The 288,358-nt window shown below is 44.0% G+C and overlaps 5 protein-coding genes and 1 pseudogene across 35 annotated transcripts; 2 read left to right on the top strand and 4 right to left on the bottom strand.

Moving 5' to 3' along the window:
• Positions 1 to 48,106: 48,106 nt before the first annotated feature.
• On the bottom strand, positions 48,107 to 84,312 carry MRPL22 (mitochondrial ribosomal protein L22). 9 transcript variants are annotated; one of them, XM_060144109.1, is made up of 8 exons: positions 84,192 to 84,312; positions 82,070 to 82,112; positions 68,440 to 68,475; positions 60,943 to 61,078; positions 57,218 to 57,283; positions 56,340 to 56,417; positions 54,536 to 54,605; positions 48,107 to 48,403 (listed from the first exon to the last, which is right to left on the bottom strand). In XM_060144109.1, exons 1-8 carry the CDS (start codon positions 84,310 to 84,312, stop codon positions 48,192 to 48,194), a joined length of 762 nt encoding a protein of 253 aa, XP_060000092.1. In that variant the 3' UTR covers positions 48,107 to 48,191. The 9 variants fall into 9 exon arrangements, with proteins under 9 accessions (XP_060000092.1, XP_060000093.1, XP_060000096.1 ...); XM_060144110.1 differs by lacking the exon at positions 84,192 to 84,312 and adding an exon at positions 82,187 to 82,231; XM_060144113.1 differs by lacking the exon at positions 68,440 to 68,475 and having other exon boundaries at positions 84,192 to 84,256.
• Positions 83,891 to 125,359, top strand: GEMIN5 (gem nuclear organelle associated protein 5). 2 transcript variants are annotated; one of them, XM_060144082.1, is made up of 28 exons: positions 83,891 to 84,056; positions 84,869 to 85,029; positions 85,753 to 85,934; positions 88,776 to 88,927; positions 89,138 to 89,257; positions 90,910 to 91,042; positions 92,093 to 92,258; positions 93,128 to 93,340; positions 94,336 to 94,421; positions 98,089 to 98,171; positions 99,559 to 99,695; positions 100,941 to 101,014; positions 101,719 to 101,900; positions 105,916 to 106,055; positions 107,054 to 107,225; positions 109,053 to 109,280; positions 110,302 to 110,415; positions 111,166 to 111,288; positions 112,062 to 112,157; positions 112,584 to 112,721; positions 113,729 to 113,876; positions 116,935 to 117,054; positions 117,582 to 117,792; positions 118,846 to 119,100; positions 120,552 to 120,714; positions 121,343 to 121,847; positions 123,211 to 123,307; positions 123,870 to 125,359. In XM_060144082.1, exons 1-28 carry the CDS (start codon positions 83,891 to 83,893, stop codon positions 124,035 to 124,037), a joined length of 4,533 nt encoding a protein of 1,510 aa, XP_060000065.1. In that variant the 3' UTR covers positions 124,038 to 125,359. The 2 variants fall into 2 exon arrangements, with proteins under 2 accessions (XP_060000065.1, XP_060000064.1); XM_060144081.1 differs by having other exon boundaries at positions 112,059 to 112,157.
• Positions 103,769 to 178,609, bottom strand: CNOT8 (CCR4-NOT transcription complex subunit 8). Of its 16 annotated transcripts, XM_060144097.1 has the most exons (10): positions 169,947 to 178,609; positions 169,136 to 169,315; positions 164,791 to 164,850; positions 154,628 to 154,712; positions 134,374 to 134,558; positions 132,998 to 133,191; positions 130,813 to 130,974; positions 129,933 to 130,077; positions 129,130 to 129,240; positions 125,920 to 127,448 (listed from the first exon to the last, which is right to left on the bottom strand). In XM_060144097.1, the coding sequence occupies exons 5-10, from the start codon at positions 134,488 to 134,490 to the stop codon at positions 127,299 to 127,301; spliced, it is 879 nt and encodes a 292-aa protein (XP_060000080.1). In that variant the 5' UTR covers positions 134,491 to 134,558; positions 154,628 to 154,712; positions 164,791 to 164,850; positions 169,136 to 169,315; positions 169,947 to 178,609; the 3' UTR covers positions 125,920 to 127,298. The 16 variants fall into 16 exon arrangements, with proteins under 16 accessions (XP_060000087.1, XP_060000089.1, XP_060000080.1 ...); XM_060144104.1 differs by lacking the exon at positions 125,920 to 127,448 and adding an exon at positions 103,769 to 103,893 and having other exon boundaries at positions 169,136 to 178,609; XM_060144106.1 differs by lacking the exon at positions 125,920 to 127,448 and adding an exon at positions 113,951 to 114,339 and having other exon boundaries at positions 169,136 to 178,609.
• On the top strand, positions 147,349 to 173,997 carry FAXDC2 (fatty acid hydroxylase domain containing 2). Its single transcript, XM_060144091.1, has 9 exons — positions 147,349 to 147,468; positions 159,376 to 159,423; positions 161,449 to 161,540; positions 161,672 to 161,775; positions 165,082 to 165,203; positions 170,143 to 170,348; positions 170,840 to 170,945; positions 171,345 to 171,511; positions 172,295 to 173,997. The coding sequence occupies exons 2-9, from the start codon at positions 159,376 to 159,378 to the stop codon at positions 172,449 to 172,451; spliced, it is 1,002 nt and encodes a 333-aa protein (XP_060000074.1). The 5' UTR covers positions 147,349 to 147,468; the 3' UTR covers positions 172,452 to 173,997.
• A 49-nt stretch (positions 178,610 to 178,658) lies between the features above and the next one.
• Positions 178,659 to 288,066, bottom strand: LARP1 (La ribonucleoprotein 1, translational regulator). 7 transcript variants are annotated; one of them, XM_060144086.1, is made up of 21 exons: positions 288,020 to 288,066; positions 274,394 to 274,468; positions 273,229 to 273,442; positions 198,787 to 198,848; positions 198,462 to 198,527; positions 197,347 to 197,521; positions 196,292 to 196,420; positions 196,008 to 196,214; positions 195,747 to 195,909; positions 194,787 to 194,931; positions 190,874 to 191,048; positions 190,602 to 190,771; positions 188,033 to 188,425; positions 187,127 to 187,316; positions 186,799 to 187,004; positions 186,230 to 186,336; positions 185,211 to 185,362; positions 182,748 to 182,892; positions 180,713 to 180,822; positions 180,414 to 180,541; positions 178,659 to 178,890 (listed from the first exon to the last, which is right to left on the bottom strand). In XM_060144086.1, the coding sequence occupies exons 6-21, from the start codon at positions 197,468 to 197,470 to the stop codon at positions 178,681 to 178,683; spliced, it is 2,754 nt and encodes a 917-aa protein (XP_060000069.1). In that variant the 5' UTR covers positions 197,471 to 197,521; positions 198,462 to 198,527; positions 198,787 to 198,848; positions 273,229 to 273,442; positions 274,394 to 274,468; positions 288,020 to 288,066; the 3' UTR covers positions 178,659 to 178,680. The 7 variants fall into 7 exon arrangements, with proteins under 7 accessions (XP_060000069.1, XP_060000072.1, XP_060000070.1 ...); XM_060144089.1 differs by lacking the exon at positions 274,394 to 274,468 and having other exon boundaries at positions 288,020 to 288,037; XM_060144087.1 differs by lacking the exon at positions 288,020 to 288,066 and having other exon boundaries at positions 274,394 to 274,579.
• On the bottom strand, positions 269,247 to 270,977 carry LOC132518540 (eukaryotic translation initiation factor 2 subunit 3-like; annotated as a pseudogene).
• Positions 288,067 to 288,358: the final 292 nt, after the last annotated feature.

Genomic DNA, 288,358 nt, shown 5'->3' with positions numbered 1-288,358 from the left:
CTTGCAGTTTCTGTATTTATATCTGAAAAATCTCCAATTTACCAAGGCCAATGTGGTATTTCTGGGAAAAAAAATGAAAACTACACACTTGATTTATGGATTTCTGTCATTCATTCATGTCATAATCCTAAAAGCTACCTTTATTCCACAACTTTCCACCATTTCTTTCTAAGAAAAGGGTATATGAAAAGGGTTTTTTTTTAAGGTTATAGCCTTCAAAAACTTGAAATATAAATTCGAATGATCCAACAATTAGAAAATGTTCCCCTACTACCATCTGACATTGCCAGTTTATCATTCTATTTAATATTCTTTTGTAACATCTAACACCCTTCACCTAACAAGGTCAGAAGTTCCTTCAACAGTGTTTTATAAGCTACCTACAGAGACAATCCCTGTGAAACCTGAGGATGCCACACCAACAGAATACTGGTCACTGTGATACGGCAGACCACTCTGCAAAGTCAAAATTGTAGTTCACTTAACCTCACAGCTTCTTTCCAGAACTCCCTCCCCGCCCGCGGCCTCCCCCCACCCCACCCCGCCCCAAAGAACAGGAAAGTGTCGATTTTATAAGACGTCTGGACCTGCTTTCTTCAAAACGAAGCTTTCATCTGATTCCTGGAAGGTCACCTCGGTACTCCCAGGGCTCAGGATGCAGCGCGTAGGTTTTTGACCATGGGCGTTGTCTCCTCAACCGGTGACCTTCAGGCCTCTGTGGTTAGCCCGACCCCTGGATGGCCTTCACACCACGAAAGGCACCATCCCTACCACTGCCACTGATTCAGAGACACGGCGGCTCAGTGGGGGCCCGGCCGCCCCCCCCAAACCACTGTTGGCGACGCCGGCCAAGCCCGGGGCCCCGCTCAGAAAGGCTAAGCGACTGCCCCACCGAGGTCACCTAGGACCGATGCCCCCATGGGCTCGGTCCACACCGCCTGCCCGAGCCCTCGCCGAGCCCCACTCCTGTTCTGACTTCAGCCAACACCGCACCCCGTCCACCAGGGAACTTTCCAGAACCCTGGCCCTCTCTGGGAAGTCCCGAGTCGCATCCAGGAGGGAACCCCAATTCGTTTATTGAACGCCTACGCTGAGCTCAGGGCTGGGCAGGCACGCGGAGGAGACCCTTCGCCCTGGCTTAAGGAAGCGCCGGCGTTCCAGTGGCTCGGGCTGGGACCCGTCCTCCAGAAGAACCAAGAGAGGGGCAGCAAGGGACCGGGAGAACCGCGCCCCCAGCCCCCATGTCCCTTCTGCCCGCCTTTACCTTGCCGGACCCCACCAGGGCCGCCGGAGCTAAAATCAGAAACGAGCGAGACGAGCGCGACGCCCGCTCCTGTGCACTCGGCGCAGCGGCGCCAGGGCCGCGGCCCGGGTGAGTCATGGCTCCACCCCCACCCGCGAGGACCTAATCTGTACAATTTTTAATGTAAAGTATACCTGAATTTAAACTGGCTTTAAAAATGAATGCTCTCGGGGCTTCCCTGGTGGCGCAGTGGCTGGGAGTCCGCCTGCCGATGCAGGGGACACGGGTTCGTGCCCCGGTCTGGGAGGATCCCACGTGCCGCGGAGCGGCTGGGCCCGTGAGCCATGGCCAATGAGCTTGCGCGTCCTGAGCCTGCGCGTCCGGAGCCTGTGCTCCGCAACGGGAGAGGCCACGACAGTAAGAGGCCCGCGTAAAAAAAAAAAAAAAGAATCCTCTCCATAGATCCGTACATGTATATACACACAACATTCCTCCTGTAATTTCTGTATGTTCCCAGACCACAAAAGTTTACACACCCTGGATTCCTGGATTAAGAACTGCTGGACAAAATGACTCCTAAGAGCTTTCCAATATCTCACATTCTCTGAATTCTCTAAAGAAAAAACAATTCTGGAATCACAAGGGAATTACAAAGTCAATGGGAAAAAATTATTCCCCCAAATTCCATTCATTCCCATTTCACCTATAACATAAACCAAGAAACACACACAGGGTCTTCCTTGGAGGTTACCTGCAAAGGTTAACTGTCTTTATCCGCACCCTGTGGAGCAGAGGCCGAAGTTAGGGAGCTCATTGTAAAGAACAACATGGATTGGAGGCGGCTGCTAGCCAGAGGAGACACAGCATGAAACAGAAGCCCTGGTTTGGAGCCTCAGTTTTATCACTAACAAGCTAAAGAACCCTAAAGGAATTTTGGAATCAATCAGGCCAACTGTCTCATTTCAAAGATCAACACCCTGAGTTCCAGAGAAAGGGATTAACTGGCTTAAGGTCAAATAGCAAGTAAGTAGCAGAGCCTGAGTTAGAACCCTGTCTTATCAAACCCAACTGTTGTGCACCCTGTTGTTTTGTTTGGCCAGTGTCTATTTTCTAGGAATTTCTTCTTTGTCCCATTATACACAGGGCTATAGTAGAGCTGCTATATTCCTTCAAAGCAACCCACACTACCAGGCCTACAGTTTATGGGTCTAGAGGGAGAGGTGAGCAGGGAGAGGGGAGAGGAAGGAGAGGAGGAGGAGGAGGAGGGAAGAGAGAAAGATTCCATTTCTTAAATTTTATTTATTTATTCGTAATTTTTTCCTGTTAGAAGTTGGTCTTTTTTTTTTTTTTTTTTTTTTTTTGCAGTACACGGGCCTCTCACTGTTGCAGCCTCTCCCGTTGCGGAGCACAGGCTCCGGACGCGCAGGCTCAGCGGCCATGGCTCACGGGCCCAGCCACTCCGCGGCATGTGGGATCTTCCCGGACCGGGGCACAAACCCGTGTCCCATGCATCGGCAGACGGACTCTCAATCACTGCGCCACCAGGGAAGCCCAGAAGTTGGTCTTTTGAAGTTAGTTTTTTTTTGTTGTTGTTTATTTTTCATTGAGGTATAGTTGATGTACAATATTATACAAGTTTCAGGTGTACAACAGTGATTCACAATTTTTAAATGTTATATTCCCTTTTTAGTTATTATAAAATACTGGTTATACTCCTTGTGAAGTCCATCTGCTTTTAGATGCTTGTACAAGGAGCCTGAGGCAATGGCCATTACCTACAATGGTCTGGAAAATCCCTAAGTCAGGGGTGCCCAAGGACTAGGCCTGCTAATCAGCTTACAGATTATTTCTATAGAGCTTTTGAGAGTTCAGAGAATATTCAAGAAGGTATTTAGTAGAAGAAATTAGAAACATAGGCAGGATGCACTTAGACATCAGTTTTAGTGGGTTTTTTTCGGGGGGATATGTCTCCTCAGGTAACGGAAACAAAAGCAAAAATAAACAAATTGGACTACATCAAACTAAAAAGCTTTTGCACAACCAAGGAAACCAACTAAATGAAAAGGCCATCTACTGAATGGGAGAAGATATTTCCAAATGATATATCCAATAAGGGGTTAACATTCAAAATATGCAAAGAATTCATACAATTGAACATCAAAAAAGCAAACAACCTGATTAAAAACAGAGTATATGAATAGACATTTTTCTAAGGAAGACATACAGATAGCCAACAAACACATGAAAAGATGTTCAACATCACTAAGCATCCAGGAAACACAAATCAAAACCACAATGAGGGGGCCTCCCTGGTGGCGCAGTGGTTAAGAATCCACCTGCCAATGCAGGGGACACAGGTTCAAGCCCCGGTCCGGGAAGATCCCACATGCCACGGAGCAACTAAGCCTGTGCGCCGCAACTACTGAGCCCGTGTGCCGCAATTACTGAAGCTCACACACCTAGAGCCTGTGCTCTGCAACAAAAGAAGTCACCGCAATGAGAATCCCGCGCACTGCAACAAAGAGTAGCCCCCGCTCACTGCAACTACAGAAAGCCCACACACAGCAACAAAGACCCAACACAACCAAAAATAAATAAATAAATTTATTTAAAAACAAAAAAAAAACCGCAATGAGATATCACCTCACATCTGTCAGAATGGTTATCAACAAAAAGACCACAAATAGCAATTGTTAGCTAGGATGTGGAGAAAAAGAATCCTCACACACTGTTGGTGGGAATGTAACTGGTGCAGCCACTATGGAAAACAGTAAAGGGGTTCCTCAAAAAAATTGAAAACAGAACTACCATATGACCCAGCAATTCCACTCCTGGGCATATATCTGAAGAAAATGAAAATACTAATTAGAAAAGATATAAGTACCCCTATGTTCATAGCAGCATTATTTAACTAGCCAAGATATGTAACCAACCCAGTGTCCATCAATAGATAAATGGATAAAGGAGATGTGATATATGTACAAAACATAAAAAGAGTTATAGATACAGAGAATAAAAAGGTGGTGGCCAGAGGGGAGGAGGGTTAGGGGAGGAAATAAATAGATGAGGGAGACTAAGAGGTACAAACTTACAGTTGCAAAATAAATGAGTCATGGATATGAAATGTACAGCATGGGGAATATAGCCGATACCTATGTAATATCTTTGTATGGTATTACATAACTAGATTTATCATGGTGAACATTTTGAAAATGTACAGAAATAGCCAATCACTATGTTGTGTAACAGGAAGCAAAAATAGTGTTGTAGCTCAATTATACTTCAAAAACAAAAAAAAACATACCAACAAACTCATGGATAGAGAGATCAGATTTGTGGTTACCAGAGGCGGGGGTCGGGGGACGGGGAACTGGATGAAGGGAGTCAAAATGTACAAGCTTCCAGTTATAAGACAAATAAGTACTAGGGATATAACGTGCAACATGATAAATATAATTAACACTGCTGTATGTTATATATGAAAATTAAGAGAGTAAATCCTAAGAGCTCTCATCATAAGAAAAAAATTTTTCCTATTTTTTTAATTTTGTGTCTATGTGAGATGATAGATGTTCACTAAACTTATTGTGATAATCATTTCATGATATATGTAAGTCATTATGCTGTACACCTTATACATTGCTTTATGTCAATTATATCTCAATAAAACTGGAAGAAATGAAAAAAGAAAAAAAAGGTGGTTAGTCCAGAAACCATAAAAAAGTTATGAGGAAAATTAAACCTAATGGTGGCAACAAAGTGTTCGTATGTGACTAAGAAAGGAATACCTCTGAAGCTAAGATTCCTTATTTTAACTATATTGTTCATCATATAGTTATCATATTAGCAAAAATTAGGAATCATCTAAATGTTCAAAATGGGAAAAGTGTTCAATAAATTTCGATGTAGCCCTATGAAAAAATATTATATAGACATTAAGTAATCCTGCCCTAGAAGAATATTTAATGATTTGGCTATTGCTTTCCAAAAATGTTGTTTAAACAACACACAACTATATAAAACATAATAATCCCAATTCTGTAAAAAAAAAAAAAAAAAGAGAGAGAGATACCTATTTAGATTTATATGCATAGAAAAAAGACTGGAAGGAGAAAATATGCTAACAGATGTCATCTCCAGTGAGTCAGATCATGGATTTATTTCAATTGGTCCCTGGTTACCTAACAGAAATAAGGACAGAGAAAAACAACTTTCTCTATTTCCACCCAAACCATCCAATTAAATTCGACCCATCAAATGCCAGCCTTCTTAAAAAGAAAGCAGGGCTTATTTATTGGAGTTGCAGACAAATAAAGAAAAGTCGGCATCAACTTTATGTTTTTCTAAATGTTCTACTCTTGGTCCCGGGCAGGATGTTTTCAAGATCCTAAGCATGACCCTCAAGCTAATTAATCAACATAAATCACCCTTCGTGAGTCCAGTTTGCCTTGCTCCCAGGTTCCTGCCAAAGAGGCTTGTTCTGAGGAAACCAGAGTGGTCAGGGTAGCCTCAATGTACCCTCCGATCAAAGGAAGGTAACCTGTAGCATCCCAGCCCATTACCTGGGCTTTGTCCTCTCATAGTACACACCTTGCTCCTATCATCATTGGTCTCCCTCTCGCAAAATTGACTCTACAGAAGCAAGGGCATAGTTTTCATTGGTTATTTACTCATATCTAACAACCTGATTGGCACATCTACCATCCAATCAGAACAAGTACAGGCAACAGCTCTACAGGAGTGATCTGGAGGCCTTCACTGAGTTTGGCATTAATCTTTTAGTTCTGGATCATGGGAAGGGTCAGGGATGTGGTCTTTAAGGAGGACCAGGTCAGCAGGAGTCCTGCAGAGGGATCAGGTGGGTCTCAGAGCAGCATGTATTACCAACCACAGGGATGTAACTCAACATTTTTAACAACCACTAGGGTCACATCAGTGTACAGTACCACCCAGAGACTGACAGGAAGGGTCCTACTCTGGCCCCCACATTTTAGAAGACCTCACATGTCAGAAAAAAATATATTCCTTGAAGAACACATGGGCACCTTTGTCCGTCAGTGTTCAACATATAGCAAGCATGGCCCATTCCCTAAATATCTGCTTTTCAGACCAATGCCATTCAGGCTCCAGGGAAGCAGTTCTGCTCACCTCTTGCCCCATATCCTTGAAGAGATGGCTGAGTCCAAATGCCACGAAGGTTTGTGGATCGTGGCTCTGCTGACATCAAAGACAGGAAGGCAGAGTGCAGGAGGGTTTGTGTGGTGGGAGTGCTTACGTTAGAGAAAAGTCTAATTAATTTGTCAAATCCTTCCACAGAGATAGCATAAATGTGATAGATTCTTGAATAATGAAGTGTAATTTCCCAGTAGTGCTGAGGGTCCATTTTCTTTTTGCTTGTGTTCTAATATGCTATTCACAAATTAGCATGGTATTCATAATTGCACATGGTGACTAACGAATATTTGCCATATTAAACAATTCATCTGTATGTACTATCATGAAAAGACGGCCAAAATGTCTTAAGTAAAACAATAAGATGCAGAATAGTATGTACATTATGTTCCCTTTTTTTTTTTTTTTAAGTTCATATACACAGAGATACACAATTTGTTTTGTTTTTTTTCTTGCGGTACGCGGGCCTCTCACTGTTGTGGTCTCTCCCGTTGCGGAGCACAGGCTCCGGACGCGCAGGCTCAGCGGCCATGGCTCACGGGCCCAGCCGCTCCGCGGCATGTGGGATCTTCCCGGACCAGGGCACGAACCCGCATCCCCTGCATCGGCAGGCGGACTCTCAACCACTGCGCCACCAGGGAGGCCCCCACAATTTGAACAAAGTAAATTTCTGGACTTTCTGTCTGGAATTTTCTCTTTCTGGGGGTCCATGAGAGGGCATCTTACTGTATTTCATGCTCTTCTAAAATGTTTGAATGTTTTTTACTGTTCATAGATTACTTTTTCAATTTCAAGAAGTAGTATTTAATAAAAAAGAAATTCCTTATACACTGAGTAAATTAATTTTCTTGTTTATCTATTTTCTGATTTTTCTACATTGAACCTGTATTATTTAGTAACATCTAAACAATTCACTTCTAGTAAATTCATAAAAGCTATAAAAGTTATAGTCACTAGTCACTTTCCCTCATTAGCCCAATGTGCTTCCACAGGATTTTCTGTCTCTATAGCTCAGAATGTGGGTTTCCGGTTATGCTGCGAAAGGAAGCCATGGTGCAGGGTGTGTGTATGACAGAGAGACACAGATACAGAGACAGAGGTTGACAAAAACAGAGACAGAGACAGAGAGACAGACAGAGAACAATCACAACAGCTGACACAATCTCCCCAGAGTAAACCCAGGAAAGCAGCAAAGATAACACCTTGAGAAAAATGTTTCCACCTGGGGGTGTCCAGAGACTCTTCCCAGCATCACTCCTCTGGAAATCACAACTCCAACACTGCTTGGGGAGCCTGGCTAAGAGAAGCTGAGGCAGAGAGAGAACACAGTCCCAGCAGTTGATGGTAGGTTCTTATCAGCCCTTCAGACTGCAGAGGCCACTCACACCCGCCAGCTTGCTAAAACCTCCCCTGTGCCTAAGCTTCCCAGTCATCCCAGCACACACTGCCGGCCCCCTAGCTTTGCACACAAGCTGTCCAAAACTCTGAAACCAAAGCAAGAAGTCTCCACAGTCCTGAGTTTCAGACCTCCAGCTCCAAACTCTTCTCTTTAAAAAATGCCTATTAGCTCCATTTCATCTCATCTCATTCTAAAATCCACTAATTCATTGGGGGAAAGAGAAGCCTTTTGATCTCTGATTGCCTGGCCATTCATAATAGATAACCTGTCTTGGGGGAAAAAAAAAGTCACCATTAGCTGTTCCATTTGATATGCCCCAGAGCTTCAGTTATGGAACCCTACTAGTGGAACAGAACTTTATTCTAATGAGGCGAATCAATAACGGATGAGGGGGCAGGGAAGAGCAAGAGAGAGACAGAAAGAAACAGAGAGATTGAGACAGAGACCAAGAGTCCAACCAACAGACATAGAGGGAGGAGTTAGAAACAGAGAGAGGATGAATGGATCAAACCTCCAACAGCCAAACCATCACCTAGGAAGGTTTTTAGCACAATCCTGGTTGTTTTCCAAACTCAAACTCGGTAAAAACTGCCCCGGGACTTCTTACTTCCTTCATCACAGATAAAAATGGGAAGCAGGGCTTCCTTTTCCTGACAGTTCCACAACTGCCTAGACCCTCTCAGCAATGACCTTCCAGTGTGCAGAGCCATTATCTTAAGGGCCTTGGCAGCCGGCAGCCTTGAGAGTGAGCAGTAATGGGGAGTCCGTGCACACTTCAGGATGCTTACGTCATGAAAGTTTAAGTGTAAAGCAGATAAGGTTGGGGGGAAGGAAGCGTGAAGAGGTGGTTCACGGGGAGTGGGGGAGAAACCTGGGAACAAGTTCAAAGGAAACACACTTTACTACCAAGGACTTTGAAGTAATCAGCTCTCCTTTAAAGAAAGCTCTGTTACTAGGTCATTTATATGTGTCTTGGGTACAATTTCACTAGTCAAGAAATATGTGTACATATTTCCAGAACTGTCACATCAGTTCTGGTGACAGGGGAATGCTTAAGATATCTGAGCAGAAGGTACTCTTCTGGAATATTCTGTTCCAATGCAAAACACTAAATACACACACACACATCAAGTGACCTGACCCCAGGATATTTTCAGAGGCATCCAAAAGCCCCAACAGAGTGATTGCCCATACCAAATCTTATGTACAGAGGCTCAGTAGCAAAGAAAGTTGGAATTTAACCCGCACAAAAGATGGCTTGCAGAACAGGGCTACGGCGTCTGCTTAATTCCTATCAATTTGCTTGGAAAAGCCTGAAAGAGACATTTTTGAGCCCTAAACAGGGTAACTGCAGCTCTCCTCAGAAAATTTGATCAGCAAGCTATTTGCATTCAAAGTCCAAATCTCTTAATCGTGGGTACCATGTTTTCAAATAATGATACCACCTGGAAATTGTACAGCACTTTATGTTTTTAAAGTGCCTTCACCAACCTGGTGTCCCAGTGCTAGCAGCCAGGCAGGGCAGGACACGGAGAAGGAAGCCACTCAAGGCAATGTTGTGCCTAAGGTCACACCCGTGAGAAGTGATGTCCCAACTCTACATGTGGCTGAGTCAGGGACAACTGACTCCACGGATCTTTCTGCGATGCCCGGAAAGCCTTGCACATTGACAGAGCCTCACATTTTAAACGTCATTACTCTGCTGGCTCGCATGGGCATTCACATTCACTATCTTTGCTCCTCCTTCCTTCTGCCTGGAACGCTCTTCCCCCGGGGAATAGCCACTCATTATTCACATCTTGGCTCAAATGTCATCTCCCCAGAGGTCTTCCCTAACTACCCTTTCTAGGAGGTAAGTCTTCACTCTGACATCCCTTGCTTTATTGCCTACATAGAATTTAGCACTTTCTGAAATTATTTTCTAAACTGGTGATCATGTTAATCACCTGTTCCCCCAGCAGAACCATGAGGACAGGAACCCTGGCTAGCTTGTGCATCACTATATCCCACATGCCTAGAACAGTGCCTAGTATACAGTAGGTGCCCCCAAATATTTTCTGAATGACTAACCTATTTCATTAATACTCATAACCAACCTTGTAAAACAAACACAAAAGCATTATTATTCCCATTTTACAGATGAGGAAACTGAGGCCCAGAATGATTGACTTGTTCAAGATCTCAGCTAGAAGGTGACAGAGTTGAGAAAAGAGCCTGGGTCTTTGACATCCAGTCCACTGCTACCTGCACTCTATAGCTTTTTTATACCAAAAGTTTGAGAAGTCAGAAATTCTTATTAATCAAGAATTACTTTACATACCATTCATTTATTAAACAAAAGATTCTGAGCAGTTACTAAATCCAAGAAATATATTAAACACTATGGGAGATAAAAGGATATAGGCAAGATATATTTCCTGCCTTCAAGGAACTTACCATCTTTTAGGGGAGTTAAAATAAGCACACAAATATCAATAAAATAAAATTGAAAGTTGTAAGTGCTGTTATAGACTGAATTGTGTCCACCCCAAAATCCAAATGTTGAAGTCTGAACCCCCAGCACCTCAGAATGTAACCTTACTTGGAGAAGGGCATTTTAAAGAGGTAAAGGTTCAATGAGTTCACACGGGTGGCCCCTAAACCACATAACCATATCTGGAGATGGGCTTCAAAGAATGATTAAGTTAAAATTAGGCCATTTCATATATATACAATGGAATATTAGTCAGCCATAAAAAGAAATGAAATTGAGTTATGTGTAGTGAGGTGGATGGACCTAGAGTCTGTCATACAGAGTTAAGTAAGTCAGAAAGAGAAAAACAAATACCATATGCTAACGCATATATATGGGATTTTAAAAAGCGGTACTGATGAACCTAGTGGCAGGGCAGGAATAAAGACACAGACGTAGAAGAGAACAGACTTGAGGGCAAGGGAGGTAAGGGGAAGCTGGGACGAAGTGAGAGAGTAGCACTGACATATACACACTACCAAATGTAAAATAGATAGCTAGTGGGAAGCAGCAGCATAGCACAGGGAGATCAGCTTGGTGCTTTGTGACGATCTAGAGGGATGGGATAGGAAGGGTGGGAGGGAGGCTCAAGAGGGAGGGGATATGGGGATATATATATATACATATAGCTGATTCACTTTGTTGTACAGCAGAAACTAACACAATATTGTAAAGCATTTATACTCCAATAAAGATGTGGAAAAAAAATGAGGCCATTAGGGTAGAGCTCTAATCCAATAGGACTACTGTCCTTATAAGAAAAGGAAGAGACACCAGGGAAGCTAAGGAGAGAGGCCTCAGGAGAAACCAAACCTGCCTACACCTTGATCTTGGACTTTTAGCCTCCAGAACTGTGAGAAAATTAATTTCTGTGTTTAAGCTACTTAATTTGTGTCTCTCTCTCCTCTTCTTATAAGGACATCAGTCACACTGGATTACTAGCCCACCCTGTTCCCGTATAACCTCATTATAACTTAACTAATTGTATCTACAACAAAGCTATTTCCAAATAACATCACATTCTGGAGGTCAGGACTTCAACATATCTTTTGGGGGGAGGGGGGCATTTACAATTCAACCCATAACAATTTGCTGGTTCAATCTTACTCAAAAAGACTCTTTCTAAAACTTTTTCTGGAATTAATGGAAAAGATAAACCCCACAAGGCTTGGGGCTTCCCTGATGGCGCAGCGGTTGAGAATCTGCCTGACAATGCAGGGGACAAGTGTTCGATCCCTGGTCCGGGAAGATCTCACATGCCACGGAGCAACTAAGCCCGTGTGCCACAACTACTGAGACTGTGCTATAGAGCCCATGAGCCACAACTACTGAGCCTGTGTGCCACAGCTACTGAAGCCCGCGCGCCTAGAGCCCGTGCTCCACAATAAGCCACTGCAATGAGAAGCCCACGCACTGCAACGAAGAGTAGCCCCCGCTCACTGCAACTAGAGAAAGCCCACGTGCAGCAGCGAAGACCCAATGCAGCCAAAAATAAATATTTTTTTATAATTAAAAAAAATAAACCCCACAAGGCTTGATGTAAAGATTATGTTAACACAGAGTGGTCAGGGCCCCACCAGCCCACCAGTGGAAAGAGACTGGCAGAAAGCAGAGCCTGAAGAGGGAGAGATAGAAGAAATGCTGATGGCTTTCTCTGAGCCCCTGGATCCACCCACACCTGATGCTGGTTTTCCTCAACGGAAAAAAAAAAAAAAAAAAAAGAAGAACGGAGCAGGCCGGAGCCACTGCCATCGCCATGACCCGTGGTAACCAGCAGGAGCTCACTTGCCAGAAGAATATGAAAAAGCAGAGCGACTTGGTTAAGGGAAAGCACCAAGCTGACGGGCTTTCTGCTGCCGCCACAAGCAAAGGGACTCAGAGATCATGTAGCAGAAACAGAAAAAGGCAAACGAGAAGAAGGAGGAATCCAAGTAGCTTTGTGGCTTCATGTCCAACCCCCTTGCCCTTCGCCTGTGTGCCTGGAGCCAGTCCCACCACGCTCGCGTTTTCTCCCGTAGTGCTCACAGGTCCCAGCACCGATGGCATTTCCTTTGCCCTGAGTCTGCAGCGAGTCCCTTTTGTGCTTCCTTCCCCTCAGGTAGCCTCTCTCCCCCTGGGCCACTCCTGGGGGTGAGGGGGTTACCCCTTCCCAGTGTTTTTTATTCCTGTGGGGCTCACCCCAAAGTATTAAAAGTAGCTTTGTAATTCAAAAAAAAAAAAAGAACCTTTTTTTTTGGTGAAAAAAGAACCATCCAAAATTCATTCTCCAACAGACAGCATCAGCAGGTAAAAACTACAGCGGTTTCTCTGTAGATCATACATTCACAAGGTATTATTACCTTAACAAGTGACAAAGCCTCTGGTATATTTTCTGTGATAATATCCACTTCACAGTGTAAACAGGTACTATTATTGTATTCACTTACAATTCCAGAAGGAAAGACACAACTTGGCAAAACAAATTTTTTTGGATCCTAAAGTCAGGTGCAATTACCGAGAGACAGACTTGAGAACAGTCGCAATCCACTTTTCCACATAGAAGGGCAAAGACTTCACCCAGAAATGTGGGTCTTTCTTTCTCCTTCCTTGTTAAATCCTCAAAAGTAACGCTTCATCATCTGCTTAATATCACATAGACAAAAGAGGGATTAAGAAAAAAAGAATCACAACAACATCTTGAACTTCCAGTTGCTCCCATCAATACATCAACTCTTAGGTTTACAACTGGGCCTAGGAACACTTCAGTGGTCATCAAATAAGAAAATAGAGACTATAGCTACAAAAATAACACATGAATGAGGTAGATAATTAAAGCTTTCACATCCACTACTTGCCTGTTCCAACTTGGTAGCCTTCATGCAATACTCAGAAGAAAAAATATATATATTCATAATTACTTGGCATAAGTCACAATCAAGGAACTTCTGGTACAAATTAGTATAAGAAGTTATTAGTTACTAGACTTAACTGAACTAGGGGTTAAGTCTGGAGAAGTGAAAAAGAAACATCATTCCAGGTAGGAATGCTTGGCATATAGTTAAGTGCTCAATTATGATTTTTTAATGAATTGTTAAGGAAATGGAATGATAGAAGACCATATATGTTTGGGGAGAACCAAGAGACCAATTTGACTACAGGGATCTCACTGAGACTCTGTACACTTTATTTTTATTTTTTCTAATTTTATTGAAGTATAGTTGATTTACAATGTTAATTTCTGCTGTACAGCAAAGTGCCTCAGTTATACATATATATATTCTTTTTCATATTCTTTTCCATTATGGTTTATCATAGGATATGAATATAGTTCCCCATGCTACACAGTAGGACCTTGTTGTTTATCCATTCTATACATAATAGCTTACATCTGCTAACCCCAAACTCCCAATCCATCCCTCCCTCAGACTCCCTCCCCTCTGGCAACCACACCTCTGTCTGTTCTCTATACCTGAGTCCATTTTGTAGTTATGTTCATCTGTACACTTAAAATGTGGAAATTGTATGTTATGTGAATTGTATCTTAATAAAGCTGTTTAAAAAACTGTCAAAAAAACCCGTTATTCAGGTTATTACATTCTCTCTGTTCATTAATCCAATATAATTGGATAACTTAAAACCAACAGTCCAACTAATAAAGAAAATAAAATCAATAAGATTTGACAAGTACACGACAGCAGGAAAAGGAAAGACAAAGCTACCTCCAAACTCAAGTTATTGGGAGGAAGTAGGGACGAGAATGGACAAAGGGAAGTCTATAGGAAGAGTAAGTTTGGGAGGGAAAGTAATGAGGTTGGTTTTGGATTTCGTGAGCTTAAGATTCTAGGATGACATGAATGGAGCTATATTCTATAGGACATAGGAAACATAAGATCAGGATCCATGGGAGAAAAGATTTAGCTCCCATAAATGCGATTCGTGCTAACACAGAGGGGTGTGTCAGAGTTCAGTGCAGGAAACCGAAGTCACTCTACGTGTCAAGCAGGAGATTTAATACAGGGATTAATTACTCAAAAAAAAAAAAAAGAGCACTGGAAGGCTAGAAAGGGTAGAAGTCAGGGGGTCTCCAAGGGACTGGGGAGATCAATGACATGCTACCATAGCTGCAATCCCACCTGCTGCCACCCCTGCGCCTAAAGCCCCTGGAGGCTGGTGAGTAGGCGTTGGGATGCTGAGTGAGTCACCACGGCGGCCTCTTAACACATTTCCACCACCTTGACTCTCAATGGCCATGGCTGCAGAGAGATCTCATGCAAGGGCAATGAATTGGGGGAACTTATCTTGCATCTGGAATCCTAGCTGCAAGAAAGATGAGTTACCTTTCCAATCTCTCCAGGTAGAAGGAAGAGGAAATGGCAATTGAGAATGCCAAGGCATGGCTTCTACTACAAGGGATATATGAATACGATGACAGACTAGGTAAAAGAGCAACTAATTGTCAGTGTGATCACTGTACAGCTTTCAACAAGTGCTTTCACACACTGAGTCTGTTTCTCCATCTCTAAAATGAGGCAACTGAACTAAGCAATTTGTAAGGTCCTCTTCAGCCCAGCTCTTTTAGATGTCTGTGAAAGCCACACAAGTCCTGACCTAGAGTTAAGCAATTTTCTTCCTGGGAGTATTAACTTCCCAGCCAACAGACCAGCCCTACACATTTGAACATATTCATTAAACACCTGGCAAGAAGTGCCACCCCACATTCAGTTTAGTAACTCACATTCCAGTCCAATTACTGTGTGCTTCATAAGCAAGTACTTACCAGAATACAGTTGTTTCTCTGAGCAAGCAGTATTTTTAGAAGGGAAATTACAATGATTATCTTCCAGATATAGGCATGAATAATATAATTATTCCTCCTCTCTCTCTCACTGTTAACGTTTCCCTTCCAGGCTGTCTTAGATGGGAGGCTTCTAGCCAGTGGCTCAATGCAGTCACCTTTCCCACTCTGGACCCTTTTGCCCCTTCAACTTAGGATCCTCCCTATCTCTTTATCAAAACACATCTGTCCTGGGTCCTAGAGGAGCTTAGGGATTTGACAAGGGTCCTACTTATTACCTCTTCTTCTCTGACTTATGACTGCATGTGAAGTTGGAGGGAATTTGGGGGGAGAGACAAGCAGCACACTGACAATGAGGCAACTGTATGGTTTGGAGCATCTGTGACCTCTTTCTGGGTCTCTGAATCCCCACCTCTACATTAAGAGGATTGGATTAGACCAGGAATTCTTAACCTGGGATACATGGGCAAGCTTTGGGGGATTTAAGGATAAGCCTAAATTATATGAAGTAGGTCATGTGTGTAAGGAACATTCGTGTCCCCAGTTTCTATTTGGGGGAATAATGTGGTCATATCAGCACCACAGCAGAGCAAGTGATCTAGCTAAAGCAATCAGTGCTCTCTATTTCCTGGCAAGGGTACTGGTTTGGAGACGAGCATGTGCCTAAAACTTCGAACCAGATCCAATCTTGTGACTTTTGTTGGGAATGCTAAAACAGAGACATTCTTTCCTGCTAGACATATACTATTAAGAATGAATTGCCAGGAGCTTCTATCAGCCATCTTGGAACCCACAGGGGAGCCAGCCTTGGGATAAAGCTGACATTGTAGGAGGCAGAGCAGAGAGACAGAAGAAATGAGTCTTGGCGAAATTGTTGAAGTGCTGGATCAAGGTTCACCTGATACCCCTAAAGTTTCTAATTACATAAACCAGTAAATTTCCTCCACTGTTGAAGCTGCTCTGAATAGGGCTTCTTCTGTAACTTGAAATTAAAAGCAACTTAAATGATAGTATTATGTTTATCTGTGAAATGCTCTAAGGAGAGAAGCCACAGTTTTCAGGAGATCTTCAAAGGAATCTGTGACCCCCCAAAATATTTTAAATCCTTAAACTAGGAAAATCTTTAAGGTCTCTTTGCAGCATTAGCGTTCTGAAATCTTATGACTCTATGAAATTCTAAATTGTTGGTTTGACTGATAATGTGTAACTCACCCATTCTAAAAATAGCTTTTTTAGAAACAAAGTTGATTTTTTCCATTACAAAAGAAAAAGATGCTTATTACAGAAACTTGTAAACTATAGAAAAAAAAACTAAACAGAAAGACAACCACTGTTAATATTTCTGAAGTTTCCACGCAATATTTTTATTTTTCTATGCATAATCTTAGGGAGATTTTCATACAGCTGAGTTTACACTATATGTGCAATTTTGTATCACACTTTTTTCACTTGACATTATCATATTGTTCCCACATCATTATAAACCCTTTGTAAACAGCCTTTTTTAACGACTTCTTAACATTCTGTTGAATGAATATTCTATAATTTACTTTATCCTTCCCCAAATGTTTGGCAAAATGAGGTTGTGCCCAGGTTTTGTTTTTGGTTGTTTATTTTCTTGGGTTTTTTGTTCTGTTTTGTTTTTGCTATTCTATTTCCTTTTATAACAGAAGCCTCCTTGCTGAACGTAAAGGAAGGAGGCACTGGTCCTGGAGTGCCTATCACGATGTCAGACCTCGTGGGGAAAGAGGTGGAGTGCCATCTGGACACGGGGCAGCCTCTGCCTGGCCATGGAGACAACTCCTGGGTCCTACATCAATCCAGTGTTAAGCCACCTCTGTCCCTCTCATACTTCTTCCATTTGGATGGGGCGCCACAGGCAGCATTCCTGGCCTCTCTCCACCTTGAGATGGAGTGTCTGCCCTGATCGGTGAGCTTGGGAAGGAGCCCCTTTCACGGAGGACCAGCACAGCCCTCTGTTCCTTCCTCCTTGTTTTTAGCAGGTCAGGCCCCAGTTTGGGCAGCTCTGCAGTGATCCAGCTTTGTCTGTAACAGGGTGAGCAGTCTCTTTCTGTTGTCCGGCAATAAAAATTCCCTTTAATCTCCAAAATCTGTCTGATTGGGATAAAGGTGATATTTTGGTCACCTATCTCCTTAGGTTTTGTCTAATTTTTCCATTGGTTCAAGCAAAGAAGAAGGATGCTATTTATCCAACCCCTTCAAAACTACAACTAAGACAACAATCTCCTCCACTGTTGCTGAATTCTTCTGTCCTCATCCCACAAGCAGGCTGTTGGGATTTGGGATTCTGTTTAGAGGACTTAGCTGAAGGTAAAACTTCTTGCTGCCTGTGGATCTTGGCAATCAGTACTATGCTCAGACAGATACCACAGATGATAGAATTTACTATTATTTACAACAGCCACTCCTGTTTCTTGAGTGGTAATCATGCACCCTGCATTGTGTTAGATGCTTTACACACTTAGTTCAGGCTAACAAAAACCCTATGAGGCAGGTAGTCACCTCCATTTTACAAGTGAGGAAGCCACAGCTCAGAGAGGTCCCGTAACACCCAGACTCACACCGGCAGCAGTGGCCAGGCTAGGATCCACACTTAGATTAAAGCCCATGCTGAAAGCCCATGCTCTTAACCTCTTGGCAGCCCAGTGGGTTCCTCTGAGGAGGGGTCAGGACAGGGGGAGGCAAAGGAGGAAGGACCCCCATACTCCCTCAACACTCAGGCCAGGGAAGTGCACCAGGCTCAGAGCCCCAGCAGAGCCGTTATCTTTCCCGAGGCCACCTCCACAGGGTCAGTGTGGTTTAAAGGGAACTGCGGCGGGGGGGGGGGGGGGTTGGGGGGGGTTGCTATTTATTTTGGGCTTCTGTTTTTTGCGGTAAAATTCATATAACACAAAACTCACCATTTTAAGTTGTACAATTCAGTGGCATTTAGTACATCCACAATGTGTGCAATCACCACCTCTATCTAGTTCCAGAACATTTTTATCACCCCGGAAGCGTACCTTATTACACAGTCATTCCCCATCCCCTCCTCCCTCAGCCTCTGGCAAGCACTCACCTGCTTTCTGTCTCTATGGGTTTACCTTTTCTGAATATTTCATAAGAATGCAATTACCTGTAGATTTCTCATGGGTGATAATAGCTCACAACTCACTCATTCTGTAGCTAGGGAAGCAGTCCTCAAAGCACAGGGTATAAAGAATTCTCCTCTCGCTGCCTACCCTGACTTCCTACTTTGCCACTGAGCTGAGCACCCACCCCCTCTCCCTACCTCCCTTATACCTTCACTCTAAAAAAAAAAATCTTTCCCAACCAATGAGCCGATGACTAGGAAATCTAATGACTCAACCCTTCTTCTCTTGGCTCAAGAAGGTCAAGGCCAAAATGACAGAGTTTTAATCACAGTTTCAATATCATTACTTGTGATTGGTCCGTTCATATTTTCTATTTCTTCCTGGTTCAGTCTTGGAAGGTTATACCTTTCTAAGAATTTGTCCATTTCTTCCAGGTTGTCCATTTTATTGGCATAGAGTTGCGTGTACTAGTCTCTTAGGATGCTTTGTATTTCTGCGGTATCTGTTGTAACTTCTCCTTTTTCATTTCTAATTTTATTGATTTGAGTCCTCTCCCTCTTTCTCTTGATGGAGAAACAGTACGGAGGTTCTTTAAAAAACTAAAAGTAGAATTACCATATGACCAAGCAATCCCACGACTGGGCATATACCCAAAGAAAACCATAATTCAAAAAGACACATGCAGGGCTTCCCTGGTGGCGCAGTGGTTGAGAGTCCGCCTGCCGATGCAGGGGACACGGGTTTGTGCCCCGGTCCGGGAAGATCCCACATGCCGCACAGCAGCTGGGCCTGTGAGCCATGGCCGCTGAGCCTGCGCGTCCGGAGCCTGTGCTCTGCAACGGGAGAGGCCACAACAGTGAGAGGCCTGCATACCGCAAAAAAAAAAAAAAAAAAGACACATGCACCCCAATGTTCATTGCAGCACTATTTATAATAGCCAGGTCATGGAAGCAACCTAAATGCCCATCAACAGATGAACAGATAAAGAAGATGTGGTACATATATACAATGGAATATTACTCAGCCATAAAAAGGAACGAAATTGGATCATTTGTAGAGACGTGGATGGATCTAGAGACTGTCATACAGAGTGAAGTAAGTCAGAAAGAGAAAAACAAATATCGTATATTAATGCATATATTTGGAACTTAGAAAAATGGTACAGATGAACTGATTTGCAGGGCAGAAATAGAGACACAGATGTAGAGAATAAACGTATGGATACCAAGGGGGGAAAGTGGAGGGGGGGCGGTGGTGGTGGTGGTGGTGGTGGGATGAATTGGGAAACTGGGATTGACATGTATACACTGATGTGCATAAAATGGATGACTAATAAGAACCTGCTGTATAAAAAAATAAATAAAATTCAAAAGTTAAAAAAAAAAAAGAAGACCAAAATGGCACTAATTATGTCAGAAGTTCAGCAGTCCAAATAGCCTGGGCTCCTACAGGAGTCCTCAGTCAATGAGCACACAATTCCACTGTCATGTCCACTTCCACGCATGCTAGCCTTCACCCTTGGCATAGGAGCTCTGAACACTGTATACATTCTTAGAATGTGTTATCTCTTCTTTCAAGATGAATTCAAGTCTTCCTGAAGTAGCTATGGAAGTAAGCAGTGAGCCTGGTTCATCATTCCTGTCTGTGAATGGAGAAGGTTGGAGAAGGCACAGGAGAGCTTCAGAGTTACTCAAAATGAGACTGCCAGAGTACAGAGTAGGAGAGGCAGAGAAGGACTGACTGATGGGAAGTCAGGACCAATGAGGCCAACAGGGATGGAGGGATTCTGTGCTGGAAAAGGACTTCTACATCGTTCAGGACCACCCTGTGGAAATATGAATTGAGACAGAGACCACCTGGCTGTCTCTGGGAAATTATACAGGCACACAGCATTTCCCTGGAATTTCTCTCCTGGTCTGCACCTGACATGAAGAAAAAGGTATTCACCAAGGACTTATAAATTCCAAAAAGTTCCTAGGTCAGTTCCAAATTCTCTACATCTCAGCCCAACAAGAGAACTACCTGTATTCACATGACAGAGAAGAGGAAGGAGGGAGCCATAACAGGAGAACTGGGACAGATGAGACACAGCAGCCCTTGGTCCTACTGTGTCCCCTCCTGCCTTTTCTGAGTAGCATTCTGTGAACCTGAATGTCCAATCAGGATCATGAAGGCTTCTCGCTCTCATTAATCGTAGAACTCGTGTCACGCCCACCACCATCACCCACCCCCAACATACACACACACACACAACCCTCCAGTATCACTAAGTCAGTAGGCAAACACCCAGGATCTCTTTGGGAGGTTACCATTCAATGGACTGAAAATACAGAAATGAGTGTTCTGTAGCTAACAATCCTAACCCTAGAGGCTGAACTGGGAGCACAGAACACTCACCCCTCCACTGACACCCTGTTTCCTAGGGCTGCCACAACAAATTACCACAAACTGGGAGGCTTAAAACGACATAAACTTATTGTCTCATAGTTCTAGAGGCTAGAAGTCCAAGATCAAGGTATTGACAGGGCCATGCTCCCTCCAAAATCTCTAGGGAAGAATCCTTCTTGGCCTCTTCTGGTTTCTGGTGGTTATTAGTAACCCTTGCCGTTCCTTGGTTTGTGGCAGCATCGCTGCAATCTCTGCCTCTGTCTTCACATGGTGTTCTCCCTATGTGCCTATGTACACATTTCCCTCCTCTGATAAAGACACTAGTCATTGGATGAGGGCCCACCGTAATCCAGCATGAGCTCATCTTAACTTGCAAAGACCCTATTTCCAAATAAGGTCACATTCACAGGTTCAGGGAGTTAATATTTGAAGACATCTTTTGGGGTAACATAATTCAACCCCCCACATCCTCTAATAAGGACCAAGCCAGAGGCCTGTGGCATGTTAACAGTAGAAAGAGTTCCTATTATCGGTTCCTTGGACCTCAAAAATATATCATCATCAACACTACAAAACAGAAGTATTTATTTAGCACTTACCAAGTGCCAAGCATTGTGCTATTTTACATGGATTTTCTTGTTAATCCTCAAATTGACTCTGTGAAGTAGGAACTATTATTAGTCCCATCTAAAAAGTGAAGAAATTGGAGCTTTAGAAAATTAAGTAACTTACCCAAGGAATATAGTGATCGATCCAGGATTTGAACCCAACTCTCTCTGACTCAAAAGCCCACCAAATTTCTTCCATGCTTTATTTTTCACGCCAAGCTGTGCGATTTGGGGCAAGTAAGTACCCCTCTCTGGGGCTTCAGTAGCCCTATCTGTAAAAAAGATCAGTTCCCCTAGTTTTCTAAGGGCTCTTCCCGCTATGAGTCCAGAGCTCTTTGAGTCTTTTCACCCAGGGTGAATAACCACTCTGGCCAGCTGCTCCACTTTTTTTTTTTTTTGCGGTACGCGGGCCTCTCACTGCTGTGGCCTCTCCCATTGCGGAGCACAGGCTCCGGACGCGCAGGCCCAGCGGCCATGGCTCACAGGCCCAGTCTCTCCGCGGCACGTGATATCCTCCCGGACCGGGGCACGAACCCGCGTCCCCTGTATCGGCAGGCAGACTCTCAACCACTGTGCCACCAGGGAAGCCCCAGCTGCTCCACTTTTAAAATCCACTGCAGAAAGGTCTGCTCCCTGACCCCCTCCCCTCCCCTCCCCTCCCCTCCCCTCCCCTCCCCTCCCCTCCCCTCCCCTCCCCTCCCCTCCCCTCCCCTCCCCTCCCCTGCCCTCCCCTCCCTTCCCCTCCCTTCCCCTCCCCAGCAGCCAGACATCTTGCAGAGTGTGTTTAAGCATGATTCAAATAAACAGGACTGCAAATAACTTTTCCAAACTCCAATACCGGGTTCTGACAGCCTCATCAGAAGCAGAAATCATTTCTATCTGCACATACACTTCAGAGAGAGCCTAACTGACCCACAGGGAAAGACCAGCTCCACCAGCAACACACATCTTTACAGCACTTGGGGGAAAAAAAAAACAAACTTGGATTTCTAATTTGTTTCTCATCAGCTGTGTGCTTCTGGAGCTAAGCAAGAACAATCAAGTACGCAAAGTCTTTCACTTGACTTAAATGAAAGTTCAGGTTCCAATTCCACATTTCCTGACCCCCTCCTCCTGGCATTTTTCCTCTGCTTCTCACTCCACTTTCCAACTAGACCACATATGTGGGGCTCTAAACATCACCACAGGAGAGAAGCAAGCAAGGGAAGGGGATGGGGAATAACTAAAAGATTAGGGGCAGTAAAGGAGCTGGTGGAAACATAAAGAACATCACTAAGACGAGCAGGACCCAAAATGATCACAAAATCATATGATGAATCACATTTATTGGATGCTACTGGTTTCAGGCATATTTTCTCTTGTAAAGCTCTCAGCAATTGAGAGGCTGCTGTGTATGGTCCCACTTTACAGATGAAAAAACCAAGGCTCAGCTAGTAAATGAGATTCAGGACCATGTGTGGCTGATTCCAAAGCCTCTTTCTTCTACAATCCTGGAGCCCCCAGGGACCACAAAGAATAAAACAGTCCCTGTTTTGCAGTTTACACTGCTCTTGGTGTCACAGCTGCCAACTTCCAAGAGTATATTCTCTACTTTTTCTCATGGAGGAAGAGACAAGATTTTGTTTTAATGAAGTGATTAATAGATAAGATTACCTCAGATCCGGAGTCTCAGACAGAATCAACGCTTGTCAAGAAAGTGGTCATCTTCACTCTCCACTCTCCTCCCTCTGGCTCCTGCAGCAATGTCAAAATCAAGGACTAAAGGATTGCTGAAACCTCTCGAAGCGACAAGATTTTACTCCCCTAAGCTACACTCCCCATCCCCTCCCAGCAAAGTTGCACGCTGTGCAAACCTACGCTCACGTCCTGGCTCCCTGAGCCTCCCTCATCTGTATGGTGAGGGTGACACTGCTGTATACATCCTGAATCCCACAGCTTCTCACTCCGCCAATCCCTGAGGCCCTATCCAACCCCAATCTCCTGCAATAGCCACCTAATTTATCTCTTGCCTTTCACCCTTGCTCCCTTTAGCCATGCTGTCTACCCAGCAGACACAGCGATCCTTTTAAAATGTAAATTAAGTCACGTAACTGTCTTGATCAAAACCCTCCAGTGGCATCTCATCATGCCTAGAATTTAAAAAATGCGTTGTCGTGGGGTAATTCCCTGGTGGTCCCGTGGTTAGGGCTCCACGCTTCCACTGCAGGAGAGCAGAGAATGAAGATGACCACTCTTTCCAAGCGTTGATTCTGTCTGAGACTCCGGATCTGAGGTAGTCTTATTTGTTAATCGCTTCATTAAAACAAAGTCTCGTCTCCTCCTCCATGAGAAAAAGTAGAGAATATACGGTCCCCTGGTTAGGGCTCCACGCTTCCACTGAAGCAGGTACAGGTGACCAGGGAACTAGGATCCTGCATGCCACGTGTCTCAGCCAAATAAGATAAAAAATAAGATAAAATAAAACAAAATACTCTATGTCGTGGTCTCCAAAGCCCACTCCTGCCTGCTTCCCTTACACTCTCCGCCTTGATCCCTCCACGTCAGCCACGTGGGCACCTTCTATGGATAGTTCCTGAAACTGCCAAGTCATAGCTGTCTGCACGAGCTGGTCCTTCCGGCCGGCACTCTCTTCCCCAGAGTTTCACACGCTTCCTTCCTCACTTCATCTGGGTGTCTACTCAAATGTCCCTTCTCCAGAGAAGCTTTCCCTCGCCTCCCCAATTGCAGCTTCCCTAGCAAACTCTAAAAGCTTCTTTGCCTCATTTTTTTCAGAACATTTATCACTACTTAAAATTTTACAGGAGTATAAATTGTTACGATTGGTCACTTCCACTAAAATATAAGCTCCGTGACAAAAGAAGTCTTGTCTGTGTCGTTTATTCAATACTTGTCAAACAGTAGGTGCTTAATAAATATTAGTATAATGAATGAATGAATGAGACCACATAAGTTTTGGCAAAGACTGCTAGCTGTCTCCAATATCCATTCTTCCCTCTTCCTTTAAGTAATCAAAACCCCAAGCTGTAGTTCAACACATTACCACCCACCTAAAGACTATGTTTCCCAGACTCCCTTGCAGCTAGGTGTGTCTGTGTCACTAAGTTCTAGTCAATTAGGGTTGCCAGACAAAATACAGGATGTCCAGTTAAATTTGAATGTCAGATTAACAACCAGTAATTTTTTACTATAAGTATGCCCCAAATTATAAGTCCAATAATTTTTTTAGTATAAGTATGCCCCATTAGGACAAAAAAAGTATTGGTTGTTTATCTGACATTCAAATTTAACTGGGTGTCCTATATTTTTGTTTCCTAAATCTGGCAACTCTATGGCCAACAGAATATAAGAGAAAGTAATGTCCACAACTCCGAGGTCACACCCTTAAAACTAGGGGACATGTCCTCACTTTCTTTTCCCCTCCTTGTTGGCTGAAACACAATCGTAGAGGAGGTGTGAGTCATCTTTGACCCTGTAGACCAGGAGTCCAGGCCCCAGGCTGATATGATAGAACAGTGCTGCTCTGCTCTCCAGATCCACCTGCTAGCTCAGACTTGTACATGAGAGAAAAACTACCTTCTGCTTCATTAAAGCCTCTGTTATTTTGTTCTCCATTAAAGCAGCTAAATCAATATCAGAACAAATGCAAAATTATGAATTATGGTAATTTGTGTGTCTGCTACATCATCAGAAAGCCTCAATAAATGTTTATTTCCTCTTCTCCTCACTAACAGCGTTGTCCCCTCTTTACCAAATTTCACAGCCCTGTTTTGAAGGAATTTGGCATCTTCATGCTTTATCAGCAGCTCTTGCAAGTGCAGACTGTTTCAAAGCAGGGCTGCAGGAATTCAGCAGCCAGCAGAGGCTGTGCACCCTCTTGGCCTCTGAGGAGAGGGGCTCAAGGTGAAGCTTATTCATAGGGTAAAATTAGGCAAAGGGACCAATAAGATTTTCAGTTCTCCCAGCACTGATTGCCAGCTGCCTGGAGAAGCTCCGTAGTTCCCTGACACACAGCTCTGAGTCCTGGAAATACTCTCATCTATGGAAACCCAGGGAAAAGAGAAGCAGCTGAGAGTCCTTCTGCACAGGGGTCACCATCAGCTCAGCCACAGTCACAGACGCCCAGACCGGGGAGGAACCTCCGGGTCTCCATGGCAAGTTCTCTCCTCCACGCCCATCCACTGCTCCCCACACCTTCAGATGGCTGGTCTCTGCTCCAATGTCACCTCTTTAGAGATACCTCCCCTGGCCACTCATCTCAAGGAGAAGCCCCTGTCACCCTCCATTCCTGCCTTGAACTTTACAGCATCTATCTCTTCCTATTGATATTATATATCTACTGGGTTATCGTCTGCCTTCCCCACTGAAAGGTAGGCTCCCTGAGGGCAGGGAATTTGTCTCTCTTATTCACTGCTTCACACCCAGCACCTCAGACAGTGCCCAGGCGATGAAGAGGTACTGGATAAATATTTTTGAATAAACAAACAAATAGAAGATAGATATGCGTACAGATATAGATCTAGATGTAGATATAGATCTAGATATAAATATAGACATATCAGGGTCACCAACAAGCCAAGCAGATTTTACCAATGGCTTCCAGCACAGGGTGACAAGAAAAGTGACAAAACCTCCATGTGCATGATAATACTGATGTTCCGTTAAAGAAAACTCAGCTTTTAGTGTAAGGTTTGACTCCCTATTGACATAGAAACCTCTGCTGGGTAGAGATTATGTTTGCACAGAATGTGAGAGCCAAAGGCATCTGAAGTTCAAGTTCCCGATGGGGAAAGAGAGCCCAGAGAGATGATGGGGTCACACTAACAGTAGCAAGTAATATCTGCAAAGCACTTTTTAGTTTTGGAAGCACCTTCACTTCCTTATTTCTCACTTGATCCTCACAACAATTCTACTGGGCAAGTGGTGGTAATATTAATAGCATTATATTATTTGCAATTGCCAAAGTATGGAAGCAACCTAAGTGTCCATCAAAAGATGAATCGATAAAGAAAATGTGGTATATATATACAATGGAATATTACTCAACCATAAAAGAGAATTTAAATTTGCAGCAACATGGTTGGACTTGGAGGGCATTATACTAACTAAGTGAAATACATGAGACAAATATTGCATAATATCACTTATATGTGGAATCTAAAAAACTACAACAAACAAGTGAATAAAATAAAAAAGAAGCAGACTCACAGATATAGAAAACAAACTAGTGGTTACTAGTGGGAGAGGGAAGGGGGAAGGGGCAATATAGGGGTAGGGGAAGAAAAAGGGTTATTATGGGACTACATGAAATCATGTGTTTGAAACTTGAAAACTGTAAAGCAGTATAGAATTTAAAGAATCTTTCATTCAGTAAAAAATAATACAATGCAATAAAATAAAATTAAAATGTTGGTAGCATTATAATTATATTGAAATACAATAATTAACCTCCTGAACTGTGCACTTAAAAATGGCTAAGATGGTAAATTTTATGTTATGTGCATTTCACCACAACCAGAAATTAAAATTATATATGGGTATATCTATAAAACTATTAGCCACAACTCTATTTTGTACATAAAGCCAATAGAGCTCAGAGAGGCTGTGATTTGTAAAAGTCACACAGTAAGGGATGTGTGGGGAAGCCAGCCTCACATCAGGACTTGCTCTGGACCTTTTCTACAGGGAGAGGGAAACTTCACAAACATGCCAAGAACCAACCTCAAGCTAGAAGATCAGTGCCCTGAGTTTTCTAAGGAAGCTTCTAATACACTTAATCCAGCACAGCTGTTCATGCAACTCTGCTGGAGAGGCCTGCCTCCTGCATGATACTGTGCCGAGGGGTAGCTGATCCAACAGACAACAGCTCAGCACAGACTTGCATGTCATTTACTCTCATTTCATGACAATTAATTTGCTTGGGGACGAAGGGTGTTCAGTAGTTACATTAAGATGCAAAGAAAAAGTAAACATTCATGCATCCTTTATCTCCTCATTTCAAGACAGATAAGTCCCATCAGTGTCTGCAGAAGATATTCTCATTGACATTGTTTATCTGTTCCACTTGACTCCAAATTACACTTGAGAAACAAGAACTATCATACCACGGTGTTTTTATAAAGCAGTGATGACTACAGGGGGCCAGATATTGAAGAGAAAACATCTAGCCTGAGATTCTACTGCAGCATAAACTCAGTGAGATATGGCACAAAGAATCAGGCCCAAACATGCAGGAGAGCAAGAAAGCCTTCCTGGAAAAACCCATCTGGGCTTGAGTCCCTGCTTAATATGCAGCACTGTGCACACTGGATTTCATTTCATGTGCCAACTTTGCTCCAACATCTAAATCACTGTGTTAAGAAAGAGTCTGAAGCCTAATCAGAAGTTACAGTCATAGTATGGAGCATAGGACATCATAAGTACCTGTGTTCTGATCCTCCTCCAGCTCTCCCAGCTCACTTAGATCATACATCTCTCTTTCATACCGGCTGTCTGGTCTTGATTCAATATCAGGCTTCTCAAGATAGGGTGGCAAAATGGTTAACTTTGGAACCAAAGAGAGTTACATTGGAATCTCAGCTCCATCACTTACCACTTACATGACCTTGGGAAGTTACCTAACCTCCCTGATCTTGTTTTCTCATCTCACAAAAGGGGAATAATATTGCCTACTCCATAAGATTGTTGTGTGAATTAAACGAGATATTTTGTGCAAAGCACTGGGTACAGTGCCTGGTGGCAGCAAGGGTTCAATAACTGGGCTATTCATGATGCCCTATTATGCCTTGCACTGTTAACCCCAGAGCACATTTTCAATAAGCATTTATTAGCGGTTATCTCAGGGTCATGAGAATGAATGATCTCTTGGTTGGTTTTTACTGTACTTCACTCAACACGAATTATGCTTTATTGAGCACATATTATGTGCTAGACCCTGCTGCACGTGGTTTGTGTCTCAACTCATCTAATCCTCACACAGTCCAATCATTCTGTGGGTGGGGGGAAAAGGAACACGCACCCGGGCAATCTGGCTCCGGCACCTGCCCTCTTAACGACTACTGCCTCTGCCCAGGAGCGGCTGCTACTTGTTTTGTAACCAGAAAATCAAAATATTTTAAAAACGATTTAAGATAGTAAATACACACTTGTTGAAGGACTGTCAGCTCTCATCTGAATTTGCAAGAACCTGATGATTGAGAGATTGACACTTCTTTTTAATTCAGTCGAAAATTACTGAGAGCAGAGTGTCAGGTACAAAGCAAGATGCTGTGGGAAATATAATAGAAGAAATGATGCCTTCCCTTCAGGGCCTTTAGATGTGGAAGGTGAAATATTATTGCTAGTAGCTGACATCCATTTACTGTGTGCTGTGTGCCCAGTCACTCTGCTAAACACTTTGTCTACATTATCTCATTCAATACTCATGACAAATCGATGAAATAGGTATGATTAATGCCCCCATTGTGCAAATGAGGAAACCAAAGCTTTTAAATCTTAATAACTTGCTGGAGGTTCCAGGAAGAAAAACCTGCACAGGTTAAGTGCCACGTGGCTGCCACAGGCAATGATTCACATCCATCTTTCTCTTCCCCACTGTCTTAAAAAGCAGGCCACCTGGTGGGTGCTTGAAACATTCCTGGCAAAGTGAATACCCACTTTTCAATACACTCTCATTGCTAAATATCCGTGCATGTACCAGACATTAAAGTTTACATGCACATGATTACAGAGTTAGTGAGTTCTAAAGAATTCCACCTTCAGAGTTTATGGGCCTCTTCATACATCCTCCCCACCAGCATCTCCTCTTCCACCTTCAGCATTTGGAGATGGGCCTGAAATGGAAGACATTGGCATCTCCCTGCTCTCGCCTGTTAACACTCAATTTCAAGATGTTCTATTACACCTGATTTAGGGTCTGACAGAGCTCATTCTAGCCCACGACCTTGAGCTTGTCAAATGCACGGGGGAAAATTTGCTAACGACTGTGTTCATCTTAATGCACTGTAGGGAATTTTTTAAGTGAAAAAGCCTCAAGAAGCAAGGACATTTCAAACAGCCAATTATGAATAACAGTCGTTTGATGGCTGAGCACTGTAGATCTTCCAGCTCATTCGGTTTTCATCTAATTAAATCTTTCATTTCCACGGGCAGCGTGCAGTACAAACTTGTGTCTGCTTTTGTCGGCTGGAGATAATCAATAGCAGACATGTGGATGCATTTCAGCATTTATTAGCAGCTCAATCGGAAGTTGTTTTATTTTAATAACATCCTTGCCTTTGTTCTGTTCAGGATAAATCGACAGCTTTGATGAATAACAGACAGAAAACTGGTTTGTATTATCCCATTAAGAGTAAAGAAATCAGAGAATGAAAGGGAGCTGAGAAACTGAAAAACACTTTAAAGCTGTATTTTCCTTGTTATCAAGAAAAGGGAGAAACAAAAATGCCTTCCATTCGCTCTAAAGTATCATCAAACGTATTTGACTTCAGCTAGATATCCCTTCCAAGACCAAAACAATAAATTCCCTCATTCTGAAGCTTTCTACCACTTTTATTTGCTGATCATAGTTAGTAATTCTTGGTTAATTTTCACTGGAGCTGCAATATGGATCAGAAAGGGGAGAACCAGGTACAAACTGTCATTCGTTCACCAGAAATGAACCCAAATGCCCAAAAGCTCACATCCTGAAATAGCAGGCACAGTGGCAGGGGTCGGATGCCTTAGAACAAATACACAAGGTTCACCATGGTGAGGCATTTACAACAGCCTGCTGCACACCTTGGTCAGTGGAATTCAAACTGATCTGTGGGCCAGAAGACCTCTCTTTGAAATCTCGCTTGGTATAGCCAACCATTTACTTGACAGTGCCATGAAATATCTCTCAGGCATCTCAAATACAACATCTAAAAATCTGGATGTTTTGCCACAATAAGACACCACTTCATACCCATTAGGATGGAGGTTATCCAAAAACTTAATAAATAACAAGTGTTGGCAAGGAAGTGGAGAAACTGGAACCCTTGTGTACTTTGAGTGTGAATGTGAAATGGTGCAGCCACCGTGGAAAACAGTTTGGCGGTTCCTCAAGAAACTTAAAATAGAACTACCATATGATCCAGCAATTCCACTTCCAGGTATAAACCCAAAAGAAGTGAAAGCAGGGGCTTGAACAGATATTTGTACACCCATGTTCGTAACAGCATTAAATAACAAGCAATAAGCAAGAGCTGAAAGGTGGAAGCAACCCAAATGCCCATCAATAAGCAGATGAATAAATAAAATGTGGCATATACATACAATGGAATATTATGCAGCCTTAAAAGGGAAGCTCTGACACAGCCTACAGCATGGATGAACCTGGAAGACACTGTGCGAGTGGAAAAAGCTAGTAACCAAAGGACAAATACTATACAATTATATGAGGTACCTAGAGCAGTCAAATTCATGGTGACAGAAAGTAGAATGATGGTTGCCAATACTCGGATTTTTCTTATTGTGGTAAGACATATATTACCACAATAAGAAAAATCTGAGTATTCTAACGCCCAGATATAGTTGCCCTCTGATATTTCCCACCTGAGCATACAGTGCATCCATTCACTCAGGGGCTCCAGCCAGAGAGCTGGGAGCCAGTCCTGGTACCTCCACACTCAAACCCCGAGCCCTCCAGGCATTTCTCCACTAGCAGCCAGACTGGGCTTTTACAGGCCTAAACCGGGTCCTGCTACCTTCAGCTTCAAGCTTCCCCTTGCACTCAGAATCCAATGCGGACTCCTCCCTCTGAAGCCACGTGACCTTGCCAAATTCTTGTGCCACATCCTCCCTCACTCTGTACTTCTGTGCTTCTCCTCACACTCTGTACTTCCATTAGTTCCTCAAACTAACCAGGTTCCATCTTCACGCAGGGCCTTTGTCTGGAACATTCTCCCCTCATCCTTTGCAGGCCAAACACTCCTTAGACTTTAGGCCTCAGCATAAATGGAACTTGCTCAAGGGTGCTTCACAGCTGCCACATTGCAGAAAGAATGCCTCTCCTCTCCTGTCAAGTGCTCTCTTAGCCCCCTGGCACTTTCTGCATGCCTCTATCTGTACATCCCTCACTACCCAGGAGACGGTCAGATGCCTGAGGTCAGCGCCCAAGTCTGCCTTGATCCACAGTCCCAGCACTTATTGCAATGTCTGGCACATAGTAGGTATGCACTTGTTGATGAGTGAATAAACAAAGGAATGCATGTTCTTTTAAATCACCCAAACAACGGGAAGCAGAAACCCTGCCTTTAACCCAAACAGCCCCCACCTTTTACTTTCTTAGACACCCAGACAGGCCTTTGTACAGTAACGTGAAACACGTCCCACCTCCACTATCCCACATACCTGCTCATAACCATTGGCACTGGACGCTCGCACCCAACGGCACCCTTACAAAGGGGCCTTGCTTTTCCTGAGATGGGGCTGAGAGTGACACCTGTCGAAGACAAGGTAATTGCTTGAGTTGTTTCCCGCAGTGATACAAATCTACTGACAAGTGCCACACAGCTGTTCCCATACTCAGTTTTCAATGGCGCGCTGCCTGCTGTATTAGTGAGCAAGTCCCTTGAAACAACATGAGGTCAGCAATATTGACGGAATATAAAATTAGGTATGTAGCTGCCAAGCACCCCAGAAAGGTCCCGATTCCTTACCTCAGCAGTAATGAAGCTGGAGGCTCCCCGGCCATTCTTCCTCCCTTTGGCAAGCATCTTCCCCTAGGTAATGCTCCAACAAACAGTAACTTGGGTTACAGTGATGATGATGATTATTATGGACTCTATTTTATTCTCACTTAATTAGTAATTATTTTAAATTACATGGCTGAAGAGCTGCTACAATGGGCGTTTCCTGGCAGTCAGGGGTTAATTCTCCAAAAATGCAGAAATATGGGCTATTTTCAGTTCAGCCGTTAGACGCTGTAGTGATGAACGCCTCTCACTGCCATATGGTGCGGTCTAAACCTAGTGTCTTTTCACAACAATAGTTTCACTTCTATTACCATTAGAGAGAAATACGTAAAAACAGTTTTCTCTCTAAACAGAGCTCCCATGCCAGCAGGCCCTAGAGTACCCTAGAGAAGGAAAGCAAACCCTGCAGCACATGTCGGGGCCAGTTGCTCTCTGCGCCCCCCTCAGGGATGCTCAAGTTTACAGCTGATATTGAATTGGCCATAAAATGCACATGTCTTCATTTGGACTCACGAATCCGGTAACAAACCAGGGGTGAAATCCCAAACCCATGGGGCTCGCTGGTGGTGGATGCATGTGAAGCTACCTGGTTAACACCCTGTTTTTGCATTTTTGACATTTAGGGGTGGCTTTATTTCTACAGATGAATATGCTCTCCTCAAATCACTGAATCCAGGGAAATAATAAGATGAGGCTGGAACATCTTTTTGTGTCATAAAGTAAGAAAGTCTTCAAACGATGAAGAAATGTCAAAAGGACACAGGAAACAACTTGCAATGGCTCCCACTGGCCAAATCTGGGACATCGTGAGCATGAAAAGAAATACTGATAGCAACAGATTAGTATACAGTGAATAAAGTAAGTACTCATGAAGCTATACCTATAGAAATAAATGAATAAATAAATTAGAAAAGAAAGCTCTTCTTTACAGTAAACAACTAATAAATGCAAAAGAAATGATGGTTATTAGAAAATCACCATTTACTAACCATCATAGTAATGTTTAATTCAATCAAGAAACATCAAAGGATGCTAAACTCTAGTGGGTGAGAGATTGATGAGGAAAGAGATACATAGTCTCAAACTATCTCCTCACAAGATACTTATTAATTACAAAGAGACTTTACAATAATTTTACAGTAGAGACACCTGGCAGACAGCAGCACAATAAGTGAATCAAAGTTAAAAATACCAATAACCAGGGACTCCTCTGGTGGTCCAGTGGTTAAGAATCTGCCTTCCAATGCAGGGGATGCAGGTTTGATCCCTGGTCGGGGAACTAAGATCCCGCATGCCGCGGGGCAATTAAGCCTATGCACTGCAACTATTGAGCCAGTGTGCCACAACTAGACAGCCCATGTGCCACAACTACAGAGCCCACGCACTCTGGAGCCTATGCACCACAACTAGAGAGAAGCCCGCGCGCTGCAACAAAGGAGCCTGCGTGCTGCAACGAAAGATCCCGCGTGCTGCAACTAAAACCCGACGCAGCCAAAAATAAATAATTTTTTAAAGAAAGATAGTAACTTAACAAAAAAAATACCAATAACCAAATAGACATCGTGTGCCACCCTGTGGGGTGTGATTAAAAGAAAAAAAAAGCATCTGTGACATTCCAGTCAAAACACATAACCTGAGTCTAACCATGAAGAAACTGGTCAAGACCAAACTGAAGGAGATTCTACAAAATGACTGGCCTACAATCTTCAACCATGTCCGTGTCACAAAACATAGGATTACCACATGATCCAGCAATTCCAATTCTGTATAAATACTCAAGAGAAATGAAAGCAGTGACTTGAACAGATATTTGTACACTCGTGTTCAGAGCACCAATATTCACAGTAGCCAAAAGGTGGAAGCAACACAAGCCTCCACTGAAGGGTGAATGAATAAACAAAATACGATATATTCATACAATGGAATATTGTTCAGCCTGGAAAAGGAAAGAAATTCTGAAACATGCTATAGCATGGACGAACCTTGAAGACATTATGCTACATTAAATAAGTCAGTCACAAAAGGACAAATAATGTATGATTCCCCATATATGAGGTGCTTAATAGAGTGGGAAGATTCACAGAGACAGAAAGTAGCACAGTGGTTGCCAGGGGCTGGGAGGAGGGAGAAATGGGGAGTTCGTGTTTACCGGATAGAGTTTCAGTTGGAGAAGATAAAAAGTTCTGGAGATGGATGGTGGTGATGGTTGCACAACAATGTAAGTGTACCTAATGCCATAAAAATGTACACTTAAAATAGTTAAAATGGTAAGTTTTGTGTTGCATATATTATACCTCAATTTTAAAAAAAAAGTATTCAAGCTTTCGAGTCAAACCTGGGTTCAAGGGCTGGGAGGAGGAGATGGGTAAGCTTATGGCTCTGACAGTAATGATAGTTTCACAGGTGCATAGTTATCTCCAAACACCTCAAGTTATATATATTAAATACCTATAGCTTTTTGTATGTCAATCATACCTCAATAAAGTGGTGAAGAAAAAAAAAAAACCTGGGTTCAAATTCTGACTGTGCTACTAACTCACTGGGTGACCCTTAGGAAAGTTATTTAATTTCTTTGAACCTCAGCCTTCTCATTTATAAAATGGAGATGATATTCAAGCCTACAAGATAGGATGGTTATGAGGCAGAAGATAATACATTTAACACAATGCCTGGCACAGAGTAGGCAGTGGATAATATTAGCAAGATGATAAATGTCCCCACACATGAGATAACATGCTACATGTTTTTAGAGGACGAAGCTACTTTGGTGTGGTTGGAGTATGTGGTGCTGAGCGAAGGTACTAGAATGAAAAGCAGATCTTTTATGCCAAGATGAAGAGTTTACACTTTGTCCTGAAGCCTGTGAGGAGTCACTGGAGGATTGTAAGCAGTGGAGGGAAACATTAGAGAAGAAGAGAGAGAGGACAAAGACATCTGTATATTTCACTCTTTCATGGGCTTTCTCCTCTCCATCAACACAGACAATTAACACCACTAGCTTCAGGGAAAACAAACCATTAACAGAAACGCCACATTTAACACTCTCACTTTGCAGCAAACACCTTATCAGAAGAGGGAACTCGGATATAAAGAAGTAACGAGCCACGTAATAAAGTTAGGCTTAAGCACAAACTCCAAAAAGACCGCTCTGCCTTTATCTCCCACTTGAATCACTGGGTGGAGGGTACAGGAGCTTCCCGTGCTTCTTATGACTTAACCAAGGCTTCCCACTGCCTTCTCCATCTGTCCCCTAACCCGTGCCAAGCTTCCTTTGGCCCCTTAACATCTGTGATGAGCAGGGCTGGGTCAGAAGCATTTTGCTCCGGTTCAACCTGCACATCAAGAATGGCGTCACATAACCTCATCTCGTTTCAGTGTTCTAATGTGGTCACATTTTCACCACTGTCACTGAATGTCATTTTAAATAGCTGCTCTCTACTGATTTTTCTCTCCATCTATAACGCTTAAGCGTTTAGGTGAAACTCAAGGTAATGAAAGTAGCCAAAAGCACACATTTCTCCTGGCTAAGCTGCATTTTTCACCTGGTTCTGCTCAGTACTCTAAATGAGATTTTTGATTTTACTGGGTTTTTTCCTAATTACCTAAGTAATATACGTTCCACCTAGAAAATGTCAAAAATATAGAAAAGCAAAAAGGAAAAATAAAAATTACCTATATTCTTATCAACTAGATATAATATGCTTAAAAATACTGGTATACATCCTTCTAGGTTTGTTTTTTTTTCCTAGTTTTCTATGCATATTACTACTTGCTCTTTTTAAAATTGGACTCATGTTGTACATAGTGAAAAACTTATGTTTTAAATAATAACTAGTAATTAGTCTTAACACTTCACATTTTATGTCATTAATAGCAATATTGTGAATCTATCCCTATGTCATTCAAAAATGTGCTTTAACGACTCCATAGCACACCATCACATTGTGTGTCTCAGAGCTAGGATCTCCGCTGTCCAAGTTGTTGCCTGCACAAACTGGTAGGCCTGGCGTGGGGTGGGGTCCCCCTGGAATAAGAGGAGCCTTTTTTCTAAGTCACACAATGGTGTGCATTTTAGCTAGAAAACGCCCAGGTACACAAAGGGAACATAACCTAGCCAGTTCCCCATCATTGGAATGTTTTAGGTCATTTCCAGTTATCTTTATTATGAATATCTTTGTACATATCTTGTTAAATCAAAGAATATACAATTTTTGAGACTCTTGTTAATGTTGCTGGACTGCTCTCCTACCAAGTGTTTCAGAGTGTTCTTTTCTCTACAACTTTCCAATTCTGGATGTTTCCCTTCTTTTTAATCCTGGAAAATTATATATGTGACAGGTACACACTTTTAATGTGTAACTACCTGATTACTAGGGAGAATGAGTATTTTTAAATGTTTATTAGTAATATGTATTTTTTCCCTTAAAAATGCTCTATCCATATTTCTTGCCTGTTTTTCTACTGCAGTATTGATCTCATTGATTGTAGGGCTCTTTGCATTTCAAGAATGTTAACCATTTATCTGCCATATATATATATTTTTTTTTAATTTATTTTTGGCTGCGTTGGGTCTTCGTTGCTGCGCGCGGGCTTTCTCTAGTTGCGGCGAGCGGGGGCTACTGGTTGCGGTGCACTGGCTTCTCACTACGGTGGTTTCTCTTGCTGCGGAGCACAGGCTCTAGGCACGCGGGCTTCAGTAGTTGTGGCACGCAGGCTCAGTAGTTGTGGCTTGCGGACTCTAGAGCACAGGCTCAGTAGTTGTGGTGCACGGGCTTAGTTGCTCCACAGTATGTGGGGGATCTTCCCAGACCAGGGATCTAACCCATGTCCCCTGCATTGGCAGGCGGATTCTTAACCACTGCGCCACCAGGGAAGTACCCTGCCATGTATTTTTTAAACTTTTTCCCCAATTGTACATTGTCTTTCAATTTTTGCTTTGATGTTTAAAAATTTGTACATCATTTTTAACTTGGGAGTAATCAAATCTGTCGATCTTTTCCTTATGTCTTCTGCCTTTGATATTTAAAAAGGCTTTCTCCATTCCAAGTCAGATTGATTTCACCCATATTTGTTTAATTTTTTATTATACACCTCATAACTGCAACCTAGGTTCTTTTAAACTGGGTTTGGTTTATGAGGTTCACAGTCTTTAAACCTGTGCTGAACCATGTAGTTGCTCTGGCTGGTAGAGCATTGTATAGGGAATGGGGAACTGGATGAGGAAATGGATTATCTTCACCAATGGACTTGGATCCTCTGTGCCTAAATCCTCTGTGTGTAAAATATAGGAAATTACATTTGGAACCCAAGTTTTACCTTTTTTAAAATTATAAAATATGGTACATATACAGAGGGCCGCACAGTGTGATGAACAATCATAAAACAAATGTTCATGTAACTGCTACCCATATTACTGAGATGGAGAGGGAGGGAGAGAGAGGAAACGAGGGAGGGAAGAGGAGGAGGAAGGGAGAGTGGAGGGAGGGAAGGAGGGACGGAGGGAGAGAGAAGACAGAAATTCCTAAGATGGGTTCTTTCTCAAGGACACACTCCTTTTACCTCTTGATTATCACTATCCTGTTTCAGTCTTCACTTCCTTGTTTTACTTTATGCTTTGCTCTCGTATGTATTCATCACCTATCTTTTCTGCATATTTTTAAGTTTCTAATGGTTTGATTTTTTTTCACTCTTATTTATAATCCATTTGGAATTTATCTTATCATACGATGTGAGGAATCAAAAGTTAATTTTCCACAAATGGTTTATCAATTTTTTCAGCACTGTTTAGCATAATACTTTCTTCCTGAATCAGTTTTTTAAAGTCAGATCTCTCAAGATGTAATTCATCCTCTTTAAGATTATAATGCCATGAATTCTGACAAATACATAATGCATAGTCACAACAATCAAGACATATAGATGGAGTATTTCCATCATCCCAGAAAGTTTGCTTGTGCCCTTTTGTAGTCAATCCCCCATCCCCACCTGCCAGCTCCTGGAAACCACCGATCTGTTCTCTGTCCATACAGTTTTGCCTTTTCCTGAATGTCAACTGAATATAATTATACAATGTATATAGCCTTTTTTTTCCCCCAATGTTTTATCCAGCCTTTTGAGTCTGGCTTTTTCACTTACCGTAATGCTTTTGAGATTCATCCATCTTATTGATGAGAAGTATTCCATTGTAGGGACGTACCACAATTTATAGATTCAATCTTCCAGCATTAAGTATAATGGTAACCATAGGGTTTTTGTAGATGCCCTTTATCAGATTGAGGAAGTTCTAGTTTGCTGAGTTTTTATCATAAATGGATGTTCAATGTTATCAAGTGCTTTTCATGCAGATATTAAGCAACACATCTTGGTCCGTCTGCCCTGGGAGTAATAGACTCTGCCACTCCAGAGACTTGAGGTTGTAGTCTACTGTCCAGGGAAAATTGTCCAGGTTAGTAGGCAGGGCCTTGGGCCTCACATCCACTGATCACTTTGAACCCTGTGGGTAACTGAGTTTGCTGCCCTACCCACAGTAGCTTAGAGCTTTTGATCCCTAAAGGAGGAAAATCCAGGGAAGCCAATGGCATTTTGTGTCCCCAACATCCATTGATCGCCTCCCTCTGCCTGGACCTCAGAGGTGGGCTCAAGAGGGCCAGTCTCCTGCCCTGCTCCCAATATTTCTTGTGAGCACCTGGTGGAAGTCTGTGGAAGAGAGTTTGTAGCTGAGTGGAAACTCCTCTTCTACCTCAGCTTTCCCAGGTTTACACACTCACCCACACATGGATTTTGTGTTACAATTTAGCTGATTTCTTCTCCCCACGTGGACAGTGGCTGTGCCTCTCCTCCCCATGCTCTGCCAGAATGCGGACAGTTGTGAAGCCCATTTCTCCTCGGAGGGGCTTGTCTCTCTTCTGAATGAGGTTACTTGGTTGCCTCACAACCTCATCTTTCTCATGAGCTCAACAAAAGTAATGATTTTGTAGTTTATCTGTCATTTTCTCATTATTAGGACAGAAGCGATGTGCTTAGCAGCTTTCTGTAACTTAAGCAGAAATATAAGAACATTTCAGTTCCACCTTTATCCTAAACCATATGTATATACTTGAGCCTGTTTGGCGGGCTATTTTTATTCTTACACAAGAATCATGCTACTTTTATAATAAATCTTTCTTTCTAGCAGTGTAAGTCACCTCTCAATCTTCTAAAAATTCTTCAGCCTTTTATTAAGCTTCCCAGGTGAACTTAGGATTATATTGTCTAGTTAAAAAGAAAAATACTTTTGATATTTTTATTAGAATTGAAATGGCTGAATTATCGAGTTATGCCATCCAAGAATGTGGTATGCTCTACCATTTATTTAAGTCTTCAAGTCTCCCAGGTAAGTTTTACAGTTTTATTTATATGGGTCCCGCATACTTTTCTTATGTCAAGTTTATTCCTAGATATTTTCTATTTTAGTCTCTATTTTAATGCCTTTTTAAAATTGTATATTCTGATGATTATTGATTTAAGGCATAAGCATTGACTTTTGTATACTGATTTTGTAACCAGCTGCCTTACTGAACTCTCCTTACTTCTAATAATTCTTCAGTTGATTTTCTTCGGTTCCTAGGGAGGCAATTATACGCAAGTAATAATTTGTCTCTTCCTTTCCAAAGATTTTTCTCTTATTTCATTTTATCTTACTGCTTTGACTAAACTTTTGGTAAATTAAATAACCATGGATGGTGGGCATACTTGACTTGTACCTGACTTTGGTGGGAAACTCCAGAGCTTCATCATTAAGTACGATGAAACCTGAGGCAGATACAACAAATTCGCTTACTGAGCAGTCACTCAAATTCCCTTCCAGCCTGTACTTGAAAAAGAAGAGAAAGGAACAGCCCCTGACATTCAGAAGCTGGCCAGGCACTCAACGCTATTATTCTCCTTTTATCTCACAGAATACCAACTCAGACAAGGTCATTCTGAGAACATGATTAAATCATATAAAGCAAGTCCACAACATAATTTTGTCTAAGCACAGACAAAAATAAGGTTGCTGTGCCATCCACAAAATACCAACCATCACCCTCTTTTTGCTTAAATGAGTGACTGTTAATTCTTTATCAATTAATGACACCTGTTTCCTCACCCTAGTCTGCCCTCCCTATGTATAAAATTTGAGATAATCATAGAATTCACACACACACACTTTCTGATGGCATCCAATACAGAGCAAACCTTAGCTTCCCTAGACTCTCCACAACTCAATCAACCAAAGCCCAAATCCTATAAAGTCACTCAACCAAAGCCCAAATCCTAATATCCTCTTGCTGAGGATTCCCCATGGTTCCCCACAGTGTGTGTTCTCCCTTGCTGCAACAATAAACCTGACTTTTTCAACTATAATTGTGACCATGGTGGTCTCTGGCTGCAGGACATTGACATGTTTTAAGAGGCTAGAAAACCAGAAAGTACATTTCTATACTCCTTTATAGCTAAGGTTCAGTCCTATGACATTTCTGCCAGTCACTGATACCCATGCTTAAATTAGTCTAACAAGATGTTGGAATGGGACACTTGCTACCTTAGTGTGGTGTCTTAGACTGAGGCACCACTGTGATAGGTATCAAGATGCCAAAATGATTGTGAGAGAATCACTTCTAACTCCCAATTATGACTCAAGTTCATCTTTTGATCAATTCTAATCCAGAACCGTACAGAGAAATAGAATGATCCAGCTCATTCCTACAAAGAATTTTAAATTTTTTCTGTATGTTTTATGCCCTTGTCTCATACGTATTTTTTCATTTGTATTTCTTTTTAATTGTAGTTGATTTACAAGGTTGTGTTAGTTTCTGGTATACAGCAAAGTGATTCAGATACGTATATATATACACACACACATACTTTTTCATATTTTTTCCATTATAATTACAAGATATTGAATATACTTCCCTGTGCTATACAGTAAGACCTTGTTATTTACCTATTTTATATATAGTAGTTTGTATATGCTAATCCCAAACTCCTAATTTATCCCTCCCCCACCCCCTTTCCCCTTTGGTAACCCTAATTTTGTTTTCTACGTCTGTGAGTCTGTTTCTGTTTTGTAAATCATTTGTGTCATAGTTTACATTCCACATAAAAGTGATATCATATGGTATTTGTCTTTCTCTTTCTGACTTACTTTACTATGATAATCTCTAGGTCCATCCATATTGCTGCAAATGGCATTATTTCATTCTTTTTTATGGCTGAGTAGTATTCCATTGTATATATACATATATACACACCACATCTTCTTTATCCATTCACCTACTGACAGATATTTAGGTCACTTCCGTGTCTTGGCTATTTGTATCATTTGTATTTCTTATTGGATTTACAAGATCTGTCCATTTCAATGATTCTTTCCCCCAAAGAACCAAGAATTAGGAGTGTTTTATTATCAAGTATATTATGCTTAAACTTTCTTTTTAAGAACAAATTTCTGGTTTTAGGGCAGTATTTTTAAAAGTGACCTAGGGCTTCCCTGGTGGTGCAGTGGTTAAGAATCCACCTGCCAAAAAAAAAAAAAAAAAAAAAGAACCCGCCTGCCAATGCAGGGTACATGGGTTCGAGCCCTGGCCAAGGAAGGTCCCACATGCCCCAGAGCAACTAAGCCCATGCACCACAACTACTGAGCCTGTGCTCTAGAGCCCGCGAGCCACAACTACTGAGCCCACATGCCGCAACTACTGAAGCCCGTGCACCTAGAGCCCGTGCTTTGCAACAAAAGAAGCCACCGCGATAAGAAGCCTGCACATCGCAACGAAGAGTAGCCCCTGCTCATCACTAGAGAAAGCCCACGCACAGCAACAAAGACCCAATGCAGCCAAAAATAAACAAAAATAATTTTTTTAAAGTGGTCTATATAATTCTTATTTGAGATAATGTGAGGTCTTTTTTGTAAATCAATTTTACAATTGTAGAATCAATTTAGAGTCTACAACTGTAGAATCTAAAATTTGTAGAATCAATTATACAAATTGTTATGGACATTTGAAAAGGATAGGTATTCTCCTTAAGAGTACAAAGTTTGAAATACTTATCACAGCTGCTACTATGTAGCAAACTTCCTCATATTTCAGTGGCTTAAACAATAAGAACTTACTAATTTCTTCATGAGTCTGTAGGTCAGTTTGTGGTGGTTTACCTGTTCTCACCTGGGCTCATTCATGCTTCTGTCATCAGTTTTTGCTGCATCTGCAGCTGTGCTGATGTCTGCTGGACTCTCTCGTGTTTTGTGGTTGGCCGCCTGTAAGCTGGGGCCCACATCTCTCTTCCACGTGGTCTCTCGTCCTTGAGCAGATCAGCCTGGGCTTGTTTACATGGAGAAGCAGAGGTCCAAGAAAGAAAGAGGAAGCAAACAGGGCCAAGGCTGAAAACCTGCAAACTGTCACTTCTGCCACGTTCTATTACAAAGTAAGCCCAAATTCAAGAGGTCAGAAGAGACTCCACCTCATAATAAGAGGCGCTGCAAAGTCACACTGCAAAGAGCATGGATATAGAGAGAGTCAAGAACTGTGGCCAGAGAAAATGAACTTAAATCATTTCTTATGCTGGGGTCCACTATGGAAACTTGGAACTTTTCGATGACCTTCAGGAGGTTTAGAAATGGTTTCACATTGACTGCAGAATGTATTCCTCCATATGGGCATTAAACAACGCTTTTAGGTTCATTTATGTCTTTTCCTTAAATTCCACTTTGTGATATTAATATTGCCATCCCTTACTTTCCAGAGTGGAATTTTTATAAGTCTCCTTGAGCCATAAGTGAAAATAAAAATTCATTCAAGTCCCTATTGGACAAACACAAAAAATATTTTACTTGACTGCACAAGTATGATTCATTTCCCAATATTTTCTCTTTGATCCAATGTATTCGTGATTCCATACAGATAAATCCTAAGTTATGTACTAACATAACTCAGAGTAGGCTGGTTTGCTTAAGAATAAAGGCTAGAACCTCTCTTATATAGAGATCTGATCCTAGACAGTTATATCAGAGACAGTGGGTTAAGAAGAGGTGCCTATTCCTAGAAGTGTTAATAATGTCATCTACATAGACAAAACTACATAGTTTTGTCCTGCTTTAGAATCTTTCTGGAAGCTCACCTACGCCAAAACATTTCCTGTTTTAAACCCACACATGTGATTGAGCTCTTCTTAATCAACTAAAGTTGTAATTACAACCTCTGCACTAAAATGAAATGACTGGAAAAAATCTAATCGTTTTCATCACATAGAAAAACATATCCCTTTTATTTTGCAATGTTTGCGGTATACTCACTTTGCATGCTTTTCCCCTCAGTGTTAGCTGGAGCCTCATAAAGTTTAGTAACTCTGAGTCAGCTCCAAAGACAGTATATTCCCCATCCACATCACACATCCCACATCTTATTTCTGGAAGGATGAAGTGGTCCTAACATTTATAGAGTTGAAAACAAAACCCAAGTCGGCATTCTGACAACATAACCCTTTACTGATCGATATGACATTTGTCATTTTACCCTTTCCCCTTACTGTATCTTTAAGAAAATAAACTTGCCCAAAAATCCAGTGACTGTTTTCCAGGGCACCCTGATGTCTGCTCCCATAGGCCCATGTCCCTCTGCTTTCGTAACACTCAGCACAGTGAAGACTTGTAATTAGTGATTTACTGGATTACTCTGCCTTTCCCAGCAGAGTGTGAGCTCCAGGAGCAAGGGCTGATTCCTCTTTCACTATCTGCATCCTCAGCACCAGGCATATAATGGCTGCCCAATAAATTATGCTGAGTTAAAGAAAACAAAAGCTAAGCTTTAAAAAAAAAATCTATCATATGGTAGCAGTCGGGGTGATGGTTACCTTTGGATAGGTGGGTAGTGACTGGGAAGGGGTATGAGGGGGACTCAGGGTTGCTATCACATGCTATTTCTTCACCTGTTTACCTGGGCACGTTCACCACTTGATCAATTATTGAGCTAAACTTATGATCAGTGCACTTCCTGAATGTGCTACACACCAACTAAAAAAGTTTAAATCTATCATAACTCTCTGACAAAGAAAGAAGGAAATCACAAGCATTCAGATATTGCCATTAAAGAATAATTAAGACATTAGTTTCTGAACCATGTAAAGTGAATTTTAAGTGGGGACCAAAATGTTCATTTATGTTAGAAAGTGCACTCTCAGCCACGGAAACTAACCAGATGGACTTAGCAACAGTCACAATGGGAAAGATTCATTGGGAAAATATATATATACAGTGCTTAAAACAGTGCTAGGTACCCAGTGCTGCATGTTAGCAATTCGTACACTTTAACCAGAAGCAGCTCCAAATAAAGGCTGAATCTTAGATCACAAGCAAACCTTCTTCATTAGAATCTAAGATCTGTTTTGTCCTTAACTCTTTCAAAACAGCTTTAACAGCCTGATGAAGCAGCAACCTCATTTACGTAATTTATAGTTACGGAGTCCACATCACCACCTGGCGTGTTTTAGTCACACCCAAGGAAGTCAAAACTCAAGGCTAAAACTCATGGAGCATCTGCACTGAAAGAGAGCCCAGAGACCCTCTGGCCCAGTGATTCTCTAGCCACACATCACTGGGGCATTCATTACAAGTGCAAACCCCCTGGTCTCCCACACCAGATCCTGACTCACTAAGTCTGAGATAGGGCCCAGGGATTTGGATCTTTTAACAAGTCCTTCAAGTGATTCTGAAGAAGGTGGTCTACAGACAACACTGAGCCTCTTATCTTCTAGATGAATGAAATGGAGGCCAGGGAGGGAGGAGACCTGCCCAAAGTCGTCTTCTGGTTAATGAGTATGCCAGGACTAGAATAAAGTTCCCTTTCCACCACTCCAGTGTTATTTCCATGATTCCATGCTATAATAGCTTAGGACCCAGGATCTGCCCTAAACCTCAGTGGCTTCCTCCACTGAGCTCTTTGCCTTTTTACCCACACATTAAGGTAACTGCAGAGGCCCAGAAAATACCTGTATATTCACTAGGTATGCAGGACCAGGTACTTAAACCTAGAGTTTAAATCATAGCTCCAATATTCACAAACTGTGTGACCCTGAGACAGTTATTTGTAAAATATAGCATGGAACATATCAAATAATGAGGTCCCAGTAAATAGTATCTATAATTAATGCCACCTTAAAACATGGCACTAAAGCTACATTCTTCATTTGACTAGAGGGATATTCTCAAAGTACAGTCCCCTACAACAGAATCACCTGGAAGTGCTTGTGTAAAACAGATTTCTAGTGAATCAGAATCTCTTGGGCGAAACCCAGAAGTCTGCATTAAAAAGCAAGCACCCCAAGTTCTTCCTCTACATACAAACGTTTGAGAAACACCGGACTAGGGCTGTGGACAGAGTGCCTCTTGTCAATGAAAACGTGTATCAACGAGAATCAGGTACTGCCGAACACTCTTAACAATTTTCTGCTAACAAGAGGGAAGTGAGTGCCACCTACTGCCTTATTTTTATTTATTATTTATTTATTATCATTATTTTATTTATTTTTGGCTGCGCTGGGTCTTCATTGCTGCGCATGAGCTTTCTCTAGCTGCGGTGAGCAGGGGCTACTCTTCGTTGCAGTGTGCGGGCTTCTCATTGCGGTGGCTTCTCTTGTTGCAGAGCACAGGCTCCAGGCACGAGTTTCTGTAGTTGTGGCACGCGGGCTCAACAGTTGTGGCTCACGGAATCTAGAGCACAGGCTCAGTAGTTGTGGTGCATGGGCTTAGTTGCTCCACGGACTATGGGATCTTCCCGGACCAGGACTCAAACCTGTGTCCCCTGCACTGGCAGGCTGATTCTTAACCACTGTGCCACCAGGGAAGTCCTGTGCATTAATTTTGTATCCTGCAACCTTACCAATTCACTGATTAGTTCTAGTAGTTTTCTGGTGGCATCTTTAGGATTTTCTATGTATAGTATGTCATGGGCAAACAGTGACAGTTTTACTACTTCTTCTCCAATTTGTATTCCTTTTATTTCTTTTTCTTCTCTGACTGCTGTGGCTAGGACTTCCAATACTATGTTGAATAATAGTGGCAGGAGTGGACATCCTTGTCTTGTTCCTGATCGTAGAGGAAATGCTTTCAGTTTTTCACCATTGCGAATGATGTTTGCTGTGGGTTTGTCATATATGGCTTTTATTATGTTGAGCTAGGTTCCCTCTATGCCCACTTTCTGGAGACTTTTATAAGTGGGTGTTGAATTTTCTCAAAAGCTTTTTCTGCATCAATTGAGATGATCACATGGTTTTTATCCTTTAATTTGTTAATATGGTGTATCAGATTGATTGTTTTGCATATACTGAAGGATCCTTGCATCCCTGGGATAAATCCCACTTGATCATGGTGTATGATCCTTTTAATGTATTGTTGGATTCTGTTTGCTAGTATTTTGTTGAGGATTTTTGCGTCTATGTTTGTCAGTGATATTGGTCTATAATTTTCTTTTTTGTGATATCTTTATCTGGTTTGGGCATCAGGGTGATGGTGGCCTTGTAAAACAAGTTTGGGAGTGTTCCTCCCTCTGCAAATTTTTAGAAGAGTTTGAGAAGGACAGGTGTTAAGTCTTCTCTAAATGTTTGATAGAATTCGCCTGTGAAGCCATCTGGTCCTGGACTTTTGTTTGTTGGAAGATTTTTAATTGAAGTTTCAATTTCATCACCTGTGATTGGTCTGTTTATATTTTCTAATTCTTCCTTACTCAATCTTGGAAGGTTGTACTTTTCCAAAAATTTGTCCATTTCTTCCAGGTTGTCCATTTTATTGGCATAGAGTTGCTTGTAGTAGAGTCTCTTAGGATGCTTTGTATTTCTGTGGTGTCTGTTGTAACTTCTCCTTTTTCATTTCTAATTCTATTGATTCGCATCCTCTCCCTTTTTTTCTTGATGAGTCTGGCTAAAGGTTTATCAATTTTGTTTATCTTCTCAAAGAACCAGCTGTTAGTTGTATTGATCTTTGCTACTGTTTTCTTTGTTTCTATTTCATTTATTTCTGCTCTGATCTTTATGATTTCTTTCCTCCTACTAACTTTGGGTTTTCTTTGTTCTTCTTTTTCTAGTTGCTTTAGGTGTAAGGTTATATTGTTTATTTGAGATCTTTCTTGTTTCTTGAGGTGAGCTTGAATTGCTATGAACTTCCCTCTTAGAACTGCTTTTGCTGTGTCCCATAGGTTTTGGGTCGTCGTGTTTTTGTTGTCATTTGTTTCTAGGTATTTTTTGATTTCCTCTTTGATTTCTTCAGTGATCTCTTGGTTATTTAGCAGCACCGTTTAGCCTCCATGTATTTGTGTTTTTTACTTTTTTTTTTCCTGTACCTGATTTCTAATCTCACAGTGTTATGGTCAGAAAAGATGCTTGATACAATTTCAATTTTCTTAAACTTTCCAAGGCTTGATTTGTGACCCAAGATGTGATCTATTCTGGAGAATGTTCCATGTGCACTTGAAAAGAAAGTGTATTCTTCCGCTTTCAGGTGGAATGTCCTAAAAATATCAATTATTTTATAATGCAAGCCTGAGACTGGTTCAATTCCTCTCTCCATTAATTTGAATGCACTCTGAAAAATGAATCAATCCTAAACAAGACAACCAAGCAATAGAAAGCATTGTTGGTAGGAGACATAAAATAGTCATTATTTAAGTAAAATAAAACTTTCTAAGTTAAATGGTTTTTGGAGTTTTAGATTAATATAGCTAATAAACTCCTGTAATTTCAAGTTACTGCTAAATCAGTAAAGGAAAATATAATCCCTCATCCACTGGCCTATGCCAACAGTGAAAGGAAAAACTGAACTATAGAATGCCCTAAAATACTGCACTGAAACAATGTGCAGGGATGCTCCCGTCCACCACCCCCTCCCCCAGTTCCAGGAGAAAAATCAAGTGAAATAGTAAGGACAAGTTTTCTTATCCTATAACTTTCTACTCAAGTCCAGTATCAAAAGTACCACCTGCAGGGCACAAGCTAGAAAGCTAACATTGCCTTCAAACATCACTCAAAAAAGCCTTCTGAATTACATAGTCTGTCACTATGTTTAAAGCTGATTTCTCCTTCTTAGTTGCAAATACATAAAATATACCCAGAGGCTCAAGAGAGATGGGCAGAGCTTTATAAATATTCATGTAAAACTAGCAGTTGTACTTCATATTTCAATAATTCAATGACAAATCATAAAAAGCATCTGTCTTTAATTTTTGTTGGTTTTAGGAAATGAATGGTAAAATATATACACTGTGGAGTCTTAATACCCCCATCATAGAGTGTGAATGATGGTCCGGTTGCGAAGCTCCTGGATATACTCTTTGGCGTGGGCGACTGCTGTCTTTGGTGCCTCAGGTGGAGGTGGAGGGCCTTCCACCAACTTCACAAAATAATGGCAAAAAACCTTCTCCATAATCCCAAAGCGACCTCTGCCGTGGTATCGGATGCGTTTCAGGTACTGGCCTCGCCCCGAGGTGGACTGAGCTAGACAGAGAAGAAAAAGAAAATTATAGGAAACAACTGTATCCACAAGATTACAGCTTGATCAGCTGAGCAATTTCTGCCCTTTCCTCAACTGGATTCTAAGACTACATGAGCTCACAGGCTGGCTACAGCAGGTTTGTCTCAAGACAAGTATCTCCTGAGTCCTTCCTTACTAAGGACCAGGCTCTACTCCAGGTGCTGCAGAAATAGGAGTGAACAAAAATAGCAAGGGCCCTGGCTCTGTGCAGTGCACACTCTAGAGGAGAAAGAGAGAAAATAAACATGATCATTTTAGTTAGTGACAAGTGCTACGAATAAAGAAAACAGTGATGTGACAGAGACTGATTGGGTGCTGGGAGGCAACTTGAGACTGGAGGGTGTCAAGAGGCATCCTTGAGGAAGAGACATTTGATCCAAGACCAGAATGAATCATTCATGCAAATATCTAGGGGCAAGGTGTTCCAAGAAGAGGGAACAGCAAGTGCAAAGGCCCAATGGTAGGAACATGCTTCGCTTGGTTCAGGAACAGAACCTGCTGAAGCATAGTAAGCAAGGGAAAGAGTGATACAAACAAGGGGACGAGATCAGAAATGAAGGCAAGATTACACAGAGCCCTGGAGGCTGAGGGATGACGTTCTGATTTTATTCTAACTGTATTATATTCTAACTGTTCCTTTGGAACCAATGATTCCCAAATGCTGTCCTCAGGCTACTACATCAAACTAACTTAGGGAACATATTTAAAATGCTGATGCTGAGATCCCATCTCTAGATACTCGATATTTGGAGTGGGCTTTGAAAATTAAATCCTGAGCAAACAACACTCCCCCACACCCCAAGCAATTCTGATTCACAGCCAGGTTTAGGAACTCCTGTATCACATCTGTCCCCTCATCTCCCCTCTCCCATTCAACATGTCAAAGTTTGACCCTGCAAAATTTGAAGAAACCTCTTAAACAGCACAAGAAGAAATCTGTTCACCTGTTCACCCACAGTAAATCAGGGTAGTAATTACCTTCTACCACCTTCTGAATTTACTTAGTCTTACGTTTTTAGTTAATTTAATAAGCCTTTTAAAAAGGCAAAATCTATAGCATATGTAGCAAATTAATTCACTTCAATACTCACCATTCTTTTACTGTGACAGAACTTTATATTGCAGGGACCATATCAAAGTATGTGCTCCACAACCCTCTAACTACAAACCTCTCATGAAATGGTTTCAGCAGAAGCACCCTAGCTTTGCCAAAGAGAAAGCTAAGGATGAAAGTGATAAAGAAAACTGCCTAGGGTCTCAGTGAGATAAGGAGAGAACTACCACCCTTTTATCAACTTCACCTACTGGCACTAAAGAAATGAATTTAAGAATTTCCAAAGATGGGGGTGGGGGGCAGGTGGGTGAAATGGGTGAAGGGAGTCAAAAGGTACAAACTTCCAGTGATAAAATAAATAAGCCATGGGGATGTAATGTACAGCATGGTGACTATAGTCAATAATACCGTATTGCATATTTAAAAGTTGTTAAGACAATAGATCTTAAAAGTTCTCATCACAAGAAAAAAAATTCTGTAACTATGTATGGTGACAGATGTTAACTAGACTTGTAATCACTTTGCAATACTGAACCATTCAGTTGTACACCTGAAAGTAATATAATGTTATACATCAATTATACCTCAATTTAAAAAAAAAGTTAATTTTTCCAAAGAAAAAGCAGCATTACACAAATCACTTTATAATACAGTACTACCAGGTGCCCTGAATCCACTTGTCAGGAGGAATCCTACAAACAAAAACAGTGACATTGGGAAGAGTGTAGAAACTTCTAAAAAGATTTTACAAACATGGTAGCTAATTTTATCCAAAACTGCTACTCTACCCAACTTGAGCACCAGTTTCCAAATACCCTGAGAATAAGGAATACTACTCCAGTGAAGGAAGTATCAAAATTAGCTAACTGTGCAGGACTACATAATCTATCAAAACACAATGATCAACCCTATGAGGGTCTACGTTAACTACCATTTTCCTTCCATCTCTCCCAAAATACAGAAGAGAAGACACTCAATACCTGCTAAATGCCAGTTATGATTTCCTCCTTAATCCAGAAAATATCATCTGCTTACCTTTATGCAAATAATGCCATCCCTTTTTTATGTCAAAACAAAAACATTAATTCTTCTGAAACACCAGGGTTCTTTAACACTCTGGAATGGGAATACCCAACACAGCCACTCGGACATCTGAATGAAATCAGGGCTTAGAGTATAAATTCCGAATTGTTTTTTTTTTTTGGCCGCACCACACAGCATGCAGGATCTTAGTTCCCTGACCAGGGATCGAACCCGTGGCCCCTGAATTGGAAGCGTGGAGTCATTTCAAACTGCTTTAGTACGGAACCATTTCAATTAAATGAAACAATACGTAGATGCCTACTTTCACGTGAATCTGTTAAGAATGAAACACGGGTGAGAGTAGATCCAAAACTGCTGCCATTCATTCACCCAACATATAGAAATTCCAAGTTCCTGCTGGGTGTGAAGCGCCATCCTGGGCTCTAAGGATAAAGCAGTGACCAGGAAGTCTTTCTGCTTGACCCAGGCCCCACCCCTGGAGGCCTCAGAGCACAATTTCAAAACCAATGCTTAGAGTTAATAGTCTTAAAACACTGCCTTAATAACATAAATCTCTTACCCAAAAACCTCCTGTGGTTCCTCGTCAATACTGTTTTAACCAAATGCCACAGCTTGCCATGTTCAGCCCTCTGAAATCTAGGCCATGTTCACCTTTTCAATTTCATCTCCTCTAAGGCAAGCCTCTACTTCCTCTGCACTGTTCTACTCACTGTACCACACACTTACTGCTCATCCCAACCTATGTGCCTTTGCTTAAGTGGTTACCTCACTTTGAAAATTTTTCGTCTTGGACACTCCTTCAGATCCCCAAAAGCGTATCTTTAAAAGCTAAAATTGTCTAGAAAATCTCCATGACTATTTTAACCTATACTGACCTCCTCTTCTCTATTCCAACAATACCATTTACCTGTTACTCTTTTTGGTCCCAAACCATACGCTACCTTGTGTACGTGTTCATATTTCACCTGTAAAAGTTACTTCCTCAACAAAACTTACACTCCTCTTGTATTGTCCCCAAAGTTCATGCCCCATAAGGAACAGAAATGATTTTGAAATACATCTTCTGCTAATTAATATCATTTTTTCAATACAGATGTCTCTGGTAAATTTGCTCAAATTCTAAAATAAATTTCAAAGTTTTCCAAGTACATACAATACTAATAGTGTACGTGGTTTTGTTCCAACTAGGGAGAACAATTTATGTATTCTTCCAAAGGGCTATTACTGTCAAAGAACAAAACTACTTGTGCTTAATGTTTTAAATTGCTATAAAAGATATACCATCACCTAACTGTGTGTGTGGTATACTCACTGAAGGCACTCAAATACTTTTTGAAAGAAAGAAAAAACATAAAGACATCTCAAAAGTGGAAACAACCTTCTAAAGATAATGCCCAAGATAATGCTCTTCTAAAGATAATGCCCAGCAGGTACCATATTTAAAATATTGTCAATATTTCCTATTACTTGTATTTAGGTAAATACGAATCTTGACTTAACTTTAGAAACTCTCCCCCTTTCTCCTTCATCATTCTTAGCCCAGAAAACTGATTTACAAAGTCAGTCGTTCACTTTCCCTGAAGTGAACTACTATAGATGTCATGAATCATGAAGCAGTGACATTTTATTAGTCCATGTCCACTTGTTAAGGCCTGTTCACAGTGTCATTAGTCATCATTGTAAGTCTGAAAAGGAAATGAACTTTCAAAGTCTGTGGTCATGCAACACCAGGTATTAGCTTTAGACTGATGACAAGCATTTGAGGGAATTACCACATAATGAGAACATATGCTACCAAAAAAGCAAGTCCCTTAAAATGCCAGTACTTACTTATTTCAGGGGACTGAAAGAGCTATTGCTGAGCCGAAACAGTAGCCAACAAGTAACTAGTCTTTCAAAGCTCTAAAAGAAGTCTACGGAATAAAATGTCTAGGCCTTTTCAAAGACTGTAAGAAGATAAATCCATTTCCCAGATTTTATAGGTAAGAATGAATAGAACTTACCCAGGCCTCTCCCCTGGGGTTTCAGATTCAGTAAGTCTGTGGTGAGGCCTGGGAATCTGTATCTTTAATAAGAACCTCAGACGATTCTTATCAGGGAAGTTTAGCAAATACAGGGATAAAATGCCTGATGTGTCGTGGTCAGATACTTCATCTTCCTGGGGGTACTCATCTCTTTTTCCTTCATAATGGAATTAGGCAACAAAATACTTAGCAAATGAGTTTTTAAAATCATAAGACAAATCCAAAGTTATTAGCCCTACTTAAGAAAAGAGATTTTGACCCAGGACTACATGAAAGGAAGGTGTAGGAAGGGCAGAGGTTTTTCAGCAGAAATGTGCCTAAAGAGACCAATGCATTAAAGGACCATTCACATGGGACTGGTTAAGTTGATTTTTGCTTAAAGGCAACATTGGACTTTGCTCCTTCATTTGGGAAGACAGGATTAAGCTCCTCACCCTCTCTCTCAACAGTACTACAACTGTTGAAACATATTTAACACAAATCCCATTTCACTTGCATCTGATTTCCATTATGAAATGTTGCCTATCAGCTAAGAAGCCAATATTCCTATAAAGTTGAACAAAATTAAATAAATTTGATTTCATATTCAGTCATGGAGCAGGAAAGGTCACCAAGAGGTTTTAAGCAAACGGTCTTGCTCTTTATTTCATCTCTTCCAATGATTCTGGGTCCTTCCAGCATTATTTATTCATGCTGCTTCCAGAAAAAAATGCTTATGATTAATTACTGTGGACTGCATCTTCTGAGTTGCCATTTGATTCCCCTCTGTATAAGAATGTAATTAGTTATACAAGATTCAGCTTTAAAATAAGATATTTCAGTTGAAAATCATAACTCATTTGAATTTCAGAAGTAGGTGTGGTTGCCAGCATCAATTCCAGGTGAGTTGAGGTAAGGTACTAACTAAATCAGAATAAATATCTCCAGTAGAGCAGAGGTTATATGACAAAGTGCAATTTAGATGTTTTTTTTAAAATTCTAATTTTTGAAAAACTATAAGGCACAGCTAACTTCCCCCAGAATGATTCAGCCTTTTACCCTCCATTTGGAGAGCAGCAGTTCCCGTATTTTGAGTTTAAAATAGCTTTAGGTAAAACAGTCCTTCTCATATGCAGGTTTGGCAGATTGAGAAAATTTTGCTTTGACATCAACATCTCTGTTTGATTACAAAACTGCTGAGGTTAGCAGTAATTGCTGCAGTAACTCCAGCCACTGCTCTACTTTACTGTGGTGTTAGGGGAGCGGGGGGAGAGCTTTGTAATAACCATTGATCTCTTTCTAAAAAAGGAGCATTATGAAGGTATGCAACCAAAAAATCCCTTACATTTGTACAGTGTACCAGGCTTCCCAAAACATATTCCCACACATTAATTTAATGTGATGTGGAACAAGCATACAAAGCTGAGGTAATGCTTCAGGATGTAATAACAAACGGGAACCAACACATCTGGGTCATCTGAGCCTTCGAAGGCCCCTTGGCTTTTAGAGTTCAACAGATTTTCCATTCTGGTAAATGGAAGACTAACTTATAGGATACCTTTAGGGATTAGGCACCTGGCTTGGCACATTATAAATAAAGATTTTTTTAAGTCCACCTGTGATCCTTTATACATCTCCTTTGGGTTGACAAAGAATTCATTTTTTAAAAAATCAGTTACATTCTTCCATAGTTTCATTATGATTAACGGACCACTCTATATATCATCTTGATATCCATTATTTAATAATTATCAGCAATAGGTTTCATGATCTCAGTCTCATTACGGAACAGGTAACAATAAAGCAGTAAAGTTAGGACCATTTACAACTGACTAACATTAGCATGCTGAAGGCTGAAGAATAAGTTATTACCAGCAATTTTCACTAGCAAACACAGTCCAAAGTATTTAGATATCAAAGACTGTTATTAGATAAAGAATTTGGCATCACTGTTGGAAGCCATTTTCCAAAGCTAAGAATATTAAAGATCTTACCTATATATAAATTGGATCTGAATTCCACATTGTGGTCTCTCACTGCCATATCTTGTGCTTCTAAGAGAACCTTAAATAAGGAAAAGAAAGGCATTCATATGGCTGACCTGAACTAAAACAGAATTAAATTTCTCATTTCTTATTGTTATCTCTATGACTGCTAATCACATGCCTTCCTATTGCAGTCAATTTTAAAAAGAGAATATCAAATTATAACAGTACTAAGGAAAAGGGATACAGTGAGCTTTCCTTCCTCAGACAAGAATTGCAAATGCAAAGAACACAGTCCAGGTCCTGCTAAGTTTTAAATGGAATGTGTAAGCTGTAAAGGAGGAGATAACAACACTTGCAGCAGTACCCTTGGTAATGGGCATTATGGCTTTGATTCATAGACTTGTCAAGTTCAAGAAGCTCAAGGGCTAAATCTTATTGAAAATTCTTAAACTTTAGATCCAAAATAACCATTAACAACATCAGACAAGTAGAGAAAATCATACTTGAAAATTTCCTTTAAGAATTATTAAATTTGGGAATTCCCTGGTGGTGCAGTGGTTGGGAATCCGCCTGCCAATGCAGGGGACACAGGTTCGAGCCCTGGTCTGGGACGATCCCATATGCCGCGAAGCAACGAAGCCCGTGGGCCACAACTACTGAGCCTGAGCTCTAGAGCCCACGAGCCACAACTACTGAGCCCGTGTGCCACAACTGCTGAAGCCCATGCGCCCAGAGCCCATGCTCCACAACAAGAGAAGCCACCACGATGAGAAGCCCATGCACCACAACAAAGAGTAGCCCCCTCTCACTGCAACTAGAGAAAGCCAGTGCACAGAAAGGAAGACCCAGTGCAGCCAAAGATAAATAAATAAATAAATTTTTTTTAAAAAGAATTATTAAATTTATACTCCAAGGATATTTTGAATTAACTTCCTCCAGAACACATTTTTTTAAATAGGACAACTGTTGTCAGAAATAACAGAAATCCGATCTTTCCCTCCTTTAAAGATGAAGAATGTAGTACAAAGCTGGGTACACAACAGATAATTAGTAACTGCATTCTGAATGGAAATAAATACAAGCATTACAATAGAGCCTCTTAGAAGTCTGAATCCAACCACCTTAAATATTCACCCACTAAAAGATATGACTTTATATGAAAATTAACTGAACTATAGGAAATAATGCTAATATCCCCAGATGTCCTCAACTCAGCTTTTTGAAACAAAAACACTCATGTGCCTAGAATGAGTCAGCACAAATATCAACAGTCATGTGCACCTAGTGAATCAACTACATTTAGAGCTAGAAGTGTCTTTAGAGATCATCCAATCCAACCCCACCTAGTTTACAAGTGAGAAAAATGGAACCAGACAAGTGTCTTGCCCAAAATCACAACAGAAACTATCAGAGAAAAGATAAGACTCCAACTCCCCTGAGTCCCAGTACAGTGCTCTTTCTACTCAACTAGTTATAAAATCCCAAGCTCTCAGTTGTGGAACTTACAAAAAAAAAAATCTTTTAAAAAGTTTATCAAGCCCCCAATCATTAAAAATAAGATGTATCACTTCACTTCACAGACAGATCATAAAACATAAATCACTATCTGGTGCAAATAAAAGCATCTAAGGAAAAAATAAATACTTAAAGCACAGAACATTCCTAAGGTATAAGGACATTAATAAAACTGAGTCCCCTAAATCTGTATTATATAAACTATGCATTTACACTAGCGAATTCAGGATTTAGGCAAAGCTTACTAACACCTGCAAGCCAACTATTCGCTCCCTCCCCACCAATCTTAGTTTACCTCTTTAATTATCTGGGCCCCTTTTTTGTCACTGAATTCCAACTGAGCCAGAGCCTGGTCAATGGACATTCCTCGTATCTAGAATTAAAGGGTAACAGACAAGAGAAAATAAACAAATTAGTTTACAAAGTCAGTATTCCCTTTTCAGTGAAAAGTAAAAGTCTTACATAATCCAAATAACTTCTAAAATTAGCTAACTAGTTACATGTTAATTACATCTCAATAAAAGTGGGGGAAAAACTTTTTTCATTAATAAAAATAGGTAACTAAATGCAGGCAAAAGAGAAGAAAACAAGTTTGAGAAGGGATGCCACCACCCTCTGTAGGTCAAAATCGAACTTAAAATTTTTAACCACTAAACCTGGATTATAATGGTTTCAATAATAATAAAAGAGAGCAGACATGACAGAGAAAGATCACAGGCTGGCAAGGATCACAGTAGGCACTAAAGGCATCTCCTTCTCCTATAGAAGAAATGTATTACATGTGTATTTGCTGCTTTTGTCTTCTCTCATATATAAATTTCATTTTTGAGATAAAAAACTTACAAAGGCAACAGTTTTAAAATAGGTTGAATCAACTTTTACATATGTAAGTTTACTTCCTGGATTCTCTAACTATAGCCAGGTTCTTGATGCCTTTCTTCTAAAGTATCTATATATCCAATATGATTTAGTTTGTCAGGAGGTAAAAATTAAGCAAAACCACCAATCTCTGAACTATCACTTTTGGATTACCTACGAAATGTCTAAAAATGTAATTATATTCCTCACTTTTTGGAAAAAACAGGGCAAGTTTTTTTGCTTTTTTCAAATCCTGGGGTAAAATTTGTAGCTTCTTTCCCTATATATTATACGGTAATAGTCATTTTAGCTTACCAATTTTGCCAAATACCACATCTTGTCTTTGCTGTACTTTATTTGTCTTCGACAATGGTAGATTTCCTTACAAACAGGAAAAAAAATTAAGCAATTTTATCAAAATGACAGTAAAACACTAATAAAGTTTTTACTTTCTGTGTTTAATGAAATGCTGCCATAAGAAATAAAAACATTATTAAGAATCTGGAAGACTTCCCTGTGGCGCAGTGGTTAAGAATCCACCTGCCAATGCAGGGGACACAGGTTCGAGCCCCGGTCCAGGAAGATCCCACATGCCACAGAGCAACTAAGCCCGCGAGCCACAACTATTGAGCCCATGTGCCACAACTACCGAAGCCCGTACACCTAGAGCCCATGCTCCACAACAAGAGAAGCCACTGCAATGAGAAGCCCATGAGCCTAGAGCCCATGCTCTGCAACAAGAGAAGCCACTGCAATGAGAAGCCTGCACACCACATCAAAGAGTAGCCCCCACTCACTGCAACTAGAGAAAGCCCACGTGCAGCAATGAAGACCCAAGGTAGCCAAAAATAAATAAATAAATAAATAAATTTTTTAAAAAAAAGAATTTGGGGACGCTTTTTGCCTATACAAAGTTATACTTTTCCAAATTCTATGTTATAAAGATTACTAAGGGAAAAACAAACTGTAAAATGGCTAGTTTGTGACAAAGTTTGCAATGCTGCTATACAGAGGAATAGTAAAAGACTTAAACTAAAGTATTTTGAAAACATTTAGCTGGCCAAAAGAACAAAAGAAAAGGTACAAAAAGGTTTCTTGTTAGTGAGGAGAACAATGGCAAAATGGATAAAGTAACTATTTTCATAAGAAAACCAATATTGTAAGTGTTCAGTCAAGAGCACAGGTTCTAGAATCAGACTACCTCGGTTTGAATACCAGCTCTACCATTTACCAGCTACTTAACTTCTCTCTGCTTAAGTTTCTTGTTCTTTAAAATGAAGATAATAGTACCTAACACATAAAACTATAATTAGGATTAAATAAAGTTACCTATATAAAGTAAGTACTTTACAGTGTCTAGCACATGGTAAGATCTTACTAAACGTTAGCTTTTATTGTCTTCTATTTATAGTGGTAGGTATATCCTACTGAATTTTTAAATCAATCATCCATTAAACAATTTATAGTTCACAAAGCACTTTTCATATTTCATATGATCTAACTCTATGAGTTGGGAGAAAAAAAACTTTATAAACCTTTTACAAAATGAAAATCAGAGAAATCAAATGACTTCTGCAAGATAGCAAAGTTTGTAAGCTAGTGCCACACAGGGAAGTATGTGAAGGGCTTAATACAATGTCTGGCAGGTGTATCTTTAAAGTTCCCCTCATGACTCTAAAACCCACATTCTTCCTACTATTATACCATAATGCCACTTAAAAAAAATTAGAAAACATTTTTCAAGGCAAATAAAAGCAGAGAAACCTCAAAACTTTCTAACATTCTGACTCCTGCTAGAAGTTTACAAATGCCTTAGGATTTTACTCATTGCCCCATCTACTATTATTTAACTACATATTCCAAATTCTGAAGATCAGAATGAGATAGAATAGTAAATATTATCTGGCCTTCTTCTAAACAAGAGATAAAACTAATTTTTAAAATGTTTGCAGGTAGCGGATTGGAAAGCCTAAGGGACACTGCAAATAATGGCACAGTGTTATCAACTATGTGGCTAGGTGAGGAAATTATTCCCTGTTAATAAGCAAGGTGTTTATAAACAGCATTAATAATTTAGTCATAACAGGTATAACTGTTACACCAAAATCAATTTACTAAATACTATTTAAAATCAGAAAATGTTAAGGTATTTTCCAAAAGTCTTAATTTGTCCCAGAAAAGGATTACTCCCTCAAAACAAAATCTGTGCAAAATAGAGAACTAAATGAGGTTTCTCCAAAGTGCCTATATAAAATCTAACCAAATGTCTTCACACAGGCACTTATAGAAGTATATATTATGCAAAAGTTAACCAAAATAGTTTCAGTAAATTACAATATATAACAAATGATTTAATTGACTCTGTTCTTCATTTGCTAGAGTTAGGTAGATAATCTACTGTTAACTATTTGAATTTTGCTATTTAGGATGTATCCTGAAGTGTGTTTAACATCCAAAAAGACTGGTACTTACAAAATACAAACTTTCGCTTTAGATTCTGGACCTGACAAATACTATTATGATTTCTTTATTTCCAGTTAAAGCCAAGTCCAGAGAGCTCAAGTAAGAAGTAAAGAAAGCTCATTATAGAAAATATATATTTTTTTTAATTTTTACTTTATTTTTGGTTGCATTGGGTCTTTGTTGCTCTGCGTGGGCTTTCTCTAGTTGCGGCGAGAGGGGGCTACTTTTCGTTGCGGTGCACGGGCTTCTCATAGCGGTGGCTTCTCTTGTTGCAGAGCACAGGCTCTAGGCGCACGGGCTCAGTAGTTGTGGCACATGGGATTAGTTCCACCACGGCATGGGGGATCTTCCCAGACCAGGGCTTGAACCCATCTCCCCTGCATTGGCAGGCAGATTCTTAACCACTGTGCCACCAGGGAAGTCCCTAGAAAATATTTTATTTATGATAGTTGTACAAATGTGTAAATTTTGGTTAATTACAAAATGGAGTCAATGCTTAATAGCACAGATTCTATGACAAATCAAACTTTTAAGCTCTGATGGCACAATAAAATATGAAAGTTAACAACTCATTTGTTTAAGCTATTAAGATCTCTTTTTCTTCTTAGTTCCCAATCAGGTAGGAGGTCTTTAAATGAATAAATTAACTCCCCTAAATGAGAAAAAAAAAAAAACATAAAACTGTATTAATTCAGACTAATATCTAGATAGCAACTGAATTTTAATAAAATGCATGCTGTCAAGTTCATATAAAAACTAAGCAAATGACATTACTTAGATTATATTGATTATCCAGTAGCCTTAAATCCCAAAGGACCTTAAAAGATGTTTGCTAAACTGAATGATTTATAATTAACACAGTAATTCTATTTCTAAAGTACTTATCACAGTTCATTTTCTTAAGGATTCAAATGTTCCCACCTTGTTCATGCTATTATTACTTACTTAAACTTTTTAAGAGATGTGTATGTATCCCACAGAAAATTCATATTAAGCTAGAAATTTGTCTTTTATTTCAGACTAGAGCAATGTCTAGCAATTTGGAAAGGGCAAAAGGATTCTGAGCAACTAAAGATAAGTTAAAGTCTGGAAGGAATAAGGTATCTCTGGAAGGAATCCAATGATTAAATTCAAACCTTAGGTTCAAAGTTTTGTAAATTACAAAAAAAAAAGGAAGAAAAACCTCACAACCAAGTGTGTCTATACTCAAGTATAAAACATTGGAAAATCATACATATGATTTAAATATTGGCCAACGGCTTAAGTCATTCTTACCAACCCCTCGTGCTCCATTATCAAGCCTCTTGGAGTCAAAATTCAGTTGAAACGTCTCAAGCTATTAGCTCAGTTTTAGAGTTAAGGCTCCTATCCAGGAAGTTAAGTCAAGGCAAATAAGTAAAACAAAGACAATCATTTTAACTACAAAAAAGATAAATCTAGAACATTTTCTGTACCAATTAAAAGATTCCTGTATAATTTTTTTCTTTTCTTAACATGGAATAATTAATCACTGCTAGCCACACAAGAGCAAGAGTGCTTTATCAAAATCAAGAGATTAGTTCTACCCACAAACTTACAGCTGGTCTCCGAGGTTCTCCAGGCAGTTGTGGAGGATAAACAATTTTATTCTTCTTCTCCCATTTTCGAGATATTTCAAGAGAAGCACTTGTGTGAATATGTGATTGGGGTAAAACGCTGTGAGATGAAAAATGCCTGTAAAGCAACAGACATTTAGAATCTTTTCCAAAGCTTATCTATCTTCTGAACCACATCAGCTCCATTTTGATGGCAACTATTTAAGGATCACAAGTGGAAACATTCTAGACATATTTGTTAACAAAGAATCGAGATTACATAAAATACCACAAAGAGCTAGTAGTTTACTGAAGACTAAGAAGAGTGAAAAGTCAGTAACTCATGTAAGTCAAATAATAAACAGTTATTAACACAAGATTTTAATTGAGGTATAGCTGGTGTACAACATTACGTAAGTTTCAGGTGTACAGCACAGCGAGTCACAATTTTTAAAGGTTACATTCCATTTACAGTTATTATAAAAGTTTGGCTATGTTCCCTGTGTTGTACAGTATATCCTTGGAGCTTATGTATTTTATACATAGTAGCTTGTACCTCTTAACCTCCTACCCGTTCTGCCTCTCACCCCTTCCCTCTTCCCACTGGTAATCATCACCTTGTTCTCTACATTTCTGTTTCTTTTTTGTTTATATACACTAGTTTATTTTATACTTCAGATTCTACATATAAGTGATATCATACAGTATTTATCTTTCTCCATCTGACTTATTTCACTAAGCAGAATACCAACCCAAGTCCATCCACGATGTTGCGAATGGCAGAATTTCATTCCTTTTTATGGTGGTCAACGACTATTGATTCTCTACTGTAAGTCATCTCAGTCCTAAAATAGATTTAAAGGCACAGAGGATCTCTGACATGATCTGTGGAATTCCTCAACTTTGTTGAATAATCAAGACAAAAACATCACTTTCTAATCCCTAAGAAATTAATGCATAAAGGTGGCTTCATTCGCCTCCTGATGTAAAAAGGCACCACCCACCATCCATGAAGTAGTCTTTCTGCAAAAACAAATTCGAATTAATCAAGCCTCTAGATTCAATGCAGAAAATACAGAGACAGGAAAACCTGTTAAACAACACGAAGGAGATGCACTCAGCAAAATCCAAGCTGTACAAAACTCTACAAGACGAACAGCCCATTTTCTTCAACAAATAAATTACAAGGAGAAAAAAAAAGAGCTGAATAAAGAACCTACAGATTACGAGAATTAAGAAAAAAGTCAGTTAATGGGTGGACTTTTTAAAAAATTTTTATTCAATGTATTTAAACAAAAAAACAAACAAAACAAACAAACAAAAAACCCCAATTCACCCATTTCTCTCACCCTCAACCCGCTGCCTCTTGCAATCACCAATCTGTTCTCCGTACCTATGAGGCTGGTTTGGTTTTTGTTTTGTTTTGATTTTTAGATTCCACATATAAGAAATATCAAATGCTATTAGTCTTTCTCTGCCTGACTTATTTCACTTAACATAATACCCTCAAGGTCCATCCTTATTGTCACAAATGGCAAGATTTCATTCTTTTTTATGGTTGATTAATATTCCTCTATGTTTGCGTGTGGTGAGTGTGTGTGTTTATATATTTACATATATCACAATTTCTTTAACTACTCATCCACTGATGGAAGCTTAGGTTGTTTCCATACCTTGGCTATTGTAATGTAGCAATGGACGTGAGTGTGTATATATCTTTCCAAATTAGTGTTTTTGTTCTATTCAGAAGTGGAATTGCTAGATCACACGGTAGTTCATTTTTAGTTTTTTGAAGAACCTCCGTACTGTTTTCCACAGTGGCTGCACCAATTTACATTCCCACCAACAGTGCACAACAGTCCCTTTTCTGCACATCCCTGCCAACACTTCTTATTTCCTATTTTTTTGATAATAGCCATTCTAACAGGTGTGAGGTGGTATCTCATTGTGGTCTGGATTTGCATTTCTCTGATGATTAATGATATGGACTATCTTTTCATGTACCTATTGGTCAATGGCATGTCTTCTTGGCAAAATAGCTATTCAGATCATCTCATTTTTTAATTTGATTAGGGTTTTTTTTACTATTTAGTTGTCTAAGTTTGTTGTATATTTTGGACATTAGCCCTTTATCAGATATATGACTTACAATTATTTTCTCCCATTCAGTAGGCTGCCTTTTCATTTTGTTGATGGTTTCCTGTGCTATGCAGAAGATTTCTAGTTTAATTAGGTCCTACTTGTTTACTTTTGCTTTTGCTTTTGGTATCAGATTCAAAAAATCATTGCCAAGACCTATGTCAAAGAGCTTACTGCCTGCTTTCTTCTAGGAGTTTTATGGTTTCAGGTCTTACATTCAAGTCTTTAACCTATTTTGAGTTAATTTTGGAGTATGGAGTAGGATAGGATCAAATTTCATTCTTTGGCATGTGGCTGTCCAATTTTCCAAATACCATCTGTTAAAGAGACTGCCCTTTCCCCAACATGTATTCTTGCTCTACTGTCATAAGTTAATTGACAACATGTGTGAGGGATTATTTCTGGGCTCTATATTCTATTCCATTGATCTATGTGTCTGTTTTTATACCAATATCATACTGTTTTAATTACTATACCTTTGTAATATAGTTTGAAATCAGGTAGCATGATGCCTCCAGCTTTGTTTTTCTTTAAGATTGCTTTGGCGGGGCTTCCCTGGTGGCGCAGTGGTTGAGAGTCCGCCTGCAGGTGCAGGGGACACGGGTTTGTGCCCCGGTCCGGGAAGATCCCACATGCCGCGGAGCAGTTGGGCCCGTGAGCCACGGCCACTGGGCCTGCGCATCCGGAGCCTGTGCTCCGCAACGGGAGAGGCCACAACAGTGAGAGGCCCATGTAACACACACACACACACACACACACACACACACACACACACACACACACACACACACACACACACACACACACACACACACAAAAGATTGCTTTGGCTATTAGGGTCTTTGGAGGTTCCACACAACTTTTAAGCCTGTTTGTTCAGGCTTCTCTGGTGGCACAGTGGTTATGAATCCACCTGCCAGTGCAGGGGACATGGGTTCAAGCCCTGGTCTGGTAAGATCCCACATGCTGCAGGGCAACTAAGCCTGTGCGCCACAACTACTGAGCTGGTGTGCAACAAATACTGAAGCCCGTGCGTCTAGAGCCAGTGCCCCGCAACAAGCCACTGTAATGAGAAGCCCGTGCACTGCAATGAAGACACAACGCAGCCAATAAATAAATAAATAAATAAATAAATAAAATGTAAACAAAACAAAACAAAACACTGTTCCATTTCTGTGAGAAATGCCATTGAAATTTTGACAGGAATTGCACTGAATCTGTAGACTGCTTTGAGTGGTATGGTCATTTTAACAATATTAATTCTTCCAATCCATGAACACAAAATATCTTTGCATTTATTTCTATCTTCTTCAATTTCTTTCATTAATGTCTTGTAGTTTTTAATATAAAAGTCTTTCATCTCCTTGGTTAAATTTATTTCTAGGTATTCTATTCTTTTTAATACAATTGTAAATGGGTTGTTTGATTAATTTATCTTTCTGATAGTTCATTATTAGTATAAAGAAACAAATTTTTGTTTGATTTTGTATCTTGCAACTTTACTGAATTTGTTTATTAGTTTTAATAGTTGTTTGGAGTCTTTAGGGTTTTCTTATCATATCATCTGTAAATAGTCATAGTTTTACTTCTTCCTTTCCAATCTGGATACCTTTTATCTCTTTTTCTTGTCTAATTTCTGCAGCTAGAACTTCTAATACCATGCTGAATAAAAGTGGCAAGAGTGTACATCGTCGACCTTAGAGGAAATGGTTTCAGCCTTTCACCATTGAGTATGATGTTAGCTGTGGACTTGTCATATATGGCCTTTATTATGTTGAGGTATGTTCATTCAATACCTGCTTTGTTGAGAGTTTTTATCAAAAACGGATGCTGAATTTTGTCAAATGCTTTCCCTGCATGTCAATATTGAGACGATCATATGATTTTTATCCTTCATTGTGTTAACGTGGTGAATTGCACTGACTGGTTTGCAAATGTTGAACCATCCTTACATTTTTGGAATACAGCCCACTTGATCACGATGTATGATCCTTTTAATGTATTGGTGAATTCAGTTTGCTAAGAATTTGTTGAGGATTTTGCATACATGCTCATCGGGGATACTGCCTGTAACTTTTTGTGTGTGGCACCCTTGTCTGGTTTTGGTATCAGGAAAATGCTAGCCTCATAAAATATGTTTTGAAGAATTCTACCCTCTTCTGTCTTTTGGGAGAGTTTGAGAAAGATTAATTTTAATTCTTTTAATGTTTGGTAGAATTCACCAGGGAAGCCATCTGGTCCTGGACTTTTGTTTGTTAGATGGCTTTTGATTATTCATTCAATCTCCTTGCTAGTAATCAGTCTGCTCAGATTTTCTATTTCATCATGATTCGGTCTTAGTAGTTTATATGTTTCTAGGAATTTCTCCATTTCTTCTAAATTGTCCAATCTGTTGGCATATAATTATTCATAGTAGTCTCTTAAGATCCTTTGTATTTCTGTGGTATCACTGTCACACTAGTGACACTATCACTCTTTCATTTTTGATTTTATTTATTAGAGTCCTGTCTCTTTTTTCTTGTTGAGTCTAGCTAAAGGTTTGTCAGGTTTGGGGTTTCTTCTCTTTTTTTAATCTTTTCAAAGAATCAGTTCTTAGTTTTATTGATCTTTTCTTTTTTTTTTTTGATCTTTTCTATTGTGTTTTTAGTCTCTAGTTCATTTATTTCTGCTCTAACCTTTTTATTTCCTTCCTTCTACTAACCTTGGACTTCATTTCTTCTTCTAGTTCCTTGAGGTATAAAGTTAGGCTGTTTCTTCAGACTTTTCTTATTTCTTGAGGTAGACATTTATTGCTGTGAACTTCCCTCTTAGAACTGCTTTTGCTACACTGCATAAATTCTGCTATGTTACATTTCCATTTTCATTTTCCTCAAGGTATTTATTTCTTCTTTAACCCAGTGGTTATTCAGTAGCATATTGTTTAATCTCCTGAACTCACATCCTCCTACAGACACACTGAGTCTACAGCTACATGTGGAACAACTTCCTTTTAAAAAAAACTAAAGGCTGGCTGGGTGACAACTACATATCAGGCAAACAAGAAGAAAACGACATTAAAGCAGGTAGGAAAGGGTGGCTCACAATCCTGTCATAAACCCCACCCCCAGTATGGCAACCCACACCTGGGAGGGAACTCAAAACCCAGAGCTTCTCCCTGAGAAACAAAGGGTTCAAACCCCACATCAGGAACTGCAACTTTTAAGACACGCACTTCAGATGAACCCCCAAAACACCTAATTTTGAAAACCAATTGAGCTCATGGCCTGAGACCCACAAGATGGAGACAATCAGAGAAACACCTCTTAAAGAGTCATGCTCAGAAACTCACCTGCCCCAATGCCCAGCTCAGAGGCAGCTGATTGCACCCATAAGTAAAGTAAAGGAGGCTCACCTGCTTACAGTAAAACCTCAGGCTAGGGGGACTTCCCTGGTGGCACAGTGGGTAAGACTCCACGCTCCCAATGCAAAGGGCCTGGGTTCGATACCTGGTCAGGGAACTAGATCCCACATGCGTGCGCAACTAAGAGTTCACATGCCACAACTAAGGAACCCGTGTGCCACAACTAAGGAGCTGGCAAGCCACAACTAAGGAGCCCTGGAGCCGCAATTAAGGAGCCCACCAGCCACAACTAAGGAGCCCACGTGCTGCAACTAAGGAGCTGGTGAGCCACAACTAAGGAGCCCACAAGGAGCAACTAAAGAGCCCGCCTGCCACAACTAAGACCCTGTGCAACCAAATAAATAAATAAATATTAAAAAAAAAAAAACCTCAGCCTGGGGACTTCCCTGGGAGTCCAGTGGTTAGGACTCCACACTCTCACTGCTGAGGGCCCAGGTTCAATCCCTGGTCGGGGAACTAAGATCCCACAAGCCATGTGGCATGGCCCAAAGCCAACAAACAAACAAAAAAAAACACCTCAGCCTGTGGATCAGGCATCCAATTTTACACACACCTTTAGGAGCCTGCTGGAACACTCACTGTACAGGGATGGAGACTAGTGGGTGCCATCTTTGCCCTCTCCCTTTGCCATGTCCCCTGCATTGGCAGGCAGATTCTTAACCACTGCCCCACCAGGGAAGAAGTCCCTAGGCGATAACTCTTTATTGCCTGGCTCTGGAGGTCAAGGGAGTTTGCGCTCCTGGTCACATGGGACTGTAATAATAGGTGTCACCCAGAAAGGAGTTCATAACCCTGTTTGGCACCATGATTTTTATGACTGCTGCTAGGGGACACTTCTACATCACCTGACTCTGGTGACCGGTAGGGCTTATGCTTGTGGGCCCCCCAGGACTGTAACCAACAGAGAAAGAGTTCCTAAACAGCTGCCACCCCCAGGGCACAGCAAGAGACAACAGACCTTTGAGGTCTTTCTGTGAAGGAGGCCTATTAGCTAATCATAACGACTGTGGCCTGGGGGCAGGCTTCTAATTAAACAACATATGGAGGGGCTGACTGTAATCCTTTACACAGGGCTGGTGCAGTTTCTGCAGCTGACATCCAGAGGATGCCCATCACCTGGCCCTGATGGCCAAAGGGGCTTGTGTTCTGGGGTCTCATGGGACTGTGGCAACTGGGGAGGGATGGCTGTTGGCAGGCTACTATCCTCAGGAGACTGTGCAGACAGCAGACCAAGGCACACTCCCCATTCTTTCTGCGAGGAGGCCCCTCTGCCTGTCCTGGAGCTTTCGACTGAGTGGCAGGCCTCAAGTCTGGCACACGTTTGGTGGCCTGTGGAGCTGCTCTCAACAATGCAGACTGGAGACACCATCTTGGTGCTCCTTCTCTGCCTTGCTCCAGCTCACCAGTAACTCCCAAAAAAGAAGCTTATACACTCATCTGGACAGTGTATCCTGATTTTTGCAACTGCTGCCCAGGGGACAGATCATGTGGCTCTGGGGGCCAGCAGGGCTTACATTTGTGGCCCCCCAGAACTGAATATACCTGCATACTTATAAAGCTGCTGCCTGAGGGTGTAGCTTCCAGTCCGACTGAATCTAGGTGCTGAAATCCTCCTCTTTGGGACACTGTCTATTCTTGGCACATCCTCAACTACTGGGAGCTACTAATAACATAACAGGATGCTTGGACAAGCACAAAAGTTTGAGAGATGACCAAAAGTTGGGGCAGGGCTAAATAAAAACTTTTATCTCTTACATGAGTCCACTCCTTCAAGACTGGGAGAAGTGGTTGTTTCTTCTACTGTATAGAAACCAACACAGAGAGTCAAGCAAAATAAAGGAACAGAGGAATATGTTCCAAGTCAGTTAACAAGATAAAACCTCAGAAAAATATCTTAATGAAACAGAGATAAGTAATTTACCTGATAAAGAGTTCAAAGTAATGGTCATAAAGATGCTCACCGAACTGGGAAGACAAATGGATGAACACCGCGAAATCTTCAACAAAGAGATGAAAAATATAAGAAAATACCAAACAGAAGTCACAGAGCTTAAGAATATAATAACTGAACTGAAAAATACACTAGAAGTGTTCAACAGCAGACTGGATAAAGCAGAAGAAAGAATCGGTCAACTTGAAGAAAAGGCAGTGGAACTGACCCAAGCAGAGCAGCAAAAAGAAAAAGAATGAAAAAATTTGACTATAGCTTAAGAGACTTATGGGGCAATATCACACAGACTAACGTTTGCATTATAGGGCTTCCAGAAAGAGAAAGAAAAGGGCAGAAATCTTACTTGAAGAAATAATGGCTGGGGAATTCCCTGGAGGTCCAGTGGTTGGGACTCCAGGCTATTACTGCCACGGGCCAGAGTTCGATCCCTGGTCAGGGAACTAAGATCGCTCATGGCCAAAATAAATAAATAAGTAAATAAATAAATTACTATCCCTCTACTCTACCATAAAAACTCCTCTTAAGAATGGACTTGAGGACATGGGGTGGGAGGGGGAAGCTGGGGCGAAGTGAGAGTACCATGGACATATATACACTACCAAATGTAAAATAGCTAGTGGGAAGCAGCAGCAAAGCACAGTGAGATCAGCTCAGTGCTCTGTGATGACCTAGAGGGGTGGGATAGGGAGGGTGGGAGGCAGGCTCAAGAGGGAGGGGATATGGGGACATATGTAAGCATATGGCTGACTCACTTTGGTGTACAACAGAAACTAACACAGTATTGTGAAGCAATTATACTCTAATAAAGACCTATTTTTAAAAAACCAACAAACTCCTCTTAAAAAAAAAAAAGAGAGAAAAAGAAATAATGGCCAAAAACTTCCCTAACTTGGGGAAGGAAACAGACATTCAGATCTAGGAAGCCCAGAAAGTTCCAAGTAAGATGAACCCAAAGAGACCCACACCAAGACACATTATAATTAAAATGTCAAAAGTTAGACAAAGAATATTAAAAGCAGCAAAAAAAACCAAACAGAAAGTCTTGTTACATACAAGGGAACCCCCATAAGCCTATCCACAGATTTTTCAGCACAAATTCTGCAGGCCAGAAGGGAGGGGCATAAAACATTCAAAGTGCTGAAAGAAAAAAAACTTCCAACCAAGAATACTCTACCTGGCAAAGTTATTCAGAATTGAAGGAGAAAGAGAGTCTTCCAGACAAGCAAAAGCTTAAAAGCGTTCCTCACCACTAAACTGACCTTACAAGAAATAAGAAATGTTAAAAAGACTTTTTTAAGTGTGGACTACTATAATCTTAAAAGTACAAAAGTTATTTAACCATTGGAAATTTGAACATTAACTAGGCATTTGGTATTTTTTAATAAGATACATGGTGAAATATTTATGGATGAAATAATATACTATCTGGGATTTGTTTCAAAATATGATGGGGAAGAGCAGGGGCTCTAGATAAAACAAGAAAACAAGATAGACCATGAGTTAATAATTGTTGGAGTTGGGTGATGGGTTCATGAGGGTTCGTCATATTGTCTACTTTTGTTTACATCTGGATATAGCCAAATAACAACTCTGGTGTTTCCCTACTGCTCAGAATATAGTCTAAACTCCTTAACAAGACACAGAAGGCCTTCCATAATCTAACACCAGCCTGGCCATCTCAGCTTATTCACCTTAAAGCCTAACGACACAAACATTCATCGTTCCCTAAACAAGCCACATTCTTTCATATCTTTACACTTTTGCTCATGTTGTTTTCTCCTCCCTTATTATCTCCTAAATGAAACGCTTGTCCTGTTTTAAGTCCCAGCTCAGGTGTCACCTCAATGTGAACCAGATCCCTTCTCCAAGAGAACCAATCCCCCCATTGCCTTAGTACTCTGTTCTTGCCAGCCGTATAGCAATGCGTTGTATTACTCCTGAACTGTAAGGTGGCTGCAGAAGAATGAGTTCCTGGATGTAAGAGGACAGAATTTTCTAATAAAACTATAAGCCAGGTGATGAGGGCAGAGACTACAGAGTCAACTAGACCTGGGTCTAAATTCTAACTCTAATACTAGAAGAATGGCCTTGGGGAATTCACATAACTTTCTAGACCTCAGTTTTCTCATCAGTAAATGGAGTAATAATAGTAATTACCTCATAGGCTTCTTTTTTTTTTTTTGGCCACACCGCAAGGTATATGGTATCTTAGTTCCCCAACCAGGGATAGAACCCACGCCCCTGCAGTAGAAGCACAGTCTTAACCACTGGACTACCAGGGAAGCCTCCCACACAGGCTTCTTAAGGAGCTCAAATGAGATACTTTAAGGAAAATACTTAACCTGACACATAATAGGGCTCAATAAATTTGAGATTATTACTTTTAGAATGAGAAGAATACCTACTTCATTCTGTTGGTGGTATATAAATAATTAACATACAACACCCTACAAAGTCTAGCACAAGATAAACACTGGTAGCTAGTATTAACTTTAAATTAGGCCCTCTGAACAGTTCATGTCTCCTGTTCTCAAAAAAATAAACAGTCTGAACTGTCTGAATTGTGTAAACTTCGTATTACACAATTTCAAACCTTCTTCTCATGTTTATAATCATGATCATTTGTTTCTATGAAGTTGTAATTCGTGGGTGCACTAAGTTTGTCAATTTCTTTATCGATGAGAAGAGGAATTGGCGTACTTCATCTCCAGGGTCTCTCCAAACCTTAATTCTTCTTTCATCTCATGGATGACAGCAGGATTACAGAAATATGAATACCTTGGCTTCTCTTTAACTCTTCAGTGAAACCACTACTATACTAAACAGTCTGAAAGACTGCTTGACGGTGAGGCCCATGCCTTCTATATCCCCCATACCTAGCATAGTGTTCAGTACTCCTCAAATCCTCAATACACATTCAGTGAATTAAATACAATGGCTAATAAATTAAACACATTATGAATCAATAATGACAAAGCTTTCCGAACGCCTACAATACTTTCAGGGCTCAAATGCTTCATAAAATGAATTATCAACCAAATACTAAACAACTGTAATCAAATCAAAGTAAAATATGATTACAAACGGGATCTTTAATTCAGAAGTATACTAAATCAAAAAGTTTCATGCGCCCTCTCCTGGCCAACTATTGGAATAACACTAAGTTAAAGCAGGAAACGAAGAGCTCATAAAGTACAATCGAAAATAAAACTAGTTCAAAATTTAAGGCTTTGTGTTTTTTTGCCATGCCAATCGTCTTGCAGGATCTTAGCTCCCCGACCAGGGATTGAACCCAGGCCACGGCAGTGAAATCACTGAGTCCTAACCACTGGACCGCCCGGGAATTCCCAAAACTTAAGGCTTTTATGAGACCACTTTATGTAAGAAAGCCTGTGAAGAGTTACTAAAGAAAACAAATTCAAGAAAAGGAAGTTGGGGGACTTCCCTGGTGACACAGTGGTTAAGAATCCGCCTAACCCATCACCAAAAAAATCTACAAACAATAAATGCTGGAGAGGGTGTGGAGAAAAAGGAACCCTCTTGCACTGTTGGTGGGAATGTAAATTGATACAGCCACTATAGAGAACAGTGTGGAAGTTCCTTAAAAAACTAAAAATAGAACTGCCATACGACCCAGCCATCCCACTACTGGGCACATACCCTGAGAAAACCATAATTCAAAAAGAGTCATGTGGGCTTCCCTGGTGGCGCAGTGGTTGAGAGTCTGCCTGCCGATGCAGGGGACACGGGTTCGTTCCCCGGTCTGGGAGGATCCCACATGCTGCAGAGCGGCTGGGCCTGTGAGCCACGGCCGCTGAGCCTGAGCGTCCAAAGCGTGTGCTCCGCAACGGGAGAGGCCACAACAGTGAGAGGCCCGCGTACCGCAATTTAAAAAAAAAAAAAACTCATGTTATTAGATGCATCAAGGTAAAAAGTTCTTTGTTCCAAATTTACTTCAGATAACATTAATCCCACACTTGAGGCTGAATAAAAGAACATCCTCCCTCTTGCCTCCATTAAAATCTAAAATAAAAAGCTGAAGTGATATGTATATTCTCATAACTCAGTATAATTTTAGTACTTAGTGAAAGTCAAGGACAATCAAACAAGGAAACAAGAATTTAGCAAACAAAAAAAGTGAAATCCCAGCAACTATGGACCATGGTAAGTTCAGAGTTTTTCGACCTCAGCATTACTGACATTTTAAGCAGGACACTCTTTGTTGTGAGGGCTCTCCTGTGCCTTTGTCATAAGGATGCTTAGTGGCATCCCTCACCTCTACCTACTAGATGCCAGCAGCACCCCCTGCCTTGTGACAATCTTGCAGCGCCTCCAAATGTTGCCAAATGTCTCCTGGGGGGAGGTGAGAGACAAAACTGCTCCCAATTGGAAGTCACTATTAGCTAAAGCAGCATTAAAACAAACACAAAAACAAAATGACAGTGCTAGTTTTTGCAGACTAGGGAGCATGACCTCTCTGTTCCAAAAGGTTCCAGTTATCACGCCATACACATGTGGATGGTTAGTAAGTCAGATTTTCTCACTCTGTAAAGCAATAATGACTGAATGCCTAAATTTTACATTCTTATTCATAAGAATAAGCGGGCCCTTAAGGCTGCCTGGCATTCCTACTGTATTTCTCTAGTCCATTTACTCTCCTAGCCCCTGTAGACAAACTTCATACCTCTTCCTTGCTAGTTAAACCTCCCATACCTCCTCCCTCATCCTCAGTCTCGGCTGAAAATTGTGCTTATTCCCTGAGAAAACTGAAAAATCAAAAGAGAACTTCCAGGGGACTTCCCTCAGTTAAGAATGTGAGCTCCCAATGCAGGGGGCCGGGGTTCAATTCCTGGTCAGGGAACTAGATCCCACATGCATGTCACAACTAAGGAGCTGGCAAGCTGCTACTAAGAAGCCCGCGAGCTGCAACTAAGGAGCCCGCGAGCTGCAACTAAGGAGCCTGCTGGCCGCAACTAAGAAGCAGGTGAGCCACAACTAAGAAGCCCACCTGCCATAACTAAGACCCAGCACAACTAAATAAATTAAATTAATTAATTGTTGCTTTTAAAAAAGAAGAAGAAGAGAACTTCCACAAGCTCCCACCACCTAATCTATATACCCACCAGCATCCATACCCATACAAACTTACTATCTTCACTTGTTACTATGAATGCAAGTCTATGCCCTAATCAGGACCAATCTCATCCCTTGCTCCCTAAATCCTATTTCTTCCCAACTACTCAAGGGCACTGCTTCGGCAATTCTTTCTTCCCCCTTTAAATCATCAATTTTTCTTCTTTACTGGAACACTACTATCAGCAAACAAATATACTCTAATATCTCCCAACTTAACTGTCCCCTGACCAACTCCCTATAGCTACTGCTGCAAAACTCCTTGACTGAGTTACCTAAACTCCCTGTCTCTAATTCCAGCCCTCCCATTCATCCTTAACCCTCTCCCATCATTCCATCAAAAATGCTTTATCAAGGTCATCGAAGATATCTGTGTTGTAAAATCCAGTGGACAATTCTCAGTCCTCATCTGAGAATGATCTAAGTATCCCTGGTAAAAGGGCTCTCAGACTACCCAACAATTCCAGAAAGCACAGGCACAGCAATGAAGACCCAGTGCTGCCAAAAATAAATTCCTCACACCACCACTAAGCAACGCTCTGACACCAGCTGGGTGTCCTACAATTAAATTCAATTCTGACACTCTCTACCTAGGGACAGCATCACATTAAGGGCTCTGTCCCACAAGACCACCCTCCACTTCTGATGCCAATTACAAGCTCAGGTTGTTACCTGTGCTTCTGACCAACTGGCTATAAATCAAGAGGTTCTCATGATGCCCTTCTTGGGTTTGATTAATTTGCTTCACCAGCTCACAAAATTCAGGAAACCCATTTACTCACTAGATTACTGATTTTTTATGAAAGACAGTAAAAGATATGAATCAAAAGCCAAATGAGGAGATACATAGGGCAAAGTCGCAAACAAAGGAGCTTCTGTCTTCGTGAAACTTGGGGCCCAGCACAGTGACACACAGAAGCATTCTGGTTCCCCACTCAGAAGCTCTCTGAACCCCCTCCTTTTGGCTTTTTATGTAGGCTGCATTACATAGGCAGGATTAACTAACTCATCGGCCTTTGGTAACTGATTCAACCTCCAGTCCTTCTCCCCTCCCTGGAAACCAGGAGGTGGTGGGACTAAAAGTTCCACCCCTCTGTTCATGGTTGGTTCCCCTAGCAACCAACCCCCATCCTTAGGTGCTTCCCCAAATTCACCTCATTAGCATAAACCCAGTTGTGGTGGAAAGGGGCCATGTCAGGAATAACAAGACACCCATTTCACTTTATGGCTCTGAAGCCATAAACTGAGGACAAGAGAACAAATATGATGACAAAAGAAGCTGCCATAACCCTATGGCTCAGGAAATTCCAAGGGTTTTGGGAGCTGTGAGCCAGAACCATGGACAAAGACAAAATATACATGAGAAATATATTTTGGCCTATTTGTCATAAATCATAATATCACATCTGGTCACCTGCTCTTCCTTGAGGCACTTTCTTTACTTGAGTTCCAAGACACTACACACTCTGGGTTTTCCTCTCACCTCTCTAGACACTTCTCTAGTCTCCTTTGTTTTGTCCTCCTCAACCTGATCTGTAAATGTTGGCTGCCTCAGGTAGGAATCAATCCTTGGACTCTTGTGCTTTCTATCTACTCTCAGAGTGAAGTCAACCAGACTCATGGCTTTAAATACCGTTCATACACTGATGGCTCCCAAACCCACAGGCCTTCTATGAACTCCAAACTCATATATCCAATTGCATCCTCGTCTCTACCTCACACTCACAAGCCCCAAATCGAGCTCCTGATGGTCTCCCCAACTTGCTCCTCTGGAAGTCTTCCTATCTCAGCAAATGGTGACTCCACGCTTCCATCTGCTCAGGTCGTAAACCCTGGTGTCACCCTTCTTTCTCACAACCCACGTCCAATTCACCAACAGGTCCTGTCAGCTGCTGTTAATGCACTGCCAGAATCCAACCATTCACCCACCTTCACAGCCACCCTAATCCAAGCCACCATAATCTCAAACTTGAAATATCCAGTGGTCTCTACTTCTATCCTTGCTCCTCATCCCCACTCTGGTCTGTTCTGAACACAGAAAGAGCCACCACCCATAAACATAAGTCCGATCATATCACTCTTATACTGAAAATCCACCAATGGTTTCCCATCTCACTCAGAATAAAAACCAAAGTACTTACAATGATCCATAAGGCTCTACATGATCTCCTATTCCTTCTTCTGACCTCATCTCCTACTACGACCTCCCCTCCTCACTCACCGCTTCTGACCATACTAGGTATGTTCCCTCCTCAGGGCCTTTGCACTTATGTCCCATCTCTCTAGAGTGGTGTTTACCCAGATGCTGGCGTGCCTTGACAGCCTGCTCCCTGGTTTCTTGCAGATCTTTACACAAATGCCATCTTAATGAGGCCTTTCCTATCTAAAACTGCAACCTCCCTCTTGTATACACACACTTCCTATTCCCATTCCCTGCTCTCATTTTCTCCTAAGCAGTTGTCACTATCTAATATACTCTGTATTTTACTTATTATTTGCCTCCCTCACTAGATTATACACTTCATGAGAGCAATGATTATGTTCTTTGTTCACTACAAAATTCCTAGTGCTAGAATAGCCTGGCACACGGCAGGCACTACATACACATTTGTAGAATGAATTAGAGAATACAGGGGGCAGCCAGGTAATATAAATAAGAGGGCTGGGTATAGGTACCTATGTAAAAATTTCACACTTGGTTGGAAAATGAGGAAAACTGAAGAATATACATCCCATCTAAAGAGAGGTACACTCTTCTGCTCTAGAAAATTGTTGCCACGCTTTGCAATGCATAATAGAATCTAGAAACCTAGATTTTTATGAGCAAGCTACTACTCTTTAAACACTGATTGAAAAAGAAGGTTTTAAACACAATATAACATACAGACAAAACATATCTGTAGGCTTGATTCATCAGACAGATCTCCAATCTGTAACCTCTCGGGGTAAGCTAGCACAGCCCCAAAGCGGCTATCTAAAATGTTTCATTCTTCCCTGCCCCCATGTTACTCTTCTTTTTCATGATATAGCACATATTTATTCATTTATTTTTATTTATACTTATATACTTTTGGGAGTTTGGCCCACTATAGAGGGGATGAGAACAAATTTAAAAAGTCACAATTCTCAGTAGAACAATTTTTTAAAAGAATCTGAGAATAAATCAGAAAGTTTATAAATGTATTCTTGTTCAACTTCCTAGTTCACAGATCTAACACCTTCCCTCAGAAAAGCCTCTGGTGTCAATAATCATGTGAAAATAAGGCATTAAACCTTTCAGATCACTACTGTATCATTCAGAGTAATAACAGTCATATTCTAGTGAGTAACTAACTGCATGGGTATATAGAGCTTCTAAAGCCCTCATTTTGTCCTAAGGAATACTTAACAGAATTTGTATAATCAGCATAAACTATTCTATTACATAAAGCTGGAAATCTGTACCTATACTTAATTTGCCATTAGGATTCCTTCTTGGCACTGGAGTGGAAAAACCTGAATCTCATTTCTGGCAATCTCTCAGACTACAACTTGCATCTGTTCAGGCTGACTGATGGTTCAACTTACACTTACTGACCAAGTAATAAGGATAGGGTACTACAGGTACTATTCTAGGTGATGGGAATGCAAAGAGACATAAAACCTATTTCCAGCCCTCAAGTGACTTAGAATTCAGTTAGAGAGATAAAGGATTAACCATAATGTGCAACAGGCATTACAATGTCAGAAGAAGTCACAGGAGGGCTGGGGTAATCAGGATGGCTTTAAGGAGTTGGGACTTGAGCTGAGTGTTGAACGAAGTATGGACTTCCACATTCAGAAATCTGGTAAAAGAGCACTCCAGGTTAAAGGCATAGCAAAAGTAAAGGTGTGATTTACAGGGCATCTTTCCGAAAAAAAGGACCTGAAGATGATACAATAGACCTGTTTTGAAAGAGAATACAGTGGGCTGAATGCTGGCCCCAAAGATATGTGCACATCCTGACTCCCAGAATCTGTGAATAATACATTCTATAGAAAAGGAGGTAATTAAGTTAGGGATCTTGAGAGGAGGAGCTTATCCTGGATTATCTTGTTTGGCCCTAAATGTAATTGTGTTTTTCTTAATGAGAAAGATGCAGAAAAAGTTTTGAAACAGAAAAAAGGAGGGAAAGGTGAGGTAAAGACAGAGAGAAGCCGGAAGAGGCAAGGAATGGATTCTCCCCTATAGCCTCCAGAGGGAGTACAGCCCTACTGACACCTTGATTTTGGATTTCTGGCCTCCAGAACTGTGGGAGAATAAATTTCATTTGTTTTAAGTCACCCAGTTTGGGGTAATTTCTTACAGCAGCCCTAAGAAACTAATACAGAAACCTTTCAGATCCATGAGTGAGACATGAAGGAGATACAAACTCTGATTGAAAGAAGAGTCCTGAGAGTGCTTTCAAAGGAATGAAGTGTCACATAAACAAGAGACTCACTAAACAAACATAAATATTATGGAATTGAAAATGTCCATCTATAAGGTCTCCTTGTTTTAATGCATGGCCATTTTAGGGCTTATTGTCAAGCCTCAATAATGGTCAATTTTTCTTTTTTCAAAAGTAAATGTCAGGAAACTTGCCTGGTGGTGCAGTGGTTAAAAATCTGCCTGCCAATGCAGGGGACACAGGTTCGATCTCTGGTCCAGGAAGATCCCACAAGCCACAGAGCAACTAAGCCCATGTGCCACAACTACTGAGGCCGTGCTCTAGAGCCCACGAGCCACAACTACTGAGCCCACACGCCACAACTACTGAAGCCCGTGCACCTAGAGCCTGTGCTCCACAACAAGAGAAGCCACCGCAGTGAGAAGCCTGCGCACCGCAACAAAGAGTAGCCCCTGCTTGCCACAACTAGAGAAAGCCCGTGCACAGCAATGAAGACCCAGTGCAGCCAAAAATAAACTAAAAAAGAAAAAAAGTAAATGTCAGGGAATTCCTTGGCGGTACAGTGCTTAGGACTCCATGCTTCCACTGCAGGGAGCACAGGTTCAGTTCCTGGTCAGGAAACTAAGATCCCGCAAGCCACACAGCGCAGCCCACCCCCCTCAAAAAAAAAAGTAAATGTCAGCATACACTTGATTTCTATTTGAATCCTTTTAACTAAAACATTAAAATAAAAGATCACCAAATTATACCATTTTGATCATGGTTTGTGGTTCTTGGGGACTGTTGTCACTTTCAGGAAATACAACCTGAAGTGATTAGGAGTAAAGTACCATAAAATGTACAATTCACTTTCAAATGATTCAGGGAAAAAAGCATGTATATTTATAGAGTTATGTTTACAACTGATGAATCCAGGTGAAGGACATTGTAATCTTTCAACTTTCCTATACGACTGAAATTTCTCAAAATATATTGAGGAAAATATTTCACCCATTAACACAAGGGTCACTGCCTGACACATTTTCCAACATACTTTACACCACTAATCATTATTGTGTAGTTACGTTTATTATTGTGTATCATTATTGTCCTTTTGTTTAGTTATGATGTCCCAGTGCAAAGATTCCTATACTAAGGGTTATGAAATTACAAGCCAAACTATGAATGCGATATGCATTTTTCTGGGAACATTTCTTGTGGCTTTCGCCACACTCTCAAAGAGGTCTGTGACTCAAATTTAAGAACCACTGTCCTAAAGGGCAAGGAATCACGAGCCCTCAGATCATAGGATAAGATCTATTTAAGAGAGCACAAATCAGCGGGGCTGTCAAATCTGCTGGCCATGGCACTCAGAACATTGAAAGCATGGATGCATGAAAACAAGAGGTAATTGCTACCCCTTACACTGGAAAAGTCTCTTAAGAGTGACTCAACTGAATAGGCTAATGTATATTTCAGTTTCTTATCTTCCTGCCAGTTGTTCTACAAAAGTAGGGCTGATAGATGAAATATGTAATCTCATCTAAGAGTGTTGAAAAACTACTGATTGGTTCCAGCATTAAATCTGATTCCTCTCAAACAACTTCACAGCAATATCATCCCGAGTCAACACCTCCACAGTGCCAGGCGCTAAAATAGACATTTTACGTATTAGTCTCTTAGTTCTCACAACCACCCTTGAAGTTAAATATTATCCTCATTTTTTGATATGAGGAAACTGAGCCTCACAGAAGTTAAACAAATGGCCCAAGACCGCAATACCTGTCCCTGACAGAGACCTAAAATCCAGCTCTATCACCTGAAGCCCAGTATTTATTCAAATATATCACACTGTTCTCATCATTTATCCACCAAATTGCCGATTCATGACATTTCCAACTTGGTTTATCTTGTGGAGAATTTTAACCTATGTACAGCTTAGTAACCAGTGCCTTCAAACTTTTAAACCACCAAAATATACTCTTCATTCTTTAAACTTAAACTCACCTCTTCCAGAAAGACTCCTCCGACAAACCCCTTCAGAGCTCATCACTCAGTTCCTCCCAGGATGTGATACAGCACTATTTTAACCCAGAGAATTTTTTGTTTAGATCCTAGGTTTGCCATGTAACCTTCAGTAAGTCACAAAAATTCCCAAATGCATGCATCAGTAAAATGGGAGACTTGAAATTCAAAGGTTGGAAATTGTCAATCTGCTGCCAAATATAGCCTGCAGAAAAGTTTTATTTGGTCAGCAGCATTTTTTTTAATCCAATTCAATGCCTTTAGAGGAGGAATGCACTCTATGACTGCCACAGGCCCTACCACTCTCTTTTTACAAAGACCACCTCTGCTAGTTTATTCATTTCTATTACCTGTCTGGCAATTGGTATGTAATTAAGTTTCCAACCACTGAATTAGATATCTCTAAAATTTTACACGGTCATCAAAAGCATTAGTTATGCCTTTTCTACTTAGTTTTCATGTGGTCATTTCCCCACTAAAAAGTTCAGAATGGGGACTTGCAAAATTATATAACTTCAAAACTAGAAAGAGCCTCCAAGACTACCTAGCAAAATCCAACCCTCTTGTATTACACAGATGACAAGACTGAAGCCAAGCTGCTTTAGTTACTTGCTCAGAGCTTCCCAATATAAGTCAGTGTGGGACAATTTAAATCAACAAAAATCAACAAAATATTCACTTTGTGCAAGACCCTATACTGGAGCTACAAAAAAAACAAGAAGTGTCCCTAACTGTCCAGGATACACAAGGTAGCAAAGGACACAGACACATATACATGAAGCCATTATTTAAGGAACACATACTAAAGGAAAGGAGAAATTGATTTCTTTCATTTTTAGTGAGATCATGAAGGGGAAACAGTTAAAGAGGGGTCTGAATAATGAGGACTGCTGTTACTGACAGAAAGTGACAGAAAATTATGAAAAACCAAGAAACAAGTAAAGGCACAGCACACTCAGAAAAAGTAAGTAAATCAGCATGGTTGGGGGTAGGGTGATAGAAGATAATCTACGAAAGCAGTGAAGACAAATCCTAAATGCCAGTACTTCCTACTTTCTTCTGTAGCCCACCTCTTCCTCCCTCGAGCCGAATCTAAGACAAAGCTAGATATAATGGGAACTCAATAGTAGTTTATAATGATAAAAACACTAATGGAAGCTAAGATTTAGAGCGGGATTATTATACACCATGCACTGTACAAAACACTTCATAAGCATTATCTCATTTAATCCTGATTAAAAATATATGAGGGAGTACTAATTTTCCTCTCATATCATAGAAGATAACTGAAGCTGAGAAAGAATAAGTAACTTTTCCAAAATCGCAGTTAAAATGTGGACTCACACTCAACTTATCTGTCTCCAAAGTCTATGGACTAAACCAAAATTAATGTTAACAAATACATCGATCAGAAAATTTACAATCAGATTATCAACCTCCAAAGAGCCACAGCTGTACTACAGAAGAAGAACAATAAGAAGGGAGCAGAGAAAGCCTCTTGCCAGTACTGACTTCAGCTGCATTCCCTAACCTTAACGCTTTGTCTTGAGGTCAAAGAATGCTCTAAAAATATAGTATAAAGCTTCAAAATTCCTGTAACTGACGGACCTTGGGCAACTTACTTTACTTTGCGGGCTTCAATTTCCTTGTCTGAAAAAATGGGTATAGCAGTACCTACACTACGTAGGACGCTGTGAGAAAGAGATAAGGCGTACAAAGATTTTAACAATGTCAGGCACGATGTAAACCGCACCTGTCTGCAATACAGTCCCTGCCCGTAATAAGCAAATAATTACAGAGATAACTAGAAAAGTACGCTCCCAATTTGGGCGGGAGAATCTAACCATATCCAAAAAGATAAAAAAAAAAGTGTTTAGAAAGGACATTTACAACGTCTCTTCGGTCATAGATAATCCTGATACCCGCAGGGCTATGCAATACGGCGGTGAAAACACAGGGTGGCAAAGCAGAGACTGGCTGTCTCATTCGCTAGCCTCAGAGCCTAAAGCAGAGCCTGGCACTTAGGCTCTAAGTAACTGAGACTAGTAAGACTAAGGCTTGGACCCTTCCCCAACTCCGAGGCGAAAGACTTACCCTAAGGCCAGCTTCCCCCTCAGATTCTGCATCCATAACGCACCTGCAATATCAACACACGCCGTCAATTCAGACTCCCACCTCACTCCCTCCCTCCACCCACCAAGAAATCCTTACCCAAACGACCCAGTATTGCCGCCGCCATCTTTCTCCCGCCCTCTACGGAAGCCTCCGAGTTCAGAGGCCGTGTGGGCAAAACGCATGCGCAATTCTCCGGACTTAACCCCCCCCCCCTTATCGCGAGACCGAGCCGCAACTGACACCCGAGGTGTTGTCATGGAGACCGTGAACACGCGGCCGGCGCTTAAAGTGTGGTCAGATCAGCCTTGCTTGGGAAAGAATTACTTAACAAAGGTCAAAGACTAGCGAGTTTCCGAAAATTCGTCGGGATCCAGAAAAACTGCGAAGCCTCACCTCACAAATGGTCTGAAAGGATTTGGAAAACAGAGACCGTGAACCAAGCCAACTAACCTGGGAGGGCTTCAGTTTTCTCAAAAGAACTAAGTATCCCTACGGCACAGGCTTGTGAAGATCACTAGAGATTGTGCGAAAGCTCTTTTAAAGAACAAACATACAAACTACTATGTATAAAATAAATAAGCTACAAGGATATTTTGTACAACACAGGAAATATAGCCAATATTTTATAATAACTTTAAATGGAGTATAATCTTTAAATATTGTGAATCACTATATTATACACCTGAAACTAATATTGCAAATCAACTATACTTCAATAAATAAATAAAAATAAAGAACAAACAGTTCAAATACAAAGTATGATGCTAATCTCCAGGTTGCCCTCCAAGAGATAAGGGTTAATAATCAGCAGGAACTTGCTACCATATATGGCCAGCAGGCATTTCACTAAATCTCGTGTATTCCTCACAGCAATCCAACTAGACCTGTATTATCAGGTCTTCAACTGAGAAAAAAGATTTAGGATAGGTTAACGTCTCTCAGATAATACCTGGCAAAAACAGTGGTCAGTCTAGGGTTGGGTGCCTCCAAAGTTAGTGCTCCTACCCACATCCGAATAAGTAAATGTATGTGTGTATATATATATTTTTTTCATTAGCATAGATAGCTCTGGTTTCGTTTGCTACATATGCAAGAGTTCCTGGTATCCAATGAAAACAAGCAATACGGAGTAGAAGAGTGTAAGCGCAGAAACTGAGCATTTTAGGACGTTTGAGTTGGAAGGAAACTTTGGTTCTTTTTCCTCCACAGCACTTAACACCAACAGTCCCTTCATAGAGTTGGCACTTAATCAGATCAAAAGAGAGTCACTCTATTCTGCTGCTTCTTGAGTATCAAAAACCAGAGCCAGAATTTCCACCCAGTTGCAGAAACCCTTGTTTTTGATTTCTGATTCGAACTTTTATCTTTTTGTTAATTGTCTTCTTGTAGATACGTTTAAAACATCTCCAGAGCTACCAAGGCGCCCCGGCACTTTGCTTTAAAAAAATATTTGATGGGACAGGGTTGAACAGGTCCAGAGAATAAACCAGCAGTGCGGGGAGGTGACTCCATCATTCTAACCTCTTAATTAACCTTCCTTGCTGTAGCAAGTGAGAATACCTAACCAGCAGCACCAGACCCTCCAACCGCAGGCGGCATTGATGGAGCAAAAAGCCGCCCGCAGGGCCCAGCCTTTCCCAGCCCCGAGGCCGCAGGAGCGGCGCGCGCAGTGAGACCTGGACCTCCGCGCGCGCCGTAGCGGCGTGCCCCAGGAGGCGGGGCTCTAAATTAACCCCGCCCCCTTCCCGTCTCTGGCGTAGGGCTACGAACTGTCTGCCTCATTCCCGGTTGCTCGTGATCATGGGACAGGAACCGCGCACGCTGCCGCCCTCCCCTAACTGGTACTGCTCCCGATGCAGCGATGCCGTGCCCGGGGGCCTCTTCGGCTTCGCGGCGCGGACCTCTGTCTTCCTTGTCCGCGTGGGCCCGGGAGCGGACGTGATCCCAGGGACGTCTCCATTTCGAGGTAATTCCCCACCTCTTGGCCCCAGCCTTCCGGCACTAATTGCGTTCCCCGGGGGCGCCGAGTGGGCGTGTCCATCCACCCCCCTCTCTATTGATGGGGAAACTGAGACACGGGCAGGGAGAAGGGTCCGCTCACAGTCATCCAAACTGAGTCGTGTCCCGGTCTCCGAGGTTGGCTGTACACCACGCTGCGGCTGAGTGGTCCCGCCTCCTGGCGCTCTCACGTGGATCCGCTGGCTTACTGAAGAGTTACCCATGTGTCTCGCCAGGAATTTATAACACCTAGCCCTTCCTCCCCAACCCAGTGCGTGCGGGCCCCCTGAGAGCCTTCCTGGGATTGGGTGCTGCCTACAGCTCCAGGTCCTAAGAGGGATCCTACAAATATATGATACTCATTTCTGTAAGATGAATGACTTGAGCCGGATGCTTTCAGGCTCTAAACTAGGTTTTGATTATGTCTTGGGATATGGTATGCCAGATACTTATTCTTTTCCAAATGACTTCTGGCCAGATCTAAATAGGAATCCCTTTTACATTCTTCACTTGAGCTGCTCCTCAGCCTAAGAACTAGGCACATCAAGTGATATGAATGGTATTTTACAGTTGAGAAGACTGAGACCCAAGAAGATAAAAAGACTTGTCTGAAGTCAGGTGGCAGAGCCAATACCAGCAGTTGGGGTTTCTGATTGTGAGTCCCTGGAAATGTTTGTTATTCCATGGGATAAGTGAGGCCCCAATCACCATCTAACAACAGAAGGATTCTGCCTGGAATCCTAGGTAGCACTTTAATCTGGAGTCTGGTTTTGCTTGAAGTCATAGGGGAGTTGGTGGGACACACCGAAAGGGTGTCTGGCTTCACGTTTTGTCATCACCCGGGTCAATACAACCTCTGCGCCACCAGCTCTGATGACGGGACTGTGAAAATCTGGGATGTAGAGACAAAAACAGTTGTGACGGAACATGCGCTCCATCAGGTACCATGACTTGCTGGTTTCTCAGACCATTATTATTTATCTGTACCAGAGTTCTCTTCCTTCAAGTATAGTTTTGCTAGCTCATCTGTGCAAGGTAACTTTTATAATTGTGTTTGTTCATTAGATTAGAAGCTCTATACTGTAAGGTACCTCAAAACTTTTATGGAAGGAGATACATATAAATCAGAGGTCAGCAAACTGCACTGCTGCCTGCTTTTGCGAATTCTTTCATTGGAATACAATCACAGTCATTCATTTAAGTACTGTCTACAATTTTAAGTATTGGCTGCTTGCACACTACCGTGGCAGAGTTGAGTAGTTACAACAGAGACAGTATGGCCCACACAATCTGAAATATTTACTCTCTGGCACTTTACCATGAAAAAGACTCCTGATATAAACCGTAAGTGAATGAAACTTGTTTCCAAACTAGATGATTAATTGATATACCTGCCTAGAGAATGTAGGAAAGGACTCAGTTAATCATAGTAAGAACTTTGCATTAATCTATCAAAGGAAGAAATTTTTTAAATGGCTTTTTGATCCCCAGTAGCCTAAATTCTCCTTTCATTTGGTTATAATGTAGTCTTGCTCTACAAGTGGTCCTAACAGTATTTATTAAGTACCTATAATGTGCCTAGCATTATACAGGTTAAAAACTAAGTAAAAAAAAGTTCAGCATTGACAAATGAAAAGCAAAGATATCTTTGTTTTGTTTTAAAGCATACAATATCAGCATTGCATTGGTCTCCTCTAGTAAAGGATTTACTGGTATCTGGAGATGAAAAAGGAGTAGTTTTCTGTTACTGGCTTAACAGAAATGACAGCCAGCACCTCTTTATAGAACCCAGGACAATTTTCTGTCTTACTTGCTCACCTCATCATGAAGATTTAGTAGCCATTGGGTAAGTACTGTGCCATCTGCACTGATGATCTATTTTTGTTTATGATCTTATTTTGCATTTTCTTTACCTTCTCCTGTCCCTTTATTCTTCAGAGGAAACCATTTACAGGTACTAACCACTCTCCCTTCACCCCTGGTATCATTTATTCTTGTGACCTCTGGGTCCTCATTGTCTCTCCCATTCTATTTTTGTTTCCTTGGTTTCCATGATACTGTACTTTACTCATTCTTCATATCTGATTTCTTCAGTCAACCTCCAAATGTCAGAAATGTCCTCTTTCATCTTTTTTCCCTCCATACTTACCCTTGGTTATAACATTTACTCCCAAAGTGTCAAATGACTCAGCTCTGTGTCTTGTTCTCAGCTCTCCCACTCAATTGGGAAAGCGATCTGGCATTGGGATCTGTCTCCCCAGTGATCACCAAGGTTGTTTCACACGAGCTGCCTGAGAGCACAATCCCTTCTCCTTTACCACTCCATTTACTTCTCTCCCAAAGATGTTCAGTCTCTCTAGTTTGAATACTAGACATAAGCACAAGAATGTAGGAGGAGAAAGTTCAACTGGAGTGGATTCAAGAGACTGGGAGGTGAGGTAGATACACATGGAGACAACGTTTCCACAGTTTGTTGTGACAATGTGCATATAGACATGAAGCCAGAGGAGGTGTATGGGGGTCAAGGGAGTATTAAATGGAAGATAACAAAGGCATGTTTTTATGCTGATGCTGAGGCAGAAAAGGGGGCGCCTGTGGCAGGGGTGAACAGTGAAGAATGCATGAGTGATAACGGGAGGTCAAGAGGAAACTGGATCCAGACCACAAGTAGAAAGAACAGCTAAGAATGTGGAAATAGGTGCAAGAAGGTTCACAGATCTTGTTGGAAGAGGAGGGTGTTTCATTCTGATGGCTGCTGATTTTCTTAGTGAGGCAGAAAGAGGTGGAGAAGAAGTCAAAGAGGTGGAGTCAAGTTCAGGGTGGGGAAGGAGCTGGATGCAGGAAGAGGGTATGTATACAGTCATCTCAGAGAAGAGGAAAATGAACTTACTGAGAGAAACTGCAGGTCCTGTGGTCCTGGTTGAGTGCCAAGCCAAGGATTGTGGTCATGAATTTTAAGTAAACTACTCAAACTGACTGAGAAAGGAAATGGTGGGATTCAACCAGATTTGGGGTTTTGTGGAGTAAATACCCCTGAGAGAAAGGGGGAACAAAGGAGATAAGGGTGTTTTTTAAGGAGTGAATATAATGATGGATCATAAAATCTGCACTGCATGGGGCAAAGGACAGGAAGACAGGTGTGGGTGAGTTAACAGTGAAAATGGAAGGGGTCTGTGATCGGAGGTCTCCACGAAATGGGAGCATTGTCTTGGTGGGAGTACAAGAGAGGGAGCAGAAAGGGTGGTAGGCAGGGGTCAGAGAAGCGTGAATCAAACTGACCTTGAAAGATGAGCAGGAATTCACAAGAAGAGTCTTTCAGGTGGAAGACAATCAAAGAGGATTGAATCAGAATTTGTTTTTAGAGGTTCAAAACAGTCCCTGAAGTCTTGACTGAAATTGTAAAACAGGTTGATCACATGACTATTAGGTTATATATCTTGATGGTTTTCAAAGTCTGTGTCTTCAAAGATTTGATATATTCTATGATTTCATATTTTTTAAATAAAGCTGTAATGGGGAGAAAAAATTTTTAACAAAAGGAGAAAAAATAAATAAAGCTGTAGTGGTATTTTTCCCTGTAGGACCGTCTAGTGTATAGGAAATGTAAACAGGTATGTCCACTTTGGAGAGCAATTTTGCACTTTCTACTAAAGCAAAAATGTGTATATCTTAACATCCTATTACTAGGCATCAAACCTGAAACTGGCTTAAGTGTGTATAAAATTCTTAATAGCATTTTTTGTTTGTAATAGTAGAAAAAAAATGGAAGCCCTTCAAAAGGAAAATGAGTAACTAAACTTGTGGTATATTCATACAGTGGAGTACTATGCAATAGTATAAACGACTGACCAGGAACTAGAGTTACATGTGTCAACATGAATGACTCACAAAAAGAATGAGTGAAAAAAGCAAGCTACAGAAAAACAGACAACATGATACCATTTATATGAAGTTTCTAAATGTACAAAGTAATTCTGTATCTTATTTAGGAATATATACAAAGAAAGGCTAGGATTAATGTAACACAAAATTTAGGAATAGCAGTTTACCTCTGGGGAAGAAGGGGAGAGAGGTTTGATTGGGGTGGGATGTACAGAGGACTTCAACTGTATTGGTAATATTTTTTTTCTTAAGCTAGAGAGTAGATATTTCTTGTATCTGAAATACTTCATCATTAAAAAAGAAAAAATAAAACTATTACAATTTCTAAGTTTCTTCCTAATTCAAAAAATGACAGCCTTGGAATATCCAGATCTAGAAGTTAGAATTCTGCAGCTTTTGTTAGAAAAGTAAGATCATTTGTAAAAGGAAGGAGATATTTTTCGTTTATTAGGACAAATTCATTTCCAATTAGGGAAATTGCTGGGCCCCTGTCAGAACTATTCTTCTGTAAGTTCCCCTTGGGCACAGGCATGGTCCACTGTTTGAGCTTTGTGACAGGCAATGTGTATAGTATAACTTAATGCCAGGAGTTTGGCATGGGGGAGGGTTTTTTTAAAAACTGGAAAACATGAAATAAGTACTTTGGAATAAGGACAGAACAAGATTATTTCTTGCTCTTTTTCCTTCCCCCCACCCCAAATGCACTTAACTTTTAGAAATGCACAATAACTCCTAAGCCAAAATGTTTCCTAGAAAGACAGTCTGTCTTCATTTTTCAGTAATATTTCTAACTCTCGTTTTTTAGCTACAAGGATGGCATAGTGGTTATAATTGACATCAGCAAGAAAGGAGAAGTTATACACAGGCTTCGAGGCCACGATGATGAGATCCATTCCATAGCCTGGTGCCCCCTGCCTGGTGAAGATTGTTTATTCATAAATCAAGAGGAAAATTCAGGTAGAGATGATTTAAGAGGGTTCAGTACTCTTTAGACCTAAAGAACAAATTAGGTAGAATAGTACAATTTGAATTATGTTTAAAACTAGATTTTACAGATCAAATCTATGAAAACAGTAACTAAGTTTCAGGAACCCTTGCAAACTAATTTTTCTTTGATAAGTGCATGTTTAATGCAAATTAAAAACAAAATTACCATCTCTACCCTAGAAGAACTTGAAATCCCCAATGGGAAAGTTATAGCACAAACTCCAGTAAAAAAAGGCTGCTACTTAGCCACTGGAAGCAAAGATCAGACCATTCGTATCTGGAGCTGCTCTAGAGGCCGAGGTAAGACTGACATTTAACATTTCCTTTGTGATATAACCTATTATCAATCCAGTAGAAGTAGAAGCTTATTATTTCTTGTTATCCTCAGTGTTGTGTCATCTGTCAGAAAGCAGTTCTTTACTTTTCTATCCAGAAAGTTTTAGCCTGGGCTGGAGCTCTCTGCACTCTGAACATCTGGCTTTGGTGTTGGCAATGAGGTTTTCTATTGCATTCACAGAAAGATCACTGTCTGGCCTGGAGGGCAAGATGTTTATTATGAGAATGGGAATATCTGAACTTGGCAAGGCCTGGATCGAAGGAATGGAAAAGATCTCTAGAGCTAGAGCTTTTTTTTTTTTTTTTTTTAATAGAGCTAGAGCTTTTAATGCACAAATGCAGAATTAATAATGTATACCTAATATAGAAGTACCTGTTTAAATGTGAAAGCTCACTTTACCCAAATCACAGAGACCCTCAGTCATAAGCTTTCCCAAACTTCTCTTCGAACAGAACTTTTACCTTAAGTTTATATTGAATAGATTGAGAGGAACTCCAGGCAGACCGAATTCTACCTTTACAGTAAAAATCTAGCTTTTCTCTTTACAGCAGTCTTCTTTCTCCAATTTATGTAAAACCATGGAAGTTTTTTCGTCTTTATCCAAATGCATTAGTACACGTAAAGCAAGCAGCACAGTGCTTGGCACATAGTTAGGGTTCAGTCAGTGGTACCTAGTAGTATAATTTTGGAAAGCAGAATTTTTTAAGGTTTGTGGACTGCTTTTGGACACACTTTGGCTGATACTCCCTAGTAGGGACAACGTTGGGCTAGGAATCCCTCCAAAAGGGTAATCTCTGAACTTACAGATGTCTAATACAATGGTATTCAATTCTGGTCATGCCGCAGAATCAGCGGGAAGTGCCTACACCCCACCTCGGATCTGCTGAATCAGAATCTCTAGGGGTAGAGCCCTGGCATATGTATTTTTAGAAGCGCAAGTGGTAGTTCTCATACACAGTAGGGACTAAGAACATCTGGTCAGTAGCATGTCAGGAGTGGAGAACTTACCACCGCAACTGCCAAATTTGTCCCCGTTGTTGGATTTCTTGCCAGCTAGAAGATGGAGTCCTACTCTCTGTCCTTCCAACTTTGAAGAATCTTGGGTTGTGTTACCACCTGGGTTCTCAATCCCAGTTGGAACCTCATTTTCCCAGATACATCATATTCTTTTTTTTTTTTTTTTTTTTCAGTACGTGGGCCTCTCACTGTTGCTGCCTCTCCCGTTGCGGAGCACAGGCTCCGGACGCGCAGGCTTAGCGGCCATGGCTCACAGGCCCAGCCGCTCCGCGGCATGTGGGATCTCCCCAGACCGGGGCACGAACCCGCGTCCCCTGCATTGGCAGGCGAACTCTCAACCACTGCACCACCAGGGAAGCCCCACACCATATTCTTAATGTTTAAGTTGCCGAGACAGCCTGTAAGAGCTTGTTTGACCAAAATGTGCTAGACTAGTATTAACCACTATATGCGTAAATTTCCATGAGAAAATGAGGTCTGAATTCTAAGCAACCAAACTAACAAACTTTTAAACATGAACTGTGTTGTGAACTGCTGGTGGCTTCATGCATGTACTTTCATTGTCTTGACTGTCCATGGACCTTCTTTTAATCTGCAGTGGTGACGACTTTGAAATTGCCCTTTCTGAAGAGAAGAGGAGGGGGTATAGACCCAACTGTTAAAGAGCGCCTTTGGTTGACACTCCATTGGCCCAAGGGTCAGCCAACACAGCTGGTATCCAGCTGTTTTGGGTAAGTCTTTTTGGTCATGCTCTCTGACATATTTTGTTCTCCACTCTAGCCTCAGGAATTCCTAGGCCTTTCTTTCTAGACACAGAAGATGGAGAAAGCAGTGACTAAGGTTTATATTATAATGGGCCATTTGTAATTGAAAAGTCATGGAACTAATACCTGTGCTGTCTAATAAGAGTTGTGAAAAGATCAAATAAGTACGGCCTGGTGGTTAAGTGTGGACTCTGAAGTCAGGCGGAACTGAATTTCAGAATCAATCTGTTACTTACCGGCTGTTCATAAGCAAGACCCTTCACTTTTCTGAGCTTCAGTGACTTCACATGAAAAAAGGGGAGGATATAAGTGCTTCCTCTCTCTTAGGATGATTATGGCCATTCATTAAGCAAAATTTATTGAGCACCAGCTTCTAGTTGCTTGAGATGATAAGTGAATTTAACAGACAAGTTCCCTGCTTTTAAATGAGGTAATACAGGCAAAGCATATAGAAATACCCCAAAGTGTTAGTCACATCCCAACTATCCCCACTGCTCCAAAAAAGACATACTATGTCTTAAAGCCTTTGTGGCTCTGCAAATTATTGTGGCATTTTATAATTAAAGCTTTTAGGAAAATCTATTCAAAAGGTAGTCCAGTACAACTGTATGATTCACAAAGAATGAAAGGATATAGTAAAGCTCCCTTTTTTTTTTAATATTTCGGCCACACCACACAGCTTGCGGGATCTCAGTTTCCCAACCAGGGACTGAACCTGGGCCGCTGCAGTGAAAGCACCAAGTCCTAATGACTAGACCACCAGGGAACTCCAAAGCTCCCTCTCCACCTCTGTCTTCACTACTTGGTTCCCCTCCCCATAGGCAGTGACTTTTTTTTGTTTTTGTGTGTGTTTTTCCAGAGATTATTTTGTGCCTATTTCAGAATATGTAATTTTTATCTCCTTAAAGGAACAATGAACAAATTATTTTGCAGCTGAGGGCCCACACTCTCTGGCCCAAAATCACTTGTTTTCAGATTGCTCATGAAAGAGAACTAATACTTGTTTTTCCTTCACAGAGGCGAACTGCTACTATGGGATCTCACCCAGTCTTGGAGACGGAAATATACCCTCTTTAGTGCTTCATCAGAAGGGCAGAATCATTCAAGAATTGTGTTTAATTTATGTCCTCTACAAACTGAAGATGACAAACAGCTGCTGCTTTCCACATCAATGGACAGAGATGTAAGAACAGCTTATTTTGCATTCAGCACTGTACAGCAGTGATTGAGGACTTGCATGGGATTAGAGGGCTTTTTCAAACCGTACATTATTTCTCACACCTCACCTTGCCCCCGCGTTCCAGGTTCAGAGTTACTGTTACTGATTGGCATTAAATACATTAGCAGCAGAAAAGTAGGGGAAAGCTGAGAAACGACCAAGATGCCTTTTTGCTAAAGCAGGTACAACAAGGAAGAGTAGATGTGTCCATGGAAGGCTGTGCGAGATCATCAAGCCTTAGCTTTCAGATACCCTCGTCTGTCGTTCAGGTAGCAGAGCCATCCCTTCTTGGCACAGTCTCTGTAAGAGACAATCGGCTTTACTTGAGACACCTTTCTGTTTTACAATAAGCTAGGCTTGTTTGACAGACCGTTCTCTTCCAAGTCACTGTTAAACAAGTGACGATTAAAAACTCAGCACTCCTCTTCCACTGGCTATGATAAAATATTTTGCTTTTGAAGATAACGACTCTGATTCTTCCACTGTCCTGAGGCACCTGTATCTTTTTTTTTTTGAGTCTGCCAAATGAGAAAATTACCAATGCTGTAATACAGTGATACAGTATAGTGGAAAGGCCACTGAACTCTGGGAAACAGGAAGCCTGGGTTCTAGTTTAGTGTGCTCTCTATTCACTTGGCATCTTAGGGAATAAATGTATTCTAAGATCCCTCTGAGCTCTACAATTTATAACTGATTATTTTTTTCTCATTCCTACTGGAATAGTTAAGTTACATTATCCTGATGTAGTCTGAGCCCATCCTATTTGAAGTGTTGATTGTTTTCCCTGTTTCTCTGACCTTCTTTATAAAGACCCTAACCCTTCATCTTTTCAGGTAAAATGTTGGGACATGGCCACCCTGGAGTGCTGCTGGACCCTGCCTTCCCTTGGTGGGTTTGCCTACAGTCTGGCTTTCTCTCCTGTAGACACAGGCTGTTTGGCGATAGGCGCTGGTGATGGCATGATCCGTATATGGAATACATTCTCCATAAAGAACAACTATGATGTGAAAATTTTTTGGCAGGGTGTCAAGTCCAAGGTTACAGCGGTAAGGAAGCTTTCTCTGAGCTTGCCTCGAACTTTTTTCAAATAACTAATTCTCTTTTAGAGAATACCTGTTCATATAAATGAACTGTTGGGAATTCAGACTTCTTCAAGGGTATTTTCGATGCAATTTGAAAGTGGAACAGCAGAAGGACTCTCTCTGACCAAGCCCATTACATACCTCCTAATTCAGAAATTTGGCTTTGTTTGTAAAATTAAGGTTTTGTTCAAGTCACACTGTTTTCTAATAGTAAGAAATTAGAAATAACCTGGATGTGTATTCATAGGAGATACATTAAATTATAACCACATGGGGAATAGTATTAAACTATTAAAAGTGATAATGTAGATCTTTCTTTGATGTGGGAAAATGTTAATGATTCATGAAAAATGCAAATTACAAAACATGGAATGCAGATTACAAAACAATACGTATAATTTTTTTGTTTTTCTTCAAAGTGATATCTTTGTTGTGGCTATTTAGTCTAAAAGCAATAAACGTTTGTGGTTCAAAACGAAAACCACAGTACAGAAGTGTAGGAAGCAAAAAATGTTTCCTACCCCACCCTTGACTCCATTCTCCCACTTCCATCATCCAGAGAACCACTGTCGACAGTTTGTGATGTATCTTTCCAAGCTTTGTTAATGATGAATAGAATCATATTTTCTGAATTGTTCTGGAGTCTTTTATTCCCCACTCAACAATGTATCATGCACATCATTTAAATGTTTGAACCTATTTTTGTTTTTTCAATTATATATAAAGTTCAACCACAAAAAATGTCTAGAAAGATACAGAATTGGCAATGGGGTGTTTGGATGGTGAGATTACAGGTGACTTTTACTTTGTTTTTAATACTTCTTTGTTTCTCTCTTTTAAATAATGAGAATTTGTTACTTTTAAAATTAGAAGACAGAACAAGAAAGTTTTCCAACTGAACACTTGAAGTATAACCTAAGGATTCCCTTAACACTGCCCCTTTCCTCATTATTTTGTAGCTCTGCTGGCACCCAACCAAGGAAGGCTGCTTAGCTTTTGGAACTGATGATGGAAAAGTGGGATTGTACGACACCTACTCCAACAAGTAAGAAATAGACGATTCCTATTTAGCCCATTGACCAAATTGTCAGTGAGTTAATTTTGAGTTCATAAACCTGGATGTATATCATAATAGGCCTGGGAAGCATCTTTAAGATTCTGACTCTGAGTTTAGGCTTAGAACTCAGAATTTTATTTAAAAAATTTTTTTCAGGTGATGGTGGTTCAGCCCATCTGACCTGTGGGAACCACTGAAATAAACCATTTGCTTTTGTTTTCCCTCAACATTTTTTTTACAAAAGTTTTCAGACATCGAAGAATGTTAAAAGCCGAGAACAAAGAACATCTCTGTACCTTCCATCTTGATTTACCAGTTAACATTTTGCCATACTTGCCTTATTTGTCTACACTTAACAAAAATTAACAATATCCATAATATGAGCTAATATCCAGTGCGTATACAAATTTCCTCATTTGAGCCAAAAACGTTTTCCTGAGTGGTTTTTTTTTCAAACTTTTTTCAATCAGGGATCACACATTGTATTTTGTTATGTCTCTTTAGTCTCTTATTCTAGAATAATCCCCCACTTCTTTCCATAACATTGCCTTTTCAATTTGAAGATTCCAGATAAGTTGTTTTGTAGCATATCCTGCATTTTGGACTTCTTAATTCTTTGTGGTGACTTGTAACTCATTTCACTATTCCCTGTATTTCCTATATTCCTTGTATTTCCTATAAACTGTCTAGAGCTGCACTGTCCATTACAGTAGTCTTTAGTCACAGGTGGCTACTGAGATGTGCTGAGTGTAAAACATACTCGAGAGTTCAAAGGCTTAGTCCCCAGAAAAGAATGTAAAATGCCTCAGTAATTATTTATTTTCACTATATTTTAAAAGATAATACTTTTTATATACTGAGCTAAATAAAATACATTCTTAAAATTGAATTTCACTTGTTTCTTTTACTTCTGTTAACTTGGCTACTAGAAAGCTTTGAGTTGCAGATGTGGCTCACAGTATAAATCTACTGGGCACAGCTATTCTAGATGCTTGATTAGATTCCAGACCTGCACTGTTGAGTTTGGTAGCCACTGGCCATGTGTGACTATTTATAGTTAAAGTAATTAAAATAAATAAAATTAGAAATTGAGTTTCTTAGTTGCATGAGCCACACTTCCAGTGCCCAAGGGCCATATTTGGCTAAGGGCTACTTTATTGGACAGCACTGTTCTAGGCCAGGGATTAGAGAATTATGGCCCATGAGTTAAGAATAGTTTTATCTTTTGAAATAAATGAAAAAGAATCAAAAGAATATTTCACAATGTATGAAAAGTAAATAAAATTCAGATTTCTCTGTCCATAAGTAAAGTTTTATTAGAGCCCAGCCACGCTCGCTCTTTTTTTTTTTGGCCGCGTTGGGTCTTTGTTGCTGTGCATGGGCTTTCTCTAGTTGCAGCGAGTGGGGGCTACTCTTCATTGCAGTGCGCGGGCTTCTCATTGTGGTGGCTTCTCTTGTTGCGGAGCATGAGATCTAGGCATGCAGGCTTCAGTAGTTGTGGCACACGGACTCAGTAGTTGTGGCTCGCGGGCTCTAGAGTGCAGGCTCAGTAGTTGTGGCACACGGGCTTAGTTGCTCCGCGGCACGTGGGATCTTCCTGGACCAGGGCTGAAACCCGTGTCCCCTGCCTTGGCAGGAGGATTCTTAACCACTGCGCCACCTGGGAAGCCCCACACTCATTTTTTCTACCTCTTGTCTGAGGCTGCTTTCATGCTACCACAGCAGAATAAACGAGTTGTGACAGAAATTGCATGCTTCACGAAGCCTGAAGCACTGACTATCTGGCCCTTTACAGAAAAAGTTTGCCTAAAGATCATTTGCATCTAAGTGAGAATCATTCATTATACTGTGCAGCTAACCTTTTTATATGCCAGTTTTTTAGGTACTTATGTATAACTGAATACGCATTAACTATTTTTCTTCATATCTAGCTTTTTTTTAAAAGGCTACACTATTTCAAAGAAGTATTTAATAAAATAAAACTATATATCAATTTAAATAGGTTTGTGTCATCACAAAACTGCTGACTAATTCTGGTAAATTACTATCGTTTGGTTATTATAAGCTGAATATCCAAACTGATACCAGCAAAGGTATGTAGTAGGAGGAAGGATGTTGCTGTAGGTACATTGTTAGTATTCAGCCAGAAATGCTTATTCTACTTCTTTCAGCCAAAGAAAAATTGGTTCATTGTCTAGAGTGATAATGATAAATGTGTCAGATACATGGAAATAAAGAAGTCAACAGCTAAGTTAGTTCAGTCATAGGTTCTAGAATCCTGGAATTCTAAAATTATACAAAGAATACAGTATATGTTAAAGGTAATAACTGCACTGCTCTGTCCTGACACATCACATATTATTAATCACCACAGCAACCTTCAAAAATACCCTGAAGAGCAACGTTTCTTTAAAAAAAAAAAAAAAAATCAAAAACTCAAAAAGAACTGCCATATGATCCAGCAATTCCACTCCTGGGTATATATCCAAAAAAAACAAAAACACTAATTCAAAAAGATACATGCACCCCAGTGTTCATAGCAGCATTATTTACAACTGCCTAGATATGGAAGCAACCTAAGTGTCTATCAACAGATGAAAGGACAAAAAAGTTGTGTGTATATACACACACACACACACACAATGGAATAACTACTCAGCCATAAAAAATAATGAAATTTTGCCATTTGAAGCAACTTGGATGGATGTGGAGGGTATTATGTGAAGTGAAATGTCAGACAGAGAAAGACAAATACTGTATGCTATCACTTATATGTGGAATCTAAAAAATACAACTAGTGAATATAACAAAAAAGAAGCAGACTCACAGATACGGAGAACAAACTAGTGGTTGGGGTGGGGTGGACTATAGGGATGGGGGAGTGGGAGGTACAAACTATTGGGCTCAAGGATGTACTGTACAACATGGGGAATAGCGCCAGTATTTTGTAATAATTAAATGGAAAGTAACCTTTAAAAACTGTAAAATAGGGCTTCCCTGGTGGCGCAGTGGTTGGGAGTCCGCCTGCCGATGCAGGGGACACGGGTTCGTGCCCCAGTCCGGGAAGATCCCACATGCCGCGGAGCGGCTAGGCCCGTGAGCCATGGCCGCTGAGCCTGCATGTCCGGAGCCTGTGCTCCACAATGGGAGAGGCCACAACAGTGAGAGGCCCGCGTACCGCAAAAAAAAAAAAAAAAAAAAAAAAAGAATGTGATGTTAACGACAGGGTAAGCCAAAAATGACTTGCAGTAACCTTAGTTCTGGGCTTAACAGTTTGCATTTTCTGTCTTGTCCTGTTTTTCTCTAGTTGTGATAGCCTTTACACTGGTATATAACTACAGTAATATTAGAATATTTGACAGAGATGGGGAGATTGATCCCAAGCTGGCCAGTTGGGGAGGTTAATAGCATTCTTTTACTGGGTGAAGTATGTTCGGGACTTAATTATTTTGTTAGTAGCTATCATTACATGGTATATTATTTAAGTGTTTGCTTGTTTACAGTCAGTTATTTGGAGAAGGGTACTGTTAAATTATTTTTCTTTAATATCAGCAACTAAGTTTATATAACAGGTAACTTTTTGAAAAAGATGGTCTGTTTTCCACTATATCTCTTTGTTTTAAGTCTTTCTGTTTGTAATCCCCCTTCCCCCCAGGCCTCCACAGATTTCTAGCACATATCACAAGAAGACTGTATACTCATTAGCCTGGGGGCCACCGGTACCCTCCATGGCACCCGGTAAGTGTGAGTCATTCTGTAACAAACGTGAGAGTATTCTCTTTCTTTCAACTTAATCCTAGGATGTGCAACCTGGAAAGAGTCATAAATATTCTAATGCAGTGGTTACTTAAGCAAGCTGCTGTCCCCAGGGGTCCATGAGGGCAGTTGTAACAGGTGATAAATTAGAAAGCATTCACCCAGAACAAGCCTCTCCAAACTCCAAACTAAAGCATATTTGATCTCTTTGAGCTGAATTTTTTCATTGTGAATATAGTTATCTCATGCTTGGTCCTGATACCTAGTCTAATGATTTTCACTAAAATTTGCTATCACCTTTTAATTTTATCAGAATGATAATGTTGGGAATTCCCTGGCAGTCCAGTGGTTAGGACTCTGTGCTCTTACTGCCAAAGGCCCAGGTTAAATCCCTGGTCTGAGAACTAAGATACCACAGACCATGCAGTGTGGCCAAAAAAATAAATAAATAAAGATAAGCAATTTATTAAAAAAATAAATTTTAAAAAAGAATTGTAATGTTAATGATCATCTGTTTTCACCTACAGTTAAAGCAAACTTAGAATTTCTCAAATGATCTCTTGTTGCCTTTGATGTATTCTGACCCTTTTCCTTTTCTAACCCCTCAGCCTTATATTTCTCTTTCGTATGCCTACAGTGGTAGGTCTTGCAGAATTTTAAAAATGAATGTGTTCAGCAAAAGTCTTTGGTAATCTTTTCTTCACCATATATAATGGAACATCTGTAAATTTCCATAATAATGTAAACGTTTACAGTGTAAATCATCAGAACTCAAGCAGCATTGCAGTGGTAGTTCATTCATTCATTCATTCAACAAATGTTGATCCTTGACTTGTGCCAAGCATAGTTCTAGCAGTGGTGAAAATAAAACTTGCCCTTACAGAAACCCACCAGAACCACTGTTTGCTTCTTAAAAATCAACAGGATGATTGCTGTAACACCAAAGAAATCATTGCTTTGAGGACAGCTTCTTACAGTTAGTCATAGCAAGTCCTGCAGCTCCATATATTTAAATGCCCAAAGAGTACTTGTCGGTAAGAGAAGGTAAATTCCCCAAAACTTTGAAAACATGTTTTCTGATCCCAGCTTTGGCACCCCTACTATTTTGAGTGGCAGAAGAATGTTTAAAGCAAATATGTTGTATTATAAATATTAATGTAGAATTAATATACCGTTTATTTCTGCCCCCAACAACTGTGTTCAGATGCAAAGAACAGTGACTTTATTCCAATAAATTAATGTAATTCTTTTAAAACATCTCATAGAAAAAAAAAAAAATCTCATAGTATGATATGGTCATACTATAGCAACAAATAGTTAAGCTGGTGAAGTACAAAACGGATACGCTTTCTTTCCTTATCTCATATAGGAGGAGAAGGGGACAGACCTTCCCTCACTTTATACAGCTGTGGAGGGGAAGGGATTGTCTTACAACACAACCCCTGGAAGCTTAGTGGAGAGGCCTTTGACATCAACAAACTCATCAGGGACACCAATTCAATCAAAGTGAGTTCTTGTGGTCTAAAGTCTTCTCATGATCTCTCCATCTTCTTGGCTTCTCATCGTGCATGATAAATGCCATTATAAGAGGTATCTATTATGCTCAGGCAGATTTCAAGCATCTCTCAATTGCAATGGTGATTTATTATAAACTTTCTGATCTTGAATATAAAGCAGCCTTTTCACGCCAGCCACTTTCTCCAGAGTGAGGTGTTCGTAAAAATAATTTTTTAATATGGTATTCAAGTGCAGATATAAGGTATTTTGCTCAAGACAGAATTGTCATTTTGTTTTTAATTTTTTTAGTGAAATAATTACAGATTTATACAAAAGTTGCAAAAATAATACAAATAATTTCCTTATATCCTTGAGATTTCCACATTTAGCCACATTTTCTTTACCATCCTATCAGTGTATCTGTATGCCAGAACTGTCTTTTTAAATGAAACCATAAATGTTGAGATTTCCTTACTCTTTCAAATGAGCATGTTTTACTGTTGCTCATTATTTTGTATGGCTAGCATAAAAATAACATTTAATCATAAATTGAATTATTTTTGTTGACTGTATTCCTTCATGTCTTAAATGTCATCTGAACATTAACATTCAACAATGAATAAAAGAGACAGAATTCCTATTCTTAACAAACTTTTAGTTTTGTGACAGTTAAATGTATGGATCAGAGGCTCATATAAGGAGTTTGGGCTGGAAATAGAAATTTGGAGTCTCTTCACATGAATGGTAGCTAAAGAAGCTGCAGGTATGTATGAGGCGATCTAAAGAGACAAGTAAGAAAACAAGGCGGCCCAGGCAGCTTTGGGAAACACCAAAAAAAAGTTAGGAAAAAAAAAAGACTCTGGAAAAGAAACAGAAGAGATAGGAAGAAAAAAGCGTAGTGTGTATGACTTCTATTAAAAAGGTGACGACCCCCATGTTATCAAAGCCAATGGATATGTTTCATGTCTTATTGTGGGATAAAAATCATTTTAATTAAGTTCATTTCACAAGGTTAGACACTGCAGACATGTAGTATTTACTGGCCTCTCTTTTTTATACCATTTAGGAAATTGTATTTCAAACACTTGCTCTTAGTACCTCTTTGGCGAATTATGTAGATTATTTATAAGAATGGCTGTTGTACAATTAGAACATTTTTAAACTAGGGATTTTCTTTTTTTTCCCCACACTGTCATCACTGATTTGTAAGAAGAACAATGTTTTCAGTCAAGATTGGTTTGTTTTGCTTTCTAGTACAAATTGCCTGTACACACAGAGATCAGCTGGAAAGCAGATGGCAAAATCATGGCTCTTGGCAATGAAGATGGGTATGTGTTTATTTCTTTATAAAAAAAACTTTGTAATTGCGCATATATTTGATCACAAGCTAATGCCATCTGTAATGTTAGTTGGGAAAACCTAGTTGTATTTGATGTTCTGACTTATCCTTGATATCCTTAAATGACTCAGCTCTCTGCATCTTTGAGAACTGCAAAATAAGTTAAATATTTTCAGCCCAAAGAGTACTCAACACTACTCTGTGTTTTGGCTGTTGTGTGCTTCACAGAATCCTCATCTCCAGAATTAAACTGCCTAAATCTCCCTTCATTTTTTTTATAGTAAACCTAGGCAGAAATGCTTTTTAGGCCTCACCATTCCCTTTCCAACATCTTTTTCTTTTGTTTTTGTTTTTTTGGGGTTTTTTTTTCCCCCTTTCCAATGTTGATCATAGTAACATAGTCCTATTTCAGCCATTTGTTTATTAATTCTTCTTTTAGCTTCTCCCTTGCACCATTTATTATAAGAGCCTGATAAACACAACTTTCCAGAGATTGTTGAGATTTGTGAAAACTGTTTGAAAGACTACTTTTTGTGTCTGGTTCTTTGTGAGAGAGTAACCTCTGAAGTTTATATAGGGTTATCCTATTCCATTTCACCTTTCTTTGACTGATGGGATGAGGGAGATACCTGTTTGCATTGGACTGTAATTAGGGCATCCATCTTTCTTGTCTTGGTGTGTTTCTTATTCCAGATCAATAGAAATATTCAAGGTTCCTAACTTGAAACTGATCTGCACCATCCAGCAGCATCACAAGCTTGTGAATACTATTAGCTGGCATCATGAGTATGGCAGCCGGCCAGAGCTGAGCTATCTGATGGCCTCTGGGTCCAACAATGCAGTCATTTATGTGCACAACCTGCAGACTGTCATAGGTAACTTTGGTTTCTTTCCATATTGGGGGTGGTATATGTGTTCCGCTACTTCTTGTTCCAATTTCTGTGCCTTTTTCCTTTCTTTTTGGTATTAAAGTAAATACTACTTTTATAATTTTTCTGCTTTCAAAAGTAGTATATTCACCTTATTTTAAATACAACAAAAGTTTCAAACATGACAAAATTCCCTAATCCCATCCCTCAGTAAAAACCAGTGTTATTAGTTTGCTGCATGTTTTCTCCAGATTTTCTAAAGTATAGTTATTGCTATAGTTATTCCAGGCCAGGGGTAGGGATATGACTTTTCATCTTGTGTGAAACTGTCACTCTCCAAAAAGATTTTGCCAGTTTATATCCCCTTCCCTCAGTGTTTCCATGTGTGACTGCATCTAATTCTCACAGTCCTGGGAGGTAGGTTTTGTTATCTTCATTTTCCTGATTAAATTGAGGCTCAGAGAGGTTAGCTCACCTCCATAAGTCCCACAGCTAGTATATGATAGCCTAGATTCAAACCCAAATTGTCTAATTGCAGAGTCTGCATGTGTTCTAGTAACTACTAGTCCCTGCCTGGCACGTTGATCTTTTTCATATTTTCATATGATGTATTCCTTAATGAATCTTAAACTTCTCTGAATTTCTTCAGCACCCAGAAGAACCATAATAAGTGGTCAGAGGCGCCTGTTCTTTTAATGTGAAGGAGATGTAGTTACTTTTTTTTCTAATATGAAGAAATTATAATGTGACACTAATCTGTTTCCAAAGTGCTGGAGAGTATGTGCTGTCAACCATAGTGAAAATTTCAAGTTGACATTTTAAATTTCTCTAGAACTAATTTCCAGTGATTTCCTGAGAATCTTTATTTGTAATAACAAAACAATTTTTATTCTAGCAGTGACTCTCTCAGGTTAAAAGGAATATAGGAAAACTAATAGTGTACACAGATTTTGCTACTAATAAATAGCAGACAGTTTGTAACTAATAAGCATGATATGTTAGAAAGCTTATCCTAGTCCTAATTCCAAATTAAATATCTACTTTGGCAAAGGACATAAACTTAATTTTTTTAAACTGAAGTATAGTTGATTTACAATATCGTATTAGTTTTAGGTAGACAACATAGCGATTCAGTATTTTTATAGATTATATCCATTTAAAGTTATTATATGGGCTTCCCTGGTGGCGCAGTGGTTGAGAGTCCGCCTGCCGATGCAGGGGACGCAGGTTCGTGCCCCGGTCCAGGAAGATCCCACATGCTGCGGAGCGGCTGGGCCCGTGAGCCATGGCCGCTGAGCCTGCGCGTCCGGAGCCTGTGCTCCGCAACGGGAGAGGCCACAGCAGTGAGAGGCCCACGTAGCGCAAAAAATAATAATAATAATAAATAAATAATAAAGTTATTATAAAATAATGGCTATCTTTCCCTGTGCTATACAATATATCCTTATTGCTTATTTATTTTATATACAGTTTTGTACCTCTTAATCCCACACTCCCATCTTGCCCCTCCCCTCTGCCCTCTCCCCACTGATAACCACTAGTTTGCTCTCTGTATCTACGAGTCTGTTTCTATTTTGTTACATTTATTCATTTTATTTTTTAGATTCCACATATAAGTGAAAACATACAGTATTTGTCTTTCTCAGTCTGACTTATTTCACTTAGCATAATACCCTCTAGGCCTTTTTTGTTGCAAACAGCAGAACTTCCTTGTTCCTTATGACTGAGTAATATTCCATTGTACATATATACCACATCTTTATCCATTCATCTGTTGATGGACATTTAGGCTGCTTCCATATTTTGGCAGTTGTAAATAATGTTGCTATGAACATTGGAGTACATGTATCTTTTAGAATTAGTGTTTTCATTTTTTTTTGGATATATGCCCAGGAGTGGAATTGCTGGGTCATATAGTACTTCTATTTTTAGGGTTCTGAGGCACCTCCATACTGTTTTCCATAGTGGCTGCACCAGTTACATTCCCACCAATAATGTACTAGAGGAAAAAAAAAAAGAGAGAGAAATAATAATAATGTACCAGAGTTCTCTTTTCTCCACATTCTCACCAACATTTGTTAGTTGTGTTTGTGTTTTGTTTTGTGTTTTTTGTTTTTTTTTCTTTGGCTGCATTGGGTCTTCGTTGCTGCACACGGGCTTTCTCTAGTTGCAGCAAGTAGGGGCTACTCTTCGTTGCGGTGCATGGGCTTCTTATTGCAGTGGCTTCTCTGTTGCAGAGCACAGGCTCTAGGCGCGTGTGCTTCAGTAGTTGTGGCACACGGGCTCAGTAGTTGTGGCTCACAGGCTCTAGAGCACAGGCTCAGTAGTTGTGGCACACAGCCTTAGTCACTCTGCAGCATGTGGGAATCTTCCCGGAGCAGGGCTCGAACCCGTGTCCCCTGCATTGGCAGGCGGATTCTTAACCACTGTGCCACCAGGAAAGTCCCTATTTGTGTTCTTTTTGATGATAGCCATTCTGACAGGTTTGAAATGATGTGATTGTGGTTTTGATTTGCATTTCTCTGATGATTAGCGATGCTGAGCATCTTTCCATGTGCCTGTTGGCCATATCTTCTTTGGAAAAATGTCTATTCAGGTGTTCTGCCCATTTTTTAATTGGGTGGTTTGTTTTTTTGACACTGAGATCTATGAGCTGTTTAGGTATTTTGGAAATAATCCCTTATCAGTCATTTGCAAATATTTTCTCCCATTCAGTAGGTTGTCTTTTCGTTTTGTCCATGGTTTCCTTTGCTGTGCAAAAGCTTTTAAGTTTAATTAGGTTCCATTTATTTATTTTTGCTTTTGTTCCTTTTGCCTTAGGAGACTGAGCCAAAAACAATACTGCTATGATTTATGTCGAAGAGTTCTCTTCTAGGAGTTCTAAGATTTCAGGTCTTACATTTAGGTCTTTAATCCATTTTGAGTTTATTTTTGTATACGGTATGAGAAAATGTTGTAATTTCATTCTTTTACAGGTAGCTGTCCAGTTTTCTCAGCATCACTTATTGAAGAGCATTAACTTAATACTTAAGAGCAGTGCAGATCTTTTTCTACTGTAATACTGTCACCCTAGTTTGTTTTTTTACTTCATATCTACTGAATAATAGAAAAAGGAAAAAAATGGCCAGAATCCATTTCATTTTATTTTTACCTTCTTATATTTAAATAATTGAGACTTAGAGGAAAGTTGCAAGAATAGTACAAAGGACTCCCATATACCCTCTCACAGATTCAACAACTTATATTTTGTCATATTTGATTTGTTCTGTGTGTGTGTGTATGTATGTATGTATTTTTCCAAACTGTGTTGCATGTGTCATGCCCCATATCCCTTAATATTTGTGTATTTTGTAAGAATAAGGCTATTCCCTTACATAACCATAATTCCATTATAAACTTCAGTTAATTTAATACAATAGTTTGATCTGCCATGCTTATTCTAGTGTTGTCAGTTGATCCAATATTGTCCTTTATATCTAGAACAGTCTGTCAGCCTTTTTTTTTTTGCCGCACCACGCGGCCTGTAAGATCCTTGTTCCCCAACCAGGGATCGAACCCATGCCCCCTGCATTGGAAGTGTGGAGTCTTAACCACGGGACCACCAGGGAAGTCCCTCATGTTGATTTTTTTGAAGAATGCCAGCCTGTTATTTTGTAGATGTCCCCTCAATTTAGTTTGGTCTCCTATTTTCTCATGACTAGATTCAGGTCACACATTTTTAGCTAGAGTGCCATATACATGATATGTTCTTGGTATCACATCCAAAATGTATTATTTTCATTTTGATGGCTTTTAGAAAGAAAGAATGATAGCTAGTACTTCTTGCAGTAAGCCCATATGCCAGGCACTGTGGATATGCCTACGCACTTAACTACTAAACAACACTACCCACGTAGAAACAATATTGAAAATCACACAGAAAGCACGTGGCAAAATCTTGACTCTTGCCATGTTAATACCCTCCTTTATGTCTTTCTGTTGTTGTTGCTGGTAGAAATGACGTCATCCCCTTGTCTTATAGAGAGCAATCCTGAATCTCCAGTGACCATTACAGAGCCCTACCGGACCCTCTCAGGGCACACAGCCAAGATTACCAGTCTGGCATGGAGCCCACATCATGACGGAAGGCTGATATCTGCTTCCTATGATGGTACAGCTCAGGTACTATTGCGTCCTTGATTCAGTGGGTTCTTCACTGTGTACTCTAACTCAAACTCTTTCCTCCTTCCCCCCAGTTTTGTACAGACTCCTTCCCTCACCATTATCTTCTATAGAAAGGGATTTTTCTGAGCTCTAGAGGGCATTTTAGTTTATTAAATATATCTGGGCCCTTGGCAGGCTAAGTTTGGGGTGTATTTTACTTAGATGAAAGGGAAAATATTAATAGGAACTAGCTAAATTCTGGTGTTTTTAAAGATTTCATTCTGACCTACTGTCAGTTTAATGGACTAGAGTTGATGTGAAAAGTACTCCTCCCGTTCTGTTCTATCACAGAATGGTGACTATAAGTAATGAAAAAATATTTCTAATAATAAATTGGTAACTCAGACCTCCAAGTTCTCAAAAATAAAGATGAGATGCCAAACCAGAGGTATGGGGTGAGTTTCGGATATCAGAACCAGAAGAGACCTTAGGATCTATCATCTGTGATGGATGTCTGTCTCAGTATTGAGTGGTAAATGAGCTATCTGCACAGAGCTGAGAGCCATGATGGGCTACCCTTTGTGCAGCGCAGACTGGAGTAATTCAAGAAACAGCAAGGAAATTGATCATTTGCCCACAGACAGAAGAATCACCTGTGAGCAGTTAGAACCCTAAGCATCCATCACATGTGCAGGTGTGGGCTCTGAATTAGAATTCTCTTCATGGTATCTGAATCCCCAGCCCAAAAATAACATATGATACCGGTTGAGGACAGTGAAATCCATAGGGCACCATTAAAGCTTACTCAAAATCATCCACATGGGAATGCCTCTATATCCCAGAATACAAAAATCTCCCACAGGAAATAGCACTTTCTGAAACTGAACTCCTAAAAGTACAAATCACAAGAGGAAATAAGAGTACACAGATTTTTAAGATTTTTTCTAAAATGTATACCCCCCAAAAAAACAATAGAATAACGAGAAATTATTCTCTTGTGTGACTTTTGGTTTTAGGTGTGGGATACTCTCCAGGAAGAGCCTCTATGCAATTTCCGAGGACATCGAGGTCGACTGCTTTGCATCGCATGGTCCCCGTTGGATCCAGACTGCATCTACTCAGGGGCAGATGACTTCTGTGTGTACAAATGGCTCACTTCCATGCAAGAACATTCCCGACCTCCTCAAGGTCAGTCAAACCCTGGAGCCCATAAAGGCTTGCCTAATTCCCTTTCTCCTTTCCTCAGTAAGTGAGTTGACTGGAGTCAAGCAAGGAAGACATTCGTGCAGGGCGGCAGCAACAGGATGGTAGGGTTGGAAGCCCAAGCAAGGATAGCAGCCATGAGGGGCCTGAGGACAACACCCAAATAGTAACAAGTATACCTAGCACCCAGATCTTGTTTTCTAAATATCATTCTCCATTAAAGGGACCGACCAGGGCTTCTGGAGAAATGGCTAATTCCAGGTTAGGACAGGAAAAATACAAGATGAGCCTGCAACATCATATGCCACAAAGGAAGGAAGTGCTCAAAGAATAGAGATCATCAAAAGGACAAAGAAGCCAGCTTGAAGGGGCTGGCTACCCAAATCTGGGACAATCTGAACTTGAAATAATTAACAGAATTTCATTTCTGGCTATAAAAGAATAACTGGTACCAGATTTGCCCACTCACCGGAAATAGCTAGAAAACTAGACAGAGTATATAAACAACTAGAAATATACCCGAAGAAATGAAATGATACATCCATATAAAGACCTATAAAAGAATGCTTATAGCTTTATCTATAATTGCCACAAACCGGAAACAACCACCCAAATGTACATCAGCTGGTAAATAAACTAGGCTATATCCTGTAGTGGAATTCTACTCAGCAATAAAAAGTAACTACTTTTAAACACAACAAAATGGATGAGTCTCAAAAAGGATTATGCCTAGCAAAAGAAGCCGGGCACAAAGACTAAATACTGTATAGCTAATACAGAGTATGAAATGTAGTTATAGGGCTTCCCTGGTGGCGCAGTGGTTAAGAATCCACCTGCCAATGCAGGGGCCACGGGTTTGAGCCCTGGTCCGGGAAGATCCCACATGCTGTGGAGCAACTAAGCCCATATGCCACAACTATTGAGCCTGTGCTCTAGAGCCCGTGAGCCACAACTTCTGAGCCCACATGCCACAACTACTGAACCCCGTGCACCTAGAGCCCATGCTCCGCAACAAGAGAAGCCACTGCAATGAAGAGCCCGTGCACCGCAACAAAGAGTAGCCCCTGCTCGCCGCAACTAGAGAAAGCCCATGCACAGCAACAAAGACCCAATGCAGCCAAAAATAAATAAATAAAATGAATTTTTTTAAAAAAGAAATGTAGTTATAAATCATATGAATTTCTAAAACAGACAAAACTGAACTACAGTGACAGCAAATCAGTGATTGCCTGGGGCAATGAAATGCATAACCTAAATCTAATCGTGAAAAACATAAGGCAGACCCAATTTGAAGGAAATCTGACAAAATAACTATCCTGTAATCTTCATGAGTTTCCAGTCATGAAAGTCAAAATAAAATCTGAGCCTGTTCAGGCTGAAAGAAAGTAGAGACATAACAAGCCAGTGCAACATGTAGTCCTGGATTGATTCTTTTTGCTATAAAGGACATTCTTGGTACAACTGGCAGAACTTAAGTGAGGTGGGAGTAGACAGGAGTAATGTATCATCGTTAATTTCCTGATTTTAATGGTTGTGCTCTGATGATGTAGGAGAATATCATTGTTTGTAGGATACACACTCAAGTACTCAGGGGTAAATGGGGCATTGTGTTTATGATTTAATGAAATCCCAGAAGGGTTTGGTTTGGTTAACATTTTGATAATATAACTAAGAATTCATTGGGAAGGAAGGGAAAGGGCAAGAATGTTATCAAAAACAAGAGTAATAAGGTTTTGGAGATTATCTCCTAGAGTGCTTTTAACCAAGAATATATACTTTAATCTATCCTTTTCTGAACTGTGATTTCTATAGGCAAGAAAAATATTGAATTAGAGAAAAAAAGGCTCTCTCAACCTAAGCCAAAGCCCAAAAAGAAGAAAAAGCCCATCTTGAGAGTGCCTGTAAAGCAGGAATTGTGTGACGGGAATGAAGAAGAGAGTGTAAAGGAGAGCTCGGGCCCTGTTGAGAATGGAGTGTCAGACCAGGAGACTGAGGAGGAAGCCCGGGAGCCAGAGCTACCCTGTGGTGTCACCTCGGCAGGTATGTGGCCAAATCCTGTGTTTCACTAACTCTCTAGGACTTAGTAGTCATGACCAGGAAACTAAGCCAGGTCTACCTTTGACGTATTAAGGGGGTCTACTGGGTGACTGGGATGGAAATAGTGAAGTTCTATAGAGAAAACGTCTTATCAACTTGAGCAGGGTAAGACTGTGGGACAAAGTGAAACTAGGGCAATGTATACATAGAAACTTACATGGGGAAAGTTGTAACAATATGATGTCATCAGCCATGTTTACTGAAAGAAACCATTGTCCCTTACAAATATCTGACCTAGAAACTATCACCACTCTGGGAACTTGCAGGCAAACAATATAAATAGGACTGACTCATGTTTAATTCTACAGCAGAATATTTTGATGTGACAGAATTTAAAATGGCCAAAATATATGGTACAGAGTGCTCCCTGACCCTCTCCATCCCAAGGGATGGCCACTGGGACCCACAGTTTGGGTAAATAAAGATCTAAAAAGTTTAATGGATTTATTTTTTAGATTCATCAGAATACTTCTTTATCATAAAATGTTCTTTTACCCCTGTAGATCAACAACTTAGTTTGGGTCTTTTGTTTTTTGTGGGTTTTTTTGAGTTCATGGTGTGTACACTCAGGATTGTGACTCTGTATCCCATACACTTTAAATTTCTATTGGTAAAGTTGTTCCTTGTTTGTGGAATTAAATATGCAATTAGTACTTTGTCACCCAAGCCAAGTTTGGGAACTCCTAGACCTATGGTATAAAGCTGTGGAGGCTAGAACCTTTATAACTTTTCCTTAGATCAATTAGTCAAGAGTTCTAAGCAATAAACCTACAGATTCTTGGAAGGCAGTTTGTGAGATGGGGAAAGGGAGACTACCCATGCTTCCTATCTGAAATATTTCATCTTATATTTGGGGTAATAGATAAAATCACACCATTAAGACTGGTATACTCTTAATCTTTAAAAAGAACTAGATTCTACATTGTTCTTATCCACATTTTTTTTCTTTTTCCCCATGATGTAGTCTCTAAAGAACCAGTTATCTGCACTCCAGCATCCTTAGGCTTTGAAAAGTCAAAAGTCACCATTAATAACAAAGTCACTTTACTGAAAAAGGAGGCACCTAAAGAAAAGTCAGGTTGGTATTTAATAATTAAAATATTTGGGGGGACTTCCCTAGTGGTGCAGTGGTTAAGAATCCTCCTGCCAATGCAGGGGACACGGGTTCAATCCCTGGTCCAGGAAGATCCCATATGCTGTGGAGCAACTAAGTCCGTGCACCACAACTACTGAGCCCGCATGCTGTAACTACTGAAGCCTGCGCTCCTAGAGCCCGTGCTCTGCAACAAGAGAAGCTGCCGCAATGAGAAGCCCACACACAACAACAAAGAGTAGCCCCCTCTCACCACAACTAGAGAAAGCCTGTGTGCAGCAATGAAGACCCAACGCAGCCAAAAATTTTTTAACAAAAGAATAAAAAACAAATTTATTTATTTGGCTATTACAATAAATAAAATATTTTGTTAAAGTATCCTCAAAAATTGCATGCAACTGAAAACTCAAAAGTTTTCAGTTTTTCGTTTTGTTTTAGATTTTAAATATTTGTAAGTGTTTTGATTGTTTCGATTTGGGGTCATTTTTTTAGTACTTGAGGAACTGTCATTTTGCAGTTGTTGATGTTGCTTCACAAGTTTTCACAGGGACACGTTTGTGTGTGTTGTGAACATTGCCCCCAGCTAATTTAATTTGAAAGCTTCCTTGTAAGAGTGGGAACTTTCTCTGCCTAGCAGTATCCCTCCAGTAGGTTACGTATACAATGGGCATGCATTCAGTTTTGTGTTTTTGATCAACTCTTCTTCAGACAGTCTGTACTTTTATTACATTTCAGAAGCCTTAATCAAGAAGCGAAAAGCTCGTTCCATGCTTCCACTGAGTACAAGTCTGGACCACAGATCCAAAGAGGAGCTTCATCAGGACTGTTTGGTATTAGCCACTGCAAAACACTCCAGAGGTACAGAAATACACTTCCTTGGCCCATCTGTAGTCTTCTGGGAACTGACACATAAGAAGTGCTTGTTTATATGTTATACGAATGAGCCAACAAATGTCCAAAATTGTTGTATTTCTGCATCATCCCTCCCCCACACCCTGCTGCCAGGTTCTGTCCACACTCTGACTGCTGTCAGCACTCTCCAGTGCCTTGGAGACATAATGCTCTGCTTTTCTATTATAAATCAAGTTGTTGCCAGCCATATGGGTGCTGGAATTGGTATGATGGCTTAAATATCTCAGCGTGAATCAATTCCATCAACTGTTTTTCCCCAGTAAACAGCATGTACATGTAGAAAAAAAAATCATTTGCTCATTGGAAATAACCCTTAATACGGCAGTTCCTTTAAAATTTTTTGATGGAAGTTTTTGTCTATAGGTTTTTTTGGTTTCAGTTTTTCAAAGCCCTCACCTCATGTGTGTTATTTTAACATTTGAGCAACTTTTTTCTTTTTAATTTTGAATTTTATGTGTTGAAAAGGGATGCACATGATAAAATGAAATTCAAACAGTATAAAACCTGAGCCTAACAAACCTAACTAACAAACCTAACAAAGTATTTTCATATTTTGCCAACTTTGTAACCAGCAGGGGTCTCTGTTAGGGTAGACAGGGGCACAGGACGCTTTTTCTCAGCATCTGAAGTGGGTATTACATACATTTGGAAGTAACTAGACAGAAAACAGTAACCTATTAAATGACTTCATCTGAATTTTTGTCTTTCTGAATTAGCAGAGCCAAAGGAGGATGTGTCTGCTGATCTTGAGGAAAGACTTCACCTGGGGCTTTTCACAGACAGGGCTACCCTGTACAGAATGATTGAGGTTGAAGGTGAGACTAGTCCAATCAACACAATCCTGTCCATCTTTACGCTTCCCTAACGCTTTACACATACCTCTTTTACGGCTGCCATCCTGTGGTGTGGTAATGGTTAGTTTTACATGTCAGCTAACTAGGTTTTGAGTTCCCTTATTTACATGTTCATAAGCACCCCTCACTCGCATCTGTCACAGGACCCTAAACATACAGTGTTCATTCTGAGTGTCTGACTACAAGTGAAAGTGGGTGGGTGGGTGGACAAGTGACTGAGTGGGCTTCAGTCCCCATTATGAACACTCTGGGAAGTGACTTACCCATCAGCCAGTGACTACATATTCTAGGAATTTATTCCTGTCGTTCATCCTGCCTTTCTTTTTCTAGAAGACAGTGCAGACAGATGTTTCTAAAACATCTTCCAAATATTTCTCCTCCAAACAGGAAAAGGTCACTTGGAAAATGGCCACCCTGAATTATTTCACCAGCTCATGCTTTGGAAAGGAGACCTAAAAGGTGTTCTGCAGACTGCAGCAGAAAGAGGGGAGCTGACAGACAATCTTGTGGCTATGGCACCAGTCGGTATGTTCTTTTCAACAAAAGCCCTAGCATCTCTAGGATACATCCACTAAAGATAGACTTGTCTTGAAGGACAATTTGGCCATGTCTAATAATTAAATTTAAAATCCACATCCCTTTGACCCAGCAGTTCTAACTGTAGGAATTTAACTGCACCTACACATGCAAAATGGCAGCTATATATGGACTATGATTGCAGTGGTGTTTGTAATAGCAAAAGATCGCAAGAACCTCTATGTCCATCAGTATAAGACTGGTTAAATCTTGTATATCTATACAGTAGAAACTCTTATAGGTACCCCAAAAATGAGGCAGCTCTGTACATTCTGATACAGAGCGGAGCTCCAAAATTTAGTAAGTGAAAAGAATCAAGGTATAGATACACAACAGAATATTTAATACTCTGTCCTTGATACTTACACATGTGTGGTTATATATTCATAGATTATTGCCAAAGGTTTCAAAAGAAACTAATAATAACGGTTGTCTCCAGGGAAAGGAATTTGGACAAGTTTGGGTAGTAGGATGCCAGGATAACAAGGAAATTTTTTATGCCATGCCTCATTTTTTAGCTTTTTATTGAAGTATGCCAGAGAGAGAGATGGAAGTACACAGGTCATGAGTGTACTTGAATTTCACTAACTGAATACACCCTTGTAACTAGCACCCATATCAAGAAACATAACATTACCAGCACCCTAGAAGCTTCTCTCATGCTCCCTTTCAGGCAGTCTACATGCACCCCAACAAGGGTAAGCACTGTCTGACTTCCATACTCATGTACATTTGAATTCTGTACTATTTTTTATGTATTACATAATCAGAGAAACAATTTACATTTCAAAATGTAGGGATGGGGAGAGGTAGATGAAACATGATCAGATGAAACAGCAACTGAATTACTATCTAAATGTTCTGCTTAATGCAGTGACTAACAAGCATTTTCAACCCAAATGTACGTGCTTTTTTCCCTTAAATCTGCTGTTTTTTGTTTGTTTGTTTGTTTGAAGCCGGTTACCACGTGTGGGTATGGGCCGTGGAAGCTTTTGCCAAACAACTGTGTTTTCAGGACCAGTATGTCAAGGCTGCCTCTCACCTACTTTCTATCCACAAAGTGTATGAAGCTGTGGAGCTGCTCAAGTCAAACCATTTCTACAGGTCTGTATGACCTAACAGTTGAACCAGCAGTTGGATGTAATGTGAAATTAATCTACGTAACAGTTCTGTTTCATTATAACCACCATAAGACCTTTATTGTAATTAAACATCTCAAATGTACACAAATGTATGTTCGCTAGCTTAAACATCAGTGCACCCACCACCTGTACTTAACAAATGTTAACTTTCAGCAATATTTGCTACTGATATTTTTTTTTAATTTCTTTATTGTTAATACAAATAAGGAAAAGAGCATGACACAAATGAACAGCTTAATGAATTACTAAGAGAGGAACTTTTTTAAGCCCCACCTGTGAAGTGAGAAGTATAACATTCCAGACTTAGTTGAACTGCCTTTCCCCGATTCTGTCCTCATCCCTTCTCTAGGAGTAACCACTCTTCTGAGGCTGGTATGAATCCTTTCTGTTCAAGTTATTATTCTTCCACTACAGTACATATTTAACTACAGAAAACAAAAGCAACAAAATATTTCTTGTAGACAGCATACAGTTGGGTCTTGTTTTTTATCCAGTCTGATAGTCTCTGCCTTTTAATTGGAGTGTTTTAATGTAAATATTAGTGCGACTGACTTAAATCTACCATGTTGCTATTTCATTTCTTCTTTTCCTGCTTTCTTTCAGATTAGTTAAATATTTTTTTATCTCCAGTACTGGCATGTCAGCTATAATCCTTTATTTTTTTTAATGGTTACTTTAGGGTTTATGATGAGCATTTTTAACTTATCAGTTTACCTTCAGATAATATTGTACCACTTCTTGCATACATCATACTTCTTTCTTTCTTCCTGTCCCTTCCACTATTGCTGTCATATATTTCACATACTATATACATGTTATAACCCCACATTACAATATTAGAATTCTTGCTTTAAACAATTACCTTTCTTTAAGTTTTTAAACATTTTCTTATATTTGCCCGTATATTTATTTCCAGCACTTTCCATTCTCTTATGTAGATCCAAGTTTCCAACTGCTGTCAATTCCTTCTTTCCCGTGAAGAACTTCAACATTTTTTTTTGTAGTGTGGTCCCACTGGTGACATAGTCCATCAACTTTTGTTTGTCTATAAAAGTCTTTAATTTTGCCTCTATTTTAAAGGATCTTTCAGTGGGTGTAGACTTCTAGATTGGAAGGTTCTGTCATTTTGTGCTTCATAGATATCATTCCATTTTTTCTTGGCTTGCATTGTTGACTTGACTACTGCATTTATTCTTATCTTTGTTACACAGGAATTATGTCTTTTTTCTCTGACTGTTTTTAGGACTTTCTCCACCACTGATTTTCAGCCATTTCATATGATGGCTTTGGTGAGACTTTCTTTTAATCCTATTTTGGTGTGTTGTCTTCCTTTAGAGAATGCCGGACTCTGTTTTGGCAAGCCGTAAAGTTACCTGCAGATCAACTTGATCTTTTCCTGGCTGTTTTAAGCTTTCTTAGGGCAGGTTCAGAGAAATCCATACTCCAGAATTAGTTTGCCCTCCTGCCTTCTGGTGTCTTTACCGAATGCCTTGTGTAAGTCAACAAATCAGAACTCAAATGTCTGGGTGGTCAAAACTTTTATGTCTCCACAACCTGAGTGAGCCCTGGGAATTATTCAGCTTATCGTTCCCTGATTATTCTTTGTACAGCCTTAAGGACTTTGCTACATATGCAGAGCTTTGTGTTTAAACCAGAGACTCAACAGGATCCCTAAGCACTGTTGTGGAGCTCTTTCTCTGGACAGCTTCTTCCTTCCTACTGTCCTGCCCCACAAATTCCAATGGCTTCGTCTCCCCTCAGCCCTGACTGCTGAAGCTCTGCTGGGATTCCTTCTGGGAAAATGGTTTTAGGCAGAAAGCCAGGGCCATGATTGGGCTCACATTTGTTTCGTTCTCTCCGGGATGACAGTCCTGTGCTGCCTGGTGTCCAGTGGCTGAAAACAGTTGCTTCATGCCTATTTTCTCCAATGTTTTAATTTTGCAACAGGAGGATACGTCTGGTCCTAGTTGTCACTCCATCATGGCTGGAAGTAGAGGTCTCAAATTATGTACTTCTTAAATATTGCTGTGTCTAAATCACCTTAGTCTAAAACACTTCTATTCCAGCTACAACTTTATGTTGGCTGCAACTCAGAAGTTGTATGTCATTTGGAAAATAGTAGTTCAGTCAGTTAACACAGATCCTCCAAATGTTAACATATCTCACTATAAAATATCAAAAAAAAATCACATTGCTTACTTCATCAGAAAAGTCTTTAACTTTGGGGAAGCCGTCAAGCTCACAGTGGCAGGCACAAGTTTCCTAAAACTCTAATTTTCACCTGAAAGCTCAAATTTTATCATTGGCAACAGTACTGTTGGTCGTTTTCCATGAAATGACAGGCTTGCTTTGTTCATTTTTGAGAAAACATCTGCCAAATACTCAACACTAAATAACTATAGTTTGTTTGTTTGTTAGTCATTCTTTCAAGAAGTAATGAGATTCCATCTAAAAAAAAGCAACTAGTTCAGCTTGCAATTCATTCATACAGGTTTTTCATAGAACCATTGTACTTTGGAATTCAGCAAAGAATACAAAATGTTCTCCCCATTTTGTCACATAGAATATTAACAGGATGTGCAAGATTTACTGAAATTAATCATTTCTCCTTTTCAAGGAAATTTACCTTTTTTCTTATCGACAAGGGCCACTAACTGGATTCCTGCTCCAGATGCCAGCAGTTTACCCCCCATTGCTTTCGCATAATCAGTACAAATGTCAACACACTGAGAAAAGGCAAATAACCTCTTGACATTATTGTGAAAATAGTCTTGACCTCATGAGCCCCCTAAAAGAGCCTTTGGAACTCCGGGAATCCACAAACCACACTTTAAGAACTGCTGACATAGGTGAAGAATTGAGCACAGCACGCAGTTCTAACTTGCCCTGTAATGCAGGGATACAGTTTTTTTATGGGAAGTTGGAACAAGACAGACAACACAAAGGGAACGGCTTATCCTACCTTGCAGCCCCTCCTAGGGCCTCTTTCAGATTGGCTAATTACCTATTCTTGCCTCTAGGGAGGCTATTGCAATTGCCAAGGCCCGGCTGCGCCCAGAGGACCCGATCCTGAAAGACCTGTACCTCAGCTGGGGAGCCATCCTAGAAAAAGACGGCCATTATGCCTTAGCAGCCAAATGGTAAGTCTGAGGGAAACAGGAGTGCACCCAAACAAAGAAGAGCTTTGAAAGAGCTGGACAAGGATGGAAGAAAGAAGTTTAGAGGTGGGGGTGAAATAACTAGCAAATTAAAAAGCGTATATGTATTAAAGCAGCTTCATAAGATTCATCAGGATCTACCTACTTGGTATTTATGTAAGTCACCATAACTTCAAGAAATCCAAGTCGTGGACTTGGAAATCACTCCTTTCTTTAGGGATGTCTTGTATCAGTAAATATGGGAAATGGGAGGGAATGCCTCCTTTGCTTGGGTTCAACTCAGCAACTGCTGAAGTTCCTTTATTTCCTTAACCTGTATAATGCTGCCTCTTCAGCTTCTGCTGCACTGGCCTCAGCCTTCACAGGGACAGCCACAGGTAATGACACACCTGGGACCACAGGAAGGCACGCAAGGCAAAGTGGACAGAAAGAGATGATTCAACCCTCTGGGGAGCAGGTGTAGGCGATCTGTTTATGACACTCTGCTTGACTTTTCTTTTGTATTTTAGCTATTTAGGAGCCACTTCAGCTTATGATGCAGCCAAAGTTTTGGCCAAAAAGGGGGATGTGACATCACTTAGAACGGCTGCAGAGTTGGCTTCCATCGTAGGAGAGAATGAGTTGTCTGCTACCCTGGCTCTCAGATGTGCCCAAGAACTGCTTCTGGCCAGGAACTGGGTGGGAGCCCAGGAAGCCCTGCAGCTCCACGAAAGTCTAAAGGTCAGTCTGTTACTGCCTCTCCTGCTTTTAAGAGGGATGAGCCCCAAACCCTTTTCTAGTCAAATTCCAAGTGAATTACCCAGTTGCACAAGCTGTACCAATTTGGTAAGTATCCTTAGAAGTGTCCAGCAAGCCCTGGCCATACTATCCCATTTAAGTACTGTGGCTTATCAGTTGCCCCATTCAGAGTAAAAGATAATGTGGTTACTGACAGTAATTCCCACTGCTTAGCAGTCGAATAGCCTTCAGTCAGTTCAGCCCCTGTGTTTCTTCATTGATGTCATCAGCACAAAAATGAAGAGGAAGAGGGTCTGCTTTGAAGAAAATGGATTGGCTTTAACAGAAATCACGTTGCTCTACCTGTAGCAGCCCTCTTCAGCTGTTAGCTGTAATTCTGCCTATATGAAACAGAGACCTTCCCAAGCTTAAGTGAGAAAATATTATAGGGATATACAAGGAATCTCATGGCAACTGAAAACCCAGCAGAAGTAAGGATTTTTTTTAGACCTTTTCTCTGTGCTCTCTTCTCTTCCAGCTGATTCCCTCTGTTAAACCTACTTGGATACAGCCCCTAACCACTCCCCCAGCTCTCAGATCTACACAGCTTGTCTGGTCCAGCACCTTCTGCCTATGATGCTTTAACTTCTGTACGCTTTAATCTGAAGTTTGGGCAGAGAAAAGAACTAGATGAGTCCAGCCCATCTTTTCTCAAACTGGGCCACAAGTCTTAAGTGGCTGGCCTGCATGTGGCTTAAATTTCAGTGAGTAGGGCTATAGCTGGGGTGTCGTATTACAAATATGGTTGCTAAAAAAAAAAAGTAATAAATATGGTTGCTTGAGCCCCAGGAGCTGTGGGTAGGAATCCCCCAAAAGGCATTTGGAAAAACTGTTAGATCACCTCTTTTTCCCTCCCACAAGACTCACTGGGCTGGCAGCACAGAGGGGAAGGCTGCTGCAAATGCAAAGGGGGAGAATCTGAGAGACTGGGGAGAGCTCTAGATAATGGAGCACTTCCCTGCATAACAGCTCCTCTCCTTTGTTATTGGGTTCCAGGGTCAGAGATTGGTGTTTTGCCTTCTTGAGCTACTGTCCAGGCACCTGGAGGAAAAGCAGCTTTCAGAGGGCAAAAGCTCCTCCTCTTCTTACAATGCGTGGCCCGCAGGCAGCGAGAGGCCCTTTGTGGAGAGGGTGACGGCAGTATGGAAAAGCGCCTTCAGCCTCAACTCCCCAGAGCAGTCCCAGGCAGCATTTCAGCAGCTGCAAGATATCAAGTACCCATCTGCTACAAGTAACACTCCCTCCAAACAGGTACCCCTTCTGCATGAGCTTTTGATATTAATCACTCAGTAGTCTGAGACTTCTCTAATCCATGTCTAGTATAATAAGGAAACATGTAGAATGCCAGTTTGTACTTCAGAAAAGATTAAGCCAGGCCCAGGAAACCTGGAAAGATCCCTTCAGATGAATTAGAGCCCTTTATCTTTAAAGTTAGTCTTCGATCCGAATTCCCTTCTAAAAGAAAAAGAAAAAAGTCTAAAAACAAAGAAAAGCACAGAAACTAATATAATAATAGGTACCCATCAATTAGAATTAATTAACAGATGTTCACGTTTTGTCATTTTTGCTTCATGGAGTCTTTTGGTTTGGTTTTGTATACTCCTTTGCTTTTGGTAGAAGAATCAAGTTGAAGTCCCTCATGTTCCCTTCCCCAGTGCCATTTCCCTGCCCTAGCTCACAAAAATTTCAGCCCCTGCATCAGACCACATGTGTTATTTTGTGGCTTCCTTATGTGATCATTGTTTATAAGATCTTAAACATACCTGTGCACGAAGACACCCAGCAACCCCATTGCTTAGATATTTCACTAAAAGAAGTGAACCCAGGTGTCTACAGAGTCTTGTACAGAAATGTTCATAGCAGCTTAGTTCATAATAGCCAAATAGAAACAACACAAATGTCCATCAGCTGGTGAATGGGTATACAAACTGCAGTATATCCATATAGTGGAAAACTATACTATGCAACAATAAAAAGGAACAAATTACTAATGCAAAAAGAGTATCAGTGAATCTTGAAAGCATTATGGTAAGTCAAAGAATCAAGTCACAAAAGACTACATACTCTACTGTTCCATTCATATGAATTATAGAAAAGCCAAAATTATACTGGCAAAAACTAGATCACTGGTTGCCAAGGGATGGGGAGAGGGGAGGTGAATGCAAAGGGGCACAAAGGAGTATCTTACAATGAAAATGTTCTATGTCTTGATTTTGGTGGTAGTTATACCATATGTATGTGTGTGTATATATACCTGTATACATATATATATACACACACACATATATGTATTTGTCAAAACTCATCATATTGCACACTTAAAATTGATAAATCTTCATTACACTCCAGATTTTTTTTAATTACAGCTTTTAGTTCAAGAAACTCACTTTTTGTTTTAATTTTTGTTTAATTTTTTAAATTTTGTTTTAATTTTAATTTTTTGTTTTAATTTGCATTTAGCAAATGTCAAGGCATTTTCTTAGCATGAACAGACTTTAACACCAGACAGTGTATGTTGCTGTACAACTAAATATGAAAGTTTCCAGTGAGGAAGCAAAAATGGGTGGTGGAGATAGGGAGGACCTTTCTTAATTGTGGACTGTGTGTACTTCCCAAATGCAGTTAATAGGAACATTTCTGGTGTCATTCCCAGTGCCTGATGTGAGAGGATGTTTAACTGAGTCTCTGGCTCCTCTCTCCAGCTCCTGCTTCACATTTGCCATGACCTGACCTTGGCAGTGCTAAGCCAGCAGGTGGCCTCCTGGGACGCAGCTGTGGAAGGACTGCTTCGGGCTGTGATCCGGAGCTACAACTCAGGAAACTTCACCATCATGCAGGAAGTGCACTCAGCCTTTCTTCCAGAGGGTAAAAGACCCCCAGCTCTGCTGGAGCACACCCACTAAAGGATGATATAACCACCGCCAGTGTTGTGGCACCAGGAGTACCTAGGTTATTGAAAGACAGACATGGGCCAGTGTGTCATATAGTAGGAAGTTTGAATTCTCTTACCCAACCTCCTTAAGAGGTAGCCAGAATGACTAAGCTGTTTTCCTTTACCTGGTCCTACCTACCTACCTCACTGCCTCCTATATACTTTCCTACACACAGCTCTAGAGAAATAGCAGTGTGCTCACAAGTTATTAAAAATGGAGAAGACATTCCTTGAGCTGCACAATTAGTCACTAACCTAAAACACTGTGGTTTTTCAGAGACACAGTGGGATCTTACCCCCAGAGCCTTCAGTGGGACAGATGAAATACTTTTTCTATCATGCTTTAAATGGCCTGTAGCGATGAGGACACTGCCTTAGGCCAAGAAATGTTTAGCTCTGGTTGGCTTCTGGTGGAAAGCATGTGGTCCCATGGATCACTGCTGCTCTGTTTCTTGGGATCTGATATGCCTCTTGGGTGACAGGAAACAACATGTGGGCAGGAAGCCAGATTTCTGACAGATAAAGAAATGAACAACCCTAAATCCTCTTCTTCTCTCCTAGGCTGTGACCACCTAAGAGACAAACTGGGTGACCATCAGTCCCCCACCACACCAGCTTTCAAAAGTTTGGAGGCCTTTTTTATTTATGGACGTCTGTATGAATTCTGGTGGTCTCTCTCCGGGCCTTGCCCCGAATCCAGCGTCTGGGTAAGGGCTGCTCACAGAAGGACAACCTCTGTTGAGCAGAGCCAACAGCTTGACAATGTCAGCCCTGAAGAAACTGACCCCAAAGCTTCCCAGCCAGAGCCAAGCAGGACTCTAGAACTAGACGTGAGACTCACAGAAGAAGGTGAGCAAATGCTGAACGCTTGTAAGGAGCTCTTTTCAGAAGAGCACGCTGGTCTCCAAAATGCACAGAGAACCATTGCTGAAGTCCAAGAGACTTTGGCAGAAATGATCCGCCTACACCAGAAGAGTCAGCTTTGTAAATCCACAGCAAATGGCCCTGATAAGAATGAACCTGAACAGGAAGCAGAACAGTCCCTCTCTAGTCCCCAGAACCAGTGGTAAGTACTGATTCAATACAACATGGAACTAAAATACCCTGCTGGATTCTCACATAGTACTTGATGAGATTGATCAGGTCACTTGGAAGCACCACAATGCAGTCATTAAGGCACAGGCTTTGAAGTCAGATGTGGGGTTGCAATCCTGGCCCTGTTCAGTGACCTCAGGCAGGAGTCTTTAATGTCTCTGAGCTTTAGTTCCCTCATCCATAAATGGAGTACCAACTCCATCCTTGCTTGTTTTGAGAATTAAACAGAATCACAAATATTGTTAATAACAACAGTACAATAAAATCCTACTTTTGTGCAATAGATTCCTAAATCATCAATCATGTAAAATAGGGAGTTGCATTGCATCATTAATGAAAACCATTGATTTTCTTTTTTTTTTTCTTTTTTTTTCACCATACCATGCGGCTTATGGGATCTCAGTTCCCCAACCAGGGATTGAACCCGCACCCTCGTCAGTGAAAGCAGTATCCCAAAAAATACACAAAAAGGGTAGTGTACAGAATTACACACTAAACTGTAAAAAATCCCAAATGATCAGATTGCTGCAGCATCCTAATCATTTCCATTGAAAATAAGGGCCAGGTAGATATAGATGATTATTAATCACTTTAGAGCCCTTTTGCATTATCACAGGGCACTTGGCTATGGGCATTTGCACTGATTAACAGTTACTGATTAGTTGTTATGCCGAGTGCCTTTTACCTTGATTATGTCCCCCCGCAGCACAGGGCCTAAAATATAGTAACTAGCACAGTCAATAAACTTACAGCTATTATTACTAAACTTTTAAAAATTAAAGTTACATTTGTTGCTCTAAAAATACTACAAGTGAAATCCTGAGTCAGAGTTTTGAGTTACTTCTCTAGTGAGCTACCACACTCTAGGCAGCGCTTTATGTTTGGTTTTAGTAACAAGAAAACCACAAAAAAGTTCTCTAACCCAGCGGCTCTTAACCTTTGGATCAGAGGGCCCCTTTGAGAAGCTTAAGACACTCTTCCCAGAAAAATGTGCATCCACACACCCCGAGGGTAGGAACCCAGGCTCTGTCTAACCCATTCCCCAGAGAAGTCCAAGCCCTTTGCATTTGGCTGCGGACTGAATCCCCTAAAGGTCCTTAGTTTTCATTGGAGCTCTATGTCTAAGAAGTGGGGATTTGGAAAGTGGTGAGGAACAAGACTGCATTTTGAAAATTTTATATCACATCACATTAAATGCCCTTCTCTTAGCCTTTGTATTTAAAGATAAGAGATAAAGACCCAGGTGACAAAGTAATTTTATTTACAGGACAATAGACTTAAAAGTTAGGGGCAAGACGTATAATTTGTACTTTTTTTATTATTATTATCACTAGTAAAGAAGAAAAAAATGAACCAGTTTCTTTGCCTGAATTAACCAAAAGGATTACAGAGGCCAATGAGAGAATAGCTAAGTTTCCCGAGAGTATTAAGGTAAGATTTATATAGCAGTTCATTTGGTAAAACATTACTTTTTATATTATCAATTGACTACACCAAATTCTTTAATGTCATCTGAAATCTGTACACATTTGTATGTGCTTAAAAATTGAAGATCCAGTTGCCTTTGGTGAGCTAAAATGTTTTGTGGGAGTAGAATTATTGACACCACAAGCAATTTTATACCTTAGCCTTCAAAGAAATGTAACAAATTTTCTAATGACGAGGTAAAGTAAAATTACAGTTGGTACCATGTATTTGGTTGCTTACAAATGGATAGGTATATTTGGATGTGGCCCTAGTAGTAACAGAAGCATCATGTTTTAAATTCATTTGAGTAGGGCTCTAGAAAAAGATTGTATCATTTGAGAGGGACATCTCAGTTTTGAGTATCATCTCTCCTTAGAGTAACTGATGAAGTCTTAGGAGAGAAATGGCTCAACCGTGCCAGAGAAGTGTCATGAGATAAGACTTGAGACACTCATGCCTCTGTGCAGGTGTCTGTGGCTTTTTTTTTTGCAAATGCTTCCTTATTTATCCCCGTGTCATCTTTCAGACCTGGCCCTTCCCAGATGTGCTGGAGTGCTGCCTCATCCTGCTTCACATCGGGTCCCAATATTCTGGCTTCGTGACCCAGGAAATGCAGCAACAGGCTCAAGAGCTCCTTCAGAAATACGGCAGCACTAAAGTTTACAAACGACACTACCAGACCCTCTGCACGTGAACTTTCAAGGACCTCTAAGAAACTGTGCCAAATTCAAAACATCCAACACCTTTCACCTCTGCATTTACACCTCGCCAGACATTCACTTTGATCCCTGTATGTTTCTGCAGTGATCCAGATAATACAAATGAGAGTCAAGTTTCAATCAACTCTACACTTAAACACAATGAAATCTGACTTTGGACTCAATTGTGGTTTCCTACTGGAAGAAAGATCATGAAAAGCCAGCAGTAGTTACTCAGAACTAACACCTACAAAGTGATTGTTCATAATCTCTAAAGCCTTATGCAGGTTTCGTCCAAAGAGGAGAAACTATTTTAATCACCCAAAGTGTTACATTCTTAAACACAAGCTACCTTTATAAATGCTTTGCCTGATCATAAACATGTACACTCTTGTTTGAGGGTAGAGATTATGTCTTCCCTTTACTATTTTACCCCTAGCACTCACTAAAGAGTGTCTAGTATCTAATAGGCACATAATGGAAACTTTCAGCTGAATAAGTTGGGAAACAGAAAGAATGCTCATCAATAGCTTAGACTTAAAGAACTCTAAACTGAGGTCATTGATACCAGCACTGGCTGACAACTAAGGCTTGTGATTGGTAGTTGACCTTACTGCGTTAGCAGAACACAGGAATTCAAGAACATCTGGCAGTACAATAGCACCCCCGTCAGCCACGATTTCACTTTCCACAGTTTCAGTTACCCCCAGTCAATAGCACTCCAAAAATATTAAATGGGGAATTCCAGAAATAGACAACTTATCAGTTTTAAACTGTGGCCATTCTGAGTAGCATGATGAAATCTCACGGCGGTCCCACTCCGTCCTACCCAGCACATGACTCATCCCTTTGTCCAGCATACCCATGCTGTATATACTACTTGCCCATTAGTATAGGAAAACCACAAAGCATACATTACAGGGCTCAGTACTACCCATGGTTTCAGGCCTCTACTGTGGGTCTTGAAACATAACCCCCGCAGATAAGGGGAGACTACTGTATATGGAGGGGCTGAATTACACCCATAGTTTGTATTCTCTTGGTTACTCTTCAGGACCATCCCTTTCTGAGGATGACCACTAACACAGCCCTACATACACTCATATATATACACAAGGCAAAGTTCTTTACAGTTCTACTACACTTGCGCCCCTTTCTTTAGCACCACTTTAATAAGCTGTTTCTTATCTCTCCCATGCAATGAGCACACCCCCTACTCACACTCAGTTCCTCAACCCTTCATCTCAACATTTCTCCTGACATGTCAGTAAGCCTGTTGTCAACTGTGGCAAAAATAAACAGCTATTTTAAATCCAAATTTGTTAAGGATATATGTGGAGGGCTCACAGTCACCAGCATGCTAAAGCACCTTGTTTGAGAACCACTGACCTATGCTGCTTTACCACAAATCTTACGATAAATATATCTCTTCCAGTATGTGAACATCCCAGGCAAAATCCTAGATCTGCTCCTGTACCTGACTTCTTACAACCCCACATTTTTGGGCCAACAGACAGGATTGGAAACAAAGTCCTGAACCAAGTTTAGGATATCAGACGTTCAATTTATCCAAAAGAAGTCCACTAATTAATAAGTGAATCTGCCGTATATAATGGAGTAGCACCAGGAAGTAGAATTAAAACTGATTTCCTAGTAAGGCCCAATAATCAGCGAGGCATATGAAGTAAAGGGACAATTCCGCTTACACAGCTGCTCGTTAAAAGCTTCCTACAAAGTGAGACATTCTGTAATGCAAGCCAACTTGTGGAAAATGAAGGCAAGAGATAGGGAACAGACAAGATGCTTCCATATCACTGACAGCGAACAACCGTCTTCTAAAGCCAGCAATTCAGAGCTTTGAAAGACCAAACCTTCATGCCAGTGGTTAAAAAGAAATCTTTATTTTACAAAATTAAAAACATAAATAATATTTACAAGCATCTTAAATACCAGCTTATAATACTTGACACTTTTGAATCATTTTAAATTGAGTTTTCCATAAGCTTTTAATATGCAAGACTATTCAACCACTTCAGTGAGTTCCCAGTTTTCATTTCCACTATTCCAAAGGAGTTTTTGGTTTTTTGAAATTGTCCATACTGTAGTCATTCAAAAAAAAATACAGTGTACTTTTTAAATGACTAGTTTAAAAAAAAAAAAAAATCACAGTCCTGAGCTTCCTACCCCAGTTGTGGGATATTACTCCAAGAGAACCCTATAAACCAAATTCCTTACTGTCCTGTTTACATGTAACCACTATAACTTTTTAAAGACTCACATTGCTGGTACTCACCATAATCCATCTACCTAACTTCTCCTCAGTTTGCTGAAAAGGAAAGGCAGGGAAAACAGAGAAGAGAGGCAGGAGAATACAGATGGCCATCTGAAATCACATTACTGAAAATGTAACAGACTTATGATCCAAAAACCTGCTCTTAGTAGTTTCCTTCGGGATCAAATCCAAGGTATTTTATGAAATGAAAACTTAAAATGATTTCAAATGATGCACATGTGACAGCAAATCTCAGTGGCGCAATGGAACACAGACTTAAAGAAAGTGCTTAACTTAATACCCATTCTGGAGTTCCTTGTGAATAAAGGGTAGACAGATTCAGTAGAATTTTGTTTTTAAGGAAAGTTTTCATTATCTGGTCTTCGTATTTCAGCACTGAGTAATTCATTTCCACGGAATAATACATAAAGACCAACAAAGTGTGAGGAAAGCAAATGTCCTCGAGAAGGGTCAAAATAAACGAAAAGGAAGGAAAGGAAAGGTTAAACATCTATAACCCACTTCACAAGACCACCACTTGGTTCCACTTTCCCTTGAAGCCCTCAGCTCAGCTGAGAATCACAGCAAGAAGTCTTCATCCTCAGAGATTAGCAACAAATTTAAAAGAAAAAGAATGACACAGGTAGGAGTTATATACATTTTACTAGTTTGTTTCTGACTTGTCCTGGATTTTAGAAGGTGTCAAATGAGCCATGGATGCTGGTGGCAGGAGGCAACTGGAGAAGAGAGGCTTAGGGATGAGGAACAGGGAAGACGTGTTTACAAATTCAGAGCAAACTCCCTTCTTCCGGATCTAAAAGACATCTTTTGTCTTCAGCAAAACAAAAGTCTTTCTGTCAACGCAGATGGTAGGTACAGTTTGCTCAAAAGAAGCGTCTTCTCTTGGGGAGGAAGATAAGTATACACAGTCAGCACGTTAAGCACCACTCTGGGACCAGGCCCACCCTGCAGAGCCTCGCCGCCATCACTGCTGCATGTTGTTGATGATTGCCAGGATGCTCATCTTCTCCTGGGCAGAGTCCACATCCTCATTCTGCTTCTGGGCCACTCCCGTGCCTAGGCCATAGAGCCGCCCACAGTACTTGGCATCATCAATACTGTCCTCAAAAAACAACTGCAGAATAGGACAGAGAACCCCTGGTGAGAATCATGCCAAGAGTCATGCCAAGAATCAGGCCAAGCCGCAATACTACTACATCAACACCTCCCAGCTCTCTTAAAGCCTTGAAAACCTAGCCAACTAGAAACTAACTTCATAAAGAAAGGCTCCAGACCTTTCCTACACAGTCTTTTCATGCTCCTTTCTCTCTACATAGGCTCCCCTTTCTGAAGAGACTTCCACTTTCCATGAGTTTTTACTGCCAGGATCCCTGTGCTGCTGTTGCTGTTTAATACAACTGCCTCTATCTCCTCCCTTCTCTTTAACAGGTAGTGCAATGGTGAAGAGCTTGAGCTCTAGACTCAGACTGACTCACTGTGTGATCTTAGAAAAATCACTCCAACGCTCCTTAAGCCACGGTTTCCTATCCATAAAATGGGTAATATAATAATAGGTTGTTACGAGTGAGAAAATGGACAGGAAGCACATACACAGCAAGGTATCTCACCCTTTTGGGCACTACTAGGCAGGATAACTCTCTGCGGGGCATCGAGGAAGGTTGTCCAGTGTATTGTAGCACTGTAGGATGTTCAGCAGCATCCCTGGCTAGTAGCACACAACCCAGCTCCCACAGGTTATGACAGCCGAAAATGTCTCCAGACATTGCCAAAGGTGCCTCAGAGGGCAAAATTGGGAGCATGACGCTGCCAGCTTTGTTCTTCTTCCTCAAGAGTGCTTCGGCTATTTGGAGTCTTTTGTGGTTCCATACAAATTTGAGGATTATCTTTTCTATTCCTGTGAAAAATGCCACTGGAATTTTGATCAGGATTACATTCAATCTGTAGGCTACTTTGGGTAGTATGGACATTTTGACAATATTAATTCTTCCAATCCATGAGCCCAGAATATCTTTCCATTTATTTGTGTCTTCTTCAATTTCTTTCATCAATGTCTTAGAGTTTTCAGTATACAGGTCTTTCACCTCCTTGGTAAAATTTATTCCAAGGTTATTTTATTCTTTTTGATGCAATTGTAAATGGGATTGTTTCATAATTTCTCTTTCTGATAGTTCACTATTAGTGTATAGAAACAACATATTTTTTATATTAACCTTTTATCCTGCAATTTTACTGGATTCGTTTATTAGCTCTAACAGTTTTTTGGTGGAGTCTTTAGGGTTTTCTATATATGTCATCTGCAAACAGTGACAGTTTTCCTCCTTTCTGATTTGGATGCCTTGTATTTCTTTTTCTTGCCTAACTGCTCCAGCTAGGACTTCCAATAACATGTTGAATAAAAGTGGAGAGCGTGGGCATCCTTGTCTTGTTCCTGATCTTAGAGAAAAAGCTTTCAGCTTTTCACCACTGAATATGATGTTAGCTGTGGGACATTTGATAATTAATAGAACTTAGCATAAAATAAGTGGGTGGGTTCACAAATGTGTTCATATTTTAGAAATCAGAAGAAAAGCAAATAATTGCAAGGATGAGAGGTGGTAGGAACACCAAGTACACTTCTGAGTGACCTCCATTTCAGAATGCTTCTTCGCCTCCCAAAGCACATCTAATATACTGAACACACGCATAACAAACAAACCAAAAAAAAAAAAAAACCCACTGCTTTCAAGGTGATCACCAACTTCCAAGAGAAACTATAAATTTTCAACAAACCTCAGCCCAAAAAACCTTTGCCTTACCTCTTTCATCCTGAAGAATGCCATTCCCGTTAGCAGTGAGTCTGAGCCTGCCTGGTGCTGCCTTCCAATTCTCTGCAAATCCAACTGATCAGCAACTTCCTGAAGACCTCCCTGGAGATGTAAGGAAAACAAATATATTACAGGCCCGACTTCTCTACTGGAGTCAACTATGTCTATTCTTGAGTTTACTTCTTGTGGTGACAGGAAGTAGGAACAGGCCATTTACTTAACAGGTCTTCCCCATCAGTATCCCCTTTTTAGCCCTCCAAATGATACACTGTGTTATATTCCACTTTTCACTCCTTTCATTCTTTTCTGTATCGTTAGTTTTGTCAGACCTCCGCCCCTGAAAGTCCTCACTGCTATAAAACAAGGTTGGGGAAATAGTAAATGCCAATCCAATTCTAGATGGCAAACCTCTTATATCAACAATTTATTAGAGGAGGGAGTTCTTAAATTGTTTAGAGCTAAGAACCCCTCTGAGTCTGGTACACTGTAGACCTCATTCCTAGCAAATCATACATATACCTCATGTCTCCAACTGTTTCACTAGGTTCGTGGGCCCTAAGTGAAGAATGCCTGCCTTAGGGTGACAGTAGCAGAAGGCTCCCTTCATGCCCAGGTTAAAGACAGTTACCACACAAATCCCTCTGCCAATCAACTCTATATATACCCTGTCTAGCACCATGCTGGCACCTAGCAGGTACTCAAGGACACATGCTGAACAAACTGCAATAAAGCAAAATGACAAGTCTGCGTTTTGTCTTGTTGTCGTTACTACTATTAAGAAAAATATTGTGTACCTTAAGATTTTTGCAACTTTTCATCAGGTATTTCACATCATAAATGGATGGGAAGAAAAGGTTCAGAATGTGAAAGAATTCATGTTCCTCTTCTGGCAAACGAGAATCCGTAAGTAACTTAACCATGTAGCCAAAATCATAGCCACTACGAGGAGAGAATGAGGCAGTAAGGTGAAAGAGCAGGAGTTAACAGGCCCCAGCATTCAACTGCTTTATTTCTCAGAACTTACGATGCTACCTCATGTTAGGAACTTTCAGTTTTCCAAAGTAGTTTATCCTGTCCTCTGCACTTTCCACTAAATGACCACATAACAGATTAATATGGGAGATATATAAGAGAACCCAAGGGTTTATAAATGTGGGTTTTATTCATCAAAAATTCAAAAGTACTGAAAGGTATGGAGTCCCCTGGTGGGCTAGTGGTTAGGATTTGGCACTTTCACTGCTGTGGCCCACGCTGAATCCCTGTTTGGGGACTGAGATCCCACAAGCCAGGCGGGGCGACCAAAAGAAAAGAAAAGGTATTGAAAGGTAAAATAACTTCTCCTAAGGGGAATTTGGCTTTTGAGTACCAGGAAACTCCAGGCCAGCCATTTAAATGACAAGAAAAAGATGACCAAGTACTTCCATCCTTCCCACCCTCCATCTTTCCACTCGACATATGCCCACTGCAGCCACGTGATACAGCCTAGTACTGTGTGAAAGAAACCAGTATGCGCTCCAAAGTGTTTTCTAAAAAACTGACATGTGAGCAACTGTTACCATTTCAACTTTATAACTGCTAGTGAGCAACGAAAGAGCGCCAAGAGGACTGCAAAAATAACATAAGAATTCAATTCTTGCTTCCAAAGGAAGAGAGAAACACTCTCTTGAGACTGACCTGTGAAATGAAAGCCATTTGACATTGTCACAGAGAACCACCCCTGATGTCATAAGCAGCTCTGCAAAGTGCAAAGTGTCAATCCCTTCCTCTTCATGCTTCTGAAACTGCAGTCCTGAGTTAGCAAGGAGATCTATGGAATCCTGGGAGTACATGTCCTCTCTAAAAAGAGAAGGTGTTTACTTCTTAGCTGCTGGTAAGGTAACAGAAGTAGTGGGCAACAATATTACCATCACCTTATAAATTATAGAATAAGTATTCTTTTTTTTTTAATTAATTTTTTAATATTTTATTTATTTATTTTTGGCTATGTTGGGTCTTCACTGCTGCATGCAGGCTTTCTCTAGTTGTGGCGAATGGGGGATACTCTTCGTCGTGGTGCGTGGGCTTCTTATTGCAGTGGGTTCTCGTTGTGGAGCACGGGTTCTAGGCACGGGGGCTTCAGTAGTTGCAGCAGGCGGGCTCTGCAGTTGTGGCTCGCAGGCTCTAGAGCACAGGCTCAGTAGTTGTGGCGCACGGGCTTAGTTGCTCCGCAGCATGTGGGATCTTCCTGCACCAGGGCTCAAACCCATGTCCCCTGCGTTGGCAAGCTGGATTCTCAACCTCTGTGCCACCAGGGAAGTCCCTAGAGTAAGTATTCTTGAAATACTTTCATAATTTAAGAATAAATCAATTAATTCCTTCCAGTATTCTAGCAAACACACAAAGTAATCTTACTTGTGACAGAAAGAAAAATGGGATTTTTGCCCCACAAAATAAGTATCTTAATTATGAAAGATCCGTATTTTCTCATTATTTAATGAAAAGCAGGACTTCCCTGGTGGTGCAGTGGTTAAGAATGTGATCTTTTGTGTCTGGCTTCTTTCCCTTAGCATAATGTTTTCAAAACTCATCCATGTATAGCATATGTCAGTACTTTATCTCTCTGTACTGTGCAGTAACATTCCATGGCATGGATATACCACATAGAGCCATTCCTCAGATCACAGACATTTGGACAGTTTCCAATTTGGGGCCTTTATGAATAATGCTGCTATGAACACTCACATACAAGTTTTTACACGGGTGTATGTCTTCATTTCTCTTGGGTGGAATTGCTGGGTCATACGGTAACTCTATTTTTAACCTTTTGAGAAACTGCCTGTTTTCCAAAGAGGTTGCATCATTTTATATTCCCAATAGCAATGTATGAGAGTTCTAATTTCTCCACACCCTCACCAACATTTGTTATTATGTCTTTTTGATCACAGCCACCTAGTGGGTATGAAGTAGTATCTCATGGTTTTGGTTTGCATTTCCCTAATGACTAATGGTGGTGACCATCTTTTCATAAGCTTACTAGCCATTTCTAAATCTTCTTTGGAGAAATGTCTATTCAGATCTTGTGCCCATTTTATTTATTTATTTATTTATTTATTTATTTATGGCTGTGTTGGGTCTTCGTTGCTACGCACGGGCTTTTCTCTGTTTGCGGCGAGCAGGGGCTACTCTTCGTAGCAGTGTGCAGGCTTCTCACTGCAGTGGCTTCTCGTTGCGGAGCTCAGGCTCTAGGCAGGCGAGCTTCAGTAGTTGTGGCTTGCAGGCTCAGTAGCTGTGGCTCGCAGGCTCTAGGGCACAGGCTCAGTAGTTGTGGCGCACAGGCTTAGTTGCTCCATGGCACAGGAAATCTTCCCGGACCAGGGCTGAAGCCCGTGTTCCCTGCATTGGCAGGCAGATTCTTAACCACTGTGCCACCGGGGAAGTTCTTGTGCCCATTTTTTTTTTTTTTTGCAGTACGTAGGCCTCTCACTGTTGTGGCCTCTCCCGTTGCGGAGCACAGGCTCCGGACGTGCAGGCTCAGTGGCCATGGCTCACGGGCCCAGCCGCTCCGCGGCATGTGGGATCTTCCTGAACCAGGTCACGAACCCGTGTCCCCTGCATCGGCAGGCGGACTTTCAACCACTGCACCACCAAGGAAGCCCCCTTGTGCCCATTTTTAATTAGGCTGTCTTTTTATTGTCGACTTGTAAGAGTTCTTTAAGAGGGACTTTACTTTTCGAGATTCTTTACTCCACCTTCTGCTTGACTACTCTCTCCAACCCCCTACTTGGGTTTGGTGAAAACAAAACTTAAAATTAATAAAATCAGTTAGAAATCAGTCTGTACAAATCTAAGAATAACATTGAGAAGTGTCTCAGACACTTACGTAAGGTTGAATTTGAAGTTGAACTGCCAAGTGTTGATTCCAGAAGGATATTCTCCCTTCTCATTCGTGAATGTAAGGCCCAGCTGGATAATTTTTAAAAGGTCAACATTGCACCGTAAAAGCTGATACTGGTAATCTATGGAACTACGAAATTCACCAATGGGTCGTACCACAACACCTGGAAATTCTGTGTCCTAGAAAAGGAAAAAATCTGTCATTGTAAGGTTTCACAAAACACTGAATGCTGGAAAAAAAAAAACAAAAAACACTGAATGCTGACTTGACCATTCATAAATAAAAATTTTACCTCAATTTATAAAAGTTACGTGAGAAGCCCCAAGCTCAGGCACAAAAATTCACCTTAAAATACTGATTTCATTGATGTATACAGAAGGAGCACTAGAAACATGAAGCTTTACACAACAACTTGGAGATCCTAAGCAGGATGTGAATAGAAGTAGTTGACTAACTCTAGGTCTATTAAGAACATTCTAGGTTCGGGAATTCCCTGGCGGTCCAATGGTTCGATCCCTGGTTGGGGAACTAAGATCCCACAAGCCACGCAGCAAGCCCCCCACCCCGCCAAAAAAAAGAGAACATTCTAGGTTCATATACAGTTAATTAGGAACAGTCTAGGTTGAGAACAAAACACTATATAAATAAAAATGCAAATACAGGAAAGTGAAACAGCCATTCAACAAAAGTAATAGCCACGTTTGGCTTAAAGTAAAAAGCCTGGAACAAGATCAAAGAAAGTTCTGAATACCAGGCTAAAGACATAATTCTACACCCTCCACAGCAGGAGTTGCAAACTCCAGGCAGCTAACGTAACAGAGTAAAGTGTGCAGGGTATTAAAATGGTTATAAGTAATGGGGACTGGAGCAAACTAAAGGGTACATGCCACCCCTAAAAGAGGCTCTTGATATCACTATGATACGTGCCTCCCTCCAGCCACTCAGTGTCAGGCAGGAATGTAGACCCTATAATGCCAGATCTGTCCATTTCTTCCAGAGACACCAGAAATCTGGAGTTTAAGTAAGGTCTCTTGATTTTTAAATGTTGGCAACTACTTTTTAAAAACTGCTTTAACGCTGCCAGTCAAATTCACCATACCTGTGGAGCAGATGTGCCCTATGCACTGAGACAACTTCTGCTTAAAGACTTGCAGACAAAAGTAACATCATAAACACTAGATACTAGAGGTTACATCCTTTTCAGACACACAGGCTACCTTGATGTTTCATAAAAGCAATATAACCTTCCATCATGTTTAATTTACCATGGCTTTAGTATAATCATTTCTTTCAAAAATCTCCCATTAAATATTCCCTAAGTCCATACCAGAAGGTGAGTCAAACAGAGTAGAGCTCTTTACCATGGCAATATAACTGTAACTGAGCACGATTTCTCGGATCTTCCTCATCTCTTCTTCTAGATTGCTGGCCCAGACTTCACAGATGACCTGGCTGTTCTCCACAAGTGCCGCAGGCATCCTGAAGAAACTTGAAGTCGCTTTCAGCTGACTATGTTAGAGGGGACTATGTCAATGGTTGATCTGATCTACATTCAAAAACACATTTTGAAATCACATTAATTTACATACTGGCATTAAGACATTAACAAAGATATCAAAACAGTATTTTACCATCACTTCATCAGCTTAAGCTAAAACATTAGGACTATTATATTTATTCTCCATTTTATATGATGAGGGAACCTGCCTTTGTCAAAACAGACACAAACACACACACACACACACACACTCACTCTCCCTCCCTCAGTTCTTTAACCTGAAGAAAATAAAATTACTTAAGAAACATGAAGAAACTTTTGCCCAAGCTACCCTTTAGCACAGAAATGAAACCATTGCCCTAAACCAGTTTTTGAGCCCTCTCCAGACTACCTAAAGACTAAAATAGTCCCCTGTTGACACAAATATGCCCCTACCATGACTTTCACATCACTTTGCACAGGGACCAAATCATGGAAACATTTCTAAAGGAATCACTTTAGCCAGTTTAAATGTACTGGGATCTCCAAAAGCCTGAAAGAATGTGGACCTGAACTCTCACACTGAAGTCCTAACACCATACGATGAATACGGACGTGGGACTTGCCCCTCCACTCCCCCAAAAAAGGAAATTCTTTTTCCCGACAATCCAAAAGTCAAATACAACTAGAGCCAAATAGATCATGAAGTGAGAGATGTAAGTTGTAAAAACCAATCCCAAGTTGAACAACCACAATGAAAATCAGAATTTATTAATGTCTACTTTTCAACATACAATATTATAAAGAAACTAAGTATCAATTCAACAATAAAAATAGAGAAGACAGCAGGTATAAATAATTCAACCAGAAGCAGAATGATTTACAGTGTATATTCTGGGAGGAAACTGGGGAGGCAACAGTATTCTACACGATAAAACTCAACATGGTTCAGCCTCAGAGTAATGCTGTTATTATAGCAATGATACGCTTAGTTATAAAAAGACAAAACGGAGCTTATCATAAGTGGATTTCCTTAAAACGCAAGCCCACGCACAGATCCTCAACACAATGTAAGAGTGGGCTCCAGCGCATATATTTAAGGAACAATTCCTAGAAAGAGTAAAACGAACCTTTGCTTTCTACTTTCAAGATAAGCAGATACAACAATAAGAATCTGGATCAAAACAAAATTGCCATTCTCAAGTGGCATCATTTCTCTGAGACACTTCTGAGAAAACAATCTATTGGTTTGTCACCAACCCTTGAAGATTTCATTTATTCAAGTTACTCTACGTTTTTAGATGCTTCTCTGAAATTATAGTAGACTTACTGTAATTACTCTGAAACTTAAGTAGACTGTGGTAGCTTCCTAACAAATATGGGTGAACACTTCTTAAAGGCAGAATCCATTTCTTCTCATTTTTGTTCTATACACAATGGGCATGAATGAAAGGCATGCAGATGAAGAAATCAAGAACATCAGAAAATGGCAGAAGTTCAGACTGAGTGTGTAGTAAATTCCCCTATCTGACCATAATTAAGAAAATGTTGGGGGAATTCCCTGGCTGCCCAGTGGTTAGAACTCAGCTCTCTCACTGCAGGGGGCCACAGGTTCAATCCCTGGTCGAGGAACTAAGATCCCACAAGACACGCAGCAAGGCCAAAAAGACAAAAAAGAAAATGTTGGGGCTCAGAACTTTAGATTCTAAACCATGCTTAAGGTTTTCCCCTGCAAAAGGGCATAAAACCATTTCTATGCCCATTAATGTTAAATCAGTACCACTTCGCTTCCTTATTTCCCTAACTGAAACAATGCACTCCCTTTTTGGTGTCACTTTAAACACAACCATAAACTACTTTAGGGGAAGTGGGTATCACTAACTGAAACATCTCCATAAAAGCAAAAGCAACTAAAGGGACTCAAGCAAAAATGTCTCTGGCCTCCAAGCAGCAAAGAGCAGACTTAAAAAGAGGGCAATTAGATATTTACATTCAACCCTTAGAACAAGGCTCCCCAGCTAAGCAGCTCTTAAGGTTTTATCAGCAGAACTCAGGAAACAATATGAAGAGGCTCCCTCTCGTCAAATAAAATATGATATGAACATCATTATGGATAATTACTATGATGCATCACTTTTCAGATACAGATTTAAATCCAGGAGTTCATAATGAACTAAGAAAATAAATTTACTTGGCCACCATTGGAGAATGCTAATGAATGGACTTATTTTTAAAAATATGTATCTTGTCTTTCCTATATAAACTGTAACCCCAAGTAACCAAATAGTTGAAGGAAAGTTTCTCTTTATAAAAGTTGTATAAATAAAAATAAATAGGGAATGACAGACTATCACCGTTTTGTAACCCCTAATGAACTTAGAGATCTGGGCAATAATCATAATGGCATTTATACGGAATTTCCAGAAAAGGCAACTCTATAAAGGCAGAAAAGACTACATGGTGGGATGGGACTGAGAGTTATATAAATGGGAATGAGGTATCATACCTCATGAGGTGACCAGAAATGTTCCCAAACTCCATTAAAATGATTATTGCACAACTCAGTAAATTTACTAAAAATCACTGAGTTTTACATGAAAATGGGTGAGTTTTATAGTATGTAAACTATATCTCAATAAAGTTGTTAAAATAATCACTAGGGCTGTAATCATCACAAAAAGAGACCACCCGGTATTATGTGCCTCAAAACAACACATCACCACTATGAAACAGTCTTGACCAAAAAAAAATCTAACTTGAATCTGACCAAGCCTCTAGATTTAACTACCAATGTACAGAAAATACAGACAGAGAAACATATTAAATGACACCAGAGAAATGCAATCAGCAAAATCCAGAAACTTCTATACAAAACTAGAGAACCCAGCTTCTTCAACAAATAAATTACAAGAAATAAAAGTAAAAGACTCTCAGGAGATCTATCAGTCAATCAAAACATACAGACCTAAATTAAACCCTGCTCTAAACAAGTGATAGGAAAAAAAAATTATAACATTTTTGAGACAAGCAGGGTTTTGTTTATTTTGCTTTTTTTTCTTTCTGGTGTTATACTGTGGTTATGGTTTTTTTTAAAAAAAGAGTCTTACTTTTTATAGATAATGAAAAAGAGTTATAAGTGATACAATATGAAATGTGGGGTTTACTTCAAAATAACAGTGAAGAAAACTCTCAATAACTTTGTACAGTACTATCTTTCTCTACATTTTACAGATAAGAAAACTGAAATGCAGAGACAATTTTAAAAGGTAGTGTCCATGGCTTCCATTTCCAAGAAAATTCTTTTTTACAATATAGGGGTTGGGGATTAAGAGGTACAAACCATTATGTAAAAAATAAGCTACAAGGATATACTGTGCAACACAGGGAATATAGCCAATATTTTATAGTAACTGTAAATAGAGTATAACGTTTAAAAATTGTGAATCACTATGTTGTACATCTGTAACTTATATAACACTGTACATCAACTATAATTTAAAATTTTTTTTGGATTATTTTTAAAAGCTAACCATTGTATACATATCTGACAAACAAGGAAGTCAAAACCAGACCAGTGACAAAACGTTTAAGATATTCTTCCACCAAACCCTTACCTAGGAAAACTTGCAAGCCCCAAATGTAGTGCCACACAAACAATGAAAAGGAATCACACTGCACACATTTAACTTAGCATAAATTACTGGATATGCTAGCCAAAAAAGAAATAATAATAAAATAATACTAGCAATTCTGCCTGCCACTTTCCACTCAGTGAGCACATGCTCCAGTATGAGCCTAAAATGGGGATCACAAACATACCATTCCCCTTGGTTATTAGTCTTCCTCCTTCTAAGCCTCTCAGAGCCAGCACTGCACAGTGCACCTCACAGTGCAGAATGACTCTATGCCATTCACTTATGTTTATTTGTGCAACATGGCCCCTAAAGGTAAACCTAATTACTCTACCTGGGTTACAACCAAAGAAATAGTAACAAGTTTCAAAACAGAAGGAAAAATGACTGTGCTGGATTTACTGAGAAACACTATGGCCACCTCCAACTCCACACCTTCCTAAGGAATTGTTAAGGATAATTTTGGTTGCATGCACTGCTTGCCTTGCAGGCTGACTTGAAAACTTGACTGCCACATGAGCTACTCTACCTGAAAGCAAAATACAAGCCCTGATACCTGCTGTTTCCCAGTACTACACCGTATAAGAAGGTCACCCAGGAGTTACTGAGGTCTCTGCCCTGCGCTCATCTGTAGAACAAACTGTGCAGTTCGCCCCCCAATGATCTACAGTGTAAACTTCTCCAAAACAAAGCTGCTTACTAACCCAGGAAAGCTCTGAAGAGCAAGTAAATGATAAAGGCAACCGAAAGCTTTCTCTGCAAGCAATCCAGAGTGCCAGACCTTGCTGGAGAAAAGCATGTTTTGGTTTTTCTGATTGTGTTTTGTTTAAGGCTAAGAGTGCAAGGAAACAATAAACATCACTTCCCCATTCTAGACGACCGGACAAAGGCTTTGCCGCGCATGGGTAAGATGGAAAAGGAAGTAGCAGCACTTCAGAAGAAATGGCAGCCGCTTGCAAGAGGGTTCTTTCTATCCACGGCCGCGGGGGCCGCAGTCCTCCATCCCCGCCAAACACAGTATCCCAAGACACCACCCTCGACCGAACCGCAGTTCAACCAGATCTTCAAACCACCCATGGGGCCCAGGTCTGTGAGCTGGCTCCTCCAGAGCCAAGAGCTCGGGTTCATAAAGCCACCGAATAGCAAGGAAAAGTTGCGGGGACGCAAGAACCAAGAAAGGGAAAAGCCCGCAAGGTTCCAAAGTCAGGTCCTCTGACTCACACCGTCTCTCGTCATCCTTCTCTTCCTGTTCAGGATCACTCTCCCTCTTCAAAACACCCTCATCCCTCTCCTCCTCCTAACTCCTTTTTTTTGTAAAACGAAGGTTTTTAAATTGCATGCCTTAAGGACAGAGAGACCTAAGTTCGAAGCCAGGACACGGACGAGCTGTGTGGCTTTGCATAAGTTACTTAACCTCTCTCGTGCCTCAGTTTTCCCTTCTTGTAAAATGGGTCGTCTAATGGTGGTGCACACCTCGGAGGGCTGCTGTAGGGGGTAACAGAATGAAGCATATAAGGTGCTGGTACATATCACTAGAATATTAATATCGTGTGGTAGTGGTGGTTATTATGACTACTATTCGACGGACCTCTTTCTCTTTTCACACACCCTGTCCCTCTCGCACGCTCCCACTCCCCTTCCTCCCGCAGGCCCCCGATGGCCTCCCACACTCTCTCATCTCACGCTCCTCTCTGATAAGCGGGAGCCCGCTTACCCTGACCGGCAGGGCCCGCGAAGCGCGGGCAGACGGGCTGGCGGACAGACTACCCGGGAGCTGCGTGACCCGGTGCTCTCCGCCCGCTGCCCCGGATCGGCTACTGGAACCGAGCGGCTCAGTGAGATGAGCGCCCTCATGCCCAGAGCGACCTTACGCACGGCCCTCCAAACAACCTGGCCGCACCGCTCTACCCACCCGATCCTCCCGACTCGCCTGCTCCCTTCCCGTCGCTCCAGGCGGGCGCGCGCCTGACGCTGCCTGCCCCTCCCCTTCTGCGCGCCCCGGCGACTCCGTGCGTGTTCGCCCAACCTGTGAGCTCGCGGGAGCGGCGCGCAGGCACAAAACCAAGAGGGCGCCGCGAAAACGGCGGGGCGGGGCGACCTCAGACGACGCAAGTGAAATACGGCCCCCTACGGCCTTCGCTGGGTTAGTTTCGCTGGTTCAATTCACCAGGATGACTACTCCATTTCGGTTCTACTTCTGTGCGCTCACAGGGGGCGTGGTCTAGAACTAGCCCCACCCCGTGGTGGGCGTGGCCTATCTGAGCCCGAGGAGAGGGCGTGGCCCGTCTGACCAAATCTTCCAAATTGCAACCTCCCCGTCTACCTTCTTTGAAGGGCCATTAAAATCGGCGGAAGCTGAGTTGGGAGGAGGTTCGCTAGGGGAGATCCTGACCGCTTCCTTCTGTACTAATGCGGCCCCCTGGACCTTCACTTACAAAACCTCTACCATACGGCTTCCTTTCTGGCAAACACTGGGTTGGGGGTGGGGCAGCACCCCGAAACCGAGTCTGGGTGACGTCAGCCAAGGCCCGCCTCCCCCCTCCGAGCCTCGGGGAGCTGAGCGAGCAGCGTTACCATAGCAACCGGCCCGCTAGGGTCAGCTCGAGTTACAAAAAAGATGCAGGCTGGGTTGGGGAGACGCAGGAGGAGCGCTGGCGCCCTCCCGCTTCCCGAGAAGGTCCGAGACCCGGCGGACGCTAAGCGAGCTCGCCAGATCTTCATTGAGAGACCAGTGGGGTCCAGGCTTATATTAGGAGGTTCCTTCAAAGCTCCCACTCGCCCTCCTATTCTCTGTGAATCCTGTTTGGAAAGAGAGCTCTTCGCCAACGCCTGTCCTTAGCAGCGTTTGTTCTCCAGTGGTGGGAGAGAAGACAAAGCACTGACCTCCCGCACACAGCTATCAGTTCCGGGCCGCCCTCCTAGTCAGTCGCGCAAGACCTCCACCCTGTCCCTAAGAGAAGGTGCGGACTCCCCAGAGCATGGCTGTGGTCATACTCCTTGATGCCTTCCCTCGAAAAGGGCTGTTAAGTGGATAGCAAATTCACCCCCAAGTCCCTGCACCTTCCTACTTTTAACCATTTCCCCCTAAAGAGGCTCTGCAAAATCCTACCTCCGTTTCCGAGACTGGAGGCAGGGCAAGTCTTCAGCGGCAAATTCCAACCTGGATTCCCAAAAGCTAGTCTCCAGGGACGTGAACCACCCCCACCCCACCCTCCACTGCCATCAAATGCACTTTCTGAACACTCCTCCCCTTCTCCCCTTCACATGAGTGTCTGTCTCCTTATCTGCAACATACGGATATGACTATATCAGCGGATGTTTGCGTTAATAAATGGAAAAACCACCCCACACTGTAGAAGATATATAAGTGCATTCAATAGATAATTGTTTCTGGCCTGTCTCAGTTTGTTATCCCCGAGATATTCAGTGTTTGTTAGCTCTGCTGCAGACTTAGCACCCTTGTCATTCTGTTCAGCAATACTGTGATGGAGAAAGCAGGTAAGCCGCTCCCTTCCCCCTGTCCTGTGAGTTTCTAATATTCTGTAATCCACTCTGAAATTACATTCAGGAGAGCGTAGGCCTATCAGCAGCTAGTCGCATGAAGAGCAGCCTGTTTTTTCCTGCAGCACTGGGCCTGGTGTGCACCGAAACAATCAAGCAGGAAACGTACCCCATATCCTTCCCCCTAATGCACCCTCACCCAGAACTGATGGTTCATTTCTCAGGTCACTGAAGACAAGGGTAACACAAACACAATGATGGCTTGTGTTTCCAGAGACCTTGGAGTGTCTGTTGCAAACAATGGATTTTATGCTGCTCTTATTGCAAAATTGAACAATTGTGTAAATCACTGATTCCTGATGGGAGGGAGGCCCCAAACAAATAAGAGGGTAGTTGGAGTAGAATATATTCATTAATACATCACATTCGAAAAAAAATATTGCTTGTGAACTACAAACTATAGAAAGTAAGGCTTAAACATCATCTCAGCTGGGAGAGTACAGGTTTTAAAAAACTGAGGAAAACATTGGTTGTAAAACGGGTCTCCTTAAGAACCAGACAGGGTGATTTCCTTAGCCAGCCAAGCCTTTCCGTTATTACCAATTCTAAATAAACCTAACAAGATGAATTTCTTAAACTGGAATACGTACAGGAAGATAAAATCTAAAATACATATTTGGGTTTGAAATATTTTGAAAATGGAGAAAAAGGTAAATGCCTCCAGGCATATAGTACTGCTATATGAGCCCAAATCTCAAAAACCTTTAGAGAGTGCTGACACACCTAGATGCCTGTCAGCTGATTAATTCCATTCCATTACAGTACCCACTGCCCCAAGCTTAGACAAGGTCTGTCACTTTGTATGATGTTTTTTAATCAGATTTTATATATATATATATATATATATATATATATCTTTACATTCAACTGAAGATGCATCCAGCTGTCTGGTTTCCTTGGTATAGTTGGATAAATTTCCTGCTTTTGAAGTGTGTTGTCCCTGCTTTTCCTACATAATAGAAAAACCTTCTGACTCTTGACAATTAACAGCAGAGCATCAAACTTCCCCTAAATGTAAAGCAAAGATCATGTTTCATGACTAAGCATTTGAGTATTATTTTGATCTTTTTATTACAACCTGAAAAACCTTCTGATCTCTGATTAGATCAGAGATCAGAGTTCATTTTTTAAAATCCAGAAATAGGTATCATTTTATTTGTATCTCATTTGATTTTCCTTCTCCCTTGGAGTCTACTAAACTAACAACATTTCAAAATCTACCAATAGTAATCATAAGACTTATTTCCACAGCTGAGAGGGTCCATCAAAGTGTCCTAACTAATACAGTCCCCTAATTTCACAATAATTAAATAATTTTAGGTTACCCAGCTCCCAAAGATAGGACCAGGATTTGAGTCTTCTGATTTCCAGTCCAGTATGGCATTGGGTGTTCATCCAATCAGTTGTGTTTATGGTCCATTTGCTATGGGCAGGGCTGCATTTTGGCACTGGAGGATGCACTAGTGAATGAAACTGATATGGTTCCTGACCTGGTGGAGCTTAACATTTGGTGACAGGGACTGACAATAAAACAAGTAAGCAAGCATTCAAGTAAGAAATAAAAGGATAATGAAAATTTTGATAGCCGTCATGAAGGAGACTAATGAGGTAAAAGTCATGGAGAATAACTGGATTGGGGGACGATATAGGCAATTACTTAAGACCTCTCTGAGAAGGTGGCATTTGGGCAGAGATAAGAAGGACAAAACGAGAGAGAAAGAGAGAGAGAGAGAGAGAGAGAGAGAGAGAGAGGGGCATGAGCAGTTGGAAGCAGTAAAAGGATTAGAAATGAGTTTTCTGTGTTAGAGGTAGTGAAAGGCCAGGGCAGCCGCCAAGAGGTGGAGCAAAGGCAGAGTGGCTCCACAGGAAAGCAGAGGCCCAGTGAGCCTAAACCCTGGGAGGCTTTAAACTGCACTCTGTTCAAAGTGCATCAGGAAACCCAGAAGGATTTTATTTACAGGAATGACCTGATCCAATCTATGTTTGTTTTTTGTTTTGTTTTTTGGGTTTTTTTGGCCACACGGCATGTGGGATCTTAATACCCCGACCAGGGATTGAACCCATCCGTGGCCCCTGCACTGGAAGCGCTGAGTCTTAACCACTGGACTGCCAGGGAAGTCCCCCGATCTATGTTTTTAAAGATTACCTTAAAAAAATATAAATAAATAGGGACTTCCCCGGTGGCACAGTGGTTGAGAATCTGCCTGCCAGTGCAGGGGACACAGGCTCGATCCCTGGTCCAGAAAGATCCCACGTGCCGTGGAGCAACTAAGCCTGTGCATCACAACTACTGAGCCCATGTGCCACAACTAGTGAAGCCCACTCACCTAGAGCCCGAGCTCTGCAACAAAAGAAGCCACCGCAACGAGAAGCCCGCGCACCACAGCAAAGAGTAGCCCCCGCTCGCCACAACTAGAGAAAGCCCGCGCACAGCAACGAAGACCCAACACAGGCAAAAATTAAATAAATAAATAAATAAATAAACGATTACCTTGACTCTCAGGGTCAGAGAATGGAGTAAAGGCAGAGACATCTTAATTTTTTTTATTTGAATTACAGTAAATTTGATAAGAAAAGAAAAGAAAGCTAGCTTCCCCCAGGCATGATAAATACGTCGCCTATGGAAATATTTGATGACAACTTAGGTAATTTTACTAGGTGGGTCTGACTAAGAGTTACTTGCCACTACTTCTTTTGAGTTTTGTTACTGTGAAACTCATGAAAGCTGCTAACTGAATATTCAGTACTTTATAAAGAAGAAAGTTGACCTCTGTCTCTACAGAGCAAGGCAAACAGAAATACAAGCCAATGGAAAGAGAGCACATCAATATAGCTAAGAGTAAAACTTTTACTCTGGGACTCTCTGGTCACTTCTAAAGCTCTCTTCTCTAGCTGTCCCTTCCTCTCCCTGTTCGTGAATGTAACAAACCCATCTCTGGTGTTACAGCCAGATCTCAAAATCCCCTGTGAGGTTTTCTTTTTTTTCTTAATGTGACCAGTGTTGAGAATCTTGTTTTGAACTTCTGTAACATTCTGTCATTTTCTAGGAGCAATGGGATCCAAAGGCTTCAGAATATCTCTGAAGTTTCTAACCAGATGTGTTTGTTTGTGGGATAAGGGATATATTCCAGAAAAATTGGTAAACACAGTTATAAGTCTCAACTCCATTAGAAATAGAATGGGCCTCAGAGATCCTCTAATCCAACTGGCTCATTTGACAGATGAAGAAACTGAGACTCAGAGAGGCCAAGGTCACAAAGCTGGTCAGTGGCAGTGCTCAGTTTGAACCCAGATCTACCTTCTTCCAGGATCTCAGGGCCTATCCTCCTTTAAAGGAGATCAGCTAAGGGAGGGACCATCTTACACAACCTTGAAATAACAGGAAAGCTAAGCAAGTCCTCAAAATTAAAATGGAGAGAAAACCCAGAGGACCAGAGAGATATTCTCGTTTGTGCAGCTCTACTGAGAACCTACTATGTGTGAGAGTTATTAGAGCCATGAAGATACATAAAGCTTCTATTTGACCTGATTACAGAAAAAATCACCTGCTACTCTAGGGAGTGTTGAACACATAAGCTAAGAAAGTTCAGAAAGAAAAGAACAAGTGATTTCCCTCGTGGTGCAGTGGTTAAGAATCCGCCTGCCAATGCAGGGTACATGGGTTTGAGCCCTGATCCGGGAAGATCCCACATGCCACAGAGCAATTAAGTCCGTGCGCCACAAATACTGAGCCTGCGCTCTAGAGCCTAGGAGCCACAACTACTGAGCTCACGTGCCACAACTACTGAAGCCCGCACGCCTAGGGCCCGTGCTCCACAACAAGAGAAGCCACCGCGATGAGAAGCCTGTGCACCACAGCGAAGAGTAGCCCCCGCTCACCGCAACTAGAGAAAGCCCACGTGCAGCAACGAAGACCCAACACAGCGAAAAATAAAATAAATAAATTTATATATAAAAAAAAAAGAACCAGAGGCAGAGTAGTGGTCAAGACAAGGAAGGAAATTCTGGGTGGGAGGATTAGTATAAGCAATTACTTGGAGGTAGGCATGACAGAAAATAGAAAAAATTTTTCTGTACATAGCAATCAATAAATATTTGCACATGACAGTGATGCTTAGAGCATAGGAAAATAGGAAGTAGTGAGGAATAATGTTATATGAGAGGAGCTAGATTAAGGCGGGCCTTGGAAGTGAGGTAGCAAAGGTTTGATCAGGGCACGAGGCAGACTTGGGTGGCCAGGAACATATACATTATGCAAATATCTGGAATATTGAAAAAAATATTGGTACCTCTAAAAGGAGAGATGATGAAAAACAGGAACAAGTTGTACAAAATAAAATTTGTAACAAACATTGAATGTTTACTGAGCTTTGTGCTGTGCAAGGAGTTAGGGAAAGATGACTAAGATATGGTCCTTTATTGGCCCAATAAAGGATGACACATCTGGACAACGGGACAGCACTCAGCCTTAAAAAGAACATTGTAGCTCTTAAAGGTACTATATGGAACAATCTCCATATGTGCGTGCTAAGTGAAAAGAGCAAGGAGCATAACAAGCATATACGGTAAGCTGTTTCTAAAGATGGGGAGATATATATGTTTCTATTTACAGAGACAAGCTCTGGATGGATATACAAAACACTCGTCCCAGGGGTTGCCTCTCGGGAGAAGTAGAGGACTGGGAAGGAGTAAAAAAAGACTTGCTTTTTACTGTACACTCTTTTGACCCTTTTGTTTTTTATATTAGACATTATTACCTATTCAAAAATAATTTTTAGAAATTTAAAAATAAAAGCTCACTTCTTTTTCAAAGGTCTCACCTTTTTACATCACGGGTCATCCTGTATTCTAATTTCACCTGTTTCAAAGTGTAAACTTCACCTCTCCAGGGGTTCCTTTCCTGCATCTAGACTGAACAGTAGTAGTTGATACATCTCTCCTCCCTTGGCTGCCCTCAGAAGCAACAGAAGCCATCAAAAATGGGAAAAGGAGGCCCTGTGGTCCATGTCACCTTTTTTTTTTTTTTAATTAATTTATTTATTTTTGCTGTGTTGGGTCTTCGTTTCTGTGCAAGGGCTTTCTCTAGTTTTGGCAAGCGGGGGCCACTCTTCATCGCGGTGTGCGGGCCTCTCACTATCGCAGCCTCTCTTGTTGCAGAGCACAGGCTCCAGACGCGCAGGCTCAGTAGTTGTGGCTCACGGGCCTCGTTGCTCCGCGGCGTGTGGGATCCTCCCAGACCAGGGCTCGAACCCGTGTCCCCTGCATTAGCAGGCAGACTCTCAACCACTGCGCCACCAGGGAAGCCCCCATGTCACCTTTTTATTCACTTGAACTGCCCATCTTCTGCCTTCAACATGATCGACACCCATGCCTCTTATCGAAACTGCCTCCTAGGGGACCGTGACATTTTCTTAAGTTGAGGAAGATGCGGGAAGTTTTTAAAAAGAAGAAAAACAAGCCCAGAGGTCAGTCAAATGTGCTTTTTCCAGCTCTGGCTTGAACTGCGCATTTCCTCTCAGCTTTCAGGAGATGTCCTTTGGCAAGAAGGGCGCTTTTGTCTCTCGTCAAAACAGACCCAAATTCTTTCTCCCGTCACGTGCCTGGCCGGAGCCAGTAGGCTGCTCCGTAACATGATCACCTTGGCCAGCCTCCCAGCCTACCGACTAATAACAGGGTGAGGCGGCAGCACAGCGACAGCAGCTGCCAGCGTCGGGGCTGAAGGAAGAGAAAGCGAGCTTGAGCTGTGCCAGGACCTTGGAGGAGCTGCGACACAGCCCACTGCAGAGGTGAGCGGGAGCTGCTGGGCAGGGAAGCTGGTCGCCAAGGTCAGGACGCGTCCAAGTTCACTTAAAGAAAGGCAAAGCATACCCTTCTCACCTCTGCCACCTCTCTGTCCTCTCCACTTACAGGGCAGGTGAGATCTGCCTCTGAACAATGTCCTGGGATGTTTTCTTAGTACACAGAGTCCCTTTCTGTCTCACTAATGTCTGCGGTCCTCTGCCCATGTTTGTACAATCGACCTCCTCCGTAGTCTTGTTTTTCTAGCAATTGACAGGTAATTCTGTCAAATGGACTCGCTTTGGCTTCAAAACCACATGAAAGAGAAAATCCCAAATCAGAACTCGAAAACCCTACTGGAAAAAGACTGCCAGGAGGCAACTGTGGTTGAATTGCTTCTCCTCTCTAACCTGCCAGGGTCACCTGGAAGGGATGGGGCCAATTACAACAGTCTTAAAATCGCAAAGGCCCCAGGTCGATGTGGGGACTAGAAGGTGGACAACCATGTCAAAGCTGTTTTGATCGACATACCGGGATTTATCAACAGATGCTCCACTTTCAGACTTGCTGATGTCCTGGTAGTAGCTCAGGAAGGATTCCCACAGAGGTTACCGAGGGAGAGGAATACAGTGTGTGTAGACGGGTGTGAACAATGGGCCGCTGGTTTTCAGGATGCTATACAGGTCTTTGGGGGCATAAGGCAAGCAAGACAAGACAGAGACTTGTAGGGTGCTTCAGTTTCATATGCAATTCCAACTAACTTTCTCTGGTTGGGATATAAAGATTCAATTCAATTTGGTAAAACAAATGCTCTGAGCGTTAGCTTCTGACCTTAGAAAGGTAAGTGTGTAGTATAGGAAAAGGTGCTGAAACGTTCAAGAGCAAATGTTGGACACATTCTGAGGGCAAAAAATAAGGCTTTTAATTCTTTTACCCTTCTTTTGTTTATTCAACAAATATTTCCTGAGTATATGCTACATGCCAGGTTTGTGTTTGGTACTGTGGATCTCGTAGTAAACAAAATAGGCAGGCTTTCAGCTTCACGGGCATGCAGTCAACTGGGGCAGTAAATCATAAAGGGTATAAGTACCCAAGGCAAAAGCAGTGAAGGGAGCATTGCTAAAACTGTCCAAAGGGAGTAATTTTTTGTCTCAAAATTCAACCTTTTCCTTCATGCATTTTACCTTCTTGAATGAGTATCTTTCCCCTCTGTAAAAGTCTCACGTACGTACAGACCTTGGTCATAGCAGTTCCTCGAAACCCTCTTCATCAGAGGCTTTAAACTAGAGGCAGGCTGTTCAGCTTTTCCCAAGAATACAAACAGCCTGAGAACAGAGGCTGAAGTAATGGGAGTTTCAGTCCTCAGGAGAGTAGTCCTCTCCCGTATGAAATAGAATTTATGCTATTCTGAAAACACATGTGGCACCAGGCAAAGCGTTAGGAAGCCTGGATTTTGCCAGAAACTGTGTGGAGTTTGGAACAAGTCAGTTCTGCTATCTAAGCCTATCTCTTTAGCGATAAAAATGGAAGGGGTAGACCAGATGGTCCATCAGGTCTTTTTTTTTTTTTTTTTTCTGATAATTTCATGAGATATTTACAAAGAAACCATGCACATTCACATAAAGATAATATATCTTGTACCTATAAAATGGGAACCTTCATCAACCATGCAGAATATCCAGGAAGCTAGAATCTGAAAGAATCAGACTGCAGACAAATACAAACTAAAATTAAACTGTCTACTTCTCCCACCCTCATCCCATTCCCCTCCCCTGTCTTCAGATTTTTTTAGGTTGTGAACATGCACTATAGGCTCACTGTGCCATTTACCTAGATTGGGGATTCTGCAATAAATCATTGCTTTCAAAACAGTCAGAATCATCTGCTTTCAAAACAACCAAACTAAAAAGTATCTAATTTGGATAATCTTATAATATCTATCGAAATCCCTTTAAGGGAGAATCAATTCATTGTTATTAAGTATTAGAATATTTACTTTTAGTGCATTTAATTTCTTTCTCTCTCTGAATGCATTCTCATCATAAATGTTATTTCATATCCTCCTCCTACATACTTTCTCACTTGGAAAATCAAAGTTATATAGTATTACATTATTAAATAGGACCAAGAAGCATGTCTTATTCATGTTTGTATCCTCTGTAGCTAGCATTGTATCTGGCACACAATAAATATTTCTTTTTTTTTTTTAAACACATGTTTAGCTGGTGGAATTTATTTTTTTAATTTATTATTATTATTATTTTTTGCAATACGCGGGCCTCTCACTGTTGGGGCCTCTCCCGTTGCGGAGCACAGGCTCCGGACGCGCAGGCTCAGCGGCCATGGCTCACGGGCCCAGCCACTCCACGGCATGTGGCATCTTCCCGGACCGGGGCACGAACCCGCGTCCCCTGCATCGGCAGGCGGACTCTCAACCACTGCGCCACCAGGGAAGCCCTAATAAATATTTCTTGAAAGAATGATTATTATCTTATTATCTATTTTACCTTTTGTATTAAAAAAAAAAGCACACACACACAATATCTAATCCATTGTTTGTGGCTGATAGAGGCTGATCTCATTCCTTTGTGTCCTTTTACAATCCAAATGCCCACCCTGCATTCACCGACATCAGCACATTCTATACCTTTTGCAGACTTAATCGGTATAATGAGCACTGAATTCAAGTTCTGCCACTAAATAACTGTAATTTGACGCTGAATAATGAAGATTTCTATGCCTCCATTTCTTCAAATGGAACATGGGGGCATCAGAATAGATGAGCTTAAGACAACTTCTAGCTCTTAGATGGGAGACTTCAAAAGGTAGAGAAAAAGAGAGGAGGTACCATAAAAATGTAATGATTATAGTACCTTAACATAGTAAATATTTAATAATTGCTATTGTTGGTTTTGTTTGCCAAAATTTCTAACTTGAACAATACCACTGGCAAATAATGTCAAGGAAATTCTTTGGGTGAAGACACATCGGCCCACCATGTTTGAGGTCCCCCATGGAACCTTTCTGACTGACTCTGTTCAGTTAAAACTGAAAACAAGTCTACAGATGTAGAGAGGCACAGAAAACAAGCTGCTTTATCATAAAATATTCAGAAGAATGATACGGTTGTGTAGCTTAGAGGAGTCAGCTGCCTAGACAAACATCTCAGGAAATAGCATGTGGGCCTATTGGCTTAGCCGAAGAAACATGGCATATCAGGAAATGTTTCATTGCTTCTAATGAAGTCAGATGTCAACAGATAAACGCTATGACTCCTGCAGCCACAGGGCCTTTCTACCACCAAAAGATAAAGAGTCATTTTCCCTTTGACCTGAAGGCTGATGTTCCAAGGTCAAGCTTAGGTATCAGCCCCTAATCACTCAGTCTCAGCAAAACAGTTTCTATGGCATGGACACAGCAGGCATCAGCACCCTGCCTGTGGCGTCAACAGAGCCGCCTCCTCCCAGGGTCTTATTGTACTGACAGCCATCCTAGTCTCACTTAGGTGTTTAATTTTAATACCTACTTAATACTTTACATCCAGCCTCCATCTCAGAAGGGTTTGAGATAGCTTCCAATAAAAGGATATATGCAGTAGAATAGTTGCAGAAAAATAAAAACTGATTAGAACCCATCAGGCACTCAATAAATACCTTTTATACTGTTTTGATGTGGGGGTGGGGGGCAGTGATCTGTAGAAAAAAGAACCAGGTGCTTTACTGCTATTGCTTTGCTTTTGGACCATGTAAAATCATTACCAAAAAAAAAAAAAAAAAGAAGAATAAACAGGGCACTGGTCCTTGTCGTAGTTACCTTTAATAATCTAATGAATGCTATGAATATGAAAAATGAAATTTCAGGGGAGACAAAGATTTCCCAAAGCCCTTAAGGAACTGCAATTAATATGATGAAGAGTAAAGTAAAAATGAATTACTCTGTGAATCTTCAATAAAATATTTCCTATGAATGAGCACTGAATTCATTTAAAATTTTTTAATATTTCTGTAATTTTCTGAATAGGTAAAATATACTCATGGTACAAAATTCAAAAGGCAAAAAATAAGGCACGTGGTAGAAAGATAGCCTTCCTTCTGCCTTGACCCCCAGCCACCAAATTCACCTCACCAGAAGCCACCACTGTAACCAATTTCTTATATATTCTTCCAGCAATAGTCTAATATTTTATGTACTATTCTATGTATACATAAACAGCACACACACACACACACACACACACACACACACACACACACATTCCACACATTACTTTTTCACCTACGAGTTCTGGAAAGTACACATAGGGCTGCCTTATTCCTTTAATGGCTACAGAATATTTCATTACTAGATGTACTATAATTACTTAACCAACGCTTTACTGATGGAATTCAAGGTGTTTCCAATTCTTAGTCATTAAAAACAACGCCACAATGAACATCCTTGGACACACGTCATCTTTTATATACTGGATTATATAAAAGGAAAAAACAATCCCAAGAAGTATAATTGAGCATTAAATTTAACTCTGAAATTACAGGCAGCCAAAGCAAAAAGGGGTGAGAAGGACCAAAATGGATTGCCTTTTTGCATTCCACAAGTAAGCATACCACTTCTTCCAAAGAGGAGAACTTCTTTTAAAAAAAAAAAAAAACTAATTTTTTTTATTGAAGTACAGTTGATTTACAATGTTGTGTTAATTTCTGCTGTACAGCAAAGTGATTCAGTTATACATATATATACATTCTTTCTTTTATATTCTTTTCCACTATGGTTTATCATAGAATATTGAATATAGTTCCCTGTGCTATACAGTAGGACCTTGTTGTTTATCCATTCTCTCTATATATATTAGTTTGCATCTGTTAACCCCAAACTCCCAATCCATCCCTCCCCCATCCTCCTCCCCCTTAGCAACCACAAGTTTGCTCCCCAAGAGGAAAAGTCCTGTGCACTAATTTCTTTATAAGAATTTATCAGCTGTATTCTCATAAAAAGTGCACTACTTCATTTGGGGAACTAAATAACGGGGTAAGGAATATATTCGATGGAAGTTTTGATATTCATGTGGCAGATTCTTACATCTATCTTGATTTTTTTTTTAAAAAGTATGATATAACTAAAACCCAGCATTCCTTGGATAAGCTAAAATGCAATTTAGGAGGAAAAGGCTTGGTTGTAAGGTTGGAGACCACGAGAAAGCCTGGGCACTGTCCTCCTTTAAAGATTTCTTGGGCATGCCAGACCTCCTGCCCTACTCAGTGTTTTCTTAGCTCTGGACCAGAACTTAGGCTAGCACTTTTCATATGGATTTTTGAAATGATGGGTTCATGTACGTAGACTGAGAGTTTGCACCACCAGGAATCCTTGTACATAGTAAGTTCTTCGTAAATGTTCCTGGAAGGAATAGAGGAGCTTCAAAAGGTCAAAGACCGTGTCTTATTAGCTTTGCAAGCTCTTGGCAAAGATAAGGGTGATGATAAGATATCGGGGAAAAGCTAGATGAGACTTTGACTTGTAAGTGAAGTTCCTGTGGCATGGCATGGCAAAAAGAGTCCTGGTAGCTAAAGAAACAAACAGGCAAACAAAGAAACAAACCCCAAATCCCCTCAGCTTCCCTCCCAAACAGGATGGATATCTCGACAGGGTCCACAGAGCCTTTCACACTTCCTAACAAGCACTGAGGAGGGAAATGCATGGTGATGTGAAAGGTCTACCTTTCTGCCATGGTTTGCAGATATTAAGATCTCCAAGTCGTTCCCAACTTGAGGTGTTTCCTTTCATATTTGGTTCCTTGTCATTAAGACACTTTACAGGCTTAGCCCCCAAAGTACCTAGCACAACTAGGTACTTAAAGATCTGTGCTTTCTGGGACTCCAGGCAGAAGGCAAACTGCCAGATTGAAAATGACCCTGCTTCATCCCAGAATTCTACCACTGTGTGAAAGGTAACTTCATGAATGGGCCCGTATCCGTCTTGAGGATGTGGGCCAAACTTGGGAATTGGGCCAATAGGAATTGTTCAGCACAATGAAGATGGAGAAAATCACTTTTTTTTTTTTTTTTTGAAAATCACTACTTAAAGGAGAATTCTTAAGGACCTACTGTATACCACGGTGAACTCTACTCAATACTCTGTAATGACCTATATGGGAAAAGATCTAAAAAAAGAGTGGATGTATGTATATGTATAACTGATTCACTTTGCTGTACATCTGAAACTAACACAACACTGTAAATCAACTATACTCCAAAATACAATTTTAAACATTTTTTAAAAAGGAGAATTCTTGGGAATCCTTATAAATTCAGGTTACTGAGTAACATCTGTGGTCCCCGATGTGGGGCAGGGCTGTTTACCATACTTTGGGGCTGAGACCTGTCATCCTGAAACGCTTGTGCAGTTATCCTCTGGAGGCCTCAGGCGGTACAGAATATGACTATAGAGCACCCCTAACACTCAGGTAAGCAAAGGAATCCTGACTGCCCTCCTGGGTCAGAACAGGGAGTGAATGCCTGCAGCTTCACTTTATTCCTTCTCTTCTGTTGTGTGTTTTTCTTTCTTTTTTATTGAGAAGTCAGCACAAGGTAGAGCTCCACACCTCCAAGCTACAGCAGGTTCTCCTGCTGCCGGCCAGGCAACAGAGGGTGCTGGAGGAGGGAGTGGAGGTGACAAAGAAGCAGGCCTGGGGGGGTGGGGCTGGGGGGGCTATAGTGTGGCTGAAATCCATTCCCCTGCCTCCAGGTAGAGACTGGGCTGACACTGCACCAAACATTCAGGTGCCTTTTCTTAAACCGGATGCTATCTCCCTGACCGGGAATCAAACCTCCCAGTATTTCTCCCTGACAGGCTTTTCCTCTGAGCGGACTGCCTCCCTTCTGCTGTGATGTGATTCACAGTGGAGCTGGTGAGCAGCTTATCACCTCCCTCTGCTGTCCTAACTTCTCAAACCCCTGGAGGCACTTTATATGTCACCATTCCTCTCTTCCCTTTTCCAGCCTAAGTATTCTGTAAGAAATGAGGGTCAAGGGGAAGCTGTATTTCCTAAGGTCAAAGCTGGTAAAAATGCATCTAGAATAATAAAACCAAGCATAAACATCCACAAAAGAATAAAACATCCTTAGCGATATTGGAAGCTGGGCCTGATCCTGGCTCCGCCATCTAGAAACTCACCTGGCCTCCTTTCTCTAAGTTCTTTCACCCTTGTCACACGGCAGGACGATGAACTGTAACGCTCCTCTTCAACCAGGTCATGACACTATCCGATAGTGACAATAATAAGTGTTGGTGAGGATGTAGAGAAGTTGGAACCTCATACATTACTACTGTTGGGAATGTAAAATGGTGTAACCACTTAACGTTCCTCGAAAAGTTAAAGATAGTTACTATATGACCCAGCAATTCCACTCCTAGGCATATATCCAGGAGAAATAAAAACGTGTCTACACAAAAACTTATGCAAAATTGTTCATAACATTATTCATAACAGCCACAAAGTGGCAACAATCCAAATGTCCATCAACAGAGGCATGGATAAACAAAATATGATATATCAATATGACAGAATGTTATTTGGCAATAAAAAGGAGTGAAGTACTGATAGATACCACAACATGGATGAACCTTGAAAACATTATGCTAAGTATAAGAAGCCAACCACAAAGGACAACATATTGTAGGATGCCATTAATATGAAATGTCCAGAATAGGCAATTCCACAGAAACAGAAAGTAGACTAGTGATTATTGCGGGCTAGAGGGGGGTGAGGATAGGGAGACAGGAAATTCATGGCTAAAGCGTGTAGGATTTCTCTTGGGATAATGAAAATATTCTAAAACTGACTGTGATGATGAATGCACAACTCTGTGAATATACTAAAAGCCTATATATGTACACTTTAAATGGGTAAATTGTATTGTATGTGAATTTTATATCAATAAAGATGTTTTTAAAAAGAACAAATACAATTTTAAAGTCTCCTCAGCCTCATCAGCAGAGCATGTGGCCAAACTTTTGGATTTTTGTCATGCTGGCAGGTGAGAAATAATATCTTATTATAGTTTTAATTCACATTTCTCTTATTATGGAGGAAGTTCAGCATCTTTTCAGTTTAGAGTCCATTGATATTGATTTCTTTTTATTATATACTAAATTCCCATGTATATTTTAAGGTCTATTTGCAGACTTTCTAATCTGTTGTATATGTCTGCCTACTCATGCGCTAGCACACAATTTCATCCATTAAAACTTTATGATGGGACTTCCCTGGTGGCGTAGTGGTTAAGAATCAGCCTGCCAGTGCAGGGGACATGGGTTCGAGCCCTGGTCCAGGAAGATCTCACATGCCACGGAGCAACTAAGCCTGTGCGCCACAACTACTGAGCCTGCACTCTAGAGCCCACGAGCCACAACTACTGAGCCCACGTGCCACAACTACTGAAGCCCATGCGCCTAGAGCCCGTGCTCTGCAACAAGAGAAGTTACTACCATGAGAAGCCCGCGCACCTCAACGAAGAGTAGCCCCCACTCTCAATAAGTAGAGAAGCCTGCGCACAGCAACGAAGACCCAATGCAGCCAAAAATAAATTAATTAAATAAAAATTTTTAAAAAAAGAAAAAACTTTATGGTGGGACTTCCCTAGTGGTGCAGTAGTTAAGAATCTGCCTGCCAATGCAGGGGACACAGGTTTGGGCCCTGGTCCAGGAAGATCCCACATGCCACGGAGCAACTAAGCCCCTGAGCCACAACTACTGAGCCTGCGCTCTACAGCCCGCAAGCCACAACTACTGAGCCCGTGTGCCACAACTACTGAAGCCCGTGTGCCTAGAGCCCGTGCTCCGCAACAAGAGAAGCCACCACAATGAGAAGCCCGCGTACCGCAACGAAGAGTAGACCCCACTTGCCACAAGTAGACAAAGCCTGTGTGCAGCAACGAAGACCTAACGCAGCCAAAATTAAAATAAATAAATAAATTTATTTTAAAAAAACCTTTATGGTAAGACAAGTAGGGGGACAGTCAACCAAGTCAAGCTGGGCAGCAACTCAGGGTAAGTGCAATCCCCAAGCACCCTCCCACCAAACCCAGCCACCGTCCCAGGCTGTCACCTTCACAGAGAAGTCATGGCTTTATTTCAAATATGGAGAAACACAAAGTTTGTTGCAAAACACTTTATAGAAATGCCAAGAACTGTGATAAAGAAGAGACTGAAAAAGGCCAAGATCTAAAAGGTCATTCAGATTGGCACAGAGAAGTCACAAGAACACACTCCAAAGACACAAACCATCAGAAAAACCTAGCACTTAATTTTGTGAGAATAAAGCCTAGGGTAAATGCTGTGGCAGCTGGAGACCAAACTGCAGTAGCAGTAAGCAAAGGCAAGTCTGGCAGGTGTAGTCAGATCTTTGGATGCTACATTGAGGAGTATGAACACGGACAAAGACTTCTGCCTTGACGGACAATCTGAACACCGGTTTGAAACACTGGATGTTCAAATGCGACAAATGGAAGACACAATGAATAGCATTTCAACCCTAACGACACCACAAAGCCAAGAGGCTATGTCTCTTCAAGAAACACACCAACAGCAACAAGAACAAAAAGAAACAGCAGATGGCACTGGCCTTGACCTCACTATGGAGCCACTGCAGGGTCAGTCAGGTGGTGTTGGCACAAGAACAGGATGAACTGTCAGAGACATACCCACATCCGTGATCAAGTGTAAGGTGTAAAGAACTGATGCTTCTGAAATATTCCCTGGGTGTATATGTATATGAACGTGTTACACTAGAGTTACGTTGGAAACACTGCCTGAGTCAGCATGCATACTTGTCCACGATGCTTTCTTTTGGCTTGCTGTACCTTGAAAATACACTGGAAAATTCCAGAAAGTTTCTACCTTGCCGGATTTTATAGTTCTGTGCAGTATGTGTGTAAGTGTGGAGGCTATACTTTTGTAGATGTTTTTGACAGTATAGAACTAGCTTGTAGTAAAAGGAATATCGTCCTCAAAACTTAGATCAAAACTCTAGTACCGGGCTTCCCTGGTGGCGCAGTGGTTAAGAATCCACCTGTTTGGGCTTCCCTGGTGGCTCAGTGGTTGAGAGTCCGCCTGCCGATGCAGGGGACACGGGTTCAAGCCCTGGTCTGGGAAGATCCCACATGCCACGGAGCAACTAAGCCCGTGCGCCACAACTACGGAGCCTGCGAGCCACAACTACTGAAACCCGCGCACCTGGAGCCCGTGCTCCGCGAAGAAAGAAGCCACCGCAATGAAAGCCTGCGTGCAGCAACAAAGACCCAATGCAGCTGTAAATTAATTAATTAAAAATATTTTTTTAAAAAACCTCTAGTACCAAAGTATTGTATAATCTTTAGAATAAAGCTTTTTATGTTTTAAGTCAAAAAAGTTTATCTCTGTATGCATTGACTTGTGATGCATAAAAATAAAAGCAGGGAAAAGCACACTTAATATGTTGACATGGCTATAAAAAGAAACAAAATTCAGTTATTTGTAGTGAGGTGGATGGACCTAGAGTCTGTCATACAGAGTGAAGTAAGTCAGAAAGAGAAAAACAAATACCGTATGCTAACACATATATATGGAATCTAAAAAAAAATGGTTCTGATGAACCTAAGGGCAGGACAGGAATAAAGACACAGAAGTAGAGAATGGACTTGAGGACACGGGGAGGGGGAAGGGTAAGCTGGGATGAAGTGAGAGAGTGGCATGGACATATATACACTACCAAACGTAAAATAGATAGCTAGTGGGAAGCAGCTGCATAGCACAGGGAGATCAGCTTGGTGCTTTGTGACCACTTAGAGGGGTGGGATAGGGAGGGTGTGAGGGAGATGCAAGAGGGAGGCGATGTGGGGATATGTGTATACATATAGCTGATTCACTTTTTTATACAGCAGCAACTAACACGATAATCTAAAGCAATTATACTCCAATAAAGATGTTTAAAAAATATGTTTACGTGGCCAAAAATATCTCATTCAGCATATATTATGGACAATGCCATTTTTTATCCTTTTTGTTTCATTTTGCTAAGTAGAGATGCAATTGGTTTTTAATCTGTGTTCACCACCTTTTGACATCAGAGTTTTTATTCAGTTGTCTAATAACTACTATTTGGATTCCTTAAAATAACTTTTATTTTTCATTTGATCATTATCTTTATATAACCAGGAAAATTCTGCAACATCACATTAGAAAATAAAAATGATCAAGCCTTAATTTCTCTTATCTTATTAGATATTGGTTTTATTAAGACTTCCAAAAAGATTTACCCTGTCATACTGTCAAATGGAGATCTCAAACACGTTTCTAATTATTCTCCTTCTAACCAGTTCTTGTTTGACAGCATTTTAGGAGTTTCATGCACCGCATTCCTATCCATCTACTTGGCCATAGAATTGTTGACTGGTTTCAGAAAAACCTTGGTTGTTGTTTTTAAACTGACAAATAATAACAAAGAATACACAATTGAACCAACTCAAGTTAGAGCTACTCTTTAAGTCCTGGTTAAGAGTCCACTGATATTCTTTTATCTCACAGGAACAACTCTTTACTACCTTGAAGAAGTGAGAAGAGCATAATGAAGTCTTTTAAAAAGCCTTATAATGTGTTTTAAGACTTGCTAGACCTAGTATCCCTCGTGCCCGTCCCTCCTCTACTCTTCTGCTGTATTCCTGGCTATTCTTGCTTATTTGTTTCTCCATGTAAATTTTAGAATCAGTTTGTCCGCCAGGGGTTTTTTTTGGTGGTTTTTTTTTTTTTGTAACTCCCAGGTGATTTTAATGAGTTGCCAGCATTAAAAACCACTGCTGCCCATTCACCTTGACTCTCTCTATTCCTTACTTCCTTGGTTGCATGTGAAAATGACACCCAGGCTCACCTGTGCTTTTTCATTCCAGATGAAGGGAGAAGCTGGAAGTGTGCCACACAATGGGAAGCAAAAGCAGGTAAACGCGAGCACCTCACCCACCAAACTGGTGAGAACGCAGCCAGTGACCCTTTCCACATCTGCGCCTGCAGCATAACTGACAACACCCCCCCAAGGTTTCGGGATATAGCTGACACATCAGTGAAGTGCTCGCTTCAGTAGCTGAGCAGAATCACTTGACTCCAGCTGCCTGATTATAACTCAAGCCCCTTTGCCTGCATGAAGGTAGCTGAAGAGCCCCGTAGCTGTCCCACCAAGGTCTCTTGGCCCTTAGAATGCCCCAGGCTCAGGCCTTTGGAACCATCCCTTTCTACAGCTGCTCTGGGGACAAGAGAGGCCCACTGGGGGCTGGGAACTGGGGGGTGGGAACCAGCTGTTGAGCCCAGATAACTTCTGTGCTGCATGCTCCTGCCCTTCCCAGAGACCTTTGTCCTGTCACTTTACCTGGCCCTCACGCTGCTAGAGAGAGAAAACACCACGATCCCTGAAAACACATCTAATCTTACATGTGAAATCGAGGTTTTAAATTTGACTTGGCTTGATCTGATTAAACTCAAATGAAAAATTCCTAGTGAATCTGGAAAGCTCAGGAAAAGGGTCCTTTGAATCCTAAAAAAGGACTAATTGCAAAAGCCCAAGATGAACTGTCTGGCAAATTTGGGGGTGACCTTTGAACAGCCTGTATAAAAGAACAAGTTTCTGTGGTCTTGGAGATCCAGCCCTTAACGGGGGGAGACAGAGAGAGAGAGAGGGAAACAGAACGTCATTTTCAGAGCTCAGAGAGAGAGAAGGTCATTTTTCAAACCTCAGGACCCGAGTAGACCTTTAAAAACATTTCACTAGCCGTGGAAAACGACTTACTAACTTCTGATCAAAAGTGGGATAGGGTAATCAGAGAAGAAAAGAGTCAGTGCAGAGTCAGGTTGCTCTGAATGAGTCAGTCAAAACGGTCTGCTCCTTTAGATCTCCAAAGGCTGGATTAAAACCTGGCCCCCTATTAGATCAGCTTCCCCTACAACAGTGTATGTGACCTGGTTCACTAACTGCACACACGTATAGGGACCACCACCTCCAGTCCTCTCCCACGAAAGAATATTAGCAGACTGCATCTGGGCGTAGAAACATAGGCTGTGATGGACATTTGTCACTCCTGCCCAAGGTACTATAGAAATTGGTGACACACCTGGCAGCCAGGGTTTTCCTTCCGCAAGTCTGGGACCTGCTGGTTGACCATCGAGCTCGCAATGACCACTGTTTTAGGCTTTCGGAGGAGAACATGTAAGGACCGCCCAGTGATGGCCAGCGGTCTGTTCTTTGCCCCTAGAAGCCATCATTGTCCCGTTCAGCTGGCAGCCCAGCCTAATATCTCTGGAAGGCAGAGGACATATTACAAGTCAGAAAATATGTTTATTTACTCTTTTCTTCAAGGGCAAAAGGGTGATGGGCATGGGAAAATAGGCCTGGCTCAGGAACACAGTTGAAGTCCCTGTGGCCTCATCAAGGATTCTGCAGATCCTTCTGTGATGGCCATCCCAGCTCCGCCTGTCCATTGGAATTAGCTGGGGACCTTTAAAAGACAGGGAGGCCCAGCCCCACCTCCCCTGCCCCGGCAGAGACTCTTATGTAATCGGGCTGGGGAGTAACCCGGATACTGGGAGTTTTTGAAAGCTCCCAGGTGATTCCAATGTACAAATAATCTGCATCTCTGTTCAACAAGAAGACTGGTCATGAAATCCCATGGCTCTCGGAAGGCTCACCTGTCCTTCTCTGGGTGACGAAATTGCATGCTAGATTCTCTGGATCAGGTTTGCTCTCTTCCCTCCCCCAGCCTTAAGCTCTAACTTTCATACTCACCTCCGCACACAGCCTGAGAGCTCTTGATAAGGAAGAGCCTTCCCACGGAAGTTGGGAAAAGGTCAGCAGATGCGCCATGGTGGCACGATTGAGATCCTGATGCCACCTCACTCCTGCCGGGCTTCAGCAGTGAGCTGCGTGTGAAGGCAGGAGGCTTGCTGAGACCTGACGCTTTCTTGTCCTCCCCTAGGAGGGACACATCTGGGGCTCCATGAGGAGGACGGCTTTCATCCTGGGCTCTGGCCTTCTCTTGCTTGTGGCCCTCTGGAACTCAGTCACATGGTGAGTCTTCTCGGCCAGCTCTGATTCGGGAGCTGGGGGCCATGCGGTGGCGGTCTATGGGCAGAGCATGGATTTAGGAGCTGTCCACCCACCAGTCTTCACCCAGAAACATGAATGAGTTTTTTTTCAAGGCATCTTCAGAGATTTTGGGGTGCTTCTGGCTACTTCTGGCAAGCCCAGTGGGAGAGGCTGCTGTCTACATTCGAAGGGAAGGAGTGGCTCCTCTACATTCTAGGTGAGATTCCCAGACCACCAGCACTTAGGGTTTGGGTACATGGTTATAGCTTAATTCTTTTTCTTTTGTTCTCTACTTTGGGACTTCTCAGTTTATTACCCTAAGGAATGAGGACTTAAAGTTTAAGGCAGTGGTAACCCCAGAGTGCTAAATTTGGGGGTTAATATGGAATGGATGTTTAAGGATATCTAAGAAAAGAAGTTGAGACACCTCCTCCATCCCCCCAAATAGAAAAATAAAAAAAGAAATCGTGTGTGTGAAAACGAATGCTTGTGAGAGCAGTAATCCTGCTTCTAGATGTCAGGTCCACAAGTGCAAAGGGCTGTTCTGGCTCATGTGAGGCTGTGTCCTTGGACCCGGTGCAATCTAGCTAGCTCTTGGGCCTTGACAGCAAGTGTTCACTCAAAATGTATTTACTGACAGTGCCAAAGCCTGAAAGCAAGCTCAAAACATAGTAGAAGAAAAAACCTATTTTAACATAGGTATTTATGACAGCATTATCTACAATAGTGACTGTCCGCCGTCATACATTCATTCACTCACATAATATTTATTAAGTTATTCTGTGCCAAACTCATTTGTAGGATGTAGAGATATTTAAGATAAAGTATTAAGGTAAAATGTCTACCCTATTAAAAAACTATGTCACCGTTTGACTGGAAGAAAATTAATAACTACAAAACAAACAAACCTCAACCAAAAACACTTTGTCACAGTCTAGAATGGGAGATTAAAAAGTGTCAGTTGTCACAAAGCAAACATAGAAATAAAATGTTTCTGATGATTGCTTTCTTCTAGGAAGAGAACTCCGAAAATGGGCTGAATATTAAACATGACAGGTTAATGGAATCTTAAGCACTCATTGAAAAGAACAATGCAGATTGCAAATATACATGGGGAGAGTGGTGGGAAAACATTTTATGTTTCTGTTACGATGATGGGAAAACCACCTATCACCTCAGTGATAAGCAAATACCAGAGAGAAAAAGTATTTGCCATTTGAAATGTTAGAACTGGAAAACAGTTCAAGATCACCTCTTGTGATTTTCATTCGGTATATTCCTCCAGGAGCCCTTGGATTGACACGTAGGCAGGCACCTCGAAGGGTGGCCCGCTAGGCAACAACCAACCTAAGTTTTTTTTTTTTTTCAAAATAAAGTTTCTTATTTCTGAGGATAAAAGTAAATACATGCTCACTTAAATAAAATAAATAAAAATCACACAATTCAAATAAGCATAAAGAAGGTGAAAATCACCTACCTCTCATATCCACGAAATAAGCACTGTTAGTATACTGCATATTTGGTTAAATTTAAAAGACATCTACTATTTTTTTTAATTAATTTATTTTTGGCTGCTCTTTTTTGGATCTTCGTTGCTGCACACAGGTTTTCTCTAGTTGCAGAGAGAGGAGGCTAGTCTTCGTTGCGCTGTGCAGGCTTCTCATTGCGGTGGCTTCTCTTGTTGTGGAGCACAGGCTCTAGGTGCTCGAGCTTCAGGAGTTGTGGCTTGCGGGCTCTAGAGTGCAGGCTCAGTAGTTGTGGCTCACGGGCTTGGCTGCTCCTTGGCATGTGGGATCTTCCCAGACCAGGGCTCGAACCCGTGTCCCCTGCATTGACAGGTGTATTCTTAACCACTGGGCCACCAGAGAAGTCCCGACATCTACTATTTTTTTAACTTCTTTTCATTGAATTGATTATGGACATCTTTCCATATCAACTGATATAGATTTGCTCAGTATTGTAAGCTGTCCTGTCTATTCCATTGTGTGGAAATATTCTAATCAATTTAGTCCATTCTCTGGGAATTCGAGTGGTTAGGACTCCATGCTTTCACTGCCGTGGCTTGGATTCCATCCCTGGTCAGGGAACTAAGATCCGGGACATTTAGGTTACTTAAATGTTCTACTGTGCTTTTTTTTCAATTGCTGAGATGGGCATTTATGTGCACGAGTGTGTATGTCTTTTCTTTCTTCCCCTCTTTCTGTCTTTGTCTCTCTGTCTCTGTCTTAGTCTGTCACTCTGATCTTTTCCTCACTTCAGATACTGCCAAACTGCCCTGAGGATGTTTGAGCCAATCCCATTTCCTCACAGTGCTAGCCAAGTATTTTTCAGGTATCAACTGCCACACACGGCACAGTGATTGATGGAGCAAGAAGGGTACTGGAGGAAGAATGCAGAGACAGAGAATTAAGTTAAACACCCTTGCTCCTTGGAATATTGAAATTAGAGGCGGCGGCAAATCAAGGAAAAATAAAGCTAAGAGTACAAGAGTTAGGTAACACTACAACGTCACTTGAATAACTGCCAACTGGGGTAGACAAAGTGCTTATTTGTTCACAGGAGGAGAACAGACATACTTGGGATGACTTCATGGAAAAGTGGGATGTGGGGCAAAAAGCCCTATCTAAATTTGTGTTGATCGGTATTTTCTAAAATACCCTGCAGCACATCAGTTCTATCGGAGGTTAATGGGTGGGGAGACCATACGACTTATCATCGAAATGGGACATTTGTGAGAATAAAGGAGGGGTTATTAATCATGATGGATATGATGGATACATACTGAAATTGTCCTGGGCAGACAGGGACGAATGGCCAGTCTGTTCTCAGATGTTCTGAGAAGACAGAGTGCTGGGTAAAGAAAAGCCTGAGAAAGGCTGAATTTAACAAAGTCAAACAGGAATTCTCAGAGCTGTGACCACACTTGTCTGGACTCTGACTCTCCAAGAAGGTAGGGTGTGAAGGCTGTTTTAACCAAGGAGCCCCTTGAGAGGTAGGTTTTCCACTTTGGAAAATGCTCACTGGACGCCTGAAGTACCCCTGCTCATGTCACCATAAGGTCATGGGGATTGGGGAACCCAAGTGCCCGTGGTGAGCTGTACGATACCAAACTCCTCCTCTGCTTCTCCCTTTGCTTCTCCCTTCCTTGGCTATTCTTAAAGGGCTCAGTGGGCACAGACGCCCAAATGTCAACCGAAATTCATTTCTGTTTGGAGTGTATCATACATCTTACCATAGTTTTGTGTTGTTTTTTTCTCCAACCGCCTAGAAGGTTGTTGTCCCCGTTCTACAGCTAAGAAAAGAAATAGAGACACTCCTTAAGTGACCCATCCCAGTCCCCACAGCTGGTTTGTCACCCCAAGACTGAAGGCAGGCCCCCAGCCCTGAGCACCCAGACACCAAGGCCCTGGCAAGGGCCTGCCTACGACGCAGCCTCAGTTACCACCGAGCATGTGTTCGGGGAATACGTGCGCCGCCAGCTCCTGAAGTTGTCCTGACGTTTCCTTCTTCTTCCCAACCTCAGGTGCCACCCAGGTGCCCGTTCTGCTCTTCTGGACCGTCAGTGGACTTCTACTGGTGGTTGACACAACTGGAAAGCCTAACTTCATCTCCCGCTACCGAATTCAGGTCGGCAAGAATGACCCTGTAAGTGTTGCTGCAGCTTCTCCTGGTCAAGGCACAGAAAGCAGGGGCTAAAGCCACATTCTCCAAATTCTGCTGGCTGGCCCAGGAGAGACCGGGGCCGGTGGGAGCCAAGTGATTCTGTACAAGGCTCCCCCAGGTTAGAAGATTAGAGAGAGGAAATAATATGACATTAGCCAGCCAGCCAAGACTAATGTCAGTCAAGACTAATCTTCTGGCTCCCAGGCCTGGCTCTCTACCTGCCTGTGCTGGCCTACGGCACTGTGGCCAGCATTTTAGGAACAGAAATGATTGTCTCAGCCCAGCACTGGACCGAGTCCCAGATATGTCAGGTAGGTCTCCACCTATCCATGGGAGAAGGGACAGCAATAACTAGATGCTGAAAACACGGATAACAGCTGCCCTTGTGAGAGAGGGACACAGCTGCTGAAACAACGCATAACCCCACTATCATATTAATTGTGAATGTGTCGGTGGTGGTGGTTTTTTAAGCAGGTCCTCCTTCCTGATTATTCAGTACCACCAACAGATCGTAGGTCATCCATGGTAAACAAGGCCTGGACCTTGCTGACAAGGAACTCCTGGCCCCGAAGGAGAGAAAAAGCCAAGCACCTATCTTGGATGGACACAGGCCGGGGAATTGAGCCCCACTGTTCACTGCTCCCTGAGCCCGGCTTGCCTGCTTAGCGCTCTGACGACCTCAGAAGCCTTTTCTTACACAACAAGGAAGAAGTTGATTCTTAAACCCAGATTTTTTTACCCCAGCCCCACCAAAACCACATCCTGGCTTCCTTCCCAGACAAGACAATCATTTTCTTTTCTTTTCTTTTCTTTTTTTATAAATTCACTTATTTATTTGTTTCTATTTTTGGCTGCGTTGGGTCTTCGTTGCTGTGCGCAGGCTTTCTCTAGTTGTGGCGAGCGGGGGCTACTCTGCGTTGCGGTGCGCCGGCTTCTCATTGCAGTGGCTTCTCTGGTTGCGGAGCACGGGCTCCAGGCTCTAGTTGTGGCACGTGGGCTCAGTAGTTGTGGCACACGGGCTTAGCTGCTCCGCGGCATGTGGGATCTTCCCAGACCAGGGCTCGAACCTGTGTCCCCTGCATCGGCAGGCAGATTCTTAACCACTGCACCACCAGGGAAGCCCAGACAATCATTTTTAATTATCTGTCCAGGTGCCTGGATGAGTCACCTCAGCTCTCAGGGAATTCTACCCAGGCCAGCACTCTAGAAAGGAGAGTGGCTGAGAAATAGTGCCCTTGATCCAGGCTTTCAGGACCGTCCCTTCCTGAACCAGAGCTACTGGCCTGGCTCACAGTTCCCCTCACTTGAGACGGCAGGGGCCTCCTCCAGGTCCAGCTCAGCAGGCAGGGACCAGAGCCAAAGGGTTAAAAGCAGGGCTTGTTCCTTGAGAATGTTTCACCTGTCAGACCACGGAGGTCTCCTTACCAGGCACCACTGACTGAATGCGTACATCTTCAAGGCCAAGTACTGTAAACATCTTCATCATTCAGAAGAGAAAACAGAGGCTCTGAAATGTGACATGGCTTAGAACCATGATTCACACTCAAGTTTTGTGACACCAGGGCTTGTGCCCTGAACCACTAGGCCACATCAGCTCTCAAGAGAATCACCTAGCGCAATAAACTTCACAGTCTACCATGAATGGAGGGCCACACAGGGAAGGTCTCGTGGCATTTGGCAGAAGCTGAGGTTCAGAAAGGTGCACTGACTAGTTCAAGGTTAGACTGTTCTTGGAAAGCTCGTCTCATCTGCTCCTACACTGTGTGCACCCTCAGGTAGTCACACAAGTAAGAAGGAAGCCCCAGATGCCATTTTGTCTTCGGCCCATTCCAAGAAGGTCTGACCCCTGACCTAAGACATCAGAAACAGGTCATCGAGTGGGACCTGAACGCAACGGCATTCATAGGACACCACCAGCCACCCCCGCCGCCCGGCTCTGGGTACCCTCCCGCTCTCCCGGACTGGATGGCTAGTTCACGCCTCTCCTCCCTCCTCAGATCCTCAACACCTCTGCGCGTCACCTCCTCCCAGAGGGTGGCCTTGCTTCAAGCAGAAGACAGCTCCCCCGGCCGTGCACCACCGCAGCCTGGGGGAAGCACTTGCACACACACTCTGACTGCCCACCTGCTGCAGCCCGTGGCCTCTCTCTGGTCCTACTCCAGCCCATTCCTCCACTGTCTGCACGCTACACCCAGCACCTCTTGTTTACTCCGGCAATTCTTCCTTCTCTTTCTTTTGTCCTTTTTTTTTTCTTCCTCTTCTGGATTTTACTCTCTGGCTTATTACAAACCTGCTATAATTTTTCCCAGCTTAAAACCAAACCAAAACCAAAAACCTTGCGTCCATCTCCCATACTCACTCCCACTCATATTTTTGGTCCCCTTTGCAGCAAAGCTCTTTAAAGGGTTGTCTATACAGTTTCTGATTTCTCCCTGTCCACTGTCTTTTCCCAAAATTTCAGAATTATGAAAAATTGAAAACACGTATACAGAAGTGGAAAAGGTAGTAGTACCCTGATCACTCATTTATATACCACCTAGATTCTCCAGTCTTGTCTTAAACATTTTACAATATGTGCTTTTTCTGTATATAAAACTGTAAATATCTATGCATCTATAATTTTTTGCTTCATCATTTGAAGCTAAGTTCAGACACCATAAAACTCTAAATCCTTCAGCCTGCACCTCCTAAAATAATCACAAAACAATCCTCTCACCTCCACTAGAAACCTCCTAGCATCAGGCCTTCACCTCCACCGCTCCACCACGATTGTCCTGGGCTAGGTCACCAGTGCTCCTGTCGCAGGCTTGTCTCATTAGACCTACCAGGGCCGTCTCCACAAGTTGCTCATGCCGCATCCTGTTGTAGCTTCTTATACCGGCTGCCAAGGCCCCACTGTGTCCTCACAGCTCGCCACTCACCCCTTCACAGCCTCCTTTCTGGATCCTCCCCAGCCTAACCTCCCCACCCTGTTTACGCTGACGCCCAGGGCACAGCCTCGTCGTCTTCTCTGTCCTCGTCCCCTCGGCGTCATGACTTTAAATAACCGCCTCAACGCCAACAGCTCGCCAATTTACCTCTCGAGCTCAGAACTCTCTCTCGGTGCAGGACTAAACATCCAAATGCCTCCCTGACATCTCCAACGCAACATGACCCAAGGAGAATTCCTGCTCTCCCAGCCCCCAAAGCCTTTGATACCCACAGCCTCCCCAGTCTCAGCTGGGGAGCCTTTCAGTCCAGAGGCCTTGGAGTCACCCCTGACGACTGTCTTTCCCTCATACACCACATCCAATCTATCAGGAAACCCTATTGGCGCAATTTCCAAATGGATCCAGGATCCAGCCCTTTCCCACCACCTCCATCGCCACCATCCTCTTAAATGTGTACTTTAGCACTTCTAGTCTTCCCGTTTGTATTCTTGGTCTCCTACTGTCTATTCCCAGCACAGCAGCCAGAGTAACCCTGTAAGATCCTGTCACTTCTCCGCTCACAACCTTGGGATGACCCTCGCTTCTCTTGGAATAAAAGCCAAGGTCCTCAAAGTGGCCTACGGGGCCCTGTACGCACTGGCTCCTCCCTGCCTCTCTGACCTCCCCTCCCACTTCTCCCCACCTCACACCTCACTCTTCTCCAGTCAAGTACGCCAGGAGTGTGGCCTATCGTGGAGCCTTTTCACCAGCTCTTCCCTTTGCCAGAAGACACTTCCCCCAGATACCTGTTTCCCTCATCTTTGTTCAAATCTCACCATCTCGATGAAGCCTACCCTGACCGTTCTACTTAAAACAATAAGAGTACAAACTCAGTGAGGGCAGGAATCTTTTTGTTCACTGCTTCCTCCCCAGCACATAGAACACTGCCTGACACATAGAGGGTGCTCGATATCAGCTGAGTGAATAATCGCATGTCACACCCACCTCCTGGTCAAGGCTGCTAGAAGAGGTGTATGGCTTCCTCTGTGCTGCTCTCAGACCAAGGCTGCCCAGACCTGGCTTCACCATGGGATGAATTCTGGTCCATCAATACATGCAGGACATGGAAAAGGCAGAGGAACAGGCAGGCCTGAAGTATGAGGACCACGCTGAACCCGGCCGCACCTAGGAGCAGAAACCCTCCAGCTTGCAGACAGTTCTCAGGAGGGAATCCCCTTTGAGAATGCCAAACCAGTTCATCGGGACCAGCAAGTGACCTGTGGAGATGGGGCTATTCCCAGGAGCTCCAGGGCTCTGACAAATGGAAGGGTCAGGGGTCACTGGTTCCCAAGGAAACGCTGGCTGTGGTCTTGAGGCTCGAAGGGATGTGAGCACGTGAGGCCAGCTCCCCACAGCGCTCTGGGGAGAATGCAGGCAGCCCCTCATCCTGACAGCCCCATCCTGAAAACCAGCAAGACCTGCTCACAGCAAGCGGGACAAGAGGCCAGAGAGCAGCTCCCTGGCTCCCACCCAGGGAGGCTGGACCACACGAGGAGGCAGGCGACCCTGATCTCTGCACCTGGTCCTGGTCAAGGCTCTCTGGACGAGCAGGGACCAAAAGGCTAAAGAAGGGATGAAGCTGGGAGCCTTCTCCAAGCACCCTGGAGGCTCCCCAAGATGCCTGTCAGGAGTACGTGGGGTTGCGCCTGGCCAGAGAGATGGGGAGGACGGTGGTGGAAGCTGCAGAAGCAGGAAGGAGCAGGCAGCTTCAGGCAGAGACTAAGGCCGGGGGGGGCTTCCAAAGGCAGGGCATTACCAGGCGGTTCCATCCCTGGGCCGGGCAGCACTCAGGGGCTGCTGGCTACAGGCAGACATCACTCCTAGCATCCAGCCCCGAGCGAGGGCCTCCCGAGAGCTGCTCACAGAGGAGCCTGGTTCCTAGAAGGGAAAGACCTACTTCCCACACTCTCATCCACCTCCTTTCTTCCTTCTCTCCCCCCCACCCCGGGCAGGTGGACCCCATGAAACTACGCCAGTCTGTCCGCACGGTTCTCTTCAACCAGTTTGTGATCTCTTTCCCCATGATGGTCTGGCTCTATCCCATCCTCAAGTTGGGGGGCGACCCCTGCCGCCGAGAGCTACCCACCTTCCACTGGTTCCTCCTGGAGCTGGCAGTCTTCACGCTGACTGAGGAAGTGCTGTTCTACTATGCACACCGGTGAGCGCTTTCCTTCCTGAGCACAGCCAGCTCCTCACTCTCCCAGGTTCACCCACCAATGGGGGTGAAACCTGGCCTCCTCGGAGTTGTAGGGGTGCGACCAACAGCACCTGGCATCAAGAGCCTCCCGCTAACTAGCTAACACGAAGACAACTCTTCGCTCCACCGCTGACGATGTGCGACCACCGACGAGGGTCCGGGATCTCCGTTCATGTGTGTGGCAGGGCAGTTTCCCATTCATCCCCTTGATTGAATCCTTTCTGGCCATCCTCCCTATTTTACAGCTCATACAACTGAGGTAGAGAGAGGCAACGTCACCAGAAGAACTCACAAGGCAGGGCTGTCGGAGCACCAATCCAGTGTGTTTTCACTGGATGTGAAACTTTGCTCCGTGGATATAACCCCAGTTCCTACCTTTGGTTTCTCGTGTTCTGGTGGGGCAGGGGGAGAGGGAGGTTGGCCGATTTATCAACTGTTAACTCTCTTCCCAGCCTCCTTCACCACCCAAAACTCTACAAGAAAATCCACAAGAAACACCACGAGTGGACAGCTCCCATCGGTGTGATCTCCCTCTACGCACATCCTATTGAGCATGTGGTGAGTAGAGCTCGGCTCCCCCAGAGGAAAGGGCAGCGGGCGCCAACCCCCTTCCCTAAGGTAGTCTCCTGCACAGAGCGGGATCACACTGGCTCTTTCTTCTGCCCATTCAACAGCTACCATTTGTTGTTGGCATATGCCGGGCGATGCTAGATGCCCAACATAAGTTATCTCATTTAATCCTCCCAACAACTGTGTAAATCCTCATTTTGCTAAAGAGGAAGTTGAGGTTCAAACGGTTAATAACTTGTCCTAAGTTTCATGTCTGAAGGAGTCCAGCAAATCAAGTCCAGAAACTCATTCAGCTTCCCCAGATCTGGGTCAAGACGTCTTCCCGGACACCCACCTGCGTCCCCTCCATCCCCTTGGGCCCCTCTTCGAACAGCCCTCTCCTTGCAGGTCTCCAACATGCTGCCGGCGATGGTGGGTCCCATCGTCATGGGATCCCACTTGTCCTCCATCACCATTTGGTTTTCTTTGGTCCTCATCATCACCATCATCTCCCACTGTGGCTACCACCTACCCTTCTTGCCTTCACCTGAATTCCATGACTACCACCATCTCAAGTAAGGCAACCCTCCCCGCTGTGGGTCTCCGGGCAGTAGCCCCCACGTTGACTCCTAGAGCTCCTGACAGCAGACACCGGTGTCTCAGTTCAAATGTGGGTCTAGTGGAGAGAGAGATCTGCAGGTGGGGACAAAGGTGACCATCCTGGGACCCAGATCACCTTGCCATTCTCTTTCTGTCTGATATTGGATCTTCCTGCCACTATGGGTCTTTAACCTGCATTTAGGTCCTGGACCCTTTGAGGATCTAGTGTAAGCCATGGGCACTACCAGGAAGATGCATACATGCATAGAATTCCCGTAGGCAATTCAACAGAAGCTGTCTGTGCACGCTCTGAAAGCCTCCAGGCTCGTTGGTGTGGCCTAGGAAACTCCTGCACCAGAATCACCTGAGATGCTTTCCTCAAATGCAGCCTCTTGGGTTCCACTCCAAATACACTGAATCAAAGCATCTGGGGGAGCAGGCCTTGGCATCTGCATTTAGTTGTGTTCCAGGGGATTCTGATGGAGGTGGTCCCAGAACCTACCTGAACAAGCTGGCTTTGCCCCAGGTTCTGAGTTGTGTGCGTCGAAATCACAGAGAGCTTTCCAAAGGAAGAGCGTAGCTTTTCAGTCTGGAATGGCCCCAGGAATATGTGCACGACCGCCTGGGTTAACCGGAAGCAGGTGGGCAGCATGGTGGGGATGGGTGTGGGATAGGAGGGCTCAGAAACGTGTGCGAGGCTGGCACAGGTGAAATGAACGTGAGCTCGCCCGCCTACAGCACCCTCCTCTCTCCTCCAGGTTCAACCAGTGCTATGGGGTCCTGGGGGTGCTGGACCACCTCCACGGGACTGACACTGTGTTTAAGCAGACCAAGGCCTACGAGAGACACATGATCCTGCTGGGCTTCACCCCGCTCTCCGAGAGCATCCCTGATCCCCCGAAGAAGATGGACTAAGACACGGCCCGAGTGCCATCCTAGCCGTGCCCTCTGCGCGGTCTGCTAAGGTGGCCTGAGGCCTCCTGGTCGCACCTACCAACTCGCTCCTTCAGCCACGCACTCTGATGACAAACCACGAGGGCAGGGGGGAGGTCAACCTCCTGGAAAAGCAGGCCCAAGGAGGGGACCAGGGCTCCCCCAACTACCCCTATCATCCCAAAGGGGACCAGGGATTGGCGTAACGAAAAAATATAGCTCCTTGGAATGGAGACCAGTCAGAGGGAAGAAGCCACTTTGACAGGGCTCCTGGGGGGTCCCCCGGTCCTCTGCTGTGGAAGGGGAGAGGGACACCAGATGACTCCTTGGTAGCCCTGCCAAGACAGAGAATGACAAAGGTGGCAGGAGGCCGTGTGGCTCCAGCCATAGCTCCTCCTGATGCCAAGGGGTGGGAGAACCCGAAGACACTGCTTTGCCCCTTCCTGTCCCCAAAAGCCTCTCTCATTCTGTACTCAGGCCAGGGCCAGGACACCCTGGCAACGGTTCTGGGATCAAGTCCCCACTGCTCCCCAACACACACACGCGCGCGCACACACGCACGCGCACACGCACGCGCACGCACACGCACAGACACACAGCGTGATAAAGACCCCACTTCAACTCTGCCCCACTGCAATTGGACATCACCCCTCTCTGAAAATACCAATCACAGGAGCTCCTCCTGTGACTACAACTGAGATACCAAGAAGAGGCGCAGACCAAATCTCAATACCTTCAGCCACAGGCGGAAACCAAGGGCCAAACCCTGTGGCCCCGCTCAGCTGGGGCCCCCTTTTAGCCACAGAGGGTAGGGTCAGAGTTGCTGACCTTTGGGGACACCCAACTGAGGCCCCTAATTAGGCTCTCTGAGGCAGGACCAAAGGAGCTAGAACCCTCTTCCTCCACTAAAGCAAGAAATACACGGCTGAACAGCAGGTAAAATCCTTATTTCCCCCTCAAATGATGAACCAGTTGTTTCAGCACCATTTTTACAGGATGACTTTAGCAGTAATGCCTTTTCCAATGAGACCTTATTGTCTACCACAAAACCACAGAGCTGCCCAGGTGGAAGCAGTCCCCACCCTGGGTTCGCTCAGCTGCTTCTGACATTGCCAGGAACCCTGTGGCTCCCAGTATCAACGTGAAGACACTCTGATTTGCAAGGCCACCATTATAGTTTCCAAAGTCTGATATTCTCCTGAACATTCAGTTCTCCTCTGTCCAGAAAACCACCCGCTGTAGTTTTATAAAATACTTTAACATCTGATAGGGCCACATCTCCAGGCAGAGCTATCAAAGAGGACGACCTCCTGCCACGGGCCCTATCTCCCCAGAGGACCTGCCCAAGAGGCCGACCAGGCGCTTAGCAGGCAGCGTCCTCCTCGGGCCTGGGTGGGCCCAGCCCCCTCCCTGGGACCGCATGCCCTTCGCTTGAGCACAGCTCCTGGTGCACCAGTGCTGGACGTGCTCATAGCTGCTGACCTGCACCCACAACCTGTCCTACGAATAAACAAACAGTTGGAAAACAGTCCCTCTTCAGTGCACTGAGCGAGGGTCGGGAATGAGGAGTGTGGAGGACGAGGAAGAATGGCGGTCTCTCCTTTTAACATCTGTAGACCTGGAGGTACTGCTGGGGCGCAGAGGGGCGAGGGGCCTCGTTCTCTCACCCTTTTTCTTAGGCAGGTCGCTGGGCCTGGCCCCGACACTGGTTACCAAATAGCCTGAAGGAAAGGTCGAGGTCTCAACACTGGCAGCAGAGAATGTGCATGTGAATGGAGAAAGGATGGAAAACCAACCGGTCTCCTCTGCAGTGGATACTTGGGTTTCTGTCTCCCTACGCGAGTCGTTCCGGCATCACGACCACACGGTGTCTGTGCGCCACAGCAGCACAAGGAAACACTCTGTGGCTTCTTTCAGAGTATTCCCAGCAAGCCGTGGAAGGAATGAATGTCTTCCTCTTCCCAGAGCGGCCCGCAGAAGCCCTGCCCACTGTCTCCTAGCCTCACCTTTGGCCCCTGCGGGCCATCGGTGCTCTTAAAGTTCCTGTTCACCTGACACAAGGTGGAATTGTCTGGAAAACCATTTCAGATGGGACGCTCAAGTGCCAGGCCCAGGAGACAAACAGCTGTCAGGGAATGAGTAAACAAGGCTCACGTTCAGTTTTGTAATGACACCCCAAGGCCAGGCCGGCATTCAGACTGTTATCACGGCTGGTGCCTGGCCTCACGGGCCAGGGAGAGGCACCAGCGGCTCAGGGGCCGGTCCCGGTGGGAGCGCTCATCCTTCCTTCCCCGGCGTCAATCCTCAGGGCTCCGTGGCCGACCTGGATTCCACAGGGCCGGAGTGTTGGTCCCTCCTTTATACCCCGCAGGGAAGTCTGTCCAGTGAGGAGTCACAGCAACTCGTATCTTCCTGGCTGTGCCCTGACACCATGCCAAGCCACAGCCAGTGCCTGAAGTCCTGGAATTCCAGCTGCTGGAATGGTGTCGCTCTGGTCTGTGGCACTGCCTACAGCTGCCCCATCTCACTTGAGACACGAGGCGGACATGAATTCGAGGCTGGCAGAAGCTCTCCGTATCTCCGAGGAAACACCTGGAAGCACTAGCAGCCGTAGAAGCTGTGTCGGAGCCCCTGCCCTGGGTAGACTCCCCGACAGCACAGTGGCAGAGCCCCGCAGAGGTTTCCTGTGCACACCCCGAGCGCAGGCTCCTCTGCATCTGCGGTCGGAAGGAGAACCAGGCTCCACCCCACACCCCCAACAGCTGCACCCCTCATGGGAGACCAGCCAGGCTTTTGCCTTTTCAAGTTTTTATTTTTATACATTTTTTTGTATTAAAAAGAAAAGCATAATTACCACAAATTACAAACGACTAAAGCAGGACTAGAATAATGAATGAATCACTTCAGCCTGGAAAGCAGATACTCTCAATAATATTAATGTTATAATACAAGCTCATTCAAGTATTTTACATTTTTTTGTCCTTGTAAGTGTGATATCCTAGCACATGGTAAAGATAACGTACTATGAGCATAAGGTGGAACCTTCTCCGCAAAGCCGGTGACAAGTTTTCCTCTCCAGTCAGAAATGGGCTGTATGCTCTTATCTTCTCTGCCTCTGCTATCAACACGGCTGAAGGAGAGGGTGGGGCTGGGGCACATCCCGGGCCCTGCGCACACAGGAGAGACCTGGGGCCCCCGCTCAGGAGGCACCAGGCGATTCAGACCGCTCTACCCAGGCTTCTGGCAAAAAACCACCACCCTCCCTATAAGCTAGTTGTCCTTCTTGCCCCTCCTCCCCACTGCCAGGGCTTTCTGAGCAACTTTCTTTTCAAAAACCAATCATCAGGAAAGGGAAAAAAAGAGCTACAATAGAACAAAACAAAAACATAACAACTTTGACACGGGGGGCTCTGCACCTGGATCTGAGCCCAAGGGGTCCAGGCTGGGGCAGGGTCGGGCAGCCCCTCTCTCCTGGTAGTGCCTTTACTCCCAGATTCAGGAGAGCACGAGAGAAACCTGCCCCTTAGCAGGGCCGAGGTACACAGACCTTCTGATGTTTGATGCCCAAAGGCTGTGTTGGCATGGACCAATCTTGGAAGGGAACAGGATGAACAGAAGGATTTGGGCAGGCTGTTGCTTTGTGTCTCCGATCTTGGATCCCCATGGAGGATGGTGCTTGTCACAGATACATCGGTCCTAAATTCAAGTGTCTTCAGAAAGTGAAGATGTAAACTACTCTTTGCAACATTAACTCCGAACATGTTACAAAAAAAAAAAAAGGAAAGAAAAAATGGAAGAAAAAAGCCCCCCCAACCCCAGCCTGTGTTGAGATGACGTCCTCACCTCCCCACCCAAAAGGGGCTTCCTCTTTGTGGGGTGTCTGTGGGGAGGATCAGGGAGAGGATGGCAGCCCCCTGGCCTGGGAGTAAACTCTAGATAAGAACAGCCTTTCCCCATACTCCCAAGGCTTCCTTGTGCCCCCAAACCCAGCAGAGGACAAACACTGAGGTTTCTGTGGTGCTGGATACAGTACAGGGCCGAGCAACCCAAAGGAAAGAAAGAGGCAATGAAGGGAAGGAGGAGGGCGTCCAGTGTCTGGCACACTGTGGGGCAGGCACCAGATGGGCAGGGAGAGGCCTCAAACCCCACTGTCAGAGCAGAGACCAGACACTCATCCTTGGCTTTCGAGACAACCGGCTCACAGGAACTAAGATGGGCTTCCCCATACTAACTGCTGGGAGGCCAGAGATGGGGGAGGGCACAGGCCAAAGCAATGAGGTGCCCAAGACACAGGGCAAGCCCTAGCCAGCCTGAGATACTGTCTCCGACTCCCAGCTTTAGGGCCCGACAGAGGAAGCAGTTGACAAGGGCCAAGAGGCGTGAGCACATGACCACCACCACCCTGTGGTGAGCGTGTTGGCATACCCGCACCCAGCCCCGTTTGTGAGGGTCAGTTTTGGGTCACCCTCCCTAGCTCTGGATGCCAGGAGACTCCAGCCATTCCACTGTCATTCACAGCCCAAGTCAAGCAGTCAGTGGCTGGAGAAGTCAGGTATACTCTATGTCCACATATACCTTCCTGCCACAGGGCTTCTCCAACTGGCAGGACCCCCCTCCCACCCTCAAAGCCTCCTCAATCTCTCGTTCCCAGGCGGGGTCAACTGGAGGGTGGGCAGAGATGGCTTGCAGAGGGGGCGGGGCGCAAGATGGGGATACCCACCCGGCCCAAGGGAGGAGAACGGCATCTCTCTCCACCTTTTAAGAGACAAAGCCTCCTCGAGGTCTCAGAGATCTATCAAGGGAACGCAAGAAAGGTTTCCAAGCCTCAGCTGCCAAGTGTTCACCTTTCCCCTTTGAGGTGGGGGAGACAGTCAAGCCGAGGACGAGTGTGTCCCAGATCCAGGCCAACGCTGTCCTCCAACAGTCTGAAGCAAACTTGGCCTTGGCGTTCCAAGGGTAGGATGAAGGGTGTCACGGCAGGACGGGCCCTGGCGTGAGGCAACAGCAAGCAGAGCAAGGACACGACAGTGGCAGCAGTGTACAGACACGGGACGTCAGCTTCAAATGATGCAACAGCGGAGATATTCTGGGCACGGCTCTGATCTGAGCCGCCCCCAACTCTCTTGCCTACAGGCAGGAGGCACTGTACATGCAACTCAATCCAGAGACAGATTCTAGTCAATCCAGCCCAGGCACATCCAGAGAAGGTGGGAGCTCTTCGAGTTGACTCCACCGAGGAAAACAGGCATTTGGGTATTTCAGATTCCCACTCCACAATAAGGCAACTTTTAAAAAAATACTATTTCCAAGAACAAAACAAGAAAATTCCAAGGGTAGGGGAAAGACATCACTTTCTGTGGATTAGGTGGGGGTTTTCTGATGGTTTTTTTTGGTCTTTTATGGTCGATTTTGTCTTTTTTTTTTTTTCTTTTCCATTTTCCCAAGGATGGAAAGGTCAGAGAAAAATAAAATAAATCATCTTTCAATAGTCTCTTCTGGTACGAGCAGCGTCTCTCTGGGCTGGGGAGTAAGGGGCATGGGGGGAGGGGAGTGGAGAGAGGCCGAAACCTTCCCCACCCCCACTTCTAGATCCTTTGGTTTCCTTCTCCCGGAAGATGGCAGGAGGGCGTGGTAGGGACAGCAGGGAGAGAACAAGGTGATGGCAAGCCCCAGATGATCAAGGGGCTGGTGCTCGTGGGGCCCAGGGACGCTGCCAGAGCCTTCTGTGAAACAGTGCTGGGCAATGGGGCCCACAGGGCCTTTCTGTGGGCTGCATAGTTGGCTGGCGGGGGAGCAGGACGCAGCTGTGGATGGGGACCAGGGTTGCGGCCTACCAGCCGCGGGCAGGGCTGCAGAGTGATTTTGGTAATCCAGACGAACTATCAATAATTTAAAACTTGATATATATATATGTATATATATATATATATAAAAAAAATTTCCCCCCTTACCCTCCCCCCCCCCAGAAGAAGCTAGGATGTGAAGAAGAGCCATGGAGAGAGAAGAGGGAAGGGGTGTGTGGAGGCTCCTGCCCAGGGGCGCCTCTGATAGCCCAAATGGTGTACACGCTGCTACTCAGCACAAAGGCCCATCCTAACGACTACAGGCCTGTCCCTTCTCTGTCCCCTCTCCTGGGACTGGGCACCCCCACAGACTCTCACCTACCCCCTCCATCCCTTCTCCCCACAAAACCCCAGGGCTAAAGGGTTTTTCACTTTCCCAAAGTCTGTGCGTCCGAGTGCTGGCTTGTCCATTTAGCGTCTTCTCGGATGGGCTGGCCGGTAGCTGGTGTGGGGGGTTGGCCGACCAGGGCGGAGGGCCTGCCGGAAGACTGGGAGGGGCACCGCCTCCTGCCCTCGCCGCTGCCACCTCCTGCTGCCACTGGGTGTCGCTTGTGGTTGCCCTCCTCACCCATGGGGGGCTGCAACAGAGGAGGGAGTCAGAGGTGATGAGGGAGCACTACTACCCACACCCCCTTCCTTGCCAGAGCTGTCTAGAGACCCCCTAACTTCCTACCTCCCAGTGTAGATGATGAATAGGTTTATGACCCTAAAAGCTAGTCACCCGTTTCATTAAGCACATCTCTATGCCAAGAGGCCAAGCCTTGTGCTGGTTTATGCACATTCACTCCGGTGGTCTACACCACCCTTTGATGTAGACATGACCATCTGATTTCACAGATGAGGACAGCGAAGCATAGAAAAATAATTTGCCAAGGGTCCCAGAGCTTTTAACTGGTAAAGACAAAATCTGGACCAGGCCCATCGACCTCTGAAGCCCAGGCCTTTATCCATACAAGTTTCTGCTCCCCTTCTGAGAAGAGGTCACTGCTCAGGAGATGGTACATGGAACGTGGCATGCAATATGCTGCAATGCCTCCGCTCAGAAGGCCCAGATGCTCCTGGGGACCGCCTCACGCCCCTCAAGGCCCTAAAAAGGACACTGATCTTGAGAGTCAGACCGGGATCCAGTCTAGCCTCACCACTGCCAAAGATCCTGTAATAACCCCGAGGACACTTCCTTCCCTTTCTGGGAGCCAAGAGTGGAGCCCTTCTTGCTCTACTCCCAATAGGTCTTCCTATTCTCTGCCCATGTACTCCCCGCTCCAGGCCCAGAAAGGAGGAAGACCTTAAGGATGGAAGACAACGGACTCATCTTTTTGTCAGGACACCTGAGCAGCGCTGCCACTATCTCACTGGCTGGCCATGGGCTCCAGTTCATCCACTGCTATAGTGATGATAACGGTAACCCTGCTTGCTTCATATTATAAAGGTTAAATGAGGTCAGTGTAAGTGCCTAGCGCTATCAGTGTCAATTTTTAAATAAATGTGAGGACTATTATTTACTTCTATTTGCCCTTTTGCTAAAAGGTTTCAAGGGAATAAGATGACTGGCATATCCCTACTACATTATAATCTCTCTGAAGGAAAAAGTTTTACTTATCTCCGGAGTCCCTGAAGCACCTAGCACGGAAGAGGAACCAGCAGTAATAACTTTGACCCACCACTGGATGTCACTGTCGAGTCACTGCTCCAAGAAGATGAAGTGGGCGGAGCAGGGAAGAATCAGGACATATTTTATAAACTTCTGAGGTTAGAACTGACCTCCCCCAGAAAGACATTTACCTTGGGTACTCATCCTGATCACCTCTAACTAGGGCACAGCAGCAAGGAGGGTTAGAGATAATAGGGAAAGAGCATTATGATGGTTTAGCCACATCCACCATGGGAAAGGGAGGAAGGAGCAACCATACACCCTCCAATTAGCCTTCACTGCCCAACTTCTCACACCCTCTGTTTAACAAAGAAACTGAGGCCCAAATGCGGGCAGGAAGGGTCCCTGAGCTAGTGGCACAGCTGGGATCAAAATCCAGGTATCCTGATGTCTGGTCCAGTTTTCTTTCTAGGACAATCAGGGTGGGAAAGAGGAGAGACATCCACTCACATCCACTCGGAAGTCTTCAAGACGTCGGAATTTGCCGAGGTATTCTTGAAGTTTGGGGTCAATGTCCAAATTTTTGGCTTTGGAATATTTCAAGAAGGCCCAGAACTTCTCCAGCCCATACAGCTGACCTGCAGGGAAAGAGGAGAAAGAGGTAGAGAGAGACTTGGTTCTGCGAAGTTGAGAATTGAGAGGCTCAGGAGAGGGAGGTATGACATGATACAGACAAGCCCAGGCAGAGCTAGGGGCCGAGAAGACTGAGATGACCAGGGCTCGCAGAGCCCCAACTCTTTGACTCTTACCAGCTTCATAGTCCTTCACGGTTTCCTCCTGAAAGTCCTTAAATATGTCCAGCCGGAACTTCTTTTCCAGGCCATAACTGTAGTATCGAAAAAGGCACTCCAAACCATATCTGTAGAAGAACACAAGCCAGTGAAATTGGGACAGTTTCTTTATCTGTAAGACAGGAAATGCACCTGGATGATAGATGAACTATGAAACAGTTTAAACACATGGATTATTGAGAAAATGGTAAGCATACTTTGAGAAGGCTAACATTTAATGCTAGTCTAAATGAGTCCAGCATTAAATGTTTGCCAAGGGTCAGCAAACTGAGGCCGAATGAACGACAGCATCCTGCCCACACCCATTTGCCTATGAAATATCACTGGGTGCTTTCTGCTACAAGAGCAGAGTATTTGAAACAGAGACTTTATGTCCCACAAAGCCCAAGATATTTGTTGTCTGTCCCTTATGCAAAGTTTGTCAAGCACTGGCATGAAAAGCAAAGCCATTTGTGTCTGCAAAGCCATTTGACCATGCCAATTAGTAGGTTTCTTCATTTACCTCAGAAATTTCAATTCTAGGAACATACACCAGGGAAATGACCAAAAATGTAGACTAAGATTGTACAGATGTACAAAATTGTTCATAGCAGCATTATTTTGAAAAATTTAAATGTCTTAGAGAAGCAATTAAGAAAAATCATGGTAACTTAGTACAAAAGAATAATATAATCTATTAAAAATTATAATGGGGCTTCCCTGGTGGCGCAGTGGTTGAGAGTCTGCCTGCCGATGCAGGGGACATGGGTTCGTGCCCCGGTCCGGGAAGATCCCACATGCCGCGGAGCAGCTGGGCCCGTGAGCCATGGCCGCTGAGCCTGCCCGTCCGGAGCCTGTGCTCCGCAACGGGAGGGGCCACAACAGTGAGAGGCCCGCGTACCGGGGGGGGGAAAAAAAAAAATTATAATGTAAATATACTACTGAGAGATGTTTACAATATATTATAAAGTAGAAAAAACACATTTCAAACTGCTATATGTAGAATAAACCCACTGTTGTAAAGAAATATGTAAAATGTATATCTATATATGCACACATAAAGTCTGGAAGGGCACAGACTACATATATTAAATATTATTGACACTGGTTATCTTTGGGAATTGGGATTTTCAAATGATCTTGTCTCATGTAACAACTTCTGTAAGAAGGCAAAAAGGTTAAGTATTTTAACAACATGGAAAAGTGCTCATGCTTATAAATGATAAATAAGACATAAAAAGGCATTCCTTGCATGACCTAAATGATAAATAAAACATAAAAAGGCATTCCTTGCATGACCTAAATATACATAATATGGCAGAACATTAACACTGGCTGTCTCTGTACTGAAGGACATTTTCCCCCAGCTTCTTTAAACATTTCTGTCCTTTTCAAATTGCTTAGAGAAAACATTTTACTTGGGAGAAAAAGTGTCCCTTCAAAGGTTTTTGGGTTTTTTTTTGAATAGCAAAATGTTGAAAGCAACCGAAGTATCTATTAATAGGAGACTAGTTAAATAAATTATGGTACATCTATACAGTGTAAGACCATACAAGCTATAAAAAAAGAACAAGAAAGTCATTTATAAATGGATACAGAATGACCTCTAAAATATAGCCTTAAGTGAAAAAGTGAGGTGCAAAATAATATCTAATGGAGGCCATCTCTTGTGTAAACAAAAGAGGTGTGTGGGGAGACTCCCTAGGTCTGTTCTTGCTTACATAAGCAAAGTATTCTCAGAAAGGACTCACAAGAGTCTAACAATACTGGCTGCCTGTGGGGAAAGGAACTAGACGGCTGTAAAACTGGGATAAGGAGACTCCTCACTCGCTACATAACCTTCCGACTTCTTTGAATTTTGAATATATTACTCATTCAAAGTAATAATTTTTTACAAAGTACATGAAATATATATACAATAGATTTCCAATTACAGTTCTGGAAGTAGACCCAACGGAGAACCCTCACCACGCCCCCAAGCCCCAGCCAGAGCCTTCACCCCAATCCCACTCACCTGTAGCCTTCTTTGGCATCCTCCAGAGCCAGCTGCTTGAACTCCTCATACATCTTTTTGTTGAAGTGATCTCGGAGGAAGAAGGACCAGAAGCGGAAGAGAGTGTTCATCTCCTGAGACTGGCCAATGCCCAAGCGTTTCCGCTCTGATTGAGGAGGAAGGAGGAAAGATGTGTTTTAGAGCCAGGCTGCCTGTGCTTCAGGGGACAAATGATCCTGGGGCTCAGAGACATCGGTCTTTTCTCCTCCCAACTCCCTTCCTCATCACCTGCCCCCTTAAGTGTTTGGGGAAGTGTTTATTGAGGACTAACTACCCTGTGTCAGGCTCTGCTGCTGGGCACTGGGCCTGAGCACCCCCAGAAGTAGGTGGCATCAGCTTCAGAACCAGGTCATCCTGGTCTAGCTCTCCACCTCAAAGGTTACTGCTCTCAGTGTAGTTATATAACAAGGAAAAGCATGAACAAATAATTTGTGTACTCCAACAAATTATATTCTTCACTATATCATCAGTACCGATTATTTCAGCAGTCCTACAATGTTAACGAGTAAAAATGGTACCATTAAAAAATATATGTAAAACACCCAAGAAACAAAAGGAAAAAACAGAAAAATCTAGTATCACTAAAAAATTAAGAACCTTTGTTCTTAAAAGGACATGATCAACAAGGTGAAAAGACAACCCACAGAATGGGAAAAACTACTCGCTAATTATGTTATCTGATAAGGAGCTTGTACTTAGAATATATAAAGAATCATTACAACTTAATAATAAAGACGAACAATCCAGATAAAAAGTAGACAAAGGATCTGAACAGACATTTCTCCAAAGAAGACATTTCTTACAAATAGCCAATAGCACATGAAAAAATGCTCAACATTATTAGCTATCAAAACCGTATCAAATCAAATCAAAACCATAAAAAGATATCACTGCATACCCACTAGGATGGCTATACTCAAAAAGATAGACTATAACAAGTTTTGGGAGGATGTGGAGAAATCAGAACCCTCATACACCGCTGTTAAGAATATAAAATAGTGCTGCCACTCTGGAAATCAGTCTTGCAGTTCTTCAAAAGGTTACACAGAGTTACACTATGATATGACCCAGGAATCCCACCTCTTCCACTCAAGATAAATGAAAACCTATGTCCACACAAAAACATGTACAGGAATGTTCAAAGCAGCATTACTCATGATAGACAAAAAGCAGAAACCCAAAATGTCCATTGATCGATGAATGGATAGACAAAATGTGGTACATCCACAGTGGAACGTTGTTTGATAATAAAAAGGAATGAAGTTCTGATACATGGTACAACATATAATGAACCTTGAAATTATTATGCTAAGGGAAAGAAGCCAGTCACAAAGGACTACATATTGTATGATTCCATGTATATGAAAAGTCTAGAACAGGCAAATCCATAAAGACAGAGAGCAGAGTGGTGGTTGCACAGGCCTGGGAGGAGGTGGGGAGGTGGGGGGGTGGGGAGTGACTAGTAAGGGGCACAGGGTTTACTTCTAAGGTAATGAAAATGTTCTAAAACGGATTCTAGTGATGGACGCACAACTCCTAAATATACTAAAAGCCACTGGCTGCACTGTACACTTTAAATGGATGAACTGTATGATATGTAAATTGTATCTCCATAAATTACACACACACACACACACACACACACACACACACACACACACACACACACACACACACACACACACACACACACACACACACACACACACACACACACACACACGAAGAGGGAAGTAAGGTAGATGAACCAAGCATTTAGCAGCCTTGTTTTGCTGAATAAAAGAGGACTGAGCGACTTAATAACTCCAAGTGAGCATTCAGATCGACTCTGAGCATCTTTAGAAACAACCTGACAGAAACCTACAGTTAAAAGCTATCTCCTCTGTGATGAAAGGTAACAGGTGAGAGCATCTAGAGAGGCTCTCCTTGCAGTCTCATCTAGAGCAGGGGTCAGCCATCTCTTTTTCTGTGAGAGGCTGGAGAGTAAGTATTTTAGGCTTTGCAGGTCACATATGGTCTCTGTCATAAATTCTCTCCCTCCCCATCCCACAAACACTCAAAAATGTAAAAAACTGTTAGCTCCAGGGCTGTACAAAGATAGGCTGCTGGCTGGATTTGGTCCACAGGCCGTCACTGTTCTAGAGAATATATGCTGTCTCATGTACACCCTTTTGTGACACTGGTGGTCTTGCCAGACCCAGGAAAATTCTTGGTATTTTTTATATCAGTAGAGAAAGATCAAGGAACAGGAATGTTCTAAGCACCAGATTCTTTTTGCCTCCTGTATTCCAAAACTACCTGGCTATTATGTCCTATCACTTCTTGCTCTGAGGTTAGAGAAAATAGTCACCTGCTCCACCAGCCCTTACACTGGATCTAAGTAGTGGTCCAGGAAGCTCAGCCCTCTCCCTCTGTGCTTCTTACCGTTAAGGCAGCGCCTACGATACTTGTGGTAGACGTGTTGTGTGAAGCCGTTTTCCTTGAGCAGCTCGTGGGAAGGATGCTGGAACTTGGGCAGCGATTGAGGGGTACAGCCATAGCTGCCAACCGCAGGCGTGCCTTCTGAGGGGCTGGAGCTATAGAGACCATGAAACAGACAGTGTCACCAGGTTCCTCAGACCTGCCAGCCATCAAATAGGAGGGGCCTCTCTGGTCTCTTCCAGCAGCCAAGATCCAGCCTCTCACAGTGCAACAAACAAAGAGGCCCAGGTACTGTGCTAGGCCCGTAACTTATCATATATATCCATGGGTCTCACTCTTTGTACCGACCTTTGGATGCTCTTTTAACAAAGAGGTCACTGGGGCTCACAGAGACTGGGAGTCTTGCCCTGGGTCACAGAGCTAATATTTAACTTCCCAGATCTGTACAGTGCCCAAACCTGAGCTTTTAGCCATTTACTTATCCCATGTTAACATCTGACTTTCCTTAATGAGCTGTAATGGGTTAACCCAAACGTATTTTTCTTAAAACCATGCCTATCTTTGCAGGGAGTAGACTGCATAGGTCAGTGGCTCCCAAATCTTGCTTTGGAACTGAGAACACTGGGGTAGTTTTCCTGAGAAAAAATAAAAAGGAATCTGGGCCCTACTCCCTGAAGCTCAGTCAGGAGATCTAGGGTGGGGTCCAGGAATCTGTATCTTTATTCAACTCCCTAGCTGTCGTGAGGGAGGCAGCAGACACCCACTTTGGAAATCAACTGAGTTGTCCTGTTGAGAGAACGCCGTGTGGCCGCCACACTTCAGAAGGCAGCCTCCCTCCTCCTGGGGTCTGGATTAAGCTCTCTAGACTCTGCTCCCGTTTTTTGGATTTGGATGAGGGCACCTTCCTTAAATTTTCTTTAATTTGCAGACCAAAGACCTTCTCTCTTCTTGGTCCCATCAATGTCACGGCTCTGCTGCCCGCCCTGCAGTCAGCCTGACCTCCCTTCCCCACTGTCCCATACCTTATGGAAGCAGTCCGGGGCCTGTGCTCGCGGGAATCCATCACCCAGCCCACGTGACTCTCCAAGGGTGGGTTCGAGCTGTGTCTGGTCTTCCTTTTCCGAGGCATCTGCAAAGGTCAGTCCGGGACTCGTTACTAATTGTACTCATCCAACACTGAGGAGCATCAAGCATTTGTAGGACTAAGATTCCCTCCTAGGTGTGAGTTATCTCACAATTTATAAAGCATTTTCATGTCTATTTTCACATGATGTCCACAGCTGTAAGCTAGGAGCTGACACGCCTACTTCACAGATGAGGAGATCGAGGCTTGCTGGTGACATGATCTGCTCAAGGACCCACACCTGGTCAGTCCTCCTTAGGCCTTACCATGGCTACATGCGGCCACCACTCCCACGCCCAGTCCATCTTGCAGATGTGTCACTCAATCCTGGTGGGCCCACCAGCCTAAGAATACGGAGCAGGTGGGGGACGTGCCACTTTCTTGGCTCAAGGCAAGAGAGAGAAGCAGAGCCCTGGAATGCAGTGAAGTGAGCCCAAGACTCTTAGCAGCTCAGCAGGAACGCCTTACCTTAGCATCTAGCGTCCGACCTTCCTTCACCACTGGATAAAACCGTGACGTCTGGCTTGAGTCTTTGAGCTGCGGTGTCCGGGGAGTGCGAGGGGTCCTGGCGTTGCGATAGTTTGGCGACTCTGGGACAGTGGTTGGTAGAGAGCGGGCAATGGTGGAGGGCTCGGGGGCACCAAACAGCTTGTTGGCCAGGGCGTCAGTGGGAACTGCAGAGGCAGAGTGGGGACAGTAAGCAGAGGTAGGCCTGTGAATGCCTGTCCCTGTAAGGCCCCGTCGGACGGCTCCAGACCCTCCCACCCAGGCCAGGGTGGCAGGTGTCACCTCTCACCTTGCTGGAAGCGAGGTGGTCCAGGAGGGACCTCTTGGTTGGGATCCACAGGGGGCTCAGGGGTTAGTGTGTCAAACTGCTCCCGACTGATCATGTTGACTTTCTTGAAGTTCTCGACTTCTTGCTGCAGAGGATACGAGATTGGGGTGGGGCAGCGGGGGAGGGATGCTGGTAAGAAGACTGCCCTAGCCTGTTTAGGAATCAAGACATGCAAGAAGCTGAAGAGGGCAGCTCCTGCGACCACATACATGGAATTCTGGTCCCCAGGCTCTCAGCTGCCCCGTCACTATGCCTCAACCCCAGGTACCCAGGCATGGGTGTGCTAACCCAGAATGGGGGAGTACTTGCCCAGCCCTCTCTGCAGCAGCACTGAGGTCAGGACTCCGGTTCCCCAGGAACGTGCTGTAGACTCCCCCACCCCGATTCTCTTCGGGCAATTCTCTCATCTCCACCAAACACACTACTACTCACAACAGAGGCTCACCAAAGGCCAACCGACCCCCACACATACCCACTCTGTAAACACCTACTATACCAGTTTTGACTGTTCCCAGGTAGCAGTGATTTTTTAAAAGACCTATCTTTCCTCCACATTTCACCCTCAAAGCAAGTTCCTCAAAAGGCTTTTAAACTTTTATATATGCCTAACAGAAATGACGATCCAAGTCTTATCCTATTCCTCACCAAAGTGGCTAGCCAACTTAAGACACTGAGCACGGGCGCTCAAGCAGCAGAGTGGCCAGCTCTCACACTGGCACAGCCCACCGCTCCCGTCGGGCATCACCCCCTTTCGTTAGAGGAGGATGCTGAGGCTCTGTGCCCAAGGTCACACGGCTCGTCAGCCTTCCCCTTCCACACGTTACAGGCACCCCAGGCCCCACCACCACTGCTAGGCCCAAGACTCACCTTGATCTGGGAATACTCGGGTTCAAACTTCTCAGTCCACAGGTCCTGCTCGTAGTAGAAGAGCCCATCGTTAATGACCTTGGCCAGCTCAGCGCTCATCTTGGCACGCGAGGTGTGGTTGCCTGTGCGGTCCCCCCCCGGGTGCCGGCGCATGTAAGGTGGCGTCTGGGTGACAATGAGGATCTTGTTGACATCCCGGTCATCAATCTCATAGTCAGAGTCCTCATCAGACCAGGCGGTAAAGGTGTTCTTCCGCCCATCCATCTGCTCCATTTCCTCGTCAAACAGGAAATCCAGTTCCTCTTGCTCGTCTTGATCCTTGGACATCAGCTGCTGAGAGGGCAGCTGCTGAGGCAGAGTAGTCGGGTGGAGGAACCGGGGCTCCTCTGACTTCTAACATGGGGGCAGACCAAGGAGAAAGGGAATCACCAGGGAATCACCTTATACCAGGCCCTGTCGCTGTGCCCTGGGAGAAGCCCTGACCCCTCAACATGGGACTGTTACAACTGCGGCCCTGATAATGCCAGCAAGTCACAGCTGTCAGCCTCGGAGTCAGCCTCGTGGAAAAAGGATGTCCCGTACGAGTCCAGGCTTCTCCGCTCACAGCTCACATCACAGTCACTGATAAACACTGAGATAACAACTTCCCTGCACGTAGGAACTGCACTCTCATTTACCTCCACAGCACCTGGCCTGAGAGTGGGTACAAGTTCAACAGGCTGATTCATCCATTTGTCCATCCCCAACACCTCCCAATAAACTGGAAGCTTCATCAGGCACGAACCACAGCTGCCTTGCCTTCCATCCTATCCAGTACTTAGACTGGGATCTAGCAACAGCACATGTTCAACTACTTGATAAATGGGCAAGTACCCACTGGTACCAGGCCCTGTATGAAGACGCTAAAAGCAGAAAAAGAACAAGACCAGGTCCTTGAATTTATGGAGCTCTCAGTTTAGTGGGAGAAGAAGTCAACCAACCAACCAACTGCAGTGTGTTATGGTGAGGACTATAAATAGGCCTCGTGGAGCACATAGGGAGTAGCACTTAACCAGCTGGGGGTGGGAGTGGGGACAGTCGGGGAAGGCTTCCCAGAAGAAGTGACTATGAAAGGACGCGCATAAGTAAGCCAGATGAAGGCAGGGACAGAGACAGTGAGAGGCAAAAAGAAAACAAACAAAAACACAGCATGTCCCAAAGGCAAGAGAAAACAAGACTGTTTTCAGCCAAAACAAAGTATTCCAGAGTGCTGATAGGCTGAATTTATCTGAAATTTTGGAAGTAAAGCATCTGTCTACCCCATAGTATATATCTAAACGTCAATTCCCTGCTGTGCAAAGCGCTTTCTGTATAAACTCTAACCCTATTCTCTTTTGGGAGGTTCACGATAGGTCAGGTGGGAGTGGGGGCTCGAATTCTGGAATGGGGGCTAAGCACGGGTCCACCTTTCCAAAGCCTTTGCAGTCTGCAGCACTGAACTGAACTCTGTCAGGTCCTTGTGCACTTACTACCCTACCCTCTCCTCATGACTCCAGCCTAACCTCTGACACTTTCTGGAAGACCGCAGCCAGAACAGGCTAGGAAGTCGGGGTATAAACAGGAAGGGAGGAAGAAGGAGTTGAGGGGGGTGGTCACAATGGAAAAGGGAGCACAGAATTCCATAAACCCAAAGTCCAAGGTCACCTCTGAGGCCTCCTCACAAGCCCCAGACCAATAAGGTCTCCAAAGAAGGGATGGCAATGGGCAGGTGAATGGAGCAAAAGTCTGCTCCTGGAAAAGGGGCAGTAATTTTAGTTTGAGATTGAAACACTTCTCTAACAGGGGACTAAATGTGAGCTATTCATATATTGCTTTACTATTTCTAGAGCAGTCTAATCCCTCCTTACTTCCATCCGAAAACGGAGAAAATGAAGCCTTGAGATATTAAAGAAGCTTCCCAAGGTCAGCAGCCAGCAATGACAGGAGACCTGTGTTCTAGTCTAGACTCTGTCCAGACTGTGTGTCTGCTCCCCATCCCTTCCCTCTTCAGAAGGTCTGAGGGGCTTATATATGGGACAGTAAGGACAAATTCAGGGGGAAGGCACTAAAAATGCAGCCCCAGGGATTTAGATGGGGTCAAAAGAACAGCCAAGGGACTTCCCTGGCAGCCCAGTGGTTAAGACTCCGCTTTGCCACTGCAGGGAGCATGTGTTCGATCCCTGGTCGGGGAACTAAGATCCCGCATGCCACATGGAGTGGCCAAAACCAAAAAGAACAGGCATGTGTTAAGAAACACTTAATACTTAATGAGACACTGCTGCCAGAGGCTGCATCATCTCCTCCTGTGAAAAATGCCATTCAGGATCTCACGGAGCTAAGGTTGTCCTGAGGGGTGATCCCCACTGGAAATGGAAACAGGCCATATCAGCCTTCCTGCAGTCACTGGTGACCTCCAGCTCGCATTACAACCCTGAGCCACCCAGCTTGCCTGCCAGCCTCTACAAGCCCAGAGCTCTGTGCCTTTGCAACACCCCTCCCCACACTCCAGGCCAGGACCCTAGAACTCAGGTGCGTGGCAGGCCTCACTCACCTTGGGTCGTGCTGGGGAGGGCCGAGGTCTTTTCTTCACTTCAATCCAGTTCTCAGAATCCAGGTCAGGGAGGCTGGCAGACAGGCCCTTGGGCAGGGTCTTTAGGTTGCTGACCTCCTCTGTTTTAGTTGGCACTGGTGTGACAGCACGGGGAGAGCCAGGCGCCGACTCTAAAGGGTGGAAAGGGGAGATCCTCATCCCTCCAGCCCTCCTCCTGATGGCCAGAGGACAAGGGCAACAGGGAGGCATCCACATGCCAGCAGGGTACCTACCTGTCTCCTTCTGATAGTGCTGGCGGGGCACAAACTCTGGGCAGTTGAGAAGCTGGGAGAAATCAGTCTGGGAATAATCCACTATTGGGGGACCAGGAAGAGGCCATTTCTCTGGCTCCTCCCTTCGGCGGACTTTTTCATCAACGATCTCCACCACCTTGCTGTCCTTTAGGGCCTGCAGGGGAGAAAGAGGGAGAAGATGCAGAGGAAAGACATGGACGGACTGAGATCTTGGAAGCTGGTAGATGACTGAGCCCCATGAGCTCAGGGATAAGTCCAGTGCTGGCAGGAGTATAAGAAAACTGGTACCATCTTCCACGACCAGCGGACCGGTGAGATGTTCAAACTTGTAGGAGGGTACCAACATGAAAAACACACCTGCCCTTTGACCCTGCCATTCTACTTCCAGGAATCAGCCCCAGAGAAATACTTGCACAAACAGGTGACAACATAAGATCTGGATACAAGGCCATTCACAGCAACACTGTCTGTAAAAGGAAAAAACTGGAAACTACCTACGCTTGCCACCACATAAGCAATTTAAACCAATTATGGCACATCCATTCAATGGAACACTATTCAGGCTTTAAAATCAGCTTCAAATGTGCTGAGGTGGTAAGAGTCACAAAAAAGCAGGTGTAGGTCAGTGAGTTTAAGATCCCATTGGGGGACTTCCCTGGCAGTCCAGTGGTTAAGACTTCACCTTCCAGGGACTTCCCTGGTGGCGCAGTGGGTAAGACTCCACACTCCCAAAGCAGGGTGCCCAGGTTCAATCCCTCGTCGGGGAACTAGATCCCACATGCATGTTGCAACTTAAAGAGTTCACATGCCACAACCAAGGAGCCCATCTGCCTCAACTAAGGAGCCTGCCTGTCGCAACTAAGACCCAGCGCCACCAAATTAATTAATTAAAACGAAAAAAAGACTTTGACTTCCAATGCAGGGGGTGAGGGTTTGATCCCTGGTGGGGGAGCTAAGATCCCAAATGCCTTGAGGACAAAAAACCAAAACATAAAGCAGAAGCAGTATTGTAACAAATTAAATAAAGACTTAAAAAAACCCAAAAAGATCCCATTGGTGTTTGAATTTTTTGGTGTTTGAATTTTTAAGTAAAAACATACAAATGCACACAAATTTTTCTAGGATTCACAGGTAAAGTGCTACAGGTGTTTATCTCTGGGAAAAAGGGTGAAAAATGGAGGGGGGAGAAGAGTTTCCTTTTAAAAATCTTTTAGGGGCTTCCGTGGTGGTGCAGTGGTTAAGAACACAGGTTCCAGCCCTGGTCCGGGAAGATCCCACATACCACAGAGCAGCTAAGCCCGTGCGCCACAACGACTGAGCCTGCGCTCTAGAGCCCGCGAGCCACTACTGAAGCCTGTGCGCCTACAGCCTGTGCTCCGCAACAAGAGAAGCCACCGCAACGAGAAGCCCGCGCACCGCAACTAAGAGTAGCCCCCGCTCACCGCGACCAGAGAAAGCCCGCGCGCACAGCAACAAAGACCCAATGCAGTCAAAAATAAATAAAATAAAATAAATGAATTTATTAAAAATTAAAAAAAATAAAAATCTTTAAAATGGAAGAGGAAAACATTTTAACACGTGACAACATACTGTGTTGGTGAGGCTGAGGAAGAGGCACTCTCATATACTGCTGGTGAGAATGCAAAAGGCACACCCACTAGAAAGGGAATCAGGTAACAGCTAGCAAAATTACATATGCATTTGCCTTTCAGTTCAGCCATCCCACTTCTAGAAATCTACACCAAAGACACGGGCTAAAACATGAAAAGATTATATATATATATGCACCTGTAAATAAGAATGAGAGTACCTTTCTTCTACTACTACTACACGGTCAGCTCCCAGATATATTAAGAGAAAGCAAAAAAAGCGTGAAGAAATACATGTGCTATATGTTACCGTTCATCTAAGAAAGGGGAAGTATATAATACCCACAGAGGCATTTACTTAATTTTTTTAATAGAAAGATTCAAGAAAGGTTGCTTATAGTAAAAGAAAGGGAAAAGGTGTAAATAAGAAAATTTTAAGTCGGGCTTCTATGAACATACCATCTGACTTTGGAACCACATAAATGTTTTCTATAAATGTAAAACAAACATGAAGACGTAAGAAAGCAATCCCCAAAACGTGAAAGCAAAGCGAAGCTAATGAAACTAATATATATTAAGTTAAAGAAACAACCACAAAAAAATTATTTCAAGTTGAAAATAGTCACTGACTGTATAAATAGGAAAAAAAACTTTTTAGGAGTAGGAGAGGTACTATAAGTATAATGTGTATAAACTGTAGAGTAAAACAAATGAATAGTTATGTTGATGTTGTTAGGAATTAGGATTTTTGGCATGGGAGAAAGTAGTAGTTACAGATTAAAGATACTTGGGGTTATGTGTATAGACCCTATAGAAATTTTAATAGAAATTATCAGTACAATCTCATGATGTATTTTATTAAAACAAACAAACAAAAAGCTCTAGAAACATCGACCAATCAAGTAGCAATAAACACCGCTACAACTCAAACTGTGTTATCTAAATACCAAAAACACCACTTCCCCAAAATAGAGGACCCAGAGTTCCTTAAAAAAAACGGCCAATTTCAGATCTGGGACAGGAAATGTACAAGATGAACCAGGGTCCCACTGGCCAAAGACACAACAATTTGATTCAGCATAATAACTACAATAATTTTGAAATAAACAAAATGTTTGAACCTACAAGTTTGTAATGATATTAAATGATACTAACACAAAAAAAACAAACTCGAAACGCACTGTTCACCTTTGAAGGTTATTAGGGATCAGCTCATAATTCTGAAAACTGGTTAACAAAGGAAAAGATCAAGCACTTATCTGCCCTTCCTGTACGAAGTATATACTTCTTGGTAACCAAATAGTTGATAATGCAAAGTACCTCCTTAAAGAGGTATTCCAGCTAACAAATAAAGACAGATTGACAGAATATAAACATTTTGTAGTCCCTAATGAAGTAACAGGCAGTGATTTGCAGTTTATATGGCAAAAAAGAGCACCAAGTGACATCTGAGAGAATATATCACTATCTATAAAGTATTCTTGACGAGGAGGGAAAAAAACAAACAATCAACCAAAACCTGAATCTCATCAGGCTTCTCAAGAACCAATTTACAAAAAAATCTGGAGTACAGAAGAACATGTGAAATGATACCACTCTGTCCTATGGAAAATTCTACAAGATATACAATCTAGCATATTCAAAAAATAAACTGCAAGGAAAAAGAGAGGGAGAGGAGGAGACTTAATAAGACAATAATATTGGTCTTATCTGGATCCTGATTCTCATAAACTACGAAAACATTTTTGACAAGTGGGGTGAATTTGCAACTGATGAGATATTTGGTGATATTAAAGAACTGTTAATATTTTTACATGCAATAATCATATACTGATTATTTTTTTTTAACAGGCCTTTATCTTTCAGACACAGATACTGAAACATGGATGAAATGTCAGATTACCGGAGAGTTCCTTCAAAGTAATCTGGGAAAGGGAACATGAGGAGACAGATGGAACAAGACTGGCCGTGAGCTGATAGATGCTGAGGCTGGGTAATGGGCTCATTATACCATTGTGTCTACTTTTGTAAATTTTCCATAATAAAGGGATGGGTGGGGGGAGGAGGGGGGGGAGAGAGGGAGAGAGACAGAGAGAGAGAGAGAGAGAGAGAGAGAGAGAGAGAGAGAGAAGGGGGAGGGGGAGGGGACGGGGAGGGAGAGAGAGGCTGGCCAAGCCTTGGAATCTTAGCGTAAGTAATGAGATGAGGACTCTTCCAGGGTTTTCTGCCTTGGCCCAAATTCCAGCTCCTTAAGTAAGGACCTTTCTTTCCTCTGCACCCCAGCCCCAGGGAGAGAGACATACCGCAAAAATGAGTGAAATGTCAGTGGTAAGGGCCTGTACTCGGTGGAAGGACGCAATAAGTGTGATGGGAAGAAAACCGTCAGCATCCATTTTCCGTCGCAGGAAGAAGTCTCGCTCTAAATTGTCCACGCTGAAGTAGTATTCACTAGGTGGAGGGGAGAAGAAGTATGATTGCTTCATCATTTGTGAATATGCCTTCCTTGTTCTGTACACTCCAGGAAGCTCACATAGCCTCTGACCAACCCTGTCCCTACTGTACTTACAGTCCTAAAGGCTGAAAAGAGATGATGTTATCCTTTCATGGCTCCCTAACCTTGGGTCAAACTTCTCTCTGCCCTTCAGCCTCTTTGTATGCCTGACAAGCTCCTCATCCTCCTTTAAAACCCAGTCCCAATACTGTTGGTCACTTTCTCTTCTGTTCCTGAGCCACTTATCACACTCTTCTGCAATGATCTACTTCCTTGTATGGCTCCCCCACTGGACTGAGAAACAACATATTAGAGAGGTTAGGAGTTAAGGTTTTGCAAATCAGACAGAAATAGACTCAAATCTGCGCCTTGTTAGGCAAGTGACTGGGCCTGTATGCTCATCAATAAAAAGGGGATAAAACCCAGCTCATAAAAATTAAATAGACAACCACAGGACTAAATAAGAGAATGCCTATAAGGCACGGAGCACTGAGCCTCACCAATAATGCTAGCGTTCTCAATGCTGCCATTACAAATAAAGGGATAAAGTGGAGCAGAATCTAGACATTTTCTCTCCTTTTAAAAAAATTAACTAATTAATTTTTATAATGGTAGTACAGTTCTCTCAAGTTACCTTTTTCAGGTCCAGCCAGAGGCAGCAATTGCTGCTAGCACCAGAAGGGCCTGCACAGCCCTACTCTACCAGGCTACCATCCTCGGGCAGCCCCCAATCCTACCCGTGTCTCCAGGAGGAAGGCGCCTGTCCACTTACATCTGGCGTTTGATGTAGTCTTTAAGCAGCTCCTGGTCCACGCTGTAAAGCTCAGTGCTGCTGACATTGTCAAAGTAGTAGGTGATGTTGTTCATGTACTTGGGGGTGCGCGGCCCCTCTGCACCGTCAAACTTCCGGTAGCCGAACTGGTAGTCAAAATGGGCTAAGGGGGAAACGGGTGTCATGAGGGAGAGGATACCCCTGCCCACCCCCCCACCGCACTCCCTCGGACATCCCGGAGCCCAAAGGGGCCTCACGTACTTCGAGTGCCACCCCGGCCGCGTCCCCGGCCGCGACCACGCCCCCGTCCACGGCCACGGAAGGAAGCCCGCGCCCCACCAGCCCCATCACTCTTCACACTCGATGTCTCATCCTGGTCGTGCCAGGCAGGCTCCGATTTGGTCTCTGGTTGCCAGGCTGGGGTGGGGGGGGCCACGGGCACGGGCACGTAGGTGGCAGGCTCAGACCCTATGGGGAGAGGGGGCGCCGGGTCAGGCCTGAGGAGGAGCCCCATGCCCAGGCCCTCCGTAGTGGGAGGTGCATACCTTTGATCTCCCCGCGGTTGGCAGGTGTGTGTCGTGGCTCTGGCGGGCGAGTAGGGCGAGAGACCAGTTTCTCTCTGGGCACTTCAGGCTTCATGTCTATTTGCAACGGAACCCACTTGTGTTTGTTCCCTGGAGGACAGCATGGGTACAAGAAAGGCTTGAAGGAGAGGTCCCTCCTGGCCATCCCTACCCCCAACACTTCTGTCCCTGTCTGGGGTCTCAGGCCTGAATCACCATCTGGTGACCTTGGGCAGATTCCTTTCCCTCACTGGACCTCATTTTCATCTCTAAAATAAGAAGGTGGTGGACTTCACTGTGATGGACACTCTCGGTTGACTCCTAATATCAACTTCTCCACCGTCAAGAGAACCCCCTCTGGAACCAGACACATGGCAGCCCAGAATCAAGACTGCACCTTCAGGCTCCCTTAGACACGTGCCGAAATTCTACCCAGGGGAGCTGAGTGGAAGCAGTCAATTCCAGGGTGAGTCCCTAAAAGGCAGGGAGCTACTCCCCCCTTTCCCCATCCTGCTAGGTGGAGTGAGTCATCTGGAATGAGAAGAGCCAACACACAGCAAGACAAAGGAATCAAAGAGCTGCACCTGGCCTACTTCCACCCAGCTCTCAGGTGAGAGAAATAACCTTCCATCCTGGTCAGACCCCCTGTTCCTCTGGATATGTATGAGAGCAGCCAAACCTGTACTCTAGCCAGTTCAGCCAGAGCAATGGGAACTCCTGCCTTTTAAATGAAATCTAACACGGGACAGCAATACATCAAGACACACAAAGAACACTCTGAGGCAGAGACCCCGCCCCCGTCTTCTGCACTGCTAGAGCCCCAGTGCTGAGGACAGGGCTTACCAAATGCTTGTTAAAGAAAAGGAACTGATGGACAGATAGTTGGAGTGAAGCTTGCTGACCCAGTGGCCTACACCCATCAGCCTCCCAAGGACGTCTTGCGGGGGCTCCTGAGGTTGCTCCAGCAGCCCTGGCGTTCCGACATTTCTTGGTTCTGCCCTACCACCTTCTCCCGAGTCCTGATCCAAGCCACTCACCTTTCTTCTTCTGCCCGCCTCGCTGGTAGTCCTCATCCCCGTTCTTCTCCTCCCCCGATTCATCTGACTTGGTCTTCGGGCTCTCCTTACTATCACTCCCCTCTCCTTTCTCCTGTTCCTTCATGTCTTTTTTGGGTGGCAGCTTGCGGGCAGGCTGAGACTTGTGGGACTGTGGCTGTAGCGGGAAGTAGAGGAACAGGGAGGTGATGTGAGTCTGAGAGCCTCTTGGGATGGGAAGAAGGGAGCTCCCTGTCACTGGAAGAACGGGGCTGAGGAGCTGGAGCATGTGACGGCAGGTTGGGCTGCATGTATTCTAAGGTCCTACTTTCACACCTGAGATGCTTTCGCTGGCAAGAGTTGTCAAACAGGCAGGAGGTAGAGGACAACCTGTCTCTCCAGCTTCCTTAAGTCTAAATGACAGAGACAACCCCCAGGGCCGGGGCTGCGGCCTGCAACGGGCAATTGTTTTACTCCCTACAACAGGATCACATAGTTCAGGTCACCTGTGGGACGGAGGAGATGCTGGCCCCTGGTCTGTCCACACCAACCCTGCTGTGAACTAAAGGCCAGTGTGGCCAGAGCCAGTGAGGGACCTAGCTGTCAGCCCAGAACGAAAGTGCTGGGAAGGAGAGGACTGACCAGGAGTCCATCTTCTGCTAGGGCTCAGGAAAGCTACATAAGCTTCCCCATGACCTGTGGTGTGGAGGCGGGTACCTGGCCTAATGATCACCTACAGGCAATCCAAGTGTAGTGATGGAGATCACAGGCTTTGAAACAATACAACACACCTGACTTCTAATCCCCACTTGGCCATCAAGGGCTAGTAATTAACCGTCCCCAGCCTCAGTGGCCTCATCTGTAAAATGGGAATTACTGAAGGACCTATCTAGGAGTCACTGAGGGTTAGATGAAATGATGAAAAAACAGCACTTGGCAGTCCCTGACACACAGCAAGTGCGCAAAGAATGATTCTTAGCTATTTCAATGTTGCCCATATGGTACCAACCACTCCTCTTAAAAAAACAGAAAGGTAACAGCTGAGGCTCTGAAAGCTTGAGGCCAAATGTGAACATGTAGACAGAATTCAAACCTGCCCATCCCTCCCACAGACTCACCTGCACACTCTTGTGGGCTATCTCTCCAGGTGTTGGCCAGTTGATTGCATCTCCAAAGTCACCAACCTGCAAGGCACATTCTATGAGGGGTAACTCTGCCTCGACCATTCAGGCCCTCATCCAAAATACAGCTCCACTGAGAGATCAGAGGCCAAAATCAGTCTGTCCACGAGGACCATCCACAATGTAGAGACCCAGAAAAAGTGTCCCTCCTATTCAGAGAGAACCCAGAAGTACCTCGCAGTCCAGAAGCACTCACTACAACAGAAAAGAGGCTCCCACCTCCAGGAAGTCCCTGCTTGGGTTGCCAACTCCTACTTCTTACCTTGCTACCTTTGCGCTGTTTAGGAACTGCTGCCCTCACCACCCTGGCCGGAGCAGCATGTTCTGTGGGAACAAGAAGGGAGGGAGAGTTACGCAGAGCCCATGGGAGGGGCCCACAACCACCTCCTCAGCCTCATCACTACCCCACTCCACCAAACAACCTGCAGGCTCCCAAAGGAGGAAGACGCGGTGGGGACGGGAAGGACACATGCTCAAACACCTCTTTCTGAAGAAATCATGGCAAGTGCGATCATGGAAGCAGCAAGCAGCCGAAACCCCGAGAACTCAACTCGGAGGACCCTCACCGCTCTATACCCTCTTGTGAAAAAGGGAACTGAGTCCATGCCAGGGTTTGCTCTGTAATTCAGGGCTCCCGAATCGACCCAGATTCCATAAAGGGATCTGAAAGACCCTCTCTGGCTCTAACATTCTAGAAGTCTGTGTGTGAGCAGACTTAGGAAGGCAAGATACAAACCCTAAGTGGGCAATCCAAGGACCTCTTCTAAGCCCCACATGTCAGGGCCAGCCCTGTCCTCAGTGACCTGTGGTCAACAGAAGAGTGAGCCATTCAGAGAAGATGTGCCTGCCTTCCAAGTTTCTAAAGAAAAAGTGAGACCCCCATTTGACTCAATGGTTCCACCTTTAGGGATTTATCCTAATGATACAAATTAGACAAGTGTTTAGGGTTATGTGCAAAGATGCTGAAAGGGCTATGCATAATTTCAAAAAAACTGAAAACAATACATGTCCAATAGCAGGGAACTGGCTAAATAAAAGTTCAACAACTTTTAGAATGGTCATAAAAAGATAACGATCTCTACTGATATGAAAAGATAAACACAATAAATGAGAAAAGTTATAACCCTATTTTTGTAAAGTAAATAAAAAACGTATACGTACACATACACACAGTAGAAACTCTAGAAGGAGATATAACCGACTATTACCAGGAGTTAAGTAGTATGTTTACAGTGATTTAATTTTGTTTGGGGTTCTCCAGTAGTTTCAACAAGGGCAGACCGGGATTTTTATTTTTTTATTTTTTTGGCTGCACTGCATAGCTGCAGGATCTTAGTTCCCCAGCCAGGGATCAAACCCACACCGCCTATAGTGGAAGTGCGGAGTCTTAACCACTGGACTGCCAGAGAAGTCCAGGGGCTTTTTAAAAAGAAAAAAAAAAAAATTTTTTTAAGGCAGTGGCTCTAATAGGTCTGACCCTTCCTACACCTACCCTTATTTTTCCAACTTGGCTCTGAAGACCAAGAGTTTCTGAACCCTTCCTCCCCCAGAGATCCACGGGAAAAGATACACATCCTGGGGCTCTGCTCACCCACTGCTCGCCCGTCACTTTGCCTCCATTGTTGGCCAGCCATGCCAGGGGTCAGGAGCTGCCCCCAGTCCCTGAGCAGAGAAATTTGTCCAGCTGGTCTCAGAAGGAACGTTCTATGCCTTGATCAGACGCGTGTACCCTTAACGAGCAGAGAGAGTCCTTTCCTGACTCCTAACTGTGAGGCCACTGCATTCTTGGCTTCTACCCCATACCGGAGCCACTGCCCCCTCGAGACACCCCATATGCCACAGGAGGGCTGGGGCTCTGTAACCCAATCCACAGCATCCCCCATTCCCAGTGCTGAGCAGTGGAGAACGAGAAAAGCCCTCTCAGTCCCAAGAGGATGAAGCCCTTAGGCCCAGAGAACTACTTACTCCACACTGATTTTCTTGCTAATTCTGGTTTGGCCCAGAGAAGGCTAATACCACCTAGTTCCCTGACTAGGACCAGCAGGGGCAGCCACGAGAAGATCACCTCCCTCAGCTACACACGAGCTGTGACAGCAGTCACTTCTGCAGGGACCCAGCCTCCACACCCCAACAGCACCGCCTGCATGCTACCAGAACGAGAGCATGCCCAAAGGCCTGCAACATCAACTTCATCAACACAAAGTTGGAAAAGAGGATCAGTCAGAGGGCCAGGTGTTCCTGAAAACTACTGGAAAAGGTTTAAGGCAAAGTTTTTCAGGTCACTGTCTATTTCCTCTAATAAAAACTCTTTCAAAATTGCGAGGCATCAGATCCTGTAATCACCCTGCCTGACATTCTGTTCACCAAGATCACAAAGGGACATGGTAAAGTACTAAAAGTTCAGTCTCCAATTAATGGGAGTGCTAAACTGCCACTGAAAGAGCCCACTGATTCCCTACTCCCCCACAATCCCAAGCTGACCAGGGGAACGTGACAACACGGGGGTTAGGGGCACCCACCTCCAACATAGTCGAAAAATCCAATCACACATCATGTGGTGCTTTTACTGTTGAAAAAAACCACATATAAGTGGACCCACACAGTTCAAACCTGTGTTGCTCAAAGGTCAACTATATTTTCTATACTGCTTGTTCCAGAAAGATCCTAAAGCTTATCTTTTGGAAAAAAAGCTACCTAGAAGGGCCAGATCTAGGAGGTCTAAGGAGCGGGAAACTAGGGGAGGTTTAGGGGGAGAAAGCACGTGGGTGAGTCAAACTCATCGGGTTGTGGTAAAAAGAACTGGTAAGAGGAGAGGAAAAGCTGGAAATGAAACAGGGATGAGTGTAGGTGAAGTGAGATGGGGCCAGGTAAGATGGGAGAAGGCCTTGCAGGATGGGGCTGGCCAGAGGGAACTACTAGATTTCAGGCCTTAGTGCCAGGAGAATAGGCGAAGGCCAAATATTTATTGTGGGGCTGGCATCATCTCCTAGAGATGAGTCAAGTATCTAAAAAGACTGAATTTACCCTGATTGCAAAGAACTTCTACCTTGGGGAACAAGGTAATTTGTAGGGGCTTAGGGGCTACATTACTGGAGTTCATACCCACCTGCTGCCATATACCTGGCCATTAGGTCAACCCCCTCGGAGGAGTCCAACCAGATCCTAGGCGAAGGGCCCTGGCTCTGCGCTCTCACTGCGTTGTGTTAGGTGCCCGGTTACTTATCCACCATGCAGCCCACCCCACCCCTTAAGAGCAAGTACCAGGGTGCTTTCATAGCAGTGATCCCAGAGTCTAGCTCAGGACCTAGCAACACGGCTGACGTTTGTTTAACGAACGGAGAGTTCACACACCCATCTCCTCTAGTATTTCACACTAGAGAAGAAAAGAAGCTTTGCTTTCCAAGTGCTTGTTCCTGAGTCTATGGCCTTAACCCTCAGCTGGAGCCTTCCCCCCCGGCAGAGAAACAAGTATCCTAGGCACTGCTGGATCCCAGGGGAACCCACGTCCCAGCCCTGCCTTGACTCCAGAGGCAACTGATCACCTGAAATCAGCCTTGGGTCCTAGTCCAGACTCCAATACTCACCAGTTGTATAGCCTTGGAGATACTACATACCACCCCCTTCCTGGGGCCTCCCTCACCTTCCTCAACTGAACAAAGGAAATTCACACCTAGAGGTAGAGGGAAGAAAAGGTAAGATCTCAACCAATGAGACTTCTCATGAAAGCAGAAGAGATGCTAGCAACAAGCCGTGGTCATAGTATTAACGGAGTGAGCACTTACTAGATGCCATGCACTGTTCTGATGCTGAGTTAGTTTCTCTAATTGGTCTCATTTTCCAAATGAGAAAACCAAGGTACATGGTGGAAAGGTTATTTACCAAGATCACAGCTAGCAAGCAACAGAACAGGATCTGAAGCTAAGCAATCAGACTCTAAAGCCTGTGCTCTCAGCCACTTGGAGGACGGTCCAAATTATCTCCTCATCGTGGCCAGCAGGGCAGGCCCTCAATGGCTGGGCTGCAGGATATCATTCTACACACTGGAGAAAACCAAGGCCCACTGCAGGGAAACCTAAAAGGTCATAGAGCAAGACAAGCGACACTCCTAGGATTGGACACTGGCAACCTGACAATCCCCTCTCCTGCACCCAGAGAGAGGCAAGGGAAATTGCCACCAAGCAGGCCCGGAGGAAGCCCCACATGTGGCACCCCCCAGTCCCGTGAGGAGAGAGGCATTCAGGCCTGCTTCCCAGTCCCTCCACCTCAGCATCTGCCCCAGTGAGGATGGGGGTCGGGGGTAAGCATCCAGCTGACATGGATTCTGCCCCCACCACTGCCTGAACTACAGCCCAGGACCCTCACTGTGGAAGGCAGAGACACCATTTAAGGGCAGGGAGTGAGGCCAGTAGGAGTCTAGATTACATCACCCACCTGTGCCCGTCCCTCCCAGGCCAGCCTGGGGACAGAGTAAGAAAAGCCTGATGTATTTTCAGCTGTCATCCAGCCTGGGGGTGTGGTGGAGTCACAGAGGAAGAGGCTGGGGACCCGGTCTTTTCATCCCCTCCTCACTGATCCCAACGCCACCCCCACCCCGGCAGGAACACTCTTCTACAGAATAAAAAAAAAAAATGCTGTGTTAACCATCCTCACCCTCTTCACTGATTCCTACCGCTGCCACCACCTCTCAGAAGCCTCTCTCTATCCAGCCTTCCCACCCCAAGTTCCCCCAGACCTGCAGGTGAAACACGGGAGGGGGCTGAAGGGTGCCCTTATAGAAAGAACTGGACAGAGAGAAGAAACCTTCGGAAGGTCCGCTCACCTTGAGGCTCCGCTCAAAGGAAGCTTCTGAAGAGTCTGCGTCCCTCGGCCTGGGAGGAGGGGCAGGGGCAGCGGGCTCTGGTCACATGATACCACCTGGCCCAGCCCAGCTCAGGCTCAGGCCCCAGTCAACTATCTATAGCCTGCAGTGACTCTCCCTGCCCCAGACACGGACTCTGCTGTCCTGGGGTGGCTGTGGTCACTCCCACTACTGGTACCAGTCCCTGAAGTCCTACCCCAAAGCTAATTAACTAATCGTCATCACAGCTGAAATATATCAGCAGGCAGTGAAGCCTCTGGCCTCCAAGCACCAGCTCCCTAACGCAGCCTTTCCGAAGAGCACATTTGGTTCTAGTTAGAACGGTAATCGTAATCACCACCTTTTACTGGGTAGTGGCTAGGTGCCAAAAACTGGTTTAACTTGCTATGTGTAATTTCACATAATTGTTTCAGAAAGACATTCCAGTTGTTCGGAAAATGAAATTGACGGAAGAGACTTGCCCAGGGTCACACAGTATGTATTCTGTGTGACACACAGATCTCAGCATAAATTCTTCTCAAGGCCTTCCCTAATTGCCCAACTAGCAGCTCTGGATCAAGTTCTAATTCAGTCTATCATGTGGGATCTTCAGAGTACTCATTAGCCCCTGAAATGGTTGCACTTTTGTGCATCTCAACCCCACTAGACTAATCAATTGCTGAGTCCATATACTATCCACGCAAAATGCCAAAGTACTTCACATGCAGTAGCTCATTTATTTTTCACAACCACGCTAGGAGCTAGGAGGCAGGTAAGATGATGAAGACTCCCAGTTTACAGCTGAGGAAAATTGAGGCTCAGAGAGCCCACCTGCCTAGTAGGTAGCAGAGATGGATTGAAACCCAGGTACAGCCTGACTCCACCTTGGGCTTCACCAGCCGGCAACGTGCTGGATGTGTGAACAATGACTAGGAGTTCCACAAGGGTAGGGATCTTTTCTGCGTTTCTCATTGGCCGCTGGAACCCAAGACTGCAGCCTGTACATGGCTGGCCCACAGTAAATATTTGCTGAATTAAGAAATCTACATCGGCATGGGTGCTTCCTGAAGGACTTTCCAGAGCGTTCTTTTCTGGGAAAAGAGGTTAATTACCCCTTTGCATTATGTCTGAACAGCACAGCTCTGCAGCCTGGCAACTGCAACCCCTCTGGAGTCTAGACCTATGCCCTGTTCTCCTTCAAGTTGGAATCAGTGTGCTTCAACCCAAACACCAGACGTCAGCTGTGGAAAACAGAACAGAGAGTGTGCAGCAAACAAAACAGCACAGGAACTCCCCAGAGGTCCCAGACTTAAGCCGCCAGGCCCCAGGCTACACCATAAATCACAAGGCTGGCTGGCTGGTTGGCTGGCATGGCAAGCTGGGAAGCACAGACACCAGCTAAGAGGGCAGCACCCACTCAAGAGCAGTCACAATGCCACCCATGAACACAAGCTTATGTTGCCAGAGCTTCCGAGTTTTCAAGAAAGGTAGAAAAATAAATTTGATATGGAAGGGAAATTTTCTGCTTTCTAAATATTGTTAATGAATTCACATTAAAAAACAAAACCCGGGCTTCCCTGGTGGTGCAGTGGTTGAGAGTCCGCCTGCCGATGCAGGGGACACGGGTTCGTGCCACGGTCCGGGAGGATCCCACATGCCGCGGAGCGGCTGGGCCCATGAGCCATGGCCGCTGAGCCTGCACGTCCCGAGCCTGTGCTCCGCAACGGGAGAGGCCACAACAGTGAGAGGCCCGCGTACCACAAAAGAAAACAAAAAAACACCCAAAACCTTCTTCAAGCCACATCCAGCTTGTGGGCTCCTGCATGCTCTCCTAAGCGCTGCCTGAGGAGCAGGTTAATCACCCAGCAGCTGGGCCCTGGATTTCAGAGCCAATCTTCAGGCAGGCTGCAATGCTCTGCTGCCCCACTGACTCCACCGTCCTTCTGTGGGAGGCTGCTGACATCAAAGCTGGTTTTCCCTTGTCCCTGTGGTCACCCACCACACCTTAGGTAATGCAAACTCATTTTTACCGTCCTAAGTCTAAGGCATTCTCTGCTGCACGAGGCCTCTGAATCTCCAAGAAATTACTGTGGATTATCCCTGTTATTGGAGTGAAGAGGCTGGAAGGGACCTGAGAACTCATGCCATTGTACAGATAGGAAAACTGAGGCCCAGGAGGGACCAGGCTGTGCCCAAAGTGACCAGTGAATTGTTGTGGAGCTGACAGTGAACATCGAGTTTCTGCCTAGTGATCCCGAGCTTTTCCCACAGGTCAGGAAGCCAATTTTCTCACTCAACAAAATATGCCCTGTGCACAATTACACGCACTCACAGGATGGAGAGCAGGGCCTCAGGGACCCAAGCATTCCAGGCACCACTCCCCACAACTACTGATGGTGCCTATAATAGAGTCCCAGAAAGTCCCCGTTTTTAAGAACGGCTTCTCACATGGAGCTGGGATACATAACAGAAAAGGAGGGGTGCTCTGGTTGAAGTGGATCTGCAAGCGGGGCCCCACTTCCACCAGCGACTTAACTTCTTTGCACTTCTCCAAGGAAGGCTCTTGGCTCCATCTGGAAGACGTGGGGCAGGCAGGCTCTAGAGGTCCTAACCAGCCATCTATCTAGTGTGACAGGTTGGGTACCCTCACTAACCCTCAGTTTCCTGCTCTCTCAAATGGCTGGGTCCTAACAGCTCCAGCCCTGCAGGCTGGGGACACTCGGTAACAGGAAAAACTCCAGCAGAAATGGGAGAGACTTGCCAAGTGTCCCAGAAGCACATGGGGAATTGGAGTTCTTGGGTAAAGACTAGTTCCCCCAATCCAGTTCAGCCAGATTGGCCCTGCTCCCCAAAAGCCGCTGATTTGTCCCTGCTGCTGAGTTTGGGCAAGCCTTGGAGGCCCCTTCAGTGCTACTTATTATACTCCAACTGGGTAAGAAAAGAGCCCTGGGACGCCATGGACATGGAGACAGGCTGCCCCACCAGCAGACTCCCCGCCCTTGCTCACTGGTGCCCTATTTCACTCCCTCCCCCTTCAGCAAATGTAGAGGGGATGTGACCCCTACACTACCACTCCCCCTCCCCGCCCCACCCCACCCCAATTAGGCTGTTGGGCTAAGAGGCAGGACAGAGCAGCTGTTAACAGCATAGACTCTGGAGTCCACATGAGAATGCTCTAACAACCAGCTGCCATCAAACAAGTAACTCATAAGGCCAGGGGAGATGGTCTTATCTGACCAACTCCTCATGCAGCTTGTAACTCGATAGGCATTAACAGGGCCACAGAGGAATGAAAGCCAAGCAAGCAGGTTCATCAGGAGGCAGAAAGGCACCCTGCATGGAAGATCCTAGAGTAAGACTTAACCTCTCATTTTCTGAAACTATGATAGGGGTTCAGGGTGGCTGCTAGGTAACAGGATTGTTTAAGAGCTTAAATATGGGCAGAGTTAAACAGAAAACTACCATAAATGCATTACAGTTATTTTTTAAAATCTCTTTGAATCAATTCTTGAATCTGTCTGGTGCTTTAAAAAAATTTTTAAGAAGGATTACAGTTGCCAGATTTAGCGAATTTCAGATAAACAACAATAATTTTTTAGATTATGTCCCACGTAATATTTGGGACACCTTATACTAAAAAAAATATTTGCTGCTTACCTGAAAATCAAATTTAACTGGGCATGGTGTATTTTTAATTGCTCAATCTGGCCACAGTAGGAAGGAAGGACCATTGCCCCATGTTCCATGACAGTGAGTCAGTGTCCAGAGCACGGGGCTAGGAGCCGGGAGACTGACGCCAGTTCTGGTGCCGGCACTACAGCCCTCGCTATTGGAGCTTGGAAGAATTCCCCTCTGGGTGCCTTCAGTTTCTCTACTCAGAGGTCTGTTCTTGGGGTGTGGGGATCTGGTCATCTTCAGTCCTAAAGCCCTTTAATTCTACCCTCACACACTCACTGATCACCCTAACCCCAACCTTAGATGAAACCAGCTTTCCAGGGGTACAAGCTACCTCTGAAACTACTGCTACAAAGGACTTGGGCCCTAAGATTTCAGGATGCAAAAAAATTATCTATCTTCTGAGAAGCTTGTCAAAATGCAGATTCCTGGGTCCCACCCTCCAGAGATTCTTGCTCAGGAATGGTGGAGCCAGGAATCTGCTTAGTAATTCTAAGGGTGGTTTTCTCTGGACACACTTGCAGTTATCTTGATAGACCAAATGCGTTTCACCTGCTAATTTTGATAGGGGTTACTGAGAACCACACCACCGCATTTAGTATTTTTTAATTTTTTTTATGGAAGCACAGTTGATTTACAATATTGTGTTAGTTTTAGGTTATAGCAAAGTGATTCAGTTATATATATATATTTCAGATTATTTTTCATTATAGGTTATTACAAGAAACTGAATATAGTGCCCTGTGCTATACTATACAGGAAATCCTTGTTGCTTATCTATTTTATGTATAGTATTGTGCATCCGTTGATTTTATACTCCTTCTTCATCCCTCCCCTTCCCCCAAGCTTGTTTTCTATATCTGTGAGTCTGTTTCTGTTTTGTAAATAAGTTCATTTGTATTATTTTTTAGATTCCACGTATAAGTGGTATCATGTAATATTTGTCTTTCTCTAACTAACGCCACTTTAGTATGATAATCTCTAGGTCCATCCATGTTGCTGCAAAATGCAGTATTTCTTCTTTGTTTAATGGCTGAGTAATATTCCATTGTATATATATCCCACATCTTCTTTATCCATTCATCTGTGGATGGACACTTCAGTTGTTTCCATGTCTTGGCTGTTGTAAATGGTGCTGCTATGAACACTGGGGTGCATGTATCTTTTCGAATTATAGTTTTGTCTATATACCCAGGAGTGGGATTGCTGGATCATATGGTAGCTCTGTTTTTAGTTTTTTAAGGAACCTCCATCCAGTTTACATTCCCACCAACAGTGTAGGAGGGTTCCTTTTTCTCCATACCCTCTCTAGCATTTATTTGTAGACTTTCTGATGACGGTCATTCTAACCCGTGTGAGGTGATACCTCACTGTGGTTATGATTTGCATTTCTCTAATAGTAAGTGACATTGAGCATCTTTTCATGTGCTTATTGGCCATCTGTATGTCTTCTTTGGAGAAATGCCTATCTAGGTCTTGTGCCCATTTTTTTGACTGGGTTGTTTCTTTTTTGATATTGAGCTGTATGAGCTGTTTGTATATTTTAGAAATTAACTCCTTGTCAGTTGCACTGTTTGCTAATATGTTCTCCCATTCCATAGGCTGTCTTTTCATTTTATGATTTCTTCTGCTGTGCAAAAAGCTTTTAAGTTTGATTAGGTTCCATTTGTTTATTTTTGCTTTATTTCTTTTGCCTTGGTAAACTGATCTACCCAATTAGTATTTTAAAATCAGGGCTGTGCTTCTTAAGAACTGGTAGTGGGTACATGGGTCCTTGTTTCAATGTTTCCCTCTTTTACATTTTTGTATTAAATAATACTTTCTTGAAAAGAAAACTAAATTGCAGAACTATTCTGGTGGAAATGGAACCCAAGCCCCCTTCCCACTCTACGTCCCATTCAGCTGGAGTCCCTGAGCAGAAGGCTGTTATGAAAACCCCTCAACTCATGCCTGTGGAAACTGGGACCAGTAAGCTAGCAGACTGGCAACACCACTTCCACAATCTAAGAACACCAGAGGAGGTGGGGGTGGGTGACCTTGGTTAAATGCAGATTCCTGCCTTCTCCCAAGCTCCAGAAAGCAGTTTGCCAAGAGGGCAGAGCATGAGCATCTGCATTTTTTAACAAGTTTCCTGTGCAAGGCTGGTGCCAATTAATGTTTGAGAACTGAGCTGCCAATGAGTGAGACTGGCGGTAAGGGACCCCCTGGTCTCCAAGCCCCAGTCCAGGGTCTCATATTTATGGACAGGGAGTGTAGACAGGAATTAACCGGCTCACAAGAGCAGGAAGGGAGCGTGCTTTAATTACACACACAGACAGCAGCCTGAGGAGGGATGTATGAGGAACTCACCACCACCCAATCTCCAGCATCAAGAACAAAGATTGGTCAGGCCAAGAAGCCACAAGCAGAGTGTCTGACAGACGTGAGCTCACAAAAAAATCAGCGTGGGCTGAGCTTGAGGTTGAGTTTTACAGTGAGCTCCCGACTATGGCTGTGCCAGAAGAGTGAAGGCTTGAAGGGACCTGTCTGCCTCTTCCTTACAACCAACCAGCTTCCACTCTTCCCCCACACATCGCTGTTTGCGCACCCAAGGCCCTGAGGTCTGGATCTGTTAAATAATAATGGCTACCACTTACTAAGCATTTACCTCAGGCCTCCTGCTGCAGGCCTTTTGTGCATTTTCTAACCCTCGCAGGGGCAGAGCTATCCCAGTTTTAGAGGAGACCCAGATGCTAGGTGGCTAGCCAAAGGTCACACAGTGAGAAGGTAGCTGACCCCAAGGACCTGAAAGTTCAGGCTACCCTAGGCCTCTCAGCACTGCAGGAGACGACACTAGGTTCTTGAGGTCCCAAAGGGCTCCAGCTCAAGCTGACCCTACCATGGACTGAGGCCATCAGCACCAGAATCCACTTCTCTGAGCCTATTAGCTCACCTGCCAGGCGAGGACAATGCCACTCAGCATAGGGGACAGGAGCAAAGCACAGCCAGGAATCCAAGCACTATTAATTGCGAAGGCAACGCTCTAGGGTGGTCTGCAACCCAAAGGCCTGGGGCTCTGGCTGCAACAAGCCCAGGAGAATTTTGCCCCCTCCAGCAGATCAGAAAGGAGAGGATGAAAGAAACTGCAGAACCCCCATCGGACAAAGGACAGACAGGAGGGAGAAAGGGGTGTAGAAAAGCAGAGATTTTGTGTAGGCTCTGCACCAGGGCACACGGGAGAGCTGAGGAGAGCATAAACCAGCCATTCAGATAAATTACCCTTCCTTATCGTTGGTGACCAGGGCTAATCAGCTCGTAAGGTCTACCTCAACCATCACTGCATCTAAATCTCACAATTTCAGTTTGAGGTAGGAAGGGTGGAAATGGTTCTCCGCATAGTACATAATAAGACAGAACTGAGACACAGTGAGCTTCCTGGCCTGTCCCAAGAATATCAACTTGTTTTTGAAGATGCCAGCCCTAGGCTCCTGCCACTCTTATCAGGAAACGTCACCACTGACATGAGGGATTTTGTGTGCCAGGCACTGGGGAAGTAATGGTAAACAAGACAGTCCCTATTCTCTGAGGGCTCAGTTTATATAAAGTCTTAATCTTAACTCCACCTGTAATTGGTTGATCTCAACTGCCTGGGATGCTGTACTGAGGATCCTCAGTAAACAGGCTCAGGAAAAGCCTGCGATCAATTAGCCATGTCTTTTGTGGGCATGAGAAGGGACAGCAGTCACAAACGTATTTATAATTCCAGTTTGGTAACAACTGAAAAATGCTCTTCATCCCAACAACCATTTAGCCCATACTATGTATTATGAATACAAAAATGGGTAAGACTGCCAAGGGTCCAGCCCATGAAACTAATGACTGACATGAGAGCTGACATGGGTGCTGGTGGATTCAATGTACTTTCCCTCCAGGGACCACTCTGTCCTCACCCCCAGGTAAGACCTGCAACCCTTAGGCCTGGCCTCTCCCAGAGAGGTTAAGGCAAGGCTCAGGAAGAACAAACTGCAGAAACACAAGTGAGAATTATGGAATGGGCGCCTCTGTGGAAAGCTCACCTGGCTGCTACTTCCCCAAGGTCAGCCCGGATCACCCCACTTCACTACCAGCAGCAGGGCAGTGCAATGGTTAAGAAAGAGCCTGGGCTCCAGAGTCCCGGTTCTGCCAATCCTACCTCAGTGACTCTGGATTTCTGTAAATGGGAACAGAGTTTCTAACCTACTGGGATTCTGCAGATTAAATGAGTTGATATTTGTAAAGCACTTGGGGAAGCACACAGGAAGTACTCATTACTCGTTAGCTATTATTTGGAAGTTTATACATATCGCTGATTAAGGCCTTTGACAAATTTTTCCACCCCATCTCACTCATTGGTGAACCTGTTAGTTACTTGATCCTGGCTGTTTGAGTGTTCCTCACCCCTCCTAGAACCATGCTTTACACTCTTTATGTTCTATCTTGAAGAGCTCATCAGTAAGGTAGAGTGGAAAGGGGCAGGTGCTGCTGTTACTGGGAAATTGAGAGCATTTCTGAGCAATACCTCCTCCATTTGGGCAGGCCTTCCCCGGCCTGCTCAGGGTGTGTCAACTGCTGGCCCAGTGTAGGGGAGGGAAGAGAGCTGAAAGCTTGTGTCTGGAGGAACAGGAGTCACAGCATCTGCACTGGGTCACCTTGGGGCACGTGCTGCCAGCCCTAGTCCTCTTCTAATCTTCACTCCTACAGCACCAACCATTTGAAGGGCCTCCTATTTCTCTATCCTTGAAGAAACAAGGCTGAAGGAAGAGAGAACTAGCATGGGCATCCTGACTCCTTTGGTGCCACCCGGGAGACGTTGGCTAACAGATGACATCAGCTTTCTGCAAAATGAGAAGCGACCAGATGGCTTCCAAAAGTCCCTTTGGACTCTGGCCTTCCTCAACTCTAGGATCTGCAAAAAGCTGCCACCTCAGAGTGGCAATGGCAGTGACGATGCAAGCCAGGGGCTGGGACAGGGAAGACCTGGAATGGCAGAGACCATCCCAGAGCAACTGCAAGCCCAGCCACAGCCAATGGAGAACTTTAGCAGCCAGCCTCTCCATTCCCAGCCAGGAGTCTGGCATCCCCAGGCTGCCACGGACCTCACACTCCTTTCCCCAAGAGAACCTCCCGCTCAGTAGACAAACTGCTATCCCCACAGCTCCTTGATCAAGTCAAGTATCTTTCTAAACAAATGATTATGCAGCTACTACTGAGCCCTTCAGTATGATCTGTCACTGTGCTAAGTGCCTCCCTTGCAGTATCTTAACAGAAAGACTGATGCTTGGGATTTCCCTGGTAGTCAAGACTCTGCCTTCCAATGAAGGGGGTGCAGGTTCGAGCCCTGGTCAGGGAACTAAGATCCCACATGCCTCAGGGATAAAAAAACCAAAACATAAAACAGAAGCAATATTGTAATAAATTCAATAAAGACTTTAAAAACTCCCACATGCCGCGGAGCAACCAAGCCTGTGCGCCACAACTACTGAGCCTGTGCTCTAGAGCCCGTGAGCCACAACTCCTGAACCCGCGTGCCACAACTACTGAAGCCCGCGCGCCTAAAGCCCATGCTCCACAACAAGGGAAGCCACCGCCTACGCACCTCAACGAAGAGTAGCCCCCCGGCCGCCCAGCTCACTGCAAGCAGAGAAAGCCCATGCGCAGCAACGAAGACCCAACACAGCCAAAAATAAATAAATAAATAAAATAAATTTTTTAAAAGGTCCACATCAAAAAAAAAAGTAAGAAAGGAAGACTGATGCTTATCTTCTTTTTACTCTCCTTAATTTCTTCCATATTAGTTATGCTTTAAAGGGGTGGGGGTTGGGGAGGGGGACTGGCTCTGCCAGTTTTTAACTCTGACCCTGGGCAGTCCCTTAATCTCCATGAGCCTATGGAGAAGGAATTTCTCCATAAAAGGGGGCCGATTACCACCCACCTCAAGGGTACTGTGAGATAAGAAGTGTTCTGTAAAGTCTAAAGGGCTATCCCAAAGGCAGTACCAACCCTTGGAATCTAAGGACTTGATGAGTAAGACTAGACCCCAGGAGTAATCAAAGGATGACGGCTTAGAATCCTCAGCTCTGGCAGGCCACCTTGGGCCGTGTCCCGCCTTAGGGCAATAGAGCTTCCAGGAGTACAAACCAGCTGCCTCCAAGGTACCTGAAACAAGCCCCTCCCAGCCTGTGGAGACTTGGCTCAGGGCTGCTGGATGCTACAGTGATGGGGGAGAAAGGCTGGATTCCCTGGATCCACCCAGTCTTCAAAACCTCAGTCATCAGGAATCTGATTACCTTACCTGAGGCCCAATCCAAGGTCTGCTGCTCAACCTCCTATGAGGGGGCAGGGGGTGGCCAGCAGCAGGCTAGTGATTTGCCTAGAATGCAGCCCCATTCTACAGGCTGAAAAACTGAGGCAAAGATTTGGGTGTGGGGGAAGAAGGAAAAAAATGACACCAGGCTCCTACAAAACCTCAGACCTGCTAAGAAATGAGGTTCTTGCCACAAAAGCCGCCTGGTGTGAAGCATGTGTCCCTGCACTAGGGGGACAGCACTGTTTGACAAACTAATCAATTATTGAGAGATTTCTAAGTCCTGACCTCACCCAGTCCAACCCACGTTCCTTTCTGCACTCACTCTGGCCCCGCTGGTCTTTTTCCCATTGCTGGCCAGCTTCCACTAGGGATGTGCTGTGGCCTTTGGGGGTATCCCAGGGCAAACCCAAGTGGAGGGCTCTTCCCACCCCTCCCGGGCTTCCCCTTTGTACTTGGCTAGTCGCAAACCCAAGCAGTAAGCTCTTGGAAACCAGCCGAGAGTGATGGAAAGAGCACTGAACTGGGCATCGGAGGGCCTGTATTTTAAACAATGCATCCCTGTACAACAGCCTCGGTCAGTAGCTTCCCCTGCGTGGGCCTGCTTCCCTCAGCAAAAGGGTGGTATGCATGCACATGTGCACAGGGTACGTGTGAATTCTGGCCGGGCTCAGTGGTCTCAGATCAACTCCAGGTGCCTGCAGGAGCAGGGGCCTCGGGTAGAGAGTGGGTGTGCGCGTCTGCCAGGCAGCAATGTAGTAATGGTCAGCTCCTTAACCTTTCTCACCAGGAAAATGTAACCTTCCTTTACCAAGGCTGCTTTGAGGGTTATAAGCAACTTTGAAAGCCTATGTTTTTAAGTGGGGGAAAAAATTTGGCTCACAGAATATCATGATCCCATTTTTTTTAAAGGTGTGTGTACATATACAAAATATACATATGTGTGTGTCTGTGTGTGTGTGTGACTCACAAAGAAAAATCTAGAAATGTGCTGTCCAACACAGCAGTCGCTAGCCACATGTGGATACTGAACACATGTAACGTGGCTAGTCTGAATTGATAAGTACTTTAAGTGTAGAAGACATACCAGATTTCAAAGACTTAGTAGAATCAGTAATTTTTTTATACTGACTATATGCTGAAATGATAATATTGTGATTATCCTAATATTGTGATATTATTTAAGTTGATTTCACCTGTCTTTACTTTTTAAAAATGTGGTTACCAGAAAAGTTTTAACTGTATACACGGCTTGCATTGTATTTCTATTAGGCAGCACAGATCTAAAAGGATATGGTTGCTCAGTAGTATTTCTGGGGGCTGGTGGAACAGATTATGAAGGGATTTGTTTTCTCTTCGCTAAAACACATTTGGACGTTTTTTCTACAATGAACTGGTGCTGCTTGAATAAGGTGAAAAGATTTCCCCTTCGAAAGAAGTTAAAAGACCGAACACAAAGACTTCCCTGGTGGGTCCAGTGGTTAAGAATCCGCCTTCCAATGCAAGGGACGCAGGTTTGATCCCTGGTCAGGGAACTAAGATCCCACATGCCGCAGGGCAACTAAGCCCGCGCACTGCAACTACTGAGCCCACGCGCTGCAGTGAAGAGCCCTAGTGCTGCAACTAAGACCCAACGCAGCCAAAAACTAAGTAAATAAATAAGACCCAACACATAATCGTATTTTCCATCCGCTTTGACAACCCAGAGCCAGAGAACCTCCCAATGCCAGTAGAGAGCAGCCCCCACCCCTCCCACTGGCCCAGAGGCCATGCCCGAGAAACCACAAGGTCAGCAGGGCTCTTTCCAGCAGGCTGCACGTGGCCTGACAGAGCTGAAGAGGAACATCTCTGAGGGAAGTGGGGCCAGGGCTCCCCAGCAGGATCAGAAGTTCCTGGGCCTGGCTCACACTCACTGAGGGTGGCCAGGGCAGGCAGAGCTGGGACCTCCAGGCTGGGCCACTGGGGCCCACACAGATTCCTGCTGTCTGAAGATTGTGTGGGTCCTCTCTCCCCAAGAAAGTTTTTCAGGTGAGATACGTATACTTCTGTGGTCTGGGAGAATGCAAAGCCAGACGGTAAGTCAGTCTGCCGTGAGCTGGAATCCCAGCTGCTAACAAACCACTATGCAGCCTTGAGCAAATTACTGAACCTCTCTGAACTCCTGTTTTCTGGTCTGCAAAATGAGGATCATGACTGTAGCAGCTGGATCCCACAGGGATGTGAAAATGAACCAAGATCATGAACAAAATGTGTGTGATGGCTCAGAAGTTTGTTAATCACAGGAGACGTGGAAGCTCTCAGGCAGTCTGGCATGGCTCCCTGGGCCATCTGTCTTCAACAAGGCAAGCTACCCATGAGGCAGGTTCTAGAACACCTGGCTAAGCCCAGGGACAAGATAAAGGCACATCAGCAATGGATGAGCAATGCACTCATGAGCATGGGATCCAATCCAATCCCTTCATACAAGTCGTGAGAAATGAATGTCCAGCCAGGAGAAATGTGAGAGCGGGGCTGAAATCAGAACATGGATCTCCAGACTTCCAGCTCTGGCAGCTTGCTCTGACCCCACCCTGAAGTTCTTACCTGAAAGTTTCCAATAAGAAGTCAGGAATGGAAAACTGTGACCAAGAGAGCCCATGTCGGGCTCATTCCCTATCTCCAGGCCTCCCTGTGCCTGACGCCATGCTGTTCACCCACACGCTCCCTCCACCTCCACCCCGGAGCATGGAACCTGGGAGAGGCCAGGGGAAGCAGAGAAAACACTCATACTCCTCCGGGCTCTGGGGCTAAGAGACCCAGATCCAGGGGAAATATACCTGCCTGCCTCAGGCCACCCTTCTGATTAATGGACACAATACAACTGATCTGACTTCTGGACAGTACGAGAAGAGAGGAGCAAGTAAGAAATGGCAATCACAAAATGCCCTCTTTAAGTGGCCTAGTCTGGAGGAGGGGGGACAGGACAGGACACTAAGTTAGTTGGATGGCCCAAGTCACTACGTCATCGTCTGTTCCTTTCCATATCTTTCCTGGATGCCTGCCGAAGTCTCCGAGGGGCCTCCCTGCAACTAGCCGGGCCTCTTCCCGCCCCGACCCCAGTCCACTCTCCACAGAATGGACAAACCCTAAAGCAGAAGCCGGATCATGTCACCTCCTTCCCTGCTTTTAGAACAGCAGCCAAACTCCCTAAGCTGGCCTCCAAAAGCCTCCGTGTCAGTTGCTTGGAGAACTCTAAATTCATCACCACCTAGTACCTGCTGTTCCTCCAGGCTAGAGTGCTCATCAGCAGGCTCCTTACCGACCCCACTTGGCTCACCCTTAGAGGTATTCCCCGACACCCTGATTGAAGCTACCCTCACCCACACAACGCCCAACACTTCTCTATTAGTTTGTTTCTTTCACAGCACTCACCACTATCAGAAACTGCCAAGTAGTACTAGAGATGGTGGCAAACCGACATTCCTCCCATTGAAAAGCAGGGCCCATGTCCCCTCCCCTTCATTCTCAGCAGGGTCTGTGGCCTCTACCAACATCACGTGCCAAAAGTGATATTGTGCCAATGCTCAGGCCCAGCACCTTAGAATACTGACCACAGCTACTTCCTGTCTCTTGGAGCAGCTCTCCGGGATATGTAGTAAGTCCTACTACTCTGAAAACACCATGCTGGAGAGGGCACCTGAAGGCACTCCAGTTCTAGCTGAACCCAGCCATCCCTGTCAAGGTTCCAAACATGTGAGTGAAGCTGTGGTGGGCCCTGTATGTAGACCAGGACCTGCCTGCCACCTCTATCACTACCACAAAGAAAAGAAGAATCACCTGGCTGAGCCCTGTCCAAATCCTGCCCCATAAATCAGTGAATAAAAGGGCTGTTTTCGATATAACTAGTAGCCTCCCTTTCCCCACCCGCAACCCCCCAGTGAAGATGGCCGTGTGTCCTGCCCCCCATCCACCATACATGGTAGAGTATCACTCCAAGACCTTGCTTCAGACATGTAAGCTCCCCATCCATTAAACCACTGATGACTCTGTTGCTGACTCTGGGATCTTTTTTCAGTCTTGAAGCTGGGCAACAGAGGCCTTGAAGGCCTCCAGGGTGCAGCCCAACAACCAGCAAAGAAAGAAAGATCTGTGACAGGCTAGTTAATCTTCAGTCTTAGCAAACACCAAAATTACAACTAACTGCTGAACTACCATCGACAAAAAAGACCCAAAACAAACAAAAAACAACGCTGGAACTTACCAAAAAAGATACCCTACATCCAAAGACAAAGAAGCCACAACAAGATGGTAGGAGGGGCACAATTGTGATACAATCAAATCCCATACCTGTCAGGTGGGCGACTCATAAACTGGAAAACAATTATACCACAGAAGTTCTGCCATAAGAGTGAAAGTCCTGAGCCCCACGTCAGGCTTCGCAGCCTGGGAGTCCGGCAACAGGAGGAGCCCCCAGAGAATATGGCTTTGAAGGCCAGCGGGGTTTGATCTCAGGATTCCACGGGGCTGGGGGAAATAGAAACTCTACTCTTGGAGGGCGCACAAAAGGTCACATTCGCACCAGGATCCAGGCTGTTTTTGGGGTGATTTGTTAGGCAGCAACAGATAACCAGAACTACCTTGCTGGTTTACATTGTCACCCCACTAGAATGTAAACTATGTGGGCAGGCCCCTTCTGTCTTATTCCCATCAGTATTCCCATGGTCTAACACTTAGTAGGTTACTGAAATAAATGTGTTAAATGAATGATTTTCACTTTGGTGGCAGCCAAGTTAGTTCCTTCCAGGCAAACAAAGGTTAGGCTCAAGCCCTGGTGCTTCTCTAGATAAGCCTGAGGACTCTGAATACTCAAGACAATCTCTCTAGGGGAATTCCCTGGCAGTCCAGTGGTTAGGATTCTGCACTTCCACTGCAGGGAGCATGGGTTCAATCCCTGGTCAGGCAACTAAGATCCCGCATACTGCGTGGCCAAACCCCCCACCCCCCCGCCAAAAACAGAGACTCTAAATGAAATAGTCCTGGGCTATAGTGCTCAGTTTGGCTCAAATAAACCTCTTAAAAAAAAAGATGACAATCTCTCGAGATGGGCTGGCTTCCCCTCTCACTGACCTTAGTTGATACTTTGACCCTGGCCTCCACCAGTCCTAGGTTCTAAATCTCGGGGCCAGAAGGGGGTTCTCAGCAACTGCCCAAACTAACGAGGTACAGAACCTCCTCAACAACATTCCTGCCAAGGAATGAGCCACCACTTTTTGCACGCTGCTGGGGGCGCTCAACAACTTTCTGGGGCAGCTCACCTTGGCCCAGAACTTCCCAGAAGCCTAGGGCAGAATACCCCATGCCTAGGTAGAAGAATCCCACAGCCTTGGCCAACCTCTTGGGGATGACACTCTAAAGCTGGTCCAATCAGGTGGGGAAAAGCAATCCCCATTAGATAAAATCTTTCTCAAACTAGTCTTGACCTCTGATTGATACATAGAACTTAATCCTAGTGGGAAAGGACCTTGAAAGGTCTTCTGGCTCGACCACTTTCATTTACAGAAAAGAGAAAGAAGTCCAAAGAGGTTCAGTCAGTCACCCAAGGTGTCTTAGCAATTGAGCCAAACATCTGGGACTAGAAGGCTGGTCCCAAATTCTCCTGCCCAGAGTTCTCTGTCCTAGGGCTCACACCTGTGGAGAAGCCTCTTTGCAGTGTCTGTTGCCCCAGAGGGAATTCAGTGCTCCAATGAGCCTTAGTTCCATTGCCCAAAGAGCAGGATCATGATGCACAAGGCCTCTAGCCAGCATCTTTCCCCTTTCCACCCGAAACACAGTAACATCTGCCTTAGCTGCTCTCATACCTGAAGGGTGTTTGAGCTAGAAAGGGCCTTAGAGATTGCTATCAAGGATGTTACACCCATTTCACAGATGCAGGGAGGGGAGTGAAGTCTCACTGGGGCCTAACATAACTGCAAGCTCACGCCTTAGCATTCAGACAGCTTTCTACTGCTGCTCTGGGGCCTCAGGCCACAATGCCCAGTGGTGTTCTGTCTCCCCATCACACCCGCTCTCCCTCAGAGAGGTGGGTACGGAGACCCCTCCAGGGACTGCATGCAATTCCTGCCCTTAGCCTTAAAGTCTTCCCCACCCTTTGCTCTCAAATTCTTCTCGAATAAGGATGCTCTCAGCTTGTGGGCTGGACAGACTGCTGTCCTCTCTCCTTTGTATGATAAAATACACAAAGACTGAGCCCATAGGCCCGATGCAGGCATCCTTGTCTAAAGGGAGCTAGATCCTGACACTGGATAGTAGTCATAAAGGAACAGAGGCTCAGTGTGGCCAGGTCTTCTCATTTTTTTTCATAACAGCTTTACTGGTATTATTCACATACCATGCTACTGACCCATTTAAACTGTACAATTCATTATTATTATTATTATTTTGGTATATTCAGAGTCTGGCTTTTAAAAGAGGAGCTGCAAATCTCCAGGTTTCCAGATACATTTTTTTGATTTTAAAACACAGATGATTACTTTCAACTGTTTTTATTTATTTTTTATTTTATTTTATTTTTATTTTTTGTGGTACACGGGCCTCTCACTGTTGTGGCCTCTCCCGTTGCAGAGCGCAGGCTCCGGACGCACAGGCTCAGCGGCCATGGCTCACGGGCTCAGCCGCTCCGCGGCATGTGGGATCTTCCCGGACCGGGGCACAAACCCGTGTCCCCTGCATCGGCAGGCGGACTCTCAACCACTGCGCCACCAGGGAAGCCCTGTAGACTTTCTAATGACAGCCATTCTGACTGATGATAGATACCTCACTGTAGTAGCCTAATCCTGAGCTAGGCACTAGGGATTCAGTGATGAGCACAGATACTGTCCTGCTTTCATTGGACAATCAAATGGGGAAGAGAACTATTTTGTTTTGTTTTGTTTTGTTGCGGTACGCAGGCCTCTCCCGTTGCGGAGCACAGGCTCCGGACGTGCAGGCTCAGCGGCCATGGCTCACGGGCCCAGCCGCTCCGCGGCATGTGGGATCTTCCCGGACCGGGGCACGAACCCGTGTCCTGCATCGGCAGGAGGACTCTCAACCACTGTGCCACCAGGGAAGCCCTCAACTGTTTTTGAGTGAAGGGTAATCAAACGCTGTCAGCAGGCTGAACTGGAATTGAGGCAGTAAAGGGAGTGGATACCCATTTGTAACTTCTACCTTTCAGGACAAAAGCTCCATCATGGCTTTTGTGTCTTATTTACCCCTGAATTCTGGAGCCTGATACGTAACAAGTACTCAAAAATTTCGGAATGAACAAATCTAGGAAAGTACTTTGCAGATTTACAGCTGCAGAGCCCTACAGGAAACTGCCATCCAAACTCTTTAAATACTATCACCATGTCAAGGAACCCAGTACCTCCTGTGGAGCTGAATCTGTCGGGGACACTACTGAAAGTTACTACTTGACCAGAGCCAAAACCTACTGACCCTCCACCTCCCACTTGCCATCAGAGCTTTAGCTGTAGGGCCACTTGAAGCAGATCTGTTCAAATGCTGTAGTTCAGAACAACCGGCATTTCCACCCACCCCAAGCTTTGATTCTCTGGGAAAAATAATCCTAGTTTCTTCAACCATCCCCTCCCTCTTCACAGTAAGGTGCATGCGTCCCAGTGAGCAGCCACCTCTTGTGTGTTCCTGATTTCCTGTCTCCCCCCCACACTCCCTAGAAGCAGCATCCAGCCTCCCACACCCAACCATGTCCAAACTCCACCCCTACACTCGGCTCCACTTTGGACAAAACCTAAACTAGGCTATTCCATCCAGATAATTGGCCCCTCTTTCTTGTATCACTGTAAAGATATATGAAGAACAGGAAAAGCGCAGACCTCCACTCCCCAAGCAAACCCAAAGCTGCAGAAAGATACCAAACATGGAGCAGGAAGGTTTCACTTCAAAGCACCTGAGGGGCTCCCTGGTGGCGCAGTGGTTAGGAATCCACCTGCCAATGCAGGGGACACGGGTTCGAGCCCTGGTCCGGGAAGATCCCACATGCCGTGGAGCAACTAAGCCCGTATGCCACAACTACTGAGTCTGCGCTCTACAGCCCGCGAGCCACAACTACTGAGCTCGCGAGCCACAACTACTGAAGCCCGCGCGCCTAGGGCCCGTGCTCCGCAACGAGAGAAGCCACCGCAATGAGAAGCCTGCGCGCCGTAACCAAGAGTAGCCCCCGCTCACCACAACTAGAGAAAGCCCGCATGCAGCAACAAAGACCCAACGCAGACAAAAATAAATAAAATAAAATTTTTTTAAAAAGCACCTGAGCTGTTCTCTCACAGACATTCTACCACTAGGGCACTCTCAAGTGCCACAATATGGGCTTCTCATGCAGGATTATAGCCCCAGTGATTCCTTAATTCCCCTTCACTATGGAGTTGTGTAACAGCCTAGGGCAGGGTAGGAAGAACTGGCTCTAAGTGACATGGGCGGCTTTCCTGTGTATGCTCAGGACCAAACAGCAGGGATAAGGGGCAGAGAGGACCCAGGAAGACACAGGAAGCCTGGCTTTAGCACTTGAGCTCTATTGGCAAATTGAAGACCTGGGTCAAATTCAAGACCTCGAAAGAAGAACCACCAAACACTCTTACGATTATCACTTATTATTTGCCAGGCTCTGGCTGAGCACTCCCCTTCCCCTAGCTCACACTCACAGTGATCCTACGACGTGGGTACTCCAGATGTAACTCCATTTTACTGAAGCCCAGAAGTTACCAACCTTTCCAAGGGCATTCACTTGGTAGGTGGCTTGGCTAACTCAAACTGGATGACTAACTCCAAAGTCGACATTCTACCACCCAATATGCTATTTCTTCCTCCAGAGGAAAACAAAATCGGAGTAAACCCAAGAGACACGGGTTCAAGTCTCAGCCTTGCTTTGAACTGACTGTGATCTTGAGCAACTATATTTCCTTTCTGGGCCTGAAGTACCTAACCTGTAAATCAATGGTTTAGATTCAATGACTTCTGGGGTCCCTTTCAGCTCTAAATACTCCTTCTCCTCTGAAAGGAGAGAAAGGAAATCCAAGCCCCTGAGGGCACAGCAATGGGAACAGAGTTGATAAACGGGCATTGGTCAGGGTAAGCCTGGCTCCCTAAAGCCCAGTATTCTCAGGAACTCACTACAGCAGCCCATCTATGGGCAAATGCAAACCCACTGTTAGCACAGGTATAAAAATGGCTGAATTCAGCTGAAGGGAGGTAGCTCTGATGGGAAGGAAACCTTGTGCACGTAGCTATCTCTGGAAAAGCCCACAGAGCCAAGCTGCAGAGAGGCTGGTGGCAGGCAGCCTAGATGTGGACCTAGAAGTCCCACCACATGGGTGCTTTCCCTGGTGGAGGTGGGGATTCCCGTACGGAAGCCTATCCCCCTACCAGGGCCGCCTCCTCTTTCCAGCTAAATGGCTGCAGCAGCGCAAGCAGGCTGGGGCTCTTGGCTTAAGCATGGACTCAGCCTAGGCCAGTCCATCAGCAATTGTGATTCTCCCAGGAACTGAAACGCATTCCAGATAATCTGGCCTTCTGAAAGGTCAGAGGAATCCCACACACTGGAGCTGCTCCCTACCCCTTAAGGATGACAGCTGATAACTGTCCTAGACATACACTTCAGGAAAGACTCGGAAGTCTGCTCCCTTTGTAATCCAGGAACCTTGCCCCAAAGGATCAGACAGGAAACCCCAAATCATCTATTCTTAACCTAAGAGGTTCTGCCACGTGGCAAAAGCAATCTTTCAAAAGCAAAAATCTGACCATGCCACTCCCTCACTTAAAATCTTCAAAAGCTCCCTACTGCCTTCCAGTTAAAATGAGAATTTATACTACTGCCACAGGGAGTTACTCAGTTCTCTGAACCTCATGGCCTTTCCTCAACCAAGACAGCTCTCTTTCCAGACCTTTTCTCAGATAAGTCCTACCTGTCCTTCCCATTTCAGGTTAGCCACTGCTTCCTCCAGAAGGACTTCTCTGACCTAGACTGAACTGGGTGCTCCCTGCTGCACTCCCAAAGAATCCCACAGCTTTCTTACACAGCACTTTCCATTATGGATTGTGAGTGTGTGTGTTCTTTGTCAACACAGATTTTTATTATTCACTGTGGTATTCCCCTATGCCAGACTCAAAATGTGAATGATGCTGTTAAAAGTACGAGATTCATTCATTCATTCATTAAATGTTCACTGAGCTGCCTACTATGTGCCAGGCATGCTTAGGTGCTGGGGATAAAGCAGTGGTCAAACACCAAAGACCCTCATCCAATGGTGATAAAAGCTAAGAAGAGGGCTTCCCTGGTGGCGCAATGGTTGAGAGTCCGCCTGCCGATGCAGGGGACACGGGTTCGTGCCCCGGTATGGGAAGATCCCACATGCCGCGGAGCGGCTGGGCCCGTGAGCCATGGCCGCTGAGCCTGCGCGGCCCACGTACTGCCAAAAAAAAAAAAAAAAAAAGCTAAGAAGAAAAATGAAGCAGGGTAAAGGGATGGGGATAGACAGTATGGGGTGCAGGCTTGCTATTTAATATAGGGTGGTACGGGAAGGCCTCTCCATCTCAATGAATGGAACAGGAACCTGAAGAAAGTGAGGGTGTGGCCCATGCGGCTATCTGGGGGAAGAGCATCGCAGAACAAAAGCCCTGAAGCAGGAGGGTGCACAACATGCTCCAGGAAAAGCAAGGACCAATGTTGTTGGAAGAGGAAAGTGGTAAAAGATGAAGTCAGAGCTGAAGGTCAGGGCAAGGGGACGTCTGGGGAGCCAGATCAAGAAGAAACGCTAAGGACTCTGAATTTTACTCCGCTATTGAAGCCATGAGAGGACTTTAAGCAGGAGTGACAGGAGACCAGTTCAGAGGTTCCTGCAACCTTCTAGCTGAGCAGTAATGGTATGTGGACCAGGCTGGCAGCCAAGGAGGTGGTAAAAAGAAAGCATTTAGCTTTGGTCACAGTTTTTTGGAGCCAAAAGGATGTAATGGTAAATTAGATGTGAGGTGACAGAGAAATAGAGGTGCCAAGAATGACCCCAAGGTTTTTAGTCTGAGCAATCAGAAGGACAGAGCTGCTTATTAATCTCTCCTGAGTCTCACTTTCCTCATCTGTGAAGTGGGGATAAAAAGAGCACCTGCTGAGCAGGTTACACAGGATAATTGCAATATCACTATTACTTATAGTGGGGTTATCAGGAGCTTCAGTAAGCTAGGGTATGTGGAAAGGAGAGCAAAAACCAGAGCTCAGGCGGACCATGCATCCAGATGGCTCCTGGTAACTGTGGGACTGAATTCAGTTCCTCTGAAAAGCTTAGAACTTCATTTTAAAGGAAGGAAGAGAAAAGGCTACCTGGAGTTGCTGGAATGTGTGTTCAGACGGGAAGGTGGTTACCACAACAAGCTTGGAGGGTTATTACAAAGTACCCTGTACACAGGCCTCCGATGGAGGGGCCATCTGGGTTTACCAATAGTACCTCAGATTGAGGCGGTAGAGCCCCTCACTGTATGTCAGATTTATGTGGCCGGCTTTACAAAATTCATCAGAAAAGCCCACATACCTCACCTTCCACACTGGCTTTGCCAGTCCAAAGGCACAGTCAAAGGAAAAGTGCCACATCAAGACTGTCCCTCTGATTCTGGGAAAGTCCCTCATGGAGATACCGTAGGCTATCTGCCACGAAAAATTGGCCAGTTGGCCCTGGTAACTATTACATAGCACTGCTTGACAATGAAGTTAACTCCAGATTATCCATCCTCACTTAGGAAAGGCACGGATAACCCCTCAGAATGGGTAATTACCTCAAACTACATATACGGTTGACCCTCAATAACGCGGGGTTAGGGCGCCAACCCCCAGCTCAGTGGAAGATCCATGTGTAACTTTATAGGTTGTGCGGGCTATCTGCTGTTCCTCCCTATCTGCGGTTCTGCATGAGCATGGACTCAACCAACAGTGGAGAGTGTAGGACTGAAGTATTTATGGAAAACAATCCACACGAGTGGACCCATGCACTCGTGTTGTTCAAGGGTCAACTGAACCTGGCTTTGGAATGCATCTTCTGGAAGCTAAACCACTTACATCTATCTGTGTGGGACATTTTAAGTCATGAACTGGGCTACCCCACAACGAGGTATCAATTTGATCCTCAAAACAACCTCAGCATAGGGGTTACTCCCATTCTGGGAACAAGAAAACCAGCATGTTCTGATTTAAATCCCATCACCTACCCCTGTGCTCCTTCACCTCGCTGTTTCCTGTGCTTTCATTAGCCAGTTATCAAAACTTATTTTCTTTCACAAACCCCCAGCAGGAAAACTGTCCTCTCTCCTGGCCACTCCCTTAGATCACTCTGGACGAGCCAGGGAGGTCTGTGAGCCCTCTGGAGGCCCCAACACCCTCATTACCCCCTTTTAGGTTGTCTGGGATTTTGCAAACAGGGGCACTCCCATCTGCCAAGCTCTGCGTGGTAAAGAGGTTTTTGTGGTTTCAGGTCCACTATTCCGCCTCCTCTCCCTGCCCGACTCCCACAGAGAGGGAAAGAGTGCTGAGTAACAGCTCTAAAATACTTACTCTAGCCTAGGTCCCACTGCAGACAGGGGCTGGGTCAGCCAAGAAAATCCCCCCTCCACTCCGCCCCCCAACCCTGGGAGGTTCAGAGTTCAGGACTGCTGAGACTGCCCCCTACCTGCCAAGGGCCTAGGACCACCTCCAAAGCACCTCTCCCTCCCTAACAGGCACTCATTTCCCGGTTAGGGTAAAACTCAAACTCCCTGCCCAGAACAGGGGGCAGGCAGCTGAAGGTTCCTGGAGAAGGCCTCCTTCCCTTCTCCCCTTCAGAGGGTGTCCTAATTGCGTGCTTTCTTCACAAGAGAAGAAAGTGATCTGAACTACAGGAAAAGAGCTTCAAGCCCTCGTTTACCAAGCCCAACCTAACAGTTATTTGCCAGAGGTGCACAATATAACCAGCTATGGAGTTTAAAACAAACAAAAAACAACCATAATGCCATTATCACCCTTGACAAATAATTCCTTAATATAATCTAAACTGATCAGTTATCCTCAATTGACACCAAAATTTCTTCTTATAGCCTGTTTGTTCGAATCAGGATTCAAACAAGATCCACACGAGGCATCTGACTAACGTCTCAACTCTTCATCCATAACAGTTCCCTCTTTTAAAAATGTTTATTTTTTTAACTGAACGTGATGTACAATATTATATGTTACAGGTAGATAATACAGTGAGTCATGATTTTTAAAGGTTCTACTCCATTTATAGTTATTATAAAATATTGGCTATATTCCCTGTGTTGTACAATACATCCTTGTAGCTTATTTTATACATAGTAGTTTATAACTCTTAACCCCCTACCCCAATATTGCCCCTCCCTCCTTCCCTCTCTCCCCACTGGTAACCACTAGTTTGTTCTCTATATCTGTGAATCTGTTTCTTTTTGTTATGTTCACTAGTTTGTTGTATTTTTTTGAACGCCACTTATTTATTGACAAGATAATCTGTCTTGTAGAATTTCTCACATTCAGAAATTGGATAACTGCTACCTCATGGTCAATCAATGCGTTCCTCTAACCTCACAGACCTATGGTTCTATTAGGTGTGGGTTCAATTTTTATTTGGTGGAGGCAATTTTTATAGACAGCACTGTGTACTTTCTATTACCACATTCATTGTAAGGCACTTAATGCCTGGTTGCTACACAGGTTGCTCTGATATGAACCCCCAAGCAATTGGCTCAGGTTCCTGAAGCCAGAAGAGTATCTCCAGCACTCACAGAACCTGGATTCAAAACTGGAGTTCTTAACCACTATGGCAGATACGAATATACACACTTAAAAAGCTTTGCTTTGTAAAAATTGGGAATTACTGTTGTACACCTGAAACTTACATAATAATAATAATAAAAGGCTCTGCTTTGGTTTCTTTTGTGGGGAAGGGGTTTATCGGAGAAAGTGTTTTTGATACTAAAAAAACTTTGAAGACATATTCCAATTCCCTCATTTTACAGATGAAGAAACACAGGTACAGAGAAAGTATGGGGGTTGCTAGTGTCCACAATGCTGGACACAAGCAGAATTACAAGTGAAATGAACACTACTAACAATGGTGATCATGTATTATAGCTAGCACTTATTAGATGCTCTGTACCTGGCATTAAGCTAAAGGTTATGCTAAACATCTTGATTTTCACGACCCTATGAAATAGTTACTACCATTACTCCCATTTTGAGGAGGAAGGAACAATGGTTTACAGAGGCTGAGTAATTTGCCCAAGATTGCACACCAAGTTAGAAGCAAAGCTGGGACTCAAAATTACAGACTGTGTAATTCCACCCAGTCCACTTCTAGTGGTGAGGAAGGAAGGAGCCAGGGTCTGAAGTAGCTCTGACACCGTGAGGTCTTCATGCAACGAAGACTGACTGATCCACATGGATGCCCCACAGAGTACAACCAGTTGTGGGGTTGGTGGGGGAGGGAAGATGGGAAAGGGCCCAAACCCAGGAAGAAAACTGAGACTGGGAGTGGAGGTTTATTTGGGGCCAGTTCAGTGTGGTGGCAGATTCCTGGGGTTGCCATGGGTTAGCTGGGATTATAACCCTTTTTTATTTTGTGTCACCAGTTAGCTGCACTTCAAAGAGACACAGAAAAAAATGATGCCCAGAATATAAATATTCAAGTCTCAGGCCCTGCCCCCGACTTTCCTCTAAAGAGAAATGAAGAAAAAGATCACAGTACTGGTGTTTTCTTACTACACAAAGTTAGAAGTGTCAGACAATCAACCCACTGATTCCCTGCTAGGGTTGCTGGAAGCTTGTGGGGATGATATGCTCTCAAGTCTCTACCCACTACATGTACACAAGCCACAGCAAATTTTTAGTTCAGTTAGGCTCACCTTTCCCCACAGCCCTGAGAGCACGTGAACACTCCGCCAAAAAGTAATCTTTACGAAAGGCAAATAAATTAAAACTTATTTTTAAAACATTCATCATAACACATTCCAAAGAAAAAACAGCCAATTACTTGGGTCATCAACCTTTAAGATTATCCATACCATGCCCTTCATGTCTGTGGATAAGCAAAAGCCCACTTTTAAGGAGACAGATCCCATATGTTTCAGGGAGTACTAATACAATGCCAGAAAAGGAAAGTACAACACTCTCCAACCCCCTCATTTTACAGGTGGAGAAAACAGAGACCCAGAAAAAGTCCCAGAAAATCCCACAGTTTCAGTCTCCCAGACATGGTACAACAGAAAACACATGCCAGGCACCAAGCTAAATACCTCACACATATCATCACAGTGAATGCTCACAACAGCCCCATGAGGCAGATACATAATTTAATTTCTAGAATACAAATGGAGAGGCTGCGGCACAGAATGGTTCAGTAGCCTGCAGGAGGCACAGCTAAGCAAGTGGTTGAGCTGGCATTTGAACCCATGCAGTTTTGGTCCCAGAACCTTTGCTATGTATCACTTCTTTTTTTTTTTTTTTAATTTATTTATTTATTTTTGGCTGTGTTGGGTCTTCGTTTCTGTGCGAGGGCTTTCTCCAGTTGCGGCGAGCGGAGGCCACTCTTCATCGCAGTGCGCGGGCCTCTCACTGTCACGGCCTCTCCCGTTGTGGAGCACAGGCTCCAGACGCGCAGGCTCAGTAGTTGTGGCTCACGGGCTTAGTTGCTCCGCGGCATGTGGGATCTTCCCAGACCAGGGCTCGAACCCGTGTCCCCTGCATTGGCAGGCAGATTCTTAACCACTGCGCCACCAGGGAAGCCCTCACTTCTTTAACTAAGACATCTTGCCTCTCTCATACTTAAAGAGTTGTGGCTAAGATAAAGAAAAAATATTTAATGTTTTCAAAATATTCTAGGGGAAGAAAATACAAAAAACCAAAATGCAAATCCCAAGATTTAAAACTACTAAGACACAGAAGCTTAAACCAGACCAGAGAACCCCGCAAGAAAGGGGGGATATAGCAAAACATCTTTTATTACTAGTTACTGCATGTGTCCCTTAAAGAACTAAAATACTAGCATCTGAGCCAAAAGGAGAGCTAAAAATAGGCATTTGCAGCAAGCTTTGGAAAGCTTTTGGCTTGCTTATGAGGCACCCAAAACATATGCATCACAGAACACAAAATTTCCCAAGACTACACTGTCATTCCATCGGTGTCTCATTTAAACTTGTCCAAGCTGTAAATAAAATCAGGGCTGGAAAAGGGCCTTAGTGATCCATGTAAACTTCAAAGAAAGTGCCACCATCTACCCTGACCACAAAATTCTCCCTCAAAAAGCATCCAAGCCCTAACAACTGGCTTAAACAGAAAAGCTACTGAATTCAGAGTTTGTCTGTCAAAGACTATTCTGCAAGTTCAAAACCAATGAGTAGACAAGACACTTTCTTACCTAACAAGAACAGAGTAAATCTACCGGACTCAGAATTTTGCTGTGGGCACTTAAAGCAAGTTGGCTTTTCTAAGAACTCAGAGGTAAAGGCGAGATGCCAGCCAAGCTGTCCTCTTCCAACGATCAATAACCCCAGTGATGCACCCTATCAAGGGCCCCTGGACTTGCACAAAATGCCAGCTCAAGCACCCAATACCACCTGATGTCATGCTGATGTAAAACCCACAAGGTAGGTTCACCATTAGCTAAGCAGCAGCAGCCAGCGTGAGTAGCCCCATTTAAACTTCTGAGGAGTGCTCTCTCCTGGGCATGATTATACCTCCTTGAGTTTAAAGAGGGGGGAAGGACCAAAGAGTGTCTTAAAGTTGCTATTCCTCCCTCTGTGGGTGGATCAGGAGGGATTTGCAAGAAAATGGAGGTTTCAGCACTGCCCTTTGCATAAGAGGGTTCTGGAAGGAACGGGGGGGAAGGGGAGGAGGGCAAAAGGAAGAGAACACGGTTTGAGGTACTATTAGTAAACGCCAAATGTCCCCTCCTCCAAATGAAGCAACCTTAAAAGAAATAAAAATTACAACATGCCATTTTCAGAATTCGCTGTTCTGGTTCCCCTAGGACTACAAGGGATTCTATTCCCTTGAATGTAAAGGCATTAAGCTTCCCTTTCCCCATTTTGATGGTTTAAACCAGTCAGCCTCAACCAGCGCTACAGAAGGGGAGGAGTTTTGAAAAACCAATACGGCTATGGCCACAGGCCATCATTCTAGCTCCAAGCGTGTTTTAACACCGAACCACTACAGAAAGACCCTGAACCGAAGAATCCAGCACCACTGTGCCTATACGCGCCGGCAAAGGGAGCAGGGCGGGCGCGCCCCCTACCAAAGCCGATGATCTATTTTTGGCAAAGGAAGGCCGAGCCGAACCTCCATATTCTGCACCGCCTCTCTCCCCCCAGCGCCACTGACAACGCTCTGCGGGGACTTCCCACCTTCCCCAAGAGGCCGGGTCCAAAAGGACCCAAAGCCGAGAAGGGAGAGGGAGGGCGCGCGGAGCGCCGGTCGGCAGTCACATGCCACTCGCCGCGCGGGGTGGCACCACGTTGTCCCGGCTGCGGAGGAATGCCGGGAAGGAGGAACGCGCACTCACACCCGCGCACACGCACACTCCTGGCCGCGCCGCCCGCCCGCACCCGCCTTCCACCCCGAGCGCCGAGGCGGGCCCCGAACGCCCAGGCCGAGCGGTCGCGAGCAGCCCGCGGGTCGGCGGCGCGGCGTAAGACGCCCAACTGTCACCCGCCCGCCCTCCCGGCCCTGCCACTCCCTCCCCCGCCGCCACACGCCCCTCGCGTCGCCGCATGCCCCCTTACTCGCCTCACATTTCCCCCTCACTGGATGCCCCGCACGCTCTCCATTCGGCTCCCTCTCAAGACGGAAGGTCCCCAGGATCAGGGAGGGAAAGCACCGAATTCAATGACACGTTGGGTTTCCTCTTCTCCCCATTCTGCCCGTAACCGACCCCTGAACCCATCGCCAATGGCCATTCTACCACCTAATACTATCTACTCGAGAACAAAACTTGTTAACTTTTAAATCCCGAATCTGTGTGGTCGGTATGAACTCATTGCCGGGCGTTTTGCTGCCTATGACATATACTTATTAAACATTTACAACATGGGGACGATCGCAACGCTACCAAAACGAGAAGCATGGGGCGGACTGGTAAGAGGGGGCTTCCCCAGGAAGGTTCAGGCTGGAAACCGTCTCTTACACTAACATGCGGTAGGGGGAGAGAGCCCTTTTCACCGAAACCAGCGCCCACCCTCTCCCCGCGAGGTAGGCCCGGACCACGCCGTTGCCCACTAACCGCTGCGGCCCAGGCGGTGGCCGCAGCCTCCCGGAGGCCGGGCCCTCTGGCAGGGGCAGGTTCCTGAGTGTGCTGGGGGACAGGGCACGGCGACCCGAATGAGCCAGGAGATAATAAAAAACAAAAACCCCGAGTCACCACGACCAGCGGCGGACCCCCGGGCCCTGGAGGCCGCTGGGGGAGGGGACGCCTATGTCCCCGGAAGAGGCCCCGGACCCAGGATACCAAACAGAAAGACCCACCTGGAGGAGACTGTCCGTTCACGGTGGCCAGGACCGGCGGCAACGCGTTCTTAGTCCACGGGTTCACCTTGGGCGGAGGGGCCTCCACGAAGTCTCGGCGCCCGGCGCCCGCGGCTCCGGCAGCTCCTCCGCCAGCGGCCGGCTCGCCGCCGCCGCCCTCCTCCCCGTCGCTGACGGCCGGGCCCTCGGCGCCAGGCGGCTGCGGCGGCCGCGGGCTCTCGCGCTCCAGCTGCCCTGTGCCCTCCTTGTGTGTCTTGGCGCAGGGCGGCCGAGGTCTCCGGGCGCCGCCGTCCGGCTCCCCCCCTCCGACGTCGTTCGCCCCGGGCTCGCCCTTGCCCTCGGACGACGGCGGCGGCTTCTTCCTCACCAACCCCCCGTGCTCTTCGGCCTGCAAGAGTGGGGCGCCCCCCGGCAGCAGCGGCTCCACCTGAGTGGCCATCTGCGCGCCCGCCCCCCCGGAGAAGCCGGGCGCGCCCGAGGCTGCCTCCCCCGCCTCGAACTTGGCTCTCCGAGCGCCCGCGACGCCTTCCTCCGGGGCGCTGGGCCCCAGTCCCGGCGGAGAAGGGTCGGGGTTCACGCTAGGCGCGGCTCCCCTCCGGGTCGGATGCAGCCGCCGTAGATCCAAGGCCCGCTGGCCGGGCGGGGGGGGGGACGAAGGCCCCCCACTATGCGGTCCAGGCCTCCTCGGCGCGCGTCCCCCCCCGCCCGTTCCTCGCAAGGCGTCCCCACCCCGAGCCTGGCAGGCTTCTCGTCCCGTCCCTCCCTCCCCCCCGCCGCCGGGGCGGCCCGGGCTTCCCGGCTCGGGGGCTGCAGCAATATGGACGGACGGGGGAGAGGCGCGGCGAGCCGAGCTGACCACGCGATCCGCGGCAGGCGGCGGGCGGGCGCGCGCCTCGCGACGCAGCGGGCAAGGGGAGGGGAAGGCGCAACGGGGCCGCGCCCGCCGGAGCGGGCAGTGGGCGACGGGAGGGCGAAGGCGGCGGGAGCGCGCGCGCAGGGCCTCGCAGCCCCGCCCCTTGCCCCGCCCCTCGCCTCCGATTCCTCGGCGCACCTCGGGGCTGGTGGGTGAGGGGTACTCAGACCTGACGGGGGCGAGCACGTGCCTGATGCAATTCGGGAGCGGGCGGGGGCAGCGAGCCGGGCAGGAGAGAAGGGATGGTAAAGAGGGGGAAGTGTCTTAAAGAGCCAGCGCGTGAGAGCGGCCGCAGGTGGAGCACATGGGAGTGGGCCACGCGGCCGGCCGGGCCTGCTCGCGCTCTTTAGGTTGGCTGCTCCAGATTCCGAGAAAGGAGCCATTAATGTCACCCTCCACTTACAGGATGATGGAGGTGGGTGCTAACGGCTCCCTGGCGTCCCGTGGGCCTGCCCCTTGCAGGCCCCGCCTGAGTGACCTTGGGCCAGCCGGCCTTACCTCCGCGGACTGTGCTCGGCTCCTCCCAGGCGGACCCGGCCGGGACACTGCCCGGAGTTGGTTTCGACGCCCGGCCTGGAAGGCGGGCCCTTAACCCTTGGGGGCATTGGGCGCCTACGAAAATGAACGGGAAATTACCAACAGACCCCAACCAGGCCAAGCTCCGAAACCGAGTATTTATGGGCAGAAAATTTTTTTCTCAAGTGGATTTCATTTACGAGGCTTGCTTGGGGCGGAGACGAAGAAATAAATGCCCGATTGGGACCCTGGAGAGAGATTTTATCCTGACCCTGGTTCTGCCCCTTACCAACTCTGCAGCAGCTGGGCCTCAGTTTCCCTAGTGTAAAATGAAGGAATGGTGTATGACAGGAGTTTCAAATTTTAGTACACATTCAATTAAATATTTACTGTAGGGGTTCTAGGAAACAGAGTTTGGAAATAAACCAGACTTATAATTTACATTCTAAGGTGGAGAAAGAGACAGTAAAACAACTTAAGTGATAAACAAGTGCTTGTCTCATAGGTTAGCCTAGATCAGCTACTTTGGATGATGAGGGAAAACCTTGAATGCAGATTCCAAAGCATTTGGAATCAGGCATGTCTGGGATTGGACCCAGAAATCTGCATGTCTAGCAAGACCCCTTGGGTGCTTGTGGTCCCACACTTCACTTGGAGAAGTCCTGGCCTCTGGCTGGCTGTGATCCCACCTGCTTAAGACATAACAGCCTAAAGTGTTAGCCATCTCCAAAAGAAGGATTAGAACACCCGACCTGCTGGATAGAGGATAAAGCTTATTAAAAGGCTTCCTGAAACTGCCCCCAAGGGGTGAGGCCAGTTGTAGGGTTGCTGTAACAAGGACTACTGGGGGAGGGGTGCTCCTGGGCACAGCCAGGCAATCTGATGTTTAATCCCAACTCTTCCCTAACATGGCCTCCACACCTTGGCCAGCTCGCAGCACTTCCCTGGGCCCTCCCTTCCCTGGTGGAAAAATGGGGGTAAATTAAGCTTGACTTGCTTCTACCGTCTCAGCTTTTGTGAGGAGTCAAGTGAGACAATGTCAGTCAAAATGCTGTGTATGTTATAGAGACTGAGGCCACTGCTTCAAAAGAGATACCAAGGAAGCTAATGATTAAAGGGATCTTGATGAATTAAAGCAGGATTCTTCATAATTACATTATATATACCCTTGATCAGAAGGTAAATTATTGTACATAGTCACCAGAATGCACTATTTTTTATTTTATTTATTGATAAATATTTCCTGAAGAGGATCCACATTAGAACCTCTCTGAACTTTTTAAAAGGGGACATAATGGTCATTGTTGGTCATTCTTTTCTATATTCCTTTTATTTTTTATTTTATTTATTTTTGGGGCTGCGTTGGGTCTTTGTTGCTGTGCACGGGCTTTCTCCAGTTGCGACGAGCGGGGGCTACTCTTTGTTGCGGTGCGCAGGCTTCTCATTTCGGTGGCTTCTCTTGTTGCGGAGCATGGGCTCTAGGCACGCAGGCTTCAGTAGTTGTGGTGCACAGGCTCAGTAGTTGTGGCTTGCGGGCTTAGTTGCTCCGCGGCAGGTGCGATCTTCCCGGACTAGGGATCAAAACTGTGTCCCTTGCATTGGCAAGCGAATTCTTAACCACTGCGCCACCAGGGAAGTCATTCTATATTCCTATAATTGGAGGTAGAGGGGAGAAGTGCCCCCATACACTTTGTGAGGGGACCAGGACTCTGTGGGGACAAGTAACTTGTTCATGCTACCCAGTATTCAGTCTGAGCTGAACGAGCACCACCTGGCCCTGTGTGCAGGCTGGAGGGGCACTGAGATCTTCACACCCTGGGCCTGCCGTGCCCCCAGAGAGGGGCTCCTAAACACTCATGTGCCATTTTACAGATGGGCGAACTGGGGCCAGAGAATGTAAGAAGAGAAGGTAACCTGCATGAGACCACATCTTAAACTGAGGCTGTTAGAGTGGAAAAATGAATCTTAATGATTACTCAGTCCCCTTGTTTTTCAGGAAACTGAAGTTCAGAGAAGTCAAGTTCCTTAACCAAGGTCACATAGCTAGTCCATGGCAGAGTCAGGTCTCATACCTGAATCTCCTGATCCTAAATCCAGTAGCTTCTTCTACTGGAAATGATGGAATTGCAATTTGAATTCATTTTTTTAAAATTAATTAATTGATTGATTTTTGGCTGCATTGGGTCTTTGTTGCTACACGCGGGCTTTCTCTAGTTGCAGTGAGTGGGGGCTACTCTTTGTTGCAGTGCGCGGGCTTCTCACTGCAGTGGCTTCTCTTATTGCGGAGCATGGGTTTCAGTAGTTGTGGCACGCAGGTTCAGTAGTTGTGGCTTGCGGGCTCTAGAGCACAGGCTCTGTAGTTGTGGTGCACGGGCTTAGTTGCTCCGCGGCATGTGGGATCTTCCCAGACCAGGGCTCGAACCCGTGTCCCCTGCACTGGCAGGGGGATTCTTAGCCATTGCGCCACCAGGGAAGTCCAGTTCTTGTTTTTTTAATTTCTGACCTGCTGTGGCATTCTATATGCATGTGTTCAGTTCTAAATACTACTAATGACCAAATTGTTCAGAGTAGCTACTTTTATTAAGTAACTACTACATGCTAAGTTCTATGAGAAATACTTGACATACATTATCTCATTTAATCCTCACATTAACCCTATGAGATAGGTATTAATTTTTTCCACAAATATCTATTGTGTCCCTACTATGTGCCAGGCATTGGAGCTGTTATTATCTTTGTTTACAAATGAAAACAACTGAAGTTCAGAAAAAGAAAGTAAGGTAGGTGCCTAGGGTCCCAGGCAGCAGCTAACTCCCAGGCCTGTTTTTACCTCCCATACCACACTGTAAGGCTGCCCCTCTTCCCTCCATTGCCATATCCACAGGTATTTATGAACTCATCAAATACATAGGACTGGGTAACATACTAAAAAAGTTGAATCCTGTCTCTCCAAAAGGTAATTTCTAATTGGGGGGAACCAAGTAATTAAGCAATAGGTGACCTCAAGCCAAAAAAGAAGTTGTTAAACAAGATATGCTTTAGGCAGAAAGCAACACGGATCAGACTAACATTTTTTTTTTTTTTTTTTTTTTTTTTTTTAGCCACGCCGCACAGCTTACAGGATCTTGGTTCCCCGACCAGGGATTGAACCCAGGCCCATGGCACTGAAAGCACCAAGCCCTAACCACTGGACCACCAGGGAATTCCCAGGATCAGACCAGCTTGTGCTGTGCCCGTGGCTTCAACACATCCTAGGCTTAAAACTCACAGACACACAGAGAGAGAAAATCAAACTTAAAAAATAAAAATTATAAAGTAGGTCCAGGGACTTCCCTGGTGGCACAGTGGTTAAGACTCTGCACTCCCAATGCAGGGAGCCTGGGTTTGATCCCTGGTCAGGGAACTAGATCCCACATGCATGCCGCAACTAAGGAGCCCTCGAGCCGCAACGAAGGAGCCCACCTGCCGCAACTAAGACCCAGTGCAACCAAACAAATAAATAAATAAATATTTAAAAATAAATAGGGACTTCCCTGTTAGCACAGTCGTTGAGAATCCGCCTGCCAATGCAGGGGACACGGGTTCAATCCCTGGTCCGGGAAGATCCCACATGCCGTGGAGCAACTAAGCCCGTGTGCCACAGTTACTGAGCCTGCGCTCTAGAGCCCATGCGCAACAACTACTGAGCTCGCGTGCCACAACTACTGAAGCCCGTGCGCCTAGAGCCCGTGCTCTACAACAAGAGAAGCCACCACAATGAGAAGCCCACGCACCGCAACGAAGAGTAGCCCCCGTTCTCTGCAACTAGAGAAAGCCTGCGTGTAGCAACAAAGACCCAGCACAGCCAAAAATAAATAAATAAATAATAAAGTTAAAAAAAGAAAAGGAAACGTTTGCTTTAAAATAAATAAATAAAGTGGGTCCAAATACCTATTTATAATTATGTGCTTGTTTGCTCCTGGTGCTGACAACTTCCTAAAGAGATACAAGGAGGCTGAATGAGGGACTAGAGACAGAAGACCTGGTTTATAACCCGGTCCCGTCTCTGGCTTTGCTGAATGAGTTGGGGCAGCCTCCTGAGCCTTCCTGGGCTTCCATTTCTCTGTTCACAAAACAGGAAGCGTAATACCTGCCCATTGAGCTTATGGGTGTAAAGAAAGATACAGTTTCCCTGAAACTATTTTTCTGGGGGGAACACATGTAAAAGGGGGATGGTTCCTTTATCTGTGCTTGTTACCTGTGCTTGGTCGGAAGGAAAATTTAACATACTTGGACATTCACTTTTATTCCTCTTTGAGTTTGATTTTCCAAAGAAACTTTTGTTTCTGGAAGAACTTGGGCCGTATCACTTATCTTCTTCTGATACCAGGGGCTTCTGGGCTTGAGGCCTCTTTATACCAACATGGAAGAGTGGGTGGAGAGGGGAGGGGCATTGGCCAAACAGGGAGGGGCACTGGCCAAACAAACAGTATCAGCTAGAGAGTGTTTTCCAAAACCTGAAGACTTTTGGGCCTTATGGCACATGCCAAGAAATTTACTTCAGTTCACAAGAGCCTAGATCTCCTCTTGTCAAATAGATGCAAAAAGCAATAGTTCACATGTAAGGGGGCTAAGGAGTAGGGGAGGGTACTGACTGTTCCCATGATACACGGTTAACCCTCAGGGCAACCCTTTTCTGTAAGTGTGATTATCCCCATTTTACAGATGAGGAAGTAGGCTCAGGGGCCGCCCAAGCCACCCCACGAGGCTGGTAAAAGAGGAGGACAGATTTGCAAAGAAGGTCTGATAGAAAATCAACTTTTAATACGTTCACCACTGAGTTCGAGACAGGCACCATCCCACGACTCTTTCCACACCATTCCACCTACACAGCCTATTCCCCCAGCCCCATTCCCCTCCCTGGTATTCCTGCGCTGTCTCAAGTGGTCTCCTGACGTGCTTCCCCACCAACTAAATTCTCCTCCCTGCCATGCAGCCTACCACACTGCCTGAGCCACTTCTCTGGCTCTTTGATTGACGGGCCCTGCCTCTGCTTAAAATCTCCGCGTGCACATCCCTGCCTGTCCTACTGCCTTTAGCCACACAGGCCTACGCTCCAGCAACAGTGGACCACTCACTCTTTGTTTTATTCTTTCTTTCGACAAATATTTGTTAAGCATCTATAATGTGCCAGCTACTGTCCAGGCCCTGGACATGGAGAGGAGGGCAAGACACACATTCCCTGCCTTTAGGAAGCTCCCATCTAATCCCCTGTGGGTCCCATGCTTTCCTGCCTCAAGTCATGTTATTTCTCTCACTCTGACATAGCTGTGAGGTCCTGAGCGTGAATCCCAGCTTGACCACCTCGTGACCTCGGGAAAATATCCATCCTCTCTCTAAGCCTCAGTTTCCCCATCTGTCAATTGGAGATGATAATACTACTTTCCTCACAGAGCTTCAGTGAGCCTTAAATGAGAGAATGTGTGTAATTTAAAAGCACAATGCCTGACACATAGTATATGCTAAGTAAATATTACCTTTCATTGCTTTAATTATTGCCAATGATGGCTTTCCATTTCCACTTGTCCAGAATTCTACTGGTCCTTCAAGGCTCAGCACAAAATGCCAACTTCTTCACAAAAATCTTATTTAATCTCCATAGTTCGAATAGATTTCTCCCCTCTCTTAACTCCTAGTGACAATTTCCCTAAAGCATTTACTACTTTCTGTCTTCAATTATGATTACTTATAAATACGCCTCATCCTCCATCTAGATTATAATATATTTCTTGAGGGCAAGGATTATACCCCATTCTTCTTAGTGTTGCTTATAGTAACCATCAGTGCTGCCTTTACACAGCTAGCCCCCAGTATGTTTTCTGGGCAAAGGAATGACTGAATGAACGATGCAGGATCACTCCTGATCACATCAATGTGTTGGTAACCAAAGCAACACTGTCAAGGGCCAAGCGCTAAATTTTATATATTTATCTATATATAAACACTTAATATATATGTACTTAATGTATAATGCATATAATAAATATATTTATTATATATAATAAATATAAATTACAGATATACTTTCAAATGATAAGATATAGGGCTTCCCTGGTGGCGCAGTGGTTGAGAGTCCGCCTGCCGATGCAGGGGACACGGGTTCGTGCCCCGGTCCGGGAGGATCCCACATGCCGCGCAGCGGCTGGGCCCGTGAGCCACGGCCGCTGAGCCTGCGCGTCCGGAGCCTGTTGCTCCGCAACGGGAGAGGCCGCAGCAGTGAGAGGCCCACGTACCGCAAAAAAAATAAATAAATTTTTTAAAAATGATAAGATATAATACAAAATGGGCTAACTCTTGCAAGTAGAAAAAAAAATTTAAGTCTAGCAAAGCAAAACCCACATATAAGCTCACAACCCAGAGGCAATCATAGGCAAGTTGGTGTATTCTAGTCTGTTTTCTGTTTGTATTTTACATAATTGAGATCATACTGCCCATTCAACAGCTTTATTTTTTGCTTTCTTTCCCCCTTAACATTGTATTATGAGTATTGTCTCCACATCGTGGCAAATCCCCTCCACATAGTCAGTGAGGTGTCATCTATTGAGCACCTATGGTATGCCTTACCTCACAGCAGCCCACCTTCTATTTGTACCACACTGCATTTCCCAAAGGGCTTTCACGGAGAGAGGACAGATGTGAATGTCCCCAGTTGGCAGCTGAAGAACTGAGCCCCACAGAAGTTCAGTGACTTGCTCCAGGATTCTGGGGCAGCAGAATCAAGATCAGAGCTCAGGTCTCTCCCCTCCCATTCCAGACCCCTGCATCACACCACAGGAAACAGAGATAGCACACATTGAAAACGCAAAACTCTCATAGCCAAATGAAGGTAACCATGTTTAAACATTCCAGGGTCAAGAAACATCCAAGTTCATGGGGGCAGGTGGGAATCAGCAGTCAAAATGAAGGCAGAAGGCAATTTTCTTGGCAACATGATCATAACTGAGCTCCAGGACAGAAGGGCCCTGAGCTAGGGACTGGAGTAGAAACAAGAAAGGGCAAGACAGGATGGGAGGGGAGTTTGGGGGAGAATGGCTACATGTATATGTATGGCTGAGTTGCTTTGCTGTGCACCTGAAACCATCACAACATTGTTAATCAGCTTTACCCCAATATAAAATAAAAAGTTAAAAAAAACAAAAGAAAAAAGAAAGGGCAAGACATGTTTTCTGCCCTGGGGAACAAAACTCCCCATACCAGCACACTGTTCTCTTCACAGACCACTTGCCTGTCCTTTACATATGGCACAGAAAAAAGGGCAAAGGGTTTGGGGTCAAAGAATTGGGCTGAAGCTCAGGTTTGTCCACTTCCAAGCTGTGTGATATCAGGCAAGTTACTTCACTTCTCTGAGCTTCAGTGTCTCCATCTATAAAACGGTGAAAAGGGAAATACTTGCTTGATAAAATTCAGAGAACGTTAAATGAACCAGTATTTGTGTAAGGGTGTTATAGTCCCAGCTCTGCCACCCACCACCTCTGTAACCTTGGGCAAGTTCTTTCACCTCTCTTTGCCTCAGTTTTGTCATCTGTAAAATGGAGATGATAACAGCACCTACCTCTTAGGGTTATTGTGGGGACTAAGTAAGTTAATACTTGTAAAATGCTTAGAACAGTGCCTGACAAATAGTAAGTGCTGAATAAATGTCTGTCATTATTAAAAAGGCTAGTGGTCACTGGCATAGAGTCAAGGCAACCATTCTTCAAATTTCATGAAGAAAGCAGAGCCAGTGTTACGCTAATTATAGATAAGGAAACTGGGGCTCAGAAAGATTAGGTATTTATCTGACTCACACTGCTAGTTGGTGGCTGCTCCAGGACTTCTAAAGATTCTAAATGCAATGCCTTCTCCTCCAGATAACATTCTAGCTGTTGCAAGCTGCCAGCCCGCTGGCCAATGTCAGCCCACAGCATGTTTTGTTTGGCCCACACAGTATTGTTTTTTTTTTTAATTGAGTTTAACTGTGATTAGATGGGCCCAGCACACACTAGTGAGCCTCAGGTCCCAGCCTCCTCTGGTGTTTGTTACTCCCAGCCAACTACCCTCATTTAGATCTCTGCACAGGCTGATGCCATGCCAGTCACTAAATACATGGTACAGACAAGTTCAGGAGACTAAAGGGGAGGCAGAGAGGAGCACAGGCCAGAGGGACGGGGAAAAGGCAGTTAGGGAAGACTTCTTGGAGGTGGCTGTACTTGAGTTAGGACTTAAAATTGGAGAGTGGGGATTGTTTAGATTAAAAGGGAGGGTAGGAGGTAAGGCAGATTGATTTGGCATTTGGCGACCTTCAGGGATGTTTATGAGTTTCCCCGCCAAGACTTCCTCAGGCCTTTTCCTTGGTTGAGAAGAGGAAAGAAATGAGTTGCCCTTTATCGCAGATGAGGTCATGTGACTCAAGGAGGTCACATTGTCAAGGTTTGATGATTGGATTACTGCTCTGTGTCATCATCCTTGAAGGCTCACTGCACTGCTCACGGCACCAGGAAGGAGGTGTGGTCACAGGAGCCAAAGTACGAACTACGGCCTAACTATGGCCATCTAGAACTAAACTTCTTTCCATCCGAGCAGTCTTGATGGCAGTTTCTAACATTTCACACCTCTGTGGCAAAGAAGATGAGTGCTGGTCACAGAAACGAAATAGGGAAAGGCTGTGGCAAACTAATGAAGCTGCCTGACTGCCTGACTCAGTGACAGTCACTGGATCAGAGAGGTTTGCCAATTCCCACAGGGTCCCACAGCACTTGAGTCTCTGGATCTGCGACACATGGTAGGAATAGGGAACTTCAAATAACGTTGAGTGGCCTAATTACCTAATGTGGGTAAAGTGCGTAGAGATCACCGAAGACAAGGTTTAGCCGGGCTCATCTTGCACTGATAGCATTGCCTGCCGTGTTTTCTGCAAGCCTCCAGGGCGACAGGGCTCCCAAGGAGCCCCTCCACCGGGAAAAGCAGGAAATGTTACCGCACATCTGCCACTCCCGTGCATAAAACCCTCCAATGGCTTCAGAGTGCAACAGAAATAAAGTCCAGACCTCTCCTCTCGGCCCACAAGACCCTGTGTGCTCCAGACTCCAATCACCTCAAATTTCCCCTCTGTGCTCCTCTCGCCTGCCCTTGCCCTGTGCCAGCTCCTCAAACGCCGGGAACTCATCCCCGCCTGGGGGCACCGCCTGGAGCACATCCTCCCAACACACGCACACAAACAGCATGCACTTCTCATCCTTCAAGCCTCAGCTTAAATGGCCCCTTCCCAGAGAGACCTCCCTTGATCGACTTGGCTGAAGTACTTCATGTGCTTCATAGCACAGATCACAATCTCTGCTTTTTCCCATTTCCTCCACTAACCTGTAAACCGTGAGCCTGGAGCTCATGGCTATTCTGTTCACCCTTAGTATTCCCAGTCACAAGCACAGTGCTTGGCACAGCAGACCCTTAATATTTTGCTGAAGGAATGCTGTGTGGTCTCTGACAAGTTGCTTCCCCTCTCTGGGCCTCAGTATCCCCACGTGTGAAATGCAGAGGCTGGATAAGGGGCTGCTGAGGGCCCTTGGCGCTCTGACTGCGGTTCTGTGACTAACGTCTGGGCCTTGGGCCCAGGAGTGAGCCTGGCGTGCTGCATCTCCACAGCACTGGACGCTCGTGCTGATTTAATCAGGTGGCAGACACCCTGTAATCTAGTGCTCTGCTGTCCCTCCTCCCTAGTCCCTGGGCTGGAGACCATGCTGTCAGATTTCCAGGATGATCCATGCACAGCCACCTGTTCTCCCAACTCACTGATCCCAGAGTCCACGAGGAGGGGATGGTTGGCAGGCAGGACGGGCTGGGAGAGGATGTTCAAGCCAGAAGCTTGAGAGCCGGGAGGACTTGTCAATGTCACGAACTGAAAGATTGGGATCTGTGAGAGATTTCGTCAAACCCTACACTCTCTGGTTAGAAGGGACCTTCCAGGACAACTGACCAGCCCTCTGCCTAAACCCTACCTGCCCTAAACAGTGCTCAGTAATGATCACCATCACCTTGATTCCACTCCAAGTGCCCAGAATAAAGGCCTCGCGCCCTCTCAGAGCTGCTCATCTTGTCAATCAACAGCTTTGTCAAATCAAAGCTCTTTACTCAGCAGCACGGTGAAACAGGAGGCAGTGCAGCATGGGGGCGAAGGGCCAGGGCTCTGAGCCAGGTGGCCTCGGCAGAATCTCAGCTCCACAACCTCCTTGCTTTGTGAGCTTGAGCAAGCCAGGAGCCCTCTTGGTGCCTCCATTTCCTCTTCTGTAAAACAGACAGAACACTCGTTGGGCTGTTGGGAGAACTGCAAGCGTTAATACCTAGTGGGAAGGCCACAAACGTTTGTTACTGTGAACTGCCACCTATGAATGCCCTTCTTGGTTTTGTTACTGTTTTTAGTTCTCCTTGGACTCTGTTCTCAGGGTTGGTTGATTTGTTTGCAAAAGAGTGGGGCACAGCCCAAAAACACAGGGCTGGGAAATCAGAGGGGTGTGCTCGTTGGTGACTGTAAGAACATTCACTTCATCCTTCCTTGCCTCAGGATCCTCACCTGAAAAAAGGGGAGGGATAATCCCTGTCCTGCTTTCTGTCATAGAACCGATGTACTGAACAAATAAGAAACAGACAAGAAGGCTTTGAAAAGTGAAAAATGCTATCTATAATGGGAGGGATTCATCTTATGTTGTCAGAGAAGCCCTTTCCTCTTTCAGCAAGGCACATTAGATTCCAAACAGCAAAAGAGCTAAACTCAACGTACTTGGCAAACAGGGTGTTTTGGGTACTGGTGAATTTGAAGCTAATCCTTTCAGAATCTTCTTTTATTAATGTACCAGAGCAAACAAATGTGAGAAGGGTTTACTTACAAGCATTTGATACATTCCTACAAGATGTAGGGCTTGGTGTGGCTGATTTCTGCCATCTTTGTTTATTGTTATAGTTATTGTTTCTTCAGTTTCTCTTCTTCAGCAATTTGATTGGCAGGATCCAGGTGATGCACATTCACTTTTGCAAATATCAGCAGGACACAGTAGCTCTGCATAATGTCAGGAATCTTGTGTGACCTTTGTTCAATACCTGTTATGCCACGTGGACCCAGAGACAGCCTCTTCACTGAACAGATCAGAAACCAAGGCCTAGAGAGGCGAGGGCACAGGCCCAAAGTCACACAGCTGGTTAATGTGAGGCTTGACTTGGTAACCAGGTCTCTTGACTCCAAACTCCATTCTCTTTCCAGCAGCTCTGTGGACTCTTGCAATTTCTCTAAATTAGCTGACTGTGTATCAAAATCTTGTAATTCATAGGGGTTTATGTTTGTCAAAACTCATTGCACTGTAAACTTAAAATCTGTACACTAAAAAAAAGCAAAAATGAGAAAATCTGTACAGTATATTGTTGTAAATTTAACACAATTTTTTTTTTTTTTTTTTTGGCCGCGCTGCGTGGCAGGCGGAATCTTAGTTCCCCAACCAGGGATCGAACCCGTGCCCCCTTCAGTGGAATCGCAGAGTCTTAACAACTGGACCACCAGGGAGGTCCCAAACACAATTTTTAAAAATGATAAAATGGTATGGCGGAGTCCTATATCATGAGGGGATCAAAGTCTAAGGTCAGCATTTATGGCAAAAAAAAAAAAAAGTATAATATAAAGGGCTCAAGAAAAGCCTTTAGAAAGGTAGCACATAGGAGCCAGCATGGTCTCTCAGACATGGTTTCTTTGGGCATTTTAACAGCCGACTGTTTCTTCAGAGGGTCCAGATTAGATGCTGACTGGCATATAGGGGTCAGGTTGTGAGAAAAAGAATGTGTCTCTACAATAGGGTGATATTCAGTGTGGTGAGATGCATACGTGGGAACCAAGTCTGCAAAGGGAATGACAGCTTGTAGTATCTCACCTTAGACACACACACACACACACACACACACAGGCGCTCGCATGCACGCACATGCAAACCTCCCCCCACCCACCCCAGCAGGTTCCTGGATCAGGTTAACAAAGGGCCTGAAGCCAGAGACAAAGATCTGAGGGTTCCTGGGACCCAGCGTGTGAGTGAAGTAGGGGAATTTCAGGGCCTCTGCCAGGGAGGGCTGAGGGGAAGAGGTTGGAACCAGGCTGGAAAGTTGGAACAATGGAAAACACCTCATTCAAGAGGAGAGGGCAGGGATGGGAACCAGAGAAGGAGGAGGAGATTAAAGGCTTGGAGGGGATCAAAGAGAGAGACACTGGGAAGTTCGTTTTTTGAGAAGGAGAAAGCAAGTATCAAGGGCTGACCTGCTGCAAAATCACAAAACTAGGAACTGTCCTTCGATAAGTAAATACCCTAAAATTTGGAGTGATGGGAGGCTCATCCAAAAGCAGAATATGTTTGATGAGATTAAATTGTATAAGCTTCCGAAAGGTTGTTAGTCATTTATACATAAAAAGGAAGATTCCACATTTCTCAGTATCAAAAGGGTTTGCTCTTTTGAGGATTTTAAGCATTCCCCCTAGGATTGTGTTAAAACAATACATATGGGGCTTCCCTGGTGGCGCAGTGGTTGAGAGTCCGCCTGCCGATGCAGGGGACATGGGTTCGGGCCCCGGTCCGGGAAGATCCCACATGCCGCAGAGCGGCTGGGCCCGTGAGCCATGGCTGCTGAGCCTGCGCGTCCGGAGCCTGTGCTCCGCAACGGGAGAGGCCACAGCAGTGAGAAGCCCGCGTACCACAAAAAAAAAAAAAACAGTATATATGTTCACCTCATACCCATTATGATGGCTACTATCAAAAAAGAAAAAGAGGATGGTCACCTTATCTTTGATAAAGGAGGCAGGAATGTACAGTGGAGAAAGGACAGCCTCTTCAATAAGTGGTGCTGGCAAAACTGGACAGGTACATGTAAAAGTATCAGATTAGATCACTCCCTAACACCATACACAAAAATAAGCTCAAAATGGATTAAAGACCTAAACGTAAGGCCAGAAACTATCAAACTCTTAGAGGAAAACATAGGCAGAAAACTCTATGACATAAATGACAGCAAGATCCTTTTTGACCCACCTCCTAGAGAAATGGAAATAAAAACAAACATAAACAAATGGGACCTAATGAAACTTCAAAGCTTTTGCACAGCAAAGGAAACCATAAATAAGACCAAAAGACAACCCTCAGAATGGGAGAAAATATTTGCAAATGAAGCAACTGACAAAGGATTAAATCTCCAAAATTTACAAGCAGCTCATGCACCTCAATAACAAAAAAACAAACAACCCAATCCAAAAATGGGCAGCAGGCCTAAATAGACATTTCTCCAAAGAAGATATACAGACTGCAAACAAACACATGAAAGAATGCTCAACATCATTAATCATTAGAGAAATGCAAATCAAAACTACAATGAGATATCATCTCACACCAGTCAGAATGGCCATCATCAAACAATCTAGAAACAATAAATGCTGGAGAGGGTGTGGAGAAAAGGGAACACTCTTGCACTGCTGGTGGGAATGTGAATTGGTACAGCCACTATGGAGAACAGTATGGAGGTTCCTTAAAAAACTACAAGTAGACACCATATGACCCAGCAATCCCACTACTGGGCATATACCCTGAGAAAACCATAATTCAAAAAGAGTCATGTACCAAAATGTTCACTGCAGCTCTATTTACAATAGCCTGGAGATGGAAACAAAAACCTAACTGTCCATCATTGGATGAATGGATAAAGAAGATGTGGCACATATATACAATGGAATATTACTCAGCCATAAAAAGAAAAGGAAATTGAGCTATTTGTAATGAGGTGGATGGACCTAGAGTCTGTCATACAGAGTGAAGTAAGTCAAAAAGAGAAAGACAAATACTGTATGCTAACACGTATATATGGAATTTAAGAAAAGAAAAAAAAAGGTCATGAAGAACCCTGGGGTAAGACAGGAATAAAGACACAGACCTACTAGAGAATGGACTTCAGGACACGGGAGGGGGAAGGGTAAGCTGTGACAAAGTGAGAGAGAGGCATGGACATATATACACTACCAAACGTAAGGTGGATAGCTAGTGGGAAGCAGCCGCATAGCACAGGGAGATCAGCTCGGTGCTTTGTGACCACCTAGCGGGGTGGGATAGGGAGGGTGGGAGGGAGGGAGACGTAAGAGGGAAGAGATATGGGAACATATGTATATGTATAACTGATTCACTTTATTATAAAGCAGAAACTAACACACCATTGTAAAGCAATTATACTCCAATAAAGATGTAAAAAAAAAAAAATGTGGAAAAAAAAAAGAAAAAGAGGGCTTCCCTGGTGGCGCAGTGTTTGAGAGTCCGCCTGCCGATGCAGGGGACACGGGTTCGTGCCCCGGTCCGGGAGGATCCCACATGCCGCAGAGCGGCCGGGCCCGTGAGCCATGGCCACTGAGCCTGCGTATCCGGAGCTTGTGCTCCACAACGGGAGGGGCCACAACAGTGAGAGAGGCCCATGTACCGCAAAAAAAGAAAAAATGAAAAAGAAAGTAAGTGTTGGAGAGGATGTGGAGAAATAGGAACCCTTGTACACTGCTGATGAGAATGTAAAATGATGCAACCACTATGGAAAACAGTATGTAGCTGCCTCAAAAAATTAAAAATAGAACTACTATATGGGGACTTCCCTGGTGGCACAGTGGTTAAGACTCTGCACTCCCAATGCAGGGGGCCCATGTTCGATAGTCAGGGAACTAGATCCCACATGCACGCCACAACTAAGAGTTCGCATGCCATACTAAGGAGCCTGAGCGCTGCAACTAATGAGCCCACGTGCTGCAACTAAGGAGCCAGCGAGCCTCAACTAAGGAGCCTACGAGCCACAACTAAGGAGCCCGCCTGCCGCAACTAAGACCCAGTGCAATCAAATAAATAAATAAATATTAAAAAAAAAAAAAGAACTGCTATATGATCCAGCAATCCCACTTTTGGGTATATATCCAAAGGAATGGAAAGCAGGGTCTTGTAGAGCTATTTGCATACCCACATTCATAGCAGCATTACTCATAAGAGCCAAAAGGTAGAAACAGCAATAAAGTCCATCAGTGGAGGAATGGATAAACAAATGTGGTCCATACATGCAATGGAATACTACCCAGCCTTAAAATGGAAGGAAACTCTGCCACATGCTACAACATGGATGAAGCATGAGGACATTATGCTAAGTGAAATAAGCCAATCACAAAGCAACAGATACTGTATGATTCCACTTATATGGGGCATCTAAAATAGTCAAACTCAGAGAAATAGAAAGTAGAATGGTGGTTGCCAGGGGCTGGGGGAAGGGGGAAAGGAGAATTGTTTAGTGGGTACAGAGTTTCAGATTTGCAAGATGAAAAGCTCTGGAGATCTATTTTACAACAATGTGAATATACTTAACACTATTGAGCTGTACACTTTAAAATGGAAAATGTTATGTTAGGTGGCTTTTATTACAATAAGAAAAAAACCAGACAAACAAAAACCCAGTACATTTGCCTGTAGACCTCCCTTTACTCATTGAAAAACAGCTGGCTATAAAACAGCTTGTTCAGTGTGATACTGTTTGTGTCAAATGTCCTTTTTTGTTTTAATACATGTAGGTCATCATCATGAGGATATACACCAAAAGATAAACAGTGGTTATTTCTGAGTACTGATTTTGTTCTTTTGGCCAATCTGTATTTTCTAACTTTTTTAAACAGAGCATTCTGTTACTTATTAAAACAACAAAAAAAACTTCACCCCATTCCAGCCCCTGTCTTGATGTCCACAAAGTTTACAGAAGTTGAATTAGCATCTTTTAAAATTAATTAATTATTTTTTTGGCTGCGTTGGGTCTTCGTTGATGCGCGCAGGCTTTCTCTTGTTGCGGCGAGCCGGGGCTACTCTTCGTTGTGGTGGCTTCTCTTGTTGTGGAACATGGGCTCTAGGCACGCAGGCTTCATTAGTTGTGGCACGTGGGCTCAGTAGTTGTGGCTCACGGGCTCTAGAGCGCAGGCTCAGTAGGTGTGGTGCACGGGTTTAGTTGCTCCGCAGTATGTGGGATCTTCCCGGACCAGGGCTCGAACCCGTGTCCCCAGCCTTGGCAGGCGGATTCTCAACCACTGCACCACCAGAGAAGTCCCTGAATTCGTATTTTTGAGTTTTATTTCATATATAATTAGAAATCACTGCTAATAATTATCTTTTTTTTTTTTTTTTTTGCGGTACGCGGGCCTCTCACCACTGTGGTCTCTCCCACCGCAGAGCACAGGCTCCAAACGCACAGGCCCAGCGGCCACGGCTCACGGGCGCAGCCGCTCCGCGGCACGTGGGATCCTCCCGGACCGGGGCACGAACCCACGTCCCCCGCATCGGCAGGTGGACTCCCAACCACTGCGCCACCAGGGAAGCCCTAATAATTATTTTTAAGATAATAATAGTAATATTTTCTATGTAGGGCAAGCTTAATCTGTGCCAGACACTTGTGCTTTTCATGAGTTATGTCACACAATAACCCTTTGAAGTAGGTACTATTATTAAACCCATTCTGCAGATGAGAAAACAGAGGTTAAGTGGCTGGTGCAAATTCATTTATAAATGTCAGAGATATGTTCAATCTCACAGCAGTCTGATTCCAAAGCCTGTGTTATTGACAGCCTGACTATTCCGCTAGACCCACATGATGTGCTTATCTGTCATCCAGCTTATGAGTGCCTTGTCAGCCACAAACATAGAATTTATGTGCCACTTAGACTGTTCAAACAATACCTCTCACTCTCCCACAGGTTATAGGATATTTGTTTCAAAGATAACACAAAGATCAACCTCCCTCCAGAAATCCCAAGCCATGTAACATTCCAGGTGAGTCCCGACAGAGCTAATGAGCCAATCTTGGGGACTCGGAGCGGTCTGGGACCCTGGTACTGTACCCAGGACTTTCCCCTTCTTCACCTATATACTAACTCCACTGCCCGCTACACCAATCAGGATACACACTCACTTCCTGGGACCAATTTCAACTGGAGGGTAGGGGAATGTGCGACAGGAAAGGCTGTCAAATGTGGCAACTGGCATAATACGATTTATCTCAAAAGAACATTTACAATTATGTAATTAGCACTTTGTATCCAGATATTTTCATCTCTAAGGATCTCTGGAAGTCTTACAGATAACTTAAATATATATCACATACATTGCTGGAGACGAAGTCTATAGTTTCAGAAGATAATTAAAACTCCTTCCCCTTTGGAATTAAGAGAATTGCCTATGGGAAGAATATTATGCCCACCAAACACGAATAGATCGAAACCCAGGAACTCTGAACACAGGGCTGGCAAGGATCTTGAAGAGGAATATGTCCAGGAAAGACAAATACATTTCTAATAAATATAATACCAATTTCAAATCCCCTGCTCATGGCAGGAATTATTAATCAACCATAGCACTCTTCCCCACTAAGCTTGGCCTTGTCCTCAGAATCTTTCTTAACACAGCACTCAAGGCAGCCGCCACCACCTAATCAGAGTTGAACCCTATTTGCCACGCAGGAAATTAGTCCACTGTCATCCCTCCAATGTGACAGACAGGGAACTGAAGTTCAGAGAGGTAAATTAACTTGCTCAAAGTTATATAGCTGGTAATACAAAGCTGAAGTTTCCAAATGTTTGTTTTCTTTTCTTAATCTCTTCCCCTGCTCTTCGCTCTGTTCAAAATATACTTGGATTATATGCTTTGCACCAGATTTCTCTTTCTTGAAGGAGCTGTTTAGGATGCCTCTTCCAAAGATTTGCTGAGTGACAATGGGCCTACTGCTTAACCCTTCCAGCGTCAAGTGCTTTCAAATTGAAAATGGAGATGGTAATCTGGGTTCAGATCCCTGCCTTCTTACTGGCAAATTGGGATACTCTTTTGAGAAATGTGACCTGCTGCTGAAATTTATATGACTATAGGGAAAGGATCAGACATTTTGACAGCACCTTCTCTAGGTAAGGTACTGTGTTGTGCTGCAATGTGGTTTTGCCCTAGAAAGTGTAAAAATGAAGTAAGACACTGGCTGGCTATGGTGATCTGGCTATGTTATTTGGAAGACTACTTGGAAGGAGGTGGCATTTGAGTAAGATTTTGGAGATCAACAGGATTAAGTGTTTCTTTTGATTATAAAAGCGTACATGATATACAACTACTGGGAAAGACAGTATGTCAAGAGGAAAAAAAATCACCCTTATTTCCTTTATAAACCATGTCAACATTTTGTTTTATTTTTCTCTTCTAATATCTTCTTTACTCCATGCATAGGTATTTATGTTTTTCCCTCCTTTCCTATGGTTGTTGTTAATCTATGCATACCACTTTATATTTTGACTTTTAAAAAGTTTTAATGTACTGTGAGAGTGCTCCATAACCCAATAATTCTACTCCTAAGAATAACCAACAGAAGTACATACATACATATGTTCACCAAAAGGCATGTGCCAGTAGTACTTTTCGTAATAGGGCCAAACTGGAAACAACCTGAATATCCACCAATAAAATAGATAAATAAACTGTAGTATTTGCACCAAATTGAAAGCTACACAGTGATGAGAATCAACTATAGCTACACAAAGCAATGTGGATGAATCTCACAGATATAATTTTGAGCAAAAGAAGCCAGACACAAAAGAGAACACACGGTATGATCTACTGACATTAAGTGCAAAACCAGGCAAAACCTACCATGGTAGAAGAAGTCAGAAGAGTGCTTATCCTTGGGGGCATGGCTAGTGACTGGAATGGAGCATGGGGGCAGGCATCTGACTGTAGTTTACAAAGCATAATCAACTGGTGGAAATGTATCAAGCTGTAGGTTTATGACGTGTACTTTTCTACATATATGCTGTAAGTCAATAAAACATTAATTAATTAAGTAGTTGCAGGAAAATACATTCATTAGGCAGACAGGGCCAAGAACATCACTTTGGGCAGAGGGAACTGTACAGACTCAAGAGTGGGAAATGGAAAACATCCCAGATGACTCACGACGTTGGTATTACAATAGTTTGCATAAACAAACTATCTCAAAACTTAGGGCTTGGGACTTCCCTGGTGGCGCAGTGGTTAAGAATCCACCTGCCAATGCGGGGGACACAGATTCGAGCCCTGGTCCGGGAAGATCCCACATACTGCGGAGCAACTAAGTCCGTGTGCCACAACTACTGAAGCCCACGCACCTAGAGCCTGTGCTCTGCAACAAGAGAAACCACCACAATGAGAGGCCCGCGCACTGCAATGAAGAGTAGCCCCCACTCGCCGCAACTAGAAAAAGCCCACTTGCAGCAATGAAGATCCAATGCAGCCAAAAGTAGAATAAATAAATAAATGATTTATTTATTTATTAAAAAACAAAAAAACAGGGCTTAAAAACAACGACATTCATTTGCACATAATTCTGAGAGTTGGCAGTTTGGGCTGGGTTCAGCTAGAGAGTGCTGCTAGGATCATCTGGATCGCTCATGCAGTTATAGTCACGGAGACTGACTGGGGCCGGAGAGTCCAAATGGCCTTGCTGTTCACCCTTTTTGCCTGCTCTAGGAAAATGAATCTGGGCCCTTTAAATATCCTTTTCTTGGCATGCTGTTTAATTTTGTCAGTAGAGGGAACTGGAAAGACATTAAAGTAAGAAAGGTTTTTTGCTTCCTGGTTTCAGCGTGCAGGCTCACCAGGCTCCTGCGCTGCATGAGGGTCTCCCATGCCCAGCTCCTCCAAAAGATGGCTTCTCCAGCGTCAGGCTCCTGCAGTTCACAGCAGCCAGAGGCTTCCTGGGGAGTTCTTGTCAAGTGATTTTTTTTTTTTTTTTTTGGTCAAGTGATTTTTGTAGCAAAGTGTCTCTGGGGAGACATTTCTCTATGAATGGCTTTTTTGGTAACTGAGATGGCACATTTCCAGCAACTTTCAGAGGATGATTTCTACCAAGTCCACTGGCGTGACATGGTACCACAGTGACTTCTCTACCATTCAGTGGGCACAGCCATGTCCTCTCCAACGAGATCTGGAGCTCAGCCCTGGGGCAAAGGGGGAGGCTCTTCCTCAGGTGCTCTACGTCAGCTCTAGGGATAGTTGCTGCTCCTTATACCTGCTATTCCCATATCCTTTAGAGTTCTCTTCACTTCTTATGAGTGAGTCCCTTGTTTCTCCAAACCTCCTGTTATAACGAATAATTATTTATATTAAACTTTCCCTGTTCAAATACCGTGTAGTTTCTCTGTCCTGGTTGGACCCAGACAGATCCATGCCTCACTCATCTATCTGCTGATTGGTGCTTGCTACTGGCTGTGCCTTGCTCCCCATATGTCTCCAGCAGGATAGGCTCAATTTTTTTTTTACATGGCAGCTGGACTCCAAAAGGGTTAATGCTGAAAACGCAAGGTCTCTTGAGGCCAAGGCTCAGACGTCCCATAATGTCACTTCAACTGTTATCTATTAGTCAAAGTGAGCCATACGGCAAACCCAGATTCAAAGGAGAAAAAATAAACTCTATTTCTTGTGGCAAAGTCATACTACAAATGGGCATGGGTACAGGAATGGCAGGAACTGTTGCTCCCATCACTGCTAACAACTACCACAGACCCACTGCATCAGAAGTAGCAGAATACTTCCTGAAAGCAGATTCCTTGACTCTACTCTAGAGCTGCTAAATCCAAATATCTGGGGCAGAATATGAGAATCTAAAATGTTAACACTCCTCTCCCTATCCCAGCCTAGGTGATTCATACTCATATTAAAACTTAAGAACCATTCATCTATACTCACACAATATTGATACTCACTTGTCACTTTGAAGATATCTTTCTATTGCCTTCTGGCTTTCATAACTTCTGTTGAGAACCTGTCAGTATTATTGCTGCTGCCTTCAAAAATTTCCCCCTTATCTTTGGTTTTTAGAAGTTATAACATAGTAGGCCCTAGTTCAGTTTCTCTATATTTGTTTTGCTTGGGGTTGAAAGTGATTCTTAAATCTGTGGCTTAATGTCTTTCACCGGCTTTGGAAAATCATCGACCATCAAATACTGCTTCTGGTATCACTTCAATTCTCTTCAAGTCTCTCCCCTCCACCTCTACCTCCCCATTCTCCTTCTCCTTTCTTCCTTCATCCTTTTCTTCCTTCTTCTTCTATTCCTTCTCTTCCTCTTCCTCCTCCTCTTTCTTCATCTTTTCCCTCTCTCCTTCTCTCTGCCTCCCTCCCAATGGGACTTCAATTATTTGTATTTAGACATTTTCACCAAGTTCCATATGGCTTGTATTACATGTGCTGTAGTTTAAATATTTTCTACTGATCTGTTTTTCAGTTCACTAATTTCATCTTTAGCTGTACTGTATACTGTAATCTTACATACATCTTTTGAGTTCTTAATTTCAGTTATTGTATTTCAGGCTTAGAATTTCCATTTGATTCTCCTTGATAGATTCTAGTTCTCTGCTGAAATTCTCCATCTTCTCATGTAATGTCTTAAACATATTAATCACGTTTTATTTATTTATTTATTTTAATATTTACTTATTTGGCTGTGCCAGGTCTTAGTTGCGGCACACAGGATCTTCATTGCAGCAATGCAGGATCTTTTGTCGCAGCATGCAGGCTCTTCGTTGTGGCATGTGGGCTTCTCTCTAGTTGTGGTGTGCTGGCTCCAGAGCACGCAGGCTCAGTAGTTGCAGCACGTGGGCTCTCTAGTTGTGGCGCACGGGCTATAGAGCACGCAGGCTCAGTAGTTGCGGCACAAAGTCTTAGTTGCCCTGCAGCAGGTGGGATCTTATTTCCCCAACCACGGAACCCAAGTCCCTTGCATTGGAAGGCAGATTTTTAAACACTGGACCACCAGGGAATTCCCCTTAATCACATGTTTTAAAGTCCATGTCTTATAATGCCAATATCTGGATCTTCTGTGGGCCTATTTTGATTGTCTATTTTTTCCTCTTGGTTTTCAACCATTTGGTCTTGTCTACTGAGATGTCAGGTAAATTGTGATTGAATGCTAAATATTGCATATGAAAAAAATTATAGGAAAATTTGAGGCCCTTGATGGTATTATCTTCCCTCAGAGAGATTTGTACTTTTGCTTCTGGCAGGCATTTACACCTAAGTCATACAAAGGAGATTTAACTGATTAGATGTTAGTCTTCAGTTCTGTTGGGGCTGGTCAATTTCTAATTGACTTCTACTCCTAGGGAGTAGCCCTTTGGGGGTTACATTTGAAAACTTGGAGTGTTTATTAGGGACACTCCTGCTTGGTAGACCTTGAAATCCAATTTTTATACCCCAGCTTCGTAACATCTCCAGAGGCTCTGCTCAGATTCTTAGCCATCTCTTGAGAAACAGCATACTGAAGGGCAAAGTGGCAGCTGGATATGGGGCTTACCTCTCTGCATTTCCCTTCCCTCTGGAATCTTTGCCTCTCAGGTCATTCTTGTTTTGGTAGTTCTCCAACGTCTTCAAATACACATACATAGACACATTTATTTTGTTCAGCTATTTTAACAATTTCCAGTGAGAGGGTGTATCTTCAATCAGCTACCATAATTATTAGAAATAAAAGACTCTTGTTCACCTAACATTTGTTATATTTTTCAGTGGGCTGGAACCATGCCTTATTCTTCTTTGCAGTGCCAAGTTCTCACTTGCTTTAAGTTCTTAAGAGACACTATTTGAATACATGGATAACAGTTTGTAAGTTGCTTTCAATTTCATAATTTTACACTGTAGGCAGAATTAGAATTACCTTTATATAATCCTAGATATTGGGCCCAGAGAAGACTTGCCCAAAGGTTCCCTGACTAAAGTCCATTAAGAAGTCACTGGCCTACCTGGGGCTTGACTCCAGATCCAGAGGAGGGCTTTTCCCCACTCTGCCATATTGCACTACAATATAATGGTCAAGAGCCTCATGGGCTTGGGTGTCAAGGAGACCTGAGTTTAAATCCCAGTTCTGTCATTTACCAACTGTGTGGTCTTGGAAGAGTTCCATGAACTTTTGGAGCTTTAGACTCTCATCTGGTAAAGTGGCAATGATAATAACAGGAAACACTCAAGATAGCACTGTTGAGAAGATGAAAGTGAGCCAATGTGTATAATAAGGTACTTGGCTGAATCACTGGATCTATAAATAGAGGTTATTTTTTAACGGAGGGTCGGCATGGTGAACAAGGTGCCTTATTTCCATGAGTTTCAGAGGTAGTGCGGCACCCAATGATGTCTTACTACCTTTCCCTCCCTCGGGTGTGGGGACTCTACTGCAGGATCATGGTTTTCTTCATGCAAAACACCCACCCCAAGTCCTGCTGATAATCTCACACCCATGAAGGCAAGGGTCGGGGTAGTCTTTACTTCTTTGGGATCTTCAGGACTCTACCGCCTGCTTCCCTCCTGCGAAAGGCCTCCCCTTTCGCAGATTGGGCCTCCCCTTTCCTGGCAGACTCGGGTGGTTGGAGACTCAGCAGCCCTGATGTCAGGGAGCTAGGATTGAAAGGCCCCAAATCTTTCTCTGCCACTAGTCCCCAAACATGTCCATATGGCAGAGCAGTTAAGAGCACAGAATCCCGAGAAAGACAGACTCAGACTCAAATCTAAGTTCCACCCCTCCCTAGTTGTGGGATCTTGGCTAAGTCCCTTTATTTCCCTGACTCAGTTTCCTCATCTGTATAATGGAGCTGATAATAATACCTACTTAAAGAACTCTTTGAAAGATTAAGCGAGGCACAATAAAAAGTACCTCTTATTTTTTTCTCCTGTTATCCCCCCCTACCGCACCCAGAATATACAAGTTAGAAGGAAACAGTACAGCTAGAACTAGAACCTGTGTCTTCAGGCTCCCCCTCTCCCCACCTTCGCCCACACCACCCCTAAAAGTACTTGTGCCTTGGAGTGAAGACAGTGCTTCCTGACTTTTCCCATCACAGTACATGATAACATTTGGATACCCGCTGGGCTAACCTAATGAGCCTGTTTGAGGCCTGCAGGTGACTGTCCCAACGGAGCTGGGGGCTCTGGCTACCCTGGGCTCCACCTGGGACCTGAGGGTGCTATATCTCAGCACACTTGTAACCTGTCTCTGGGGACCTTTAGGTTAAGGTGTTGACAACCCATGGTAAGAGCCAGCATTGCATTGCCTAGAAGTGACACATTAAGCCACTGTTGGTAAATCAGTCCTGGGCCAGTTATTCAGTCTCCTGGTAGGAGTTCAGAGGCCAGAGCTGAGGAGATGGAGACTGGGAAGAAAATCAGACATCAGCTCCAGTCCAGGCTCTGCCTCAAACTCGTATGGCCCTGGGAAAGTCATTCCCCGTTTCTGGGCTTAACCTTTCTGTTTGAAGCAGAAAGGAGTTAGACTAGAGGAAACATCCACAGGGTCCCTTCTAGCTCTGACATTCTAAGAATCAGGGATTCTATGAATTCCCCATTGCTCAGCTGTATTCTGCTCCTGGTGACCTGGTTTTTGCCTCTGGTTTGGATAAGCATAGCAAATGGTCGACTCTCCCTGACTGGGCAAGGTGCTCCCAACTCTCTGCACCGTTACTGGCTGGTCTCTGAAAATAACCCCTGTCTGGCCCAGACAGAGGACAGAGCCACATCTGTCCCCTGCCCCTATCAGCAGAACTCCCTGGAGTCCTCTGCACGTGCCACTCCCCTGCCCATCACGTCAGCCTCTGGTTTCCCGAATCCTCTAGTCTTCCCCAGCTCCCAGGGCTTGCACTATTGTCTGGGCTCAGGAAGAAGGCAGGGAAGCCTCCAGAAACACTGCAGCAGTTCCCCTGCAAGAGGAGGTGGGGATGCTAGAAAAGGGAGGGTGGGAGAGGCTGCAGGCAGATCCTGAGGAGTCTGGGTTGCCATGCTCTGGAGGCAGGACTTGGCCTTGTGTGCAGTGAGGAGACATCACAGGCCTTGAAGCAGAAGGACATGGTCAAAACTTATGGTCAGAATGTGTCTGGGCTCCATGGAAGGCAGACTGGAGCAGAGAGAGAGACTGGGGGCTGTTAGAGAAATGCAGGCCAGAGATCATGACACAGCAGCAGGGACAACAAAGAGGAGGAATTGAGGAGGTCAACTAGCAGACGAGGTGACTGGCCGATTGGCTGTTCAGCCACAAATCTGACTGCATCAGTGTGCTCGGTGACTGGGGATGTACTGTGTGGGAGAGAGGGTTTGTTGGTGTTGGGAAAAAGACCCCAAGGGAGAGTTGAGAAAAGGGTCTCAGGCTTAGAGACAAATGTATTAAAATCCTTTCAATAGTTCTTTGTGTTTCTTAAAACTTTCTCATTTTGCAAATACTGTATGATATCACTTATATGTGGAACCTAAAAAATACAACAAACTAGTGAATATAACAAAAAAGAGGACTTCCGTGGTGGTGCAGTGGTTAAGAATCCGCCTGCCAAGGCAGGGGATGCGGGTTCGAGCCCGGGTCCAGGAAGGGCCCACATGCCGCGGAGCAACTAAGCCTGTGCGCCACAATTACTGACCCTGCGCTCTAGAGCCCTCGAGCCACAACTATGGAAGCCCGCATGCCTAGAGCCCGTGCTCCGCGACAAGAGAAACCACCGCAATGAGCAGCCGGTGCACCGCAATGAAGAGTAGCCCCCGCTCGCCGCAACTAGAGAAAGCCCGCGTGCAGCAACGAAGACCCAACGCAGCCAAAAATAAATAAATAAAATCTACGTTTAAAAAAAAGAAAAAAAAAAGAAGCAGATTCACAGACATAGAGAACAAACCAGTGGTTACCAGTGGGGAGAGGGGAATGGGCAGGTAAGAGGTACAAACTTAACTCTTACAAAGAGGTATAAAATAAGCTACAAGGATATATTGTACAACACAGGGAATACAGCCAATATTTTATAATAACTATAAATGGAGTATAATCTTTAAAAATTGTGAATCACTATATTGTACACCTGTAACATATAACAGCAACTATACTTCAGTAAAAAAACAAAAAAAAAAACCCAAACCTTTCCATTTCGTCCTCTCAATATCCATATATCGTTGTCTCCAAGAAGCTCCAGGTTGTGTCAGATCTAGGGCCCCGAATCAAGGTCTCCTGACTCTTGGTCCCGCACCTGGCCCCAGCCGACTGCTTCCTTGGAACAGTTCACAGGCAGAGGTAGCAGGAAGTTCACCCTGACCCAGCTGCTTCCCACCACCTCCTTGGACTCCACAGCCCGACCCTGCCACCACACGCCATGTGCCTCCAGCACCCTTCACTGCTCTAGGCCTTGGCTTTACTTTCTGTCACAGGAAGAGGCAGGCAGGGCTAAGTGAAGGTTTTTGACATTCAGACAGGAACAAGTGAACCCTTTTTTACAAAGGGGTCTCATATGAACCATAAAAATGAACTCAAAAAAACCTGCTCAGGCAAGGCAGAGGTGGTGGATTCAGAGGCTGTTTGTCTAGTTGGACAGTGGTCCTCCTTTTCTCCATACGTTGGCAGCCTCTGAGACACTCCCCAACCCAAATCCCCAGTGTTCCATGGCCCACAGTTTGCAAACCACTGGACTAGCAGACTCCCGATTGAACATCCTAGAGCAAGGGAGTCTCAGCCTGGGACCACAGACAGAATTCAGGGTGTCTCTGAGTTTGCATGGGAAAACTTCCATCTTTATTTTCACTAACCTCTAACTCAAGTTAAGTACTTTGTTCCATTTGAATGTAGGCAATGACCACAGTAATTCTGAGGGTTCCTGTGACTGTGAAGCCAAGAGAAATCACAGGTATTTTTCTATCACATTACAGTTGTCATAGATCTTTTATGCTCATTATTACTCTAAAATTACAATGGTTATTATATCTGCTGCCCAATATCATTTTAAATGTATTAATGAAGTACATACCATATCATAAACAATTTTAAAACTATCTTGTTAACTATATTTCAGTATGATTGGTTTCCTCTGTAGTCCTATGTATTTTATTTTATGCATTTAAAAACACTCTGAGAAGGGGTCTGTAGGCTTCACCAGATTGCCAGAGGAATCCATGGCATCAATAAGGTTAAGAACCTGTGTCCTAGGACTTCTCTTCCAGAACAGAGGGGGCTGGGGAGCTCGTTCCCAAAAGAGGGCATGTAGGACTCAGGATCCCAGGAGGCGACATGCACTCTCCGAGCCTGAGGAAAATGAGACAGGAAACTGGGGCAGGAGCAAAGGGACTCTAAGAAGTGGAGCAGAAGCCAACAGGTCATCTGGCAGGGCTCAGTCTAGTGGGACAGAACTGAATTCCTTAGCTCCAACCCCAGCCACGCTTCTTGGGGGAGACAGGACTCCTGGGTCCTCAGCTTGCTTCTGTCATTTTCCCTCCTATTCTCAGTTTCCTTCTCTGAATTAATATAGTGGAAGCAATAGTGGCTTGCAGGTCAAGAAAGATCCTGCTTCTGGATCTGACTTTTCCTTGTCTTGCTGAGTATTCTGGGTAAGACATCTCCCCTTCCCAGCCCAGTTTTCGTATCTGTATAATTTCTGGCATAAGTACTGCTACAACCCCTTGTCATGCCCACAGTAGCTATTGCTGACAGATCTCAGTACATGACCATTCCATGCTCATATGTAGCTTCAGAAGCCTTTTCAATGTTCTACTGATTGATAGGAATCAGCAAACGAAGTAAGATATATTTGCTATTATTGGACTAGATGATCTACACATTTCCATCTCTACTATTCCATGGCTCTAAAGATCTGATCTCAGAAATATGAACAAGACACTAGATAGATGGGAAGACCTATAAAGCATGGCTATTTCTGAACCATGTGTGTGTATGTGTGTGTGTGTACGTGCGTGCATGTGTGTGTGTGTTTAACAGAGAAAGAGAGGACATTCTCAGCTGGGATGCAGATTTTCTCTCACGCACCCTATAGTGAAAATGGGGTCAGAAGAAGATACTCAGATTTTGAAATCTCAATCTGGCTTTCTGGAACAGGTAAACAGAGGCACATGGAAGTCAGACTCTTTGATCAAAGTGTTAGGAATGGGCACCACACCAGGAATGGTGCCACCAGGCCCTACCTGTCGCCAAATGTCCTGTCACCAGGGACATCACACATGTAGTACAGTGGAATGATGGTGACAAAGAGCAAATAACACCAGCCACTCCTGGAGTAATGTACACAGATCCTGCACAGCCAGGTCACCAAAATGTGGATGTGCTGGAGACTTAGGGCTTTTCCACCAAGCAGCACAGAAAGCCACTCAGGATGTTATTTCAGAGTGTTACCTAGCCCAGGTTACAGCTACAGCCCAGACAGATGCCATTACTTATTTGAAGTCATAGCCAGTTCAAGTGCTAGGACCAGAACCCAGATATCCACAGGCCCGTGGGGCCAGGCTGGTACCATAAACGGGAAAGTGGATTGGATGGAAGAGTAGGGAGTGGTGAGGACTGTGGCAAACTAGAGGTCACATGCCCTGTTTAAAGGCAGCTGCTGATCATCAGTTCTAGTTGATTGCTGGCTATGAGAATGTGGACCCATAGTGCCATGTCTTCCTTCTGATCTTTAAAGAGAAATGAGAACCTAGATTTTTATGTTAAATAGCTGCATTTTCAAATGTTGGCATCTAAATTTTTTAAATGTTACAACGAAACAAAACACTGTGTAAGCCAAACAAAATGCACCTGGGAACTTTAGTATTTGGCCTGATTTGCAACTACCAGTGGAATGGGTAAAAGACCAGGCTCTGGATGTAGACGTATAAAGAGCTGAATCACAGATCTGCCACTTGTTAGCTGAGCAATCTTATTCAAGATTTGTAGCCTCGGGACTTCCCTGGTGGTCCAGTGGTTAAGAATTCGCCTTCCAATGCAGGGGATGCAGGTTCGATCCCTGGTAGAAGAACTAAGATCCCACATGCCGCGGGGCAACTAAGCCTGTGCACCACAACTACTGAGCACGCAGGCCACAACTAGGGAGTCTGCGTGCCACAACTACTGAGCCTGCATACCACATGTAGAGAGAAGCCAGTGCGCCGCAATTAAGACCCGATGCAGCCAAAACAAACAAACAAAAAGATTTGTAGCCTCTCTGAGCCTCAGTGTTCTCATCTGTAAAATGGGAATAATAAAAGGGGCTACTGTGAGGATTAAATGAGGTAATGAGTTTAAAACACCTAGCACAATCATTAGCTCATAAGAGGCACCCCATAAATGTAACTCCTCCAAAGTGCCTCTAAACTTCATGGTGATTGGAGAAAACCTCAAAGCCCTCACTGCACTGCAGTCCCTCCACCTCATACTTGTTTTTCTGCAGGGTCTGAGTGCTCAGTGCCCATGGAACTCTAACTCAGACACCCAAGGCCCTCAAACATGCACACACACAGCCTGCACGCACCCTGGGGAGGGTTTTCAGATGCCATGGCTAGTTACCAAGGAAAGATGTTTAGAAGGCTTCCCTGGGGTACAGCTGCAACCTTCTTGTGTTGGATAGAAGCGACTCCTGCCCAGAGCAGGCGGATGGCTAACATGACCTCTGGGGGCCTTCACACTCTTAGAATTTTTCAACTTGAATTTTGTTAGCTCGTGTGCGCACACACACACACACTCTCACACACCTTCTGCCCAAAGTCTGGACAAGACGGGCTCCCTTTCCCTTTCCTGGAAAGCTTCTATTCCAGCTCTCACTCCACCTCATCCTCCTGCAGCCTCGCTGGGAGGGGAGACACTGTCACGACCCCTGAACTTCATTCCCTGTGACTGATGTGCTCAGCAGGGAGCTGCAGGAGAGGGGATAACAGGGTGAGGAGGCTCAAATGACCAAACAGAAGGGGCTAGGACCTTGGCTGGGCCCCCAAAGCAAGGAGCAGCAATAGCCCCATGCACTCGGGGGAATTTACTGGTTCCAAGCACTTGCTTCTCCAGCATCTCCCTGGAGCCTCCTTCTGCCCCAGAAGGTGACAAGGGTGTGAGGGGCCCCAGATGGGGAAACTGACCGCAGTGTCTTGCCCTGAATCAGTTTATCTGGCCCACTTGAATCTCCAAGGGTCAGGAGCCCTCTGGACCTGGGCATCTCTAGTGGAACATATATGTGGGTGCTGAGTCCCTATCCTAAGTTAAACCCCAACTTATCAACAACGATGTCAGCGAGGACTTGTGACATTCCCCCCAGGCCATTTTAGAGTTTAGAAGAGACTGAAGCATAGAAAAGCAGTGACTTACACCCAAGGTCACCAGTAAGTCTCCCAGCCTGCATTTGAACCCAACATTGCCTAACTCCGAAGTGCACGTTCTAACCACATATCATACTGCCTCACGTACTAGGACCACATTCCAGGCCTCGGTTTCAGTTCCAGAAGTCATTAGAAAATACCATTACTCAATGAGCTGTTCCGCACTGCGTTTTGTTTATGAGTCTACGTTTCAAAAAATCCCAAAAAACGGTACTTTTAAAAAGGAAAAGAAACAACAAGCAGTCACCATTCCCTCATCACTGAAATAATTATCATGGAGGTCACATTTTACAAAACATCCATTACTCTATTGCATCCATTCTAAAATGCATGTTTGTGGTTCCTTTAATCTCTGAATTTTGGATGCATTTTAAAGACTGAAATTTAAGCTTCCATGAAATACACAATATTATTTGGCTCTAAGAATAATGCTGGTAGGTGAACATTGCCAAGATTATAATCCCCATTTTACAGCTGGGAAAACTGAGGTTCAAAGAGGTTAGGAGACTAGCCTGAGGCCACAGAGCTAGTCAATGCAGATTAGCCCTCTTTCCTGATTCCCCGCACAAGCTGTGTCCACCGTACACTCCTGGCTTTCAGGCCTTGCGCTCACAGTAACTTGTTCCCATCACCTCCCCCACCTCCCCACCCCCACCCCCACCCCGGGCTACCCACCAGCAGAGGCCTGAGGGAGACGTCAGTTCCCCAACCCAGGGTTCCCCAGCCTCACTCAGAGCTGGGGAATGAACCCAGTGTGCGGACACCTGGGAACAGTCCAACCCCACACAGGAAGTTTTCAGGCCAAAGGATCCCACTTTCAAGAATGCATCCCATGTGGCAGGCAGCATTGTAGAGATCAAAGCTGGGCTTGGGGTGTGAAGTCAGTATTTCTGCCTGGTACCCTCACACACCATGCAAGCTAGACCTAGGGGCTTCTCACCTAGGGTCCCCGTTCTCTGGAACTACTTGCCATGCTCTATTTCTCCTATTTCAAGAGGCCAAATGAAAATCAAAGATTGCTTCTAGATAAGATCGCACAGACTAAAACACCACATTTCTTTGCTATGGTTAAACTTACATCAGCTCAGTGGTAATGCCAGGGTTTGTTCCTGCTGACCAGAAAACACTGATTGATTGTGATAGGGCCCCAATTAACATACAAGGGGAAAAACCAATTAACGACTTATGTAACAGGTACTGCTTGGCAGACAAAAATCTTTCAAAACAAAGAGTGTGACAGGCGAAAGTAATACAAGGGGCAAGCTGACGTGGAAGTGTGAGCTCCTCATTTTCCCAGATGGGACATGTGAGGTTGGGAGAGCTGGAGTGGCTTGCTCAAGGTCACAGAGCAGGGCTGGAACTGGCACCCAAGGTTTCTGCCCCTCAGGAGAGGCATTCCCACCCCACCCTTCTGGGATGAGGTTCGAGAAGGCCAGAGCATCAGGACTCACCAGGGTTGCTGAAGGGGATCAGGACAGGGAAATGGCTTCTCCCTGGCACCTGTGGGCTCCTTCCTGGCCGGCGGCTGCCAAGGCCACGCTGTCTTTCCTCCCCAGGTGTCTGCCGAGGCAGCTAGGCGTGGGAGGCTCCTGGAAAGCCTGCTGTGGGCAAGGCAGGGGAGGCCTCCCTGAAGAAAGCACCCTCCAGGACGTGGAGTGACCAGGCCTGGGGTCACAGCGTGGCCATAGAGGGCTTCGCTACATCTAGCTTGCACAGCTGCCTCCTGGCATCTGCCTGGGAGCTCTCCAGATCGCAGGGCTGGTTTTCCTGCCAACTGCCGGGTGCCTTTAAGAGAAGGACAGCAGTTCATTGGCTGAGCAAGGCTCCCCCTACCTCTTTACCTGAGCAGGTGAGAGCTGCTAGGCTAGGGGCAGACCAGGGAGTAAACAGACTGTGGCAACCAGCTGGCTCGCCCCTCCTCCACAGCCCTGGTCCTGGGCTTCCTTCCCCTCCCCAGCCCCCAACTCCGGGAATTAAATGGGAGTAAAGAAAAGGCAAAACATTCTGCAAAATGCTTAGTATTGTTCAGTTTAGGAAGCTTCATTATTTCACAGTCACCCTAGACCAGAGTTGACAGTAAGCCTTCTCTTTCAGATGGAAAAATCGTGCTGGGAGAGGTAAAGGGCTTGTTGAGTTCGCCTGGCTATTCAAAGGAAGGTTGATGGAGTAGGATGGTGTGAGGACCCAAACCTGAATCCCCTGCTTTTGACGTCCCATACAGTGCTCTAGACCACACCACTGCCTTCTCGGTGAAACCTTTGGCAAGTCACTCACTGCCTCAGTTTCCACATCTGTAAAATGGCAAAGTCATGCTTGTGTGTACGTTCACACTCACTGTATTGTATATTGTATTACACTCACACTTAGAGCTAAAAAGGACTTTGGAGATTCTCTAAGCCAACTATTCATTTACCAGAAATTCACTGATTCAATAGGCATCACTATTCAGCAACTATTTTGCGCCTGCCTGGCCTGTGTTAGGGCCTAGGGGTACAAGAAAGTGAACAAGAAAGTCCTTGTTCCTACTCCTACTCCTACTCCTATTGAGCTTGCATTCTAGAAAGAGGGGAGCTAGACCTAAACAAGTAAACAGATCAGATAGGTAACAGTCCCCTGAAGAAAGGAAACAGGCGATACGATCAAGTAATGGCTGTTGCTATTGTACATTATGTGGGCAGAGAGACTCTCTCTGAGGAGGTGACATTGAAGGTGAGACTTGAGTAATGACAAGGAACCAATCATTGGAAGAGCTGGATAGAGAGTGTTCCAGACACAGGGAACTACAAGTGCAAAGGCCCTGAGCAGGTGTGTTTGGAGAACAGAAAGAAAACTGCTGTGGCGAGAGTAAAGTCCAATCCCTGCCCCCCTTTTTTAATAGATAAGGAAATGATTCAGAGGGATGACTTGATTGCCCCAAAGCCCCTCCTGCAAATATCTCCTTCCTCTCTTTATCCTCATGTATTAGGGAGGGAAACTGAAGCCTGGAGCTTACCAGCATACGTGGGTTACCAACCCAACAATCATCTCACCAGCCTACATTGCTATAACCTCCTGTTTCTCCATTCTCTAGACACTTAAAAGGGTAAAAACTATGATTTTAAGAGTTGATCACACTGAAGAACAAAATCCTGACCAACAGAATACAGTATTAAAAATTCCAGCAGCGGGCTTCCCTGGTGGCACAGTGGTTGAGAGTCCGCCTGCCGATGCAGGGGACACGGGTTCGTGCCCCGGTCCAGGAGGATCCTAGATGCCGCAGAGCGGCTGGACCCGTGAACCATGGCCGCTGAGCCTGCGCGTCCGGAGCCTCTGCTCCGCAACGGGAGAGGCCACAACAGTGAGAGGCCCGCGTACCGCAAAAAAAAAAAAAAAAAAAAAAAATTCCAGCAGTAATGCAAACTGCCACACAGTTATATGGGGTCAGCACAGACCCTTCCTGCTGAGGTCCTCTCCTGTTTCATTTTCAGAATTTTTCACTCTGGTGTTTATAAAGGGCTGCCGGTTTTCAGTCATTGTATTGTTAGCGGCAGCACTGGAATTGTTATTCTGGGACTGTCGGCTAGGTAATGTGGGATGAAGCAAATGAGTTCTGATGCTGCTGGTGTTGAGAACCAGGACTTGGTTCCAGAGAAAGGAGATACATATGAAGGATGAAAGGGGTTCCGTGAAAATCTTATAATTCTGGGTTTAAAATGGAAGTTTCAGTGTGAATTTTTGATGCAGCTGACCTGAAAACAGACACATATTCCCTAGCGCTGCCTACTGTTTTCAGGTCTAGAAACAATGAGCGACACTTTAGAAAGCAACTTCATTGTCCAGACTGTAGTCTCTAAATACTATTTCACACTAAAAGGAACCAGGCTCCTCAATAAACAAACAAACAAACAAACAAACAGCTGATACCAGCTTTAGGACAGAAGATGCACAATATGTACTTAGACTATCTTTTAATGCCAGAAATCAAGGAAGCTAGTTATGGCAAAGAGACTCAGCGGGCAACCGAAGAGTCTCGGTTGGCCAAAGTCAGGACAATTTGAGCATCAGTAAAGAAAATAACTGCAATCAGTTGAAAAACATCAAATATATTTTAATCCACGGGTCTACAATGATATATTAAAAATAAACAAAAACTTCAGTGATCATCTTCAGAAGATATTAAGAAATCAATTCATTATTTTGAAAACTAGTAAATAAAGGGAAACAATTAAGCACTTGTTCTGTCTTTCCTGTAAGAACTGTGCCTCAGGCAACCAACTAGTAAAGGAGAGGAAGCTGCTCTTTCCATAAGCATTCCAACAAATAAAATGAAAAAGGAATGAAGAAGGATTGACTTGGGACATCATCACTTGTTATGAATTAGCTGATCTAACTGAAAATATTACAAAAACAGAAACAACTTGACATAATGGGCCTTTTGATGGAATCAATACCACCTTCTATGAAGAAATCATGCCTCCAAAATCAAGCAGGAGTCTGGCCAAGACTTTAGACGCAGGGGTTGACAAACTTTCTCTCTAAAGGGCCAGGTAACAAATATTTTAAACTTTACAGGTTATATAGCTCTAATCTCTGTTGCAACTATTCAGCTCTGCTGTTGAATAGTACAAATACCAGGCATAGACAATAACTAAACAAATGGGCATGGCTGTGTTCCAACAAAACTCTGTTTACAAAACAGAGTAGGGGCTAGATATGACCCATGGGCTATAGCTTGTTAACCCCTGTTCTTGACCTGACTACCAGTTTACAGGAAATACAGGGACTGCGGAACACATGAAATGACACCCCAAGGATGCATTTAGCAAAAGCTAATCTAGGAAGAAGTCTAACAGGAAAATCAATCTGATTTCTTTAACAAATAAATGTCAAGATACTAAAAAAGAGAGACAGAGGTTTAACGTATACATTAAAAGAAATTTAGCAAATATTAACCAAACACAATGTATGGACCTTGGGACTTCCCTGGTGGTACAGCGGTTAAGACTCTGCACTTCCACCACAGGGGGCGCGGGTTCAATCCCTGGTCGGGAAACTAAGATCCCACATGCCACACAGTGTGGCCAAAAAATTAAAAAAAAATAGTAAAAATGTATGGACCTTGTTTGAATCCCAATTCAAACAAATATAAAAAAAAGTGTAATTGGAGAAATGTGAACATTGACTCAAATATTTGATAATATTAAGGAATTGTTGACATTTGGTGCTGTTTGATGATGTACTGTGGTTGTGTTTAAAAAGGGGAGGTCTTATCTTTTAGAGATGTTGCTGAAATATTTACAGATGAAATGGTATGACATTTGGGATTCAGTTAAAAATAATGGGTGGTAGAATAGAAAGGGAACAAAATTGATAAGGAGTTATTAATTGTTGAAGGTAAATAATAGGTACAGTAGAAGTTCATTGTACTATTCTTTCTACTATTGTGTAAATACTTGAAATTTTCCACTATGAAAAGTTAAAATATATTTATGCCACTTCACACTCAGCCAACTGACAAAATTTTTAAAATCTGACAAACTTCAGTTTTGGAAGGATATGGGGAAAGGGTAGCTCTTACACATGGTGGGAACGGAAATTCCTACAACAACTTTTGAGAGGGATTTGTGTACACCCCATGACCCAAGAACTCCACATCTGGGTATACACTAAGTGATACTTTAGTCCATTAAGAGACATGCAGGATAGTAAAAAGAGAGAGACATACAGGAACTTTTTTTTTTTTTAAGAAGAAAAATTTTATGTCAAACAGATTCAGTGGGATGTGTGCTACAGCAAAGGCTGGTTGTAGCAGTTTCCTTTCAAAACTGCACTGATGTATAAATTAGACATTATTTGGGAATGATTAGTTTCTGGTAAAATGTAGATTCAATCCAACATTATGCCAACATTATGCCATTTTTACATTTATTGTAGACCCTATTTTAGAGGTTAACTTTTCATCACTAAAAAATGAGAATAACCTTACAGCTACTCCTAAGGTAATGAGCTGTGAAATTAATTCCTCACTATTGCTTTGAAAATATACCCCTAGGTGAAGAGAAATTCCGACTTCATCCAAATCTGTTATTTAATTCTTCAGTCATCACCTACTGTTGGCTTGACTGTCACTCCTCTTCTTATTTGACCCCAACCAATTAAACCCCAGTGTTTCTCAACTCTTCGGCTAAAGGCAATTTTTTCTCCTACTTCTGTGCACACAGGATTAGTCAAAACGATTTTGCCCAAATCAGCCGAGATCGCACTAACTCTTCCTCCTGTCGACAGGGATCCTAGGTTCACCATAAGCACTTCATTCTTAGGCAGCTTTTGCACTTTTGCTGCTTTCTTGTCTCCTTCAGTGCGTGCACCTAGAAGCCGTCTAAGCCGGAAATAGGAAATTTCCAATTCTGTGAAGATCTCAGGTAAAGCTCCAACGGCACCAAGCACCTGCCCCACCATTCTGTCAGCCCGGTGCAAAGTGGGGCCAGTTTCTGTTCCCACTCCAATAAGACCTCCTGGAGCAGCATACTGAAGATCATTATGCTCTGCGAAAAGCGATACAATTTTGGAAAAGATGGGTTTACACATGAGCTTTCCTTCACTATCTTTGGAAACAATACCAGGTCTGACTTCTATCTCCTGGCCCACCTTTAATACTCCTTTTAGAATACTACCACCAGCTACACCCCCCTTAAGGTCATCAACTTCACAGCCAGGTTTGTTGACATCAAAGGATCTAACTACAAGTCAGGGTTCTGAAGTAAAGTCTCTTGGGGGTACTGGAATTTTCTTTACTAGTACTCGCAGACAACTTCAATATCGTATTTTAGCTGAGCAGAAATTGGAGTAATAGGAGCTCCTTCTGCTACTGTACCTTGTACAAATGCAAGGATCTGTTCATACTGTTCTTTTAGCCTGGCTTTCTTTCACCAAATCAATTTTATTTTGTATAATCAAAATATGCTTCAGTTTCATGATTTCTATAGCAGCCAGGTATTCGAAAGTCTGAGGCTGAGGACAAGACTCGTTCCCAGCTATCAACAGGAGAGCTGCATCCATCACTGCGGCACCGTTCAGCATAATAGCCATCAAAGTATCGTGGCCAGGACAGTCAACAAAGGAAACATGTCTGACTAATTGGAAGTTCCCTTTGGTCCCTGGAATATCTGTAGGAAACTCATCAGGTGTACTACTTCCACAGGATCTATAACATTCTGGCCGAGGACAGCTTGGGTCGTCAAGTTTATAAATCTTAGCATTAGCATAGCCAAGTTTGATTGTAATGTTTCTTTCTAGTTCATTTTTGAGCCTGACAGTGTGAACTCCAGAAACAGCTTTTACAACCGTAGATTGCCCATGAGCTACATGACCAATTGTACCTATATTGATTGTGGCCTGTCTGCTGATAACTTCATGTGAAAGTGGCGTCAACTTGGTAACATCCAAAGTGTTGAGATCTTGCCGAGAAAGGTGCGGCTGCCCTAAAGTCACACCAGCCTCGCACCCCGCCATCTTGCCTGGAGAGGAAGGAAGGCGTCCGGGTGGCTGCCTGACCATTCGCAAGCCCCCCTGTGCCGGGCGGGGCAGTGGAGGCGGGAGGGCCAACTAGGGCCCAGGCCTGGGAGAAGAGGATGGCCGGTGCAGCGGAGGCCTCACTGCTTGGACTTTTCTCCCCATGGATTTGTACAGTGCCTGCCGGCAGAATGACCGTGTGGCAGGCTGACCGCGTGACAGGGTTCCACTTTGCAACGACAGCAGACGGATCCCCCTGGCGGCAGGGCCCACCTCCCTGGGCCAGTAACATTTTTTTTTTTAATACGAAAAATGGAAAACAATCAAAACGGATAAATTATGGTATCTTTGGATGGGGGAGGCTATGAAATGCAGAGATTTGGAAATGGCAACTACTTGTGGAGCTAAGAGCTGGGGCCCCATCAGGATAGATTTAGCTCAACAGATGTGGACCTAGACCCACTCTGGGCCAGGCCCTCTGCTAGGTGCTGGGGATACATAAGTGATATCCTTCAAGGGGTTCAAAGTCTAGATATCAGAGACGGAGGGGGCCTAACACATCATCTAGCTCAACCTACCCATTTCACAGATGTGGAAAATGAGGCCCAGAAAAGTTAACCGACTTGCCAAGGACACACAGTTGGTTCATGGAGGAACCAGGAATTGAGCCAGGTCTCTGATGCTCAGAGAATCAGGAGATCTTGGAGCCACGCATTCTTAAGTTGAATCCTGGCTCTGTAACTCACTAGCTGTGACCTTGGCCAAGTTAGTTAATGTCTCTCTCCTCAGAAGGATAATAATACCTATTCACGGCTTGATGTGAGGATTAAATGAAATGATATACATAAAGCCCTTGCCTCAGTGACTGAAAAGAAATAAGACCTTGGGGCTTCCCTGGTGGCGCAGTGGTTGAGAGTCCGCCTGCCGATGCAGGGGACGTGGGTTCGTGCCCCGGTCCGGGAAGATCCCACATGTCGCGGAGCGGCTGGCCCCGTGAGCCATGGCCGCTGAGCCTGCGCGTCCAGAGCCTGTGCTCCGCAACGGGAGAGGCCACAACAGTGAGAGGCCCCCGTGTACCGCAAACAAACAAAAAAAAAAGAAAGAAGACCTTAATGGATTGGTTATGTACTTGTATTATTATTGATATAAAGTAAGGCCTTAGTGAAGCGACAAAATGCTACATTCTACGTTATTCTCCAAATAGTTAATGCCATACTTCTTAGAGCCAGGATGGTCAAGGCTCTGTACCAAGTTGAAGGCTTGTCCCAGGAGTTAGCTGCTTTCTATTCCAGGCTTCACCCCAAACAGCCACATGTAAGAGAATCCTCACCACCCTCCCACTCTGCTGACTGTCTGCTCTCTGAGGGCCATGCTGAGACGACAGGGTAGCACAGCTTTGTAATCTCTGTGGATCCTCCTCCACTACCCTGAGCCTCAGCTACCTATAAAATGAGAATAACAGCAGAACTTGTCACATGGGGTTGTTGTGAGGATTAAATGAACTAATGCCTAGCATATAGTAAGCCCTCAACACATGAGATACAAGACACCTGTCCCAGGGCATCAGGCTTGGGAGATACAAAAAAGAATCAGCTGCATTCCCCACCCTCTAAGTGCTTCAGTCCAGGGGGGATACAGTCAGAGGCCACTCCCTTCCCATTTCTCCCCACCCTGTCACATTTCAGGCCTGGATTAGGGCCCAGGGGGCCAAGTGATTCTGGCTGCTTTGCGGGAGGCTGGCTCTAAAAAGGACTGAGCCAAACCTCCTGTGTCTGAAACCACCCACATGCTCACCTCTGCTGCTGAGAACCCAGCTCTGCAGAATCGCTGACTGTCTCCGGCTATTGGAGCCAAAGCATCTTATGCTCTGAATAATAAAGCCATCCAGAAAGTTCCCCGTGGCGAGCTGGGAACACACTCCAGTTCATACCCTTGGGGCCAGGCAGCCAGAAATATCACCAAAGGCCTGCCATCAAAGCCAAGCTCCTGTCCTCAGCAGGCTGGGGCCACAAGGCCCAGGGAGTTTCAATCCCCAGTCCCTTCCCTTTCCTGATGCCTTCTTCTCCCAATGAGACCATGTGCATTTTTCACCCAAGACCCTATTTTTACAGAGCATCATAAAACATTCTCAATAAGCTCAGCGACCATTTGTCCCAATTTTTCCAACCCTTGAGAGCAAAAGTCATTGAGGGTCAGAGAAAGACATAGTAAGACCAACAGGAGGCCAATGGAACTAGTCAAATATATTTGGTTCACCTGTGGAAGCAGGCACGGCATTGCTCTTTCAAGTGGATGTCAAAGCTGTAAACTTGCAGCTGCTCACAGGCTGCAGGTGGGAGAGCTGGTCAGATGGTGTATTTGTTGTGCATGGCAAGATCCTTGTGGGCAGGGGCTGAGCCTTGTTCCCCTCTCTGTCCAGCACTCAGCAGCAAACACAGTGCCTAGCACTGAGCAGTCAATCCAAACACACCTGTCAAATGAATAAAGTTGCTTAGTTAGTCCGCCAATGGGTTTAAGATGCTTCTATTGCACATTCTCATATCAGCCTGAACTTTTCCTTCTCCTTGCTTATCCTACTTGTAATTAAATGATTCCATGTGCAATTATTTGTTTAATACATGCCTCCTTGACAAGACTGTCAGCTCCCTGGAGGCACAGACTGCCCCCAGTTTTGTTCAACATTTGTATCCTCAGTGCTGAGAACGGGATCTGGCATATAGCTGGCACTCAATCAATGTTTGTTGAATAAATAAATGAACAAAGATGGCAAAGACGGCCACGGTCAGTGAGTCGACCCACCCACTAATTTTTTGTTTGTTCTGTTTTGTTTTGATTTTACTGGAGTATAGTTGATTTACAGTGTTGTGTTAGTTTCAGGTGTACAGCAAAGTGATTCAGTTATACATGTACATATAGTCATTCTTTTCTAGATTCTTTTCTCATATAGGCCACCGCTGTGCTGTGGCACTGAGCTTCACTCCCAGGTCAAAGGAAGCTGGCCTAAGGTTTTTTACTTCAAGATGCTGACAGTGCTGCGGGAAAGTGTGGGGATACGGGTTTGTTAACACCCAGGCTCAGCTGTTCTTAGAAACAGTCTGCCTCCTAGAAAGTCTATCCATTTACTAAAGAGCACAGTGGAGTGGGAAGCAGGCTCATTTGCTGGTTAACCGGGGCCTTCCCTTTGCCTCTAGTTGGTGATTTGGGACATTTGGCCTGGGGATGGATGGACCGGATTTCAGCCTGGAGTTAGTAATGGAATCTACTTTGTAGAGTTGTTATAGGAGAAAATGAGTATATAGGTGTGTAAATATTTACCACAGGACCCGACAGTGGCACTACTGCTCAGTAATGGTATCTAGAGTTGTTGTTGTTACCAATACTCTGCCTTCTAAGGCTGCCCTTGGATGAAGGATGCCATCACCTGGATGAAGATCTTCAGGATGGAAGTCTGGGGCTGGGCTTCTCCAAGGCATCTCCCAGGGACAACCTGGACAGACTGCAGGGAAGGAGTGAATCAGCTATGTGACAGAGACAATACTCAAACTGACTTGGGCAAAAGTTGGCCCACACTTCCCTTAAGTCCAGAGTGTAGAATTGCCTTGTGCACAGCTGGATCCAGGAGCTCAAGCAATATCACCAGGACGTTTCTTCCTTGCCTCTATCTGCTGCTGTCCACCTTGCAGCCTTCTGTGTCTCAGAGAGGCTGCCCGAGGTGGCTTACATCCTGTCCTCTCAGCTACCAGAGAAAAGAGAAAGTCTCCCTTTCCTGAAGTTCAGACCAGACCTCCAGAATTGAGTCTCATTGGCTGTAACTGAGTCACATGACCACTCCTGAACCAATCATTGTGGCCAGGGGATGCAAGCCTCTGATTGGCAGAGCTGAGTCACATGCCGACGTCTAGGCTATGGGCTGGAGTCAGCTGCACAGATGGGGAGGGAATGAACCGGAACAATTTAACAATTACTGTTGCCAGAGAGGGGAGAATGTTGCTGGGTCAGCAAAACAAATATCCCCTGCAGATTACAAACCTCTCTGCAGGTCAAGTGGCAAGGGCAATGTCACAGTGAGACCAAACAAACATCAGTTCCATCAGACAAATAAAGTGATAGGATCTGGAGGGATTCCCAGAGGACAATGGGGCATTTACTCAGTAATCTGCCAAAAGACCTGTTCTATAGGACCAAGATTAGGGCGAGGCAAATGAGGCACCTGCCTCAGGCACCAAGTTAAGGGAAACACAAAAAAACTTAGTAACCTAGATAAATAATACTTGAATACAATATTTTATTATTAAAAAAAATAAATCTGGGCTTCCCTGGTGGCGCAGTGGTTGAGAGTCCGCCTGCCGATGCAGGGGACACGGGTTCATGCCCCAGTACGGGAAGATCCCACATGCCGCGGAGCGGCTGGGCCCGTGAGCCATGGCCGCTGAGCCTGCGCGTCCGGAGCCTGTGCTCCGCAACAGGAGAGGTCACAACAGTGAGAGGCCCGCGTACTGCAAAAAAATAAATAAATAAATAAATCTATTTATTTATTTATTTATGGCTGCATTGGGTCTTCATTGCTGCACACAGGTTTTCTCTAGTTGCGGCGAGCGGGGGCTACTCTTCGTTGCGGTGCGCGGGCTTCTCATCGCGGTGGCTTCTCTTGTTGCGGAGCACGGGCTCTAGGCGCGTGGGCTTCGGTAGTTGTGGTTCGCGGGCTCTAGAGCGCAGGCTCAGTAGCGGTGGCGCACGGGATTAGTTGATCCGCAGCATGTGGGATCTTCTCAGACCAGTGCTCGAACCCATGTCCCCTGCATTGGCAGGCGGATTCTTAACCAGGGAAGTTCAAATATAATATTTTAAAAATCAAAATTAATGCCCAAAATACCAAAACTTTAAATGAAAGCAGGATAAGTAATAGTGCTGTAGAGAGCCATATTGAAGCTTGGGGCAAAAGGAAAAATCAGAACTACTGATTTCACTTTTATGTAAAATTTTGGTATTTTGTTCATCATGAATTTTTTGGCATTAATTTTGATTTTTAATATATTGCATTAAAATATTATTTGTCTTGATTTCTGAATTTTGGGGCACCCCCCTAAATTTTGTGCTGGAGGCAGGATGCCTCAATTCCTCTTACCCTAGTCTAGGCCCTGCTGTCTTCTGTGGGATTTGCTGCAGGCAGAGAGGGAAAGCCACCCTGAGATGAAGAGATGTGTCCAAACTGGCATTCCCTGGTGGGAAGGGCCCTGGGCTGGAAGTGAAGCCCTGGTAGCAGCCCTGGTTCTGCCATCCGTGTGCTGTCACTCTGCTACCCTGGGAAAATATTTTCCTCTCTAGTCCTCAGTTTTTCCACTTGCATATGAGGGACAGGGCACGATTAATGGCATTCAAGCAATAGAACCCAATATCTTAGTTTAGAAAAAAAAATGGAAATAGAGCTGTTAAAAGGGGCATGTGGGGGCTTCCCTGGTGGCGCAGTAGTTGAGAATCTGCCTGCTAATGCAGGGGATACGGGTTCGAGCCCTGGTCTGGGAGGATCCCACATGCCGCGGAGCAACTAGACCCGTGAGCCACAACTACTGAGCCTGCGCGTCTGGAGCCTGTGGTCTGCAACAGGAGAGGCCGCGATAGTGAGAGGCCCGCACACCGCTATGAAGAGTGGCCCTCGCTTGCCACAACTAGAGAAAGCCCTCGCACAGAAACGAAGACACAATACAGCAAAAATAAATTAATTAATAAACTCCTACCCCCAACATCTTCTAATAAATAAATAAATAAAAAACAAAAAGAAAAAGGGGCATGTGCTGAGGTAGACCTATCTGCATCTCTGTACCTCCACCAACTCAACAGCCCCTCCAAGTGCTCCATGGAGTCCTTAGGAGTTCCAGGGGGCACAGCATGAAAACCTTTAAATTCCATGATCTCTAAGATCCCTCAGCAAACCCATTTTTCTGCCTGAGATAATGTACACATTTCAGTTCCTCCTGTCTATGCTTTATTTAGGTCAGTGTTTCTCATATGGCCAGGCTTCCCCTGTATCAAGGACACCGCAGATGCTTTATTTAAAACGCAGTTTCTATGGCCCCACACTAGTTGAACTGAATCTGAATCTTCCAGGGATGAGGCCCGAACCAACATTTTGAACAAGCAAACTTCCCTGCCAGTTGACGGACACCCACTGAAGTGTTTGGGTCCTTCCCTATTATTTCCACAGAACCTCATAAAGTATTTTATCCTGGAGCTTTCATTTACAACCATCCTTCTGAATGACCAGGGCAAGGAGAAAAAAAACACAGGAATAGTCAGATGAGTCCAAATAAATGAATCTAGGTTTGCCAAGTAGAAACAGATCACAGTGAGATCTCCACGACCCTTCCCAGACAGAACATCCTGGCATCTCCTTGTTCAGCAATCCCACAGTTTGTATCTGAAAGAAATCATCTGTGCATTTCTCTTTTCTTCTGGAGTAGCACTGGCAACCTCAGGAATTATTTATTGAATTATCAGGTTTCTTAGTATATAATTGAGTTCCTGGGAGCTAAGAGTGAGCATGCCTGTAAGGCTGTCAAGGAAATTCATTTTAGACTTCAGAAATACGGAAGATTTTTGTCATTTGCAATGGAAACAGCCATTCATTCATTCATTCTTTCTTTTTTCACTCAACTAGCTTGGCAGATTCACTGGTGCATAAGATACTTCCTCTGCTTTTTTTCCCAGCTTTATTGAGATACAATTCTCACACAATACAATTCACCCATTTAAATTGTAAATTCAATTGTTTTTGATATACTGAGTGTGCAACCTTCACCACAATCAATCGTAGAATATTTTTATCACCTCAAAAAGAATTCTTGGACCCTTTAGCTATCACCTCCCAATCCTCCAACCCCTTAGCCCTAATCAACCACTACTCTACTTTCTATCTCTATGGATTTGCTTATTCTGGACATTTCATTTAAATGGAATCATATATTATGTGCTCTTTTGAGATGGGTTTCTTTTTAAAAAATATTTATTTATTTATTTTGGCTGCGTCGGGTCTTAGTTGCAGCACGCAGGATCTTTCATTAGAGTGCGGTCTCTTCGTTGTGGCGCTTGGGCTTCTCTCTAGTTGTGGTCGTGCGGGTTTTCCCTCTCTAGTTGTGGCGTGTGGACTCAAAGGCACGTGGGCTCAGTAGTTGTGGTGCACAGGTTTAGTTGCCCCGCAGCATGTGGGATCTTAGTTCCCTGACCAGGTATCAAAGTCGCATCCCTTGCATTGGAAGGTGGATTCTTTACCACTGGGCCACCAAGGGAGTCCCCGAGATGGGCTTCTTTCGCTTAGTGTAATGTGCTCGAGATTTATGCATGTTGTAGATTGTATCAGTACTTCATTCCTTCTTAGGGCTGAATAATATTCCATTGTGTGGATATACCACATTTTGTTGATCCGTTCATCAAGTTGATGTACATTTGGGCTGTTTTCATTCCTTGACTATTCTCAATAATGCTGTTATTAATATTTGTATACAAGTTTTTGTGTAGACATGTTTTCTTTCCTCTGCCTTTGAAGGGCTCCTAGTTCAGCAGAGGTAGGTACTAAAACACGTACCTAGATAATTACCTGTGCCTGTAGGATTGTGCCAGAGAGGGACAAGGCAACATAGTGTAATGGTTAGAACCACATGCTTCTGCCATTACTGAGTGATCTTAGGGGCAAGTTTCTCCACCTCTCTGTGTATCAGTTTCCTCACGTGTAAAATGGGATCAGTATTTTCCCGACTGCTGTGAGGGTTACATGAGATAATGCACGTTCGGGACTTAGCACCAAGCCCGGCACATAGTAAGTGCTTGATTAAATTTTGTCATTATCCTTTTCATTCTGGAGATTACCAAGTAAGCTTATTGATGGACAATGCACGGTAGCACGAGTAAAGTCTTCATTCATTGAACAAATGTTTATTGAGCACTTATTATGAACTTGGCACTGGGAGAAATAAAGTTGATCCAGACTTTGGATCCTACGGCCAGGAGTTCGTAATCTGTAATCTGAATGGCGAGACTCACTGGCATATGTCGCCTCCATATATTGTGATTTGTTCTTTAATAAAGGTCTAAAAACTTGCTGTGGGAGCCCTGGAGAAGGAAAACTTTAAATAAATAAATAAAAAGACCTTTTTATTCTGAAAATGTTGAAACATACTGGAAAGTAGGAAGAATTATAAAATGAATACCTACATATAATCGCATAGATTCAACAACCGTCAACATTTTACCATATTTACTTCATCTTACTATATGTTAAATTTGTGGCTGAACTATTTTAAAGTTTAGCGCAGATACTCTAACACTTCAGCCCTAAACACTTAAGCGTGCATTTCCAAAAAATAAGGATTCTCCTCCATAACCACAATACACTTACCACACCTCACAAAATTAATAATTTCCTTATATCATCTAATATGCACTTCATAGTCAGATTTCCCCCACTGTCTAAAAACTTGGTCTTTATAGCTTTTTTAAAAAGAAAACAAGCCAAGATACAATCAAGAATCACACCTTGGGCTTCCCTGGTGGCACAGTGGTTAAGAGTCCGCCTGCCGATGCAGGGGACACGGGTTCGTGCCCCGGTCCAGGAAGATCCCACATGTCGTGGAGCGGCTGGGCCCGTGAGCCATCGCCGCTGAGCCTGCGAGTCCGGAGCCTGTGCTCCACAACGGAAGAGGCCACGACAGTGAGAGGCCCACGTACTGCAAAAAAAAAAAAATCACATCTTACATTTACTTGTTAGACTCTAGGATCTCTTTGAATCTAGAACCTCCTCCTCCAGTACATTTGCTTTTGTTCTGTTTTCACAATGTTGACTTTTAAGAAGAAATCACACCAGTTGCCTTATAAACTGTCCCACATTCTGGACTTGCCTGATTGCTTCTCTGTGGGTTACATGACGTGTTCCTCTACCCCCTGAAATTCTTGTAAATTGAAGCCAGCTCTGAAGACCTGATTAGGTTCAGGCTCAATATTTTTGGCAGGAGCAAATTAGATGGAGTCGTGTAGTCTACTGCATCCTACCGAGAGGTGTGTAATGCTGGTTATTCCACCATAAGTGACAGTAAGCATGGCCCCTGGGATACAGTGCTGACAAGCAGAGAGAGGAGGAAGGAAGTGGGAAGGAGGGAAATGTCTTCACAGGCAATGCTTTTGAATAGGGCTTGAAAGAATGTGTAGGAGCCTGCTGGGTGGAGAAGAGGGACAGGGAAGGGCTTTCCAGGTATGGAGACAGTGTTGGGAAAGAGTGCTGAGCTTCAGGAAGTAGGAGGTGGTAGCCAAATGAGGCTGAGAATTGTTATAATAACAAGGACAGGCACTTAAGGCCTATTAGAGTTTACCACGTTCTAGGAACCATGCTAAGTGATTCATTTAATTTCTCACACAGTCCTATGGAATGGGTGCTACCACCCCTATTTTAATGGTGTGGAAATCAAGGTTTAGTGATGTGTGGTAACTTGCCTAAAGATCATAAAGCCAGGAACAGGAAGACTCAGGAGATTTGAATCCAGGTGTCCCTACTTTTAAAACCACAAAGCTCTACATTAGGGAGACAGGGCAAAAGAGTTGGAGAGGCAGGTTGGGGTAGGTGGAAGCAGGCCTTCTCTGCCATTCTGAGGAGCCTGGATGTTATTCCTGGGGCAGCGGGGAGCCAGCAAAGGTTTCCTCGTAGGGGCAGGCATGGCTGTGCCTGAGAACCACCGGCTGCCCGGTGAAGGTGGAGTGGAGCTGCTGGGCTGAGCTAGTAGACCCAAGGCTGGGCGCCCCTTCAGGTGACTTGGGCCCTGGGGAGCAGAGATCTTAGGAAGGAATTCAAGTGCCTCCAACCATGTGCATGTCCTCACTCCCAAGTGCACTGCCCAGGGATGCGGCTGGGCTGGGCTCTCCCCAGGACACCCGAGAGCCTTCCTGCGCACGCAAACGCTGGGGTGCGGGGCAAAAGCAGGGTGGGCACAGCACCCACACACCCCTGCACATGGCAAACAGCTCCAGTTTCCACCGAGTCATCCCTAAGGCCCAGCATTTTTTTGGCCACAGCGCGCTGGAATGTGAACTGCAAAGACCAGGTGAAAGGACCAGCTTTAATCCCCGAGACCCAGAGAGGGAAAGTAACTGGCCCAAGATCACACAAACAGATAGTGGCTGAGGCAGGACTAGAACGCAAGTCGTCCTGTAGATTCTATCCTTTCAGGCTGGAGTTTATTTTGGAATCAAAAGAAGAATCAAGAAACAGTCACTGAGGAATGGCCACGGTATGCCTAATGCTCCGGGGAATTTTTTATTTATATTTTCCCACTTTAGGAATCCTCTCGGAGGGCTCCGGGCGCCCTCCCCAGCTGGCTGTTGTCTCACAGTCCCCAAAACGGCACAGCATCCCCGGCACTGCCTGTGCGTCCCTCGGTCCCTTGAGCACAACCCGTCAGCTGTCAGTGATGGCGGTGGTACAAAGCCTGGGCCTTGCTGCTCAACCTTCAAGCTTCAGGCAGGGAGGGTGTGTGGATGGAACGCGGTAACTGCTCTGGGGCCAGGATACCTGCGTTCAAACCTCTGCCCTGGTACTGACTAGCTGTGAGGCCTCCCCGCTCTATGCTTGTTTCTTCATTATTATTATTTTAATTTTTATTTTCTGGCCATGCTGCCTATGGGATCTTAGTTTCCCACCAGAGACCAAACCAGTGCCCCCTGCAGTGGGAGCGCAGAGTCTTAACCAGTGGACTGCCAGGGAAGTCCCCATGTTTCTTCATTTTTAAATCAATGAAAATAGCAGTGCTTCACACAGTTGGGTGTGAGGATTAAATAACATAAGCGTGTTCAAGGGCTTAGTAAGGCTTGCCACAAGATAAAGCCCGGTATTACTGTTCACTTGGGAATCAGTAGGCTTGGGTGCTTGCCACTGACTTATCTGTTTATTGGACAAACCTTCCAGATGCTGCATAAAATCTGCCTCTTCCACGAAGTATACTCGGATTAACTGTGCTCACTTTAAAGCCCCCTTGATTCCCAGAATTTAAAGCACAGCTGGGGACTTCCCTGGTGACACAGTGGTTAAGACTCCGCTCTCCCAATGCAGGGGGCCCGAGTTTGATGCCCGGTCAGGGAACTAGATCCCACATGCATGCTGCAACTAAGAAGCCCACATGCCTCAACTAAGAGTGTGCATGCCACCACTAGGGAGCTGGTGAGCCGCAACTAAGACCTAGCGCAACCAAATAAATAAATAAATAAATATTTTAAAAAGATAAAGGGACTTCCCTGGTGGCACAGTGGTTAAGAATCCACCTGTCAATGCAGGGGACATGGGTTCGATCCCTGGTCTGGGAAGATCCCACATGCCGCGAAGCAACTAAGCCTGTGCCACGACTACTGAGCCTGTGCTCTAGAGCCCACGCACCACAAATGCTGAGCCCACGTGCCACAACTACTGAAGCCCGCGTACCTAGAGCCCATGCTCCGCAACAAGAGAAGCCACCGCAGTGAGAAGCCCGCACAACGCAACTAGAGAAAGCCCACTCACAGCAAGGAAGACCCAATGCAGCCAAAAATTAAAAAAAAAGAAAATAACTTAAAATAAATAAGTTAATTAATTAAAAATATAAAGCACAGCTGGCATTCTCTAAACTAAAGGTAATGGCAGCGGGGAAGCGCAGTCTGTGTATCCCCCCTCCTCTCACAGCACTAAGCCAGGCTCAGAAGGCCTGGGGCTTAGTAGTCTTACCCTGGACTAGCTGCTGACTAATCAATTCGGGGTAAATGATTTCATCTTTGTGACTCATTTTCTTCAGTAAAATAAGGGTGATAGTATCTGTTTTGCATGATGAAAAGAAGTCAGATTCCTGACCACACTTTGAGAATGGGAAGAAACAAAGAGGCAAAATGTTTTTTCAAAGCATATTTCATAAACCAGAAAAATGCTAACATATAATGTTTTTCTTTTCTGAATTTTACCTTATTTAAAAGTTTTATAAGAAGATGCATTAACACTTTCTCATGGTGAAAGATTCATAGCATTAGTCAAAAAAGGGCAATCAGTTATATGTGAAATGTGACCCCAACTTTGTTTAAAAAAGCACAAATACACTGAAAAAATAAACAAGGAAATCCACCAACATGTTAACAATGGTGGTAGGATTACTGGTGATTATTATTTTCATTTCATTTTTCTACATTTTCCATTTTTTCCTAATGAGGATATATTATTTTTATAAACAGAAGAAAAGTACAATTATTTTTAAAGCAAAATAATGTATTTGCAAATATTCAAGGCTAAGCAAAAGCAAGTTGGATGTCATCTACGTGTGAGTCATTAGAAACCTTTAAGATTAAAATTCTACCTTTTGGAAGTGCCTGTCCCCCAACTATGAGTCAATCCATGGTTTTTTTTCCTCATTGAAAGCCTCACGCAGAACTCCCCACTCCTTCAGTTTCCAGAACTTCACCAGCCTCCTTGCCTGAGGGTCCTCTTTTTGAACTCGGGCCTGGCTGTGCTCTGTGGAGCTGAAGACCCTTGAAATCCCTGCAGTTACGAGCTTACCTCATTAGACGAGAAGGCCTGTTATTCACCAGTTTAAAAAAAAAAAAGCCGTGGCATTCATGCCCCTGCTCTGGGTTATTGTGCCTCTTTTTACAGTCCATGTGGATCTTCTTAAAGTCCATCACAGCCTTACTGAATCTAGAAGCTCAAAAACCTTCAATGGCTCCTCATTTCCTCTAGGGTGGGTACTGGCCAACTTCCTTAGTCTGGCGTTTGACTTGTAAGATGGGAACCACCTGTCCTTACAACTCCCATTAAGCCAATCAAATGGTCTGCTAGCCAGCCGCACAGCCAGGCCAGGAAGGGACAAAAATGAGCGAAGAGAGCTGGGTATAGGAATGCAATGGGGGGGACTTCCCTGGTGGCGTGGCGCAGTGGTTAAGAATCCGCCTGCCTGGGGCATGGGTTTGATCCCTGGCCTGGGAAGATCCCACATGCCGCGGAGCAACTAAGCCCATGCGCCACAACTACTGAGCCTGCGCTCTAGAGCCCATGAGCCACAACTACTGAGCCCGTGTGCCACAGCTACTGAGCCCGTGTGCCACAACTACTGAAGCCCACGCGCCTAGAGCCTATGCTCTGCAACAAGAGAAGCCACCACAATGAGAAGCCCGCACGCCACAACAAAGAGTAGCTCCCGCTCACCACAACTAGAGAAAGCCCGCACGCAGCAACGAAGACCCAATGAAGCCAAAAATAAATAAAAATTAAAAAAAATAATAAATACGTATATATATTTTTTAAAAAGCCATGGGGAAAGGCGTGTACTATAGCAAACGGGAGCAAAAGCATATGCCTTCTAAAGGGACTGTCACTTCTTTTTTTTAATTAATTTATTTCATTTATTTATTTTTGGCTGCATTGGGTCTTCGTTGCTGCACGCAGGCTTTCTCTAATTGCAGAGAGCGGGGTCTACTCTTCGTTGCAGTGCACGGGCTTCTCATTGCGGTGGCTTCTCTTGTTGTGTAACACGAGTTCTAGAGCACAGGCTCAGTAGTTGTGGCACACTGGCTCAGCAGCTGTGGCTCACGGGCTCTAGAGCGCAGGCTCAGTAGTTGTGGCACACAGGCTTAGTTGCTCCACGGCATGTGGGATCTTCCCTGACCAGGGATCAAACCCGGGTCCCCTGCATTGGCAGGCGAATTCTTAACCACTGCGCCACCAGGGAAGCCCCAGGACTGTCACTTCTTGATGTCAATCAATTGCTGCCTGTTGGGATCTTTCAATTTTTCAAGAGAATTGAGAAATCTGGATCTATATGTGAAATCTTATTTTTAAATATTAGCAGCTAATTCACAATACACATTTGGCCAGTCTGCTGATCACAATTTGTGACCTGTCAAAGGAACACAATGAACTTTTCTCCCTCCGTACCTTTGCTTTTGCTGTTCCCACTGCCAAGAACACCCTCGCACTCATGTGGGTCTCATGAACTCCACCTATTCTGTTAGGCTCAGCAGAAACACCACCTCTTTTGTGAGCATTCCCAGATGACCTCAGCGAGAAGTGACACCTCCCTCCCTGGGGCTGCAACACTTAGTCCCCAGCTCGTGCAATGGGTATTTTGATGAGTCCTACCTCTCTTGGTAGATAATGAGCCCCTAAAATACAGCTGACCCTCAAGCAACACAGGATTTAGGGGCACTGCCCATCCCTATAATGGAAAATCCGCATATAACTTTATACCTGCCCTCTTTATCTGCAGTTCTGCGTCCTCAGATTCCACCTACTGTGGCTCATATAGTACTACAGTAGTATTTATTGAAAAAAAATTCAGGTATAAGTGGACCCACGCAGTTCAAACCTGTGTTGTTCAAGAGTCAACTATATTCAGCAAATATTTATGGCACACCTGCTTTGTTACAGGCACCAGGCTAGGCACTGGGGATACAGCCTAGAGCAAGATGGATAGTCTCTGCCTGGATGGAATATAGAGTCTAGTACAGGGGACTGTATTTTTAAATTAATCATTCTCAAGACACCAAATTCCGACGTGTGATGAGTTTTATGGAGTGAAGAGAGTTTCTGAAAGGAACTGAATCCAGGCAGGAAGGTTAAGCTGGTCACCACGAGGCTGCTCAGGGAAGCATCAGCACTAAGGCTGCACAGTGTGTATACTGTACAAAGGTAACAGGTGGAGAGGGCAGGCGAGAGCGGAGAGCCAGTCCTGCCCAAACTGTGCCTTTTTCTTTTGTCTTTCTTGGCTGTGCCGCACAGCTCACAGGATCTCAGTTCCCCTATCAGGGACTGAACCCAGGCCACGGTAGTGAAAGCCGGGAATCCTAACCACTAGGCCACCAGGGAATTCCCAAAGCTGTACCTTTTTCTAATGTGCGAAGAAGCATTTTGTAGTCTAACCGGGGCAGTGTTTAGTTCCCCCTCCCCTCCGACCACCTCCTCCACAAAAAGCTGCTCTAAATAAACACAAACTCTATTAAAAACAGTGATCTCTCTTTTTATATATATATATATATATATATATATATAAATCTCCTCAAGAGATGTCCCCTGTACTCCCTTTCTACCAGAACACACCCTCTAAATCCTTACTTTAAAGACTTTGGGGATCAAGGAAGGCATCGCTGAGGAAGTGAATAGGAGCTGAGACTGAAGGTAAGAAGGGGCCAGGCAGCTAAAGCATGAGGAGCACCACGTACGAGGCCTCTGAGGACAGAAAGTACCATAGCTGAAGAATGTGTTAATAATAGGCAGCCAGTGTGGCTGAAGCGTGGATAGACAGGGAGTGCGGCAAGGGTGGGCTGGGTAGTGACCATACCACACATGGCCTGTAGGCCCACATTAAGGGGTTCGATCCTCATCCTGAAATGTCCCATATTTCCCCCTCCCTGACCATGAAGCTTATGGGTGTCGCTGCCCATGGGCAATCCCACAGAGAGCATGATAGAGCACGATAACACAAACTACCTTTCCAGAGCTCCTACCATGAGCCACGCACTGCGGTGAGGCCACATGTCCGGTTCACTCTTCCTTCCCTATCCTCCTAAGCAAGTAAGTATTCTTTGATTCCAACTGAGCAGATGAGAAAATGGAGGCACAGAGAGGATGAGCAGCCTGCCCAAGGTTACCTGGCTATTAAAAGGTGGGCTGGGATTCCAGGTCTCTGATTCTGAGCCCTTCCTCTTGGCTGCCTTGTAACAAAGACCCTTGCAAATAAACAGAAGGCACAGGGAGTTCAGAGCCTGGCTACTCAAAGAGAGGTCTGGGAGCTTGTAGCATTGGCATCACCTGGAAGCTTGTCAGAAACGTAGGAGCTTCAGTTCCATCACCGTCCTAGTGAATCAATTCTCCTCTTACAAAAATCATGTGCATCCCAGACTGAGAAGCCCTACACTAGAGAATAATCCAAGCAAGCTGGGACACTGTCTTTGCAACCCTTATACAACAGTCTAGTATCTCAAAGGCCAAGTTTCCAGTGACTTACAAACAACTTCTTATAACCAAATTTGCCAGAATTGCCAACTGTGCCATCCATCCGCTTACCCTAGTTCTGTATTCCACTCCAACTCCAAGGGAAAGATCCTGAGAGGCTACCATCACCTCCAGTGTCAGGCTGCTGTACACTCTACTTCTGCTCAATTCCTTAGTACAGATCTGCCCTGATATAGAAAGAAATCTGAAGTTGTACCCTTCTCTGGTTTTTTCTGTTCCAGAAAATCTTCTATGTGGCGTCCACCCTGATCTCCAGATCACTTCCTGGGACCCACTTTTCACAAGCCAATTCCTTTCCTTAGCCTGCATTCCAAAGGAAGCAAAATGGTTTGGTGGAAGATTGGTAGGTGAGGGAAAGCTGGATTCTCCTTCTGCATTTAGGCCACATGTTGTGTGACTGGGAAACTCCCACCTCCATTTCCTCATTCCCATCTGAGAAATTAGTAGCATGGACTAGATAGATTAGGAATCGCTAAATCAGGGGCTTCACAGGTAACAGAAAGCAAGTTCAATGGCTTAGGTGAAAAGGAAGGAGTAGTGGGGAATGTGGGGAATTCGAGGACGCAATGCCTTGACTAAAGAAGCAGCTCCACTCAGCAGGACGCTACTGTTGTCATGGGAAATACTGGCCCAGTGTTGACATATATTCTAATTTTTCAAGACTTGGGAATCAGACTTCCCCCCTATGAAATATCCTGTGGTGTTTAAACACTGGCATCTGGCTAAAACCTAAACAAACAACACTGTGTAGGCCAAATAAAGATCAGGTGCAGGCCAAACCTGCCCGTGGGCCGCCAGTTTGCGATGCCTGGCCTGGATGCCACCTAATGTTACGCTTAGATTGCATCCTATGTGCAGCTCTTCAAAATGCTGCTGTAAGGGAGGCGGAATCAGCGCCTTCCGGGGCCCGTCGCTCCTCCCCATCGCGATCCTGGGCCCTGTCCGTGCCTCTTCAGGCCTCTCGGGGAGAGGGCCATGCGCCGGGACTCAGCCTTGTTCGTGGTGGCGGTCACGGGTCGCACAGGGTCGCTTTCTTCACAATCTCCCTACCTGCTCGCCAGCTCTCCGGGCAGCGTCCGCGGCGATGACTCAGCCTCGGGCAGCCTGAGCCACGAGGGAGGGGAGGGGAAGGAGGCGGGGGAGGGGAAGGGGCGGGCGTGGCCGGGCCAACGGAGGAGGGAGGGGAGCGAGGAGGAAGGAGGATAGAGGGGAAAGGGAGGGAGGCGGAGGAAGGGAGGGGGAGGGGAGGCCGAAAGCCCAGCCCCCGCGTCCTCCCGCTCGCAGCCAGACGACTTAGGGCTGGGTGGGTGCTGGCGGGCCTGAGAAGAGCGGAGTGGGGGGTGGGGGCGGTGAGGTGGGGGAGGCACCAAAGGGAAGGTCTTGAGCTTC

The sequence above is a fragment of the Lagenorhynchus albirostris genome, chromosome 3, assembly GCF_949774975.1.
Source record: "Lagenorhynchus albirostris chromosome 3, mLagAlb1.1, whole genome shotgun sequence".
NCBI lineage: Eukaryota > Metazoa > Chordata > Mammalia > Artiodactyla > Delphinidae > Lagenorhynchus > Lagenorhynchus albirostris.
The sequence above is the reverse complement of the archived record's forward strand: the minus strand, read 5'-3'. Positions and strand labels throughout refer to the sequence as shown.

What these genes read in the sequence shown, in the direction of transcription:
- GEMIN5 (XM_060144081.1), top strand. Translation starts at nt 83,891, where the DNA reads ATGGGACAGGAACCGCGCACGCTGCCGCCCTCCCCTAACTGGTACTGC. An exon ending in ACATTCCCGACCTCCTCAAG is followed by an intron (nt 107,226 to 109,052) that starts GTCAGTCAAACC and finishes TGATTTCTATAG; the next exon opens with GCAAGAAAAATATTGAATTA. An exon ending in AGCTCCACGAAAGTCTAAAG is followed by an intron (nt 117,793 to 118,845) that starts GTCAGTCTGTTA and finishes ATTGGGTTCCAG; the next exon opens with GGTCAGAGATTGGTGTTTTG.
- LARP1 (XM_060144083.1), bottom strand. Translation starts at nt 232,317, where the DNA reads ATGGCCACTCAGGTGGAGCCGCTGCTGCCGGGGGGCGCCCCACTCTTG. An exon ending in GAACGGACAGTCTCCTCCAG is followed by an intron (nt 198,849 to 231,878) that starts GTGGGTCTTTCT and finishes TTGTTCCCACAG; the next exon opens with AACATGCTGCTCCGGCCAGG. An exon ending in ACATTTCACTCATTTTTGCG is followed by an intron (nt 191,049 to 194,786) that starts GTATGTCTCTCT and finishes TCTCCCCTGCAG; the next exon opens with GCCCTAAAGGACAGCAAGGT.
- MRPL22 (XM_060144109.1), bottom strand. Translation starts at nt 84,312, where the DNA reads ATGGGTAACTCTTCAGTAAGCCAGCGGATCCACGTGAGAGCGCCAGGA. An exon ending in CCATTTGTCTTCCCAGTTCG is followed by an intron (nt 61,079 to 68,439) that starts GTGAGCATCTTT and finishes GTTGCTTTACAG; the next exon opens with GCATTTTTCATCTCACAGCG. An exon ending in TGTGGTATTTGGCAAAATTG is followed by an intron (nt 56,418 to 57,217) that starts GTAAGCTAAAAT and finishes CTTTAATTCTAG; the next exon opens with ATACGAGGAATGTCCATTGA.
- CNOT8 (XM_060144092.1), bottom strand. Translation starts at nt 134,490, where the DNA reads ATGCCTGCGGCACTTGTGGAGAACAGCCAGGTCATCTGTGAAGTCTGG. An exon ending in AAATGGCTTTCATTTCACAG is followed by an intron (nt 130,078 to 130,812) that starts GTCAGTCTCAAG and finishes CTCTCCTCGTAG; the next exon opens with TGGCTATGATTTTGGCTACA. An exon ending in AAAGTTGCAAAAATCTTAAG is followed by an intron (nt 129,241 to 129,932) that starts GTACACAATATT and finishes TTACATCTCCAG; the next exon opens with GGAGGTCTTCAGGAAGTTGC.
- FAXDC2 (XM_060144091.1), top strand. Translation starts at nt 159,376, where the DNA reads ATGAAGGGAGAAGCTGGAAGTGTGCCACACAATGGGAAGCAAAAGCAG. An exon ending in AGGTCGGCAAGAATGACCCT is followed by an intron (nt 165,204 to 170,142) that starts GTAAGTGTTGCT and finishes CACCCCGGGCAG; the next exon opens with GTGGACCCCATGAAACTACG. An exon ending in CATGACTACCACCATCTCAA is followed by an intron (nt 171,512 to 172,294) that starts GTAAGGCAACCC and finishes TCTCTCCTCCAG; the next exon opens with GTTCAACCAGTGCTATGGGG.